The following is a 208,235-nucleotide window of genomic DNA, read 5'->3' as shown; positions in this document are numbered from 1 at the left end:
AGTGACTAAGTAAGCATTTGAATTTATGATATTTTGGTTGATAATATATGTATTAACTGGTTAATACTGTGCAAGTTGAAATTTCAAAACCTATTTTAAACTCACTCTACAAGCACTTAAGTATTTATTTAGTGTTCTAGAATTTCCAAAGTCCCTCTCAATTACCTAACCAAATATTATTAAAAAAGATGATTAAGAAGTGCTTATAGTGGGCTAAAATCACTTCCACCCATCAAAAGTCATATCAAACTCATACAAAAGAAAAAAATCATAGACTAAATAGATAAAATGGTTAATTTACTAAAATTATTACCATTTTGAGTAGTAGATAAAGACACTTGTTTGAATAAGGCTAGAAAGAATGCCCGCCAAGTTCAGATAAGGAAATGCTTCCCCCAACCATTAAAGGAAAGGCTCGACGAAGGGAGGGGAAGGAAAACGCTTTCGGAGATCGAGATTGGATTTCTTTTTCATCAAAAACGAAGAAGGCCGAGGATGGCCTACGGTGCGTGTTGTATTATTTTAGAAAATTATTAACATTGAATTCCTCTTAATATATCAAAGTTTTGTTTTAAATGCCCATATCGACATAAATATTGGTGTTAATGAATATTTTTAGAAAATTTAAAAAAATAAGAAATTCGTAATAAATATTTAAATTAACAAATAACTCTGTCACATTCTCCATATATAAAAAACTGAACATAAAAAAGATCTAGTATTTTATATATATAACATGAGTTTAATTCAACAGTAATTGACATAACCGAGTTTGAATTTTTATTATAAAGAAAAAAAAACCTAGTATTTTGATATGTAATCTTGGCCTATATCATGTGTTTTGGTTTCTCATATGGAAAGAGGCGCCATCGGATTCGGCTCCACTCGCCGAAAATAGCGGTTTCGTCTCGCACATCACAATATTTTTTTATTCCTAATATCATACGATATTGTACATAAAAATTCTGCTAGAAATTAAAAAATTTTGAACCCGTTTCTGTACGTGTCGATCGATTTCTGGGTCCAAAATCTCACTTTCCATTTATGATTTTCAATGTTCATTTGGTTTCTTCCCCAATCACTGTGAGCCCACCAACCCCACCCATCCGAATTCCACTTTAATTCTCTCTCTCTTTCGATAGCGATGCGAATTTGAGTTTCCCATCTCTTTCAAATGCGATTCCTCCTCTTCCCTCCCTTTCCGTCTGTTCATCGTTTTGAGATCGCTGTCTCTTCGATCCTTTGCCGGAGATTGAAACCCATTTTTTCTCGAGGTTTTTCCGATTGAGTCACGCTGTTTGTTATTTTGGGGACGTCGGCAAAATTCTCCTCTCTGATCATAACGATTTAACATTACGATTCTTCCATCGTTTCTTCAACTTGGGTTTCCTTCGAATGCCTGAACTGTGGCAGATTTTTGCACAGTTCGTTCACCAGTGATCAATCCAAGAAACTGGGTGTTGGGCGGTGATTTTGTGGGTATTTAACTCGTGCCCTCTGTGTTTGTTGTGCAGTTGAGTAGGAATTGAGAGGATCAAAACTGGGAAAACTGAAAAAATCTGTGCTTGTTTTCTTTATTTTGGAGCCTCAGCAGCAATGGCTCGGAATAGGGTAGAGAAGGAGGAAGGAGAGAAGCACCTTGGTTTGCTGAAACTGATGCAGACTCTGTCGTTTTTGGTTGTTTTTGTGGCTGGGGTTGTCATTGGATTAGCAACAACTTCCCACATTAGCAGATACTTCACCTCACAGTCTGAGCTCTACTCTCTTATCAATCATTTTTCGGTTCCCAACAGTCTGGCGGAGGAAAATTGCTCTGGTTCAGACATGTGCGAGAAAAGGGATTGTTCAAGCTTCCAAACGTTCATCCATCCAGAAAATCTGACTCATGCCATGTCTGACGATGAGCTCTTCTGGAGAGCTTCAATGGAGTCAAAGAGAGAGAATTATTATCCCTTCAAACGGGTGCCAAAAGTGGCCTTCATGTTCTTGACCAGAGGCCCACTGCCCCTGCTGCCATTATGGGAGAGGTTTTTTGCTGGCCATGGGAAGCTGTTTTCTATTTATGTTCATGCCCTTCCAGGTTATGAGCTGAATGTGTCCAGCAGCTCTGTTTTCTACAGACGGCAAATCCCCAGCCAGGTATTCCTTTTTATTTTCTCAATCTGTTGTTTACTATTTTGATACTATGGCATTCCATTTTGTTGCTGCCATGTGATAGTATAATTAATGTCTGAAAAGTATGCCGTAACAATAGACAACTGATTAGATACCTCATTCTGAAATTATAGCAAACACCAATGCATGTTCATGAGTTTGAATCATGGTTTCTGAATCTTACTGAGTTTTACAACATTAAACCTTGCAGGGTAAAATGATTTATCCTAACCCTGATATGGAAAAGGTTGCATATGCATGAATAAACTTGAGATTGAAGGATTTTGATGCTAGCATGTATAAAAATAAAATGAGATGATTTTTTTTGTCTGCTTTGTCAAACTACTGTAGACTCTGGAAGAAAACCCTTCTGAACAATTGTTGAGGTAAAATCTGCAGTTTGTACCATGCTTTTACAGAAGTAGGAAATTTCCATCCTAGATTTACTAGTTGAGTAACTTAAATGGAGCAACTAGGCAATGATGGTATGGTAAATAAAAGACATCTAAATAAGTACCTTAAGTTGTTTCACTACCTCATCTCTGCGATGCCTTTGTGTAAAATGTAAATCCTGTTCATTTACTTTAGATGATAAATTGGAAGTAAACACTGGATACTAATTAATAGAATGACTTTGATCATACCGAATACGAACCTGTGAAATATGTATGTCCTCTTGCATCTGTTGGAAGCCATACGTGCAAAAGCATTGAAGCTTTTAAAATAATGGCTCGAGAATCATATGTTTAGAACACTGGTTCTTTGAAGCTGTTGAAATTTGAACTGTGAGTGATTACACTGGATATTGCCTTTCTACCACGTCAGTTGTCAAGTAGTAATCATACTTGTAAGAGTCTTCTGAATTTTATTTGGAATCTGCTTTTCTTACGGTGGCTTTGATTACTTAACTGTATTTTACCAATCTAGAATCATAAATTCAGAATTGCTTCCAAATTCTCTAAGCAATGAGCATCATCATTCATCCGTTTGTTTGCATTATCCCCATCAAATGGCTTGTTTTCTTTAAAGAACAATGTCCTTCCATTTTTTGCAGCATGTTTCTTGGGGCACGGTATCGCTTGCTGATGCTGAGAGGCGCCTTCTAGCAAATGCTCTGCTCGACTTTTCAAATGAGCGTTTTGTTTTGCTTTCCGAGAGCTGTATCCCAGTGTACAACTTTCAAACAGTCTACAAGTATCTAATAAATTCTGCCCACAGTTTTGTAGAATCATATGATGAACCCACCCGATACGGGCGCGGTCGCTATAGTCGCAAAATGCTTCCAGATATTAAGCTCCAGCATTGGCGAAAAGGGTCCCAGTGGTTTGAAATCAGCCGTGCTCTGGCTGTTTATATTGTTGCAGACACCAAATACTACACTCTGTTTAAGAAGTTCTGTAAGCCTGCTTGCTACCCAGATGAGCATTATATCCCTACTTACTTGAACATGTTTCACGGTTCTCTTAATTCAAATCGAACGGTGACCTGGGTCGATTGGTCGCTGGGAGGCCCGCATCCTGCAATGTATGGACCAGCTAACATCACTGAAAGTTTTTTACAGTCTATAAGAAAGAATGGGACACAGTGCCTATACAATTCAGAATTGACTTCAGTTTGTTACCTCTTTGCTCGGAAGTTTTCTCCATCTGCCCTGGGGCCCTTACTTAACCTGACCTCATCAGTATTGAAAATTTGAACATTCTAGTTAAAAGTAGACACATCTATTTTTCTTCTTTATTTCCTTTATTTATTTTTTTTTGGGAGGGGGATGGATTAACCAAGTTCCTAGGCTTTGGTTGGCACATTTTGTTCTAGTTGCCCAACTACATTGGTGGAAGAATGATTCAGTTTTGGTTCAATTGTATAGAATTTTGTTGAGAGATTTGAGTTCCTTGAGAGGAACGTTTGCAGCAACTGAATCCTTCGAAGAAGGAAAGAATCTAGTGTAGTAATATTATTTTATTTGTTGCCCCATTTGCTCCATTTGAATTCTTCATTCTCTTGTTTGAGATTTGCATTTACAAGGAATTACGGGGTGTTCGGGAGTGATTTTGGCCAAAATCATTTGTCACTCGCTAAAATCAGTTCCAATTTATAGTTGTAATGTTTGACAATGATATTCAAACAGTTATAGAAAATGACAAAAATAATTTTGGCATCGCTCCCAAACATGTCTTTAGTCATGGGGCTTGATTCAATGATACTCCAATGGAGGATTTAATATCTAATCTGTTTTATTCCTTATGTGAAAATAGTACTATTTTCCATGATTACATGTTGAAGTTTAAACAAGGTTCTCTTTCTTTTCAATAAAAAGCATAGAAACTGGCATGGATGTACGTCTGATTCTCTCCTAAAATAATGTGTATTGTCCACGAGTGTGAAAATCACATAAGCATGAAGAAGAATGACAAATTTGTTGATACAATTTGAAGCAGAAATAAATGGTACAGAATGTGTTCTTAGATTCTCCCATATTGTACCTACAGCATGTAGATATTATGCCCTGCATTCAGATCATACTCCATTTTTACATATTTATAATGACATTTCAAGTTCTGGTGAACCAAAATATTATTAATAAATTTGTGACTTTAAATAGTGTAACACCTTGACATATCAGGTAAATACATAATATCTAATAAGACAGACAACATGGACATAACCAAATCCTTGTACTAACAGGAAAGCTTGAATGAAAGACATGAGATGAACTGCCACAAGGAACAAGTAGCACAGAGAGGTGGTATGTAACTGATCTCGTATTGCCTGTCGATCCGAAGTCAAAATTTGACAATAGCATCCTCCAATAACTTATGCATCTAAGAATCAAGCTACCCCCTGCCGTGCCATTTGCGGGGGTTGTGATGGTGACTGATGCTGTTCTTCCATTGGGGGTGGATGTGAATATGGCTGCTGTGGTCTTGTCATTGTTCCTGATTGAAAATAATTAGGACCTGTAATTTGATGTGATGAAGGAGCATAATTTCCTCCCACCTGAGGGTTTATGGGAGGTCGCCAATGTGGTTCTGCCATCTGAGGGGTCCCGTGAGGTGGCTGACGAGGCGGTCCCATTTGAGGTGGCACCTGTGATTGGGGAATTCTTGGGGGTCTGGAGGGCGGGCGATAAGGAGCATGTCCCCATCTATTCATGTTTAGCAGTCTTTCGATCTCTTCACTCAGACCAGCCTTTACAAATACCTCTTTAACAAATTCCTGAAGTGTGGGAGTGAGCCCAATACCATACCTCATTATCTGGTCAAGCAACTCTCGGCTCGCGTCCAGTGCACCTTCATTACATAGCCCTCTAATCACTACATCATAGCACGTGGGATCTGGTTTAGGATCCCTCTCTCCCATTTTTGTTAAAATCTGAGCACAGTCAACTGCCTTGCCGTTCTTGATTAGTTCACCAAATACCCTGTTTCCGAAACTAGCAACAACTCTCAAACCAACCTCAACCATTCTGTTAAAAACTCTCAATACATCATCAATCTGTTCAACCTTTAAATAAGCATCAATCAATGTCCTATGAGTTGTGACATCTGGGGACAAAGACTTTGAGCAAAGTTCAGCAAAGTAAGTCTCTGCATCTGCCATCATTCCCTTCTCACAAAACCTTGCAATGATATTATTATACCCTGCAACATCCATAGCAAAAGGCCTTGACTTTGGCTGAGTTCCCACCTTCCGGAAAGTCTCTATTGCCTCTGAGAACTTGCCAAGATTAAAGCACTCATTGACCATTATGTTAAACGTATCTGAATTAACTGCTTGGAAGTTCGGAGGAGTGTGGTTATCCAACATCTGATCAAACAAGGTCCAAGCCTCCGTTTTCTTCCCATGCTTAAGCAAAACTTCCAACAGCACATTGCAAGTTGCTGGAATCATCTTGAATTGCCTATCAAGCAATGACTTGTACGATTCCATGGCCTCCTTCTCTTGCCCCCTATTAAAAAACCAGTCCATGAACGTCGCATTCACAACTCCGTCATACACCAAACACCTCTCCTTCAACTCATCAAACAATTCATTCGCCTTCTCTAAATTCTCCAAATTTAGAAACCCGGCAATCAAATTATTATAAACCAATGAATCAGCCCCATGCCCTTTATTCAACATTTCCCGCAGAAGATCCACAGCCTCCCCAATCCTCCCAGAATCAATCAATCCCTTGGTTAAATGCCGATATGTCACCGCAGAAGGACTAAACGGAGCATTAGCTATAATATGACGATAAATCTCAAGACCCACATCAACACGACCCTCATCGCAATGAGCATTAATCAAATTATTATACGACACAACATTGGGAACTATATTTGACTGGTTAAAGAAGAACTGAAACAGTGCAATCGCATCGCTATACCTCTTGGCCCGATACATAGCAGCAATAATGGCATTACAAGTGAAAACCGTCGGCCGCGTGTTCGAGAATACAGAGTGGCGAGCGACCGCAGAAGCTGCATCAAGATCACCGGCACGAATCAGGGATTGAACACGATTGTGAAGGTTAAGACGAGGCCCCACAAGAGAGGATGTCGAGTCAGGAAGACGAGGAGCATTGGGATCACGCTGTTGGGGCGGGTAGTTGTCGCGGCGAAGAGCATGGAGAGGGGGTTCAATACGAAGACGGCGCTTTCTACGGCGCCTTTCAGCAGCAGCTTCTTCGGCAGATGAAAATGCAAACGAGCGGGCAGGGAGGAGCGAGATAGGAGCAGCAGTTTGAGAGGACGGTGGAATCGGGGCCTGCAGATGGTGGTTCAGGGGACCGATGGTCAGAGCTCGGGAATGCGACGGAGAGGCTGAAGAGCGGCGGAGAGAGCGGAGGAGGAGGCGGCAAAATGACATATTTCTACGGCGGAGAGAAACCGGAAGCCGTCGGAACAGCGATGGCGAAAGATGAAGAAAGAGAACTGTTAAACCCTAGGAGAGAGAGAATTAGGGGTTCTGGAAATATGTTAAGGACATTTATATATATACGTCTTTTAGGATTTTTTAAAATAAATATTACCATTTTTTCAACATATTTTTTTCCAAACTATTTCTTAGATGTTGTAGTTTTTAAAAACTATTTTTCAAAATATTGTTCCCAACCATGAAATTATTTATGGAAGATATGAGACGATTTTAAAACTAACATTCAAAGAAAATAATTCTTTTTTTTTAATCTTCGTATTTATATAATCTAAGAGAGACATCAAAAATCAATTAATTATTTAGTTTTTATCTTCATATTATGTATTTATATTGTCAATGAAAGATCGGGAAAAAAAGTTACAGAAGTGTCATGACTCAAATATCCGAAAAATTTATACAATCACCCTACCAAACAAACTATCCAAAATAGAATTGTAGGAACTATGAGTAACCATTTTTTGTCTATTTTTTCTAATTATATTTTCAATACAATATTATACTTAGTACATTTATTGAAATGAAATATAACCATAATTTTGTACCCAAAATTTTTTCATCCGTATAAAATTTATATTAAAATTTTGTAAATATAATTAAAATGATATTTTTTTTAAAGTATATACAAATCAAAATAAGTGGTTTTTAAAAGTATAAAAATTAAAATAAATCAAAATTAAAAGTAAATGGTAAAGAAAAAACAATTTGAAAGACAAAACGAAAATAAAGAGACTGAAATAAAATTTTATTATTATTATTACTTTTAATTTTTGGTTGGAAGAAAAATGTATAACTTATTTAGTAAAATATTTATTAATTAATTAAAATAATTTATGCAAATGAATATAGTCCAATAATTATCACATATTTTTAAGGTTCGAATTCTACTCCTGATGTTATACTAAAAAAATAATTAAATAATTTATATTTTAAAGTAATCTTTTAAGAAAATTTCGTTTACGTTTTTATCTATGTATATATAGAACAGATATTTTTGAAACTGGAAGCCTAAGCTTACAGCGAAAATCATATCAAACAAGAAGCTTTTCAGGTTCGATTTCTTGATTTGTATCTCTCTAATTTCTTTATCAAATTAATTCATATACCATATTTTATAGCTACTCGAGTGAAGAATCGCACTGATTCTTCGAATTTGGATACGAAAACCTAAATTCCAATTGAAATAGTACTACCGCCAACGGTTCTGCTATGTCGATTGTTTGAATCGAAATTTTAGATCCGTATCCATTTTCTTATCTCTGACACGAAATCGATGGAATGATCGTGTGGTTTCTGAAGATGATTTTGCTTTTTTTATGAAACTGTTATTGTTGCAGGTCGCTAGGGCTTTTAGAAGTGAATATGCATCCTCCTCTAACTTTGCATAAGCACCCGATGTGTGCCGAAGTGAGTTCTAAACTATCTCTTCTTAATATATGTATATATTGAATTCCTCCCGATGGTTCACTTCACCTTCATTTCGCTTTTGAATTCGTGCCCGTTTCTCATTCTCATTTCTAAATTTTATTAAGAAACTTAAGCATTTTGCAAAGAAACATTTCTTTGTTTATCATTTTTTGGAAACATTCTCAAAATTATATAGAAAATTTGGAAACCAAAACAAGTTTCTTGTTTCCAATTTCAATTCCAATTTGTTACCTACATATTATTTGATCTTTCATGTATTCATGGGTGTTAGGCTATATAACTCTATTTTTCTCTTGCTATCTTGTAAGAAAGAAAGAAAAAGAAAAATAGAAACAGACGAACAGTGTTTTTGGCCAGTTCTCTCTTAGTTTTTAATTCAACTCATCTCTATTCAATCAAGGGTAGAATCATTGACAACCTAATTCTGCTTTGTACTGATGAAAATCAAATGATGACTCTAAAGCTATAATTTGTTGAGTCATGTTCTCTATAGTTGTGCATTGTGGTATGAACTAGAATTCATCTTCTAAATAGAAAGAGAGAAGCAAATCGTTTTTCTTTTTAAATCTAGGGAGGAGAATCTTCTTGTAGTTTACTAATAAATTCGACACTTGTCTATGTGTGTAAGCCCAAAATTCTCTGCTATGATGTGGTTTTGTTAACTTTGATATTTGGAAACCAGTTTTTTAAAACCATTTTTGTCCTTGCGTTTCTCTGTTCTCATTCGTACAGATTATCGAGCAGTTTCAGAAGTGTCATGTAGACCATCCTGTTGCAAAATTCTTTGGTGAATGCACAGATCTGAAAATAAAGCTTGATCGGTGTTTCAGGCAGGAAGTGAGTTTTGTGCTTCCACATTCTAGTTTTCCTTGGTTTCTTTTGAACTTGACCTGCCCCTTTTTCATCTCAAATGGGATTTTTTCTTTTTCTTTTTTTTTTTATCCACAGAAAGCCCTGAAGCGAAAGGCAAACTTTGAGCAGAGCAAGAAAATGAAGGAAAGACTACAAGCTTTAAGAAAGGAAAACTCTTTATGAAGTAGCTAGGAGATGGCTTTCATGAAGAATTTTTCAAGAGAAAACCCATTAACTAATCAGACAACCGAGATCGGGAAGACATGGCGATAAAGAAATTTGTAGCCAGTTTCAATGGTTGGAGACTTAGAATGACTCCAGAGAGCGGAAGAGGAAGAAACTATAGGACGAACACCAAATTTGTAGATTGTGAAGATTACTGCATTTTGGGTTGGGAAGTTCTAGATATTCTTTGTATGCTTGAAAATTGGCCATGATCATTGTTTAGTTGAAAATTGTCTGATTTATTGTTACAATCATGACGAGGACTCTTATACTCTTTCTCAAGAACCTTCTGAAAATAAAATGTATTCGGATGAGATATTGGAGTGTGTTATTTGAGAATAAAATGTGTTATTTGAGAATAAAATGTTCGAGCTTGGTTTTGCATCAAATGATACTGTGGATTATGGTGTGATATAAGGTAGCTAAATTCATTAAAATAATAAGTAATTTAACTAATACCTTTTGTAATACGTGCATCTTTCAATATTTTTTAGAGGTTTATGTTCCTTACCGTGCATCTTTCAATATACTCGTCATCTTCTTAATGACGATCTGCCTTAGGTTTCATCCTGAACTTTTATTTGCCTCGTGCTCGTTAGAGATTGTGGGTGAGTAAAAGATTCCAAAAATTCGATCCGACCGACCAAAATCGACTGAACTGACATAGGTCGATCGATTTGCTAAATAGGTCCGAATCAACTTGTTGTCCATTGACTTAGTCGAATATGTTACTTAATAGATGACATCATTAAATGCACTGCAGTGACACCATGTATTTTATTCACTCACTTCTCAACTTCCTGCGTAGTTTTCGTCTCTTTTCTTTTCCATCTCACTTTCTTTCTTTTCTTCTTTTTGTGAAAATCAATTTGGAAAGATGAAGAGATGTAGAAGTTAGAACTTGAAACCATGGCGGTTGGTGCTTCTCTCCCTTTCTTTCTCTTTCCCTCTCTCTTCTTTCCTTCTCTAGTTTTCTTCTCCCCTTTTTTCCTCTTTTTGGTCAAGGTTGCCTTCCTCTTTGCCCCCCACCTCTGTTATTCATTCTGTTTCACATTTTTCTTCACATTTTTCTTCTTCTCCCACTTCTTCATCTCTAAACCGACCAAAACCGACCGATCGACTGCAGGTATAATTGATCGATCGGAGTTGTAGGGTCTTCAAACACCAATGAGCTCCGACCAATGAAAACCAACTTGTCGGTGGTCTTGGTGGTCGGCATCAGTTGGAGCTTGCCAACCAACCGATGAACACCCCTAGTCCTCGTCCTCTTTTGAAGAGGCGTAGCCGTCTCTTCACTCACCTTCAACCAGAATTGAAGTTGGAGGTTTAAATGATTACCATCCATATTTATTGTAGTACAAAAAGTTCAAATGTTTGGTTAAACTAAAAAGAAGAAAAATTTGTATTAAATTGACTAGCACTTCACACATTTTCATCTCCTCACATTCAACATGGCTGAAAGTCTGGTTCCACCTAGGCTTTGGTACACAGACCGATTTTCTCATTCTCATTTGTTTCTTATCTAAAAAGACCTTCCATGGAAAGCACTAGACAGTAACTGTTTCTGCACTCAGTCTACCATATACAAAATTTAACTGTACAGTAGTTTTGCATCATACCGGCATTTAGTTGATACAAAAATATATTAACAGCCTAAAGTCTATTCAGGAAAAAGCAACCGGATGGCGTCGCTTAAAAGGATAGCCTCTGCTGAGCTCTGACCACTCTTCCAAACTTTACATTTCAACTCGAATGCACTGCTGTCCCTCCATTGCTTCAGTAACGACAACGGCAACGGTCCCCTCGTCTCACCTTGAGGACTTGCACAATACCACATGGGGCAATTTGGATTCTCTGAGTTCTGCTTTTTATCTTCAACCCTCAAATGCCCGTCGTCGTCACTCAGCTCAATCAACTGAACTTCAGAAGGGCCTTCGCTTTTTAACTTCGATTCTTGAATGACAGTCGCCTCGTCTTGCTTACTTGTGCAGGAAACCAACGTTTCGGAACATGGATGCTCCTTTGGCAGAATGGATTGATGCTGCTCTTGATGGGTTTGAGATTTTGCAGCTGATATACAAGATTTTTTAGCAAAATCTTTACAAGTGGGCACATCAAAGTGTTGCTGCTTCTCTGAGATAGTTGGGACACCAACCTGACATTCTTCTACCTCAACAGCTGAGGATCAAGTCAGAATATAAAACAAACATACTTTCTTAAATTAACCACTTCAAAACAGTTGAGCTAAAATTTTGATGCTTGATGCTAATTAGAACCTTTCTGATAAATATGCATTTGAAGTCAAAGGGAGGCTATTCTGGCTCTCGAACAAGCATACAATATCAATGTAAATCTCTCTGAAGAAATTTTATGTATATGTGACTCAACAATGTTGGAACATGATCCAAGGGAAACAGTTCAGTTGCATTTGAGGCCTGCCTTCTGTAATTCATTGACCATCCTCTATGATGGTCTCGAGATGGGTATTTTGGAGACTCTTGATTATGATTATTATTATTTTTATCATATATGAATTTCACAAATGAAAATAATGAATTAAAAGTATTTCTAGATTCACTGAAGCTCTTGAACTGAACTAATTGTTGAACATTAAAGACTATTAAATTAAAAATTATATAAATAGCATTCAACGATTTGAAGTTAATTTTTTGACTTTTAACATGAAAATAGTTGCACCACTTTCAGCTAGTTTGAGATGAAATGGTTGCTAACTGCTACCAGAAGAATACTCAAAGCACTCTGATGTAACTATTGACAGGACATCCCTTTGAATTCGGAGTCTTGATCACAACTTCTTGGTTCTATGGCTTGAGAGGAATTAACTGGGGCTCTGAATACCAAGTGTAAAGTGTACTCCCTCTAAATTATTTGAAGCTTTAGATGGAGCTGATTGTCTAAGGGTTAAGCAATTACTCTCATTTCTATAATGCCAATCCATCTGAGAACTTATTTATGATCTCTTTTGGCTTTGTGGTGGGGAAAAATAACTAATCTTCCAATTTTTATACTTTCTGACAGTCTCAAGGACAAATTCTTATTCACTGAACTCAAATAGTAGAAGAGAAAATATGAGAGCCCTCTTTCACTACTTGATGTGAGGTTTTCTTATCGTCTCCCCGAGAAACTTACGAACTCCGCTATCTTGCCTTTACTTTATTCCTCTGCCCCAAAAAACTTACTTCCCTTTCGCATGCTTCTCCCTCGCCTAAGCAGAATCTTCAACAATACCAAAAACTGCCCATAATAGCCAAGTCCCCCTAATGTTCCCTTTACATCATCCACACTCTTACACGAATAAGTTATATATAATTGCGGTTTATGTTTATCAATACTCTGCGCCAAATATCCACCTAGTCTGAAAGGGGAGATGAGAAATTTGAGTAGGAATGTTGCTAGGTTCTTTAAAATCCATGCCCCCAAATAGATACCTCAAGATCGTTTTTCTTAAAGAGGCTGATTCATGCACCAACAATGCATCTTGGTTCTGTGTCCATTCCCATTGTAGGTATTAAAGAGGTCGATGAAGGTAGGGGTTAAAGCTTTGCAGGTCTGTCCCCTCTGACCTGGGCAACTTTGAAACGCGGACAACTGATGGATCTTAGAAGAGGCGGAAGTTTCAATTTATAACCAGCTGGCCCTACCTTTGTATCAATTTCAAAGGGCGCCCATAATAGCATGGGCGAACTTATTGACTCTTTTAGTTATCGGTTGGTGCCGGTATGCTTGTAATTTGAGATATACCCACTGTCCTACCCAAAAGAAATATATTAGCCTTAGGCACCAGTTAGCTGCCTCACTCTATTCATCAGTTTAGGAGCATAGGTTGTACTTCCCTTAAGGTAAGTTCCATGAAGCTGAAGGGTTTAGCCTAGAAAAAGCTAACAAAAGAGTTGGCCCCTAGAGGAGAAAATACTCCTTGGCAACCCATGGGGTTGGGCCGCCTCTTTAAAGAATACCATCTACCATGGTCGTAATTGAGTGGTTATATCTCTTGTATATGTTATTAGATAGGTACGATATTTTCACTTTCCTTCTGTATCTAGGATATCTCAGTACTTTAGGTAGAACATAAAAGTATTTTCCATCAGATTATTAAATTGAATGAGAATTTTTCCCTGTCCGTCAAATCAGAATCAACTAAATTCTTTGGCAAACTAAAACCACCAGCAGCTGCACCCTTAAACAGAAACCCAACCAACACTAAGACCCAGCTGCTGCAGATTCAGGAAACAACCCGGGACTCAAGCCTGATCAACACTAAAAGAAAGCCCCAATAGCTCCTTATGTTCTACCAGTCAGTTTAAGGAGGTAAGTGAAAGAGAAAACTGAAAAATATGTCTCAAAAATCAGTCACCTATCAAGATAACTTAGCCTCCAAATTACAACCCACATGTTCAAAGGATTGAACTACCTCTAAAGGAAACAATAAATGAAGATGTTCACTATGAGAAGGGGGATGTATGGCTATCTTAACGGTACGACCTACACAGGCAGCACTAAGAAGTAAGGATAGAAAAGACACATACAACTTGGAAGGTAGAAAACAAGCTACGGCCTGGCTCATAACTTCAATGGATCATGATATCGGACAAACTAAATTTAACGGATCAATGGCTCTTAAATTCAATGTAGCAACTAGGATAGAAGAGACATCCAAAAGTGAGTACTTTTTCAAAGGTAAAAGAGAACATCTGAACATCAATTATTAAAACAATTATAAGCAAAGAGCAAGTTCCAAAAAAAATCAAGTAATTAAGACAAAGGCCACTAACCTCTGACATCTTTTCTGTCATCTCTTGTATCAACCACGGCCTTGTGCTGTAAACCCCATATGGGCAGTTGTCCTTCATGCTTATGACTTACTTGTTCATCCCTCTCTAATAAATCATCAAAGGTAGAAAACAAGCTACGGCCTGGCTCATAAATTAAATGGATCATGATACGGGACAAACTAAATTTAATGGATCAATGGCTCTTAAATTCAATGTCGCAACTAGTATAGAAGAGACATCCAAAAGTGAGTACTTTTTCAAAGGTAAAAGAGAACATCTGAACATGAATTATTCAAATAATTATAAGCCAAGAGCAAGATCCAAAAAAAAAAAAAATCAAGTAATTAAGACAAAGGCCAGTAACCTGTGACATCTTTTCCGTCGTCTCTTGTATCAACCAGGGCCTTGTGCTGTAAACCCCATATGGGCGGTTGTGCTTCATGCTTATGACTTACTTGTTCATCCCTCTCTAATAAATCATCAAATGTGGGTTCAGGAATATCTGCTATCACTTTTGGAAGTTCATTTATCAACCGTGCTTGTTCTGATGACTTTTGAAGTAGAAGTCTTTTTTCCATGTACTCAAACAGTGTACATACAAAGCAAAGGTTAAGGCCACTTATTTTTATCTTTCTCAGGTTTAAGGACAAAATGCCGGCTAGGTCAGATCCACATGAAATTACCCAACAGCATGTGGACCCAAATCGAAAAAGAAGTAGATGGTTAGGCAAAACTATGTCTGATCCTTTTCATTTTACAGTTATATCTTATTAATGTTATTGTTATCATTTTAACTAAGACATACAACTTTATAGTCAAGAGAATATACATAAGAATGATTTAAACCGTAGAAGTTGAGGTAACTCAACAGACAGGGATATTATTACTATCTGATATCCTAGGTGATTCCAACTCATGGATATGCAATGTTAGATATTTCCTTGTAATGTCTAGAGTTTGTAACGATTATCCTCTCATCCTAATTGTATGCCATCTTTCTTTCTTTTCTCCTTCTGTTTCTTTTCTCTTAAAGTGTTTATATATTAATGACGATTATGTATACGATGAGTGCTCCAGTAGATCCAAAGAGAAAAGGATAAACTTAAGCATTATGATTGTTATCCTTATTGTATAGTAGGACCACAATAATTGAAATGGCAACAATTAGAAAGTTATCAACTTAGAGTTTTATACTTCTTCTAAAATAAATCATTGTCTTAATTTTAGCCACTCAAAAATGACAGGTGTCAAATAAAGTGAATCCAGAAAGGATATTCTCTTCTCTTTCCCTTCTCATTTGCATGATCAATACACGTTTGCAATCTGGTCAGCTCTCTTGTAATCCACTGACAGTGACAAATATAAACCAGTTGAATGTATTTAGAGATGAAATCAATTATTTACTTTAAATCATATTTCAGATTACCCTACATGTTTTGTAATATCCTCATGCAGACTTTTTGCCTTCTCGTAAAGCTCCGCCTGAGAAAAATAAATTATAGTTAAAGCTACAAGTAAAATATGTGAATTTGAATAATGCCTCTGAATTTAGCAAGAAAAAGAAAAGTCTTAAAAAAGATGTAGGTTTAGACAGTACAGAATAATAAATTATGAGATAGTGTGAAATTAAGAGAGACATGTAGATTTAAGTACAGCACCACTGCACGACTATTTACAGGCTTTGATCATTATACCGTTGTAATTCTCAACATTGTAAAAGGCCAAACAAATAAAATTAGCTAAAACTAAGCCCCGGAGGTTTTCTACATTAGTTTGTTGCATAAATTTACAGAAACTTGTTGTACAGTAAAAAATGCATTTAACACACATGAGGTAACAGACAAGATGCCAGAATGGAGAGGGTGCAAGAACTTCTCAAGTTCATCTCATTGTTGAACTTGCAAAATAAACCACCATAAACTTTCTTGAAATGTAATCATGTTTGGTAGATAGACATTTAAAACATGGAAATTAGAAAGATAATGTGAAGATTTTGGAGAGGTAATAAAGGATATGCCAAATTTCATGCTAGCTTAGCTTCAATAGTTATTGAGCACAAATTTACTGTTATAAGAGACTGTAAGACAAAAGCTTTATAGGTTTTAGAATTCACATGTCACAAAATTTTTTAATCCAGAGAATTAATTGCAGAGGTTCTCAGAATACAGGTTGTTTGGATTTTTTTTTTAAAACAAGAAATTTGTTTAAAAGGTGCAAATGAAGATTATTTGACATACAGATGGATATCCATGTCGATAATTACTAAGAGAATGCGGTAGCGTATATCTGAAGAAAAAATTTAGACAGAATACGACATTGTGACAAATGAAGATTATTTTTAATTTTGGTCTTTGCTCATTCATAAAACTCGTTTCTCACTATAGGCCACCAGGCAAGAAGTACCTTCACAGAGCTATTACTAGTCCATGAAAAAAAGACTTGTTCAAACGAGAATATACTTTCTCATGAACAGAAAACCACTGCAAAAGCTTTTCAGTTGAGTAATTCTCTACCAGTTCATGCATGCTTCAAAACCTTTACAGCCTTACCACAGTGGGCTTCTTGAGCAGGCCATTTCTCACTCTCTGGAGCAGATCCTTGCATTCTTCCTGCAATACCAGACACGGGGTCAACATTTCCCAACATTATCTTTATTTCGATATGAGTAGGGTGGATCACTTAGAAAACCTCTAGTAGAGGCTTCTTCTACGATCAGAATGTAAAAAAGGAGGAAGTTTCTCCCTGCAGAGAAAATCCTTCCATTTCAACTTCAGTATAACTGTTTGATTCCATGATGTCACCCAATTCAACAGATCACAAATTTACCTAGGCATGGTGAGTAGCAGTCTGTAAATGGTTTTAGATTCTGATTTATTGATTTGTAACAACAAAGAAGTGGTAACAATTTTTGGTCAGCTTTGGCACAATTTAGAGAAAACTTGTCATATCGTCACAAGAAAGTTCAGAGCGAACACTATGGATTTGTTAAAACTAGGAAAAGGTCTTTCCCTATTTATCTGGGGATCATAAATCAAGATCTTCAATTACGAAATGAAACTCTAATTCAAGAGCTCCCTGTCCCAAAACACGATATTAGACACATTGGTAAAATTTCAAATTTCAAAGGTCACTACAAAAAGTTTATAGCTAAAAATTATCTATAAATAAAGCATAGTGGGAGCTGAAAATTTCCCTTAACGATAGGATCCGAATTTTCTAACAGACTATGCAAATTAAACAAACATGTCTATGCTACCTCACAGAAGTCATCATCTGATAAATTGTTGATTGGTATATAGTCTAGCCTATTGGTAACTTGCAGGAGAATTTTCTGTTTCTCAGTGTTGCTTGAATATGTCTTTATGCCTGTGATGTGCAGAAAAAGAATTAGAGCAAAGTACAGTAATTTTTAAATCACCAGCAACACTTCAATATGAAACTACCAAAGATCAATCAGTTTCAGCGACAGAAATGTATGGCAGAACACACTTCCAAAGGTGGCTGAGGTGCACGAAAATGATTTTGAAAAGACCAGGTTATTCTCACCAAAAGTAAAGAATGATTATTTTTCCAGTAGGGAAAATAAAAGAAGAATACTAATGAAGATTCATTGCACTATGGACTGGACATTCATCTTGAAATGCTTCACTTATTACCTTCAAACTGAAAAAATAAATAAATATTTGATGCCACAACTTAATTTATCAAATTTTGTTCAGATGCCACAACTTAATTTATCAAATTTTGTTCACCTGGTGTAATGATCAACTGTGAAAATTCAATCATATGTTCCATGATGAGCCAACTTTAGTATGCAAGAGCTAGACAACAAGAACAATAACTAATGCATGAAAGGACAATCTATTCTATTATTTAACCGAATTCATTTGGCCATATAAGAAATTAGATTTTAAAAAAATTATTTAAAAAATAAACTAAGTACTGATATTTCCAACTGATGGCTGCTCTTTTGTTTATATCCATTTACTTTACCTATCTTTCCATCATTTCTCCCTCAATATCACTCTCTCCTACACTTTTCCCTCCACCTCTCTTCCCATCAGATTCTCCCTTCATCGGTCTCACTGTATGTCTCTCCATCTAACTCACTTTATGTCCCTCTCAAGCTTAAGTCTAACTAACCAATCTATAATCCATTTGCATGGCCATTCGAGTTGCATGTGAGTTGTGAGCAAAAGCTCAAGGGTAAGCAAACAATAAGTCAAGGGAGTGTTCAATGGTTCATGCATGTGGTTAGTTAGGCAAATGTTCACGATGCCTGCATGCAAGATCAACGGGCTCAATTTTAAAGAGAACAAACATTGCCTTTTAAGTCTGACAGATCTGAAGGAATCTTGAAAAGAGGGTCAAGGCAAGAGAAGCCTTTCAACTAACCATGGTTGAGATTGGAATCATGGAGCCACACGCTCCAAGATAGTGGGATTACAACACATGGTGCCTGAGCTCATTGCTCATGATTTTTTTTAAACAGGGGATCTAGGTCAAAGGATGTCTATCTCTTTAAAAATTCTCTTAAATAAAATCTTCACTTGTTTAAGTTTTCTGTATTTCATTCAACATAATACTATATCTTTCATATATTAAAATTTTGTTATTTTTATGCTGTGTGTCTCACTCACTAAATTATGCAAAGACTCATGTGCGTGCTGCACTTCAGAAAATGCAGATGAAAATACCTTTCACATAGAGGTGAATTGGACAAAACTACTAGGGTCCGACCTAGTAGAATATGAGAAAGCAAATAACCCGTTAGCTTTGTAATTTTTATATGAACAAATAACCCGTTAGCTTTGTACATTAGAAAATGAGAAAGCACCATGAAGAAAGGCAGCATCATAGAAGAAGATTTTTTTCCTGCGGATAAATTGGACAAAAATATTTAAATGCTTCAAATATTAAGCTTACATATGTTATAAAATTCAACCACTAATCTAAGCAATAGAGATAGTTAATTACCTGTAACTTGCAGTAACTGGTAAGAATTTTTCTGTGAATAGTCATTGGGATCGGATTTAGCTCTTATAAAACTTCCCATCATTTTTCCTTCAAAACATTCGTGGTTTTCAAGAAGTCTCTCTACCAGACTTTTTTTCAGGTATACCAGCTTGACATTTTCAGCAATAATAGCAGCGGAACAATTATGTGACACATGTGAAGGTTCCTGTTCAGCTGGTTTTCTATCTAAGACCAACTTCCTCGGCCTTTTACAAGCCATTGAAGAAGTATCATCCTTCTCTTCTATACTACTTGTGCTCTCATCATCTGATGGTTGCTCCATGTTTTCAGCAAAATGAGCAGTTAGTTGATTGTACACGCTAATCATATTAATTGCTTTCCTCCCAAAAACAGCACGTAGCTTAGCATCGCAAACAATTTTCTTCTTTTTCTGAGGATGGAAAAGCTTGTTTTCTTTGCAATAAGCTATAATTATAGAAGTCACGTCATCCTGCGATAACTTTTGGCTTGTATCTTTGCCAATTTTTGAGAGAAAGTCTATAATTGGTTTTGACCCCCATCCAATGAACTCTTTGTTACTTGACTTCATTTTTTTCATTGTGCCTAGCTTCTCCTTGCTTCTTTTTCCTTTTCTTACTAGCTTGTGCCCTTCTTCTGTATCCACCTGCTCTTCATAATCTGATGATATTTCATATTCATCAGTGTCTTCTTCTGATTCCTCAATTTCGTTTGAATTGAAGTCAGATCTACTTCCCGTCATCAATAAGTTACTTGCAGTACGGACATCTTTTGCTGTCAAACCCTCTTTTACCTTCATCAGTTCCCAATATTCCTTGAATAGGAATTCATAAGTTTCACTATCATTAAAGTCAATCTTTGTCTGCAAATTATAAAGCATAGAAGGCATAAGAAAATCAGAAGGAAGTAGAAATCACCACTGCACCCAGTTTACAGAAAATTTTGCTTCAAAAAAGAGAAAAAAAAGGTTTACGGAAATTTTAATTATTTGTTCATATTCTAATACTCGATCACACTTGTGGACTTGAAAATTTGCACAAAACTCAACGTCAATATTAAATGGAGAAGAAATGACATTACAGGGATCTTGTTTCCCTAAACCCAAAAATTTAAGTTGATGGGTTACATTAAATTTAATTATGATTTTTTTTTTTAATATCCGTCTATCGGACCAGCTTACGCGCACCTCAACTATTCATGTGCCAACCGCCTGACCCTACTACATTTGGTTGACAAGGAAACTCATAGGATATTAAATCCTAGGTAGGTGGCCACCATGGTTTGAAACGACTCCCTCTAAGTCTTTACTATTTACATTGGCCTTCATTGACCACTTGAGTCATCCCATGATGGTTATTAAATTTGTTTATTTATTCATATTCTAATAGGAAATAATAATATTTGATTGACCAAACGAGATTTATAACAGCCTTGCATGTCCAAGACAGTCATTAGGGACAAAAAAGAAAAAGAAAAATAAATTTGGAAATATAACACGAATATAAGGTTTGTTTGGAGACCACTCAGCTGTGATGCAATTTTAGGTAAAAGGGAAGATGAACAACATTAATCTCTCTCTCCTTTTTGGTTTGTGGAGTTTTACGTCAAAAGTCAAAACCTTATGAGGAAGATGGGCTGGGTATTGGAAAGGGTGTAAAAATATTACCCTCCTACCTCAATGGTTATGGTGGTTTTCAACTAAACCTCAGGCCTTGTGGCATCAAGAATTTGAAAGTATGGAATTCACCTTTTCGAGAAAAGGTGGAAGTTGAAGATCCCTCATTTCGAGAAAAATACCATACATCTTAGATGAATCAAATATTTTGACTATGTGAGAACATCCACATATAAGCAAAAGCCTAATAATATTTGAAAGAAGTAATCGCTTGAGGAAGTCCATGGCATAAGAATCAACAAATGAGGGAAGAGATAACGTAAAACCCAAAGGTACCAAAAATGTGTTCATTTAATGAGGAAATAAAGAGAACTTCAGAAAATTGAGTACCTTGTTAATCATAATTTTTCTTCCATCTCTCACCCTCACTACCAATAGAAAAAGAAACTTCATTTAAGACAATTATAATTTTGAAGCACATAATGCACAACCCATTTCATTTCTTGGGTTGAAAAGATTGCCTGAAGTGAGAAGTCATTTCAAGATTTTTTTTTTCCATTACAAAAAAACTAATATAAAGAATCAATCATAAAAAAGTGATAATTCCTCTTTAAAAGACAATAAAAAAATTACAAAAAGTTTGACCTTTTGGGATGCATGGAAGCAGAAGTATTAGCAAAGTCTAAAGAGGTGTTTACATTTTTTTACCAGAACCTAGGAGGGGAAATCTATGACAAAGATCATTCTGATCTTCAGATTGATCTTCAAGATTACACTTCTTCCCTACTAACCAGATAACCCAATAAAGAGCTGAATTCACATATATCCAAAAATGATTTTAAGAATTATTTTATTGGTTGAATTTTTTTATAAATTGTCTTGAAATAAGTTTTTCATGCCAGATTGGTTAGATTATATGGCTAAACCATACATATTATTACTGATATGGTTCTTAAAGAATTATTCAAAATACTTTCTTCCATTCTGTTGCTCGTTAGTCGAAATAAATGAAGAGAACAGAAGGATAAAACCAAAATGGAGAGAGAGGTTTGTTCTGGATATTGGGGTGTGCAAAGGAGTAGTGCTAAGCAATCATAAAGAGGATAAGTGAGCATACCCCGTCGGAGTCAACATCTTCACCATTTTCTATAAGTAATGCAAGCTTCAAACAGTGACTGCAGAATCCTCTATACCCTCTAACATGCACAAACTCGCTGATAGAAATGCAGCGTCCACATACAGCTTTAGGGCAGCAAACACAACGAAACTTTGAGGTTTTAGGGCAGTGTTGGCATAAATGCCATTCTGATACATAATTTACATCATTATTTGAGAAACCGAAAAATATATAAATGGCACAAGCAGACAAAAAGACTACCAGATATTTAGCAAAAAAAGCAACAGACTAAGCTTACACTTCCCAGTTAGTTCTGGAAACTGATCTTACTGAGGCCTCCATGTGCATGTATGTAGAAGACATGGGAGAGGCACATAACAGGCAAGGCAGCAAGCAGGTTTAATACGTGGAAATAACACATAATTGTTAATCAATCTTTTCCTTAATAAGAAAGACCGCATGGTACAAGACTCGGAGAGATACTCAGCAGATATAACTATATAACTTGTGTGTCACTTGCATCAACATGTTAAAGAAATATTAATCTCATAACTTTGAAGTAGTCAATGACAGATCTCTTAATAAACATGTCCAGGAGTCACATTATACCATGCTCATTCAGTAGTTACCCTAGAAGTCACGAACTTCAAATGGGGCGGGATTGAAACTCGAAAGATAATATTGGATTCATAAACTTTTTATTCCCGTGTGTTGTCCAAAGATATAACTTGTATTAAGAAGAATCATCAAGAGTAAGCAACTAGCAACTGTTTAATTCAAGGGGAGAAATAAAACAGACTAAAATTCACACACGGCACGTAGATCACTCTTAAAATCATAATCGTTCTGCATCTTACCACAGATCCAACGATCTTCAGACTCCACAAAAGATTCCTCCTTTCCAACACAATCAGCGTGATACGCTTTAAGGCAATCTCTGAAATAATTATATACGCAATCAAATAATCACAGCCTATTTTGATAATACAGAATGAAAATGTATGATCGTTGAGATATTCATCGGCACAAAAAGGAATATATAAGAGAGTCCAAAATCCAGATAATTTTTTTAACCAAAAAAGAAAAACATCTACACCATCGCATCTTCACACAATCTAGCCAATGAGTGGAATGATCTTACATTAATTTTAGCTTTTAACAACAGTGTCCCAAAACACCACATCTACAGCACATGCACACGAAAAAAGTCCGATCAGCATGCTAATAAAAACATGTTTACGCGTCCATACATCTTCTTCACTCATGAATATTCATAAACCGACACAATGTGTGTTTTATTATTATTATTATTATTATTATTATTATTATTATTTTCTTTTTTGAGAGAGAGAGGAGATTTTTCCTTGAAACAAGGAAAATCACCGGACACAATGGGGATTGAGATGATCAAACCTCTACCGCATTCTAAATAAATAGCCCAACTAATCATATACTAGAGGCATCCCTGTGTGTACTTTCCCAAAATAATTTCTAGGAGAAGTTTCGGCTGAAAATTACAATGTGAGAAAAAAAGTGACTATTGGTGATCCAAGGGAAAAAAATATTAAACAACTAAGTAACCAATTTTTAACTGGATCGTGCGAGGAAAACGGAGAAAAAGAACAAACAAACAGAGCAACGGATTTTTTGTTCATTTCAATTTCCCACTTCAACTTTTCGCTACTCGCCCAATTTTCCATGCATGAACTTTTCTCTCTAAACATCAACATTTGTTATGCTCTCCCTTCCATGATCACTCTCTCTTGAGAAAAAAATTCTTGCATTAATAGAAGAAGGAATTGCCATTTTCAATTGTAATGGAACTCACCTGAAGTCGCAGAACCTGATCTGTCCTCCATCTTTGCAATGGAAGCAAAAATCCTCTCCGATTTCTTCTTTGGTTTTGCATTTCTTTTTCCCCATTTGCGCAGATTGGAGCTTGAATTCACTGAACTGTTCACATTGACGACTGAGGACCAGGAAGCTCCCTTTTAAGAAATGCTGATTATGCTAAAGCAATTTTGTAGAGTAATGATTAAAGCCTGAAAATATCACTTTTTTTGAGCGGACATATAGTTTTATATTGCTTAAATATGTAACTTTTTTTTAGATTAAAATAGTATTTTTGTCCTCGACTTTTAAAAGTTTGATTTTAGGTCGGGGTGAAAAAAAAATTACAAATAAATAAATAATGATATTAAAGAAGAAGTTTCTCCTTTTTAACTTTAGGAGTTGAGTTGAACCTGTAATTTAAAATAAAAATTGTTTTGTTTATTTTCATTTTATTTTTATAATAATTACAACACGATACTACCAATAGATTTCTTGAAAGGTAGTCGTAGCTTTATGCGAAAAGATTTTCGTATTAAATTTTACAAACGGGTCAACATAGTAGTCTTTTAAAAATACCAATATCAAAATCAACATTTTGAAAACAACTCGAATAAACCAAGGTTAAAAGTAGATTGACTAAAATAAACTAACTATACCAAAGCTAAAAAGTATAAAAATCAAAACAGTATTTTAACATTTTTTTTAGCACCAGTGTTTCTCAATTTTAGTTTTAAGTTCAATTATCATTAACATTTTATACATTTTATATTTATTATATTTAAGTTCCTACACTTTTAAATATAGTAAAGTAGTCTCTCGCTACACTTTTGCATAATAAAGTTTCTACACTCTGATGTTTCATTTTGGTCCTTGATAAGTGAATAAAACTTAAACATTAGGAGTGGTTCAAACACGTATTCATGTAAGACATCTATTGATTAAAATACGTTTCTATCATTTGTTTCTATTGAGTAATTTATTAAAAAATATTTGTACCACATGTGGTAGAATTTTTACCACATGACATGATCAGATTGTTTAAAGCAAAACAAGGATGGTTACAACTTACAACAACAAAAACAAAAAAGTTATTTGTTTTTATGTACTATGAGGTGGAGATCAAATTCACAACCTCTTTATTTGAGATATATGTCAATTACCGAACTATGCTCGCTTTGGCAAATAAAATTAAAAGTTAAATAAAATTAAAGTTGAAATACCAGACTAAACATTTTGAAAGTTGATACCAAAATCCAACCATCTAAAAATGTTAACCTGAGATTTAAATTTAAAATAATATATTTTAAAATATCTGATCACATTTTATATTTAAAAAGTAAAATATTACGTTTTTCAAATGTATAAGTAAGATGTCTCGACTATATTATTTTCATAAATTAAATATGTGTTACAATAAATGTAATATTATGTTTCTATTTTGCTATTTTTGTATTTCTAGTATAAAATGTGTTCTTTATGAAAAGAAGCCAACTTTGTGATAAATTTTGTCAAAAAGAGAAAAGAAGCTAACTTCTTTAAAACAAATATTTCAGTCTTTTGATAGGTTTATTTCAGTTTTTTTTTTAATAAATTTATGTCAGTTCTTCTATTTTTGCATAATAAAATAATTATTGAGTATCCTTCCCTTTTCTTTTGAAAAAATCCGTCTTAATTTAGAAAGACGACAAATCAAGTAAAATGAAACTAAGATTCTACCAAAACAATTAAATAAAATATAACAAATATGGAAAAAAAAATAGTAATTTATAAGTTTATAATAAATCATTATCTAAATTATCTAACAATTATTATATTTACAGTCAATAACTTAGTCAGTCATAAATCAACAATCATCAAATTTATAATTATTAATAAAATCTTTTGAAAATTGTGTAAAATATTTACGATTCTTTTAAACGTACATGTTTCAAGTAATTTATTAAAATACATATTTACAAACAATGTTAGCAAATGTTACTAGGAATTTGTGATTCTAGAGATAAATTGTGTAAAATCTGGAGGGAATTTTTTTTTTAAAAAATAATATATACAAAAAAACAATGGGAAAATGGTTTGAAAAGAAAGAAAAGTTATAGATCCCCACAATAGCGAATTCATCATATCTAAATAAAATAGAATCATAGAAAGAAAAACAAAACAAGCCAAAAATTAAAAATCCTTATTGAAGAAGCTAAACCCTTTCGTTTCCTTTTTACAATCAGTTTTTGTTCTTCATTGCAAAATTGACAAATACTCAGTTTCTCATCACAATCTTTCAACCACCACCACCACCGTCACCACCTCCACTGCCATGGCCGCAGCCATAAGACGGTTTCTCAAGCATGGCGCATGGGCCAACCGAGAAGTGGAGGGGACCCCGGCGGGGAAGCCTCTCGGCTGGGAGAGAAGAGGCTGAGTTCCACAAAAGTAGCAGTCCCCATTCCAGCTGAAGCTGCATCCTTTTCAAATGTTCTAAAAGAAATCGACCCCCGCTTGGTGGAGGCATCGGAGTTTCTGGCCGGGCTCATGTGGGAGGAGGTATCACCAAAACGGGGCTGGTTAGCAATGAGAGAGATAGTGTCATTGTGATCATCGATAGACCTTCGCCTTGACTCCAAATCCTGTAAATTGCCCAAAGCCAAAGAATCCGCAACCGGGAGGTAGACAAGCATGCATATACACAGTCCAGCACAACATAAAAGTACAAGAAAAGCTGAGAAAGTGAGAGCTTCAAATAAAAACTGCTCTGGTTTCCGCGAAACAGAAAAACCGAGTAATATAACCCGTATCGGGAGGAATCCTGAAACCGAGAATATCAATGTGTATACTCTCCTCTGCAAGTTCTTGTTGATGACCAGTTTCAAAATCTGCCTCCCAAGCCAAAATAAGTAGATGGTTAGGATGGTGGCAAAAAAGCCGAGGAGGATAGTACTCAGTAAAGGGTAAGTACAGAGAGCGATGTCCCGAACACCTTTCGAACTAGATACAGTTACAATGGTGGCTGCACTAGTAAAATATTTTGGCAGTTTATGAGCGTATCTGCTATCGTCGTTTAGTCGGGGTCCAATAAGTATAACAACAATCTGAAGAACAAACACTGGGAAGCAGTAGAGAAAAATATACCCTGCAGTTTTCCTGTTCCATTTGCGGCTGAGAATTCCGGACTCCATCTTTTGAAGGGGACCTCGAAGCAGAAACAAAAGTGTGAGGAATAGGCAAGGTTCTGCAAACCCGAGGTTCGAAACAATGTAACATTTGCAGACAGTTTCCTGCCATTTCAAGTCATGCAACAATCCCCCTTCTAGTCTCAAGAAACTTAGACGACTAATTTCACCAACACCCCACCAGATCAAAAACAAAATGAACGTAATTCGAATTATCCAAGGACCACTGAAGTAGCTGAGTTGAATGCAACCTTCACTATGAATACGAGACCGGAAGTAGCACGAGTAAATGATGCACAGTAAACCAAGAAGAATCAATAGGGCCACTAAACAGATCGTCACCACACCGAATGCATCGGCAGCAAATCTCGTCAGGGGCATTACTCGATGCACAGATTCCAAGCATACTCTCTGCCAGCATGGATACTAAGGACCTCTTATCGTTTATTAGCTTCCTTCCCACTTCTAATGAGAACAAAAGCAAAGCAACCCAGGATGGAAGATTTTCATAGAGTTCAAATTAACCACAAATTTCTGTAGGAGATGATAGTGGAACAATATTTGAAGCAGCAGTGATGAAGAACAATGCCCATGTTCACAACCAACCTTTGTATTCAAGCTCTAAGCATAACAGTCCATCTCGATCATCAGCACCAAAGTGGGATAAAATAAGAACAGAGAAGAAACTGCATATGGAGTTTGAATCAGGACAATGAAGAACAAATGGATTTTAATTTCAAAAAAAAGCAAGCAGAGATCACCAAGGAGAAGGTACACGTGATTTCCATATAGGTAATAGGCCTAAAGAGAAACTACAGCCTCAAGCTGCTTTAAACACTCCCCAAAAAACACTCTCAACTTTAAGTATACATGAGAAGGAGAAATAGATGGTGCAGGAAAAACTTGAAGCAATTGAGGAATTAACCTTATTACTCAATAAAAAATGTATACGCTAAAAGGAAAGGATGGAAAATATTGAGTACACAGAATAAATGGGAAGCAGAGGCAAGGCAAATAAATAATGATAAAATGTAATTAAACGAATTCCTATAGGATTTAACCAAACTTAGTATGCATCACAGTACAAAGTTTATCTTGAGATCAAGAGGGGGAAAAGGCATTGCCAACTTCCCAGGTAAACAAACATCCAGTACAAATGATAAAGAAACTAACAGATTTAGATAGGAACAAACCAGCTTTCAAACCCAAATGCGTTCAGTTTTCTAATAGGAGAAGACTCCTTAAATAAAAAACCATTACAGTCATAACACATAAAAACAACTTCCCGACCGATGTCAAGTCAGAAATTGGGATCCAGAATCTTGTAAAAATCTCACCTTGTTCGATGTTAAAACTTACGTACAAATATATCTGAGTCAAACGTTCTCTTAAGATTTATAGTTCCCAACTGTGTTACTCATAAAATAGTAATTGTATATAACCCTCGGAAGATTTACAAACTACTATGTAAATTTTGTCAAACTAATGTGGACATCCAGCAATAACTTACAAGAGTTAGATACAGTTTCATGTTCGAATTATTTTTACAGAAATGAATTTATATTAGTTTGAAAAATCCTATAAAAAATAAAGGAAAGTTACAATTACATGTTTAAACCAAACTAAATAATTGCAACTTATGAAAACTCAGAAATGAATTTTCATCATATGCAAAACACCCTTCATATAATAACCGGCATTGCTGGTCATAGTAGTATTTCGACAACACCTCGTGGTTCGAGATTCAAAATTAGATACAAAAGCAGGGTTTTACAAAACATTGAAAACCAAATCATGCCGAAAACGAAATGTAAAGGAAACATTAAAAAAAAATTAAAAATAATAAAAAAATTAAAACTTCACGTATGCAAGCCTAATTTGATAAACCCTTCCTCCTACAGATTGCCCACAATAAAAAATGCAGTCATTAAAAATTCTTCGCCAACAAGAAACTTCCAACAAATGCACAAATAACACGAACTGATACAACACGAACTGAAATAACGAATAAACACATTTTTCAAGGGGAAAAAATCAAATCATAACCATGATAAACCTTGCATGCTAGAAACGAAGTCAAAGGGAGAAAAAAATCAAAAGAACAAGAGCAATTACCACAAGAACAATACAAACAAAAGCACCAAAACAAAATGGCGCAAAACAAACCCCATGTCCAGTGATTGAGAAGGCGAAGATGCAAACCAAATCAAACGAAAAGTAGATCAATCAGAAGCTTACAGAGCGGAAAATCTTGATCTAGCATTCACGAATGGAGGTATCCAAGAATCACAGAAGAAACCAGAGAACCCTAATCCGCAGAGGGGAAAGAGAAGACGAAGGCTAGAGAGAGAAAGAGAGAGGGAGGAGAGAGGAGAGAGAGATAGAGAGAGAGAGAGGAGCGGGACAGAGAGAACGTAGTTAGGGGAATAGGTGAGTGGGACTTTGTTGGTGACAGGCTGTCTCCAGCTGCGCGTCTGAGCCTCCAGCTTAGGGTGAGAAGTTTGGTTCGTTGTTCTCGAGCCTACGTGGACGCTGTCGTGGCGGCGTTTGCGGCGACCCCTTCTTTGGGGGTTGTTTGGCTAATTGTGTATCGTATCCTGTGCTCCGGTTTAGAATAATGCTATCCGGGATTCGAAATAACCTTTCTTTGGTTCCTTCCTTGTACGTTAGATTCCAAATATGCCAACGGGGATTTCTTTCGGACTCCTAAATTTACTCGTATTGTTTATGCTGTAATCCCTAACCTTTTAAATTTTTTTATTAAAAAATTTTCAATTAATTCCTTCTCGAATATGTTAAAATTTGTCAATTGAAAATTGAGGTGTTGTTAAATTATTGTTTTCAGAATAGAAAGTTGACATGTCATTAAATTATTATTTTTTAAATATATTAAAATTTTGTGGACAAGTTGTGTCTTCTTCTAAGTAAGATTTGGAGTATTTGTTGGAAATTTATATACAATATTAAATATATTATAACTCATCAAATTAAATTTTTAAGTCGATGAATTTACTTGTACATAATAAGAAATATCATAGTCAACTTAAGCATAGATTAACTAGTTAAGGTATTTATTTTCCATCCAGAAATGGTGAGTTTGAATCTTCTTTCCAACATATTGTATTAAAAAAAAAGGCAATATTGTATTTGAATCTCAATTAACCTATAATTACTTATTTGGAAAAATCTGTTTGGATCGATAGATCTACTTTCAAGTTATAATATTTGAATTTCTAATACTGAATAATATGTTAATTTTCAAGTGTGGCATAAAACTGATAGTGGAAAACAAATATAAAATGACAAATTAATACCAAACTTGAAACTTTACGATAAAATTACCAAAAATAGAATGGTTGTATTGTTTTTTCTCGAACAAGTATGAATAATGTTCACATATTTAATTTTTATGAGTTGGAACAAACCGTATGAATGTTTTACAATCCAATTTTGAAATAAGCCGGTTCTTTTCGGGTTGACTTGACGACATTTTCATTACATTTCAAAACAACCAATTATATATATATATATATATATATATATATATATATATATATTACTAATGAGAACATATTATTAATAATAACTCATTTAAAAAGGGTAAAATTATTATTTATTAATTTATATATTTTGTGAACTTTTATTATTATTCTGATTTTTTCAAAATATTTCTATTCACATTTTCATAAAATCGAGACATCAAACTATGTATTTAATCAATAATGATATTTAAAATATTAGTCTATATAATTGTATAATGTAGGTGATAAGATTTATATTTTAGTATTTGTTAGGATCGTTTTAAGTATAATAATTTTTAAAATTATTTACGAAATGTGTTTTTAACCTCATTGATAAATTTCAAAATTCAAATTTGGTACTATTTTGATTTATGTATTTTTAAAAGATAATGATTTTGATCATTGAGAACATAAATCCTTTAATGCATATTCACCGTCTCAATAAATTTATTGAATGTATTTTTGTGTTTAAATTATGACCAGAATAACAAGATAAAAGATAGGTTAAAACACTATTTTGGTACGTGCTTTCAATTTTAGCTCATTTTGATTCCTTTAATTTTTACGTTAGTCAATTGTCAAAATATCAATTTGGTCCTTTTACTTTTACAAATCAATGACATTTTTTTATCCTTGTTTGCAAAAATTTAACACGGTTTATATACACAATGTTATCATTTAGTATAAAGTTAAGGCTACATCTAAAGAAATATGTGCACTATAACATCATGTTGAAATTGTGGTTAAAAAAATAATAATAATCAAAACCACAACTTTTTTAAAGTATTGGGTAAAAGCAAAAGTTTCGAAAGTACAATTGCATAGAAAAAATTTAAAAAATACAAGAACTTATATTTTAAAAATACAAGACCATGGTGAAGAAAAAATGCATAATACCAAGATGATTTTAATCTAAACAAATAAAACGAAGGGACATAATGACTGTAGGTCTCCTAAAAAACGACGTGTGTAAAAATAGACATGAAGACAAATTTTAAAAGAAATAAATAATTAAATAATTTGATAAAAAAATATTACTATGATTTTTGAGAGAAACTGAGAGTATCAACTCGGACGTTGAAGTGGAACTGTGTTGTTCCACCAAATGTATCTTTTGCATTTCAAAGTTACTTGGACTCAAATTAATAAAGTTGGAAAAGTGTATTGATCAAAATACTGTACAAATTGATATTTTATTTAAGCTTATTTCAAGAATTTCTGAAAATAGTGCGGTAGAGATTAAGAGAGGTGAAAGGTCAAGTTGGGTAAAAATTAAAAAGAAAAAAGAAACCAATCTCCCTATTCAAATAGCACAAATAAAGAGTAGTTTGCACATTATCTTTGGATATAGCTTCAAAATTTGAGTCATTAAGATGTTTAAGAAAGTTCAAAACGATGTTAAAACTCTTTAACTTGCAAGTATCTTGTCATAATCAAATAGTGTTTATTGATATGTTAGGTATAATACTATTTAATAATTTCATATTCTTCATATTCTTCCACGTATATTAAGTTCATGGTGATCTTGCCAAAACCAACATAGCTAAATGGTAATTGACATATATCTCCAATCAAAACTTCATAGTGACCTTAAACACTTTATTTAAAATATAAAAGTAAATTTTTAAAAGTTTACCATTTTTTTTTTCTTGAAATAACAAGTTAGGATGAAATGGATAAATAGCATAAACATTAAAGACTAAATTATATATATTTTACATTTTTCTAAAATATTTTCATCAGTCTTTTCTTGAGGTAGGAATCTCAATCACCAACGGGAACAAATTTGTTTAAAAAAACAATCCCATGATATATGCATAGCTGCCTAAGTTTCCATGCATGATTTTGCACATAAAAGAGTGAGCATTTGCAAATAATTAAGTCAATGAACCTTTTACTTGTGGTTTTCTAGCCTTTATACTTCACAAACTTGTTGTAGTAAACTTGTAAGGTAGTTTTTGTATAATATATATCGTACTCTCGTGTAAAATAGATTAATGAACTTTTAATTATTTGTTTAATATATTACTGTGGTTAAATCTATCAATTTAATATTCATGTAACACGTTAACTATATTATTTAAGAAATACACAATGAGTTTGTTTATAGTGAAATTTGATTGTTGGAAGAACCAGCTGAATTTGTTTCATTAAGTGCAGAGAAAACATAGTGAAAGAAAAATCTATGACGTTCAAATCAGTATACTCTACGATATGATCTTAGATAGAGCAACCAAATTCACGTATACATACTTATGGAGTCTGTCTTTGTATTTATAGACGTTGATAGGTAGGTCCCACTCATCAGGACTGCAAGATTTCTGACACGAGACATGCAATAATGAATGAACAGTCGAGGGCAGTTTCATTGTACACCTCGACTCGAGTTTTACCGAGACCAGAGTGTGATTGAAGTTCTTTGGTATGATTCATCGACTATGTTGCATGAAGTGTTATTCCAATAACCTCTCTACTTTGTTAACACTTGTTTTATGTGTGTCCAAAATTTCAATGGCATAAGTGTTAAGGACACAATAAGTTAACACATTAGATTTTAGAAATAGAAAAAGAGGAGAGAGAAAGTGAAAGAAAACAAACTTTAATTGATAATTAAAAAAAAAAAAATCCTTCAAACGGGGCTCTTACTTCACTTCCACTTTCCCCCCACTTTACGACCGACCGAAGACGCCGAGAGAAATCTCCTGAGACCGATTTTTCCAATCCGATTCAACACACCGTAGAATCATGAGCAACGAATAGTATGTCATACTTCAATTCAGTTCTTCATTTTTCGCTTTAAATCGAACTCTTCATTTATCTTATCTGTTGTTTATTTTTTTTTTCTCCTTCTGCAGTGATTATTTGTTCAAGCTTTTGTTAATCGGCGACTCGTCGGTGGGAAAATCGTGTCTGCTTCTCAGATTTGCAGTGAGTCGATTGTTGGCCTTTTGATATCTGACGTTTCTTCTTTAATTTCATCTGTTTATGTGTCAGACTGTGGAAATGAGTGACGATTTAGGGCTTTATGTCGTGTTTTTTTTCCTCTTCTGTCTTTATGAGTACGGCAAAAGGTTAATTGCTTTGTTTTTGTTTTCCCTGATTTTTCAGGATGATTCTTATGTGGATAGCTATATAAGTACAATTGGAGTTGATTTCGTAAGTCTTGAAACCGTTTCCGTTTAATTGATTATATATGGAGCTTTTATGAGCCATTGCTTGTGAATTTTGCTTCTTTACGACTAATCTTCTGTAATTTTCAGAAAATCAGAACTGTGGAACTGGATGGAAAGACCATTAAGCTCCAGATTGTGAGTAGGCTTGAATAGTTTCTTATTTGATAATTTTCCTTTCTTATTCGTAGATTGTGTTTTTCTTTGCTGTGTAATTAAACGTGCAGCGATAGCTTCGTTAGAGGAAGCTGCTTTTCTGTCCTGGTTTCAGATACTTTCTAAAATATTGCTTTGCATCTATTCAGTTCAGTTGTATGTTCCATATTTATTTAGGAAAAAAGAGCATACAGAAAACTTCTCAGTTGCATGTTTAATGTGATCCGATTGCTATTACTTTATTGTGCTCGGACTAAAATTAAGGCCATATTGGATTAGAAAAGCTATCGAATGGTATTGATATCCCTTGAATTTTCTTTTTCAATTTCTCTAGGTTTTAATATGATAATATGAAATTCAAATTTCAAAGTAGCATATTTAAGTTTCAGACACCATCAATCGTGTAGGTAAGTAGGCTGTTAAATCACATGCTTTGACTGAAATAGGTTGTGATGTTGCTACTTTATTAGTTTCTATCTTAATTCATACATTTGTGCCAGATTCCGTCTTCTATGCAAGTCTACCTGACAGAAAAGTGGTGTAATTATTAACAGATGAACAGGAAACAGTGGATAATGTTGCGATGCAAATTGTTAGAGACATGATAGTGAACATGCACTCTCACTTACCATTATTGTTGACTGGCCAATCCACTTTTTTCTGCCTTACTTTTTTTACAAAAGCTGAATTCTTAATCATTTCAAGGACCGAACGAAAGCCAATTGGATATACAGAAGACTTGACTGGTTCTATTGTTTTATTCATTTAGTGGGATACTGCTGGTCAGGAAAGATTCAGGACTATAACAAGCAGCTATTACAGAGGTGCACATGGAATAATTGTAAGAATCTTGCCTACTGAATTCAGGGACCAAAAGATTTGTATGGAATTTTTACAAGATCTCTCTCTCACTTGTTCTCAGTCTGTAATTTTCTAATTTTTGATTGGAAGATTCTGTTCAAAATTTCAAATGTCATGTTGTCATTAGCCTTATTAGCCCTTAAGCCAATATCTAAGAAAAGTTGGGAGGATGCGTTCTGATCTCTTCTTAATGTAGCTTGCCTAGAAAGCAAACTCGCGATTGTATTGTTTGTTTTTGTCAGGTTTATTATTTGAAATTTTTATTAAAGAAATGTCTCATCATTACAATTTTTTTTTTAATTGCGACAGATTGTTTATGATGTCACTGAGATGGAGAGCTTTAACAATGTCAAGCAATGGCTGAACGAGATTGATAGATATGCTAATGACAGCGTATGCAAGCTTTTAGTAGGGAATAAGTGTGATTTAGTTGAGAACAAGGTTGTTGACACACAGACAGCAAAGGTATTGTTTTTATTTTAGCTGTGTTGTAGTTTTTAATCTTTAACTCTTTTTCTTTCTTTTTTCCTTTGAGATTTCAACTGAGAGTTGCTTCCACTTTTTGGTTATCAGTACGAGCAGTCTGACAATATGTCTGTGTTTTCATACCACAATTGATTTTTCCCTGTATTACAACTCACAAGTGATACATATCATCCATATGATTAGTCATGGACATGAATTTAAAAGGACTTCAAAATTCAGTTAAGTCTTTTCAGCCATATTTGATTGCATGATCCCTTTGATTATGATGATTTTTAAAATGAATGTATTATGTGACTACTCCGTCTAGTATCATTAGTTTTAGGTCCTTGCCACTATCTCTCTCATGCATTTGCAGAAACATAAGCATGATATGCAATCCCCCCCTTCTCCACCTCCTTGCTTCTCCTTGGCCTTCCCCTAATAATATAAAGAAGATAAGCCAACATAATACTTGATAAAATTTGTCGTAATTTCCTCTTGTGGATGGACTTTTAGGCACTTGCAGATGAGCTTGGAATCCCTTTTCTAGAGACCAGTGCGAAAGACTCGATCAACGTGGAGCAAGCTTTCTTAACTATGGCTGCTGAAATAAAGAAAAAGTAAAGACCATTCTACCTGTTACTTCTCGTATTATAATATTGGGGCATGGTGTATTCTGCTCGGGTATCTGGCTTTAGCTCCTTCGACATCATTGAAAAATTCAATATGATAGTTGATTCAAATTCAAAGTGCTGTCTGGATTAAAGTGGACTTTTTCATTAGCATAATGTTGAATTTCTCTCTTCTTATGTTTAATTTCTGACGTTTCAAAATCTATATAGAATGGGGAGCCAGCCAAGTTCCACCAAGTCGTCAGGGACCGTGCAAATGAAGGGGCAGCCAATTGAGCAAAAGAGCAGCTGTTGCAGTTGAGCACTTCCTCACGGCTAAATTATGTGATGGTAAAATCTGTAAGTTCACGGGCTCTTAAAGTAGATGAAATTGTCTTTTAATTTCTGTTGGCTCATGGATCTCTCTGTAACTGTTCATTATTCTCTGTTTGAATCTTGATGTGTATAAATGCTATGTGACAGTCAACTTTGGATATTATCTCTCTTTCTCTCTTCTAATTATATTTATTTACCAAGTTGGGAGTGAAGAATCAGTGCAGTTTGGAGGGGAAAAGTCATTCATGTTTGGGCAAAGGCTAGATATTCACTGAGAATGGTTGTTTTAACTGTTGAAGCTTGAAAACTGTCACATGTTAGTTCTGTGATGTTTGAGCCTCATCACTATTGGTCGGTTTAGCACGTCTCTACTTAGGGCTCAGATGATGGTTGTCTCAACTTGAACTATGGGGTACGACTATTGTCTTATCACATGTGACTCGAGTTCGAACTTATCTTACCCTCATGTTTAACTATAGACCCTTGACCCTCATGTTTAACTATAGACCCTTGATTACAATGGGATTGATTCACCAACTAAACACTTAAAAACTTATAAATGGAATTCTTTATGGCCATTTTGGATACAGGCTCCTTAATCCTCACACGATTACAAAAATTCTAATGTTTTATTTCCTCGTCTATCAAATTGACAATGAAATTTTACCCTTATGTTAAAGCGTGGTAAGTTAATATATGTTGGGAATGCCATCGAGTCATTGAAGTTTCATATTGACTAAGGAAGAGGAAGATCATGGATATATAAGTAAGGGACAATCTCTATTAATTAGGTCTTTGGGTGATAGCAAAAGCTAAATCATGAGTACTTGTGTCTAAAGTAGACAATTTGAGAGATCTCGTTGAAGCTTGGTGGTCTCTAACAATGTATGTCGATATTAGAGTAGAAAATCATGTTTTTTTTTCAACTCACATTATATGACTTCTATCCCAACTAGTGTAGATAGTAATCTTTCAAGTTTCGGGTTTGGTAATTTGAAGTCTAGTTATGTTATATTGGTCCATAATCTTTACCTCGACTATCTAAAGGAGATATGGAACATTTTTATTTAAAAAAAGCATAATTGGTAATTACAAAATACTTTTTTAGTTAATTTAATTACTATTTTACAAAAATAATAATATGATATGTTCTCCTACTCAACAAATTAATTATTGTATATAAGTGTATATAATAGTTAGAGAAAGGATTACAAATTTATTAATGTTGTCTTAATAATTCATTAACATCTAAGAGCTATTATGCTTATTTTCTTGGAGAAAGTATGTTACATAAATTTAAAAATGCAATTAATAGAATCTTAATGTTATTTTAATAATTCCTTGACATTTAAGGTCTGTTATGGTTATTTTCTTATATTTCGTAAATTAAAAATGCAATTAATAGAATGCTTTTGCTGTACGTAAGTGATATTTTACTTTTCTTTTTTTTCACATTCAATAGAATGCTTTTGAAATTATTTAAAATTAAATGTGACTTTAAATCTTCTTCTTTCAAGATCTCATGAATTTTTAGATTCTAAACATCTAAACCAAATGCCACCCAAGATATCATGAATTTTTGGGTGGCATTTTTTTTTTGAATTTTTTATTCATAAAGTATGATCATTTTATTTTCAATATTCAAAGATTTTCAAATCTTACCAATCAAAACCATATAATATCTTTTTTACAGTATTTAACATATGTGATCTAAAATAATTTCTTATAATAAACCTAAAAAAGGTAAAAATGTTTTACAATCTTTAAATTTTATTTGGAATTTACAAATATATATTAAATAAGTAAATAAATAAGGATCATTATGAAAAGAATTTAAAATATATACAGGTGAATAAATAATTTGATGCTAACACTAGTAAAGCTCAAACATTCAACAAAATTTTAATCTAATTCATATGTTTTTTTTGTTTGTCAAGTTCAAAAATTAGAGGGTTTAATTGAATTATCTGCCTTATTGGCTTCATAATGATAACCTAAATTATCAAAGGCTAATACCTATATATTAAAGATAACAAAAAAGAATATTTATATATTTATTTTATTTCATCCAAAATGTTATTTTATTTTTATTTTCACAACCTGGCCTGGTCAGTATCTAGCATATTTTTCTCTACAATTAGTAAAATTATTTATTTGATTTGAAAATATGTTTTTGAATTGCTATGATACAAAAAGGTGTATAGAAATTCATCACTACAATTTTAATGATTATTTACAAGTCTGTTATTTTGTGTTCAAATTTTGGTTTCTAAAGTTTATCATTATTTATCATTTGGTATTTAAAATTTTATTTTAAGTATTCGAGTTTTAATAAGTTACAGATTTTCTTTTAGTATTCTCATCCAATTATTTACAAGTCTGTTATTATGTTTTCATATATTAATACTATCACGTTATGAAATATTAGAACTATATATCATATAATTTTCAAGTTACACTTTAAACCATTAATAATTAGACTTGCCAACTAGAGCATAACTCAGGCCGGTTAAAACAATGTATCCAGAGTTGAGAGTTCGAATCTCCATCCTTATATGTTGTACTAAAAAGTAATAATAAATAAATAATTGGACTTGAAACTTATGAACATAAGAGATTAATATTGAACTCCTAAAATTGTAAGAAAATATTGAAAACATTATAAAATATTTAGACTTAAACTAATATATATTTTGTTTAAGAATATGTTAAAAATATATATTTCTGATAGGAGCGATATGCATGCATTAAAGGAGTACAAATAAAATATTGTATACTCATAGAGGGTAAATATAAAACATTCTATAACTTTAAAACATTATTAAAGAATAATATTAAATTTTCATTAATATATCAATATTTTCAATATAGAAGTTTCACCTCAGCATTACTACGAATTTATTGATTTTTAGATCTAAATTTTAGATATATTATCGTCAAAATTTTAAACTCTTGTTTTTGTTTGTTTGTTTTTTTAATACAGTTTATAATTAATATATGGCAATTTTATAAAAAAATTTGTTGGGTTAATAATTTCGGGCATGGAGCCCAAACGAATATGCGACCCGACCCAGAAGCATCTTATAGCGCTTACAAAACCCTAGTTTCCTCACTCAATATAGTCTCTCATTGTACGCCCTTCTCTCAGGCATCCCTCCTGCTCTCGGAAGAACGCTCGCCCTCACAGGTCTCTCTCTCCCATCTTCATCTCCTAATTCTGTACTGAATCATGTTTGTTTCAGCTTCAGCGCTGAATCTGTTCAATATGAAGTTGAATTGTTTATGTACTTCTTTCAGTAACTGACTGTTTGTTTGCTATTTGGTCAGATCTGTTTTTAGAGCGAAAACGTTTTTTCCGCGAAGCGATGGCTCTGGTGAGTGTTTATCATCACTTCTATTGGCTGTTTGTTGTATTTTCGTGCTGTGTTTTTGACGTTTTTCTTGCTGCGAAATTGTTCGGCAATGGCAGGATTTTGCCATCTGATGTTTCCGGATCTGCTTTGAACTGCTATTTTTCGACGTTTTGCCGTTTTGTTCGATGGGTTTTAGGGAAATAAAAGAAGTCATTATTTTGATCTTTGAGGCGAAGGATTTCAATTTTAGTTTTATTTTAAGTGTGTTTTGAACTTTGTATCTTTCTTTGGAGTATGATTTTCTGAAATCTATGTCTGTTAAAAGTTGTTTTTCTTTGATATTCTGTTTACTTTTGAAATTTAAAAGCGTTTTGCGTTGACTTACGTTGCAAAAATAGTTGCTTTATTTTTATTTTTGATGATTATTTATTGCACATTTTGCGTTGAATTTCAGCCTTTCTTGTTCTTGGGTTTCTACCGATTGAGAGTTTTAAAACCATACGAGAGTTAGTTATTAATCCTAATTTCAGGCTTCTTGCACGCCAAGAACACTTTTTTTTTATGATTGCAATTGGATTTGGATGGCCAGTTTTTCTCTTTTACCTCTGAATTTTCTAGTCCTCTGTCAAAAGGATACTGTAATTGTTGCAACTTCCTTTGCATATAGAATTTATTTTTAAAAGGTTGAATCCACGTTATGTTATTTTTTTTTTAATTTCAGAGTAGCTTTGATAGGTTCTCAATATATGTTTGTTGATTTTTGCAGGTCTTGCATTCTTGGAAGTCAAACAAAAATGCTTTCAAAGCTCAAATTGCTGGAGAATACAATGGTGTTAAAGTTGACATTGTCCCAGATTTTACAATGGGCGTAAGCAATAAGACACCTGAATTTCTCAAAATGAATCCGATTGGGAAGGTAAACAAATATCCCCTGGATGCCCTGGACATCTTTTTGTCTTAAGAGATGGTACAATTATTTGTACTATAGTTCATTTGTGGGTAAATATTCTAAAAATTAGTTAACTTAACATTTTTTAGGTTCCTGTGCTGGAAACACCTGATGGTGCTGTCTTTGAAAGCAATGCTATTGCTCGCTATGGTAATTGCATCTTTTCTATGGGAGAGACTTTATATCTGGGCAGATGAGTTAAATGGAAATCTCTCTTTTTCTTTTATTTTATACTCATTTTCTTCTGTTATTATTACAGTTGCTCGCTTGAAGGACAGTGGCTTATTTGGCTCTTCCTCGATCGATTATGTAAGATCCTCCATTGTTTTTATTGGTCTTGATTATTCAATTTCCCTCTTCTATTATTATTATTATTATTATTATTACTGTTTTTGAGTTCTCCCGCTTGTATTATTATGAAGGTGTTTGCTATAATTATCAAACCTTTTCATTGTTTCAGGGACACGTTGAACAATGGATCGATTTCTCCTCATTGGAAATTGATACTTATATTTTGACTATACTCAGGCCTAGATTTGGATATGGTGTTTACGATGCTGCTGTAAGTTGGATTTCACTTTTATTTCTACTTTCAGTCGGTTTTATTTACCAATTTGTTCAATTATCTGTAAAGGCATCTGTTGATTCCAATCGAGAAATGTTTAAGGTGTCAATTTTATTCTCTTGGATTTGTGGGTTTCCAATTTCACTATTCTAACCCGTGTAATTTTTTATTATTTCATGGATGACTGAAAATTTTCAACATCTCTGGTTGATTTCTCTGGCATATGACTTATGCTATATTTTATTTTCCTCTTGAAGGCAGAGGAAGCTGCCAATACTGCTCTAAAGCGAGCTTTGGCTGCTTTGAACACTCACCTTGCTTCAAACACATACCTCGTTGGACATTCTGTGACACTGGCTGATATCATCATGACATGCAATCTGTACTTCGGATTCACTTATTGGTTTACTAAAAGCTTTTCTTCCGAGTTCCCTCATGTAGAGAGGTACTTCTGGACATTGGTAAATCAACCAAATTTCAAAAAGATAATGGGTGAGGTGAAGCAAGCAGATGCTGTTCTACCGTTGAAAAAACCCGAAGAGGCTGCTGCAGATGCCAAGCCAAAGGCTAAGGATGAGCCCAAGAAACAAGAAGAGAAGCCCAAGGCCGCAGCTGCTGAGGAAGAGGAGGCACCAAAACCCAAGGCCAAAAATCCTCTTGACCTGCTTCCTCCCAGTAAGATGATTTTGGACGAGTGGAAACGTCTCTACTCGAACACAAAAACTAACTTCCGCGAGGTTGCAATCAAAGGTATGATTGAACTGAATAAGTTGAAGGAAAGGTAGCCTGTTTTCCCTTGAAGAATTGTATGATTGAAACTGTCTACTTTATCTTACGTGATGCAGGATTCTGGGACATGTATGACCCTGAAGGCTACTCCCTTTGGTTCTGTGACTACAAGTACAACGACGAGAATACTGTTTCATTTGTGACATTGAACAAAGTCAGCGGATTTCTCCAGAGGATGGATCTTGCTCGCAAGTATGCATTCGGAAAGATGCTCGTGATCGGATCAGAGGCACCCTTTAAGGTTAAGGGGCTATGGCTTTTCCGCGGACAGGAAATCCCGAAATTTGTGATGGACGAGTGCTACGACATGGAACTGTACGAGTGGAAGAAGGTCGATATCTCTGATGAAGCCCAGAAGGAGAGGGTAAACCAAATGATTGAAGACCAGGAGCCATTCGAGGGAGAAGCTCTTTTGGATGCCAAATGCTTCAAGTAAGAAGTAGAGGAACAGCCAAAAGGACTGACTTTGGGAGGAAGGTTTCTGTGAACTTTTTGGGTCGATTTTGTTTTAATGTTGTCTTTTGAAGTAGATTTTGTCCTTTTTTATTTATTTGAGGCAAACTGAACCCACCCCTTTTTTATTTAAAATTTCTAGCCATTTGGCTTTATCGAGTGCTGTTATGATTTATAGTACTTTCTTGTTCCCCATTTGATTTTTTTTGAGTATGATTAACTTTTCTAGAAATGATGTTTTGCTCAAATTATAGCAAGAGGTATACATCCTTGTCTGTTTCAAGGAAAATTTCTTGAATGCCCAAAATATGGCATTATCATAAATTTCGGATTTGCCTATGTGGTACAGAACAAGCATGGTATTAATAGAGGTTGGGTCGGTCACTTAGACAGAGAGTATGAAGTTATTTGTTAGATAGTCTTCATTTTAGATTTTGAGTTCCAGGACCTGTGTTCGGTAACATTTCTGTTTTTGTTTCTCATTTCTAATCTTTTAAGAAATTTAAGCATTTTGTAATTAATTATATTTTATATTTTTTTTAGGAATATTCTCAAAATTGTATTATAGAAATGGTGGAAATGACCGGAATAAGTTTCTTATTTCTTATTTTTATTTTCAATTTGTTTCAAAACAAAATAAAAAGATGATTTTAACGGAGCCCTTATTTTCTTAAATGAGTTGTTATCAGTTTAGTGTTTATGGGTTCTTTTTGCTGTTTTTCTGTTTTGGTATATTGTCCTTTTTGTTCCACATTTGCAAATAAAAGATATAAATTTTATACCTTAAATTTGAAAACGTGTTTAGGAAGTTTTCTTTTAGGGTTTTAAGGTTTAGGAAGTTTTCTTTCAGGGTTTTAAGGTTTAGAATTTAGTGTAAAAGTGAAGAGATGATTGAAAGTGTAGGCATCGGTGGGAAAATTTTTAATACCGCGGGTGTCACACTCCGTTCCGTAATTTTCCTGGTATCGGGTCCGCAAAAATTTGTATAGAAATTTAATCTTGCCTTCTCAAATTTTTTATTAAATAATTAATTTTAATTAACGAGAATTAAAATAAATTTGGGAATGGACACTAACACATCACATCCAATCCAATATACCAAAAGAAAAAAAGGATTTTATTTTAATTTATTTTGTAAAAAAAAATTGAAGAATTTAAACCATTTAAATTTAAATTTTATTGTTTAATTATCGAAATTTCCATTAATTAATATCTTGAAAAAACAAAAGTTTTTATGCTATTGAAAATATCTCTTAATATCAATTAAGTTTATAAAATATATTGTAAAATTGGGTAGAAGGATAATCATGCATTTTGAATCTTGATTCTTGAGGCAACTTCCAAAGGGGCAGCGTTAGCGTGGTTTTGCAACTTTCAGCTTTCCCTTCAACTTCCATTTCTCTGCAACGAGCAAACGAGCGAGCGAGAGAAGAATTTTGTTGCAGCAGAGCTTGCGGGAGACACACAAAGAGATGAGCGGAATTTCGAGATGCAGATCGTCTGATTTGGTTGCGTTTTCGGCTTCGATTTCCCTACTTTTCGTCTCCGGTACCTCCTTCAGATCTCTCTTTCTTATCTTTTCCTTTATACCGGATACATCATTTCTGTTTTCTTTTTTTGACTTTCAATTTCTCTCTCGACGTCTGTTATGTTAGTTGCTAATTTGAGTTTCTGTGATTCCTTTTATTGATTTGATGTAATTTCTCGGTTTCTTGGCTTTGCTGATTCTGTGACTAAAATCAGTTGAGGTAAATCGAATGAGACGGATGCAATTAACTTTGAAAGCTTTGCTGATGAAATCCGTGTTGAGATCTTGTTTTTGTTAGCGTTTGAAGGACGGCCTTCTTTCTTGTATTGTAACTTTTGGAATCTTTGTTTCTTTATGTTTTCTCACTTCAAATAATAGTTTCAGAACTTCATCATCTGTTTGAATAAAGTTGGATGCGCTATTACTATTTCAATGGATCTTCTATTAGTTAATCTCAATTTCGTAATGTGTAAGCGAACCAAGCAGATGCACGAAATAGCAGTTCTACTTAATCTGGATTCAAAAATAAAAAAATTGGTTTTTAGTATCATAAATATTTCCATGTCGACAAAATTTCTTATTTTTTTTGGAAGTTTATAGAGTTATGTAAACGTGTAGGAAAAAGTAGCCATAAAGTTTGTTTATTTAGTTGTTATGCACTGTTTTGGTAATTGAAAATGAAGATGAAGAGTTTCCATTCACCTCCGGCTTGGATGTTGTTTATTTCCTTTGAACCTGTATGCGTTGTTTATAAATTATTTCATTTATTCTCATTTGTTATGTTATTTATTTACATGTGAAGGTTCTAAGTCACATGACTACTTTTATTTTGTGCATCTTCCATGATCGTTTATCTTGAAATGAATTTTGCTGTTGAATGATAAATGTCCAGCCATCAATTAGTACATATTGAGTCATTAATACTTACTTCTGCAGCAATCTCTTAACACTTCTTTTGGTTGGCTACTACAGCCCTTTCTGATGACTCCAGTACCAAAGATAGTAATGACTCTGGGAATCATCCATCCTCCCACAGCAACACTGGCTCGATGGTTGCCATCATACTCCTTGGGCTTTTGGTAGTTTTGTTATTATCAATTTTCCTTTTCAAATTATGGCAAAAGAAGAGAAGAGAGGAGCAGTATGCCCGACTTCTGAAATTGTTTGAAGAAGATGATGAGCTCGAGGTTGAACTTGGTCTTCGGGATTGAAGAATATCTGAAATTCTAGTTCAATGAAGTTGGGTATGTCTTTGATCTCATCGTTCTTTTATTTCTCACCTGATATAGCTCACTCCATATTTGATATACGAGTGGTATTATGATGTCTATTACATGATATGGTTTCCCATGATGAACACGGTATGACATAACATACCTAATGCCATATGTATATTTCTTTCCATGTCTGCATGACCAGTGCGTTCATTTTTCCTCTCTAATTTATCTCATTCATTATTTTTTCCTTTGTTTGTCATTAAGTCTTCGTTTTCCCTGGGAGTAACAAATAAAATTATGTTAAAAACCACAAGTAGTTTTCTTCGGATAATTAAATGAGATATCAATATATTGCCTTTATATGTACTGCTGGTGTTTCATATGAAAAAAATGCTGGTATGTTTCGTGCCGAGAGGGCTTCATACTTGTATACGTAGTGCTTATATGTGTGCATTTATAGAAGAGATTCCTCTGTTTTTCATCTCCATTTCCTGATCTTGGAACATTTTACATCCTAAAAAGCTAAAAGCTTTCTAGATATTTACCAACTCCAGCTTTTCCTTTTTCTCATCATCTCCCATTTTCTTCTTTTCCAAACTTTCTCTTGCAAGCTTGATTCCATCATCTTGACTTGAAGTCTTGAACTTACAACTTTCAATTGAATACTCTTGTATTGGAAGTGGAAAATCCTAACATGGTATTTTTAGAAGTAAAGAGCTCCCTTAGATCCTAAGCATAAGGTACTCGGTGAGGTGTACTGAGTAAGACAAGACATTATATCTCTATAAACTTTCAAGTAATATTCATTAGAAAATAACTATTTTGACTGTATGGATGCTTTTCTATGTAGGAGATATTTCATTAATAGGAAAAGTACATAGATTGAGAGATAAGGCGTCAAGTTAAGCACTGCCAAAAGCATTACAAAAAGTTCTACCAAAAGGTGTTAATAAAAAGGGCTCAAAAGGAAATGAGAGAAAATCATAGTGGTCATTAGCCTAGGATTTAAAAATCCTTGATCATTTCTCTGGCAACTAAATGCATCAAAGTCATGTGGTTGTTTTGTGAGATGAGTTGAGATGTGCACAAGCTAATCAAGATACTCATGAATGTAAAAAATTACAAAGTAACTCAGAGAACTTGACAAGGAGCTGTTAAATTTTTTATGATCTCCCGCATTGTCTTCTCCAACTTTTAAAGTATTAGAAAAGATCACGTGATAGCCCTCCATCCATACTTTCCCACAAAAGTTTGGCATGTCATTTGAAGGGATGTCCAGAAGAGCTGTTCCATGCCAACAGTTTGTAGCATAGCGTATGGGTAGGAATCAAATAGGTTGCTAATAGATGTTAAACAGTTTCTAGTAAGTTTCAACTTACTGCAACCTCCACCAAGCATTAACAGGCATCGAGTTAGCACTAGCAACCTGTTACAACCTAGGGAAACTATAGGTGCTACAAAATTGACAAAAGGATAAAACAGAAAAAGAAAAGTAAATGATGGATAATAGATATATGCATATATATCGACAAAATAAAAATAATGAAGGTAAAGAAAAGGCCCAAAGAAGGGTGTTTATATGCAAGCCATGAAGAGAGTAGGCCACAGGGTGTCAAAATTCTTCAAGCAAAAATTGCTGAAATCCCCAAGGCACATCGAGGCGTGTATGCATTCGAGTTTGAGGTAAACTTGAGTGTGCTAGCTAGATATTTTCCCAGGCATAGGTGCAGGTGACATGTATATAGAAGACGATATTGCGACAACGACAAAAGCTGGTCTAGTTATATACTTTTTCAATGACTTCATGATTTGATGCTCTGGCTGCCATTTTGCTTTATAGACTTCTTTAAGCTTTTAGACCTGATTTATTAGCTTCATATCTCAATATGATGAGTTTTTTTTTAGGTTGTTTTGCATCTATATTCAGTAGTAGTGAGCTGTCTTTTTTACTTTTTTGCTTCCCTTGTAAGTTAGGGGACAGTATGTATTTTATGAGAAATGGAACTTTTCATTAAGAAAAATGACAAAATAACTGAATAAACACGGGCATAAAAAAAACAGCCCCAACTTGTCTTCCTTTTGTTTGTTTTTCTGTCCAAAGTTGTATGTTATCATCAAAGACTTACTGTTATCTTATAATTGACCATATTCCTTGATCTGAAGTTTCTCATATGACCCAATATTCTGCTGACTTCTTACACAGGCTTAGAAACCATTATGTTGGAATTATTGCATCTCAAATGTCTAAAGATGGTGAGGTGATGATAGTTTGCTGTAAGGTTAGAATATTTTTCTTGATTTTTTTTGTTAAAAAAGAAAAATCTTGGGGCAGCCATAACCTTGTAACTCCTCCCATATTATAAAGAATCATTTTATCTGATGGAGGTAAAATACCATTTTGTAAGAAGCGCTTGAAGGATATGAATGAGTTCAGGTTTGTATAATTCATGTCAATTGTCATATAACAAGTTTGTTGATGAAGGGTTTTGATTAAGGCTTCAAATATTGTTCTTTTCTGTAAAGATGTATCAAATTAGTATGTGGTGGTTTCAATTTTTTTTTTTTTTTTAAATTGTTAGCCGGAAATGTCGATGTTGATGAATACTTTTAGAAACATTCTTAAAGAAGTATTTAAAGTAAACCAGCGTTTAACGCTTTTTAATTAAGTGAAAAATTGTTATTGTTAATATTTGTGTTTACCTCAAGATAATATTTAAAATCTCTCAAATTTATCAACATTACTATCATTAGTCCATTTCACTCGCGATATCAAGCATAAAACATATTACGATAACTACAATTATATATTGGCATGCATTTTGAGCCAATAAATCAAAGATACAAATTAACTTTGTTAATTAGATCCACTTATTTTTTAAAATTTTTAATATATCTCTTTTTATAATCACATTGTAAACTTTAAGATTATTAACACTATGGTGTACATATTATAAAAGTGAATAATTGAATAAAATAAAGTAAAACGATGTAAAAAAAAAATTCAAAATGAGTATGTTGCATTTCTCAATAGTTGGTTGCTTCTAAAAAATAGTATTCGTACATAGCTACTCACTTTCTTTTGCTATCTGTCGTATCTAGAAAGTAAACCACATCACATATAATCAACAAGGTCAATATCAAAACCTACATAGAATCATTTAGAACTGTAATTGATTTAAAATTTAAAGACTAAAAGTTTAGGGACTAAATTTATAATTTAACCTAAATCAAATAACTACTTTAGGGAAAAAAAATGAAATAATGTTCAAATGGGGAGGGCTCTCCCCTCCTTCCCATATTAAGGAAATAAGTCGTCAGTCAAACAGCATAGGCCATCAGATTTATGAGAGCAAAATCAGCAAAACTCTTGGCCAATTGAGCATGATGGTGAAGAAGACAGCAAAAGCTCTCGGAATTAACTTTGCCGTTCGATGATGGAGAAAACAGCTTCCATGGATCGAACAGAGTGTCGGTGAAGCTCGTCATCCAGAAGTTGCTCCCCTACCTTCCCGTCTTGGCCCGTTTGAGCCCCGTGCTGTTAAACGGGGACATGCTCGGGCTCATACTCGGACTTTCCTCCCTTAGGGTGCCATTTAGTAATGCCAGTTCTCTAAGTTGTTGCTTCTTGTATTGATCTAGCAATTCATCCTGAAATAACAGAAACTTCAGAATACTTCATAGAAAGGAATGACATGAGGGGTTTTTTTTGTTCATACCACAGGCTTCAAAAGGCTTTCTAAAACTGCCACTGCATTATCCAAGCGTGAGTTTATTGTATCCTCGGGGAATTCTGCCTCAACCAACAGATGCAATGGCTCATTAAGATGCTCATATCCAGGCTTGTCCTTTAGTTTCTCTTCCTAAAGCACAACATTCAGATCCATTGTAAGTATTATTAAAAATTATTAAAAGGTGCACTTTTGATCCATGAAATTTGAGATTGACATCTATTTGATCCCTAAAGATCTGAAAGTAACACATGGGACTAAAGTTTGAAAAATGATTTTAAATGGTTCTTGAGCTCATTCGACCATTAGTTTGACTAATAGAAAGATGACGACGTGGCATCGCTAATATAGAAAATTATATTAATTTTGATGCGTTGGCACTGTTTTCTTTTTTCTCCCTCCTTTCCTTCATCTCCTCCAGCCCCCAACCATTTAGAACAACTTTTCAAACTTAAGAATGTAAAGTGTTACTTTTGGAATTTTACGGACCAAATAGATACCAACCTCAAATTTCAAAAACCAAAAGTATATTGTACTCTATATATTTTTACCAGAGAAACCTTCCAATCTTGGTTATCAAAAGAGTGGTGTAATCTCACGCTGGAGATTAATGAGCTAAGCTGAGCTAGAAATTTTTTACCAAAGAGGGGCAAAAGCTTTTTATATATAATCTTTCAAATTCTAAAACTTGGAGACAAATGAGGGAGAAAACTTTAAATTATTAACTTTTTTTTTTTTAATCTAAGACAAACCGATAGGGGCAGCCTTCTTTCTTCAATCCACCCCTACTAGAGACCACACAAGAACTATCTATAGTCTCTTTTTTTCCGTGAAAAGATTATTTATTTATTTATTAGTGGAGGTGAGAATTCAAATATCGAAGATATATACCTTAACCAGTTGAGCTATGCTCAAGTTAGCGATTATCTGATTTCCTTCCCACCGAAAAAGCCACAAAAAAGGTATAGAAATATTTACCCCATTTGTTGCAGAGAATTAAATTTAAAAACATCACAAAATATAGAAACAATTAGAGGGAGTGAAAATCTGGAAATCTATAATTGAGCGATTATTTCAAAGATAACATGGGTTCCTCATTTCCAATGAGAGGGAATGAAAACATCACGAAAAACGAGAAACGAGAACATACCAAACGGGCCCTAACAAGTTAAAAGAAGTATTAGTCAAAAGGATTCTCACGGTGTTCCTCGAAAATCTAGAAATCTATAAATTGAGTGATTATTTCAAAGTTGGGAGAACACGTCAGAAAAAGGGAGAATAAAAATTGTATAGCATAAGTTAGTAAAGATCGATCAGAAAACCATGAAAATCTAGAAATCTATAAATTGAGTGATTATTTCAAAGTTGGGAGAACACGTCAGAAAAAGGGAGAATAAAAATTGTATAGCATAAGTTAGTAAAGATCGATCAGAAAACCATGAATGAAGTCTAACCGATGCAATTAGTAAGATTTTAGCCACACAAAGGAAAAATTTTACAGTACCTCTAAAGCATCTTTGATAGAGCCCTTGCCTCTTATGTACACCCTACACTCTGTCAAGGCTTCAACTCTTTTCAAGGAGTTTCCACGTGGTCCCAGAAGTCGTCCAACAAAATTATACTGCCGTGATTTGAGCAAGAAACTACTAACATCAGAGAGGCAGAAGGTCAGTACCATCACTACCTAACATAAAAATATTTTAACTTACATTCGGATATTTGTCAACAGGTACATCAAGTCTAACGACTCGCTTCACTATTGGCGTAGTAGGAATTCCTTGCACCCTCGGCCAACCCATTGAATGAGCTTGAAGGGGAGCCATCCCATGGACGTGTCCACTTCCCTGCAGTAAAAAAATCACATTACTAAACCACATAAGTCAAAAATATGAAAGGCCTACTTTTTATATTTTGAGAATGCTCAAGTTAAAACCGAGAGACCCATGGAGTGCCAGCTGGTAAGAGCAAGGGATGTTTGGAGATACCCTGCAAAGTTCTGGATTCAAGCCCCCAAAGTACAAATTTAATAACCTAAAACCGTTGAGTCTTGGAGGTGGCCATTATCAGTTTGCATTGTATTCTATCATTCATCTTAATTTTTTATTTTTTATTTTTCCCTATCATTCATCTTAATGAAAGCCTGGTTTTCCATTTTCACAATAAAAATACTTATATATAGAAAGTAATGATGAAAGAGAAAGCCTTCATACTGAGAAACTACCCAAACTAAGAAAGAAAAATATAGATCGAGGACACTTGATATAGTCAATGCAAAGGCAAAAATTTAAACCCATTATTATCCATTATCGCATAATTTTCCAGCCTAGTAGGATATTAATATATTTACCTCCATTTGCATTGGAGGCCATCCTTCCAAGTCCATTGGTCTTCCATTCGATAGCTGGCCTAGTGATCGGTAAGGACTCCCATGCTCAAATCTCTCATGATCCACAGAAGTTTGATTAAGGCCTGATAGCCGTCTGATTTCTGCAATGAGATGAAATAAATAAAGGGATGCTCATGCAACTGACTAAGAAAATACTCTGTTTAAGACGAGAACTCTGGAGATGAATGGCTTGTTATTCATGAAAATTACGAGTCATTGCGAACTTCCGTCAAAATCTCAGAAAACTATCACCACATGACTATTCATGTGGAGCAGAGAAAAATAATCCAAAAAATTATAAGAACATGTCTCAGATTCATGTCATCGTCAAGTTAATGTCATTTTTTGATGGGGTAGGACAGTAGGAAAAATTGTTCTTGACCTTGTCTAATTAATATGAGTTGACAAAGTGCTGAATAGGACAGTAGGATACATCTTTTTGCCTCTGTCCATATGGAGAGAATGACACTCTTGGACATAACTGGCTTAGCCTAAACTTAGTTTGACCTCGACCCAGGTCAGAACTTGGTCATATTGGCACTGGCAAGCAAGGGGGACTCTTAACTGTATGTAATAGGAAAAATATAGCAAGATAGGTATAATCTCATGTATTTCAAGATGACATGGGTTCCTCATTTCCAAACAACCACAAAATTCCATCTCCCTCAACCAGCCCACCTAAACTAACAACTGATGGTCCCCAACACGAACCCACACCTCTTAAATTACCAATAGCAATTGCTATACTACACCTTGCTACAAGTCCTATCATACTTCCAAAAAATCACACCTTGTCCTCAAGGTGTGGATCAAAGAATGGTTCTTGACTGAAGCTTTCTCCTTCCCAATCCCTGAAACTAAATGCCACTACAAACGGAAGGGTTGCAAATAGTTTCTCCCCAAGAAATCCTAAACTTGCATTGCCTTTTGTTAATCCACCCCTTGACACTTTCTTTTGCACAGCTCAAATTTACAATCTTCTTGCACCTTCATTTCCACCAAACCTTCGTTACTCTCTGTTGCCACCTGACCTACTTCGTTAATCCCAGTGATTCTTGTCATATAACTCATGTGACTGTCCATTCTTGAGTAGCAAATCCATTTCTTCATTGAAGCGCATCAAATATTCCCACCCCTCCAGATTGCTCGTTAGTGGTTTTCTTCCCCTACAGCAAATGGCCATATCTCCTTCAATGTTTATTCTACCATATTGAGCACGATTTACACTTCACCATTATTGAGCTAGCAACTTCTAGAGTCAATGAATTCTCATCACCTACTTCTTTCAGTTTCAACGCGTTAAATTTTCCTCTCCAGCAAATCCACTTGTGCTTCAAGCTTTTCGTTCATACAACAAATTAACACCAGGGTTGATGCTTCGATACAACTTCATAGCAACCAATTGTTAGTAGCATATAATAGAAAAATATAGCAAGTCAGCTACAATTCCAAGTACTTTTTTAAAGTTGCATGCTTATTAAAATCACGAGAACATAAGGAAACTCGTATGCTTAGTTGTAATTACATTTGTTCAAGTGATTACAAGAACGGTGTCAACCTATAATACATTTGAAAGGATGAAATATCCCAACAATAGTTCCAGAAGGAAATTATAATTCCACTACTGCCAGCATAAGAAATAATAACAATTAAACCCACCCTGATTCAGAAGTCTGCTACAATGAGGTAAAACTTGGACGAAGGGACCCAACTTTTGTCTCTCCGATAGCAATTCAGTTAGATACCTGCCATTATCACACAACACAAATCACAGTCACATGTAACCCCTCGTGTCCAAAAGGTACAAAACAACATGCCACAACGAGAATTATAAAACACCGCAAGAAATTAAAAAGTTGAAGAAAAAATCATGTTATGTACGATCAATCAAACAAGGAACCCAAATTAAAAAAAAAAAAGGAAAACAAGCAAATAATCATCCAGAATTGAGAAGATGGGCAAAGAAAGAATACCTCTCCCGATCTGAGGAGGGAATTGAAGGGGTCCTGTGAGGAGATGCGTGGGCCGAAGGGGGAGGGTAATGGAAGTAACTCCCAGGTGGGGTTCTCTCCCCCATCACGCACAAACTAGAGAAACAGGCGCAGAAACAAGTGGAATTGTGAAGGCCCAGAAGAAGAGTGAGATACATTTCGAACAGAAACAGAGATTAGAGGGGGCATGAACATAACATACCTGTTCAGAAAGAGCGAGGAAGACGATGAATCGGGGGTGTAATGGCGTCGGTGAATCGGAAAATGAAAGCCCTACAGGCAGAAGAGGGGAAGAGAAGATCGATGCGTGCTTCTTCACTGTAATCTTCTTCTTCTTCTTCTTCTTCTTCTTCTTCTTGTTTGTCGCAATGGAATCAGTGAGTGGCAATGGCAAATTGGCAATGTGGGATGCGCCTTTTTCTACCCAAACTTAAAACCTTGCCCTTTCTCTCTCTCTTGATTTTCTCTCACTAGAAATGTATTCGTGATTTTACTGTTTTGCCCCTTGCCTCACGTGGGAGTGGAGCCTGCTCTCTGACCAATCTGACTCTTGGCTTTTATTCATGGTCTAAATATTTTTTGGGAAAAAATTTTAGTGGCACAGTATTCTATTTGTTCACCCTATAATTTTATATTTATAAATAATTTTTAATATTGATAGATCTTGTATAATTTTTACTATGATGCTAGCATATCATTAATCGATGATTTTATTAAATTATACAAATAAATTTGTATTAAAAAGTTTCAATTGTAATAAAATTTTATAAATTTGGATCAAAATTAAAATAAAAAGTATAAAGACTAAAATGAACAAATATTAAAAATATAAGAAACGAAATGAAGATTAAAATAAACTAAACATGAGCTTAGCTCGTAATTCATACCTATTTGTGAAATGTCCGTCTTGTTCGTTTTGGTCCATATACTTTTAAAATGTTCATAATCCTTGAACTTTTAACTTTTGCTTATTTAAGTCCCTATACTTTTAAAAAGTGACTATTTAAGCATGTATTTCGATCAAAATTTTAGACGAAACTCCACTTATTATTAAATTTTCTTGAAATGTAACCATAAGTTTGTATTAAAACATTTCCATTGAATATAAAATTTGTGTTAGACTTTGGTAAATAGGAATCAAAATGGTCAAATTTTAAAAGAAGTCAAAAGTACAAAATGGACATTTTGAGAGTAATTTAAACCTAAATATTTACCCTAAGGGACATTCATATATTTAATTCCCACCATCTACAAATTCCAGACAGAAACCCTAAAATGAACCGCTCATATTACCGTCTGACAAGAGATTTCTAGGATCCCCTGGCCATGGCAGGCTGCATATAATGAGGGGAAAATAATAATAATAAATCTAAGTAGAATATAAATTATATGTAAATTATACATCATCATAATCCAATCAAGCAAACAAATAATAGAATAGAGTTGGTAACCAGACAGAAATGAACATGCAGAAGACAAAGGACAAAAGAGAGAGAGAGAGGGAGAGTTACAAAAATTGTTGAAATATTTGATGAAGTTAAGAAGAGGAGCAGCAAGATTTCTTTGTATTGGCCTCAGATTCCCCAACCACAATGGTTTTTCCTTCTTTAATGCTGCTAGCAGCAGCTGGCTCATTCGAATTGAGGGACTTCTTACTGATTATCCTATATATCTCTGAGAGAATAGTTTGGAAAGCCTTCTCCACGTTTGTTGCTTCAAGAGCAGAAGTTTCAAGGAAAGATAGCCCTTCTTTCTCGGCGTAGCTCTGAGCATCCTCTGTCGCAACCGCTCGGAGGTGTTTCAGATCGGTCTTGTTTCCGATTAACATGATGACTATGTTGGAATCTGCATGGTCCCTAAGTTCCTTCAACCAACGGCTTACATTGTCGAAAGTCATTGCTTTCGTCGTGTCGTAAACTAGAAGAGCTCCAAGGGCGCCCCTGTAGTAAGCACTGGTGATTGCTCTGTATCGCTCTTGACCAGCCGTGTCCCATATCTGTGCTTTCACGGTTCTTCCCTCGACCTATTAAACATGCAGCATTTCTCTTCTTCATAACTTTGATAATAAAAGAACAATAAATAAATGAGATCGCTTCATCAATGAACCAAAAAACACACCTACAGGCTAAAAGGGCACAGACAAATGATCAAAAGCTATTCTGTTTGGATAATCCAAAACGCCTTTTTGATTTTATAAAGCAAAGACAAACTTCATATGCAAGCATCGGAGAATAAATTGGAAACTATGCGTCTATGCCTGTAATTTTAGCCTGAGAGGGCCAATGAAAGGATATCACCATTTCACAAGACTGGTGGCCAACAACGGATATTACAAAATTTTCCCTCATTCTGCAGGGATCCAAATTATTGCAACATTTAAGTTCATCAAAGGGGCCACTAAAATCACATAGCTGTATCAATATGACAAAGAAATAGGATGATCCAAGAAGTTCCAAAATCTATGAGCATAACGTCTATATGTATAGAACTGGATACTAAATAACATTCTCCAACTACCAACCATATCCAAGAAACTAAGATTTAAATGACCACATATTGACGGTGTAAATCAAGGGATGCCGCAAGATCCGTATACGCTGCTTGATTGTTTAAATACTTGTGAAATTCTGGTCTTCTTTAGGATTGATCTCGAATGGTTTGAAACTGTCAAATACGCGCAATCAAAGTAGAAGGAATGGAGGAGAGGCGGGAGATGTTATCAAGATTTGAATAAAAACCAAGATACTAATCGAATTTGCAGAAAATAGCTCATTAATTCAGATTTGGATTTATAAAGAATGGCATTAAAGTTCTGTGGACTAAAATCATTGGCATGAACAGCCAATTATGATCTAGATCATATCTGCGTTGCAAGTTGGGACGAAATATCTTACCCATACCCAGATCATAATTTGATTCATTTCCATTAAAAGTTAAACCTAATTAAAATTTAAAGGCATTTTCCATAATTCGACGAATAACTTCCCGCATTCCTCTAAATCAAAATGTGAACAACCAGAACAACCAATTGAGAACACAGATCCGTATGAGAAGATTCAGAAACTCAACTCAGACAAAACCGCCTTCGTAAAACGAAAAGAAATCAGATCATTTCATCAAATGAGAAACAAACAAATGCATCCAAGAAAATTGAAGTTCCAAAATCAATCCAAATGCAGATTTACTCATAGATCGAGAATGCAGAACATACAAACATACAACGCAAACGAATGTACGCAGATATAGATGCAGAATGAGGGAGAAAAAAAGAGAGAGAGAGACCTGAAGAGTACGAGTGGCGAATTCGACGCCAATGGTGGACTTGGACTCCAAACAAAACTCATTCCGAGTGAATCGGGAAAGCAAGTTGGATTTCCCAACGCCGGAATCGCCGATTAACACAACTTTGAAGAGGTAATCGTAGTCGTCGTCGGGTCTCCGGGCCATTTCTCGCCGGCGCTCTCTCTCTCTCTCTCTCTCTCTATCCTCTGCTTCTAAAGATTTTGCTTTCCCAAAATCTGGAAAGCAAAATTTGAAGCAGTTCTTCCCACGAATCGTCTGCTCCGCTTTGAAAATGTACACGAATTGGATTCTACCGACTTCAAATGATGGGGTTGGCAGAAAATTTCTATGCCCAAACTACCCTCCTAGGGATGGGCATTTTCGACCACGAACTTAACATAATTTTGTGGTTAGGGTATTTTTGGTCTGATTTACTCCGTATTTGAGATGTAATATTCTTAATATATATGGGATAAACTTAGATAGATAATGAAGAAGCCAATAACACAAGGTTTTCAGACAAAATTGAGACCTCGTTCATGTTCTACTAGTACATCAACTATATATTAGAAATACCAAAACGAGTATAATTCAACAATAATTGATATATATCCTCCAAAGTCGCGTGTTTGATCTCCACTCCGATATGTTGTACTTGAGAAAAATTAAGTAATGTTCGGTAATAAAAAAGCTTATACGTTTTTAGCAAGAGTTTATAAACATGTTCCACAAATAGTTTCATTTTTGTCTTTTCCCTCCTTTTAATGGATTTGTTTCATAAGTTTTTTTTTTTTTTTTAACGGAATTGGTCTCATAAGTATGAGAGAAGTTAAGCATTTTGGAAATCTTTGAAACTTAAATGGAATATTTGTGAAATTAAAGAAAAAAGAATAATGTGTTTATCCAAAATCAACGTATAGTATGAAATATATTTTTATAAATTTAAGTTCATATTAATCCATAATAATCAAATTCATGTTTATAATACAGGCTCAACTTTGAAACGATTACGTAGATCTAATTTATGTGTCAAAATACTTGTAAAAAAAAATATGTTTTACTATGAAGAAATAAGGTTCTTATTGGCCAATAATTCATCTTTTTTCTTAAAATGGGAGGTTTAAATACTCACTTTTATTTACTAAAAATACAAAGTTCCTTTATGTCAAAAAAAAAAAATTATTATTTGATTGTTGGATAGTTTCCTACCTAAAAAAACGCCATTGTTTTCTTTTGGGTAATTTTCTTCCTCATCCAAATTCGTATAGAGTATAAATATCTAATATTGTTTATATGCTAAGGTAAGAGAATCAACCAAATCTTGTAAGAAAAATCTTTTAAATACAATAAATATAGAATGAAAATTCAACCGCTAACCTACTAGAAATGAGCAAAATATTTTAAACGTTAAATTATAGCTATGTTTGTTGCCAGTTTTGCAAGAATGTTATATCAAATATTTACTTTAGAAAACTTAGAATAATTACTAGAATTGTTTGTAGAATGTTATAATTAATTTTCCCAATAATTAAGTTATATTAAATTTATATACAATAGGACAATTAAAACCAAATTGGTGGAAAGTGCAATGACACCATATACCAACCAAGGAGAAATTTCCACTAAAGGACAAAAAACCTACAACCATTTGATGGGCTATGATAAGCATTAGGTAAATTTCAATTATAAATTATAAATTTTGAGTGGATATAATGCAAAGTATGGGGAAGGTGAGACTTTACAAAGTCCAACTTTAACATTTCTTTTAAGTTTGATAATATGAATTATGCTTGGATTTATAAATTCGATTCATAAACTTTCGTGTCAATTTAATTCATATACTTTAAAAAATTCTACTAAATATCTCATTTTTTAAGATTTTGTTTATTTAATCTCTATACATTAAAAATATTTCAACGAACTTTCAGTTTTAAGACCAAACTCATGATTTAATCTAGCTTGATTTTTTTCTGGAATGAAAATTGAATTTTCGACCTCAATTCATTAAGTGGGGTTGGAATTTGTCAAATTGTTTTAAATTTAGAAGCTTAAAAGAGAATAAATTTATCATTTTAATATTTTTTAAAATATATTTTCCCAAAACAACGGTTAACGGCAAGCCACGCAAAACCCCAATAGTATGAATGTTTCACTTGAATTTTCAACCAACCCTTCAATAAGGCGATTTTCCTCTTCACAAATCACAAATATCTCTAATCCTCACCTCTTCGTTTTCAACCCAGATTTCTGATTCAATCGAATCCACAGCAAGCTCGGCCACTCCATGGCAATGGACATTTGCCCCAATGTGCTCGGAGTTTCTCGGCTTCTATCCCCTCCTGCTTTTAGAGTTTCAGCTGAGAGACGACCCATTTTGGCACGAAGCTCCAGCAGTACTCAACAGCCCACTTCCATCGGCTCAATCTCTCTCGAGAAGAACAATGGCTTCCCAGGTTCGTTCCTCGCTCTCTTTCTCCCTGTATTGGCGTTTTTCTTCGATTAATGGTTTCTCAGTAATGAACTTCCGAGTGGTTTCTTGCCTTAAACAGTGTGAAAATAGTGTTGGGCATTGCTCAAAATGCCTGAGTTTTTGTTTAATTTCAGTATGGGACTCCATGACCTAACTAACTTTGAAATACAGCAAAGATTTTAAATTAGTAATACCACACATGAGTGAAAGTAAGGTTTACGATATTAAATTTTAAAAACAGAAAACAAAAAATAAAATGGTTAAATTGTTTCCGCTGACAGACTTGAATATAGGACTTCTGAAGGTATCCCCAAACATCCCCAAGTCATTACCACCCTGCAGAATAAACTTTGATAAATAGTTTTTTGACCAAGTTTTGTGCATCTCGACTAATTTCACGAGACAACTGTCTGACTTTACAACATTTAGTTGTTAGAGGATTTTAATATCTTAAATAGTTGGCTTGGCTACCATGTGGTTGGACCCCGTCTTTACTTTTCTCACTATGCCAATTAACTATTAGGCCAACCACTGTGGTTAATAGTTATTGTTTTGATTCACTCATTTGTGGGTTAACTTGCAGGGAAGGCAGAGGCTGATGTTGTAGTAATTGGGAGTGGTATTGGGGGGCTTTGTTGTGCAGGGCTGTTGGCTAGATATGGAGAAGATGTTCTTGTGTTGGAAAGTCACGATTTGCCTGGAGGTGCTGCTCACTCTTTTGAGAATAAGGGCTATAAATTCGACTCTGGTCCATCTCTGTTTTCGGGTTTTCAATCGCGAGGTCTTCAAGCAAATCCACTTGCCCAAGTAAGATCCCAGACGGTAGATTATGCCTTCTGTCAATAATGAATAAACATCTAGAATCTCTCATATTGTTTTTTTTTTTCTTTTTTTAATTTTATTTTTATAAGAAACTGAGCTTTTATTGAGAGAAATGAAAAAAATATACTCTATCAACCTCTATTATTCAGAAGGCTTCAAAGATAACTATAAGAAGTTTCAACACCTAATGAGATGTGAGAAAATGTTTAAGTTGAATTACAAGTCAGGTTACAGTAACTTCTTATTTGTAATATTGGGGATGCCTAATCAAAATGCCATCTAATGTGCAATGTTTTTCAGGTTTTAGATGCACTTGGCGAATCGCTTCCTTGTGTCAATTATGATTCGTGGATGGTCTACATACCTGAAGGGGAATTTTTATCACGCATTGGCCCCACAGAGTTTTTCAAGGTGGATATCAGACATTGAGTTGGTAACCCATTTTACTTCTATTCCACTTGCATAGTTTTGATAGGGAAAACTTCTTTTTTCAGGCACGTATAAAAATGTGTATTCACAACAACAATAAGCACCCAAATCAACTACATCTATAAGATTATGATTTCTAAATTGAAAAGAGTAGGGAGTTAATCAATGTTTTTCTGTCGCCTTCAGGATCTTGAGAAGTACGCAAGTCCAAATGCTGTTCAAGAATGGCAGAAACTACTAGTAAGTAGTAATGGAGTTGTCTATTTATCTATTCCTTTTCAGAAATTTTTCATTTTGGGCAAGATATCATTTATCTTTCATGTGTGTAAATATATAATTTATTCAAAATGAAGTTGCTTCACAGGAAACCATACTTCCATTGTCAGCTGTAGCCATGGCTCTACCGCCTCTATCGATTCGAGGTGATTGGGGTGTACTTTCAACAGCTGCAGCAAGATATGCTCCTTCTCTCTTGAAATCCTTCATTCAGATGGGACCTCAGGGTATTATTGGTTCAACCAAGCTTCTCAGACCATTCTCAGAAATCATCGACTCGTTGGAACTTAGTGACCCTTTCATTCGAAATTGGTTGGATCTATTGGCTTTCTTACTTGCAGGAGTCAAAACAAATGGCATATTATCAGCAGAGATGGTAAATATAAATGAAGCTTTAGAATAGAATAACTAATATCTGAGACTTGTCAGTTTTTGTTACTGCATCTGGTATTAGATATGCATGTTTTTACACAGAACTGTAGGTAAAAAGTTTCTTTAGTTATCTTTCTCTATCTAAAACAATGTTCCTAATCAAAATTTTAGAAGATTTCAAAGTGTTGATAGTAAAATTATCAGTTGATAACCATTGTTGCCTTTCCTATTTCCATTCTTCCCAGTCTGTTGGAGAATCTTGGTACCATTTTTATTCCCATTTTTCCTAGATCTGTTATCATAAGTCATAATGTTTCGACTTCTTCAAACCCTCGTGTTTTAGCGATACGGAGGATAACATATGCATCTGTTTCTCTTCTACATTTCAGATTTATATGTTTGCAGAATGGTATAAGCCAGGCTCCTCTCTTGAGTATCCTCTTCATGGAAGTGGGGCAGTTGTTAATGCCCTTGTTCAAGGCCTGCAAAAATTTGGCGGGCGCATATCTCTCGGAAGTCATGTTCAGAACATTATAGTGGAGAATGATCGGGCTGTTGGGGTGAAACTAAAGAGCGGTCAAGTAAATTTTATACAAATTGATCAGAGTCGATGTTAAGAAACATTAATAGTATCCACTTCATATGTCATCTTTTGATCTCATGATTGAGCTTGTTGCAGTTTGTACGTGCAAAGAAGGCTGTAGTGAGCAATGCATCAATGTGGGACACATTGGCCTTATTACCTGAAGGTGCTGTTCCTAAATCGTATCGGGATAGCGTAAATACGATGCCGCAATGTGAATCATTTATGCATCTTCACTTAGGCTTTGATGCAGAGGTGCGTGATGTTAGTAAGACACTTCAATTTCCATTCTTTTCGAGATCAAACATAATCGTTCTATTAGGAGAGGATAGTACTTAAACAGTTCACGTCTGCCATATTTTCCATGTTCTAATCGACACTGATAGTTAGCATGGCTTAAAAAGCAAGGTCAAGCATTGATTTAAAAAGCGCATTTAGGAGAGTGTATCTGTTTAATAACTCAGGTGTTAGGAGCTTCACTTGACCCACCTCTACCACTCCAAGAGCGAGTTGCAAGAAACATCGAAGATTTTAAGCATTAAGTTTTCGACCTTGGAGCTTGGATTGAGGACCTATTCTTTGACCTTTTCATTTAAGCTTCAGGAGATGATAGAATCCAAATAGCTGAAATAGATTGAAAGGTAAAAAGATAAAAGGGCTACAATTATCTCCAAGTAATTCGAGGTACTTGGACTCTCCCCTCTTAAGATCACTCAAGCCTAGACCATACTAACAATTGCCTTCCTTCATCCTTTCACCCTCACTCTATTTATGACTAACATATTCCTTAGCTAATTACCAATATACCCTTACTATCTCATTGATATCCCTAGTTACCCTAATGACATTCCTGTCAGAAGACTATTGCACTCTAGTGTTCCTCACTCTCTGGAAAGCATTGAGTTCTAGATTTATGAACTTTCGTTCATATCCTTTTTAGGGCATTCGTGAAGACCTGGGAATTCATCATATAGTTGTAAACGATTGGGATAGAGGAGTCGATGCCGATCAAAACGTGGTTCTGATATCAGTACCAAGTGTTCTTAGTCCAGATCTAGCACCTCCCGGAAAACATGTATTACATGCATACACACCAGGAACTGAACCATATGCTCTTTGGGAAGGACTTGACCGCAGGAGCTCTGAATACAAAAACCTCAAGGCTCAAAGATCTGAGGTAAGTTATAATCTTAAAGAACAAGTGTGTGAATCTTTTTATTGTTGCAAGCTCTGCCATGCCAGTAATATGACTAAACATTTGAGGAAGCTATGACTTTTTCTTACTTTTATTAACTTCCATGCTTATTTCATTTTAGTCCCTAAACTTTTAAAAAATATATTCTAGTCCTTAACTTAGCATATGCTACTTTTGTTCTACACATATATGAACAAATATTTGAAACCGTATGTAGTAAGTTAGATGTTAAGTTTTCAAATGGAGTTTGGCATTATTAAAAGATCAATGTAGTTTGCCAACATGAACTTTGAGGATGAAAACATAATATTTGAGAGTTGAGTGAACCACAATGAAATAAGTACAAGAGTTCAAGGGTGACACTAGAATTCAAATCTAATCTTCTGAACCTTTTTTTTTTTTTTTGTGAAAAAGGTGATGTGGAGGGCAGTTGAGAGAGCCCTTGGAGAAGGTTTCAAGAGAGAAAAATGTGAAGTGAAGTTAGTGGGGAGTCCATTGACTCATCAGAGGTTTCTAAGGAGGAACAGAGGGACATATGGGCCAGCAATTGAAGCTGGAAAAGCCTCTTTTCCTGGGCATTCAACTCCCATCCCTCAGCTCTATTGCTGTGGAGATTCTACATTCCCAGGCATTGGAGTCCCAGCAGTTGCTGCCAGTGGTGCCATTGTTGCTAATTCTTTGGTCTCTACTTCCCAGCACTCTCAGCTTCTTGATGCTATTGGAATTTGATTGCATTTTCATGTTTTCATTTTGGGATCTTCTTCATTCTCTCTACTAGGCATGCTATCTTTTGTAAATTTGTATTATAATATAGACAGACTATGTAATATAATCCTCAATATTCGGGTCTTTTTCAGAAGCCTGCGCTTTCTTTGTTGAAGTAAGTACAAATGGTCCAGCTCAAAATTTCTTAAAAAGAAAGAAAAAAAAATCGTCTACGATTCCTTTGAAAGTTTTGACTCTGTCCCTTGTGCATTTGAATGGATTTTTCTCATTCAAAGATATTTTCTAACATTTAGTGATAGAAGGAATATTCAGATCGAAAAAAATAACTAATATATAAAAGATGAAGCTTAAACTTTTAAAAGATTAAAGATGCAATTGAGAAAGATTAGGAGCTAAATTATATAACCATCTTGCCTCTAGAAACTCGAGCGGAAACGCGAGAGGAAAGGAACATTCTCTAAACCTGTACAAGAAATTGATGCATTGATCTTCTATAGACTAAACATTCAGATCTGATTTAAGCTACAAAAAATGGGCAAAATGGTTGTAGCCTTCAAGATTCAATCTAATTTTCAACTTGGATGGCCTTAAAGCTAACTTACATCTTTGAAAAGTAATAATCTGATGCTATGCAATCTTTCGAATCCTTAATTGTATCAACATTCTGTATAATCTCAGCAGTTGGGCATAACAAGATTATGCACATGGAAACTTTCATTTACAAGTATTAAACTAAAAATATCACAAGCCGCACATGAAATTTAAACCTATACACATCTATACAAGTATTTCCTTCATAGGGAAATTTAGTTCACAACCAAAGCAAGACAATGAATAAAAGAATATGATTATCAAGCATAATATAGCACAAACAAAAGAGGGCTATACTCACCATCTTTTCTTTCCAATTATCTACAGACTAACCAACCGTATTTGTTTCGTTACTCCCAGACCGTCTTTCTCGAGCTCCATTGATTACTCTCTGTTCTATCGATCCTACCACAACCATTCACTGCAAACTCATCAGAGTATCCATATTTGTTCCAGACTCCAATTCCTCTCTGCTGTCTACCAGATGAATGGTGGCTAACATTAGGACCCATTGGACTCCTTCCAACGTCAACTCTACCCATAGGTGGCGATGGCGAAAGGGTCATCGGAACTCTTTCGGGGGCATTACTTCTGTTAAAGTCTGGTGGAAGTCTTTGAGACTGGTAGCCATTGTGATGCTGCTGCATCTGGTTTTGTTGATAGTGGTAATGACGCTGCTGAATGTGATGTTTGCTACCGGGAAAGACGGTGGCGGGAGGTTGGACGTTGTTGATGCTGCAAAGGCTAGGAGAGCTATGGACCTTATGCATAGGAGGGAGGCTAGGTTTGATGCTATTCCAAGAGAATGTTTCTTGAGCCATTGATTCAGCAGTATGACCATCTGGAGAAGATGATTTTGGGGATGAGCAGGCAGAGGAAATGCTGAATGTAGGGCGGTTACTGTTAGCACGGGTAGGGGAGAGTCTTGAGCTGGCGGTGGAGCTGGAGCGTACGATGCCATTAATTGCTTCGAGATAACGTTGCTCAATCGCTTGAGGCTCTGTTGAGAATGGTTGCGTCTCAACAACAATGGGGTTTGAAGGAAATAAGAAACACCGAAGTTTAGGCGTTCCTTCGCTTTCGAGACGATCATATTCATCAAGCATATGCTTTAAATCCTCATCAGACCTCACAGACACCAAAACATCAAGGTCCTCAGGAACCAACTGATACTTTAGAACCATGTCTCCATCAAATAGAGCAGTCAGTTTCTTCAATAGATCTGTTGAAGTCAAAATGATGCGAAAGAAGATTAAAACAAATTTTAAATTCACAAAACTCTATTCTAGTGTTGAATATGATGTTGGTCTGGTTCGAAGCAAGAATGAGTAGAATAGAGAAGACTCAAAACTACATGTTTTGAAATGTTTGCTAATATTCATTTCCATCGAAGGAATAAGAAAATTTTTATTCACTGAACTTCCTAGGGAGATTCGTAACCTAAATCTGACCAATATCACACATCAAGACAATGCGTTTCCAGAACTTGTTGACGATGCTTTCTCAGGGAATAACTTCGCAGATGAACAAAACGATAAATTATATCAAGTGATCTGAACCTTGTACAGAAACCACTTCAAATCATCCAGAAAAAACAAAACCATACAAACTCTGCTTGATCAAAAGCAATCCAACTGGATTTTCCCGATGACCACACAACCGTCATCAGATTATAAACTCTCCACGAAAATTTAAGAATCACAGTCTCAATAATAAGGGCGGGAAAAGCGAAGGACATAAACCTGAAAATTTGATATCGCGCGGAATAGCGATGACGCGAGTCTCGCCGCCGACATACTTGAGGTGGCCATCGGTGGGCCTAGGGAGGATCTTGCCGCCATAACTGCAAAGAAACTTGAGCCTGTTTCTAGGCGACAATGTCGACGTCTCATCTCCTCCATTGCCGCTGCCTTCGCACGCCATAATTCGTCTCGGCCTCAACCAAGTCGCTCGAATGAGTCCCCGCAAAATCAACCAACAACAATGGGCGGTTGCTTGAATCTGAAGGAATCTGTGAGTGAAATCACAGAAGTATTACGGAAGTCAAATGGAAAATTCGAAGACGGAATCGATTGATTGTTCACGAACTCCGCCAAAATGGAAAAATGGAGGAGGAGAAGAAGAAGCGAGAAAATGGAGAATTTTGAGGAAACAAACTCAATCCAAAAATGGATAAATGATAATCAAAATTCAACTGAAAATGTCAAAAAAAACTAAAGAGATTGAATTTTGAAAGCTCTCTCTCTAATTCTTCTTCTTCTATTTATTTTGTTATTGAGAATTTTGTTTCTTTTCATGTCCACCGATCATTTATAAACACCCCTCCCTCTCCCTCCCAGTGAAATTACGAATTTAGCCTCAATGAAATTTTATCCGTTTATTATTTAAAAAAATAATTATCCATTTATTTGTTTAGATAAATGATAGTTTTTTTAGAGCTTAAACTAAATTGTTCTTTTTTTAGTTAAAACAAAGCCGCGGTAATTCAAATCTATGACTTAACTAGTTGGTACTAAAAAAAGGCTTGACTAGTTGAGTTACAGTAGATCGTAGTTGGACAAATGGTAGAATATATACTAAATATGTAATTCAGTTGCAATGGATTATGCCATTTTTTATTTTGTTTTAAATATTTTAAATGCTTTAATTTAATTATTTATGTGTTGATTTTTCCATCGTGTTTTTGTTGTAAGAAATTGTTCAAATTCACTTACCAAACTATTGGAGGGTAAATTATAGTCTACCACGTGGACCAATGAGAATGGACAATCATATCCTGTAGGTTCATATCTACAGCTTGCTTACTAATAATCGAACTACATAGTTTGGCCTATGACATATTGTCTACTTTTATGAAGCACATCAATCTATACAGCTCAGGTAGCCCCGTAATGCTTCTCTAAGCATGAAGATCGAGCTATATATAAGACGAAATCATTTAAAATCATGTAATAATATCTATAACGGCTATAATAGAAGGGTCTCTTCTTCGACTCCTCTAAATACATACTAACTAGCTCCCATACATAGGTATGTGTTCTATTTGGAACTGATTTGTTTAGCTCGAACTTTAGACTAACTTGAGCGTCTAAGTAGAGGTCTTCTTGCATAGCTCACCTGTATAGCTCGATCAGAAGAAGTTCAGTGCAAATCTCTTGGCTCATTTAGAATCCAACATTAACACAAACAACGATGCTAGAAGTAACAAAAAAAATTACTACAATGATGTTTTTTTTTTACAATACTATTATGATGTTAAGAATTGCGGCAGTACAAACAATATAACATATATCAATTCGTGTTTTTTGCGTTTGTAGTTAATCAATATAACTAGGTTAATTTTTTTTTTGTTCAACAATACGTAGGAGTAAATATTTGAACTTTCAATATTTTGGTCGATGATATAATTAAGTTAATTAGTGATTATTATCGATGCTTGTCAGTAATATCTAGGTGAATTACTATAACTATAATCCACTAATATATAATAATTGTCCCAAAAAATAATTTCAAGGGTGGTAGTTGTCAAACTTTAGGGTGAATGCATTAAAATATGTTGTGAATTAAAAGGAATACTATATTTGCAAAATTTATTTCTAATTGCATTTAGAAAAATTACATATTTGCAAATATTTGATAAATTTGAAAGATGATTTTACAAAATAAAAACGATTCAATCAATTTGTCACACGTACAATCTTCTCTAAGTTTTTTATTTTATTTTATATTTTATATTTTATTTTTGAATAGATCTTCTCTAAGTTGATAATGATGAACCCAAAAAGCAATAGACCTTGAGCTGACCTTATTAGTTTCTATAAAAAAAATTAATATTATATCTTTGCATGATTGTTCATGCCCTATATCCATTAAACATATGAAAATGATAGATAATTTTACACCAATATATTAATTTTTTTAGATTTCAAAAAAGAAGAAAAGGTTGGGTTGAAAGAACAAAAGGCTCCTAAGCAGCTTGCTCCCTAATTACACACCGATCTTAACATGCCTATTGAGGAGGAGAAAATGATATATATGTTCCTTTCAAAGCGAGCGTAGTTCGACGGTAATTGGAATATATCTCCAATTAAGAAGCTGTGAGTTCCATCCCCCACCGCTACGTACTATCCCACGTACTATATTAAAAAAAAAAGGTAGATAGGTTCCTTTCAAATATATTTTTTTCGTCGTTGTTAAACATTTTAATAAAGTTTTAATTTGAGAAGAGCCTAGTTGGTATGAAATAATGTGTGTTAAAGAAATTTGGATTAATGTTTGTGAGTTTATGATTTTAAAATGTAACAAAAAAATAATGGCCGCAACCTAATGTTAAAATAAGAAAAATATTTAGTTGTTTGGTGAAGATCATCTTATACTTACTATTATTAAATGTTTGACAATTAAGAGAGAAAAATATAAAAATAGATATGTTTTTAAAATAATGATTTGTCATTTTTTCTACGGGTGAGGACGGATAAATATCTGAATATTTTCAATGAAAATTGAGAAAAGTTAGATCAACTTTTAACTGAGTTCTACAATCAATTCCAAAATAAATTTTTAAGAATTACATTTTTTAGTTTTGAAAATTCAAAAAAAAAAAATTTCCATTGAGTATAACATTCAAAAGCATGTTTTTAAAAAAAGTAAATAACAAAACATTAAAACATATACATGAAAATCGTGTCCATAAACTTAATTTTCAATAAAAAATAAAAAAATAAAATGATTGTCAAACCAACTATTACTTAAAAAAAAGGGACTAAATATGAGCGTTTTTTATAATTGGGCTAGATTATTATTATTTTTTTTATATTGGTTATTCTAATCATGTTAAAGAGAGAGTTTTTATTTTTTTATTTTTTATGGTAAGAATTATTATATAGTTCACTACAATTTTTTTAATTAAAATTTGAGACCATGAATTATAACCAGGACTTTAAAGTTCAATATTTAATCTAATAAAATTAAAATGAGATAAAAGTAATTGTTGGGAGTAAAAAGAAGTCGGATTTCTCTCACGAACAATCTTAAATATCGATCAGTTAGTAGAAAGGAGCAATCTCACAAGAGGATAAGTCGTAGAAACGATAAATTTATCAATCAAGCACGTCGTGAGACTGCCGTTATAATTATTGTTTTCTTACTTCAATATTCGAGGGCGAGTGTAGAAACTCAATCGTGATGATTCAATAAAAATGTCTTCCTAGATCTAGCTCATCTCTTACCTATCAACATTAAAATTCGAAAACTATTTATTCTTTCAGACTCTAAAAATGATAAAATATATAAAAAAAATATTTTCAAGCATTTCTCTTTTTATTTTATTATAAAGATTATGAAAAATTCTTCCTCCTTGACAGTAATAAGGATCAATCTTATTTCTATCGCGATTAAATATTTGACAAAATAGCTAAGATTTGAGGATGATCGTAACCTCACCAAAGTATTTCCGTTTTCGAGAGAGAGAGATGAATGTGAAAAAGTGATGACAGACGTTGGCAGACTGATCCAACTACGATTTCACTCTGCAAATCAACAGAAAAAAATTCAGAAGAAAGAAGACATCTAATGGAACTTCGATCCTCAAATTCAAACTGATATTGCTTCGCCATTACTCTCAAATCTCCATTAACCACAGCCACAATCAAACACACATTCTCATTCCTCAGCGCAGAACATTGAGAAGAAAATTTTCAAAAAAAGAAACCAGAAGACAAAGAAGAAGAAGAAGAAGAAGAAGAAGAAGGAGAGAGAGAGAGAGAGTTCTTCGTCTGCGACAAAAAGAGCAAAATATACTTTACCGATTTGTTCAAAAATGCTCATCGAAGCTACAGTCCAAACAGCCGCTTACAGGCTCTAACGATCTTCCCCGCCGCGTTCTTCTTCTTCCTCCTCACAGATCCTGCCGATTTTCGACTTTCTTTGGAATCTCCCGCTCCAATTTCCTCATCGTCAATCGGCGATGCAAGCGTCGCGAACTGATCGTGAATCCTACAGTACCGCTCCGCCACAGACGAAGATCTCCGCATCGACAGAGCTCTCTTCACCGCCGAATGGAGTCCGGATGCGGAAGAAGAAACAGAGCTGTTCCGACTCAGCGCGGCGACGGCGACGCCTCCGCCGCCGCCGTATTCGTCTTCCTCCTCCTCCGGCAAGCAGCTCTGCGCCCGCGCCCGATTGGCTCTGTTCTGATCGGATTCGTGAGCGAGGGAGTTCGGATTGGGGACGGCGGCGGTGAATTTGAGGGAGTGAGGGAGCGATGCGAGATCGGAATAATCTATGGATCTGGACTTGAATTTGCAGGCGGCTTTGATTTTGGAGTAGCCATCGGCCATTTTTTTCGTTTGTTTTTTGAAATTCCCTCTCTCTTGGTTTGGGGATTGGCGGAAAATGGTGAGAAATGGTTGGAAATTTAAGAAGAAAAATCAAAGGACGCGACAAAAAATCAGAGAGATTAAAATGGCGCCTGTAAATTTTTCTTTCAAATTTCCTCTGAAAATGGCAGGGATTGAAGCTTGAATCTAGCTACCATACATTTTGGAGAAGATAATGGAAATTAAATCATTATCACATTACCAATAAATAATATCAACTCAATAATTGAAAAACCTTTGCAAAATACTAATAATAATAATAAATATTAATTAAAAATGTTGTTTAAATATGTTTTACCTCTCATTTGGTGTCAGTTTTGGTCGTCGATTTACTCGAGCTAACCTACTTGTTATTGTAATTTGTGGTGTAATATTGTAAAATATATATATGAATACAAATTATCTGACAAAGGTAACTATTTTTGTTTTCATTTCATATCATAAATTTAATATATATTTGAAAAAATATACAAATTTTCATTTTTTCAAATAAAATATAAGTGTTTTTTAGTACAACAATTTAGGAATATAATAATCGAACCTCTAAGCTATGCTAATATTGGCAAATAAAATATAAGTGTTGTTTTTTTGGCAAATAAAATATAAGTGTTGTTTTTTTAAGTGTATTTTACGTCACATTTGAAATTGATTTAGATTAAGTTTTTCTTTAAAAAAAAAAAACTTCAAATTTTATGCTATATTTGAAAATGCATATTTATTTCCTTTTATTTTTTTAACAGGTATGAAATTTACCCTTTGAAGGTATAATTTCTTTTTGTTTTTTTTTCTAAGATAATTACACTTTTTTGCCATATGAAATTAAAGTTCCGTTTTATAATTATTTCATTTTAGAAAAGTACGAGCTTATTTTAGTTGTATACACAATTTCAAATATTTTTCTGGAATTGGTTAAATAAGACGTTATTTTCTCATTACTTAGTAAAATGATTAAAAATATGATCGGCAACTGAAGTCGAGCATACATACTAGGATCTTCCAGAAATTTGATCCTAATTGCCATTGATTTGATGGTGTTGAATTAATTAATTTATTTGTTTTCAAAAAGTTTTAGGAGATGAAATAGTCTATGGCATGTGGGTTGTTGAATTGAAATGGACATTTGGAATACAATAATTTTGAAAAACTAGGATGAAAAGTTGACAGTATTGGAAAAGGTTGGTTTTTTCTTTTTCTTTTCCTTTTTTTTTGAGAAAAGTTTGTTGGGTGGTTTTGGACCATAAAAATTAATGAGTGAATTTTGGAAATTTCTTTTTATTTTATTTCATTTGATGTGATATGAGTATTAATTGTGAAGGAGGGATTGTGGTGTTGATGATTGAGATTAGCTTGAAAGTCAACTTGTTAGATTAATACTTTCACTTCATAATGATTTTATTCTTTAGTTTTTTTTTTTAATTTATTGAAATTATAGTCCATTTTTAAAAATTCACGAGTAATTTGGAGAAAACTTATTTTTGTTTTTTTAATTTAAGTTAATATTTAAAAAATGGCCTTTCTGAAAATATAAAATTTCTTTCTTAGAGTGGTTGATATAGATGACTGAAAGTCTACTATTGACGTCAATTAAGAAACTTCCACAATTATATCATCGTGTAATGTGGTAGATAAATGCTTAAGAAATTAGTGTGTAATGTAAGTGTCATATATTGTCTTACTTAAGCAAGAAGATGATATACTAAGTACTAACCCAATCAATCGGGTGGAAAACCTTAAGGACATGAATGACTAATTTAACACAAGTCAAGAATTTTCTTAATCATTCAAAAGAGTGTGCAAAATAACGGTTGTGCTCAAGATTTGGTTGAGTTGAGGTAATGTGAGTTTGCAACATAATGTCAACGAAAACACGTAGACGACATTCAATCCAGAAGACCCAATGGAACTATAATGAATATACTAGTGAAACTTGAATGGCTCGGTGGACTAGGCAATGTGTTTTCATGGTTATCACACATGATAATCATGTGTTCGAACTAGGCATAGATCAAATGGATGAGAATCTCCGAAAGATTTCATTATTCAAAGTTTGCTCACATAGTTCTGACATCTCCTGTCGAGCACTATAGGTTAGAAAGACTAGGAAGGTAGTGTACAATCTAACTTTTAATTTGACGAATTGGAATTTGTTTGTATCAAGAAAATATAAGTGCTAGGAAAACGTAACTATGTGAAGGAGAATATAAAATGAAACTTATCTCTAAATATGAAAGGAATCACAAAAAACTTTCAAACTTTGGCATGATGGTCAAACAACTCTTTTTAATATGAAATTTTGGTTCTATTGGATGAATGTGTGGTTCCAAATGGATCAAAATGGGCTATGTGAAAGACATGTGACTTTAGCATGTGTTTTCCAATTTCTTGGCTCCTAATATTGTGCCAAGCTTTGTGCTCCAAAATTTGCCCATGTATATAATATTCTTCTCTATGTTTGCATTATTGCATAAAATAAACCCATAAAACATGAGAGAGAGATCATGTGATTCTTTTTTAAAAAGAAGAATATGGTTGAATGTAATTAAAAACAAGTTGAAGCAAATTATTTTTAAAATAATAAAAATAAAATAGTGTATCATTTGACCATTCCACATGGTTTGTTAATTAGGGTCACAAAATTCTGATACGGTGAACTGTAAGCTAATGTGATGGATGAATTTTCGTGAATTATCGTGAACTAATATTTAGTTTTAGTGATCCATTCAAGCAAAACTTAATGGATAAAAAACCTATTATTACTATCTCAAAGATCGATAGTCAGTTGTTAAACTAAAAAAATATTTTAGTGACATGAGATCTAGTGATAGATAGAGTACTAATTAGATTGAAAGTTAAAAAAAAAAAACAACTTTAGTGCAACAACATGCGTTCATAAAAAAATAAAAGGGTGAAATTTTTTAAATAATATGATCCAACTTAACACAAAATATGTGCCAACATGAGTTAAGTAGTTAAGGCACCTCAAGGTCGAGGATTAATCATCCGTACTCATATTTGTTGGAAAAAAAAACACAATATATATATATATATATATATATATATATATAAAGAAATAACAAATAATATATTTATTAGTATTTTTTTTTTTTTAACAAACACAAAACTTAATCATAGGATTGAAAATTGCTATTCCAAAAGGGCAAAAACGGGTCAATTGACGTTTATATATTTATTATTGTTATTATTAAAATTGTTGATTTTTCTACTCAGAGAGATTCCGGCCGGGAATAATAATTATTGAAAAACGTAAATACTAATTCAATATTTTTTTTTCCTTTTTTTGCGAGGACAAAGAGACAACGTAATTAAAAAAAAGTTTGAAACTTTATACGATAAAAATTCATACTTAATTTGTCAAATTGTTGAATATACAGTAATTGTCATATATTTTCAATCAAGATATCGTGAAAAATTTTTTTTTTTTCTAAACAAAAATTTTCCACAGTATATACATAATGAAATTCTATAAAAGTTAAAATAATGATAAATAATAATCAAAAGGATGTTTTCCTTTACCAAGTGGGGTATTTTAAAAAGATAATTACAAATATAAATGTTCTTAAAATTATATGATTATAACCACCACTAATTTATTGGTCTTTAACCAGTTCACTTATTGACCTTTTATTATTATTTTTTAATCACTGTTTTTATGATATTTTACGTAACAACAGTGGTTTTTTTCCACACACACATATATATATATATATATTTATTTAGTACAGCAAATAAAGAATAAATATGGTAGGAAAAATCGAACTTATAATCTCTAAGTTAGAGAGATGTGTCAATCACCGCTGAGTTAGTTCATGTTGGTGGGTATAATAAATATAAATTCATATGAAATAAATTAATTTATATTTCTTGCCAACTTCAAAACATGTGATTGATTTTGGATGATCAAATCTAATTAAGATTATTTTCAAAGAAAGTTGAAAAAAAAGGACAATAAAGTTAAATTAATTAAGCAAAAGTAACATTTTGCCCTTGAAATTTGTATAAATTTTAAAAGTTCTCTCTTTATGTTTTGATTTATAAATTATTTTTAATATTTCACTTTTCAATCAAGTCTCTACTCAATTATGCTATTGAAATCGAATAATGAGACAGCGTCGGTGACATTAAAAATTGTCATGAAATCATAACCATCGTTCTCTATCTCTTAGAGTAATAGAGTAGTGCAAGTGCGAGTGACTGAAGTAAGGATCGATTTAGTTTTTATGTGAATTCGAGTATAACTTATATAGTAGATAAGATCTCTATTATTATCCTCATTATTATTTTTAGTTTATTATCCATGTCTTTTTCTGTGCCGTGTTTTTACTACATCTATTTTTATTTACATATTTTAAGCTTCTAGACCAAAAAAAAAGTTCTATTATCTCTATATTCGACCGTACATTCAAATAAAGATTCCTAATATTGCCTAGTGAGCCCTATTGGAAATTAAGTCAATGGTAGAATTTGGTTGTACCTAAAAAATAGACGATTTCTTTTCTAGTCTATGGTTATTTAGAAGAAATTTATTTTCCCAATTAAATAATTTCAAGGATAGGGATAAAAAATACATTTTTCAACCAACATTTTAAAGTTCATATTATAAGAAATTTTACAAATTTCTCTAACAAAAAAAGTTGAGAGATTTAAGGATAACTCCTGATGTTTAACAAATTAACCGTATAATTGACCAAAAAAAAAAATCCATCCATCTTCATTGGAGTATTATTATTTGCAATTTGTCTTAAACTATTTTTTTTTTTTAAATTCATCAAATTGGAAAGTGGCACATGGAAAGGTAAAAGCACCATCCTTTTTAGAGGTCGATTAAAATGATCTTCAAATAATTTGATTTTTAAAGTAAAATGACATATTCACCCCTATATTTATAGGGTCGAAATCATTATCATGTATATAGATACGAGACGGTAATAATATCGTGTATCAAATCAATTATTCAAGGCGCCATTAATTATTGTTATTTGTATGATACTTAAGACACATCTACTTCTTCTGAGAAGTCTTAAATTCTTCGATACAATATTTTTTTTTTTAATTTCACACCTATTTCATGAAAAAGGTAACTCATCAATCAATCTTGATCATCTTACATTAAAAATGGTCCGTTTCGTAACAATATTTTATCTCAATCAGATTTCAATCCATCTAGACTATTTTGACCAGCTTTACAGTAACTTAGCATTGATGCATCACCCTATAAATAAAAGAGTTGGATTTATCTCATTACTAAGCACGCTCAAATTCTATATATCAAAAGAAAGAAAATGTGACAGATATAAGTAAATAGTTAAAATACTTATAACTCTCTCGTAATTTAAAAGAAGTGTCAAATATATCCTTAAATTTTTAATATTGTGTTTATATTATTAAGAGATCTGCAGTTGTATAGTTAAATATATTTCAGTTATAAATATATTTAACCGAACAAGAATAAATCTCTTAAAATATATATTAGGTCTCTAAATTTTAAAAATACCTAAAATATTCTTAAACTATCAATTATGCATTTAATAGCTTATTAAAGTTTAAAAATGTCTCATTAATTTACTAAAAAAGAAAGTGTCTCATTAATCAGAGATTGATTAGAAATTTAAAATCGATATACCCATTCGATAAAAAAATAATAATTCAAGTATTTATTACGTACATTGAAAATTTAGATACTGTATATATTTGTTTTCATCGTGGATGAATTTTTCCTCCATGTACATCACGGTCACAGGCAGTGAAGTTAGCATTACCCAATTTGAAAAAACTGGAAGTTTGACGTTTACATGATTCTGTCTCACGTGTCAATGAAATCACTTTGGTCAAACCCTCCAAAGAAGAATTATTTTTATTTTTATTTTTACTTTTTCCATTCTTTTTTTCGTCTGACAGAACACCATATTTGATATTTCTTCGTTTCTAGGGCTCGCACTTTACTCCTCTTTTCTTCTCGATCTCTCCCTCTCAATTTGGGCTTTCGTCTCTCTAAACTCGCTCTGGAATTTCAGTCTTCAATTCGAGGTTCGTCAATGTAAGCATTGGGATACTGGCTGTTGGTTTTTTCGGAGTTTTCTGTTTGACCAGCTTGGTTTGTACTGCATTTCTGCTTAATTAGAATCTGGTCTCGACCTTACTGTTGTGTTTTCTTTTATTTTCTCGGGAATTTGAGCTCTTGTTGGCCCATTTTTTGGGATCAGACTTTGTTACTCTATGCTGAAGTGTGTTGACGATGTTGACTGAAATTTAATTGCTACCCCGCTGGAGTTTTGGATTCGGTAATGATGGGTTGAGTTGCATGAATTGTATTTGGGTCAATGTTTTCTGCTGGGATTTGACTTGGGATTCGATTTAGTGAAGTGTTTATAGAGATTTGGATCTAGCTTATTCGTTTGAGCTTGATATGTTCTCCGCCCCGTATGTAAGACGTACGAATTGTAGTTAATTTCAGCTTGGTATTTATTGTGTTTGTATTTGATGCTACAGTGTAGTGTTTATCTGGTCGAGGTGAAGACTGAAGAGTGATGTGCTTGAGTTATGGCGCTTAATTTTCCTGCTTCTAAGGCGGCCGAGATAGCCATTGCGTCTATTGGTCGTGGATACGACATAACGGCAGATCTAAGACTCAAGTACTGTAAATGGGATTTGCATAGGTCTCGGTTGATAGAAATTGATGAAGATGTGGGCCATGAGATTGTTCTTCCGGGTGGGATTTCAATCCCAAATGTGCCCAAATCAATCAAGTGTGACAAGGGGGAGCGGACAAGGTTCAGGTCTGATGTTCTCTCTTTCCAGCAGGTATTGCTCTTTATTTTGAGGCTAGAAGATTTGTTTTGTGTAAAAGCATATGCTCAGATTTAACTACAGTAATAAAGTTTATAAGGACAATAAGAATCTTCATGTGCGATGATTAGAGGGTACGGGAACGTGTACATGCATGCTTATTATTTGGGATTAAAGGAAATCTAGAAACTAAATAACCTTAAATTCTTCTTTAGTCTTTACCCTGAAACTCTTGAGGCCTGGAAAAGAAACGAAATGCTTAAATTATTCTCTATCTGAAAATTCAAGTTTGAGGTAATTCCGGATAGAGTATTGAAGAGACTCTAAACTGAGTTAGTCCCCGAATATTTATTGAATTCTTTGTTGTACTACTTCCAGGTTTTGAACCCATAATATGGGAATATAAAACGTGATATTTCATTACCATTTTACTTGTGCATGTTCTTGGAGCAATTCATCAACAAACCATGTATTCAAGAAACTAATTTTCTAAGTTTCCTTATTGCTGCTTGATATTTCTTTATGATCCCATCTTTCAATGTTAAATTGTTATCAAATATGGTTGCAATTCTGCTTCACCATACTTCTATATGCTTTTGTGTTTTCCCAATGTCTGCTAATCATCTAGCATAAAATGCAGATGTCAGAGCAGTTCAATCAGGAGATGACTTTGACTGGCAAAATTCCTTCAGGTCACTTCAACACCATGTTCGAGTTTTCAGGATGTTGGCAGAAAGATGCATCGAATACTAAGAATCTAGCCTTCGATGGGGTCTTCATTACACTGTACACAGTTGCTTTGGAAAAATCACAGATGGTACTCTGCGATCTTGTGAGGAAAGCTGTGCCATCATCTTGGGACCCTGCTGCACTAGCAAGGTATATTTTCTTTTACAAGATATGGAACCAGTTATTTTTCTATAAGAAGCTTTGTGTTATATTCATTTTAGTCTAGGAAGCATGGACAATCCATTTTAGGCCGAGTGTCTATGTTGGACACGCCAGTTTACATGTCTTAATTATTTATTTATTTTATATTTTGGACATCTCTAGACACGCATGGGACATGCCTGTCCCAGTCCTAAAAACTAAACAGAATTCCCATAATTAAAAGCGCATAACTTAAAAAAAGAAAAGAAAAAAGAAGAAATGCTAAAAAATAAAACAGAAGTCAGAAGTCCTAGCCTCCCACGAATCCCACAAAAAAGAGAAGCACGAGAAACCCTTCACCACCATCGCTACCACCGTCAACCTTTGCTGCTGCTGTCACTGCCGCCACCACCGCCACCACTGCGAAACCATCTAAACCAATTCAAGACGAAAAATAATGTGTCTCCGACGTGTCCGTGTAGACATTTGCGTATCGCTATGTTCGTGTCTGTGTCTATGTCCGTGCTTATTAGATTTTAGTTCGTGCTTTTGTACTTTGTTAATCTCTTGAGCAATCGATATGATAATCTCTCGTAAAAATGATAGTCAACTTGAATAATTGATTTGAGAGGAACAAGATGGTTTTTAGAGTAAAATACTTTGATGTCTTTCTAACATGCTTTGATGTCTTTCTTTGGACGTGTTCTAAAAAGATAAAGAATCATGATAATTAATTTTGTATGTCTGCTTTATGTAGTAAAATAATTGGGAGTTTTTGCATTTTGCATTCTCTTCTCTTCCCTTAGTAGTTAAGGTTTAGCGCTGGCCTGCTAAGAAGTCTCAGATCCTCCTACGACAGTTTCTAACCATTGTCAATGAGAAGCCAATTTTTACAAAGGTTTCTTAATATTTAGCTTCTTTTTAGGCCTCATTAGTCGTGAATGATTATTTGCTCATATATTTGCCATCATAAATGTTAGGATCAACTTTGGCTAGACACATTGATGCAAAAATATATATTAAATTTTATTTTTCATCTTTATTGAGATCCGGAAGCGAAATTAATCCCTACTTGATTGTCTTAGGTTTATCGAAACCTTTGGCACCCACATTATTGTTGGCTTAAAGATGGGTGGAAAGGATGTAATATATATGAAGCAGCAGCATTCGTCTACTCTTCAACCTTCTGAAGTGCAGAAGAGATTGAAGGAAATGGCAGATAAAAGGTTTTCAGAGACTATTGGACCTTATGGAATGGACTCTGAACGGATTTACAACAATGACAGGGTTTCTGGAATTTGTCCATGTTCTTGATGTTTGAGCATAATTTATGTCTCGATCATACTAGAGTTCATCTTTCATATTTTATAGTAAATCAATTTTCTTTCCAGGATATTGCAACCATTTTCAAGAGAAGAGGTGGAATTGAAAGTATCAACCTCCCTCATCATGAGTGGTTGCAGACAGTTCAGTTGGGGCCAGACGTGATCTCAATGTCCTTTATCCCAATTACTTCTTTGTTGAATGGAGTTCCAGGAAGTGGATTCTTGAGCCATGCAATAAATCTTTATTTGCGATGTGAGTAAAACTGCATCTGCTCGCAAATTCCAAATTGATGGTACTGGCTTATCAACGTGCTGTTTTATGGTGAAAAACCAAGCCTTTATTAAGACAAATTCAAAAATACAAATGGACACTAAAAAGGAAAAAGAAGAAAGAAAAATCTACTATAGAAGGAGCCTGTACAAAGAAATTATAAAAAAAGACTCCTATGGTTAAGAATTATAGACAACAACGGATAATTAACTAGGCTCCAAAGTGAGGCATCAAACCTAAGCCATAAACCATCTCTCTTTTTGTTGAGGCCTGAGGGGAGACTAATTCAAGTTTATAGTTGATGTCTATATGAATAGTATAATTATTTATTTATTTATTTTGATTAAGCTAGCTTCTTGGGTTGATATTATAAAGGAAACCTTCTTGGGCCATGGATTGAAAGGAAGCTAAGAAAATATTCAATAAGAAATCTTTAACCCTGGAAGGGGTTTTTGACCTCACTAAATACCATGGTTCTTTTTGGAATTTACCCTTCAGATTCCTTTGTAATTTGCTCAAATTTGTGATCTTTTTTGAACTCTCATTGGGAGTTTAGCTTTTGGTGATACCTTTCTACTACATCAATGAGAAGTCACCCTTGTTTCAAAACAGTGTCTGTATTTCTTTAAGAAAAGAGAAGTGTTAGATTGGATAACGATAACCTATAATGCACCTTTGACAAGAATAAATTGTGGTTGTTTTGGATGTCCTTGATCACTGCATGACGTGCATTTCCATACTGGTGCTAACAGATGTGGGTCCGAAGACGTCGAGATTCTATTGCATTTTAATGCATCTTTTTCATCATTGCAGACAAACCCCCAATTGAAGAGCTTCATCAATTTCTGGAGTTTCAGCTCCCAAGGCAATGGGCGCCGATATTCAGTGAGCTTCCACTTGGTCCGCAGCGGAAACATCAAAACTTGGCATCTCTTCAGTTTAGCCTTATGGGATCAAAGCTTTATGTGAATACCACTCCAGTATGGTTTCTTTTCTCAATGTTTTTGATTTCTGCCAATTGCATTAAATTAAGAATAATCCTCGTGCATACACACACACACACACACACACACACACACACACACACACACACACACACACACACACACACACACACACATATATATTTTTTCCTGATTCACAACTTTGGAGAATTTGAGCTTGAAATATTCTAATGGTTAATCCCAAGGGGTGGACATGATGTTATGGGCGTCGCAAAATCAGCTTAATAGTTGGTAGGTTCAAAAACTTTCAGATCAAACATCTTTTATATATACGTTCCATGAGTTATTGGTAATTCTAGATTGTTGCCCTAGGAGATACGAACCCAACCCAGAGAGAGTAAAAGCAGAAATATGAGGATACATTTGGAAATAGAAAACATGAAATCCAATTCTAGGAACTACTCTTGCGTGCAATAAGTTTTGGCTATGCATAGATTTTTTCTAGCTCTAGAAAAAGAAAATTGAAAGACCTTTGATTTACTCGTGTCTTTCATCGCAGGTTGATGTAGGTAGGAGGCCAGTTACAGGTCTCCGGCTTTATTTGGAAGGTAAAAGAAGCAACTGTTTATCCATCCACTTGCAGCACCTTTCCTCTTTACCCAAAATTTTTCAACTTACGGAGGATCCAAATGGCAACTTCCATCCGGAGTCATATGATCGCAGATATCTCGAAAAAGTTCAGTCCAAGTACTTCTCTCACGTGTGCACTGCTCCTGTCGAGGCCGACGAGGATCTCTCAATAGTAACTGGCGCACAGTTACAGGTTGTAAATCATGGGATGAGAAACATTCTTTTTCTCCGACTCCGCTTCTCTTCGGTTTTGGGAGCTACGGTTGTAAAGCAAGCAGAGTGGGAAGGTTCTCCTGGACTGGCAGCCAAATCTGGACTCATATCAACACTAATCAGTCATCATTTCTCAACAGTTCAGAAACCACCTCCAAAACCAGCTGATGTGAATATAAACTCTGCTATATATCCTGGGGGTCCACCAGTGCCTGTACAGGCTCCCAAGCTCCTGAAATTTGTAGATACCACTGAAATGAAGAGAGGACCCCAAGAAACTCCTGGGTATTGGGTTGTCTCTGGGGCAAGACTCATGGTGGAGAAGGGCAGGATCTCCCTCCGGGTTAAGTTTTCTTTATTAACCATAATATTACCCGACGAAGAAGAAATCAATGACAATTAGATCGTTTTGTTCGGTTGTTCAATGCCAAATATGAATGGAAGTTTGCATAGTAATGGAGGTGGATTATAGACTCCCAAGAATAACAGGAAGCAGCACGTTTAAGACCAAGCATAAGTGGAGTGAGAGGTCTCGATCGCTGCGAAAAAGAGGACTGGGAAGGTTAGTGTTAGATCCCTCTTAGGACAATCCAACTTCAGCAAAAGAAATGAAAGGAACTTGAGGGGTGAAGCAATGTGGAAAGACAATGTTGGATGACTCTACTGTGAATTCAGTAACAATTCAAAAGAGTCGTCATCTGTGATTTACTTTTTCGTGTATGTAATACGAATTCACTGCATCAAAGGTTTTAGAGCCTTTGTCCCCATATTGTACATAACATTTTCAGGTCTTCTGTGGATAAGTAGAGATTTCAAATGTTTTTCTTATGTCTGTAACCATTTATGAGAGCTTTTATATAGACATTTTCCTTTTTATTTGCTGAATTTTTAAGCACTTCCTCACTGTAATAAAAACTTTTGAGCCTCTTGAGGAAGGTCATGATATTACATTTAGGATCCACGTTGTAGAGATATTTTGAGAAAGGGTATCATAATTTCCCAGAATTGCCTTTTCTTCCTCTTGAAAAGCTAAATTTAAATCATAAGAAAATTGAGTGCATATAATATAAAATATAAGTTACAATTTTATTTTCATCTACACACTTTTAGTTCAAGAATGTTATTTTAGTTCTAGAACCCTTTAAAAAAAATTAAAAAAAAAGTTGAGCTAAGATTGAACTATCGATGATTTTTAAGGGGATAATAAATGTCTTATTTTCTGATTTATGTTTATAAGTAACATTTACGATATAAAAAAATTAAACATTTAGATTGAAATATACTTTTTATATAAACCAGACAAGAAAAAAGGTAAATAAAACAGGTATAAAAGTGAAATGATATCTACTTATTCATTTTTTTTTTCATTACTTGTAATATAACTTCTTTGACAATCAATTTACAGATCAGAAACTGATGAAACATATCAGCATTTGTGAAAATTTCCCTGTGGGTGAAGAATCACAAGTATTATTATTCTGAGAAGAAGCAAAGCTGAGAGGATTCCTAAAATGCTGCAGCTGCTTTAATGGAGGCAATATCATATTGTTTTTTAAGGACCTGAAAAATTATGGTCATGAGAAGGCCAATAGATCCCCTCTCTTTGGCATGGCACTGGCAGAGGAGCTGGCTGGGCAATGAAAGTGGGGATGTGCTGACCTGGCATCAACACTGAGAAATCAGATGCATATGATCTTGACACCTGGCACCAAACAAAAAGACACACTTAATAAACAAAAACATATGATTTCCAAGGTGGAATTCAGTGACTCGACCTTGAAAGAAAAGCATGTATTGTGTAATGATTGGTGCAGGCTAGTGTTGATGTTGTGTGTCTTGCCACTGTTGTGATCAAAGATAATGTTGTTGAAGAAGACAAGAGAAAATAGTTCTTTTTTCCTTTTTCTTTTCTTAATTTTCTTTGAATCCACTCGAATGTTGAACTGTAGAGATGAAACTAGTTAGGAGACTATGGTTGTTTAGATATTGGTAGTTTCGTCGTGAGATAAGTTTATGAAGCCACATGTGACACTCGTCTCTCAAAAGACGAGTTCAATTAACCTAGGGTGAGAAACGAGTGCCACCTCATTTCCACATCAGAAAAATTATCTTCTTTTCCCCATAAGTTTGCAAAGTCCTAATATTAAAAAAAGTATTGAATTTGAGGCCATGGGTAAAATTATTTGGTGGTTACCGACCTAGAATATTAAATATCCTATGAGTTTCTCGACTCTAATTTAATCCAGTTACATATAAACTGGACAACCATGTTTGTTCACAAAGAAAATTTATTTTAGAGCTCCTTATTAAGAGATTTGGGACCAGGAAGAACATATGAAGAGTTAAGTAGTTTAAAGCATCCTAAACTGAAACACTTATTTTAAGGGAAGGGGAAGTTCTGCAAAGTTGTAATGATATTAAACAAAGGGGGATGACAATCTAAGAAACTAACCACTTGGGGTCGAAACGTACCATATTCGGACAAGCGAATTTTTCGGCCGGACCCGAGCCAGCAGAGTTGTTGGTGACTTCATCAGAGGAGGAGGAGAGAGGAGAAGTTGGTCTGAACAGATGCTCAAAGATGGCCATGATAAGGAACATTGATATCAAGATTGCAGTGGCAACAAAGCCAAAGGAAATGGCATTCATGGAGGATCCAAAGTTCTTCCAAGGAGCTTCCTGACCAAAGTCTGTTTGAGCTGATGGGCTCTGGTCTGGAGTTGTGTAAATGTTCCATGACTTTGATCTTTCACTCCCAATCTCACTCATACCTCTTCTGATAACTTGGTGGTGCTGCTGCTTAATTTCTTCTTCAACTGATGAAAATGGCTTCTACATAAGAATGTATTTGCTGCTGATTTCTAGCCCTGCAAAAGAAACTGGTTTTCTCAGCATTTCTTATTTGAATCCAATCTCCAGAGGCAGAGCCACAAATTTGGTTAAAAAGGGGGCAAGATAGAAAAAAGAAACATTAAAATTTGAACTTCCATGAAAATTTAGCCCCTCCAACCCCACCACAAACACACAATATGGGGTTATTTGTCTTACCTTTCAGACCTTTCAGCTAAAGAAATGCAGGAAAAGGAACTTCCAATGTTTTTCTTTTTTGTTTTTCCTATTTGTTCATGGTTCAATGACAGCTAAGATATCAACCCCGCCCCGGGGAGGGGAGTGTTAGAACCAGAATGAGAAGAAGAGAATAGTAAACAGCAAGGCAAGCACTTACAGAAGCCAAGGGAAGAGGAAGAAGGTATCCAAGATTCTCTGTGATGGCAGTTAGTTATTCGGATGACGCGATATTGAAAATGATGCAAAACCATCTGCTATAAAACTAATCAGTTTCTCAAGAGTTTCTAAGTTTTGATTTAGGCTTTGAAGGGTAGTTTGCATCCAATACTCCCAATTCCATAGCTACCCTGTCATGAAAAAACAAGACATCTATTTTTGCTCCAAGCATTATTTAATAGAGAAAGCAACCAACCCAAGTTGCACTTTTCCACTATAGAAAAAGTATATAAAATAAAATGGGAAAAGGGTTAATGATAATTTGATTGCTACAGCTTTTTCCATTTAATTGTGATTCCTAGCTTAGTGAAAACTATACTTTGTCTGAAGCAACAAACTTAAAGAAAGCAAAAGAATGGCCCTCCCTGTCTGGGGAGCAAAAATGAGAATGGCTTATTGGTCATTTCAGAAAGTTCCCATCGATTAAAAGAACCATATTTCATTAAGATGAAAAGTTTTTAATCTAACCCGGTCACCATGAATGAGGTAATTAAAGGATTTTGGAAAGTTGGAGGTTTTACAGCATGCTTATTCAGATCATCACCTAAATTTCCAAGATAACATTTGAATCAAATAATTGTATGCACTAAAACCAGACCCATAACCATTATTTTCCACCTCAATAATGATTGTTCATCTATATTTACTGACATAAACTATGTGCTTTCATATAATTAATCATTCTACCATAACGGTTTTACGAAAAACACGTCATTATTGATTAAATGCTTATCATGAAAACGGGAGCCATACTAAATAATTTCTCTAGAGAAATTGTTGGAAAGGGCCACTAGATGTGTTTGTTTTTAGATATCATCTAACTGTCCTAAAATGACAGCCACATTGAATAGTTTCTCGAGTTTTTTAATATCCTTTTAGCCCAAGAATTATTTTTGAATCATGAATGCATTAACCCAGTTCATATTCAATATGACCCTTTCAGATGTCATCATAGGGAGGGAACCAATATCTCGCACAATCTCATACAAAAACACAACCAAGAAAGCTGATGAAAGGAAAAAAGAATACAAAAAGCAGTTATGATATTGATATTAATTCAAGCAAAACAAAAGCTTGCCCAAAGTGAAGGCATGTCTTGTTTGTGTAGCCATTTTCTATCCAAAAAACAAAAGGAAAGGATAGCAAATTATTCCTCTGGAGAAAGAATCTAAAAATAAAACGACATAATAAAGAGAAGCAGAAGAGAATAATGTTTTGTTCACCTTACAGCTATGCTGTACCAAGCACATCCATATGATTCAAGAGAAGAAAGAAAATGGGTTGGTGGCAAAAAAGAGCAAAGGTAGGAAAGAATGTGATGTAGACCACAATTATTCCTCATATATCTCTCCTCTTCAAATAACCTGTAGAGAGGAACCCATAACTTTTGTCAGAAACACTAAAGCCATTTGCTGTACCGCCTGCAAGTGTAATGTGTGGTTAAAGTTATTAAACCATGCTTTCAGTTCCTTTTTCTTCTTATAAGCGGGGTAAGTGGGCTCTAGTCATATTATGTTCATGGTCTACCTTCTACTAGTTTCGGAGAGGCTCTGCGCTTTGCCTACCTGAAATCAGCTTCGGTGACAACAAATATTTAAGATTATTAAGGCCCTTGGTTTTCTGTTTTTAAAAAATAAGCTTGTTAACACTATTTTCACTCCTATATTTCTTTGTTTTGCCAAGCCGAAGGTTGAAAACTAAAGAAAAAAAGTAGTTTTCAAAAACTTATTTTTATTTTTGGAATTTGAGAATGTAAATGTGTTTTTAAGAAAAGGTAAAAACATACTAAAAAAAACTGTGAACAAACAAGTATAACTTTCAAAAACAGAAAACTAAAAACGAAATGATTATCAGACGAGATCTAAGTTTTGAAAACTTAGGGACTTGGATCCAAGACGCTGGGGTATCTTCAAACATCTCAACCATGGCAAACATCTCGAGCATTTACCGGAGACCATCATGCATTAGGGTTATTACCATTTTCCTCTTTCTTTTTTCTTCTACATGATTTTTAGGTTCATTTTTTTTATACAGATATTGTGATATTTAATTCATTACATCCCACCTGATATGAAGGAATCAGAACTATTAAGCAAAGACTTCTCTCCTTACTAGAGAAATCAAAGTGTTGTTGAAAAGAAAACTGCAATAATTACAACACATATGTGGCTCTTCTGCCTAAAATGCATTGATTGAGGATCTTTTTGTCAACAGAACAATCACCATGTCTGATGATGACATTGAAAGCCTATAAACTTTAGGACCACCTAGTAAATTTCAAAAAACAACCTCAGTTTCAGCAAAATGACCCCAATGTTAAAGAATTATCTGTCTGTTTCAATGAGGCTCATACACATAAAGTGCCTTAACCATGCCACAAAAGTCACACAAATAGAACAAAATATGCCCAAATTTTGAAAATCTTTGTAGCTATCTCCCACTCTTCAACCGCTAAAACAAACAAACGAAATGAAAACCAAAATCCCATTTTCATGTGCAGACAAATGGATCATCATAACAAGATTTGATGAAGTTTGAGAATGTGGTTCATCAATTTCTCTCACAAAACAGACAACCCATTTCATTTCATGCAAAAGGGCAGCAGAAAAAGAAAAAAAAAAAAAAAAGAGGGAAAACAAGTTTCCATTTCCATGTAAGACATTTTTTAAAAGCAAAGGGCCCCATGAAAAGAAAGCACACTAAAGAAGAGGTTGAAAATAGATTGAAGCATAAATCTTCCTCTCCATTTCTCTCTTTTCTTTCCTATCCAAGTCCCCACCCTCACGCATCCTTTTACTTTACCAACAATCAAGCAAAAGAAATTCCTCGATGTTTGAAATCAAACAAAAGAAAAATTTGTAATAAACAAAAAGAAAAAAACAACTACTGCGTGGCAAAAAGTTGAAAGTTACATTAAATAAAATTGGGATTTCTTCACCTCTTCATCACGTTCGTGGCTTCGGTTCTTTTTCCCCCTTCTTTCGCTCTCTCACTGGCGACCCTCCACTTCATATCCATGTGCTTCTCTCTCCTCTCTCTCTCTCTCTCTCACTTCTGTAGTGTGAGAGTGGGAAATGATGGCTATGCCTGAAGAACAGGAAGGTTACATTGGAATTCTGAGTCAAAATGATTCTGGGGTCCCTACTTTTTTCTCTTGTGCTGTGCTATTTTGTTTGAAATAAATGGAAAATAATTAGGGGAAGAAAGGAATGTCTTGTTATGGAGATCAGTTTTTTTCTGTACTTCTGGTGAAGAAAAGGGGGAAAGAAAAAGTAAAAATATTTAGGAATCCAACCACAAAAGAAAAAACAAAAATTCAAGCACAAGCACATTAAAAATTGAAACTTTAAGCATACCCACAAAATGTTAGTTTAGTATCTGTTCTCCAATAGATTCACCTGCGGAGCTGAATGAAATCAAGGTTTTAGGTTTTCAAAATTTTAGGTTTGATTTTGAATTAGAGACGTTAAAATTGATGAATTTGACTATAAATTTAAGTCATCACTTCAATTCTTATAATTTTTGCTTGATTTTAATTTGGTGTTCATGATTATGAAAAGTTCTAAGATTCAAAAAGTTCATACTGTTATCAGACATAAACAAATTTTTTCAAGTAATAAGCTTTCCTCTTAGTTAAAAAAAGAAAATGTTCTTCAGATGTTAGCTCATAGATATCTAATTTGATAAGGTAAAATTTCAATATATTTTCAAATAATAGATTAATTTTTGCTCATCATCAAGGAAAAATCATCTTTTGGGAGCTATTTTATAGATACATCTTGTCAAGAAATGGTTTCTTTAAAATTAATTTATAATTATTTTGGAACCAACCACTTTTAATTTTTATTTTTCAAGACCACTTTATATGTCCAAATCCTCTAAAGATATTAAGAACAAAACTTGATGAGCAAGCTTTCCATAGAGTGGCTTTTTTAGGTTTTGATTGTTTGTTGATTATATATATATTTTTGAAAATGAATTAAAATAATAAATGTTTTTTTAATAATGAAAAATGTTCATTAAATCATAAATGGGTATATACATTCATTTTATTTTAGTTATTGGTATCTTGAAATAATTTGTTAAAAACAATACTTTAGTTCATGATTGAGCCTCCTCCATTGATTGCATACCAATTATAATTAGTTCATTTGCACTCTTTATTGTGTAAATATAATGGTAAATTAAGTATTTATTTATTTATTTTCTTACAAGAATATAATGAAACAGCAAATAATTAATAAGAGTCTGTTTTCTAAGTGAAATCAATGGCATTATGTGTTTGAGGAATAAAAAGGTCATGTGATAAAGTTCAATTCCTCACATGATATTTTCCTTTTTCCCCCTTTTTTTTTTTGATAAATTTACTTTTTAGTTCAAACTTTAAATTCTCTCTATCTCATTTCGGTGTCTTTATACCTTGTTTATGGTTAGTAAAAAAATACTTACATATACACAAGTCGGTAGGAACTTATTGACTTTCTGATGTGTCGTATTTTAATTGACTCAAAAGTTTTAGTGAGATCCACTTGTCTATTAAATACAATAGAAATAGCTTAATAAAAATATGTCACATCAGAAAGTCAGTATAAAAATATTTAGAAAAATATTTACTATGAAAAAGTGATATATATTTTATTAATGAAACGACTTTTTTACGACTTTTTGTTTAATAAGTTGTGAAAGTACAAAATTGTTTCAATTTTAGGCCAAAATTCAATCTAATAGTATTTCATTTACAAGAGTGCTATAAATTTTACTTGAGATGGAATAATGTTTTTCTCTTCTCTATTTTCTATAAGAAGTATTTTTGAAGCATAAAATTTTGTTTAATTATCGATTGTTGTTATAAGTTAAGTATGAGTAGGAACATGGAATTGAGATAGAATGATGAAAAGAAGAAAAAAAAATGTTAAATATACAAATGATTTCTATTCTTTGGGTTGATTCTCAAATTTGGTTCTTAATTCGTTTACAATTTTATCTTTGATATTTAAAATTCTCAATTAAACCATTTTAGAGAAAATTTGTTAAAAAAGTTGATAAATTATTAAATTATTATTTTATTAATATATTTACATGTTGCTCACATGTTACCAAACCCATGAAACATATCAATTCATTAGCAAAATTCGACCCATTAATTAACAAAATTCGTTTTTCTCAAGTGGCATACTTTCATGTCAAAATAGAAATTTTTTTAGACTCGTTGATAAATTTTAATTTATTAAAAGTAAAAATTTTAAAAGATTATAGGCCAATCCAAAAAATTGAGAATTTTAAAAGATTATCGACCAAGAAATACATTTCTGATATATATTTTTTCTAAAAGAAAAAGGAAAATAATAGTCATATATGTGTCTGATAAAGTTGACATTTATTTTTGCAAAGGGACAAAGTTGACATTTGATAACTAGATTATTTTTCCTACTTTTTTATTTTTTGTTTCTTTCATGCATTATTTGACTAAAAATGTTTTCATCATTTTCATTTTATTTCTATCATTTACAAAAGCATAGATGCTTTTTTTTTCCCTCTAACATCTTGCTAAACTCTTCAAAACTAATTGAAGAAGAAAAAAAGTAGAAAAAACAAAGGATTTTTAAGCTGATATAATTGTTTATTTTTGTATGTAATTATCATAAACTAACCATCTCAATGAAGAAACACATAGTAAACTTGTATTTTGTACATTGGTTTCACTCTTTAAAGTTGATAGTGAAGTTCATTTTCTTGCTTTTCATACATTATTTTTTTAAAATTAAAATTTGAGGATTTTGTTTGTCTGAATTTTCGGCCGCTTAAATTTGAAGGTGAATCAATATTTCTATAATGTAACAAAAACATCGACAAAATATAAAAATATCAACAAAGTAAATGTTTATTTTAAGAAATATTCATCGATGTCGGTATTTTATCGATATTTCTATAGACATTTTCAAAAGAGTAAGAAATAGATATTTCCTTTACCATCAACATTTAAAAGGCTGAAAATGCTCTAAGTTTAAAAACATTCATCATTTTTGAAGTATAAAACTGAGTTTTCCCCACAATTTGAGAAAGCAGTGAGAAATAGATAGTTGGGGCTGTGAATTTATTCACGACGACATGAAACTCATACATATTACAATTCTCTAACCAAATGCCAAAATTTTCTACTTACTGCATCATTTCTTCAAAGCAAATTTTTTTTCTAGAGCTCTCCACCCTATATCCTTCCGGTAGAACCCGCCCGACCAACGGATTTCCTCGACTGCTCGGTACGCACTGTCCCGTGCCTCTTCAATGTTTTTGCCCTTTGCAGTAACCCCAAGAACACGTCCGCCAACAGCAATGAAGTTGCCATTGGAGTCGAAGGAAGTGCCAGCATGAAATACCTTAACAGATGGAGCAACAAGCTCTGCTTCGTCAAGGTTTTGAATCACAGTTCCCTTCTCGTACGCCCCGGGATAGCCCTTGCTTGCCATTACAACCACCATTGCAGATCCCGGGGACCAGTCCAGTGAAACCGCGCTTAGCTCTCCTCTACAGGCTGCAAGAAGAACTTTTGCAAGGTCTGATTCCAACCTAACCATCAGCACCTATTTTCCCATCAAGGCAAGAGGTTATTCATCAGAGAAAATGTCAAGAAAAAAGGTTATTCTCTGTCAAGTGATATTACAACAGAGAAGATAACACAGAATTTGATACTTCTCACAAGATATAACAGGCTAAAAAGGAAATGAAAAATGAAAGAATATAGCAATTGCTTAAAAGAAAGCACTGAGCTTTCAGGATGCCTTTTCGTTGTACTGATATCGAGTCTCGACTTCGAGCTATGTTCCATTGTAGTTTTTATATCATCATCTATGCCTTTTTCTTTGTGTATTTTAGAGTTGCTTACAGTCACAAGATAGGTACCTCATCAAATAAAAGCCAGTCTTTTACTTGAGGATGAATGAAATATATAACACCCCAAGGAACGACCTCTCTGGTCCCGAGCTCGAACCATGAGTGCTGGAGATAAATGGAATTCCCCAGCCTCAAAGTTTCCAGGAGCTGGACCGTAAGCAGGCCCTTGAATTCGTGGGGGTGGCTCCCAATTATCTCCCAACCGAACTTTCATCGAGAAAAATGAAAGAATACAAAAGCGTCTAATTTCGAATCGAGAAATAAGTAAGCACAATTTCAAAGGAAATTTCTAAAACTTTATGGACTACCATTAGAAAAGGGTGTCAAACACAAAAATGAAAGGAAACCAAGAAAAGTGGGTCCACGGTTCAAACTTCTTCTAAGACAGTTTATTTTATTTGTACTTCTTCTGACCTTTTACAAGTTAGCCCTTTGTTCAATTTCCCTTAAAAGTATATATTCTATCACATGAAGTGATGAAGTATTTTATTGAAGATGAAAAATAAAAAAAAGTTAAGTCATTTCATATACTCCATAGTGTAAAAAATATCTAACCCGTTCTATGTCCGAATGTATACGCAAGTGAACGCAGTCAAATTGCACACAAATTAGTTTTAGGGTGTGTCAACTAACCTGACACTCGGGATCCCCGAAGCGTACATTGTACTCAATCAACTTCGGCAAGCCAGATTTCTTCTCGATCATAAGACCGGCAAACAAAACCCCGACGAACTTGCAACCTTCTTCTGCCATTCCTTTTACCGTAGGTAGAATTATAGATTCCATAACTATATTTTGAAGTTCCCTTGTCACTATAGGGGCTGGAGAGTAAGCTCCCATACCGCCCGTATTGGGTCCAGTGTCACCGTCCCCTACTCTTTTATGATCCTGGGCAGATTCTAGGGGTATGGCATTCTCTCCATCTACAAGGGCGAAAAAGGATGCTTCTTCCCCTTCCAAGTATTCCTCGACAATGACACGACCACCGGCAGAACCAAAAGCACCCTTCACAAGCATCGCATCAACAGCTTCATAGGCCTCCTCCAATGTCATAGAAACTATAACTCCTTTTCCAGCAGCCAAGCCATCAGCTTTGATGACTATCGGGGCACCTTGTTCTTGAATGTATTGCTTGGCTGCAGAAGGGTCTGTAAATGATTGATACTGTACCAAGTAATCCACGTGACTAAGTATGGTCAGATCTAAACAAAGACATAAGAGAAGAGTACATAAAGAAAAAGTTATTCAATTATCTTATGAATGTTTCTTAAATGCTTTGAACCTTTTACTCTAACTCTTTGTTGCAAGGCTAAGATCAAACGTTACACTAACAAGTTCTCTTTAAGTGCTTATCTTCACCGTGGGCATCAAAGAGTATCTAACTAGCCCCTTAACCAATCTATCTCACGAGATTATGCACGCCCAAACGCGGTCGAAGGAGACACGAAATAGTTTTCGGTTTTAAGCTCACTTAACCAACAATTATGCAGACAAATTTCTGTTGAGTACCAAAAAAATGAATACATTTTTTAACATGACATTGTTGGTGAGCAGTGAGCACTGGTTGCATACTATTGAAACCTCATTTTATACAAAGGCATGATTCGTAAACAAAATACCGAAAAAATGTGCAACATAAACTCGGCTAGGAGTAGGAATTAAGCAGATAAGTTCAACAAGAACAAACCTTTGCAGTGGGGATTCCATATTTATCACACAAACTCTTCATGAAATTTTTGGAGCCTTCCAAAGCAGCAGCCTCAGCTGAGGGTCCAAAAGTAGCAATCCCAGCCTTCACCAAATCATTTGCGAGCCCCGCAACAAGAGGGGCCTCAGGGCCTACAACAACGAGTCCTACATTCCATTTTCGACAGAACGAAATGACAGCGGCACTATCGGAGATGTCGAGCTCCGGAATACAAGTGGCATTGCCCGAGCTCGAAATCCCAGCATTGCCCGGGGCACAAAACACAGCATCACAGGAAGGAGAGCGCTGCAATGCATAGCAAAGAGCGTGTTCTCTCCCCCCTCCACCAATCACCAACACAACAACTCGTTCATCTGCAAGTATAAGTCAACACACAAGAAGTTTCAAACATCAATTTCAATAACAAACCCCAAAAACATCCAAACAAGACCAACTTTATCAAGGACTCAAAATTACCACTAGCTTTCTTAGAAGAATTTGAAGCCTCTGGGCTTACAATAGAGCAGTTGATGACATGGGAGGAGAAACGAGAACGATTTTGGAAGAGCAAATCCTGAGGAGGAAGAGAATTCAAACGGAGGGATCCAACAGAGAAAGAAATTGCAGAGCTACAAACTAGATTGAAGCGGCCATTGGGCATAAACCCATTAAAGAATCGGAGATGATTCTTTATCTGGCTGCCCCTATTGATGCTGCAAAACTTGAGCGACCCTCCACCAAGATTATAGGTAGCGCAAGACATAACTCTCTATAACTTTCTTGTTTCAAAATCGCCCCTGAAAACTGCAGAAACGAAGCAAGAAATTTAGGCGATGGAGATAAAATCGAAAGCTCCCAATCCCTTATTATTGAAAATTTCAATGACCCTTCAGAGAGGCGACACACCAATATGGAAAACGACCGAAGAATTCGAAGGGCGAAACAAACTGACAGAGCCCACAAGATAAGAAAGAGAAATTAATATAAAATATTGAGTAGGTTTCCGGACCGGCTCGGTCGTCAATGGGGAGAAATTCGACAGAATCGATTTATTCCACAATCCAATGGGTCAAGTCCACTGGTTTGGTGCTGCAAGTTTAGAAAAAACTGTGGATTGGGAAGGGAGAGAGCTGTAAAATTTTGGTTTGTTTTCCTGTTCTTACAATCATTGGGAAACCCGAAAGTTGAAACGTAGAAAGAGAGGGAGAAATTGGGTTTTGGAGGAGAAATAAAGAGAACATTAAAAAACTGACCTTTTTCGGGGAGCTACTGAGAAAGCAGCAGCGCAGCGAGAAATGGAGAGTGAAGTGTTGAAGAAGAAGAGGAACGGCGAAGAGAAGACAGTGGGCGGAAGAATCGGGCCAGTGACTGCCAGCCGCCGCTGCAGGTCCAGAAATTCTTCAGAATTCTTACCAAACGTGGGATTTTTCCTCTTAGAAGAGGGATTTTTTTTTTAATATTTAATAATATAGTTTTTTCACTGCATTACATGACGCTGAAGATTCAGACTATTAACCTCATGGTTGATGTTGAATTATACTCAGTTGACGGGGAGAGAAGAGATTTTAATAAGTAATACTTAGTTATAATTTATTTTAAAAAAAATATTGAGATTTCAACTGGCTTGCAAGATCATTCTAAAGTCACCCCATATACTTAAAATAGGTATATGTTTTCTCTCCTACCATTTTTCTTTTAAAGTTAGGTAAATAGACAAAGTTGGCTTTGTAAGAGATGACTTGGTGACGGTAAGAATTTTCAAAACATTGTTTTTTAAATAAGTTTCAAATTAGTATTAATTTTAAAATAGATTTAAAAATTAACATTATTAAAGAAACCCTTCAAGATAGGGAAACATTAACAAAAAGGGTGAAAAAAAAAGTAAACTTTCCATTTTTAATACGAGCTATTATCACCTAAAATGACCCATCCCTTTAAAAACTTAAGCCATTGTCGTTTTAACGGTTCAAATTCTCACTCTTACCATTATAATGTTATTATAATTGTATTTAACAGCAACAATTTTAGAAGTTTAATGATATAATGTCAAATAATAATAATAATAATTATTGCATTAACTTTGTAACTTCAAATAATGGGTCAAATTGAAGTATAATTATATATATTTGAAAGTACTTATAAAAAAAAAGTACTTCTTTATAAGAATTTAGAAGAATGTTTCGTAATAAATCTGAGTTTGGTTCTAGGATTCTAAAAACACAATACAAGTGTTTTCCCACCTAACACTTCATTTTTCAAAAACACTTTTACACGTTACTCCAATTGAGAAATACATCTATGGCAAAAATGATTTTAACTTGGATCTAATTGCTTTTTTTTTTTAATTTGGGAATTAAATGGGACTAAATTTGTGATAAAACCAAATGATCAAATATTAGCTATTCACCATCACCTGATCGTATTTTAAAATTAATAAATGTAAATTTAAATGTAAATAATCTGGCGTTCATCCTCCGCATTTTCTTCCACCAGCAGCCATTGGATGATTTTCTTTGTATAAAAAACAAACAATTCTACAGCTATAATATATATAATTATGAGATAATTGAAAGTAGCAGCAATTGCTTCAACGTCCGAGTGAATTCCAGCAGAAGGCGAAGATTGAAGGCGACTACTAATATAATAATTATGAACTAATTTGGTGCATCGAAGCCCTAATTTATTCCCCTGATTTTGTTTTCAAAATTGCATTGCAGCTTCTGCCCTCACAATAATCCAATTGAGACTCGAAAGAATGAAATTACCTCCAAATCTCTCACAATTTAAGGGTTTCGAGGTGCTGCCGGAGATCCAATGGCGGAATTTGAAATCCGACCGATTTCTGGATTCGTAGTTCCGATCACCTAGAACCTTCAACGATTCAGAACAAAAATGCTTGCCGCTTGGTCGATTTTCCTATCATACGGCTTTCAGATTCTGGTCGTAGTACTCCATTGTCTTTCTCGTCGTTTCGTAGATTTCGAATTCCTATGAAAACCATTCAACAAGAAAGTAAATAACAAAGAAAATGCAAATCGAAGGCTGGACGCTAATCGAATTTTGGCGTTGAATCGCTATTCGCTCCACTTTCTCGGCAACCAAACAGATCTCAGAAAATTGAAGAAAAGGTGGTTTTATAGGCGGAGGTGATGGGATGAAACGACGACGTTCAGAGAAGCCCGGCCCGGCCTGCCAAAGAACTAAAATTTGGGCTTTTTAGCCCATTAGATCACTTGTGTTCTTGCTTTATGTTGGATTAACTTAAAAGCCCATGAAAATTTATTTGGACTCTTTTGAATGTACTTATATATTTTCTAAATATATCCGAATAAAAATCTCTTAACTAAAAAAATAAATAAAAATAAATATCATTTATCGCTAGCTATATTTACGTGGTCTAACAAAGTTATGTTTCTTTTTTTGGTGGCTGTGTTTGATAGCGAGCTGCATGATATAACTTTTTTTTTATAACTTCATTTCAAATTCTTTATTAGTTGAATTTTGAGTATGGTTAGTTGGCTTTCAAGACAACTTTCTAATTTAATTTTACCATGTATTAATTTGAGTTGATATAGAAATTTAGAGTTCAATTTAATGAAATTGAAAAAATTAAAATTAAAATTAGCCACAAAGTATAGGCATAAAATTGACTTTTCCTTTTTTAATACATAAAGAAACCATATATATGATAATTTAAATATAATTAAGTGGATAAGATATTTATTACTTTTCATCTCACCTTCGCATTTATTGAATTAAGAAAAATAATAAAACATATATATGCTTATGCATTTAAAAAAAAAATTCAACCCACCTTCCACACACACGTACAAACGACACGTACACATATATAAATACATGAATTAATTAATTTATCATAAGGTTCCCATACATAATTTTATAAAATTCTAAAATACTTAACAATAATTGGATTTGGCAAGATAAGGACTTCCATTAATATATATTGCATGCAAAATAAAATAATAATAACAATAATTGAAGTGGAAAATAAAAGTTTCTTCTTTTTAACCTCCAATAGATTCAATCCATCATTTTATTTGGATTTTTTTTTATTTATTGAAACTATTTGGATGTTTGTTAGTGTCTCATCAAGTTACAATTAATGTTTGTTATGTTATATGTTAGTTATATTTAGAGCAAAATAAATTATAGAACTATTAGTAAAAAAGAAAAAAAAAAGAAAAAGGCCAATAATAATATATTTTGGACAATTTTCATAAAATACTTTTTAAGTTAATAAAAGAAGGGCCCATTTGTCATTTATTTGAAGATCTCCTTTTATATAATTAAACTCTTTGCAAACAAGTTTTTACTGGAGTTGGTTTGTGCTTTGACATGTTATATATAAATGGTTAATATATACTATTTGAAAATATTACTTTTATGATCGAAACTTTCGCAGCCTCTAAAAATTATTTTACCCGAAAAATTTTAATGGGTGACAATTTACATTGAACATGATTATGATTTTACAAATATGACAAATTTTATTTATTTTTCCATATAAAATCAGACATTTTTATGTAATTCTCTTTTTACTTTTATATATTTATTGTCTATAAATGCCTATGGTGAAAACGTTTATTACTAATAGAGGATAGACATGAAAGCGATAGTTTCATAATCATTTCTTTATTCAACTTAAAAATCTCACTTAATTGAATTTTTTATATTTTTTTCTACTTTAAAGATTAAAGCTCTACGAATATTAGGGATGAATTAGAAATATATATATATATATATATATATGTATATATATATATATACTTCAAAATTACAAGTTTTCTTAAAATCTTTCTTCTATTTCTTTTGATTCGTTATATTTCAGTCAAGAAAAATCTCTTTAATAAATTTATTCATTTATTTTAAATTGTAAAATTAGTCATTTTCATGATATGGAATGGCGAATCACCTTTAGAAGTCTGAACTTTTGAGAAAAATAATTTAGGAATTAATGAAACAAACAAACAATAAACAATTAAAGAATATTTTTCTTCTTTTTCCTTTTTGGATATGAGGGGAAGAATGGGGTTAACTTTATTGAAATGGTTAGAGGGAATTTTATTTTTTAAAATTTGTAGAGAGTGACTTGGAGTTAGTACCCAAAAAAAAAAATAGTGATTTGGAGGGAAACTTAAAAGGTTTAGATAGAAGATATGACAAGACAACACACGAGCAATTTTGTCAAAGAATTTACTAAATACTAGAGTGCTGCTACAGGGAATGCTACCTTGACTCTGCTACTTCTAACGCTCGAACTGTCCGAGCTCCTGCAAGAGGATTAGCTCAAGGAAAAGCACTTGAAGTAACGGATGAGCGCCCTAGCGCATACTACCCACCAAGAATTTGTTAACAAGCTTGAAATTTTGAGATATGATTTCTATTCTGGTCGGGACAATTGTCTTTGTTATGTCATTTTTCTTAGTCAGATCTCATTTGAACGTTTTGGACTCTGATAACATACTAATATTCATGAATTCTATCTTAAAACCAATTGACATGAGTAGTCCATGGCTATTATAAACTTTTGTTAGGTCTTTTTTTTTTTTATTTTCAATGTTCCTTAACAACATTGAAACTCAAACATGATAAAGAAAAACGCTCGTGAAGAAAGTTAGATATTACGATTGTATTTTTTATTTGTTTTTAAAAATCCAAATGACATAGAATATTTGTACAACATAGAATAAGTAATGTATTGAAACAAAAAAAAAACTAATGAGAATCAAGAAAATCCAAGAATGGAGTGATTATGATATGATAGAGAAAGAAAAAGTGAAAAATGTTGTCAAACTCATTTGAATGTGACATGGATTTCCACCATTGTCGGCTCACACATCCCCCTTCCACATGCATATGAGCCTACATATATACATTTTTTTTAAGTCAACTTTCTTTCTTCATTCAACATTAAATTATACAAAATATTCGCAAAAAAAAAAAAATATATATATATATATATATAGAAAATATTCGGCTCCCTTTATATATTGATTTCAATTTTATCCCTTATTTTTTTTTCCAAAGTTTCAAAATTAGTGCTAAGTTAATGGGAGCAAGAAATTTAAGATATGTTGGAAGAATTTGATCTAGCATGATTCAAAATAGAAAAAACGAAATCAGTGAGATTTGTTAGAGGGTGAGAGTAAATAACTCTAGTTTTATACGACTTGGAATGACTCTCTGATCATATTGAAAAATTATGTATAATGACATTCGATCGCGTAAATCTCATTGACAACAACATAAATTTTGTTTTTCAATTGGAACAGTGATTATTGTGGCTGTACCCGTATGCACCCCATCTTTTAATTTATTTCTCTCTTACAAAACTCTTGATTTGCAATTTTCGTTAAAATACTTAAGACTTCAAAGCTCGTCAAAATATTAACTAGTAACCTTCTTTATCGGTCTTAATTCCAATCCTCATCTCAATTTGAATTACATAACTAAGAACAAAAATTATTAGAATTAGAATTTGAAACACGTATTAAAGTTATATTTTATAATATAATTCTTTTTTCATCTTATTTTTTTATTACATTACTTCAAATCCCACCCTACTATTTGAATTGTAATACAAAAAGAATATTAAAGGAAAAAAAAATAAAAACCAGTCACATACAATAAGGGTATTTTTGGGTGTATATTTTTGTATAATTTATACATTTTATTATTATTATTATTATTTTTGTTATGCATATTGGAGAGAGTGTGACTAGTCATAAAAGCATCAAATGGTATATATAAATAGTTGATCAAATTTATAATTAATAATTAGCTTTTTTGACCAAGAAATTTTGATACATAGTACATGATATTTTTTTAATGACATAGCTGAAATTAAGATAGACATGATATTTCTTGACACACACACTCTCTTTCCTTGTCACAAAACCTTGTTTTTTTTAAGGAATAAAATCTTATAATGCTTATCTTATACATATCATGTTTCAATAAATTAATGAATACTATTAAAAGACATGTGCATTTTTTTTAAAGAGGTTTTGAAGATTAATGAATCTATTGACTATTATTTGATACCTTACATTAATCATTATTAGACAATTAACTAAACAATTTAGCTTAGAATTAGTTGTCAAAAATCAATGAAATAGTGAAATAATTTAATCCTCGTTGACTTTTTTCTGTTAGACATTATCGAAGATGGGCTTCTCTCTATTTAAAAATATAGGTCGATATCGTTTTAAGAAGTATAGAATTTCTAAAAACAACAATAAGCAAAAGCAATTACCTCATATCAATAGTAATACTGGTCTCCTGGGGATGATAGAGTGACAAAGACGTTGAGCCTTGTGGTATCACCTACCATTTGTACGAGTCCTGTGTTGCTCAATTGGTTAATGCATCTATCTTCGATTAAAAGATTGTGGGTTCAAATCTTCATCCCACATGTTGTATTGATAAAAATTGTATTTATATCTCTGATGAAACTATTATATTCTATTTATGTAAATCAAATTACAATCGAATCACTTTTGCAATTTATGTTAGATTTAATATTTCTTCAGTTTTATATTTGATTAAGTCAATCAACAGTCCACGGCCAATAGTAAACCATCGATTTACACCCATGAATTTATTCGTAAAATGTTACCTAACAACTCTTTAAGCAAAATTATCTTATGATAAGATAAAAAGAAAGAAAGAATGATAGTCTTAAAAAGTTGATGGGTTGGAATTTGGAACTAATTAAGTGCTTTATAATATGAAACCAAAGGTTTAAAAACCTTCTTGAAAGCAATGAAATGAAAACAAATGAAATGAGGACAAAACTTTTGCAGATTTAAACAACACAAGTCAAGACAAAAACTATGCACATTTGAAAACACTTGTTCAAAGTGCTTTCCCACACCCTTCTTCATTAAATATATAAACTAGGAAATGAATATTTAGTAAGCTTAGAGAGAGAAAGGCAGAGAGAGAAAATTAGGGTTTTGGTGTTTATGTAAGATACGACAAAATTTCTCTTATGATTGTTTCAAAGTTGTCAAAAGGTTAAGATTGCACCATGAAGTGAGATTATGAAGTCTTATCTTGGTCTACGAATGTTTCTTGTTTTCAATCTTTGAGAAACATAAGCATTTGGAAACTAGTTATTACTAACTCTTTTTTTTTATTTAAAAAAACATTTATAAAATTTAGTAGAAATTTGGAAACGAGAAAATCTAGTTTCTTATTTTTTTTTTTCAAAACATAATCAAAAGTATTATTTTATTATTCTTTACCTATAAAATATATTAAAAAAATAAACAAGACGTGAAAGTTTGAATATTTAAGTAAAAAATATACAATTGTCATATATTTTTGTAATTTAAAATTTTAGATAACGATAATAAAAAAGTAACAAAAAAAAAAACATGAAACAACCTATTTCTATTTATCAAAACAAAATGAAATAAAAATATGAACGTCACTAAACAAATAAAACTCTTTGCTTAGGTTTGAATAGGAGATTGTCAAATGGTCCAATGTTATATATTAAATTTTAATAAATTATATTATTAGAAAATTTGGACTACACGTCATAAAGTAGAAGATCTTGTACAAAGATTCTCCTCTTGTTTTTTTATCCAATAGAAACGAGCCGTATCAAAAGTGGTTCGATTACATCAGCAAATAGGGCTAAGATTATATATGTGATATTGCTAAATGCTGAGTTTAATTTTTTTGGTCGAATTTTTTTAATTATTCCACTTTGGTTGCTTTAAAATTTTTATTAGGATGCCTAGCTAATCTATTTCTTATCTTTGTTGTTAAAATATTTATATTGCATTTTAAAAAAAAAGTTACATTATCATTGTATAAAAACTAATTTGTGTATGTTGTGAGGGTCTTTAACCACGTGTAATGGAATTCAATATCAAGATAGTCTACCATTTTTTTTAGAAAGAAAAAAATTACGACTTAAATGAAACCAACGGTTCATTTTGAACTAAGTTTTCCAGTTAAATAGGGGTATTGGGACCCCACTCTTCCATTAAATCCTCTTCGAGCGCCCTCTTTGCTAAACAATGCGCTACAGTGTCTAGGTGAATTTAACCAAGAGCGGGTATTCATACAAAGTACAAAGACCAAAACCGAAGATTGAAAACTTAAAAAACTTTCCCGCTCTCCTTCATTTAATGTTAATTGTTTTTTGTTTTCACTTTTTCCCTCTCTCTTGCTTGCATGTTCTCCCACAAAGAGATGGTAGAGGGTGATGATGATGTTTGTTTCCATGGATGCTATGATATACTTTGCATAAAAACCCTAAAATACACACACAAGAGGGGGTGGGTTTGTTTAGTACATTTTGGTGACTACTTTTCAGCCCCACATTCATGAGTATGCCTTCTCCTCATTTCCCCTTTTGCTTTTGCCTTCAATTTTTTTCTCCTTCTCCTTAATTAATTTGATGCCTCTTTTCTTTAATTTGTTTTGTTTGTATAAAATAACTTTTTTTTATTTTGAGAACGATCTGATATTGTTCGTGTTTGTTATGTTTTGAATTTCGTTTTTCCATTTTTAGTAGATTCGTCTTTGTTCATACTCTAAGTTATCTCAAACTCTTCTGTAAGAGTTTGATAACTCAAAATTTTAGTAGTATTAAAAGTATCTTTTATATGATAATCAACATTCATGACCAAAAACCAAAGAATAATTATCTATTTCGTCGGTGTAGTTAAAACAAGAATGTTTGTAAATTGTCAATAACGCTTTCTTTTCTATGGAATATGATAAAAATTCTATTGAAACTCTTCCGTCCTGGGGATCAACAATAGCTAAACCTTGTGGCCATCACTGTTCAAGCTACGTATGGCTAACACCTTCCTTTACGTCTTTCGTCGTCATAAATTTTTATTTGAGCATCAAAGTGACTTTACCAAACACCACTTTGATGTGTAGTTGAACTTCTCAACCATTCTTTCTATTTAATATATACAATCGAATTGACGGTAAATTTACTTTTATACCTACAAAGTATCCTGAAACTTAAATTTGAAAAAGCAAAGCATTCAAAACCACTTACCAATCCAACCTATAACAAAAATAGTAATTTCACAAACATTTCAAAAAAAGAAAAGTTAGAAACATAACCACACAAAAAACAAGAAACTTAAAAAGAAAATCTATACAACATTACGAACGCTGTTTCCACAAATAAAAGACAGTAACTGATATCAAATACACATGTTCCTCGAGACCTCAAACAAAGAAAGCGAAAACGTTACCAAAAAGAAAGATACCCTTTCACCAAAACTCACATTGTGTAGTCCCAAGGGCATGCATTGGCAATAGGCATTGCCATTACCAAGAAAAGCAAAAGGGGGTGACCACAATTTTTATTTTGGGTGTGTTCATAAATGGTTCTTTAGATCACAGTGAGAGGGACACCCTAGAAAGACAGTGACCCTTCAAAATGAGGCCCACAAATTGCACCTGCATGAGAGATAAAAGGACTTGTCAAAGTCTGTGTAAAAACACACAAGTGGGAAGAAGTGGGGGTTTGGGGTGTGCATCCAAATGCTCCTACTCCCTCCTAACCCTCATACCTAGGGCAATCATCACACTCATTATTGTGTTTCTATCTCTCATCTCTAGTGGACGTGTATACACTAAAATATTCACCCGTCTACGCTACAAGAATTATGATCTTTAACGACGTATAAAAGAACGCCGCTAAACTCTCGTAGGGGTTGCTGCATAGTTTTACGCAACAGCCCTACTATGATATTGGGTTTTTGGTAAGTATCAATATCTATATTCACTTGAAAAAATGTCCCTGAATTGAGACATCAATATCGGTATTAATTTGACATGACGAGAACTACAAAGTGATTAACCATATGAACTAGATAGAAAATGACATTGAGATACTATACTTTGATGCGATATTAAATTCTCGTACTAAATTCAAAAGCTTAAGCTGATAGATTATGATATATTTTAGTATGGTCTAACGTTACTTTTAAAAGTGTTTAGGGAGGGCCAAAAGTGTTTCGCTTAAAAACACTTTTCTCAAAAACACATTCCAAACTCACCCAAAATCTTTTATCTACCTTCTTAACCATTATTTCGAAAATAGCTCTACTTTTTTTAAAATGTGACACAGCTTTATTGATCAATTAAATTTTATAAATCAAGGGGAACACCTCTGCATCAAAAGATTAAAAGAAGGGAAAAGAAAAAAGGGTTCAACAAGGATCCCAAAATATAATTTATAATTGTAAATCATAAAAAAGAGAAAAGAAAAAAGAAACAGCACTGTTTTCTATGAGATGAGCAGTAGATTTTTCTCTGGCTCTTCCTTTTTTAAGAGGAAGATCAAAAGCAGATTGCATCTACTCTGCTTTTACTTTACAGCTCTCCCTTTAAGACTATTCCATCTTCTAATAAAGCCCTTCAAATCCCACATTTTTTTACATGGATAATTGGTCCACCATTGTAGGGCAACTAGGAAGAAGGAATAAAGTAGGAGAAATCATTTGAAATTAGAAATATAAAATAATCATAATAACAATTTACCCTCAATTAAAAAAAAAAGAACATCCCACTGACCTGTTGGCTCCTTCTTCTTCTTCCCCTGCTGCAGGCTGCATCCATTCCATCATTATAAATTGATCACTCAACAAAAATTGTAATGATAAATTAATAATCATCATCTTCTTTCCCATCCACATGTTACCAACTCATTATTATTTCTAAAATTGCCTCTGGTAAATATTGAAAGTGGATAACTTTTATCATATGATCACTAAACACCAAAAAAAAGAAAAGAAAGAAAAATCATCACCATGGTTTTGAATCATCTTCCTTGTGGCATTCTTTTTCTTGGCTTATAAGAATATATTCCTTTTGTGGTCAGAATTTAAAGAGGTATGGGATTAGGGAAGGGAGCATCATTTGGGATAATTGGATTCTCGGGTTAAAAAAGTTTTCATGTTTCTCTCTCTTGCTCTCGAGATTCACCCCTTTCGAAGAGAAAATTATTGGAAGAGACCGACACAATGATGGTTTGTGTTCGATTATGATTATGTCGTCGTCGGGAAGCGAAAAAACTTCATCTGGGAGTGCCATTATGGGTGGGTTTGAACAGAGGCCTACAATGTACATAGAGCAGAGTACAGTCCTGAATTTTCTGGTTAGTTTTCAGGTTGATAGGATGATTTGGAGGAGGAAGAAAAAGAAGAGACAAAACTAAACATATCAGAGCCATGTTTATTGATGGAAAGTGCAAATCCTTCAGCTCATCTCTCTCTCTCTCACTATCATTCAAAGCAATAAAGAGCATCCTTTAATTAAAGCTAAAGGGTATTATTGTCATATGAATAAAGAAAGGAAACAAAGCATCAACTTTGCTTTTAATTTTTTTTTTCTTTTTTTCCTCCACACCCCCAATTTGATCTTTTTATGTTATCCAACGGCCATTTTGTAATTTGCATTTTGGTAGCAACTTGTCTTTCTACAGTACCATCTTCTCGCTTTCCTTTTCTTCAGCCTCTTTATCTCCTAGCTTTGCTAAAAGAAACTTGGCCTAGAGGAATTCAGAAAGCAAAGCCAAAGGAACAATTTTGTAGCAGAAATTCAACCTTGCATCTCTCTTGGAAAAGGAAAGAAAAGCAGATAAAAGAGGAGAAAGAAAAGGAGAGTCTTAGTGTTTTTTTCCTTACTTGTATTTGAAGACTCGTTTTCTGTGAAGATGTTTGATTCCTTAAGCCCAAACACACTTGAAGAAGTTCATCATATTATTCCTCTGCCTTCTTTAGCTCCTCACTTTGCTGAAGAATCCATTATTGCAAAGCTGCTTAAAACCCCTGCTCTTTGCTTCCTGTTCTTCCAAACTCAATTCTCTTGAAACAATTCTGGGAAAACAAACAATGTTGTTTTTCATTGTTTTTACATTCTTCTCTCTTCTGGGTTCCTCTTCTTCCCACAGTTTGGTCAGTGATTTCCATGTTTTGCTTGCTCTCAAACAAGGGTTTGAATTCTCTGACTCTCCTGCACTGAGCACTTGGACTGCCTCGAATTTCAGCTCGGTTTGTTCATGGATTGGAATTCGGTGCTCCGACGAACGAGTTGTTTCGGTTGACTTGACAGATTTGGGCCTTGGTGGCTCTGTTTCGCCTCTGATTTCTAGGCTCGACCAGCTTTCTGAGTTGTCTGTTGCAGGAAACAACTTCACTGGTAGCATTGAGGTTGTGAGTTTGAGTTACCTCCGATTCCTTAATATCTCGAACAACCAGTTCAGCGGGGCGCTGGACTGGAACTTTTCGAGCGTGCCGAATTTGGAAGTGTTAGATGCCTATGACAACAACTTCACTGCTCAGCTTCCCACTGGGGTTTTGGACTTACAGAACCTCAAGTACTTGGACCTTGCAGGTAACTTTTTCTATGGAAAAATCCCAGAAAGCTATGGCAGTTTAGAAGGGTTGGAATATCTCTCTCTTGCAGGGAACGATTTGGATGGTAAAATCCCAGGTGAGTTGGGAAATCTTAGAAATTTGAGAGAACTTTACTTGGGACATTACAATGCATTCGAAGGTGGTCTCCCGGCCGAGCTCGGGAAGTTGGTTAATTTGGTTGTCATGCAGATTTCAGACTGCAGTTTGGATGGTCAAATTCCTCATGAACTGGGGAATTTGAAGGCCTTGAACACTCTATATTTGCATACGAATCTACTCTCGGGTTCGGTCCCAAAGCAGTTAGCCAACTTGACAAACTTGGTCTTTCTCGATCTCTCCAACAATGCGCTCACCGGAGAAATCCCACCCGAGTTCGTTGATCTCAGACAGCTCAAGCTTTTCAACCTCTTCATGAACAAACTGCACGGATCTATTCCAGACTACATAGCAGATTTGCCAAACTTGGAGACCTTGGGGCTGTGGATGAACAACTTCACCGGCACAATCCCGAAGAATCTCGGTCGAAATGGGAGGCTTCAGCTCCTCGATTTGTCGACGAACAAGCTCACGGGTACAATTCCTCAGGATTTGTGCACATCAAATCAGCTGAGAATACTGATTCTGATGAACAACTTCCTGTTTGGGCCAATCCCTGATGGATTGGGTACATGTACAAGTCTTACAAAAGTGAGGCTGGGGCAGAACTATCTTAATGGAAGCATTCCCAATGGCTTCATTTACTTGCCACAGCTAAATCTAGCAGAGTTTCAAGACAATTACCTTTCAGGTACAATTTCAGAGAATTGGGAGAGTTCTTCAAAACCCATCAAATTAGGGCAACTTAATCTATCCAACAATCTTCTCTCTGGTACTCTACCATTTTCACTCTCTAATTTCTCTTCTCTGCAAATTCTCCTCCTCAATGGAAACCAGTTTTCTGGTTCGATCCCCCCCTCCATTGGAGAGCTCAATCAACTTCTGAAGCTTGATCTTAGCAGAAACTCACTTTCAGGCGAAATTCCACCTGAAATTGGGAGTTGTATCCATCTCACTTACCTTGATTTGAGCAAGAACAACCTCTCTGGCCCGATTCCACTTGAAATTTCAAACGCACATATTCTGAATTACCTCAATTTGTCGAGAAATCACCTGAATCAATCCCTACCGAAATCGATAGGGGCCATGAAAAGCCTCACGATTGCAGATTTCTCCTTCAACGACTTCTCCGGTAAGCTGCCGGAATCCGGACAGCTTGCGTTCTTCAACGCTTCGTCCTTCGCCGGAAATCCTCAACTCTGCGGCTCGCTCCTCAACAATCCCTGCAATTTCGCGACAACCGCGACGAAACAAGGCAAAACTCCGGCGTATTTCAAGCTAATCTTCGCCCTCGGCCTGCTGATTTGCTCTCTAGTGTTCGCCATCGCTGCGATCGTCAAAGCGAAATCATTCAAAAGAAACGGATCTGGTTCTTGGAAAATGACCTCATTCCAAAAGCTGGATTTCACCGTCTACGACGTCCTGGAATGCGTGAAAGACGGGAACGTGATCGGAAGAGGCGGCGCCGGCATCGTGTACCACGGAAAAATGCCGAACGGAGTAGAAATCGCGGTGAAGAAACTCCTAGGGTTCGGCCCTAACAGCCACGACCACGGATTCCGAGCCGAAATCCAAACCCTAGGCAACATTCGACACCGAAACATCGTCAGATTACTCGCATTCTGCTCCAACAAGGAGACGAATCTCCTCGTGTACGAATACATGAGGAACGGAAGCTTAGGCGAAGCCCTCCATGGTAAAAAAGCTTCGTTCCTCGGATGGAATTTGAGGTACAAAATCGCCATTGAAGCCGCCAAAGGTCTCTGCTACCTCCACCACGATTGCTCCCCACTAATCGTCCACCGCGACGTGAAATCCAACAACATTCTGTTGAATTCCAACTTCGAAGCTCACGTCGCCGACTTCGGGCTCGCAAAGTTCATGTTTGACGGCGGCGCGTCGGAATGCATGTCGGTGATCGCCGGATCTTACGGCTACATCGCTCCCGGTACGTTTTTTTCTTCTTCTTCTTCTTCCCCTGTTTTTCTTTTCCGTTTCGTAATCTGAAGATTTTTTTTTTCTATTTTTTGAATTTTTTTTCCTGATTGGGCGTTACAGTGTTTGTTAAGTTAGTTAATCTTCTAAAAATTTTTGTGGTGGGCCATGGTAATTGGATGAGTCAATGCCGGCCGTCCGATTGTCACTGCCAAGAAAATCCAAGGGCAGTGATTGACAGTGACCTTGTGAACAAGGTCATGGATGTCAACGGTCAAGATCATATATACAAATAAATAAAACTGAATTAAAGATAATATTTGAAAATTTCATGGCCTTAAAAAAACGTGTTCTTTTGAAATCTTAACTAAATGTTAAAAAAAGATATTTGAAACTTTCAGAAAATGAAGATATTTGAAAACTATTTTTCTTTTTAAATTTGGGCTTGTTTACTAATTTTGTATAATCTTAGCCAAATTAAAAACGTAAAAGATACTTGTATTTTTTAATAATTATTTGGATAAAAATTTCTCAGATTGAAAATTGCAACACTTAAATCAAATAAAAATTTATTGGAAGATAAGTTGCAATACTTAATAAGATGAATTTGTCAAAATTTGAAATCTAATAAGATAAAATTAAAAGTTTAAATATTTATGAAACATTGGAAATGGAAATGAAGAATATAGTCAAAGACAGTTGTCGCTTGAATCCTTGGGGGTTGAGTGGGAGCCATAAAAATTTAAAATAAAAGAAAAAACATAGGATCCGATTTTTATGGGAGTTTGCTAAAGTGACGGGCGGGTGAACTGTGAAAACTTAACGAGAGTAGAATTTTTTAGGAAGACGCACCGTAAAAAAAATAAAAAAGAAATTAAAAAAACTGACTGCGTCTCTGGATTCTGTGCTGAAGAGACAAGTAAGCAGTGAGTGGGGCCCACCTGGGCCATTTATGATCAGAATCTGACGGCTCTGATTGAATCATCAGATTCGTACACCGACATCTGATGGCTAACGTAACAAGCCAACCCCCCTTGACAGTCGTGAAAGCTCTCGCCCACTCTCCACGCCGGCCCCCATACATATATTTATTTATTTATTTTTAAAGAAAGCATTTTATTTAAATTACAAGTTTGATAAAAATATATATATATATAATAATAATTTGAAGATGTATGTCTCTGAATTTTATAAGGTGTTTAAAAGTTCATTAATTTTTTTTAGTACAAAGTTTATTAATTTTTAGTGTTATGTTCTATAGGATTTTTATATTTAGTTGTTTATGACATTTCAATTTCGTGTCTAATATCATAAGCTTTTATTTTTAGGTGTTTAATAGATTTCTAAATTGAATATAAATTTATTGTATATTTTTTTAAGTTCAGGAATTTATTTAACTTAATTTAAAAATCCAAAGATTTAATGGTCTATTAAAAATAAACATACCTTTCAAAGTCACCAAAGGTCAAATAATTTGACCTTAAATTAATGTAAACTTGATATCTTCATTATAATTTATAATTTTTGTCTTCTAAAGAATAACTTTTATGTTCTGAAAAATAGGTCATTCAGATATGTATTAAAAATTATTTAAATGCATTTTTACTGAATTTTTATTTTTTTCTAAAACCAAAAACTATTTTTGCGGGTAGATTCTGTTTTTTTTTTATTTCTTAAATCAAGTTTCTATTTTTCTTGAAACACCATGAAGTTTGGGCCACATTTTGAGGCATTTGAGTCTTCTAATGGGGGCCCAGCTATTTCCCAAGCCTTCATCTAGCCCAATCATGATCCAAATGGAAAAGTCAAAAAGTAATTATATATATAATTATATACTCATTAATAGTTGGTTGACTTTAATAATAATGATTAATATACTTTTTTCCAAAAAAAAAATTGATTAATATACTTTTACTTTATATCATATCCCATTATTTGTATAGCGAATGATTAACCTAGATACCATTAACTATCGATACAGTAATCATTTATTTACATGTGTCCTACCATTTTATTATACTTGTAATTATTTTTTAATTGTTATTTTTGTTACAAGAAGATATTTATATTATTTCTTGCCCTTGTAGAATATGCATACACATTAAGAGTCGACGAGAAAAGCGACGTGTATAGCTTTGGGATTGTGCTACTAGAGCTCTTGACGGGACGTCGTCCAGTCGGAGATTTTGGGGAAGGAGTGGTGGACATAGCGCAATGGTGCAAAAGAGCTATAGCGAACGGCGAGAAAGAAAACGACATAATTTGCATAGTTGACAAAAGAGTGGGGATGATACCAAAAGAAGAAGCAAAGCACTTATTCTTCATAGCAATGTCATGCGTACAAGAGAATAGTGTGGAGAGACCAACGATGAGAGAAGTTGTTCAAATGCTAGCTGAGTTTCCTCACCAATCATCCAACTGTTACCAATCTTCCTCCTCTTCTTCTCCCATTCAAAATATGAAAAAAGGCGAAAAGGAAAAAGAAGACCAGTTGAAGTCGAAACCAGATCTTTTGGTTTAAGAGAAAAGAAAAGTTATGATTTTTTTTCCTTTTTGGGGGGCTTTTAGGGTTTTAATATATAGGTAAAGTTAGGGTTTAGTTCATCTATATGTTCTTTGAAATCTTTAGAATATTGTGTGTTAAATGGGTTGTAATTTTGATATGTAAAGGGTTTTCTCAAGTTGTTAAGTTATTTTGGGTAAGAAAATTAGTTAGTGAAAGGAGGGCAAAATGGGTAGAAAGAAAGTGGGGTTGGGGTGAGATAAATAAACTAATTAAAAGAGTGCACTTCTTTTAAAAGGAATGGGTGGAAAAGCAAATGCAAGCCCTAATGAGGTCTTGCACATTAGCTCTTGACTTTGTATCATATTTTGATCCTAGCATCAATACATGTTACATTATTAAATTTCATCTCTCATGATTAATATTTAATGCAACCAATATTAACATAGCTCAAGAGTTAAAAATATCTAATTCATTTCTTAGCAGCGGGTGTTATCTTGACTTTGAACCTATAAATTCCCTTTTTATCGCACCTTTATCTAAGCTGCCCCATTACAACCATTATCAAAGTTCCTTTGATTTTTACATTCAATTCATGTTTAAGTGGGAAGATTTGATTCATTTGCAAGCCTATGGTAATAACATGCTTTGTTTTGATTTTGGGAGTAGATTTGAGTGAAAGTCTGCGAGGGTGTTAAGCCATTTGCATTTGATTTCAATGAGTTAATGAGATATTTGAGTTTTTAAAAATTATATCCTACCATTGCTTATTCTCTTGATTGTCATTTTGATTCATCTCATAGATGTGTCATTGACTTTACTTGTATTATTAGTTATTGAGAAAGATGAAAAGAGATTAGAAAGGTGATTCAGTATATTGAGTTAAGATATAATTAAGTATTCCATGTTGAAAGAAAAGAGATCTTACAATAGTTTATAATAGACATGAGCTACTCCTCTCATTGTCAATTGGTTTTGAGATGAAACTTCAAAATATTGATATAGGTTAAAATATTATTTTAGTTTCCGTATTTTAATCAATGTATTTTCAAATTCCTGACCTTTAAGAAAGTGATTATATTGGTCTCTTAATTTTATTTTTAATATCTTTTTTAATCATAACTTGAATATGACGCTACACTTAATATATTTATTGAAATGTAACCATGATTTTATTAAAATAATTTGTGTAAAAGTTTTTCACAAAAATAGTAAATTTTTAAAAGTACATGAATGTAACTACAACGATACATTTTAAAAGCACGTGGATTAAAATGAACGAAAATTGAAAGTACATCATCAAAATGAATATTTTAAAAATCAAAATGAACCAAAACTAAAATTACACTAATCGAAATAATATTTTTACTGAATATATATGTGGATTTATTTATTGATCGAGTACATTATGTGTTATCTTTTATATATATATATATATATAGATCATGATCACTTTCTCTTTTTCCCCCTCCTCTCATGATCCTAGGCCATGAATTATATGATGTTACTTTTCTCTCTCTCTCATGATATTATGTCATGAATACATGTTATATCATCATTTCTCTCTAAAATAAAGAAGTCAAAAGAGAGATATGTGTGCATTTTGTAATAATACGCCAACATGAGCATAAACTAATAATTAAGTTATAATTTTTCTTTGGGGAGTTCAATTTTTCATAATACACATATTTGTTGTATTAAAAAACAAGCGGGATGTAAATAATGTATAAGTTTATGATAAATTTTTAGTCAAATATATTTTAGTCTTGATATCTTATTGGATTTGAATTGACATTTGTTACAAAGGAGAGGTACTAGATCTATTATTATACAATAACTAACCACCTTATTAGTATATAAAAATTAACAACCCCATTAAGAAACCCTTTATTTTAAAGTTATTTACTTTATTCATAATTACTACAAGGCCAACAAAAATATAGGGTAGTGGCCAATTTTTATTTTTATTTTTTTTAATAACTCAAAATCGATATCATGCGATTTTGTCAATTGGATCTTTATAACAGAGTATTTCCGAAAAAACCAGGGAGTGAGTATCCCCCATTCGGCAACAAGCCGAGGGTGGTAGCTAGGGTGGGGACCATATTTGGACATCCGTTCTAAAAAATTGCCAATAGTATAACATTTTACATAAATAGCGAAACCAATTTTTAGGAGATTTAAAAAATTTGTGACTTTAACCTTGTCATTCCCTTTCATATTTTTTGTCCCTTCTCGTTTGAAACCAAACACACTTGATTTGAACCAGTTTACCCTTTTCACATTTAAGAGATTTACTTGATTTGATTCTGTATTCCACCAGCTACATATAACTCTCATATTTGAGAGGCGTGTAAATAATATACAAGTATTTACAATAAATAATAAAATGTATTTTAATATTTGATGCAATGACATTTTGTTACCCTAAACCTATTATTATACAATAACTAACCACCTCATTACTATATAAAAATTAACAACCTCACTAAGAATTAGACACCTTTTATTTGGAAGTTCTTTACTTTATTCAATTACTCCAAAGACTACAAGGCCAATAAAATATAATTATTATTTTAAAATTTTAAACATTATTCAAAATTTAAAACTAAAATAAACCTACTAACACGACGAGTATATAATTCAGTAATAAAAATATACATTCCATATACTTTCAAAAAAATCAAAAATAAATTTAAACCAATATATATTTTGTTATTTGTGCGTAAACTCAACAAGCATTATTTTGTTTTTCGTTGGTCGTTAAGTTTTTTATTTGATCATGTTCCTACCTGCGAAAAAATCTATGTTATTTCAATTTTCAATAAACTTCGAAGTTACTAGGATGTATTCAACTCTCTCCATATAGAAATAAACTATATAAAATAGACAAAGGAAAAATTTTAACCCATATTTTGTTCCTTCATACATAAACTCAACATTATTTTATCTTTTATCGGTCATTAATTTTTTTATTTAATGGTATTTCTACGTGAGAGTAAATCTATGTTTCTCTCCACATACAAATAAACATATATGAAATAGATCCAAATGAAACTTAAACCAATATTTTATTCCTCGACAACCAATATTATTTTGTCTTTTATTTGTCATTAATTTTTTTATTTAATCGTGTTTCTACATGAGAGCAAATCTATGTTTCTCACAACATAGAAATAAACATATATGAAATAGACCAAAGCGAAATTTAAACCACTATTTTGTTCCTCGTGCATAAACTCAACCAACCTTATTTTGTCTTTTGTTGGTCATAATTTTTTTTTTGTTTAATCATGTTTCTACCCGAGAGGAAATCTAGATGTTTAAAATTTCAAAATTTTCAACTCTCCCCTCTATATATATATATATATATATATTTATTTATTTATTTATTTTATTGTGATAATGTAGCACCTAACATTTGAAGATGTAAAAGTTCTTGAATTAAAAACCATTAGAGTAAACTCCATGGAAATTTCTTTCAAACACTTGCATCTAAAATTATAAACAAACTAAACAAACTTCATTTCTAATCCAATTTTAACTTCTCCCAAAACTCTTCCATTTATATAATTCAAACCCTTTTGAGAACATAAACCCACCATCATCCCCTTCTCTTCCAAACACAAATCCAAAAACCCATTTCTTTGATTTTCTTTTTTGTTTTAAAAAAAAAAAACTCATTTCTTAAAACCACAAAACTAATTAAATGTCATCCAATCTTCGAGCAAGACCTTCATCCACCGCCGCCGCCGACCCACCACCACCACCTCCTCCGCCGCCGCCGCCAAATGCCGGCCGGAAAATTCTCTCTCAGGCCTTAACCTCCACCGCCTACCTGTCCAACCTCCTCCCCACCGGCACCCTCCTGGCCTTCCAGCTCCTAGTGCCCATCTTCACCCACGGCGGCGCGTGCGACTCTGGCACCGGCGTCACGCGCCCCCTCACCTTCTTCCTCCTCGCCGGGCTCGCCCTCTCATGCTTCCTCGCCTGCTTCACCGACAGCATCACCGTCGCCGGCAAGGTCTACTACGGCGTCGCCACCGCGAAGGGGCTGTGGCTCTTGGACTACCCGGACCCGGACGGCGGAGGGCTGCCTGACCTGAGCAAGAAGAGGCTGAGGATCATCGACGGAGTTCATGCGGCGCTGAGCGTTCTGGTTTTCGGCGTCGTGGCGCTGAGGGACAGGAATGTCGTGAGTTGCCTGTACCCGAATCCGGGGCCGGCGGCGCGTGAGGTTTTGGACATTGTTCCAGTGGCTGTCGGCATGGTCTGTGGGTTCCTGTTTGTGGCTTTTCCGACGAAGAGGCACGGCGTTGGTTTTCCTGTTACGCCGGCGAGTGGATAGACCTGCAGAAACCTCCATTGTTTGACCTTCTTCATCTCTCTCTCTCTTTTTTTTTTTTACATAAATTATCTTTTATAAGGTAATTTTTATCTTCCTTTTTCCATATTTGCTGTGTTTTCGGATAATATTTACGGAAAATAATAATAATAATAATAATAAAACTCTCAATTAAATTACAAATTTAGTCTCTCAATTTTGACTGGCCTAACTACATGTGTCTTGACCTATTGCAGGTTATGTTTAGAAGTAATATATTTTTTTATGAAATGTGTTGAGATATCAATTTTTTTTCATATATCCGTGAGTGTTCGGGTCAGTTTTTGCGCACTGATTTGATGGAACAACCACTTGACCCTACAATATTTGGTGCCGAAAACACATATTAATGACTAATTCTTGAGGTAGGTGGTCATCCCGATTTGAACTCATTCCCTCTTAATTTATATATTTATATTACATTTACCCAACACATCACATCACCTTAACATGATATTAAAGCGAGGTGTTTGTGTTTGAAACTTTGCATTGTTATTTCCTCCCTATTTAAAATAATTTTCACTTTGTTCAACCTTGTTCAATTATCCAAATCCACAAGTGACAGAGAGAGTGTTAAGATATCATAATTTTTCCTACTTAAATATTATTGGTTAAGTATTCATCTTCATACTCAAGCTGACCACTAATAAAAACTCGATAATTATTTAATCATTTTGAGAGATAGAAAAGATATATATCTTATAATTCTCAAAAGAGAACAAAAGGTATAGTTCTACGAAAAAAGGGGAAAAAAGAGAAAAGAAAAAACTCGTAGCTATCTATTAATTCCACTAGTCAAAACTATTGATTTGATCACGGGTACAAATTTAAGATTATAATGGATCATTTAAAAAGTAAAACATAAATCTCAAGACTCTCGACTCTGTATGGATGGCAGATGTTGGAAAAATTAAATTATCCTTCGTCATAAAATTTAAGAACAATCCAAACCAAGGGATCTAAGTATGGAAGAAAATCAAAATCAATGGAGATGTTAGAATTACCCAAAACCATTAGGTAGATTGACCATGAACTATAGTTTAACTCAGACATAATAGGGGCAATTCATATGAAGTAATTATTAAATTAATTCCAACAGTAGAAACTATCAAGCCTTTTTATTTTTGTCTCGATTCCAATGCAGCTTTTCTTACTGTTAACGTCCCCTACTTCTAAATTAAAAGATTTTTTTTTTATAAAGATAACTTGCCTACATCTTTTAAAAAACATACGCTTACTAATAATAATGAAAGAGCTTATTTCTTCGAATATCCTATAAATAAGTTAGAGACATGAATATAGTTTAATAGTTAATGAATATTTACTTCCTACAATATTATAAATTTAAATTACAACCATTATTTATGATATGATAACGGTGGAAAAAGTTAAATGTTAAAATTCAATCAGGGACCTAATTAAAGGTGTGATAGGAAAAATTAAATATATCATATAGATTTATTTTAGTACAACTTTTAATCTTTAAGGTAATTCTCAAATTTATTGTTTATGTATTAGAATTTTCAATTATGTATATATATATATATTTTACAAATCAATTATCTATGTTAAATTTGTTTACCAAATATATCAATAAATCACACTTTTATTAACACTAGTTAGTATCACGTGCATTTGTACGTGGTTATAAACATTTTAATATAATATTTCTAATAATTTAACATATAGAATAAGAACTCAAGAGAACTTTTAAATGTACTAATATTTTGTTTCAAATAAAATATATTTAATATAATATTTCTATCAATTTAACATATAAAATAACAATTCAAGGAGCTTTTAAATGGTACTAATATTTTGTTTCAAATAAAATATATTAATATACAAAACATAAAAGAATGAGTAAATAATTTAAGAAAACACACAAAAAGATTATTGTCATATTCGTTGTCAATTTTTTTTAAAAGAATACAACAATAATCTTTTTGTGTGTTTTCTTAAATTATTTACTCATTTTTTTATCTTTTGTATATTATGTAATAAGGAAGAATGAACCAAAATTAAAGAATTGAAATTTGGGAAAGAAATTGAATACTGTGTACTGCCATGAAATAATTGAAAAAATGTGAGATAAAGAATCACATGGCCAGAAAAATAAAATAAGAACAATAGCAACCAAAAAGTCATATTAAGATAAATAAGAAAACTAATGCTAAAATATAAATCAAACGTGAAAACAACATTAACTAAATATTAAATCAAACTTGAAAACAATATTAACTCAATATTAAAACACGAAGGTATCATAAATATATAACTTAAAAGTAATCCACAAAAAAATTTAAAATAATCTAAAAAAAATAAAAGTTGAAGATAATACGAAGACATAATTTTGTTACGCTACCTCTTAATCGATTAAATATGTTTCTGGATTCTCAAATATTCTTTTGACATGGTTTAGTCTTCATTAATATTTTGAAAATGAGTTTTAGGTCATAGAAGAAGAAAACATAATCTTTCATTTTATAGATTACTTGTTCTGACACCTATACGTGGATAGAAGCATCTGTTCATCAAACGGTTACTTTTCATCGGATTAACTTCTCTCAACACACATTTTCACTCGAACTGTTACAACTCTTTTTGCATTAAACTCCTTGTTTGATCGAATGATCATAATTTTTTTGAATTTGTTATCTCAACAGACACTTTAATTCGAACAGTCGTGTCTCTCGTAGAAATTTGAAGGACAAAATAGATATGTATTTAAAAGTTGTGGGCAAGATGGGGAGGTAAAGATTCTCCTCCATAGTCCCATTTAGATATAGTATAGATATAGATATTTAGACACATAAACATGTCACTCAAATGTTGAAACTCATTTAGTTCATTAGTAGAACTCGACCCCAAATCAATAAAATTTATTTTTTAAAATGACATGTTTACTTATCTAAACATGCAATCAAAACAATAACTTAACGATAGATTAGTTGTTTTAGTTAATAAAGTTGTCGAATCCCCAACCCAATTAAGAATCGAATCAACTTTTATATTATTATTATTTTTCTTTGGACAGAAATCGAATCCACAATTATCAAAAGATATTTTCCATATATTAAAATTAACACGCAGAAAAAACAAAAAAAAAGAGAGAGTATCTGGCTCAGTACGTGGCTCCGTAATTTCCCCTCGCAATCTCAATGTTAGTTTAGCTGTAACACACAGAAACAAGAAGAAAAAAAAAAGCTACAGAAACCAGAGAGAGATTCATATACTTTTTTGATTTGATCCTCGATGTTGATTAACAATCTATAATTTTCTTCACTTTCACAAATCGGTGCCGCAGAAACCTGAACAATGTCTTTGATTTCTCTGCAACTCACCCCCTCCATTTCCCCACCATACCCCCACCGCAATCTCCGCCTTCACAGGCCCCTAAATCTCCGCCTCTCGCCGTCGAAGACCCCCAGATCCGTCGCCGTCCGATCAATTCAAGGAAATGAGGAACACCCATCTCCTCCTCCGTTGCAGAAACCCTCCGGTTTCGACAATTTCCTTTCCACGGCGGCGAGTTTGTACCCTCTCTATGTGACCGGTGGCGGCATTGTTGCTTGCTTGAAACCGTCGAGTTTTTCGTGGTTTGTGCAGGGAGGGCCCGCTTCGTATAGCTTGTCTCTGGGTTTGATTATGTTGGCCATGGGGCTTACTCTGGAGCTCGAGAATTTGTTCAATTTGTTTATGCAGAGGCCCCTTTCAGTGAGCTTTTCTTGAATTCCTCTTGAGTTTTTTCTTGCTACAGACTGTGTTGATTTTTTGGGGGGTTTTCTTGCTGATTTGATGGGTGAAGTTGGGGATTGCTGGTAGTTTTCGTAATGCTTGATGATTATGAGTTTGTTGCTTCGTTTTGATGGTCAGATATTGTTTGGATGTGTTGCCCAGTACACGATTATGCCGGCTGCCGCAGCCCTCATCGGAAAGTTTCTCGGGCTTCCGCCCTCGCTTTCGGTCGGATTGATCTTGCTTGGATGTTGCCCTGGAGGGACTGCCTCCAATGTGGTAATGTCCAGCTCTGTTTCTTATCTGTCCTGTTTTCTCAATGCTGAATCTCATTAGTCTAGTTGCTTGGTTAAATCGTTGTTTGCTAACTTCCTTGAGTGCTTTTAGAAGAAAGAGATTAGTGGGCGAAAATGTATTAATCAGGGAAACTAGTGAGAGAAGGTGTGTAATAAGAGAGTGATTAGTGAGAGTAAATACACGTGTGGAGAGAACTAAGCGAGAGAAAATGTGCTATTAAGAGAACTTGTGTGGAGAAAGGGTGAAAAGGTATGTGTGGAGAGAAGTTAGTGAGAAAAGGTATAGGTAGAGAGGAGTGGGGGTGCAGGCTGAAACCATAAAAACCGACAAAACTAACCGAATCAAGTCAGTTTGAACTATACTTTTTTGGTCGGATTGGTTTTCTAAAGTGTACAACTGAGAATTGTTGGTGGGTTTGGTTTGGATAAGTTTTGTCGGGTTTAGTCGAGTTGGTTTGGTTTGTCAAGTCGGTTCGGCTTTCAAAAAGTGTCTTTTTTCTTTTTGTGCCAAAACTTGACTCGAACCGAATTGAAAGCGTTTACCTTTAAAGAAAGTCGAGGGAGAAAAGTGTGGATCAACCATCAACGGTAAAATGTTAGTAATTGTAAATAACCTATCAATTGCTTTTAAAAATTACTCTTTTTACGAGTGCTTTTGACATTTTTAAAGAGTACTTCTAATCAATCAATAAGGCTTCTAGGAAAAGAAAAAGTTTCACTTTCACTTGTTTGAATGGCACAAGGAATCTTGAGAAGTTGGATCTGAATGATAAACTGCTGTGTTTAAAGACTCATCTCAGCGAAGTATCATGAAAAAGTTTATGAATGCTATCATCGACTGGATTATATTTTTTACTACACATCCTTAATCACAATTAGTTGATTGCTTAAGCTTTCCGTTCACCGTTACTTCAATCCAATAGTATTTCAGGTAACCTTAATTGCTCAAGGCGACGTTCCTTTGTCTATTGTAATGACAGTATGCACAACTCTCGGAGCTGTAATTCTCACTCCCTTCCTGACAAAAACACTAGCAGGAGCCTACGTTCCCATCGATGCTGCAAAGCTCTCTCTCAGTACCCTTCAGGTGAAATTTTGTTCTCATTTGTCGTCGTACTGCTGTGCTTACGCATGACTTTACATTTTGAATCATCATCGTCATCTTCTTTCTTGGCTAGGTGGTGGTAGCTCCTATTCTGTTTGGTTCTTACTTGCAGAAAGTATTTCCTTCGCTAGTGAAATTGGTGATACCATTTGCACCACTTGTTGCTGTATTAACTTCGTCGCTGCTCGCTTGCAGGTTTCGATTTGTTTGTCAATGATCATTGTTTAGCTTTATCATCCAAAACTCGATTAAAAGTCTGTTACTCTTGTCTCGCCCTCCCACACACCTTTTACTGATTCTTTTTGTTGATCAGTGTCTTTTCAGAGAATGTCGTTCGTCTGAAATCGTCAATGGTTAGCGCAACGTTAGCTTCTGATGCATCTCCATGGATTGTTCTAAAAAATATAATATCCGGAGAGTTGGGTGTCGTAATACTTTCGGTGTTTCTATTACACTTTGCTGGTTTCTTTGTCGGGTAAGTTGCATCTCCTCCTCCTTTATCAATAAATATACCGTTGCTCGAATGATAAAGCTTAACGGAAAACTTGACGATACAAGGGTGCGTTTGTTATGCCTCTTAAAATATTAACCAAACTCCACTTTAAAAGGCATGTCAAACACTCACTAACATAAATCACTAGAGATTACTCGAGCGATCAATCAATTCTCATAACCAGAGCTCCAAAACAAACGATACCTTTGCTCCACGAAACCCCATCTTGTTTCTCTAATGCCAATCGTCATTAACTTCTTTTGATTTGCAGCTATATTGCAGCCACCATCGGCGGGTACCGGGAGCGAGAACGGAGAGCTATATCCATCGAGGTACCAGAACCGTCTCGTTCATGTACTGAGTAACGAATCAATATATATTTATGTACGATTAAGAGGGACTGGTTTCGATTCAGGTTGGGATGCAGAATTCATCACTGGGAGTTGTTTTGGCAACCTCACATTTCAGTTCAACAATGGTGGCATTGCCCCCAGCAATGTCAGCTGTGATAATGAACATTATGGGGAGCAGTCTTGGATTTTTTTGGAGACTTATTCAACCTTCTGACAAAGAAGAAACCAGTGCTGCTGCCGCTGCCGCCAAGTGAAAATCTTGTCCTTGATGTATCTATTAGTCTTGTTCCATAAATGAGGAAACTGTATATTAGTTCTTTAAATTCATTGCCAATTTTACTCATTTTTTCTTTTAAACTGTTTTTCAATTAAGTGGAATTGGATAAGTAGAGTGACATGTCTATAAATAATAATGAAATAATATTTTGATTTTTTTTTTACTACTACTATTTTGATTCTTAATTCTGGTACATGTACTCTCAAATCGAATATTCTTATATTTTTGATACATGTACTTTTTGAATTATTTATTTTGATATTTGTACTTTCAAATGGATCATTTTATTTTATTTTATTATTTTATTATATATATATATATATTTTTTCTTTTTGTTTTGTTGAAGAAGGGGCTATTTTAGTCACTATTTAAAACATTTTAACAAAAAAATTTATAAGGAATAAAATCCTTTAATATGGTGTCGGTGTTTAAATTGTGATAAAAAAAGGAAAAAATTTGACTATTTTTAAAAGTAAAGAGACCAAAACGGTATTTAAAGTAAAAGAATTACTATTTTTTAATACAAGATGTAAGATAGGAGATTGAACTCACAACTTTGACGATATATTTCAATTATCGTTGAGTTATCAGAACTCGTCTGGTAACATTTTCGTTTCTTGTTTACAATTTTCTTAAGAAATTTAAACATTTTACCTGCTTCTTATTTCTTATTTTTTTAGATCATTCTCACCGAACAATATTAAAAATAAAGAAACAAAACAGTTACGTTACCATACGGCACTAAATAACTTTAATATTTACTGCTGGGCAAAAAAGATGGTGGTCTGCATTCATCAGAACTCTTGAATTCCCGCCTCCGTTCGGCTTCGATTTACCCTTCCAAATTCGCCATTGAATAGTTTTCTCTTCCTCACACTTGTGAAGGCCAAACACCAGAGCTTCATGGCGCACCGGTAGGCCATCTCTCTCTCTTCGTCTTTGCCGATTCGATTAAGCTTTTGTTTGTTTGTTGCGCTATCACTAGTGATTTCGATCGTATTCTTCGTTGTTTATCTGCCAATTTGATATGTTCTGTGGTTTCTGCTGAGTTTTTAGTAAGAAAATTTAGCCTGCTGCTCAAATTCTTCTATTCTTGCCCATTGAAACGCCCCTTCTCCCTTTCTATTATTTCTTGATCCTTTCAAGATGTTTCCAGTTCCCACGGGTTGATGATTGAAGAGCATTTTCTTTCTATATGAGACTGTTACGAGGTCGTGAAATTGCTGTAACTCGAAGATTCTGCATTTTTTTTTCCTTTGCAGTAGAACCAATTCATTGTCCACCTTCTTCTTCTTCATGAATCTTCGTTGCCTTCGATTATTCGATATTTAGGGGCCCTATTAAGTGTGTCTCGGCTCTTGTCCAATTTAGTTATCCTAGCCCTAATTTTCAGCCATTTCTACACATCCAGAGCTGTCCCCCATTGAAAACAACCATTTATTTTAGTTCTCATTCTCACCAAACAAGATAGGGGCTTAGACGAACAATACAATTTCATTTATGATTCTCCGCAGTACTAGAATCCCTTATCGTTTGAGCCAGACCCGTGGATTTGTTGATGCAAAAGTCAAATGGGTTAGAGATCCGTACCTCGATTTTGCAGTTCAAAGAGAAAAAAACCTCAGACAAGTAATCTCCCTTAAGAATCTAATCGTTTCGAATCCTTCAAAATCTCTTCCACTTTCCTCTGTCTCTTTGTTGAAACAGAACCTCAAAGTTCCCACAACCACTGTCTCTAAATTCTTCCAATTATACCCCTCTGTTTTCACCCAATTCCAGCCTAGTCCTGGCCTCCATCCTCTTGTCAAGCTCACCCCACAAGCTCTAACTCTCCACAAGGAAGAATCGACCATTCATAACTCTCAACCACATAGAGATGATGTCGTGAAGAGGTTAGCGAAACTACTGATGCTCACAGGAGCTGGAAGATTGCCTCTATATGTCATTGAGAGGCTGCAATGGGATCTGGGTCTGCCCTATAAGTTCATTCCAACTCTTCTTGCTGATTATCCTGAATATTTTCAGGTTTGTACTGTGAGAGACTGTTCAACAGGTGAACAAACTCTTGCATTAGAGATTCTTTCTTGGAGGAAAGAGCTTTCAATCTCTGAATTGAAGAGGAGGGAGTGCCCGGATGGCAATGTTTGGAGCAGGAAAGGAAATCACATTGCATTTCCAATGAGTTTGCCACAGGGTTTTGATTTCGAGAAGAAGGTGATGAATTGGGTGGAGGAGTGGCAGCGCCTGCCCTACATTTCGCCCTACGAAAATGCATTCCATCTAGCACCAAATAGCGATCAAGCTGAGAAATGGACAGTGGCAGTTCTTCATGAGCTGCTTTACCTTCTGGTCTCGAAGAAAACCGAAAAAGAGAACATCTTCTGCTTGGGAGAGTATTTGGGGTTCGGTTCTAGGTTCAAGAAGGCCTTAGTTCATCACCCTGGTATCTTTTATGTCTCAAACAAGATTAGAACACAAACTGTGGTTCTTAGGGAAGCTTATAGGAAGGACTTTCTGGTGGAAAAGCACCCTTTGATGGGCATGAGGCATCAGTACATTCACCTAATGAACAAAGTTGTAAGAAGACCTAGACCAGGCATTATATTAGCTTCTTCCAGAGGTAAAAGACAGAATAATCCATATTCCAATAAAGAAGCTCAAGGAAGGATGAAGCAGGACTGAAAGAATCGTCCATGCGAGTGACCGAACTGCAAAATAATGCATGTGATGAATGAACTATACCATAAAAGCCTACGTGAAGTGATATGGTCTGATTGCTATTGAATTTTTTTTTTCTCTTGAAGGTTGTGGTTGCATCCTAAGAGATCATAAGGGAAATTATTTTCTTGCAGAGGCCTAGTTGACATTATGGAGAATGTGAATTCCAGCTACTTAATTACGCAATTGCAGTTGTAGGCATTCTCAAATACCATATAGTTTAAGTTCTAGCTTATTTTCCACATCAGTGAGGAGAATGAATGTGGGAAGCAACGACGAATTAACATGTGCAGAATTTTGGTTAATTATATAAATTAGTAGTCCCTAGTGTTTGGGTTGTTTTTCAATTTCATATATGATGTTTATAACATTTTAATCTGATCTCTTTTATCTCTTATGTGTTTTGTGTTTTCTTTTTCCGATTGAAATTATTTACTCTTACAAAATGTAACAATTTAGCAATAGAATGATGATATGACTGTCAAAATACATTTTATTAACTAAGTTCGCATCAAGAAAACCAAACTTCTTTCCATTTATACGACTTTGACAAATAAGGATATGTTGTTACTAGCAACAAATAGTTAGAAACAACAAAGAAAAACTAGGCCTATATTCATTCTGTCATCCTTTTTGCAAGTGATGATGGTAAGAATTTGACTAATAAAACAAAGATGAAATCGAAATTTTTTAAAAATTAAAGGACAAAATTGATTACAATTATAATATTAATAATGTGCTTTCTTCTCATCTGTCATCCTCCCTCCAAATATTATTTTTTCATGAAAAAAAAGAATGAAATATTACAAAAGAACCCAAAAAAAACCAGTCCATGGGAGCCAAACGAAAATAATAGAATCCAATATAACAAAATCAAACTTAAAGAGTAAGTACAAAAGGCTATGGATATTGAAGTCTAAAGGAAACATAAAACTAAGCAAGAACAAAAACGTCCTCCTAAGATTTCTCAACCCTTCTCAAGATCATCACATCTAGTGAAGTTTTCTTTAAAATACACAACCATATGGTCGTCTCAACAGAAGTTTATAATTCATCATTGGGTAAACTTCCAACATTACAGTTCGGTAAAGTTCCTATTCAGCCAGATCCCACAGGTGACTAAAAAGACACCACAGGTAGAAAGCTACAACAAAAGAGGAAAGAGATTTAAATCAGCAAAAACAGAGGCTAGTTTCTATAGAATTGTTATTATGCAATGAAGAGCTGCTAGTGTAATGCAATCTAAAAGTACATGGTCCACTACCCTGATAATCAAAATTTCCAATGAAATCAGGTAACCCAGCTGAGCTCCGAAACAACACTAGAAAGCCAGGTGAAGAAGAGGCCAGTTCTTGATTGGGAAAGGACCGAGTCATTAACGAGTGCGGCTCATCTTTATCTTTGGCATTGCTTTCTTCATCTGCTTGGCACGGTCTTTTGCCTCCTTCCGTCGAAGAGCCTCAGCACTTAACTTGGCCTCAGCCTCTTCCATCAGTTTCTTCTTCTGTGCCTTCCTCTTCTGCAGGGCTTCTTGCCTGGCATTTTGAAGCTCTCTGTATGCCTCTTGAGCAGCCTTCGACCTGGCAGCTTCGGTTTTTGACCGGGCCTGCATGAGCAACAATTAGAATTTAGAAAAATCGGAACAAAGTTCTTAGGTTGGACTATTGTAAATGAACTTTACCTGAGAACTGAGCTTATAGCGTCCAATGGCATCGATGTAATAGGGTACAAGAGCTACCAGACGAGAAATATCTGCCATGTTATTGGCATCTGGGAGGGCAAACTTGAATAGAAGCATCTTCTTGTGCATGCCCGGAAGCTGATCAGAGAAGTGCATCAAGATGAAATACTTCCCAAATTTCTCAAAAGATTTTTCGCCAAAAACCTGTAGAAATCAACTAAACTTTTAATTTCCACGTTCAGGGAAAAGAAACATACTGAAAGTTTTGGTTATATCTTTCTATCAGAAAATGTTGCCCACCTCAAGATACTTAAAACATTTTCGACGCTTTTCAAAGAATTTTATTATTTATTTCCTGTCCTGATTCCTACCAATAACATGACATAAAGCTGAAATTGTACACCAGAAGCACAAGCACTCTTTATTTGTATTTGCCCTACCTCCAAAACTTTCTTGGTTCGACAAAGAATATGCATCGCTAGGAAAGACCAACGAACAATCAATAAACCCTAAACCCTAAATCCTAGACTTTAAAACGTCTCCAAGATCCCCTAAAGAATATGAAGACAATATTCAATCCCCAACCCAACAAAATCAAGAAAATCCCAAAAGAAACCAAAAAGATGGCAAACATGATCCATGACAAGATACAAGACATTACATATTGTGCAACACCCCATGAACCATTTGCAATCAGGTTTTGGGACGAAGACCTCACCTCACCTAGAAGCCCCCTTTGTTCTAATTCTAATTATTCCAAACTCTTCTATCTTCACACTGGCAGATTTGAGCCTCAATCAGACATCTGCTAGGGCCCTATAGTCTCACTCTATCTCCAACAAACTCGTAACTTTGATGTTCCAGTAGAGAGTCTCAATACCCCACAAATCACTTATTAACTCCTCTTGTTGCTAAAAGCATAAATCAGGGGGAACTGCAACAAAACTGGCTGGCCACAAAAGGCTCCCTCTCTCATGCAAAAAAATATCAAATGAGGCATCCCCAATCGATAAAGGGCACTGCCAAAAAAGTGATATGGTTCTAATCCTCATAAGCACTGCTAGAACTTCTTTGAATAGTGTCAATGGTTTCAACTTTCAAAGCTTCGGAAAAAGGGAGATGCAAACCTCCAAAGATGCCTATAGAATCAAGAGCCCAAACCCAACAATCATTTTCAGCCTAAGAATAAAAATCTAATGAACGTTGAAAGAGCAGAGTGACATAAGTGGTTGTAATAATATCCCTTGATGCAAGCGAACTGATTCATACAACTCAATTCTTCCCATGATCTAACCATAAAATTGATAAACCACATTTCACCACAAGGCAAAGTAAAATAAATAACTGAAGCAAAAAACAGCCAAAATATAAGGAGACCAGCAATACCTGTTAAGTAAAATGTCATTTAACAAGAACAAAACAACACTATGGGAGTCATGTGAAAAAGAGTGACAAAAAGTTACCAACCTGGTCAAGAACGGCCTCTGTGATCAAATCAGCAGCAACTTCCTTCGATTCTGAAATAACACTCAACTCTTCGGGCACCCATTTTCTGCCACTGGGAGGGGTCAAAATCCCAGCAAATCTTTGCAAATCCTTCAAATCCTTTTGCATTCCTTTGGCAGCTTTCTTCCTAGCCACCGCAAAGATAACATGATCCATCGCATCATCGTTCATATAGACCTCGAAGCTAATTTCATCCTTACACGGCACCACCATATTATACAACCTCGAGATCAAATCGTGTCGGCTCTTCAACTCCATTGTTGCCAACAACCCTTGGCAATACCTTCGCCCACTAGCATAGAATTTGAAGACATTCTGTCCCTCTTTCAATAGCAAAGGCGAGTCATCGCCTTCCCCCACACCCAACAGACTAAAGTTCTTCTCGAAAATGGAGTCCTTAGTCGCGAATTTCGCAGCCCACGAGAGCGCGATGTTCTCGTTCTCGCGCTTCCCAGTAAAATAGTTGATCACAAAAATCACCAAGAAAGATCCGCATATGATTTCAATAGTATACGACTTCGGAGCACTCGCAGGAATCGGAATCGGAGAGGTAGGTTTTGGATCAGAGTTGGGATTGGCGGAGGCTGAATCCTCCGCAGATTTGGAGCTCTCTTGCGCCGGTTCTCGTGGCTGTTCAATCGGCAATCCTTCGAATTCGTCCTCGTCCCAGTAATTGAAGGTAGTCGGAGACGGCTTCGGAGAATCGGAGACGGACTGTGGAGATGGAGGATCCGACGGCTCGTCCACCGGATCCTGTGCATCGGAATCGTGATCCTGTGAAGAAATTCCGGCAGGCTGTGGCTCCGACTGTGTAAGAGGAGGGGGACGGAGCGGGAGATGGGTGAGGGGGAGAGAAATTTCGTCATCTTCGAAGTCATCGAGTTCTGGTTCGAATCCTTCGAAGTGGGAATCAGCAACAACATAGGAGTGAGAAAGAGAGGCGAAGAGGAGAGAGAGAAGGAAGAAGGAGATCCAGAGCGAGGTCGGCTTCGCCATGGCTGATTGCTCTCCCCGGCGCCGGAAGGAGTGGGAGAGATAGAGAGAGAGGGAAAAAAAGACGAGTACAAAAGCTCGAAATCTGAACCAGAGATGGTGAAGTGGAGTGGGAAGTCAGCCTCGTCAGTGGGCTGGGCCGACTGGACTTAAAGAAACGGACTCGGCCCATTTAAAATGTGGTTGGGCCGGTTAAATATTAACTTTGGGCTAGATTTAGGCTGACCTTTGTTTTCATTGGACTGGGCCGCTCAACTCAAAGAAACGAGCTCGGCCCAGGCAAAATAGGCTGAACCCGAACAAGTAGATATCCATATTCAATTCAATGTGTGAACAGTTGTAATTATGTAATTAAAAAAAATTATTATTTCGTGCTACAAACAAAAGATGTTTCTTATTCTTGGTAGAAGACGTAAAGAGAAATGCCAAACACTTTCATTTTCTGAATTCCATTTTTTTCTTTTTTTTGAAACAACCTTCCATGCTTTTCAACCACACAAAAGGCCTATCAAAAGAACTTCACGAAATACTAATAAGAACAAAACACAATTAAAACAGACAAACAACGTATATACTCATAAACGAGAGGCAATACAACAACTCATTTATGGAAATAAGTCTCAAACAAACTCTATTAATGTTTGGGAACTAGAACGAACGGTATCACGCTAAGTAATAACATATCTCACTGAAGATATTACAAATAGTATCACATTGCTCTTAAAAAATTTGCTACACACTGACTACGCATCTCCCAGGTGTCTGTAAGAAAAAAAATCATTTCAAATATTAAAGCATATATAAATAATAAAAATAAATGATTACACAATTTTTTAAAGAATAATTAAGGACTCAAATTATAAAGGGAGAAAAAGTACCTGTTTTTAGTTGTTTCCACACCTAAAAAATTTGAAGAATGCATGTCTCCATCTTCTATTGAGTACCAAACTCCCAAATATTCCCCAGAAACCCACAATAAATCCAAACAACATGCTTATCAGAAATTCTCGTCCAAACCATTTCTCTTCATTTTCATTTTCATTTCCATTCCCAATGCTGGGATTTGGAGTGATTTCTGGGAAGCATTTTTCCAGTGGATCTCTACAAAGATGAGAATTGCCTTCATAAGAAGAAGTTGGAAAGGCTTGAAGTTGAGTTCCTGTAGGAATTTTCCCCGAAAGATTATTGTACGACAACTTCAATACTCTCAATCTTGATATTTGAGATAAACTCGATGGAATTGGACCTGACAAATGATTTCTCGACAGATCCAAAGATTCCAATGATTGAAGTTGACCAATTTTGTTGGGAATTTGACCCCTTAGCTCATTTCTGGAGAGATTCAAAGTAATCAAACCAACAAGTTCTGTGATTTCATTGGGAATTTTTCCACTCAAATGATTGCAAGACAAATCAACGCTTCTTTCAAGTTTCATCAACTGTCCTGTGATGAGTCTCTCTTAGCCTTTCCACACCATGAAAAGATCATTCCGATAATAATAAAAATGATAGTGATCATTTTCGTTTGATGTTTGTGCTAAGACATTGAAATTACGGATGCAACTTGGTATGATCCCAGAAACATTATTGGACGAAATGTCCAATACTTGAATATTTGTGAGGTTGCAAAGACTCAAAGGCAAATTCCCACGAAACTTATTCGACTTCAAATTTAGAAAAGTCAAATGTTGTAACTGTGATCCAATCCACGATGGTATTGTTCCAGATAAACTATTATTTCTTGCATCAATCACTTCCAAATTGGTCAAGTTGAACAAATAATGTAACCCTCCTGAGAATTCATTATCTCGTAGAAATAACGAATTCAAACTAAGGAGATTACTCATGGAATGTGGGAGCTCTCCCGAAAAGTAATTACTTGACAAATTTAATACGACTAAACTGAACATCGAATTCCAACAATTTGGGAGTTGTCCTGATAATTTGTTGTTTGAGAGATCAACAATCAATCCAGGAGAGAAGACGGTTTCACATAAGCCATTTAAGTCTGAAAAATCATTACTTGAAAGATCAAGGAATTGTGCTCGAAAAAGAAAGGACGGAATTCGCCCCAGACTTTAAACTGATACCAGATGCTATGTTGAACTCCACAGGCAAATTTGGGATTTCACCCATCATTTTATTCCCACTGAAATCCATGTAATGAAACTTTGTAGACAAATTATTCCAAAACCAATGAGGAATAGTGTCTGAAATCTCAGCATATGAAATGTCAATGGAGGACAAATTTTGAGTTTGAAGCCACTTGGGAAAAAGTGGGCCCAATTTGCAATATCCCACAGAGAGGTAATCCAATTGAAAAGGAGGAACCCAATTAGATTTGAAGCTTAAAATCAAAGAATTATTGAATAGTTCCAAAAATTTCAAATTTGTAAGCTTTGAAAAATGTGCCTCTTTCTCCTTCTAATGAATTTTGGAAAAGATCCAAGTAGTTCAAGTTGGACAATTGTCCCAAAGTTTGAGGGATTTTTCCCCAGTGAATTCAAATGAAGATTTAAGTTCTCCAAGTGAGATAATTGTCCCAAATTTTGGGGAATGTTCCATTCAGCATGTTGTAAGAGAGATCTAATCTTTTCAGAGATGGAAGCGTAGCAAAGTTGGGCAAGACTCCCAAGAAATTGTTTGATGCAAGGTCTAGATATTGTAACGAGTTAAGTACACGACGTGGAAAAGCTCTAAGAAAATCAGATAGCAACCCTCCTATGTTATTGCTAGATAAGTGTAATGAATTTAAACTACGAAGATTTTCTAAAGACTTGAGAGAACTAAAATTAACTTCAGTGGATGTAAGATCGAGAAATACAAGACAAGTCATATTTTCAAAATCATCGAAGTTCAGACCTTTCAGTTTGTTGAATGCAAGATTCAAGTGGACAAGACTAGTAAAGTTAATCAACCATGAGTTATAAATCGAAGAATTGAGTTGATCGTTGGAAGAAAGGTCCAACTCAACTAGAAATCTAGAGAAATTGGTGTATGAAAAATGAGATAGGCCAATAGGTTGTGAAAGGTTACACTGGCTTAAGGACAACCTTTGCAAAAGGGGGAGCTTGTTAATGGCGGTTGCCCAATCATTAGCCAGATGAAAATCAACCGAACTCAAGTCGAGATGTTCTAGAGAAGAAAGACTCGTGAGCCATCTAAAATTGTCATTTAACCAACCATTTGATCCAAGATCAAGAACAGACAATTTTGAAAGGTTCCCAAGATGGGGAGGAATGACACTCGCAAACTGATTATGGGACAGGTTGAGATAATTCAAATTGACAAGAGAACCAATATCCTCAAGAAGAAATTGATCGAAAGAATTATGACTAAGATCTAAGTATTTGAGGTGTGACAATTGAGTTATAGAAGAATCAACCTCACCCATCAAAAACTTATCATCTGAGCCACGAAGATCAATCCCAATGACATGATAATCTCCAGTTTTGTTGCTGCATCGAACACCTCTCCAACTGCAGCAATCATTATTGAGCCAAGAAGAGAGTACATCATGTTCGTCCACGAGGCGTTGCTTGAAGGATAAGAGCGCTTGTCTTTCACTCTCGACACACTTGATATTCTTTGGAACAGATATATTGAGTCCCAAGGCAAGATCTGTGGGTAGTGAAAGAAAAAAGAAGAGAGCGATGGAAGCAAAGGGCCAAATTAGAGTGATGGACATCATTTTGTGGCTGATGTTTGATGACTTGGTAAATTATGTTCCCAAACTCATCAATTTATAATAGAATTAAAACTTTCCCAAACTTTAATTAAAATGTGACATATGACTTATATATTATGACACTTTTACATTTGAAATTTATTTTTCAAATTAATAATCATAATTTCGTGTATAATAAGATGTTTCCTCTAGTATTGTTCAATTTGTCTTTTCAATTTTGTGCCCAAGTTAGTGGCAAAGAAAATAAAATTCTAATTCATTATTATTATTCATTCTTCATTTTCCGAAAAAAATGAATTATAATTACTTTCTAGATCATTTTTAAATTTGAAATAATTGGTTGAAACTTATTCGATTAGAAAAAAAAGAAATAGATAACTTCTAACCTTATTAATATGGTATAAAATATCCAAACTAATCATATTTACGTGCATATTTCAATTTTTAGTTTTTTTTTAATTAATCTAACTAAGGATTAACCCTCCAAATATATATTTCTTTTTTTTTTGTTTAACAATTTATTTGTTTTATTATAACCAACTTCTTGATTCTTTTTTAATGGGATTTATTATTCTATGAATTGTAGACATAATAACTAGGCAAAGGTCAAAGTCATTTAAGTATTAAAATATATATATATATATATATATATATATATATTTTTCATTGCAAAAAGAAAAAATTTGAAAGATTTTACTAATTGTGATTATTATTCGTTCTAAGTGGAGACCATCTAATGAGTCAAGGTCAAAGAAAACCTTATTTTAGATGTCACCATATCTAAATTAACTAAAGTTGGGTCACAAAATTTGTCATAAAAATTCATTTTTCAAATCTTTTTATACTAAAAATATTATATTGTTCTCTGTGATCTAACGAAAACTTTTAACTTTAATAAAAATAACTATATAAAGATAAATTTTCACTATAGATCTAAAATAAATTTGTATCTTGCATAATTTTATGACTGAATACAAAAATCACAAAAAAAAAAAAAAAATTAGAAAAGTCTCGTCATATGGTTGGATTATTCTTTCTTTAATAATGGGCCCGAGAGGAAGAGGAAGATATTATTAAATTTATGACAAATTGCACAAACCATCCCTAAAGTATGATGGTTGTTACAATCACACCTTCAAACTTTGAATGGTAAATTAAACCCTCAAACTTTCATAGGGTTAAAAAATTACGCCCCTCAACTTTCAATTTAAAAAATTTACCCAAAAAAAAAAAAAAAACACTTCATTTGTTTTCACTCTCCCCTCTTGCTGGTTCCTCTTCACCATCACCGGCAAATATTGAGGCCAAGAGAGATGGGTATTTTGTGTTCTGCGAGGAGGAAATGGATTCAGTCTGAAATCTGGAGCATAATTATTCCAATATTGAACGTATTTACCGTAATTTTTTTACTTGAGAATGAAATCGAACTGAGTATGAAATTAGGAGTATAAAACCATCATAATCGAAGCTTCAAAGCAAAATCCATTATAGAAAACTTCAAAATAAAACGAACCAACCACTAGCAGAAGAGGCGAGAAGGAATTCAGAAATTTTGTCTTCTAAGTAATTTGTACATGGAAATCAAAATCCAGAAATTATTTGCGTTAAATGGGGGGATGAGTCGCATATTATTCTTCTAGTTTCGTGAAGTTCAGTGAGTGCACGAGGAAAAGCCCGTCTTCTCCCATCCTCTCTTCGAATGCCAAAATCTGTACCGCATAGTTATTCTCTAGATTTCGATTACCCATCTCTCTTGGCCTCAATACTTACGGGTGATTGTGACGATGAAGAGAAACCAGCAAATTTTCTCGAGAGGGAGGGAGAACAAGGAGAAGAGAAAAGGTAGGAAGAGAGAGAGGAGAGTAAAAATAATTTTAACTTTTTTTTTTTTTTATTTTAAAAGTTTAGTTTTTTGAATTCGAAATTTTAGGGTGCAATTTGTTACTCTACAAAAGTTTTGAGGGAGTAATTTTTAAAATTAAAGTTTGAGGGTGCAATTTTTTACTTGTAAAAGTTGAAGGATTTAATTTTTACAATTAAAAGTTTGGGGTGTAATTGTAACAATTATCTTACTTTAGGGATGATTTATACAATTTATCCTTAAATTTATAAGTTTACGCAAAAACCAGCATATAGCTCCCAGTAATTAATATATATATATATATATATATTTATTTATTTTTTTGAAGAAACAATAATAAATATTTGGAAGAATGAAAAGTATTATAACATGGATATACAAATGTAATTATTACAAGTCTTTCAATTATATCAAGGGGAGACCTAAGGTCAAAGTCTATTTTAGGTGTCACCATCTAAATTAATTCAAGTCATTGGTTACAAAAACGGTCATAAGAATTCATTTTATGAACCTTTTTATACTCACAAATATCATTTTTGGTTACTTTTCTGAATTTGTTTTATTTAATGTTCATATGAATTCTTTTGTTATGGTCTTTAAAATTTTAATTAATTTGGCTAAGAGGGTATTTTTTTAATTTAACCCAGGATTAGAAAAACTTTAATTTTATAGTAGAAATGTTTTGGCCCTGTATGTACAAGCTTAATAATTTAAATTAATTATTTTGACATTCTTCTCTCTCTTTTTGCCCCAATTTATCCCTAGATTCTTCTTCTTTTTTGGGCTTTGTGGATGAGCCATTTTCGTTTTGCAAACAACAAATTAGAAAGAATTTCAATTTACAAAATAATGAGATCGACTCGAACTTGGATCTTTGGTATCAAAGTGTATATTTGTATTACTTGGTAAAGAAAGTACGAACTTAATGTTAGACATAATTTATTCGAGTGCAGCCCCATATTTTTAATTAGTTGGATAATTAATTTTGGACTAATAAAAATGTGAAGCTCATAACAGGTAAGTTAAATTAAATATCAGCTCCCTAGTTCCTAAAACTATTTATTGATAATTTTTTGTAGAAATATCCTTTTTAGTGGGAAAGTAAAAAATTGAAAAGGCAATCAATTAATAATTCGGTCTAAGAGGGAAAAATAACCCAAATTTGATAGCGACTTTGCTATGTATATGTTCCATGTTGGGTTTCTCATATTAATGAATGAAAACTTTAGGTCATAGCGAGCTAAGGATATGAAACTTACGATAGAGGTTAACCCTCTTTGTTAGATTTTAAAATAATTCATTATTTTTTAGAATAGAAAATAACATACATATAATTAGCATAGGTAGGTATGTAAATATATCTCACGTTAAAAAGATCATAAGAGACTTAATAAAAGTTTATAACAGAACTAAATACTCTTCGTACCGACAATTGATTTTGAGATGTAACCGATGAATATTAATAAAGTAATTTGGAAAAACAAAACAACCTTCGAATGATACATAGGGGTTGCTTTGAAACTGGTGAGACTTTTCATTTCTTTTGTGACAAATTTTAAATATATTACAAAGAAATATGGATTGATATGAGATCAAGAGGCAAATAAAACAAATAGACCTACCAAAAAGATATCGAAGAACATTAAAAATAAGAAATAAGGACTCAAATTATAAATGGAGAAAAAGTACCTGTTTTTAGTTGGTTTCCACACCTAACAAATTTGAAGTATGCATGTCTCCATCTTCTATTGAGTACAAAACTCCCAAATATTCCCCAAAAACCCACAATAAATCTAAACGCCATGCTGATCAGAAATTCTCGTCCAAATAATTTGTCTTCATCTTCATTTTCATTCTCAACATGAACATTGTTTATGTTTGGCTCTTGGCTGATTTCTTCGAAGCATTTTTTCAGTGGATCTCCGCAAAGATAAGGGTTGCCTTCATAAGAAGGAGTTGAGAAACCTTGAAGCTGAGTCCCCGTAGGAATTTTTCCTGAAAGGTTATTGTATGACAAATCCAATACTCCCAACCTTGATACTTGAGATAAACTAGATGGAATTGGACCAAACAAATGATTTCTTGATACATCCAAGGAATCCAATGATTGAAGCTGGCCAATTTTGTCGGGAATTTGACCTGTTAATTCATTCCTCGAGAGATTCAAATTAATCAAACCAACAAGCTCTGTGATTTCATTAGGAATTTTCCCACTCAAATGATTGCAAGATAAATCGATGCTCCTTTCAAGTTTCATTGTTTCTTTTGTAATGAGTCTCTCTTCACCTTTCCACATCATGACAAGATCATTCCGATGATAATAAAAATTGTCATAGTCATTTTTGTATGATGTTTGTGCCAAGAAATTGAAATTAAGGATGCAAGTTGGTATGCTCCCTGAAACATTATTGGATGAAATATCCAATACTTTAATTTGTTCGAGGTTGCAGAGACCTCCTAAGTTTCCGTGGAAGTGATTCGACTTCAAATTTAGAAAAGTCAAATTTGGTAACTTCGATCCAATCCACGATGGTATTGTTCCAGATAAATTATTATTCATTGCATCAACGACTTCCAAATTTGTCAAGTTGAACAAAAAAGGTAACCCTCCCGAGAACTTATTGTTGCGTAAAACTAAGGATATCATGTCAATAAGATTACCGATGGAGTGTGGAATGTGTCCAGAAAAATAATTGTTAGACAAATTTAATATGCCTAAATTGAGCATGGAATCCCAACAATCAGGGAGTTGTCCTGATAATTGGTTGTCAGAGAGATCCAATGTCCATAAAGGAGAGTCGATGATTTCACATCAGCCACTTAAGTCTGAGAGATCATTAATTGAAAGATGGAGGAATTCTGCTTGAAAAAGAAAGGCAGGAATTCGCCCCACGAATTTGTTCGACCCTGAATAGATAAGAGGTGCACTTTTGAACTTGAGTGACAAATTTGGAATTTCACCCATCATTTTATTCCCATAAAGATTCAGAACATCCAATTCCGGAGACAAGTTATTCCAAAACCAATGAGGAATGATGTCTGAAATTCCAGCAAATGAAATATCAATCTTAGAGAAATTTTGGGTTCGAAGCCACCTCGGAAAAAGTGGGCCCAACTTGCAGTGTCCCAAACAGATTGAATACAATTGAAAAGAAGGAACCCAATCCGTCTTGAAGTTTAAATTCAAAGGATTATTAGATAGATACAATCCTTTTAAATTTGTAAGCTTTGAAAAATGAGCTTCTGAAACTTCACCCTCCAATGAATTAGAACCAAGATGTAAGAACTCCAAGTTTGATAATTTTCCCAAATTTTGGGGAATTGGGGAATTGTTCCATTCAACATGTTGTGAGATAGTACTAAATGTTTCAAAGATGGAAGCATGGTAAAATTTGGCAAGAATCCACAAAATTGGTTACGTCCAAGGCTTAAATACTGTAACGAGTTAAGTACACGAGGGTGGAGGGCTTTTAGAAAATCAAATAGCAATCCTCCTATACTATTGCCATATAAGTATAATGAATTTAAATTACGAAGACGCTCAAAGGATTTGAGAGAATCAAAATTAACTTTAGTGAAACTAAGATCGAGACATAAGAAAAGTCATATTTCCAAAATCATCAAAGTTCAAACCTCCTAGATTGTTGTATGCAAGATTCAAATGGGCAATATTAGTAAAGTTGGTCAACCACGAGTGATAAATCGAAGAATTCAGATCATAATTGGACGAAAGGTCCAACTCAACTAGAAATCTAGAGAAATTGGTGTATTAATAAGATGGCAAAACCGGTGGTGAAAGGTTACAACGACTTAGTGACACACTTTGTAAAAGAGGAAGTTTGTTAATGACACCTACCCAGTCATTGGCACCACTAAAGTCTCCTCCACTCAAGTCAAGATGTTATAGAGAAGAAAGACCGGAGAGCCATCTAAGGTTACCAACATTTAACCAATTTTTTGATCCAAGATCGAGAACAGACAATTTTGAAAGGTTCCCAAGTTGGGGAGGAATAATGACACTTACAAACTGACGATTATAGGATAGGTTGAGATAATTCAAATTGACAAGAGAACCAATATCTTCAAAGAGAATCCGATCGAATTTATTATAACTAAGATCTAAGTATTTGAGGTTTGACAATTGAGTCAAGGAAGAACAACCAACCTTATCCTTCAAATACTTATCATCCGAGCCACGAAGATCAATCCCAATGACATGATGACCTTCAGTTTCGTTGCTGCATCGAACAGCACTCCAATTGCAGCAATCATTATTGAGCCAAGAAGAGAGTATACCATATTCATCCATGAGGCGTTGCTTGAAGGATAAGAGCACTTGTCTTTCACTCTCGACACACGTGATATTCTCTCCCACAGATGGGCTGAATCGTCCAAGGCCAACATTTATAAGATATCTCCTTCAGTACTTTTCATTTAGGCTTTTCAATTTTGAATTTTGAGTAGGTGTTAGGGGCCAAGGAAAATAAATCTATATATGTCATCATTATCACTATTTTGTAATTGAATATAAAATTTACCAAAAAATTAAATAAAAGTCTGGTCACATGATTTCCTTCTTTCTTACCTGTGCTGCCCTATTTGAAAACTATTGATGATGACGTGTTAAATTTCTAATTTTCTTCTTACATATATTTGTATGCATTGTTGAATTATTGTGCCTTAAATTCTACGGATTAGGTGTGTTTCAAAGAATTAATTTGCAATCCAGTGAGATAAAAGGTCAAAGTCTTCCTCCAAATTTTACTTCAACAACTTTAATACAACAACACGTGGGAGTGCGAATTCACACGCATGGTCTTTTAGTTTGACAAACACGTGGGAGTGCGAATTCACACCTATGGTCTTTTAGTTTGACCAACACGTGGGAGTGCGAATTCACACCCATGACCTTGTTGTTTGACAAACACGTTAGTTTGACAAACACGTGGGAGTGCGAATTCACACCATGATCTTTTAGTTTGACATACATATCTTTATTAGTTTGACTCAATTTGATATAATTAGTTGAAACTTATTTCATCTTTTTTTTTATTAGAAATAGATATCTTCCAATCCAGTTATTATGATATAAAATACACAAATTAATAATGTTTATGTGGATAGTTGAATTTTTAGTTTTTTATCTAAATAATGATCCATTTGTAAAATAATATTGAGAATATATAGAGAGAAGTTTGTTATAAAACAAATAAATTGCTAATAAACTTTTTTTTCTTTTACAACATATGGGAGTGAGGATTCGAACTTACGAACTGTTAGTCGAGAATAAGTGATTTAACAAATTGAGCTAAACTCTTTACGTTACAAGGTAGTAGTATCAATAATAATAAACTCTTTAATGAAAATATCTAATGAAAATTTTTAACTTAAAAAATAAAAATAAAGTTACTCTATAAATCTAAAATAGATTTATAAATTTTTGTCTTGCTTAATTTTATGACTAAATACAAAAATAACAAAATAAAACACTATCACCACACGGTTTGATTTCTTTATTTCTTTAACATTGGGCGAAGATAGTATTAAATGTTTGCATGAATTTTATGTTTGAATTAATTTAATAATTAATTCATACGTGGATGACAAATTAAAGAAGAATATATTTGGACTATTTAATGGGCAAATAAGTGATCTTGATTATGGGCCCATGACTAGTGGTGTGGCAAACCAGCCCATTAATCTTAGGGGATTATGGAAACCCTAGGATTAACCTATATGGTATGTTTCTTGAGCCTCATGTTCCCTACCAAACAGAGAGTATTGCTCATATTTGGTCTGGGTTGCATAGTTGAGTAAGACCACAAACCACACCTTCTTGCAGATCATGATCAATCTATCATCTCTTTATAGCTTAGATCTTTGGTCTTGATTGTTCTGTAATTTTATGGCTTTTATTTTAGAATAATCATGATTTAGGATTTGTTTACATTTTCCAACAAGTAGTATCAGAGCTTGTTTTGCATGGATGATTACTGGATCTTGGTGAGTTACTTAGCATGTTATTTATGTTGCAATCATTTGGATTGATAAGATGTTGAACAATTTTGCATGACTTAGAATCTTTAATTGTTTAAAATTGTTCAAATCTCTGTACATGAATGATTTGATAAATTTAATATGTATTTAATTTTCAAATACATGAATATATGAATCGTAACGTTCCAATTAAAAAAAATAGCTAAAGGCATTGTGTCATGAGAAGGTTGCGACACTCCACCACTTGCACGTATGGTTCTAGGGCTAATTCCTAGCACCAATTTTATTTAAGTTTGATCATAAGTCAAACAAAATCTTAAAGGAAAAATGAATGTCATAAAGATTTTGTTGAAACAACAAACAACGAAGATATTTTACATTTTGTTATATTGCTTTTAAAAACAATGTTAACAAATATAGGGCTTATCTTGTTGTTATGGTTTCAATCCTGAACTTTCATTTAAATTGAGAGAAAGTTTTATATTTTTACTTTAACCCTTTATTATTTTATTTTATTTTTTAAATCAAAAGATCCATATTTCATCACTTCAAGAAATGTATATTTTTAATCCGTTTTGAAGGATTTTATTTTTCAAATCCGATTATTTAGGCTCCGTTTGATAACTATTTGTTTTTTGTTTTTATTTTTGGTTTTTAGTTTTTAAAAAACATGGTTGTTTGACCACTAATTCAATAATTATTTGGAAGAAGGAGAAGTAACCTAAACATGCATATGTATATGTGCAAAACTTTTAGTTGTAATTATTAATTACAACTATTATATATATATCGACTGGATGCATGTTATGGGGACTATTTTAGTTCAATAATTGTTTGAGATTTCAACTTCAGACCTTTTTATTCAACATATAAATCTTTAATCAGATAAGCGGTGTTTGAGTTGTTATAACCTCACAAATATTGCTTTCCATCCTTTTTGTGAATTTATTTTATTTCATGTTCATATTATTTCAATTTGGTATGGTATTTGAAATATTAATTAATTAGGCTAAAGATGATATTTTTTTTCTTTTTCTTTTTCTTTTAGGTTTTACAAGCTGATTGCCCACCAGAGGAATTCGACATTTTATTGGATATGAGGTGGTGATGTAAATTTTCATTCAAATAGAAAATAATTTAATTTCCTTTTCATGTACTGATTTATTTATTTCCACATCTTTTATCATAAATAATATAAGACATAGGTATTAATTGTTGATGCAGGAATTTGGTCATAGTCTTCGATATTGATAGCTCCAAACCAACACCGACATACAAGAAAAAATTGTGAACGAGTGTCGTTCTAAGCCCAACACACTTTGGTCATGTTAACTAGCTAGGCCTTTACCAATGAAATATTTTGGGAGTTCTTAATTTTAGACAAATAATTATATATTATTAATCTGTTTCTTGTTCAAAAAAATTTATATATTATAAATCTTGTATTTCAGTAGTGTGGGTTCACTTAATTTCATTCATACATGTCACCATCTTATCTGAATTTTGGGATTGAATATATTAAAATCATCAAAAACAAAATTTAAAAAAAAAATTAAAACACTTGGCCTCATTTGATAATCATTTCGTTTTTTTATTTTTGGTTTTTGGTTTATTGTTTTTCAAAAACATGGTAGTTTGATAACCAATTCAATTTTGTGTTTTTTGTTTTTCAAAAACCATTTTAAAATTCTATGTAAATTTCAAAAACAAAAAAAAAAAAGTAGTTTTCAAAAACATGTTTTTGTTTTTCAAAATCTGGTTTCTTCTTCTAATACTCAACTTTTTTTTTCTCATATTTATCTCTAAAAAATTTATTTTCACTCAAATTTTTTATTTCTAAATTTCGATCTCTAAAATTTTCATATTTTGAATATTTATTGTTATTTATTTTTATATTTTCTATCTCTAAGTTTGTTTTCACTATAATTTTTCTCTTTCATATAATTTCTTTTTTTTGTTTAACATATCTTTTCATCTCGACTTTATTTTTTCTCCAAAATTTTTCTCTTTTTGTTTTAACTTTTCTTTCACTATTTTTTTCTAAATATTTTTATTTATCTCTCTAAAATTTATCTTCCAAAAGTTTATTTACAGCTCTATTTTCTTCGAATAAACTAGAGTACATATAGAATACACCGGTGCTAAAACCTTTTCTCAAGATATCTTCCAAACTGTTGGGGTCGACAAAAATTTCCACAGGGTCGGGTCCAAAAAATAGAAAATGCATGTCCCGACCCCGTCCTTAATTCCATTTTTAAATAATTAATATATATTTATTACACATTTTTTATATTTAAATTCTAAATATAATTAAAAAAAATTATAAAACCGATAATTTTTCTCGAGAACATCTCTCGGACCCAAGAACGAGGTGGAGATGGAGACTAAAAATTTTCATGAGCCCGAAAATGGGAGAGAGCAACCTCGCACCCACATCATCTCTACTCTACATAAAATTCTCTCTCTCATGTATTTTCAATTTTCTAACATTTTAAAAACAAAAAACTAATTACCAAACGTGTTTTGGTTTTCTGTTTGTTAAGAACAAAAAATGGTTATCAAACGTTTTTGTTTTTTAAAAACAGAAAACCAAAAACCAAAATCTAAAAACAACCAAAACCAAAAACCAAAAACTAAAATGCTTATCAAACCGACGCTTAGCTATATATATATATAAAATTAAAATGGGAAAAGAGAATATGACTGAATTTTTTTTATAATTGAAGGGCCAAATATATTAAATCGTCCCCGTTCATGAACTAAAATATGTAATTCAAAAAAAATTACAATTTCATGCTACAAACAAAAGATGTTTCTTATTCTTAGAAGACGTAAAGAGAAATGCCAAACACTTTCATTTTCTGAATTCCATTTTTTCCTTTTTTTGAAACAACCTTCCATGCTTTTTAATGGTTAAGACATTGTAACCAAACAAAAGGCCTATCAAAAAAACTTCAGGAAATACTAATAAGAACAAAACACAATTAAAACAGACAAACAACATATATACTCATAAACGAGAGGCAATACAACAACTCATTTATGGAAATAAGTCTCAAACAAACTCTATTAATGTTTGGGAACTAGAACGAACGGTATCACGCTAAGTAATAACATATCTCACTGAAGATATTACAAATAGTATCACGTTGCTCTTAAAAAATTTGCTACACTCTGACTACGCATCTCCTAGGTGCCTGTAAAAAAAAATTCATTTCAAATATTAAGCATATATAAATAATAAAAATAAATGATTACACAATTTTTTAAAGAATAATTAAGGACTCAAATTATAAAGGCAGAAAAAGTACCTGTTTTTAGTTGTTTTCACACCTAAAAAATTTGAAGAATGCATGTCTCCATCTTCTATTGAGTACCAAACTCCCAAATATTCCCCAAAAACCCACAATAAATCCAAACGCCATGCTGATCAGAAATTCTCGTCCAAATAATTTGTCTTCATCTTCATTTTCATTCTCAACATGAACATTGTTTATGTTTGGCTCTTGGTTGATGTCTTCCGAGCATTTTTTAAGTGGATCCCCGCAAAGATAAGGATTGCCTTCGTAAGAAGAAGTTGAGAAACCTTGAAGTTGAGTCCCCATAGGAATTTTTCCTGAAAGGTTATTGTATGACAAGTCCAATACTCCCAACCTAAATACTTGAGATAAATGGGATGGAATTGGACCAGACAAATGATTTCTCGACAGATCCAAAGATTCCAATGATTGAAGTCGACCAATTTTATCTGGAATTTGACCTGTTAATTCATTCCTCGAGAGATTCAAAATAATCAATTCAACAAGCTGGGTGATTTCATAAGGAATTTTCCCACTCAAATGATTGCAAGATAAGTCAATGCTCCTTACAAGATCCATTACTTGTCCTGTGATATGTCTCTCTCCACCTTTCCACACCATGAAAATATCAGTCTCATAATTAGGATGACCAGAGAACAATGTTTGTGTTAGGGCATTGAAATTACGAATGCAAGTTGGTATGCTGCCCGAAACATTATTGGATGAAATATCCAATATTTGAATATATTTGAGGTTGCAGAGACCTCTTCCTAAGTTTCCATGAAAATGATTTGACTTCAAATTCAGAATAGTCAAATATGGTATCTTCGACCCAATCCACGATGGTATTGTTCCAGATAAATTATTATTCATTGCATCAATGACTCCCAAATATGTCAAGTTGAACAAAAAAGGTAACCCTCCTGAGAATTGATTGTTGCGTAAAACTAAGGATTCCATGTGAATAAGATTACCGATCGAATGTGGAACGTCCCCAAAAAAATAATTGTTAGACAAATTTAATATTTTTAAATGGAGCATGGAATCCCAACAATCAGGGAGTTGTCCTGATAATTGGTTGTCAGAGAGATCCAATGTCTCCAAGGGAGAGTTGACGATTTCACATAAGCCACTTAAGTCTGAGAAATCATTGCTCGAAAGATGGAGAAATTCTGCTTGAAAAAGAAAGGCAGGAATTCGCCCCACAAATTTGTTCGACTTTAAACTGATAACAGGTGCCATATTGAACTTGAGTGACAAATTTGGAATTTCACCCATCATTTTATTCCCAGAAAGATCCATGCCAGGAGACAGGTTATTCCAAAACCAATGAGGAACGATGTCTGAAATTCCAGCAAATGAAATATCAATCAAAGTGGGAGTTTGAGTTCGAAGCCACTCCGGAAAAAGTGGACCCAAGTTGCATTGTCCCAAAATTATGTAATCCAATTGAAAAGAAGGAACCCAGTCGGTCTTCAAGTTTAAACTCAAAGAATTATTAGATAGATCCAATCTTTTTAAATTTATCAGTTTTGAAAAATGAGCTTCTGAAACTTCACCCTCCAATGAATTAGAATGAAGATCTAAGTACTCCAAGTTTGATAATTGTCCCAAATTTTGGGGAATGGTTCCACTCAATGAATTAGAATGAAGATCTAAGTACTCCAAGTTTGATAATTGTCCTAAATTTTGGGGAATGGTTCCACTCAATGAATTCCAACCAAGATCTAAGTACTTCAAGTTTGATAATTGTCCCAAATTTTGGGGAATGTTTCCACTCAATGAATTAGAATGAAGATCTAAGTACTCCAAGTTTGATAATTGTCCCGAATTTTGGGGAATTGTTCCATTCAACATGTTGTCAGATAGTTCTAAATGTTTCAAAGATGGAAGCATGGTAAAATTTGGCAAGAATCCACAAAATTCGTTAATCCTGAGGCTTAAATACTGTAACGAGTTAAGTACACGAGGGTGAAGGGCTTTTAGAAAATCAGATAGCAATCCTCTTATAATATTTCCCGATAAGTCTAATAAATTTATATTACGAAGACTCTGAAAGGATTTGAGAGAATGGAAATTAACTTGAGTTCCACTAAGATCGAGAGACACAAGAGAAGTCATATTTCCAAAATCATCAAAGCTCAAACCTTCTAGATTGTTGTATGCAAGATTCAAATGGACAATATTAGTAAAGTTGATCAACCACGAGTGATAAATGGAAGAATTCAAATCAAGATTGAGAGAGAGGTCCAACTCAACTAGAAATCTAGAGAAATTGGTGTATGAATGAGATGATAAAATAGGTGGTGGAAGGTTACAATCACTTAATGACAAACTTTGTAAAAGAGGAAGTTGGTTAATGACACCTACCCAGTCATTGGCACCACCAAAGTCTCCCCGACTCAAGTCAAGATGTTGTAGAGAAGAAAGACTTAAGAGCCATCTAAGATTACCACTTGACCAATAATTGTTTCCCAGATCAAGAACCGATAATTTTGAAAGGTTTCCAAGATGGGGAGGAAGGGCAGTTTTAAACCAATTATAGGACAGGTTGAGATAATTCATATTGACAAGAGAACCAATATCTTCAAGGAGAATCCGATCAAACTGATTATAACTAAGATCTAAGTATTTGAGGCGTGACAATTGAGTTAAGGAAGAAGAACCAACCTCACCCTTCAAATACTTGTCATGCGAGCCACGAAGATCAATCCCAATGACATGATGACCTTCAGTTTTGTTGCTACACCGAACAGCACTCCAATTGCAGCAATCATTATTGACCCAAGAAGAGAGTATACCATATTCGTCCGTGAGGCGTTGCTGGAAGGATAAGAGCGCTTGTCTTTCACTCTCGACGCACTTGATATTCTGTCGTAAAGATGGGCTGAATCCAAGGCAAAGACTTATGGGCATAGAAAGCAGAAGGAAGAGATGAATGGAAGCAAAGCACCAAAATAGAGTGATGGAGATCATTGTTGCTGGTGGCTTTGTAAATTATCTTCCCAACTGCATCAATTTATATGACGTTTTGAAATTTTATATTTATTTTTCGAATTAATTATCGGGCTTTAATATACTTTTGAAAACATTTTTTCTCCCCACAAACTTGGTTTTAATTTCACGATAAGATATTCCCTTCAGTATTTTTCAATTAGTCTTTTCAATTTTGTTTGGAAGTTAGGGGCCACTGATTCATTAATGCTTCATTTTGCGGAAAAAAAAGTTATAATTAATTCGTGGATTCCTTTTGAAATTTAAAATAATTGGTTGAAACTTATCTGTTTTTATATCTGAAATAGATATCTTCTAATCTTATTATTATTGTATAAAATTCACAAATTAATGATATTTATGTAGATATTCGAACTTTTGGTTTTTTTTTCTTTTTAATTTAACAAAGGATTAAATTTAAGAAATATATATTGAATACATATAAGTTTGTTTATATATATATATATAAAATTTTGTTATATAAAACAAATAAATTGTTAATAAACTTGTTCTAAAAAAAATTGTTCAATATTTAAATGAAATTAAATTTCCTCATATGTTCCCTTCAGTATTTTTCAATTAGTCTTTCTTCGATTTTATGTTGAATTGCATTATCAAAGAAAATCAATGAAATATAAGTCGATATGTTTAACCCAGAAAATCAATGAAATATAAGTCGATATGTTTAACCCATCAAAACTAAGATTGAAAATACTGCTAAAAAAAAGATTGAAAATTAATTTATTTAAAGATATAGTTATTCAATATTTATCAATATTCTCTATTTCCAGTCCCTCCCATTCTTTTAAATTGGAAATAAATGTTTTGGCTTCCGGAAAAAGTTATCACCACAAAAATTGTATATTTAGCTTTTTTTTTATTTTTATTTTAAGAAATTGATATTTGAAATCCGATCACTTATAAATGTGGTGATATGAATTTAACATTCAAATGGAAAATGATTTAATTTTCCACACATTTTCTTTGAAATATTTTATCATATACAAAGGTATGATTTTGATCCTACAACAAAGCATCTATGAAAATATTTAGGGAAGCTTTTAACTTTTAGAAAAAAAATTATATAAAGATAGATTTACACAATAAATATCGTGTCTCGCTTAATTTTGTAATTGAATATAACAATATCAAAAGATTGAAAACATTAGAAAAGTGATCATATGGTTTTCTTTCATTTCACATGTGTGGTACCCTACTTGAAAACTATTGATTAAGACGTGTTAAATTTCGAATTTTATTCTTACATATATTTGTATGCATTTCAAGTGGTTGCATTATTGTGCTTTAAATTTTACGGAATAGTCATGTGGCAAAGAATTAATTTGCGATCAACCAATGAGATAAAGGTCAAAGTCTTTGCCCAAGTTTTACTTCTACAACTTGTTCGAGAGGTCACCATCATCTTTTTTTAGTACAACGACACTATATAAAGTAAGGCTATATATATATATATATTTCACTTTTTTCTTTAGTACAAATTCCAACTCACAATATATTCAATATAGACATCATCTAGAAAATAGGTTATATATCTGGATATTTATTTTATTTTTGGTCGAAAATAGGTGTCTTAACCAATTAATCCAAATTGTGCTAAAATTATAAAATAAAAAACAAAACTATTTCATCCACATATGTCATCTATCTAGAAAAGTCGTTGATTTCGTTTCAATATATTGTATCCATAATTTCCATAGACATGTGTGTTAAATTTCTAGTTGTAGTTTTATATGTATTTGTATACATCTTGTTTCAACACTTTTTTTTCTGTCAAATCGAGCATAACTTAGCCATAATTGATATATATCTCCAATCGAAATTGTGAGCTCAATCTATATCCCTACCTGTTGTACTAAAAACAAACATTTTTCTATGTAATTAGAAAAATAAACGTAGAACATAAAGGAAAAACAAGAACAATTCCATCTTGAAAAAAAATGAAAAGTTGGATGAAAAATATAATTTCTTTAAAAAAAATGAAAGCATTAATAAATATTTGGAAGAATGATAAGTATTATAGTATTTGCAAGACTCTAATTGTAATTATTATTATTTGTAAAAAAAATGTAAATATTAATCTTTCATTGTATATATCAACCTACTAAGGAGACAAAGTATTTGCGTAAATTTTACTTCTAAATTAGCTCAAGTCGTAGGTCACAACATTGTTGTCATGTCATCAGAATTTATTTTTATTTTATAATCATATTAATTCTAAGTAATTTTCAATTTAATAAAAAATTTGAACAACTTTAATTTTACAGGAGAGATTTTTGTTTGTTTGCTTTTTTTCTTCTTTGAAATTCGGATATTTGACCATTTAGTTGATGATATATGTAATTATGTTTAGTTGGCTTTAACCATAATATTAACATAGAAGTTTAATTATTTAAATCAATTTAATTTTGTTTACTTTTACACTTTTTTTTTTTTACAATTTTCCTAGATTCTTCTTCTTTTTTTATTTTTGTGGATATAACCTTCCTATCCAGAAAGAAAAGATGGAAAACTTGGTATATAATATGATGAGTAACACATGAACCAGAGAAAAAAACTAAGTGTATATATATTTTTTATTTTTTGTTTCTTTGTAAAGAAAGTAATTAATTCAAATTTGAATTTTCTTCAAAAAAAAAAAAAATCAAATTTGAACAAATAGGTCACTTTTTCCTTAGATTCAGATGACTTAGCTTATATTTATAGACATAATTTACTCGTCAGTGCAGCTACATATATATTTTTAATTAGTGGATGACTATGTATTAATAAAAATGTTAATTAATTGATTCTGAATCATAGAAATTAATAACATGTTATAGTTCTTATTATTGTATAGAAAAACAACACAATTTGGTCCATATAAATTTAGCACAGCAGTAATTGATACCTATCTTCGACCAATAGGTCGTGAGTTCGAATCTCTTGTTGTACTAAAAAAAACAACACAATTTGAACGGTAGTGAATCCACTCTTTCGCTTAGGGGCGGTTGTGGGGCAACCTCTGATCTCAAATACAACAAAATTTATGGATTATTCTTATCTCCCTATTTTATTATTGTTTAATTATTTCAAAAATTCTTATTCACTCAATATATTTCCAACACAAACACCATGTGTGTAATTAAATGGAAGCCTTCCCATTTCAATCTTATCCAAAGTATTATGGTCCAAGTTTTTTTTTTTTTTTTTTAAGAAAATGTTATGGTCCAAGTTGATATATAGGTTATAAAATGTTGGTTAAAAAATGCTTTCGTTACCTATACTTTCACTAAAGTAACAATTTAGTCTATGTACTTTCAAATTAATAACAATTTAATTCTTGAACTTTAATAGGTAACAATTTGGTCCTTGTAATTTAAAGTTAGCTACGATTTAGTCCTTATTGTAAACTTTTTTGTTAAGTTTCTTATATATATAAATTGATAAACTAAAGAGAGCCCCAATATTTTTATAAATTAGAAAGATTAAATTGTTATAAGATACAATTTAACACTTAGTTTTAATAAATTTTGTTAAGATAGGAACTAAATTGTTACAAATTTTAAACTACAGGAACTAAATCATTAGAGGTTAAAGTTTAGGGACTAAATTGTTATTTTAATGAAAGTCCAGAGAATAAATCATTTAAAATGTTTTATATGACAGCCAATTTCATTCCAATACTTAGCATCAATTTTGGGTTTGATGGCAGATTGTAGAGCTTTTGAATGGGGAGATGGAATTAATTAGAGTCGTAATCAGGAAAATAGAATTAGGCTAGCGAGCTCGAAATCTAAATGTAGATGGTGGAGTGGGCTGGGCCGACTTGACTTAAAGAAATGCACTCGGCCCATTTAAAATGCAGTTGGGCCAGTTAAATTTTAACTTTGGGCTAGCTTGAAGCCAACCTTTCAACCTCACCTGGTAGAGTGTGACTTAGCGTGAGAGTAGAGATTTGAACTTACAATCTATTGGTCATAATTAAGTTGACATTTGACAAAACGACATAGTTCAGTATAATTGGTATATATCTCAAACCAAGAGATTGTGAGTTCGATCCCCCACCTCACATGTTGTACTCGAAAAAAAAACAACAACAACAACAACAAAAAGATGTCTTTTCTTCTTCAAATTTAATAACGGTAGAAGACATAAAAGAGAAATGCATAAACATTTTCATACGTGCATTCAGATGATTTTTAATGGGTTAAGACATTATGATATTGTGAATTCATTCACTATGAATAACACATATGGTGCGGAGTAAGTCAAGAGCCGACTCCCCAAGACAAACACTCCAAAATTCTTTGTAGAATTGTGTGACATACATCGACCAACTACAACTATTTATAAAAGCAACTCGCTCTTTAATCAATCAGCCAAATCGGACTATGCTTAACCACTATCTTATTCATTCTTCTTATCTCTTTAAGCTTTCTACTCTCTAAAGCATATAATTAAATTCTAACTGACATTGTCAAAATTTGGAAAACGGCACCATATCGATATCTCTTATAACTCCGCAATCTTATTTCTAATATAATTGACAGGTAGATAGAACGATAAGGTCTGTTTCGGATTATTTCCACTAATTACAAATAGATTTATTATACTCTTAACTCTTAAGAGATATTTTTTTTTCAAAGTATACTAACAATTAAAAGATGGATCTTACCGTCTGAGATAAAACACAAACGGAACAAATAGACCTACTAAAAAGTCATCAAGGTACACCAACATAAAAGTCAACAAAATGCAACTAAAGTAGACAAATAGTAAAAGAAAAATCACCTGCCTCGTAAATGAAATACAATACAACAACTAATTAATGGAAATTATAAGTCTCAAGCAAACTCCATCAAAAGCCGAAAACTAGAATAAACATCACTCAAAGTAATAACATGTATCACTCAAAATAATATATACGCTCTTAAAATATTTTGCTACACACTAAAAACTAAAATATTCATCCATTTGGGAGCTCATACTACACATGTCTCCAAGCTACCTATGAAAAGAAAAAAGAAAAAAAAAATCATTTCAAATATTAAGCATATTTAAATAATAAAAAAAATTATTACATATTTTATAAAGAAGAAATTAAATAAGGACGTCAATTATAAAGGGAAAAAAAAGTACCTGTTTTTAGTTGTTTCTGCACCTAAAAAATTTGAAGTATGCATGTCTCCATCTTCTATTAAGTACCAAACTGCCAAATATTCCCCAAAAACCCACAATAAATCCAAACAACATGCTGATCATAAATTCTCGTACAAATAATTTGTCTTCATTTTCATTTTCATTCCCAACATGAACATTGTTGTTGCTGCTTGGATCTTGAGTGATTTCTTTAAAGCATTTTTTCAGTGGATCTCCGCAAAGATAAGGGTTGCCTTCGTAAGAAGAAGTTGAAAAGCCTTGAAGTTGAGTTCCTGTAGGAATTTTTCCCGAAAGATTATTGTACGACAGCTTCAATACTCCCAACCTTGATATTTGAGAAAAACTAGATGGAATTGGACCAGACAAATAATTTCTCGATAGATCCAGGGATTCCAATGATTGAAGTTCACCCATTTTGTCTGGAATTTGACCTGTTAATTCATTCATCGAAAGATTCAAAGTAATCAAACCAACAAGCTTAGTGATTTCATTAGGAATTTTTCCACTCAAATGATTGCAAGATAAATCGATGCTCCTTTCAAATTCCATTACTTGTCCTGTAACGAGTCTCTCTTGACCCTTCCACGTCAGGACATAATCATCCTCTTTATAAGAAGAAAATAGATAGCCACTTCCGTTTGATGTTTGTGTCAAGACATTGAAATTACCAATACAAGTTGGTATGCTCCCAGAAACATTATTGGATGAAATGTCCAATACTTCAATATTCGTGAGGTTGCAAATACCTAAAGGTAAGTTTCCATGGAAGTGATTCGACCTCAAATTCAGCAGAGTCAAATAGGGTAATTGTGATCCAATCCACGATGGTATTGTTCCAGATAAATTATTATTCATTGCATCGACAAATTTCAAAGACGTCAATTTGATCAAAAAACTTAACCCTCCCGAAAACTGGTTGTTACGTATAATTAAGGAACTCAAACTAAAGAGATTACTCCAAGAATAACGTGGAATCTCTCCATAAAAATAATTACTTGACAAATTTAACACGCCTAAATTAAGCATGGAATTCCAACAATTAGGAAGTTGTCCTGACAATTGGTTGTCAGAGAGATCCAAAATCAACAGAGGAGAGTTGACAATTTCACATAAGCAACTTAAGTCTGAAAAATCATTACTTGAAAGAAAGAGGAATTGAGCTCCAAAGAGGAAGGCAGGAATTGACCCAACAAATTTGTTTGAATGTAAACTGATATCAGGTGCTCTTTTGAACTCCAGTGACAAATTCGGAATTTCACCCATCATTTTATTCCCAGCAAGATTCAGAACATTCAATTCTGGAGACAAGTTATTCCAAAACCAACGAGGAATGATGTCTGAAATTTGACCAAATGAAATATCAATTTGGGACAAATTTTGTGTTCGAAGCCACTTGGGAAAAAATGGGCCCAATTTGCAATGTCCCAAATTGATGGAATCCAATTGAAAAGAAGGAACCCAATCACTCTTGAAGTTTAAATGCAAAGAAGTATTAGATAGATCCAATTCTTTTAAATTTGTAAGCTTTGAAAAATGAGTTTCCGAAACTTCACCCTCCAATGGATTAGAACCAAGATCTAAGTACTCCAAGTTTGATAATTGTCCCAAATTTTTGGGGATTGTTCCATTCAACACGTTGTCAGATAGTTCTAAATGTTTCAAAGATGGAAGCATCGTAAAATTTGGCAAGAATCCAAGAAATTTGTTACTCGCAAGGTTTAAATATTGTAATGAGTTAAGTACGCGTGGGTGAAAGGCTTCTAGAAAATCAGATAGCGATCCTCCTATACTATTGTCATATAAGTCTAATGAATTTAAATTAAGAAGACTTTTAAAGGACTTAAGAGAACGGAAATTAACTTTAGTGGAAGCAAGACGAAGAGATACAAGAGAAGTCATATTTCCAAAATCATCAAAGTTCAAACCTTCCAAATTGTTGGCTTCGAGATTCAAATGGACGAGACTGGTAAGGTTGATCAACCATGAGTGATAATTCGAAGAATTGAGATTATAATTGGAAGAGAGGTCCAACTGAAGTAGAAATCTAGAGAAATTGGTGTATGAATAAGATGGTAAAATAGGTGGTGGGAGGTTACAATTACTTAGCGACAAACTTTGTAAAAGAGGAAGCTTGTTAATGATGCCTACCCAGTCATTAGCACCGTGAAAGTCTCCGAAACTCAAATCGAGATGTGTTAAGGACGAAAGACTTGAGAGCCATCTAAGATTACTGTTTAACCAACTATTTGATCTGAGATCAAGAACCGATAATTTTGAAAGGTTCCCAAGATGGAGAGGAAGGGCTGTTGCAAACCAGTTATAGGACAGGTTGAGATAATTCAAATTGATAAGAGAACCAATATCCTTGAGGAGATCAAAACGTTGGAAAATGTTATGACTAAGATCTACGTAGTTGAGGTGTGACAATTGAGTTAAAGAAGAACCAACCTCACCCATCAAAAACTTATCATATGAGCCACGAAGATCAATCCCAATGACATGATAACCTTCAGTTTTGTTGCTGCATCGAACACCTCTCCAATTGCAGCAATCATTATTGACTCGTGTTTCCCAAGAAGAGAGTATATTATATTCGTCCATGAGTCCTTGCTTGAAGGATAAGAGCGCTTGTCTCTCACTCTCGACACACTTGATATTCACTCCCATAGATCGGTTGAATCCGAGGGCAAGATTTATGGGCATAGAAAGGAAAAAGAAGAGATGGATGGAAGCAAAGTAGCAAACTGGAGTGATGAACATCATTGTGGTGTGGCCTATGACTTTGTAAATTATGTTCCCAAATGCATCAATTTATTGTAAATTAAAGGAATTTTTTTTCCTTTCCCGAAAAAGAAACTTGTTTTTACAATAATTTCATAACAAGATATTATCAATTTTGTGTGGACGTTAGGGGCCAAGGAAAATAAAATCTAATTCATTATGACTACTTTCTGGGCTTTTAAATTTTTTTTGAAATAATTGGTTTCTTTTTTTTATGTGGATATTTGAACTTTTAGTTTTTTTTAATCTAACTCAGGATTAATTTCTAAGAGAATATTGAATAAATAAATAAACAAATATATGTAGAAGTTTGTAATAAAACAAATAAACATGTAAATAAGCTTAAAAAAAATCAGACTTTAAAATTATTTATGTTAGATATATATAAAAAAAACAATATTAAAAACAAAAGGTAGTGCAACATTTACCTACTAAAAATAAAAAAATAAAAAGCAAAACTATTTCATCCACATACGTCAGCATTTACAAAAGTAGAGAGAAGTTGTAAAAGAATTGATCTTATAAAAAATCAAAATTATTTCATCCACATATTATATTGGTCTTTTTTAGTACAATAATTAAGATAGTAATTCGAATTCACGATTTTTTTATCATAAATAATTGTCGGATCAGTTGAACTATGTTTAAGTTGGCTATTATTTTGACTATTTAAATCTGAAAATGTTAATAATTTCTCTTAGAGAAACTATTTTTCAGTTTAAGTAATGTTACGAGAACTTTTAATATTTTTAATTTGAAACTAGTGCAAAATTGTAACTACATGCTTAATATAAAACATCTAATTTAATTTTTGAAACAATTTGACAAATTAGCTTACAATAATAAGTATTTAAACACATTTAAATCTCTTCAATTAATTACTTTACAAGGGGTATTCCTCCCTACATACACTAATTCTTTTCCGACTATACTAAAAAAAACTTTTATTTGAATTTCTTGAGATGGGCGTATAAAATTATCATTCAAATAGAAAATAATTTCATTTCCATTTCAAAGGTACATATTTATTTTTTATTTTTTTTAGTACTTCTACATATTTATTATTTTGTCATAAATACTAAAACATTGATACTGATAACGTATATTTAGAAAGTTTTAATTTTTAAAAAAATAATTATTTATTATAAATCTCGCACATATGAATGGTGTGAATTGACTACTTAATTTCATCCATAGATGTCACTATCTTATATGGAGTGGGCGATTGAATATATCAAAATCATCAAAATAGAAAACACAATTAAAACACCTAGAAAAGTTGACGTATAGTTTGCTATTGTGTCCTACTTGAAAACTATAGACACTAGGAAAAAGTATTTATTGCAACATTTTTTTTTTTACAGCGATTTTGAAACTACAGCGAGACTTTATAAAAAGCAACGATTGCTAGCAAAACTTTACAGTTATATTGCTTAATATGTCTCTTAGATTTAGTAGTTCATTTTTCGTATCTCCTATGGTACAGTAAGTTGTTGGTCTAGCTCTATAAAATGTTGACAATTGATAATCACAAATTCATGTCTGTCGAGAGGCTATGATTGACCACCATAGAGATCTTTGAAAATCCATTCGAGTAAAAGTTGAGGGGCAACTAAGCCAATCATCAATAGATTTCATTTCTGTAATGTTGCATTTGGTAGAAGATTGTGGAGGTTAGTCTACTAAATCTCTAATAAGATCATACCACTCTGAAAATTGACACAGAATTCTTTATATATTTTTTAAATTTTCTTTTCTTTTCAATTCTCAGTGTGTATATGTGCTTTTTCCTTACAAATTTGGAGTTGTAGACAGTGGAATTCAGCATTTAACATTAACAAAAACTTGCTCTTCCTTTTATTTCTTCATTATCCTTTATGGCTTAATGTAAAACTAATTTTAACATATAAATAACTATGAAAAAATTTCCTAATTATTCATGTGCTATATGAGATAAAGGCGTTTGCATTAGTTATGGCCTATGGATAGACATCTTTGGATGGTAGTTCAAGCGAGCATAAAAATTTATTTTAGTATCCCAAACTTAGTGTATTTTGTATAATTTTAATATTATATTTTATCTATTAATCGAATCATAGAGCCAACCTGAATTAAAATTAAAATATCTAGGTCAACTTTGGATGAATCACTCTGATGACATGTTCCAAAGTTAAAGATAGCGGGGATAAAGTAGTGTTTTATTTATTTTTTTTTTAGAATATAAGTAGCTCTAACCTCAAGGATAAAAGGAAAATATGTCTTAATTTTAAGACTAATTACCTATGCTAATGTTGTCTACTTTCTAACGTAAAGTTGATCGTGTGAGAATATCTATTTAGATTAATATAATTTTGGCTGAGTTAGAATAAGTTTAGGTCGTTATTCTCATGCTGCTATCTTAACCTATTGATTTGACTAGTAATAATAACATGATTAGATGAAATTTGAAATGGAAGCATAAGTCTAAACCGATACAAGACATTCAAGTTATCTCTCCAATAATTGAAAATTCAATAAGAAAATAAGAAAAGTTTGGACGGGAGAAATATAATTTATCTTCCAACTCTAAATTTGAATTTAAAATATATTAAGTCTAAGACATTACTTTTCTTCTCATGTCACAATTTAAATAATCGTATCTCTCATCATTTTATTCTCGTGCCACTTTTTTATTGATTTCTTAAATATCGTGCCACTTTTCTATTGACTTCTTAAATGTTGTTTATCAAAATCAATCGTATCAACTAATTATCCATAAGAAGAATGAAAATTGAAATAGAAAAACTCCACTACTAAAATACATAAACATAAAATATATCATTAAATTTATCTAAGAAGTGGATTAAATCCTCCAACCCCGCCATCAGAAACTAAGCTATAAGCTAAACAAAACCCAATTCTCTCAAGAATCTCAAATGCGACTCGAGAAATATTTGGATAAAAATATACTTTTTATATCTTACAATTCCAATTTGATTACAAATAAATTCAAAAAAAAAAAAAAAAAAAGATTGCTAGAGGTGGATGACGGTTTGAAGAGGAATTTCAGTGTAATCAATCTCATCCACCGGTTCCATAGCCATCATCCCCAATTTCACCAAACTTCCAGTCGCCAAAATCGCTTTGGGGTTTATATCGTGCATCGATCTCGCGTACAACCTCCGAATCGCAGCAATGGCCGCGTTGAACAACGGCGTCGTTGTTTCGTTCTTCTTGCATTTGCTTATCAAACTCGTCCCCAGAAGGCAGTGCCCTAGCACTCTCAGAACCGGCTGAAGAATCTCCCACGGTAACGGAATTCTCCCCATCTCCTCTCCGTTTCCGTTTGATTCGTCGTTTTTCTCCTCGTTCCTCGATTCGTTGCCTTTGATTTCGTCGGATCTGTTAATTTCCCCGTCTTGCCCTGCCCACATCTCGCAGAATTCGCAGAATTCGATTTTCGAAGATTCTGGAATTTTTTCGATCTTCGTGTAGTACAGTTCGAGTGCGACGCCGACGATTCGTGCTCTTTTTGTGGATCGGACCATGCCGTGAGGCTCCAGCGACGGGGAGATCACGGCCAGATTCAGGGCGGTGGCGTTGTTCTTCATAGTCGATTTCGATTCGTGGTAAATGCTTGGATGCTGTAGATCGGGGATGTTGACGGTCACCGGCTGGCTGGCGCGGCGATTCGTCTCGTGAGCGTAGAGAGCGAGGAGGACTGCTTCGAATCCGGCGAGGGATTTCCGGCGAGAAACGCGGGAGAGGTACACGCCGACGAGGACGGGGACGAAGCGGAGGACGACGAGTTTAAGGTCGACATTGGCGGATTGGAAGGTGTCGTAGAGCCAGCGGCAGAGGTTGTTGTCGCCGGCGCCGGAGGACGGGTGGCGGAGGAGGGAGGAAATTTGGGCGGCGGTTTCGGAGTCATTGAGGAGATCCAGAGCAGGATTGGTAGAAGCGGAGAGAGAAGGAGGGACGTTTGGGATAATGGCGGTGAGTGATTCGATCGCCGATTGAGCGATTGCGTTCGAGGAAACCGATGTAGAAATGTCGAATCGTACCACGGGACCGGAGCCGGCGCTTCTGGCGGTCTTGCTGGTGGTTTTGGCGGTGGTTTCGGTGGCGGTTTCCGCGGTGGCGGTGGGTTCTTCGGCGGCGTTGGTTTCTACGGTGGCGATGGGTTCTTCGGCGGCGGTGGTGGGTTTTTCACGGGCGGGGGAGTCGTTGTCGGAGGAAGAGGAGGACATTGGTGGTGGAATTAGTGGAAATTAGGGCAATTTTTTTTTTCTGGTTAAGAAATTGTTAATTTGAGTTTGATTTTTGGACAATGGAATTGAAAGTGGAAGCTAGAAAATAAAAAACAAAATAAAAATGTGAAGGACGTGTAGAGAGAAAAGAAAGGAGAAGAATTAGGATCAACCTTTAACGTGGAGATCTTCCCCTTCAAACCAGCAACTTTTGAAACTTTCATCCACCAATTAACAATAATCAACTTGCAACCTTGAGTTTTTTTAATGGTAATTAAATCATTGTCCAACATTTTTGGAGTTTAGATTTTATTAGCTAGTGTCCTCGAGTCCATTTTAATCCCAAACGTAAATCCTGCTCACTTTCGTCCGGAGAGATATGAGGTTAAGATTTGAACTCAAGACCCTTTAAAAATGAAATATATACCTTAATTAATTGAATTCTCCTAGGCTGGCCGCATTTTACATTTTAATTATTGATCTTAACATTATATCTATATCTATATACTATGATATTGGATTGATATTTTTCTTTTATATCTTTTCGATTTTTTTATGATATTATGAAAATGTCGATTCATTTTTTATGTTGATGTAGAACTCATAGAACCATATCAATAGAGGATGAAAATTTTAATTCCTTGAAATTTATAATTCATTTGTAATATTTAGCTGCAACTATCTATATTAAGAAAAACTGCTAATATTTAATCAAAATATTTACTATCAAATTGGAAAAAACTTTATTATTAGCCATCTCTTGGCCAACTAAAAATCTAGTGGGATATTATTTTTTCTCGACACAACAAAATACAAATCTCAATCTCAACTGTGACAAAAAATAAATCAAGTGGCAAATACTCAATTTATAGGACAAATTTATTGAATTTTAGATATCAATTTATAGACAAATTTATTGAACTTTAGATATCACTTGCGAAAACTTCAAGATATTCACGAATATAACAAATTATAATCGGCCTTCATTGAAAAGATTATATATATAAATGTGTCATCATAAAAACAATATTCATGTGACATGGAAGTAGAAATTTGTGAAAACAAATTTATGCAAAACAAGAACTATTCAAACCAAGTGTGATGTTTTTGCTTTATTCTTGCAAGTTAGCTTTGAAGTCATTCTCATCCACTTGATATATAATAAGAGCATGTGATTCTTTAAAAATACCATATAAAATAATGTAAGAGAGAGATGTAAATTAAGGAACCAAATTGGAAATGTTCTTTTTCCCAACATTTCATTTTGCTCACAAATTGTCTGACAACTCCAACATAGTTTTGATGCTTTTTGCCTTGAGTTTTTACACTTCTCTCAGCTTGTAAACCATATTCTTTCCCATCTATTCCTTTGGCTGAGGTTCCTCAACCAATTTGGACATATTCCATGTTCCATTATATTAATTATTATTGACAAAATAAATAAACTAAAAAAATAAAACCCTACGTTTATAACAATAAAAAATCAACCCTTAAATGATTATATCATTTCTAAAAATTATTTCTCAAAAAAAAAAAAAAATCCAATTCTAAAGATTTTTAAATGGATATATTAGATGTGTTATATTTTAGCCGTCTTTGAGTTCGAATCTCTACCCCACATATTGTAAAAAAAGAAAATTAAGCCTCATGTTGTAATAAAAGAATAATAATATATATATATATATATATTTGAGATCGAAACTTTTTTTTTTGAACTGTTTTATAAAAAGTTGTGTTTAAAAAAGGAAATTCATACGTTACTCCACACTTATTTTTACTATTCGTGACTCATGAATTGAATAAAAGTTTGAATATTATTTTGGTCTTTGGACTTTGGTTTATTTTGGTCTTTTTACTTTCGAAAGGTTCATTTTTATCCTCGTACTACTTTTAACTTTTGTTCATTTAAGTCTCTATAATTTCAAAACGTCCGTTTTGGTCCTCGTATTTTTAAAAAGTAACCCATTTTGATTCGTATTTGTAAAATTTCAATACAAATTTTATATACAATGAATACTATTTAATACAAATTTATAGCTACATTTCAAGAAATTTAACGAGCGAAAAGTGTCAAGCTAAAATTATGATGGAAAGAAATCAGATAAAAATAAAATTGAATTGGCTAAAATAATCACTTTTTAAAAAGAAGGGAGATATTTTGAAAGTACATACACTAAAATTAAAAAAAAAAATTTGAAAATATACTAATAAAAAAATAGACGTTTTGAAAGTATAAAATCTAACGAAATCGAAATAGGATACTAAAAAGAGTGTTTAAAATAAAAATAAACTATAACTAACCATATCATTTTCTATATTGAAAATAATATAATTTTCTAAGAAAATAGAAGAGAAATAAGATTTTATATTTTGAATGCTATTTCCAAACACAGCACATTTTTGTCTCTCTCACTTAAAATCAAGGATTTGTGATGGTGAATAGATATATTCCTTCATTTTTGCTCTCTCCCCACACACATCAATCATATGCTTAATTCTTTATAAAAAAATAAAAATAAAAATAAAAATAAAAATAAAAAATCATATATGTTTAATTCCCAATCTCTATAATTTTGGAATTTACACACACATATATATATTCCGAATTTGTGCTTTCAAAGTCATCAGATAGAGCTTTAGCCTTAGGTTTTTTCTTTAACATTTAAACAATAGGAATATATTCCTATAGGGTTCGTACATATTCTCCTATTTATTTTAGCTTTAAATATTGTAGCGAGATCTTGGATATTGATATCTATGAAAACATCGAAGTCTAAGTTTTATAGAGATATGAATATCGATTAATATTTCTGAAAAGTTATAGAAACAAAAATTTTGTAACAAATATTTAAATTAACGGAAAATCATTCCACACTTTTTAAATAAGTTAAAACGGATCATATTAACATTATATTCATATTAGTGGGTTTATGCTTATATTTTAATGTTTTATCATTTTTATTTACAATATTATGGAAATATCAATTCACTTCTTATGTTGATGTCGAACTCCTAAACATATAAAAATGTCGACGGAAATTCAATACCTTAGTAGTACTTTAAGCATGTATTATGGATATAGTTTTGTAAAGGTCCTCCTTCTTTCCGAACATTCTATTGTTGTAATTTTGAGATAAGCCTCACCGACATGTTAATATTTTGTTGATGTTTTTAGATATTAAAATATTTAAAGTTGATGAAAAATACTAAACTTTTATTTAAGGCTAAATATATAATTTAGTTTCTAATGTTGGTATCATTCATATATAATGTCTGACGTTCAATACTATGTTTTCTAGTATAAAAGTTGAGTATTGTTATAGTCGGTCACGTTGTCTAACTAGTGATATATAGTGACCAGCACAAGGTTTGAATCCAAAACTTCAGAGCAGGTGACGTCACGCATTATATATAATACATCAAATTAAAGCGTATATCATTTCCAATCCAATTAAATAAAATATATACCGACGGGACATGATCATTTTGCCAATAAATTATAACACATTTGTGATTGCAAAAAGAAAACTTGAATAAAAAGATACTTCATAAAAATTTGAAATGGGAACTTTAAAAAGAAATGAAAATGACTCGGATATTAAGAAACTAAATCATATATTATATTGTAGCCTAATTTCTATAATTTTTTTTATTCTAAAGTGTATCAAGCTTACACAACGAGATTCATTATATAGAATAATGGATCACATAATACTACAATAAGCATGAACATTATCTTCACTAAAGAGATGAACAGTGTTATCACTAACAGTTGAATATAAAGGATCTGGGAAGTATCCACGGACGCTTTCATTAACTCCATGCCTATAATAGTTATACGTCGATGCGAACGTCGACTCGTCGTAGTATTGCGACGCGTACGGGTAGTATTCCCCGTCGTAAGGGAACGGCCATAACTCGGCTTTTCGGCCCGTTCCTCTCACCACCTTCAATACTTTCCTTTCATTTACATAACCAGTTACTGTCACCTTTTGCTTGTCCATGTCTATTTCCAAGCTATCCACCCCTATTTTCAAAAGCTTTAGTTTCGTCGTAAACATATTTAGAGCTAACTATTTCAATGCAAGCAGTTGTACTTACCTTCGATTTTCGAGATTGCTCGACGAATCCGATCTTCGCACCCATTACAATCCATATGCACCAAAAGCTCCACAATCTGCGAAACAAAAGCTCACATGAGCATCCAATGAAAATCGATCATATTAAATATACTATAACTTATCTTCTTAAACTTTTAAATTTAGTGGGCACATAAGTGCGGCTAGTTGCACTTACAGACATGGCATTGGAAGATCGATTTCGGTGAGATCGTCGCCCGAACATGACGGTGGTCGAGACAGTCAAAAAATGGCTGCTTTGGCCGTAGAGCTCGGCTGAACGTAAGGCTTTGAATTTATAGTAAAGGCTGTTGGTTCCCTTTCTTGTTTCTGCATGGAACTTTCTGTGTATTGATTCTTATTATGGGGTTTGGTTTTGTATATTTTTTTTTTCTGTTTTTTTTTTTTTTTGGAAGAAAGGGAATAAAAAAAAGGCCCAAATTGGTTGGCTTTGGTGTCCATTTGAATCAATTCTCCCTCCTTATCCCTAGCTATGATCTAAAGTTTTCATACATTATATTAAAATATGAGAAACCAATATGGGACAGAAAAGATATTTATTCTGATTTTCTTAGACAACATTCAATTTTTTGGTTTATTCTTTTCATCCTAATCAAGGGAAATGAAGCGTGGCCATGAAAGAAAAAGGATGTTTAAATGTTCTTGTAATGTGGGTTTCAAAATGGAAAAAGTTTTTCTTTTCCAGAAAAAATGGTAAATATATATATAATAAACTGTGCCTAAATGCTTGTTAGTACAATAAATATGAGGTGGAAATTGAATGGAAAAAGATATTTGGTATCATTTGAAGTATGTTTGTCTCCTGGGGAGATGGAAACCACTTGAGGCCGAGGTATAACTCTTCCCTTGACTTCTCAAGTTCGAGCCGTGCATTGAAATTCCTAATAAAATAGAGTAACTTCATTAATTATTGATGATTAACTCAAATACTTTTATGCTCGAGTTAATTACTACAAATCTGACTTATATCTCTCAAGGTCAGGAATCATAATTGTATTTCCACGTACGAAAATGATTGTCCTAGAGATTGTGCCTCCCGCAACTCTAGTATGTTAGGCCGTGCAAAAATTAATTAAGCAGTTACAGACGGTTGCGTGAGATACCTAGGCATCAACCTATATCTAAACTATCAATGAATCTTTAAACTATATATGGGTGCACTTTGGTCAAACTCGTTCAAACATTACATATTTCTAAAGTAATTAGGGAAAGATGACATAACATACTATTTCCTCATTGTTATATGTCGTGTTTTACCCTCTAACAAGCTTAGAGAAAAGTTAGGCCACCTAATAGAAAAAAGTCAAATTTTTGCTCAACACTTAAAATTTAAGGGGGATAAATTAGAACCTTGTCTCTCTTCGATGACACAAAGTCATTTTATAAATTTCGACTCAACATATGATATAAATTTACTATCAATTATTTTTAACATTCAATAATAAAATATACTTAAAAAACGTTAAAACTAAAAATTTATTAACATAATAGGGATTGAGTTGAAAAAAAATATACTAAATCATATATTTAGAGAAAAAGGAACTTTTTTTTAAATAATGTTTTTTAAAAAATAAATGACACAAATAATGTAGGTTTGAAAGTATTTTCAATAGTAGAGTAGTGAAATCACAGAAATCGCATCTAATGGCTGCGATTTTAGGCGAAATAGTTGTTTGCAAGTCGAAATCGTAGCCAATGACCGCGATTTTGTGAAAGTCACAGTCATTGGCCGCGACTTCGGTGTAACATGGCTTTAAGGATGCCACGTGTTGGGATGGAAATTGCATGCATTTGCTACGAGTTATATATGGTATATATATTATTTTGTCAATTATTTTAATGGTAAGAATTGTGCAACACTGGTCACAATGATCGTTATTAACCCTCCAAAAATATTCTATTCGTAAAATAAATAAAAAACTACATAAATAAATATATAAATATTTTAAATGAAAATCGAGTTGATTGTACGCGACTTTCCATAAATAAAAGTACAATGTAAGCGATTTCCTTACTGACTCATTCTTTGAGGTCCATCTCATCTATATCGTATTGGCACCTAAATCGCATTCATTGTATGCGATTTTTGACTTTGACTAGTACCTAACCTATTTTTATCAATAGTTTAAATGTATAACTTAATTTTGTAATTTTTTATTTATACTACATTTATTTTATTATTATTTTTAAATATACATTATTTTTTAATTTGTTTTGTAAATTACATCATTCTTAAATTTTCTCCTATTTTCTCCTATTTTCTCCTATTTTCTCCTGGAGAAAATTTATACCATTTTACTAACGTTTTTTTTTCTCCCTCCCCTTGCGATCTTCCTGTCTGCGAGCAATGGCTCCAAGGAAGAAGCAGCAGCAGCCGAAGCAGAAGCATAACAACAGAAAATCCAATCCGAATTCCTCCACCTACGATTCCCGTCCTTCGTCGTCCGGTCCAAAGCTTCATATCTCCGCCGAGAACGAGACTCGTCTCCGTCGTCTCCTACTCAGCTCCGGCCGGTCCACTCCGTCGGCGATTCCAGCAGATGACTCGCTTTCAAAGGTTCAGAAGGTTAAGAAGCTTAAAACCGTTTACGAGAAGCTCTCTTGCGAAGGTTTTACCAACGATCAAATTGAACTCGCGCTCTCTGCTATTGGGGTAACTTCTTCTTCTCTGTATTAATGTACCAATCTACATTTCAGTGTTTCCTCCAGCTCTCTCTCGATATATTTTGCAGTAATTACGATTGGTTTGGTTATTGAGACGGTTGTTCAATCCAGTTACTTTGGTTCTGATAAAATATCACGGGGAAAGAAAATGGAAGAGTGTAGAATTATGGAAGTGTTGATGGATTATTTTTACCCACCGGTTCTTTTATTTAACGAATTGTATAATTCAAGTGAAATGTAGTAACGCGAGACAGTTATTTAGAATCATTATACTTTTCGCTTTGTGTCATAGGCTGCGAGCTGCAGCCTGCAGGAACTGAATGACACTTATTTACTGAGATTCCATAGTGAGGAGATTTAGGAAAAAGAAGAACATAAACATGTATTGCAGAAATGCTAAGGTTACCTCTCACCGGCGTAAAATTGAAAATTACTTTGTATTACAACTTCAAACGAACATGGTCGTATAAATATTAAATCGGAAAATTTACAGTAAAATAAACGGGTAGCTAAACAACTGAAACTCTAGCTTTAATTATGTTCTACATAGAGGAACGACATCACCATTTCTGGCTCCAAGCAACTTTATTTATAAATGGGAAGCCTAGGGTGAACGTCCAAGCCCAAAGCGGCATTCGCTAAGGTCATTCATTTTCTTTCTTTCTTTTCAACATTGGTGCTAACTGCCTATGTTGCCTTTCGGAGAAAGTTACACTCGTTGGTCTTACTTTGAAGGCTTTGTCGTTGGTAGGAAGGAACAATGTTCATGTCTGTCACCCTTTTTTTTTTCTGCTAAGAACTGAGAATTTCATTAGTTTTCTGATCCTTTTCTTTATTTTTAAGACCTACAATTTGCTTTAGTATTGAAAATTAAGTCTAATATCTTCTGGGACTATTCGTTTAACATCTTTACACGCTAATTGAAAAGTTTCTATCTAACACGCTAAAATAAATCCCATGTGCTGACAGTTTTCTGAAGTTGTTTTTGTTTTACAATTCATTTATTTTATTCAAATTTTATTTTACATTTATGGTCTAGCTGTAACTACTTTGACTAGCTAGATATTGATTGTAGCTCTCAGTTCCTGGAAAATTTGTAATTCCTTAATATGATACTTTGACTGTATATATCACTATGACTGTATAGATCACTAGAAGTGGCCCAACTTTTTTCTTTTGAGTAGGATGGTGCTACATTTGAGGCTGCTCTTGATTGGTTATGCTTGAACTTGCCAAGTAGCGAGCTTCCACTGAAATTTTCAAGTGGAACTTCTCTGCATACACATGAAGGTATATTTTATTTTGTTATTATACGGGTTCCATAGAATGGTGGTTGTTTTCATTTTCAAGTTTACTGAATTTCAGTATAATGCAAATGATTTTGGACGTTTTATGCTACTGCTATGTAATTCATTTTCCAGGTGGTTCTATTCGTATTCTACAGACTGCACAAAAAGACTGCCCTTCTGTAGGAGTCCAATCTTCCAAATATAAAGATGGAGGCGAAGATTCTTCTGTTATATTCAATAGGCGTAAGGATGACGATACACTAGATTTTTTCCAATCATCACAAGCTCAATGGATTAAACAGTACGTGGAACAGCAAGAAGAGGTGCAAAAAGAAGTTTGATTAATGCTACACCTATCATTTTCAGCTCAAATTTAATTTTCAAATAATGTAGTTAATAGCCATGAAATATTCCTGATAATTTCTTGTTCACCTTTTTCTCCAGTTCATTTCCTGATTATTTATTGTCGGAAAATTTTTGTGCTTGGAATTAGGAATGTCTCAAGTAGTAAATCTATATCTAGGGTTAGAGAACTTAGAAACCTCTGCTCTTTTGTGAAATAGGACAAGGATGTTTAGTCAATAAGCACAAAAGCTACCTTGGTTTCTTTTTTGGAGATTTTCAGTTGTCTTGTAACATAAGAGGTCCAGGGGATGGAATGAAAAAGGCTTTATATATATGGTGAGAATCCTAGTATAATTATGCAATAAGAGACCAATTGTGAGTTAGATTTATCTTTAATTGAATACTCCAAGACAGTTGTTAAAGCCTTTGTTTGCGGAGGTTTCCCTTTTGAACTCATTAGGGAAGATAGTCATAGCCCAACTTGCCCCTTTTTTGGAACTTCAAGCTCCTTACCGTAGAAAGGTCGACATCTGCAGAGGTTCGTAGAATTTTGCAATGAGGTGCTATTTTAATGAACAAAGTTTTCCACGGTTTGTATTTTTAGGTTTTCAATGGTCTTCAAAACCGAGTTAGAGCAAGGAGAAAACGGGCAGTTGAACATGGGCGCAAAAAATAGCGTCTTCTTGGTGTTTAAATTTTAGGAATTCTTTTTGTAACTACAGTCTTGTGATGCTTATCCATGATTTGATGCTTATCCATGATTGGAAAGCTGCTCTTCAATAGTTTTTGATAGGTGGGGGCTTTCTCATCCCCCAGACTTTAGGCTGTTCTTGGTTCTCTCAATTCACAGTTTCTGTTTCATATAAAAAAAAACATGGGCAAAAAAAATTGACCTCCCTGCTTACATCACTTCTCCCGCCAATATTTTTGGATAGGAAACAAACCTTGGTTGTTTTGTTCATTAGGAATTAATCTTATGGTTCTTTATAGGGTCTTTTTTGGTATACGGTTTGGGTTTGGGTTATGAGTGTTTTTTCTAATCTTTCGCGTCTTTTTTTTTTTTATATCCGTGAGTGTCCGGGCCAGCTTACGCGCACCTCGACTAATCTCACGGGACAACCGCCTGACCCTACAACATCTGGTGCTGGGAAACACACAAGAATTACTAATTCCTAAGGTAGGTAGCCATCATGAGATTTGAACCCATTCCCTCCTAATTACCCTAGCCCCTTTGGTCTAATCTTTAATGTCTTTTGGTTAGGCTTTGAGTTTGGGTCATTTTGTATAAGTTATTTTCTTCTTCTCCTGACCAATTGTAATAAAGAAAAGAGGGAGGCTAACTCCTTAATCTCTCGATTGTGAAGGGCTCTGCAAAATAAAAAATTGAGGGGGGGTGGGGAACCATCCCCAGTTCCGTGAACAAAAATTTGTGGAGATCAAGGAGTTCTTATTTTGGATAGGAAATTTACATGGCCGGTGGATTACGTAGTTGCTCACACTTCCAATGACTTATCCACCCCTTTGACAGATTCACTGGTTCTACATTAACGTTGGCTCTTTCTTGGTTACATGTTCGCCTTTCATTTTATAGTCTTACTAGTCTAAAGTAAAGGTTACTGTGATAGCTTTATTTATAGGATTTATTGTATGAGGTCTCCCTTTTGGAATGTTTCATATCAAAATATTTGTTTCTAAACAAAATTTTCTGGTCAGTTTATGGGTTTGCTTTATTGTCGGTCATCTTTGGTGGCCTTGTTTTGGTCATTTTTATATTAGAAAGGTAGACGGTTTCGACGTACCCAGAGGCCCGAGGCGAATCCTTTTTTTCTCCCAGTACGATAGGATAAAAGTGGTGTCAGGAATAAATTTTGGTTTTTATTGTAATTTTTGAAAAAAAAAAGAAGGAAGAAAGAAAAAAAGGAGAGAGAAAAGAGAAAAGATAGAGAGAAGGGGGAGTATGTCGAAGTATGGATTTCCTTTGGAGTTTCAAGGTGTTGTTTCTTGAGTTGTTTGTTTCTCAGTTCTGTGTTATCGAGGTTTGGATCAAGTTTGTTTGCAGTTCTACACAGTTTGGAAAGCTTTCAAAGAGTTGGGTGAGTCTACAGTTCGTCTACTAGAAAATTCACGGAGAATAGGCAATGGTTTTGAATTTTGAATAAGGCAGTTGAAAATATTCTTTCGATGAGGAAAGAATGGTAGAACTACCTGATGCACTTATCTATTTGGAATAAATTTCATAGAGCTTCTAACGGAATTTTTTAAAATCTTAAGGTCTTTGAGATTTACCGTGTTTGGAATCCGAATTTGCAAGGATTTGCAAATCATAATGATTTTGAAATCATTCCCGTGTTTGTGTTTTTAGGATATTAAATCCTAGGTAGGTGGCCAACATAGTTTGAACCCATTCCCTCTAAGCCCTTTATTATTTACATTGGCCCTTATTGACCACTAGGCCACACCATGATGGTTTTTGTGTTTGGTTTGAAAAAAAAAAAATTCAAAATCTCATTTTGGGTCAAAAAATTTTCTGTTTCAAATAGGTTGAATTTGGCTGGATTTGAAATTAAAACATACCTAATTCCAAATTTACCATTTTTATAGGAAAAAAGTTAGATATTTTATTTTTTAAATTTAAGCATATCACCATTCAACCTACAGCCATATAATCTCAACACACTACAAGAGTATTTCTTTGTGCAAATTGCCATTCAAGCCGACTACAGTTAATCAACCTTATTGTTTTTTATATTTGTTTGTTTTTATCTTTTCTCCCCTTTTAGGAGTTTGTATTTTTTAATTTTATTTTTTTCAATTAAATCAATAAAAAGTCTCATTTCTTGTTCAAAGAAAAAAAATAAAAAACATTGATGTTATTTTTTCATTTTCTATAATCATATTTCTACTTTTTCCAAAAGCACTAAAATGACATTATGAGTTCTGTATTTTTACAGGACGACTATAGAACCTGGGAAGATGAAATGGCTGATGAAGTTTCTTCTAAGGAGGTACTTTCTTACCATGACTATATATATATAATTTTTTTTTTCTCTAAGAAGCAGATTTACTTGAAATATGTAGAGTAAAGAAGCTGATTCTTAGTAGGAAATATTTTATAGAAGGGCATCCTGCCTTACCTTGGGTTTTCTGTTGGGAAAGAGGTATAGGATTTCATTTTGTAAAAGCAATTAACGTAGAAAAGGCCAAAGTATAGCTTTCCAGTTTCCATTGTGCTTCTTTCCATAAACATTTTTCCGAACCTTTGTGAAAGGGATTGATTTAGTCTCTTCTCCAGGATACTTTTCCTCTGGTTGAAATAAAAATTGTTTTGTATACACATAATTTCTTTTTATTCTGGAATTAGGACAATCTATTAAATACTTCTTCTTCTCCTTTGCTTTTACCCTTTTTTTTGTTTGTTAAAAAAGTTACACTCTATTGTTTCATTAATTAAGATAGGCTTCTCAAGCAAGGTCTTATGATGTTATTGCGGGAGAGTATTATGCTGCTCGGTTGGAAGCTGCAAAAGCGAAGGAAGAAGGGGACAAGAAAAGAAAAGAAACCGCTGGCAACATCATTCGCAAGCTTAAGCAGGAGCTGTTAGCTCAAGGTAGTATTTTATTTTCCTCTTGGTTCATATCCATTTTTTCCCATCTTATTGAAAGTTTTGTTACAATAGAAAATAGAAATGTTATATTTATCTGTATGTTTATATCTTTGTCTCGCATTACATCTTTTATTATTCCGCCAATTTTATAAGCAGGATTATCAGATGATATGCTGGCTTCTGAATTCGAATATGGAAGAGCTTTTGATAATGCATCAAAGGATACACATACGACTTCCATGCAGCATGGAATTTTTGGTGTCAATCAATCAGGTGATGTTGAAATTAGTGTGGACTGTCCAGTGCATAGAAATGAATCAACTGTTGATGTAGATGGGAGGGAGGCATCAAGTTCCAAGGAAATATCTGTAAATCTTATGTCTTCACAAGAAAAGAATGACTCGGAAAAGCTAGAAGATGTGGAGATCGGTAACTTTCTTTTTGAAGATGTTGAAACAAATCCACGTGTAGCACAGGAATTACTGAAATTAGAGAAGAAAGAAAAGATGAGAGAACTTTCCAGTGGGAAGAATTTGGAGAAGTTGGATGGCATATGGAAGAAGGTAAATATATATGATGCCTCGAGTCTCATGCTGCCTTTTTGCTTTCTATATCTGAACATAAAGCTTCAATGTGGCTTAGTGTGTAAGGAAAAAAAGTAAAGAATATTTTGGAACTGTGCGATTTCAGCTTTATGGTGGACTGTTTGGTTTGAAACAAACAAGAGAATCTTTGAAGAGAAAAGTGAAGATGTTTGAAGTAGAGTCAATTTATTTATTTTATTTCTCACGATAGCCTAATAGGCTTGGGTATTGTTTGGAGATCTTCTCAATTATTCCTTTAGGGTGTCTCCCTGAATTTGGCAAAGTAACTTGCTCTCTACCATTCTTTTCACTTCAGTACATGTGTGCTTAGTAGGCTTATCTCAAGGAGTTTGGTCACGTTCTACTTCACTGTCCCTCCACTTTGGAAATCTAGGCATCTCTTTTTCAATCCTTCAGTCATTTTTGTGTGTGTGTTTTCATGTGCTAGGAGTGAAATGTTTACAAGAGCATAAGAGGATGATGAGAAACTCTCTTGAAAAGGAGACAGAATATAGTTTTTTTTAATCAAGAAACAACTTTTATTGATGAGTGAAAGTCATAAGTTTAGAGAAACAAAAAGTGAAAGAAAAAGGAAGCCTTTGCTTTAGAAATACAAACTCCTTTCGAGAGTGAAAAAAAAAGGTCTTTCCTTTACAAATAGATAAATATTACAAGAAAGCCCTGAATAAAGGAAGACAAATCTCAGGTGCGAAATAACTATAAACAATGTTTTAAAAAGCGCGCCTGGGCGCACGCCTAGGCGTTAGGCACAATGCCTGCGCCTCGCCTTTTCAAGGCGAGGCGAAATGAAGGAGGCGAGCCTTAAGAGCGCGCCTCCCTTGAAGCCCCCAAAGTGCAAAGCGCTGCACTTCAGGGGCTTCTGTAAAACTATTAAAAAAAACCCTAATGCTTGCGTTTAGGGTTTTTTTTAAATCTCAAAATGGACCCAAAGCCCATAATCTTTTAAATTTCCCGTCTTTTCCTTTATTTTTGGAAAAGATCTCAATCTTTCCATAATCTTTTCAATTTTCTCTCCCTCCATTTACGTGAATCCCTTTAATATTCTGTGATTTCTCTCTCTTCCTTCACATGGAAGGAAATATTTTTTTTATAACAAAACCTCCACACAAAAGCTTTCCATCTCTGTCATTTCTCAACCTCTTCTCTCTCTCTTTTTCTCTTTATAATGTTTGAACTTTGAATATTATTTGGCTTTTATATGTTATATATGTGTGTATATATATTTTTCTTTTTCTCTTTATAATGTTTGAACTTTGAATATTATTTGGCTTTTATATGTTATATATGTGTATATATATATTTTTATTTATCTTTATATATAGTGTGCCTCGCGAAAAAAGGCCCGCGCTTTCTTTTGCGCCTCGAGCTTAAGGTCCAGAGGTCTATTGCGCTTTAGTGCGCCTCGAGCTTTTTAAAATACTGACTATAAAAAAGGGTCTAATTAAACTTTTGGTCCCTAAGATTTTGATTTGGTTTCTATCTAGTCCCTCAAATTTCAAGTAGTACTTTAAGTTCCTAAGGTTTGAAAAATGGTTTTGTATAGTATCCAAGTTAAGTTGACTAATCAACTAATGAAAAAATAATGTGACATTGTTTTATTTATTTTTTATTTTTTATATATATCTATGAGTGTCCGGGCCGCGCACACCCTTTTTGAGTGAGGTGTCAATTTTTATATTAATTATATATATATATATATATATATATATATATATATTTTAACTGAGGTGACATTTTTCTTTTATCCCCCTCCCCATCCACTCTCTCTCTTCCCTTCTCATTCCTCTCCTTTTCTTTTGGTTTTTGTAGTTTGGATTTTTCTTCTATTTGGTACTTGAGGTTTCATTATTTATGTTATTTGATGTTGGTTTTTCATTTTAATAAGTTCATATTTTTATTCTTAAGTTTTTGAAGACTCTAAGTTCTTTATTTTATACTTCTTCAGATTTTGCAATTAGTTTTCTGTAGACTTTTTGTTTCTTATGGTACATACACATGGTCTAAATGAATGTAGGGGGACCCACTAAAGATTCCCAAGGCTGTTCTTCATCAATTATGTCAGAAAGCAGGATGGGATGCACCAAAATTTAATAAAATCCACGGAAAAGAAAACAATTTTTTCTATGCTGTTAATGTGTTGCGTAAAGCAAGTGGGAGAGGTAAAAACAGAAAAGCTGGAGGTCTGATTACACTTCAGCTTCCGGATGAGGACGAAATTTTTGAGTCTGCAGAGGTACTTTCCCATCTCTTTATCAATTTCTACATAACAATGCATTGTTGTGCTTAGCAAAGATGAAAAATGGAATTGGGACTTAAGCCAGTGACTCACCAGTTGTGTTCTTACTTTAGGTAGGAAAAAAGTTTAATTAAAATGAATTATAAAATAAGGAAGGGGAGATGAGACATTCATCCACTTAAAAGACCATAGTAGCGTACAAAGAAGGGGATTCTGCGTTAAATTTGGCAAACCTGCTGGTCTTCCACATCCTCAGAATCTGAATCTAACTATGACATTGTGCTATAATAGTTCTACAAAAGGCACTAGATCCATTTAGTTCAAGAGCTTCATTTCTTTCCCTTAGATTCACATAGATCCTTGTCTTCAGAGGTCAGAAGGAGAATCGTTTTTGGATTGACACATATTGTATGATAGGAGAGGACATCGAGGTTTAAATTCTTCTGATTGGTGACAAATTGTGGGGGCTGGCAAGTTACACTCCTTTATGTGCCTACTTGCTCAATTTAGCATGGAATGTGAACCTGAGAAGCTGGGATATTTTGTAGGTCATCTTTTATAGGACTCCATGTCCTTTTTTTTTTTTTCCAGAAATGATTTATTCTTCATATAATTTCTTTTTACATATCCGAAAATAAAAGATAATATGCATTTGGTATTAACTTAATGGTCCTCAATTTCCAAAGAGTTTCCAAATCACCTTACGCTTCCTTATTTCTCTGTGTTCTATCCTATTGCTGTCTCTTCATTCTCATCTCCTTTGCATCTCGTATTAGTTTGTGACTTTCTAGTATCTGATTACTAGTTCATTTGTAATTTTTTTTATCGCAGGATGCCCAGAACAAGGTGGCAGCTTTTGCTCTTTGTCACTTGTTTCCCGAAATTCCAGTTAATCTTGCACTTATGGAGCCTTATGCCTCTCTTGTAATGCAGTGGAAGGCAGGTAATAGTTTTCACCTTGCGACTAATTAATTGTCTCTGTTTCCATTCCATTCCCCGGTGCACGAGGAAAAAAAAATATTTATAGAATATTAAAGCTTGATATAAGAGAAAGGAAATAAAGATTAATATCACTAGAAAAATATGAGCATTTTATGATGGTATGACTAGTTTTAAATTGTATTGGCAAAGTATATTTTTAAAATTTTAAGGAGAAACAACTTTCATTTAGAGGCCCAATGTAGCCGAGCCAAAAATCAGGACTATAAACCCAATGTATATGACATTCTATACCTATGTTACCTATAGCAGTGTAAGTATATTTGGTTCTACAACCAGTACAAATGATGCCTTATATTCTGATCTAACAAATATTGAAGTTTCATCTAGTATTTCAAATATTTAGCCCTGTATCATAAACATCTATATGATTTGTTAAACTAGAAGTTCAGGACAACAATATATGTATTTGTGTATAAATCCTTTATCACTAGTGCTTTTTAATCTTTGACAGTGATTTTTCTTCTAAAATTAGATGTTTATGATATTAAGCACAAGTATGCTTGCTTAGAATTTGTAACCTTTCAGGGGAATCAACTAGAAAAGTTGACGACAATGAGGAGGATCGAAGGGCTAGTTTTGTTGATTCTTTGCTTGATGCTTCCAGTGTTGGTTCTTCTGCTTCTAAAACTTTTGTTGGGAAGATTGAACAGCCACATATTGAGGATGATAAAAAACCAACTGTTCTTGATCTTGATTCAGATTCATTCAGAAAAAGTAAGTAGTTCAAACACGTAAGAAATAGTACAAGGTTTTCATTTGAAGTTTTCTTTTATGTTTTAGTTATATGAAAAAGAAAAGTTGATGAAGATGTAAAAAAGATGCAATAGTTAGTTGATAAGGTGTCCTCGAAGTTAAAATATTTAAAAATTATAAGAAATAAATTCATATGAAATTCGTACCAGCAAGTATCAGAGATTGAGTTAATCTATAGATGTAAAAACTTCAGGAGAGAGAGTGGGATACAGTGAGCGTGGATTTCATGAAGTTCTGGGCTCAAAGTTTTGGATACAATGATAATTTAGACTCTGAAGTATTCCTTTCTCCTTCCTGAATGGATGGCCAGCAAAGAAAGCATTAAGGAGGACTTTCACATTAGCATGGACGGGGTCTGCCAGCCAAACTGTAAGAGATGAAAACACGCCCCTCTGATTCAGCGTCTTGCATACACATGATACACTACAACAATTTGGAGTATGGCAGTGTTGAGCAATCTTTTTTGCATAATATCTTGTGTGTTGATGGAGGTGTGGCTGAGCTCCCAGCAAAAGAATTTGATTTCTTTGGTATATTTGTCCCTCCAAATCTTGAGGAGCAAACATTGATTTTCAGACTTGCACACCATGCCTTTGATCATAGACTTCACAGAGAAATTGTTTGTTGGATCAGCCAACCTAATCCAATTGTCTTCCTCGGAGGAGAGCTATTTTGAGAGAGTTTGAGAGAGAGCAATCCAGTCACATATTTCTTCTTCCTTGGGAGGCCTTCTAAATTTGTAAACTTGCGACTGAAAGATTAAAAAGGCTTGGGAAAAGGCTGGCAACGGGCGCTTAACAGCCAATTATCAAGCCTAATGGGTGGGTTTGTCTTGGGAAAAGGCTGGCAATGGGTGCTTAACAGCCAATTATCGAGCCTAATGGGTGACCCATACCCAAATGGGGTGGGCACTAATAGCGCCCCAACCAAACCTTCCATTTCCCCACTCTCACTCGTCAAACCATATTCTTAAATGTTGTTGACCCAAATTCGTCCACCTCAATCCCCCCTTTTGACACCATTCTTGGGTAGGGGATACTCCTTTTAAGGTTAGATATCCCAGCATTTTCAGAATTTCTTCTTTTCCATCCATCTCTGTCTTTGAAGCTTGGGCGGTCTTTCTAGTCTCTCTGTTTTTGCAAGCTTTGTGGAAGAAAGTTTTTCAAGCCTCTGCTCATCCATCATTAGATTTTTCAGTTTGCTTTTAGAGCTTGATGAATGTAGTCTTGGTTTTTTGGTTCTATTATCTTGTATTTTCTACATTCTTGTTCCTAGTGGGTTGTTCTAAATCTTTTTTCGCTTCATTTGGGAGCTCGTATCTTTGAACATTTTTCTTCCTTTTCATATCATCAATGAAAAGTTTTTTTCTTTAAGTTTGTTTCTTAAAAGAAAAAAACAAGTTAGGTTTGATAAACATATGTGCTCCTAGTTGGGTGTGAAGTTGGTGAGTTTCCTTCCTCTTATCTCGGTCTTCCTTTAGGTCGTAACACTTATTTCTAGGAGGATACTTGGGTTGGAGATAAACCTTTGTGCATTGTGTTCCCTCGTCTCTACCATCTTTCTAAAAAGAGGCTTCTTTCGGTGGCTGAGATTATGAGTCCCTAGGGGGGCGGTTTCATCCCTTTCTTTGGGGCTTACTCGTTCTTTGATGGATCGGGAAAGTTCAGAGGTTTCCGCATTACTTGGTATGTTGTTTGAGGTGTACTTCTATTCTGGGAGGGAGGATGTGAGGGTGTGGACCCCCAACCCTTCGAAGGGTTTTTCTTGTAGCTTCTATTTCCATATCTTGAACTCCCCGTCTTCTTCTTCCCCTTTTACCCCTTGGTTTACCTATCTTTTGAAGATTAAAATTTCGAAGAAAATCAAGTTCTTTGGGTGGCAAGTCTTACTTGGGAAAGTCAATACCATGGATTGTATCTAGAGGATGTCTTCCTTTTGTTTGGGCCCGCGGTGGTGTGTTCTCTGTATGTGTGCCTCGGAAGACCTCGAGGTTCACGCAGGATTTATGACTTCGTTTCTTTAGGTGTTTTGGGATGATCTGGGTTCGTACAAGGGATTGTAGGGCGATGATTGAGGGGTGCTGTTATACCTACCTTTTCGTGACAGGAGTCGTTTTTTATGGTACGCTTGTTTTCTGGCTACTTTATGGGGTATTTGGTTGGAGAGAAATAATAGACTGTTCAGGGGGGGATGGAGAAATTTGTGGACTATGTGTGAGAACTCATTAGATTTAATACCTTGCTTTGGGCTCGATTTCTAAGGCCTTTTTTAATTATTCGTTGGGCATCATTCTTTTGGATTGAAGCCCTTTTCTCAAGGCTGTCTTTTTGTAGGCCCTTTTTGTTCATCTTGTCTTTTCATTTTTCTCAATGAAAGCGTGGTTTCTTATTAAAAAAAATAAACATATGTGCTCCAGTTCGAAGAGAGTCCTACTACATGTATGTTATTGTATGTTGATTAGTTGATTTGAATATTATCGAGGCTTATTAGTTTTTTGTCCTTTATTTTAATTTTACATTATATTAGTTTAAAGCTCCCATATACGTGTGTATATGTATAATTCTTGTGAATATAATAATGTTAGAGCGTTTTCTCTCAAACCTATGTCACTAATTTTGACTACATATTCATTTTCATGGTTGGAGTAATCTTCAGTGAAGTATGTTTTTGTTTTCTGCTTTGGATTGCAGGATTAAACATTAACACACAGCCTGAGAGTTCTCGTTTGAGACTGGAACATGAGAATAAAATGAAGACTCAAAAGTATCAGGTTTGTGTATTTATTTTATTCTTTTCCTTTTAAATATATTGTTGGCTGTATGTTTCTTGGTTGACTCTTTACATATATGATAAGAAACAAAAAAAAAAAACAGTTTTTAAAAAAGAGAGGCAAGCCCAAAGACACCACACTTCAATTGGTATTAATAACAAAAATAATCATACCTAGAAATAAATTTTGAAATAATGTTCTAAGAAAAGTTACAACCTTATTTAGATTACAATTATCTTCTCAAACCACAACTTTGTTTTGAAAATTCAATTATTCCTTTCCATCAAAGTATTCTTATGGCTCTATTGAGGGCCTCAATCCAATTTGCAAACCTGCCATTATAAATGCCTCCCAATTATAACAAATCATGCTAGGAGAATAATTAGTGAATAAATTAGAAACAGCACACCATTGAGAAGCCTGAACTTGAAGTACCGACTTCTTTTTCCTTCGAACACCCTTTGGTTTCTTTCAAACCGAAGCTCGTATACCAAAGCTTTCACACCATTAACCCAAAGTAGACTGGATTGTGAAGGCAAGCGCAGCCCAAAGAGCAACTGGGGTACATTCTTAGGAACTTGAATCATAAACCCAAGACAAATTGAAGAGTTGCAACAAAGAAACCCAACAGCAAGCAGGATATTGGAAAAGAAAAAACACATGCATCTGTTTTTCACTCTAAGCTTCACAAAAAAAAAAAAACATATAGATGGCAGAAGAGACATATGAGGAAGATTTTTTTGAAGAACTTCCGCTGTCTTTTGTTGAGAAGAATCCATAAAAGAACATTAACCTTCTTTTGACTTCCTGAATTCCAAAGCTTTGCACATTAGTTTTTTGGCAACAAGGAAGAAAAATCATTTGGCTTTCTTAAGGAACTTACCAAAAAGACCCCTGAAGGGTCTAAACTCCACCTTACACCTATACAAATTCATATCTAAACTTCCAAACAGAGAGCAATAATTTACTGTATTTTCTAATTGAAAAAAAATAATAAAAATCTAGAAGTATAAAAGAAGTCATTATCAATATCCATTTTTGCTCATTGATTTTCTCAAATGTTTTCCTCAATGCCTTTTCATATAGGCGATGTTGAAAAATAGAGATGCCCTCCCCATTGCTTCATTAAGAGGTGATATATTGCGTCTGCTGAAGGAGAATAATGTACTTGTTGTTTGCGGGGATACAGGTTCTGGAAAGACAACTCAGGTTCTTATTTATTTTCAAGTGCAATCGATGCAATATTAATTCCTTTTTTGGAAAAAAGAAAAAGAAAAAACAAATGAATAGGTGATTTCACCAATACTTAGTTTCACATTTTTCTTTGAATGTGCTCTACTTGGCTGGTATTGTTTAACTTTTTTTCTTTTTAGGGAAAAATATACTTTTAGTCCCTGAGGTTTAAGGTAGGTGTCTATTTGGTCCCTCAAGTTTTAAAGTAGACATTTTTAGTCCCTGATGTTTGGAATAACTGTTCATTTGGTCCCTCAAGTTTTAAAATGAACACTTTTAGTCCTTTAAATTTGAAAAATAGTCCTAAAAAATATAGTTCTAAATGGTCCTTAAATTACTTTTAGTTGACTAATGTTGTAATGACGTGGCGCTGATTGGACAAAAAATATTAATTTTATAAAAATTATCTTGGACTTTTCTCATTTGTTTTATAAAAATTATCCCCAAATTTTCTCTCTTCCTATCATCCCCTTCTTCAAACTGCTCTCCCTACAAATCAAATCTGTCTTCTTCTTCCTCAATTCTCTCCTCCAATTTACACACCCAATTTTCAATTTCCCCCAAATTCTTTCTGTACTCATGCCTTCTGACGCCAGCGACCATCGCAAGAGCACTCATCTTACCCGCGTTGTGATTCCACTAATACTAAATTTTGTTACTACAATAACTATAATTTCTCTAGACTAGGCACCTCTATAAGTCCTGTAGGCGTCAGTGCTCTCTGGCGACCTTCACCGGTGGTTGGCAGCACTCGATGGTGAGCCTCGCCTTGAGATGAAGGAGAAAGAAGGAAGTGAAAAGGTAGTGATAATTTAAAAAATAAATAAATAAACGAGGGAAGTCAGTCATAATAAAATATATTATTAAATTAATATTTTTTTGTCCAATCAGCGCCACGTCATTTCAACATAAGTCAACTAAAAGTAATATAAGGACCATTTAGAACTATTTTTCAAACTTAAGGGACTAAAAGTGTTCATTCTAAAATTTCAGGGACCAAATGAACATCTATTCCGAACGTCAAGAACTAAAAATGTCTACTTTAGAACTTGAGAGACCAAATAGACACCTATCTTAAACATCAGGGACCAAAAGTGTATTTTTCCCTTCTTTTTAATATTTGTGAGAGTCTGGGCTAGCTTGCACACGCTTTAATTTTTTTTTTTCCTTAATATCAGCTTGGCTGGTATTGTTTATCACATGTGAAATGTTTCTCTTTCTATTCTTCCACTTTTTTGCCTCTTGAAGATTTCTCGAACAATTGTTTTATGTAGGTTCCACAGTTTATACTAGATGACATGATTGAATCGGGACATGGTGGATGGTGCAACATAGTATGCACACAACCAAGAAGAATAGCGGTAGATGCAAATTATTCATTTGGATCTATATGGTTGTGAGATTGAAATTTTGACCTTTATTCCTATTTTCCTGCTAATCATATTGTCCATGGTGATGTATACTGGTTGAAATTTAATATCTGAACTCTAGAAGGATGTAAGATTAATCATAACATATATTGTGTGTGATATTTTCTATCGTTTATAGTATCAGGAGTAATTATTTCCATCTCATATGGAATGATATATATGCCATGCATGACTATATTCTAGTTCAGTTTATTTTCCAAATGACAGGGAGATCATCTACATTTGTAGGAGGATTTTTCTTTATAACATGATACAGACTCTTCAATTGAAGAGTTTTATAGGTTTCTTAGAAGACTCAAATACTTTTTGCTTCTTTTTTTTCTTTCCCTTTTGATTTTATTAAGGATTTTAAATACATTAGTTAACTAGTGAGGGGAAAATGTCAAATTATAGCTGGGTCAAATTTCAGTTTAGCTCTCCTTACTATATGTGATGCACTTATGGTTGGTTTTTCTTCCTCATATTTACTTATAGCCTGTCCTTGCTTGTCAACCATGTTAGGATTTTGATATTGCAAGCATGCTGGGACCATTTTTCTTTTTCCTCCAAGCATGGAAGGGTCTTTTGATTGCTAGTTTTACATTTCTTCGTGGTACTTTGAAAATCTTAACTTTTGTGTCCAACATTATGATGCTAATCTTGTAGGCTATTTCTGTTGCCGAAAGAGTTTCTGATGAACGTAGTGAGCCTTCCCCGGGTACAAATGGCTCTTTGGTTGGTTATCATGTTCGTCTAGACAGTGCAAGGTGTCCATATGCTTTCATAAACTTGTGGATTCTTTAAGTTTACATAATTTCTACTTTATCTAAGCCCTTAATGTGGCTATAGCATTTCATACAATATCGATAATTTCTTTTGCCCTCATTTATAGTTTTCGCCATTGACATTATCTTTTGTTGAAATTAATCAATAGATTTTTTTCTAGAAATAGAAACAAAAGCATACTTTCAAAATAACTGTTCAAGATAAAAATAAAAAAATAATAAAGAAAAACTATTAGAGAAATAGTATTAGTACATGGGGGCCATTTGTAATGAAGGGATGAGAATGGGAATGGGAATAGGCGTGGGGAAGGGTGATATATTTCCTCATGTGGAATAAGATTTAAGTTTGGGTTTGAGAATAAATCATTCTCATGCACCTTTTATACACCTGACCAGGGTGTTCTTTACCCTTTCAAAATGTGTTTTCTCCGTGTCTCCTTTTTTTGGACATATTTATTTTCCTTCCAAAAGTGTGTGGGTTTTGCGCTATTGGGATCCCATATAAAAGTGTAAAAAACGTCCTTATCTGAAAAGGTAGGTGAATCATGTTGGTTTACATGGTTCTTACTTTTCCTTTGTATTACCTCTCCATCTTCTTTATACTCTCAAAATTAGCAAGTTCATATGAATTCCCTGATCTTCAAATCCTAGAACGCTCCTTCAATATGAACCCACCGTAAGGGTGAGTTAGATGTAGGATTGTCTTAGATCAAAGATCAAGAGGCAAGAAAATGAGCTTCTTGATACAAAATTTGCGAACACTCTATAAGAAGGTTGATCAAGCCTACTCGAGTGTTCTAGACATGCAACTCAAATAACATGAAATTGTGAAGTAGTGGAACTCTGGGCTACTAAAAGTGCAAGGCGTAACTTTTCATTAATCATAATTTGTCTACATGAAGGGAAATGGGCTTTATATAGCCTCCAAAAGTATCCTAACCCTAGAAAGAATTTCAAAAGAACTAAAGCTTCTAATAACCAAAGGAACTAGGTGGCCACCAAGTAGGATAATTCAATGTCATGTCACTTTAATATTTTGTTCCTCGATTTTATCTAATTTCCTCACATCAATTAGTGTTTTTTTTTATATTTATTATTATTATCTACTTTTTGTTGTAGGAATGAACATACAAAACTTCTATTTTGTACGACGGGCATCCTTCTGAGACAAATTGTGGTCAGGCTATCTTATTTCTTTATTCACAATGACATACTATTTTTTTTTTTTTAAACAAGAAACAAATTTTCATTGATAAATGAAAGAAGAAAAAGTCTAAGGATACAATCTCCCGAAGGAGAGAGAAAAAGAGAAAAGAAAACAAAATAGAACAGAGGTCCAACTAGGAGCTATATATGAACAATAAAAGCCAATAAGACCAAGCTAACTACTAGCAACACAATCCATCAAGATGCAATGATCTTTAACTTTAAGAATCTTTAGCCTCAGGCTCGCCAGCAACTCCACCGACGTCTTTAACATCTGGAAAAAAGATATTGAGATCTTGAGAGAATTTGCATTAAATTTCAGCTTTTACTCTTTCCCAATCAGCTTGAATCTCCAACACTCTTCTATAGTGCTCTTCTAACATCGACTCCCGTTCTTTGCGAAGCTCGACAAGCTTGGAATCAAGAAAGACTAAGTATGGGTCTAATTTCGAAGGGGAGATGTATTTGAGGGTAGCAACTATGAATGTTTTAGACCACATGGTAAAATTGGGAAACAAATTAAATATTTGTTTTCTTCTACTCAAGCGACAATATCTTTAAATTTCCCATGTTTAATGAAAATATTCAAATAAAAGTAATTAAGACTAAATTTGGTATATTTGAGAGCTTGAGATTGATGAGAGTTGAGATGGATGGGTTGGGAATGAGTGGAGTTGTGGGTGAAAGTAATGTTCCGAACTAACATGTCACCACGAAGTTTAGAAATCTATTTGAAAGTTTGAGAGTGATAAGAGTTCTGATGAAATTCATGACAAGGACCCATTAGACACAATTGAGAATTTAGAAGATCTATTTTAAATCCATGGCAAGTCCACGTCTTCTTCTTCTGCCCCTTTGCAACCAAGTGTTGGGAGAGTTTACTTCTCCTTTTCAACTTATCATGGGTTTTCTCAAGTTCGATAAAAGAAAATGTCATGCAGCTTCTGTTTGGGCCTTTTATTCCTCCAACAGCTCGACTATTATGCGCAAATGCGATTGAAGCTATACTTTCGGAAATTTAGTTGGAAAGAAACCAAAGAATCTTTGAAGACAAGAGAAGGGATTGACTTGAGTGTTTTGAATTAGCTATGTTCAAAGTATCTCGATGGTGTTCGATTTCTCATCTTTTTTTTTTTCATTTTTTTAAGGACTACTCTGTTAGCACTATTTGTTCTTCATAGGAAGCTTTTGTTTTTAGATAGTCTTACTGTTGTTATCTTTTAAGCACTTTTGTAATTTTTCAATAAGCAATGAAAAGTTGGTTTCTTGTTAGAAAGAAAAAAAAAGACTTATTAAAAGTCTTTTAACGTATGAAGCCTTATTAAACACAATCTTGAAAGTTCAAGGACCAAACTTATTATTTAACCGAAAATATAAGATCATTTTTGCTGGTCATTTTGGTTATTAATAAAGATATTTGAGTATCATTGTAATTTGTATAATTATTATCTATTTTTTAAAGTTTTTATGCTACCAAGTATAATTATAATTTTTTGAGTTGCAGGGAGATGAAACTTTGACCGGTATCACTCATATCATCGTTGATGAAGTACATGAGCGATCTCTGCTGGTGAGTTGGTATTGGCTCTAGTCTTGTTTATCTATTGACTTATTTGATTACCAAGACATAATTGATTCAGACCGTAATTTCTTGGTGTTCATGCAGGGATGTTTCTTTTTTTATGGAGTGATATGTTTTTCCTGATGTATATTTTGTTCCATTCATTTATTCTAAGTAGATTTAGAGAGATTTTAAACCTTCACTTAGTGGTGCTTCATCAGTTCTCTTACTCTAACGAAGTCTCGACTTTTCATGATTGCATCATGGCATGAAAGAACCAGCAATTTTCTGAGTGTGATAATGATGAACCTAGCCTACAAGATTATTCAAGAAATTCTTTATTCAATATCAAACAAAATTGGAGATTGATAGATTTTGTAATTTTACATCATCAATAAATTGTTTCTTCCAAAAAAAAAAAAAAAACTAGATTTTGTCAGCTAACCAACAATTGTCTTAACTCATTAACAAAGCTGTAGACTACTCAGCAAAGAACCAATAATAACTAACATTTTTAAAATCAGACTACTCAAATTACTAAAATACAAAGATCCATTTTCACTCAATCAAGTCTTCCCCTTACAAGGTACTTGTCCTTGAGTTCAAGATGCAATCCAGAACCTCTAGCAAAGACCTTGTGTTTTGGGTGAAATTCTGAATTTGGGTGGGTTGTGCTCAAGATGTCAAATTCATGTTTATTCCATGGATTTTTAAGCCTGAGGTTTTTTGGACAAACCCATGAATTCAACAGTGACCTAATATAATGCTCTAAATTCCACCTCCTCACACAACTTTTCTTAGCAGGACTTCATAAACCTACACTTCAAACACAGGTTTCTTAAACTCTGAGTTTCAACAGTACCCCTTATATACTATTCTAAATCCCACTCCCTCACACAATTTTTCTTAGCCTGGACTTCCTAAACCTACACTTGAAACATGGATTTCTTAAACCCATACTTAGTAAACCCTCTTCTTAAACCCCTAGGCTTAACATCCCCAAGCTTAAATATTGAACATGCATCCTAAATGCCCCCTAGGAATTCTGGAAAGAGAGAAACACAAGGATTTTTGAGAAAAGCCTAAGGATCTTATGAAATTAGAGGATTGGTGTCTTATTTTCCCCTGCCTCTTTCTTTATTTGGGTCCTTATACTGAATGAAAGTTCTGTCTCTTGTCTAAAAAGCATGGATTTCTAGTATCGAATCTTGGAAGATAAAACAATAGTTGACATGATACTTCATTTTCTACAGGGTGATTTTCTCTTAGTTGTTTTGAAGAATCTGATTGAGAAACGTTCTACTGACAGTTCATCCCCCCTGAAGGTTATTCTTATGTATGTTTGCACATTTTATATCTAGTCTGCTATTTTTTTTTATAATTATTTCTCTAGTCTGCTAATTAGTTATGGATAGAAAATACAAGTTTGTGATATCTAGAGCTTCAGTATTGCTCTTCAATTTTTAATCCTTTTGATTCTCAGGTCAGCAACAGTTGATTCAAACCTTTTCTCAGGATATTTTGGCAACTGCCCTGTAATCACTGCAGAGGGTCGGATGCATCCCGTGACCACTTACTTTCTTGAAGATATCTATGAAAGTACTGGGTATCACCTTGCTTCAGATTCCGCTTCTGCCATAAGATATGAAATATCAAGCGGCAAAAAGGTATTTAGAAACATGGTTCCTCTACTATTAGGACAGTACCACAGTTTTTTCTTTACAACACTAATTTCTGCAAACCTGGCATCAGGAGTACCTATTGAGTCCTGATGAAATTATTTGTTCTTTTTTTATTTCAAAATATACTTTTGGTCCTAAATATTCCTACATGGAATAATTCCTCCCCAAGTCTACATATCATGGGTGTTTCCTAGGGAAATTTTAATAGATTACTTTATTTTCTAAAATATTTGCATGTATTTTTATAAAATAATTATGATTAAAGTATCTTTCTAAAAAAATAATTGGAAATATACATTTAAAAAAAACTTATTAATTATCAATTCATTTTTTTTACGGAAGTATCAATTCATTTTAACAATGGTAATCAGTATATTTTATTATGTGGTAGACATCTTCCATATTATCTGCTCCAGATTGCTAACTGTTTATATCAAATGATGACCATAAGCACTTCTATCGTATTGTGTCATCAGAGGAATGTACCATCATAGCTCCTCCCACACCTTGACATCAACCGCTTGTTTATTTTAAGGGATGTTAACCTCTTGATTCAAATCAGACTTTTACTACATTATGGCATGTAAAACCCCCGTTACTGATGTAACTACCCATTTGCCTATTGTAAACTATCTTGATTACCATGATTTAAATTTCTAACCCTTGTATCATAAAAATCTTCAGGGTGCTCCAGTCAATGATCGAAGAGGAAAGAAAAACCTTATATTATCTGCATGGGGTGATGATGCTTTACTTTCTGAAGCCTGTACGAATCCCTACTACATTTCAGATTTTTATCAATCATACAGTGAGGAGACACAGAAAAATCTGGTAATTTCCTTTGACATGAAGTATTCATAGCATATTTGTCTCCGGTTCCACTTTTGAATTCAGTGATAAAAGATCCAATTATTTTGTTCTGCAGGAACGATTAAATGAACATGTTATTGATTATGATCTTCTCGAAGATTTAGTGATACATGTGGATAAAACTTTTGATGAGGGAGCCATACTTGTTTTCTTGCCAGTAAGTTATTGTTAACTGTATATTTTATTTTTCACTTAAAGAATTAGTTACCTCACTATTGCGCACTACAGGGAGTGTCAGAAATTCACTTGTTGTATGATAGATTAGCTGCTTCATACCAATTTGGTGGACAAGCTTCTGATTGGATTCTTCCTTTGCATTCATCCATTGCATCTACTGATCAGAAAAAGGTGTTTTTAAGGCCTCCTTATGGCATCCGCAAGGCAAGTTTTGTAACATGCAGGAGCCTACTTCTACATACTTTGTTTTTTTATTTTGTTCAAGACGGTTCATTGCTCTATTTTGTAAGCATCCTATCAAGTGAAGGACCTAAAGTTCACTTGGTCGTGGCCTATGAAATTCTACTGTGACAATGTTGAACAATCAATAATATTCATGATTTTTTGCGACTTAACTGCATTAAACACGGACTACAGATAAAAACATTGTCATTAAATTTACACCTTTCTGCATTGCTATTTGAGAGAGAGAGTTGATGGACTCCCACTAATCATTAAGAGCTGATATCTTCTCTAGAAGTCTAAATGGTTCGATGTGAATGGAAAAACATCCATTCACCAGCTTGATGATACTGACACACTTCCCTCTCCTCACTTCCACTCAAGTCTTATAAGAGGGAAGTGTTTCATTCCTGCTGCTTCGACCATGTCGGTCGAGACCAACCAACTCATGTCAGTTTGATTGGTTTGTCAAAATTTTATATACACCCCTAGTTTTTTGTTTATTTGTATATATACACACTAAAGTCTTATATTATTTTAGACTTCTTGGAAGACTGTCATCATCCTCGAGTAGTATGGCCCTTTTTTTTATATATCCGTGAATGTCCGGTCCAGCTTATGCGCACCTCGAATAATCTCACGGGGCAACCGCCTGACCCTACAACATTTTGTATCGGGAAACAAGTAGGAATTACTAATTCCTAAGGTAGGTGGCCATCATGGGTTTAAACCCATTCCCTCTTAATTAACCCTAGTCCCCTTGGACCAAAGAGTCACCCATGAATCATGATGGTTGTAGTATGACTCTTTTTGCTTGTATCTTTCAACAGGATCTCTGATTTATTAATACAATTTTGTATTTGTTAGGACGACGGGATAAATTTATAAAAAGATCAAGAAAAGTAAGACTACCAATGATAGTCAAGGGAGAATGTTACAACATTAATATGGAATATATTAGAGTGTAACTAGAGTATTAGTAATGGCATAATTGTAATTGCTTGGCGAGTTGGTTGGAGGGCTGGTTATAAACAGAGGGAGTTAGGGAATGTGGAGGATAGAAACACAAAATCCTTTATCCGTGAGCGGCAGCTAGGGAAAACAAACTCCTTTATCTGTGAGCAGCAGCTAGGGTTTCTAGAGATGACTAGGGAATTTTTTTTTTTCCGTCTTTGATACCATCTTAATTTTGAGAGAATAAAAATATTCAGCAATATTCAAATATGTACAACTAGGGCTCCTATATACTTATATAGGAGAAAGACTCTTACAATCTAAGGAAAAAACTAGACAATAAAGACTAAATATTAAGAACTAATATTAACACATAAATACATAATTTTGGAGAATAGTCCAGTTTACGACTTGGAGAGAGATAGTCCAGTATGCGACTTGGAGAGAGATGACCCTCTCAAAATGTTATTGATATTGTAATTTCTCATTTGATATTGCAATATAGTTACATTGATCAACTTAACTAGATTGACAGCCAAATACCCATTGCATGTTGAAACAATGAAAGAGAGAATGCCAAATTTCTTCAAAGATCCGTTGATTTCTTTCAAACCAGATTTCTGATGGAGTAGCTTTAACCAGATTGATTTGAATCAACTTAGCTTTTAGAGGAAGGATAGGACCACATAAAAGCTGAAAAATATTCTTTTGGACATAGTTGTCAAATACCCATTGCATGTTGAAACAATGAAACAGAGAATGCCAGCAAAAATGAGTATAGGGGAAATGATAGAAAATCTGAATTTGATCTTCACTGGCAATACAACACAATGAGCACATCGAAGGAAGCAATGCCATGGAAGGAATATTAGTAATTTAGTAGTAAAATGTCCACAGAAGCTGAATCTATTTGTTCAGTTTTGCTTATTCTTGTACTTTTGAACTTGGTTTGACCCACCTTTTCTTCTGCTCTTTAATGCTTTCATGTATGGTGTTTATGTTGATGATTATGAAATATTTTTGGAATTCAGGTTATAATAGCCACGAACATTGCAGAGACCAGTATAACAATTGATGATGTGGTTTATGTGATAGACTGTGGAAGGCATAAAGAGAACCGTTACAATCCTCAGAAGGTCTATTCTTCCTGTATTACCATAACCATTTTTACAATTGGATGGAGGTCGCATGCCCCCTATAATATATTCATAAATTTTTGCCTGCAGTTGCCATTTTCAGAAATTATGATTTTGTTAATTTGAGAGAGTAAAAAATATACTCCATGATTCAAACGAGTAACTTAGGTCTTCTTATATAGGAGAATGACCTACTACAAACAAGGAAAGTAATAAACACCATAAAGACTGAATATCAACAATAAAGACTAAATATTGACAACTAATATTGACAACTAATATTGACACCTAATATTTACACAAATATTGATAAATCCAACACTCCCCCTCAAGATGGTTTGAAGATGTCATCCATAGCCAGCTTGCTGATTAAATTGTCGAATTGTTTCTTTGGAAGTCCCTTGGTTAAAACATCGGCAATTTGCTCTGTTGTCGAAAGATAAGGGATACATATTGTACCTGCATCAATCTTCTCTTTAATAAAATGTTTGTCCACCTCGATATGTTTGGTTCGGTCATGTAGCACTGGATTATGAGCTATAGATATGGCAGACTTATTGTCACAATAAATTCGTATAGGTGTCGGCTGAGGAATCTTCAATTCTTCAAGTATCCTTTTGATCCCTATACCTTCACAAATTCCATGAGCCAATGCTCTAAACTCTGCTTCAGCACTACTCCTGGCCACTACATTTTGTGTTTTGCTCCTCCATGTAACTAGGTTTCCTCCAACAAAGGAACAGTAACCAGAAGTAGACCTTCTGTCGGTAGTACTTCCAGCCCAATCTGCATCAGTATAAACTTCTACTTGGAAGTGGTTATTCTTTTCGAATAAAATACCTTTTCCAGGAGTTCCCTTCAAATATCTCAAGATTCTATAGACAGCTTCAAAATGAGTTGGTCCAGGTGCATGCATGAATTGACTTACCATACTTACAGCAAATGCAATATCTGGTCGTGTATGTGATAGATAAATTAATCTTCCCACGAGTCTCTGGTATTGCTCTCTATCCTTTAGTTCTTCTGCGTTTGCTGCTTGTAGTTTCAAGTTAGGTTCAATAGGAGTTTCTGCGATCCTGCAACCAAGCAATCCTGTTTCTCCAAGTAAGTCAAGAACATATTTTCTTTGATTAACGAATATACCTTTCTTTGATCTTGCGAATTCCATTCCTAGAAAATATTTTAATGTTCCCAGGTCCTTGATTTGAAACTCACTTGCCAGATTTTTCTTAAGACCAGCTAGTCCTGCTTCATCATCACCAGTGAGAATAATATCATCTACATAGACAATCAGAATTGAGATTTTATTATTCTTAGAGTGTTTATAAAATATAGTATGGTCAGCTTGACTCTGGAGAAATCCATAACTCGATATGACTTTTCCAAATCGTTCGAACCAAGCTCTAGGAGACTGTTTGAGGCCATAGAGAGATTTCTTTAATCTGCAGATTTTATTCCAACCGAGTTCTTTTTCAAAACCTGGTGGCAAATCCATAAAAACTTCTTCCTCAAGGTTGCCATTGAGAAAAGCATTTTTCACATCAAGCTGGTGGAGAGGCCAATTTGAATTAACTGCAAGAGACAAAAGAACTCTAATAGAGTTAATTTTTGCAACAGGAGCAAACGTTTCCTGATAATCTATCCCGTAGGTTTGTGTGAAGCCTTTAGCTACCAATCTAGCCTTGTATCTCTCGATGCTACCATCTGCATTACATTTTACGGTAAACACCCATTTACATCCCACTGGTTTCTTATCCTTTGGCAATTCTACTATCTCCCAAGTACTGTTTTGCTTTAGAGCATTCATCTCCAGCATGACAGCTAGTTTCCAATTTGGATTTTCTAAAGCTTCATGTATATTCCTTGGAACAAACAAATTAGTTATCCTAGATGTGAAGGCCTCATGACTATTTGATAGTTTTTCATATGAAATGTAGTTCGAAATAGGATATTTGGTACAACTTCGAACACCTTTTCTAATGGCTATGGGAACATCAAGGTCAGAGACAACAGGTGAATTATTTTGAAAATTTGAAGAAGAGGGATTACCAGACAATGTTGAAGAGGGAAGATTATCAGACAGTTCAGTTTCATTTCTCGGAGTTTCAGATTGGCTTTGTGAAGGAGTTACTATTTGATCTTGGTTCCTCTGATTGAATTTCCTTCTAGTATAAAACTTTAACTCAGAACTAGGATTCGCAAAATCGTTTTGTAGTATTTCTCCCCCTGATTGGATAGTTTCTATGCTTGGCATCGAAGGACTAGTAAAATCCAAATAGGTAGGACTAGGAAGGGGAACAGAAATATCCCAAAAATTATCTTCCAAATTCATTTTCTCCCCCTGAAGAGAATTTTGGGTAAAATATGGTTGATTTTCTAAGAAAGACACGTCCATACTCACAAAATTTTTTTTTTGTCTGAGGATCAAAACATTTGTAACCTTTTTGACCTGAAGCATAGCCTAAGAAAACACATTTAATAGTGCAAGGGTCAAGTTTCTACCTGAAATGACTAGGTGTGTGAACGTAAGTAGTACACCCAAAAACTTTGAGAGGTAGATCAGAATATATGTGGGATGTTGGAAAAATATTTTTAAATGACTCAATGGGAGTTTTGAAATTTAAAACTTTAGTAGGCATCCTATTTATTAGGTAGGTCGCTGTGAGAATCGCTTCCCCCCATAAATATTTTGGAACATGCATAGAAAACATTATAGCACGTGCTACTTCAAGTAAATGCCTATTTTTTCTTTCAGCAATCCCATTTTGTTGAGGAGTATCTCGAGAAGTAGACTGATGAACCATACCTTTTTCTTTCAAAAAATTTCCCAAAAACTCATTAAAATACTCGGTTCCATTATCAGAATGTAAAGTACAAATTTTTGTTTGAAATTGAGTTTCAATCATCTCATAAAAGTTTTTTAAAATGTCTTTCACCTCAGATTTTTTTGACATTAAATAAACCCAAGACAGGCGAGTATGATCGTCAATGAAAGTAATAAACCATCTTCTTCCACTATGAGTACTGATTTTAGAAGGACCCCAAACATCACTGTGAATTAAGTAAAATGGTTTGAAAGCTTTATAAGGTTTTGGAAAATATGTGGAACGATGATTTTTTGCTAAAAAACAACTTTCACAATTAAAAGATGATCAATCAATTCCCTTAAATAACTTTGGAAACAGATATTTTAAATAGAAAAAACTGGGATGTCCTAGTCTACGATGCCAAAGCATAATTTGTTCCCTAACAGAAAGAGAACTAATACTACTAAGACCCTGAGTTATTTTATTACTAAAGGTACCTTCATCAAAGTAGTAGAGACCATCAATCATCCTACTGCAGCCAATTATCATCTCCGAGTTCTGATCCTGAAAAATACAATGGGATTCAAAGAAAGTAACACGACAGTTAGAATCTTTAGAAAGTTGGTTGACAGATAAAAGATTACATGCTAATTTTGGAACATGAAGGACAGACTGTAACGAAATTGTCTCAGTCAATTTAATGGTTCCTTTGCCTGCAACAGAAGAAAAACTGCCATCTGGAATTCTAACTTTTTCATTGGAATATGAAGGAAGGTATGATTCAAAGAGATTAGAAGAACTTGTCATATGATCAGAAGCTCCAGAATCTATAATCCATGGAGATGAGTTACTACACGAGAAAGCCTTAGAATAAATATCTGTTTCTGTCAAGGATACACATGAGTTATTAGAAGGTAAATTGGAGAATAGCAATTTTAGGATTTGATGAATTTGCTCTATACTTGAGTCACCACGACTATCACCAAACATTTCTCTACCATTGTCAGTTGAGATTTGGACCATTTTAAATAAACAACTTGTCATGAACAACTTTGCCTGAACAAAAACTGACAACAGAATCACACCACCAGATAGTAATTAACCAAATCAAATCAGGCCACAAATTGATATTAGAAAGGAGATAACCATAACCAGGAGAGTCGAACCAAGTCAGAATAAGTTATGGCAGATGAACCAACTCGAGCCAATTTGAACCAAAGCCCTGAACAATGCAATACTTAGAAAATCTCTGACAGACAGGATTGACGGGGATTACAGAGGCGGCGGTGAGATATGCGAGCAGAAGAGGTCGATGTGAGCAGAAGATGGCGACCGACAAGAGTGCTGGCGGATCGAAGACGGCGAGGATGTGCGCCAGGCAGAGATGGGCGATCGCGAATACCAGACGAAGGGACGCGGAGGTCGACTGATGAGGGGTCACGGCGCGGTGGATCTGTGCGGATGACGGAGACCAGCGAACTACAGGTTGCGTCGCGGATGGGAGTAGCGGCGGATCTGTGCGGATGTCACCGGTGCAGATCGACGGTGAGGACGACGGATCGACGGCAACAGTTGCGTTGCCGTGGGGAGTTCGTCGGAGGTAGACTTACCGGAAGGAGGAATGGATGCCGGCTAGGATTTTGATTGACAGCTAGGGTTTTGATTGACAGCTAGGGTTTTGATTGACAGCTAGGGTTTTGATTGACGGCTAGGGTTTTAAAATTAGGGTTTGGTATTTTTGATGATGGCTAGGGTTTTGAGAGTTAGGGTTTACTTCCTAAGCTCTGATACCATGTTAATTTGAGAGAGTAAAAAATATACTCCATGATTCAAACATGTAACTTAGGTCTTCTTATATAGGAGAATGACCTACTACAAACAAGGAAAGTAATAAACACCATAAAGACTGAATATCAACAATAAAGACTAAATATTGACAACTAATATTGACAACTAATATTTACACAAATATTGATAAATCCAACAGATTTCATGATTTTTCATCTTATTGCTATTTATTTATTCACTAATAAGTGAATGACAAGCTAAAGGACAACCTTTGCACAGCATTATTTTTTGCTAATTTTAACCATGGTGCACAATGGAAACTAAGGGAGGAAATTTTGAAGTAGAGTAGAATATTTTGATTTTTAAAAAAAGGTTCATCAAACACTTTGAATACAACTTCTCTTGTTTAAATCATTGAGTTGGTGCCCAATGGCAACAAAGCAAGCCCTTGACAGGCTTGGATTCCAAGAAGGCAACCTACAATGATTACTAAAGAGAAAAATCTGAATCTTTATTAATATTATCTTAATCATATGAGCTTCTTATAATACAATTACAAATGTATGTAATCTAACTACAACTACTTAAGAGCAAATCTAATCTTCAAAGAGGAACATGATAATATTATTAAACCTAGTGGTAAAAAACTATACAGGAGAGATAAAAAGGCATATCTGTACACAATTAGATTAAAAAATTAACTGGTTATGTGGGAGAGGTAGAACTATCAGTTCAAGATGGCATTAAATAATGTCTTTTTCCTATTAAAATATAAAAAAAAATTGAAGCTGCATTTACCATGAAGTTATCTGGCCTTCTTCATATTGTTGGTTTATTATTAGTAATTCTAGTCTTTTGTTGATTATTATCTTTGAATTGATCGTATTAGAAATTATCAAGCATGGTTGAGGATTGGATTTCTCAAGCAAATGCAAGACAGCGGAGAGGAAGAGCTGGACGTGTGAGACCTGGTACTTGCTTTTGTTTATACACACGTCACAGATACGAAAAGCTGATGCGCCCCTTTCAGGTACTTGTCTGTAGCAAAGTTTGCTTTTAAAATTTAGTCATTGCTGTTATGAAACTTATGCTCCTCTGTATGTCTTGTACTTTGACGGGCTCTTTCTTAATGATCTTAGGTCCCTGAGATGCTCCGGATGCCCTTGGTGGAGTTATGTTTACAGATTAAGCTACTTTCTCTGGGTTACATAAGGCCGTTTTTATCGAAGGTGATTATTCCGTACCTCTTACTCCTTCGACGATATTGTCTTTTTTTTCTTTTCCTTTTTTAATATCTGTGTGTCCGGGCCAGCTTACGTGCACCTCGACTATTCACGGGCCAACCGTCTGACCCTACTACATTTGGTTGACAAGGAAACTCGGAGGATATAAAATCCTAGGTTGTAGGATATTGTCTATTTTATAGTGCTCAAATATTTTCTCTTTCAGGCTTTGGAGCCTCCTCGAGAAGAGGCGATGGCATCAGCAATATCATTATTATATGAGGTACAATTATCTTTATGGCCATTAATTATCTCTCCTTGTAATGAACTTTTTTTAGGGTTTTTTTTTCTTTTCTTTTTGGTGCATCTCCTATAGGTTTTGGATTCAAACCAACATTGACAACCGACCTGTCGGTTTTGAAAGTTTCTGCAACATCGACCAACCAACTATACGATCAGTTGGTCGGTTTTAGTTGAAACCAACACGAGATGAAGATGCAAGTGAGACAGAGAGAAAGAACCTTGAGAGATGGAGAGAAAAAGAAAAATAACAACAAAAAAAACTTCTTGAGATTAAAAGAAAGTGAAGCTTCCTTGAACTTCATCTTCTTTTCGGAAAGAACTAATATTGAACAACAAAAATAAAGAAGATGAAGAGACAGAGACAGAGAGATGAAAATGAAGATGAAGAGGAAGAGACGAGGGAAAGAGAGATGAAGAGGAAGAGGAATGGGAGAAAGAACTCTAGGAAGAAAGAAAGGGAAATGGAGACAAAGAGAAAAAGTACAAAAAAAAAAAAGAAGGGAAAAGAAAGGTCACAGAAAATAGAGAGAAGAAATAAAAATTAAAAAAATAATAGTTATACTACCTTGAGAAAACCAGCGTGGCTGTATTCTCGAACTTTGCAAACTGCATTGAGTCTGCTGTATTCTTTTTTTTTTTTAATAATGTACTTAAAGTCAGTCAGTTTGATCGGAAAAAGTTTCCTACCAAAACCGGCCAAACAATTTTCAGTTTTTAATGTTATAAACCGACACCGATCGGACCGTTTATGTCGTATCGGTTTTTAGATTATTTTGCTCACCCCTAATCTCCTATATAACCAAGTGCATATCTTTTTTCTGATGTTTACGTAATTTCTATTGCACGATGTATTCAATTCACATTTCATAATAAGAAGCGGGATTCCAGTTCATTGATGATGAGATGAAATGTACACGAATAGGGAGAGGAACCTCCTGGTCTTGGAGTTACATAAGTATTCTCCAATTGGAAACAATATTGAAAGGGAATAAGTGCAAAAATGTTTGAAATTATTGATGTAAGGGAAACCTTAAAAAAAAACTGTAAATTTTCAAAGTGCATCTACATTCCTTGTGATATTTAAAACAACACTTCTATTTCCTTCTAACCAATATTCTCAAATAATAGCATTGCCTTGAATTAAGCCACAGAATCCAGCCCATATTATGAGCCTAAAATAAACTGCCAAACGCTATGCATGAGAATGATTTTTCTGGGGAATGCCACATCAGAGATATTTGGTGTACCTTTTTTCTGAACTTGTTTTGAATCACTTTGTTCATGCATTACCATGCACAAATATGATTTTCCCCCTTATTGAGCATTACATAATATATATGTGGAGAAGAATGATATCTTGTGCTCCCAATCGTCTAATTTTTAGGTTGGGGCTCTTGAAGGCAATGAAGAATTGACTCCTCTTGGACAACATTTGGCAAAATTACCTGTTGATGTATTGATTGGGAAGGTATGCATTCAATAATTTATCTTGTCCTAGAATATATGAATAATATTGAGAAAAGAAGAAAGAACACTTCTTGGATATTAAATTTACCGTAACTCATCTGCTTAAGCTTTAGGGCTTGGCGAAATTTCCTGTTGATGTATTACTCTATAATGCTTGTATGTATGGTCTTACGTCTGAAGTTATTTTTTCAAAATGTTATCACTTTCTTTGTGTAATATTGATGTTCTACGCTCATGACTCATAATTTTAGGTTCTCTCTTATTTAATAATGGGAATTTAGAGAGAGCCTTGACATCAATGAACTGCTGGAAGTGTATCAGCTGGAATAAGTTTAGGAGGTTGTACATCCAACTTGTACGAAGTAACTTGTAAAAGCACACTGTTAATTTTCCTTCCTGTTTTGTTTTCTCTTTCTCTATTATACCCGTCTCTGTGTATGCTGATGCATGTCCTTGTTGAAGCGTATATCGTTCACAGCATGAAAGTTGGGCTTGGCTCACTGTTATCTATTCTTTATGACTGCAGATGATGCTATATGGTGGAATTTTTGGTTGCCTGTCTTCAATTCTCTCAATTTCAGCATTTCTGAGCTACAAGTCTCCATTTATTTATCCAAAAGATGAGGTCCTATTGTCTATAGTTACTGGATTCCTTAATGTTCTCCTAACTTGTCTGTTCAACTATCAACATTAACAAAAAAAATCCGCTAAATAAATACTAGTGTTTCAATATTTTCCAGAGGCAGAATGTTGAACGAGCTAAATTGGCTCTTTTGTCTGATGAGGTAAATGGTTCGGGTGATTCATGTGGCAATGACAAGCAATCAGACCACCTGATTATGGTGACTGCATACAAAAAATGGGAAAAAATTTTGCATCAGGTTAGTTATCTCGTAGTCTACCTCTTAGTTTGAACTCTCATGCCAACTCTCCTCATTGGACCTCTACTTCATAGTACATTGAGGAAGCTAAAGTTTAGAATAAAAATTCATTTTCTTTTGTGCTTGGTGAGTGGTTGGTGACTCGAATGAGTCAATTACTACAGGAAATTGTTGATAATTCTTTTGTGTTGTTCATTCTGAATGATACAACCCTAATTTATAAGCTAGGGGGTAAATCTTAGCAGGTTTCCAGGCTGTTTCCTAATTTTTGAGGCTATGAGTCAAATACAGATTTCCTGCGGTTCTTGAATTGGTATTTCCACATAGATTGATGTTATCTCATGATATTTTGATTCTTGCAGAAAGGATCCAAGGCTGCTGTGCAGTTCTGCAAATCATACTTCTTAAGCAGTTCGGTGATGTACATGATAAGGTACAATCTCTCACGTATGATATTTGACAATAACTTGAATCAGGTTGGTTGAACTGCAAACGTGCTAATGGTTTTCATCTTCATCTTCATCTTCTAAGGAATTATATAATATGCATCTTATCATTAGAGATTTTCTTTTATGATGGAATATTTGTCGATATTGAGAGGTGTGCATATAGGTTATGTTCAACCTTTATTCAGTTCATCAAGGGTCCGGTGCTTCATTGTCAAACTTCTCCCAAGTGCCTTTCCTTTTCAAGTATTACAATTTTTACTGGTCACGAACAGGAGATAAATAGATGGGAGAAGTTAATAGTTTTGGTTTTATAACAAACTGAATATGATTCAAAGGAAAAATATGCAGACGTTTATGGAGTTACAAAAAGGATCTCCAATTGGTCACAAAGTTCTGAGAGTAATTTCAATTGTATTTAGATCTGAGAGATGTTATCTCATAGCCAGTCGATTTCTACAAAAGCATTGTACTAATCCAAAGCACCTCCTTATGAGAGCTTAAATGCTGCCCATTAGCCTCACCACTTGTCTCCAAAATTGTGGCTCGAGTGCTTTCTTCAAGACTTAAAACGGTCCTTCCATCCACCATCTCGGAACAACAATCAGCTTTTGTGGAAGGACGACAAATCCTTGATGCTTCCCTCATTGCCAATGAAATTGTAGAAGAATGGAAACGGAAGAAACAAAGTGATTATCAAACTTGATATAGAGAAGGCTTTTGACAAAGTGGATTGGGACTTCCTCGACGATATCCTTTGTGCAAAAGGTTTTGGATCTACATGGAGAAAATGGATTAAAGGATGCATATCAAATACCAATTTCTCTATCATCATCAATGAGAGACCAAGAGGTAAAATCCAAGCAACTCGAGGCCTTAGGCAAGGTGACCCTCTCTCACCTTTTCTCTTCATTTTAGTGGTTGATTGTCTTAGTCGCCTCCTCACTCAAGCTGCTGATTCGGGATCAATAAAGGGCTTCTCTTTGGGAACCGAACTTCTTCACATCTACCACCTCCAATTTGCCGATGACACTCTTCTCTTCTCCATTGATGAGGATGAAGCCATCAATAATATTTTTCAGATTATTAAGACCTTCGAGGACGCATCGGGTTTAAACATAAACCTTACCAAATTGGAGATCCTCGGCCTTAATATCGAAGAGGATCGGCTCAATACTATTGCTGCTTCATATGGTTGTAAGGTTGGATCTTGGCCAAACTCATACTTGGGTCTCCCTCTTAATGCATCTCCTAACACCGTTGCTTTTTGGGCCCCTGTTACTGAGAAAATTGAAAGGCGACTACATTTATGGCATCACTCCATCACTAAAGGGGGTCGACACACGCTGATTCAAGCTACTCTTTCTAACCTTCCTACTTACTATCTCTCTCTTTTTGCCATGCCTAACAGGGTTGCTAAAGACATTGAGAAGCTTCACAGAAACTTTCTTTGGAGGGGGGTAATGATTCATCATCGATGCACCTCGTCAAATGGGAGAAAGTCTTGAGTCCTATTGAACAAGGAGGTCTCGGTCTACACTGCTTGAAAGACAAGAATCGTGCTCTCCTTGCTAAATGGATTTGGCGCTTTAGATTCGAAAAACATGCCCTTTGGAGAAGAGTCATTGTGGCAAAATATACAGCTGAAGCTTTCAACACCAAACCTGGATCAAAATCTATTTTTCTGGCCCATGGTCCTTGGAGGAATATCTACAAGCAGAGGTATCTCATTTTTGACAGAATATCCTCCAAGGTGAGAAATGGAGCATCTACTTCTTTCTGGCTTGATCCTTGGCTGTTTGATCCCCCATTGGCCTCAACCTTCCCCCGCCTCTTCTCCCTATCTCTTCGGAAATCAGCTTCTGTCAAAGAAATTTGGAAACCCATCTTCAATTTCTGGGACATAGGCTACAGACGTTTTTTAAAGGAGGAGGAAATTACAGATTGGGCAACTCTATACCATCATTTGGTTTCCACCTCTCTCCATGAAGGTGATGACTCATGGGTTTGGCCATTAGACAGGAATGGATCCTTTTCTATCAAGACTCTTCTCACTGACATGGCTCCAAAGAGATCCCTCTTGCACTCAACTCTTGCCAAAGCCATTTGGCAAGAAAACTACCCCAAAAAAACCAAGTTTTTCATATGGGAGCTCACTCACAGGGGCATCAACACCTCAGATAAGCTACAACGAAAATTACCCTTCATGGTTCTCTCACCACATTGGTGTATTCTATGCAAAAAAGAGGGGGAATCGCCCTCCCACCTTTTTCGCACATGCTCCCTAGCCATGGACTTTTGGAATTTGATTCTCCATGCATTTGACTGGTCTACCGCCCTCCCTTTTGACATACAAGATTTACTGTCTTTAGTTCTTGTGGGTCACCCTTTCAAGAAAGCTAAAGAGATTATGTGGAAGCACTTCATTCGAGCTTTTCTTTGGATTTTTTGAAAGGAACCATCTACTATTCCTGGACAAAAATCTGCCTTTCATCACCCTTTTCGATAACATTACTTTTCATGCTATGTCTTGGTGTAGATCAACACACTATTTTCATTCTTATAGTTTAAGCTCTTTATTATCCAATTGGAGAAGTTTTCTGTAACTCCTTTGGTTTTTGGTGGGATTACCCCTCTCTTTGTAATTTCGTCCATCAATGAAATTGTTTCTTATCAAAAAAGGAAAAGCATGATGAGCAGCTTAATTGCACGGAACCCAGGCCAGATAGGCTTCCAGTGAATATTATAAATTTATAACATGGTAGATGTTTAAATGGAATATACTATTGCATAGCAGATATCATTTAGTACTTCTAAAAATAACATATATTTGCTTGCCAAACCTACTGCATCTCCATTTGAACGAGCAATAATGCACTAATCAGTATTTGGCTATTTGCAGTCAACATCTAGTTGTTTGATAATTTCTCTGTTCAATTTTTTTTTTTCTTTTTTTCTCATGTTTCCACATTATTTTCAGGGACATGAGGGTACAGTTTGGGACATTGTTAGCAGACATTGGGCTTGTTGATCTTCCTAAAAAGTCTAGTGTAAGTTATTTAGGTTACCTCCACAATTGCAGAAGTTTACCAAGAAATTGTGTGCAAGAACCTCTTAAATCAAACAAAACAAAACGTGAGAATGGACTTTCACAAAAACATGATCGTTGTCTCTCAACAAATTATGGAGAACCAGGAATTGGATTCACATAATGCGGGGCAAAATTGTTTCCTTAACCCAAATGTCCTGACTCGGCAATAGTAAACTGGTGAATGCATTGACCCGTACTACCGTGCACATTTCTTCTTTACCTTTCACAGAATATCATTGTGGCTGTTTTTCATTAACTTCTTCCAATTTGTCATGTAAAAATGCAAATTTGACACCAAGCTGATATACATCCAACTTCAATTTGAGCTCCTAAAGCAAGAACAATTCTTATAATCTTAATGAGTGCAATTGGTGTAAAAGTCTCATTAGAGTCTACTTCAAACTGTTGGGGGTAGCCTTTTGGGACCAATCATACTTTGGTTTTGAATGTAGCCATCTTCCTTGTATCAAGTTATGCACGTCCATGTTAAGCCAACTACTTTCCCTGGAGTCAAATCTTGAAGCTTCCATGTTTCTATTTATTCAATAGTAGCAATTCTTTATCCATTGCTTTAATCCATACTTCTTTTAACATCTTCAAAATTCTTATGTTCACAAACAGACAAAGCAATGTCACGTGAAGTACCATATTTGGTGAGGAACATATTTTCCTTTGGATAGCTCATGGTACAAAATTTTTTAGACTCTGTAGTTTGAAGAAAATAACAATTTAAGAGAATGTTTCTTCTATCAAGGGCTGAGCAGAAGCTGAAACAAAAAATGATATGCATGACCTACCAATACAATAATAGAGTTCTGGCACCTTCTGTGCATTCCTCGTCCGGCAAACTCCTTAAAAAAAATCCTCTTATAGAAACCTCTCCGACAATTTACCTGGAAGAGAACTGATGAAATCATCCTGAATCTGGATAGAATGATTCATCTTAAAGCCTAGCATAAGTATCATAGTGCTACAAGGAAATATCTTGACCCCCAGGGATACTTGTTGAATTCAAATAATATTTTACCATTAAATGACCTTTTTTGAACTGATACTATTAAATGAATTTGTCTAACATTTCTGTACTTCTTATTGCCTTAACACTTCAAAGCATTATAATCTTAAAGTTCAGAATAGTTACCCTCTTTTTGATTGCTAAAACACTACTGAGGTTTTTCATTGAACAGAACAGGAAAATGGAGGCTATTACTTATTGCTTCTTTTTTGTTGTGGTTAAATGCTAGAGTGGCATATTGTAAGCTGAAACAGTCATATATTTAATCATCGAGGATGAGTGTCAAAATTTCATACTTCAGCAGTTTCAAGTATTCTCTTCTGAGAATAAAATATTCTTCTTGTCTCAGTTTGATAGAAAAAGGAAGGAGGACCTTGATGGCTGGTTTTCAGATTCATCCCAACCATTCAATGTAAATTCAGATCATCCATCCATTGTAAAGGTAACTATTTTATGTCTTTCTGTTGAGATATCCGTAAATGAATTAAATTTACCCAACCCATCAGCTTAAGCTTTTGGGTTGAGTGGTGGTTTATTCATCCTTAAGATGGTGTCAGAGCGGGAGGTCCTGTGTTCAAATCCCTGCATTGTTGTTTCCTCCCCATTTATATTGATTTTCACTTGTTGGGTCTTGATGTTATTTTCCAAACCCACAAGTGAGGGGGAGTGTTGAGATATCTATAAATGAATTAAATTTATCCAACCCATCAGCTTAAGCTTTTGGGTTGAGTGGTGGTTTATTCATCCTAAGACTTTCGATAGGTTTTCTCTTTTGAAATGATTAAAAATTCCTTCCTTACTGGACTTTAAGGATGGTCATAGTTTATATCTGTACTTCTTGGTAAGCTTTGTATGTTCTGCATAAAAAATATTACTGATTTGTTTACTTTGATCATAGAAAGTATTAAAAGTAGTACAATTTTTTATATGGAATGGTGCCTTTTCTGGAAGTTTACATGCAAAACTTGATCTTGCTTTTTCAACTTTTTAAACTGTGCCCAGTATAAAATCAAATGTCATCTTGATGATCATTAAACAAAGTATTGCTTATGCAAAGGATAGTTTCTTCGCCACCATGTTATACTTAACGTACCTAAGGGTAAAGATACAGAATGGATTTCCCTTTCTGAACCATCTAGTTTTGTGTTAACTTCCTAGAAACTACTGTCCATTGTAATAATGTAGACTTCTTTTTTGTTGATTAATTAACACAGTATGTTTTAAATATATTATGTTCAACCTTGAGAATAAAGAACCTCTATAGATTAAAAAATATAGATAGTCTAAATACTCTTGCAGGCAGTATTATGTGCAGGACTATATCCCAACATAGCTGCTGGCGAAGAAGGAATCACTGAAGCAGCTCTTAGTAGCCTTGGACGATCCTCTGGTTCTGCAACTACAGCTCGTCCAGTCTTGTACGATGGAAGAAGAGAAGTACATATACACCCTTCTTCTGTCAACAGTAACCTAAAAGCATTTCAGTATCCCTTCCTTACGTTCCTTGAAAAGGTTTGTGACCCTTTTTCAATTTATTCCTCCTACAACCCAGTATTAATAATTTTTCTGTTTTCTTATATACAGAGATATAAATATGTATGGAATATAATTCTGTGTACACTATAGTTCAAAAACTTGACAAAGTCTAACATCTCTCTCACAAGCCATGTCCATCTCCGTATCTAACAATCAGAAAACGTGAAGAAGTACCAAAAAAAATCATGAAATACTGGGTTAATTTATTGGAAAATTGTGATTGGCTGGAGGGTTGAGGGGAGGAACCACTGAAAGTGGCATTGTGAGGACGGGAGGGGTGGTTGCATTATGAAAGGAGTATGCAATAATATCAAAGCTTGTTTTCTTAACTATGTTCCATGTTTAGAAATAATTGGTAGGTTAAGTGATAAAATTGTGCACCTTTAAAAGAAACATTGAACATTTCCATGATTAATTGAATAATAGTAATTTCTTCTCTGGCCATGACTGTTACCTGTATAAAAAAATTTGCAGGTAGAAACCAATAAAGTCTTTATCCGAGATGCTACTGTTGTTTCTCCCTACTCCATCTTATTATTTGGTGGGTCCATTAACATTCAGCATCAGGTATCGCTTCCTATTTACCTTTTTCTTTGTTCTTGCAGCAGTTAGATTCATTGTAAACTAATGTAGTGGGGAAAATGCAGAAGTACGTTGTTGACTAAGTTGTACGCAACTTAACCGTGACCTTTTTCTGCTTAGACATAGTAAATTTTACAGCATACTCTATTTGCCAATTTCCGAGTATTTAAGAAAAGATGTTTCCTGGTACTGCCACTGCAATGCCACATATTCCATGATCTCATGACTGAGGAATTGAAAAGACTACTTTTATTGGAACCAGAACTGAAATGGAAATTAACAGAAAATAGTATTATTATAAGAAGTTAATTACAATAATCTCAAGTCCTTCAAGAGGCACGGGCTCTCCCGCAAACTGTTTCCGGAAGGCCACAGTTTGAACCAAAGTTGTCTGATAATGAGCCTTTAAGATTGCTATTGAATGAGTTTAAAAATCTCGTTGGACCGACCGCTGGTTTACCTTTTTCAGTCGATATGTGACATCAAATTGACTTCATATTAGGTTCTACACTCTCCCTAAATTTGCCTCATTATCAGTCAAGTCCTACGGAATGCTCGACTCTTCATGATCAAGTCCAAGAGTTATCAACTTAATGTGACATTCAGTCAAGCGTTTGTCATATGGCTGTCCTAACCCTCATAATCCCAAAAAAGGAAGGGTCTTGTTGCATTTTCACTGATAACATGCAATTATGTCACAGTTATGTATTTATTTCCTGATCCTCCTGCCTAATCATGCAGAACCCAAGTATTTCCAAAACTTATCTCACTAGTGTCTACCATCATAGTAGAATCTGTTTAGGGATGAGGGAGAGATAAGTGTTGAAGAAACCGACATGTGAAGGTTCATCTGAATGATTGGCAATACCTTTTGTTTCCTCTAATGCATAAAATACTTATGCGATTAATAAATTAGGTCCTAAAGATTTCCTTTAATCCTTTGGTTGCGGTTGATTTGATAGCATAGTGTATAGTAGATTTGCAGGTGATTACTTATCTCATTTGTGGCAAGTGTTTGCTTTTTTACGAGATATTAACCTTTAGTATCATCCAAAAATTGTAATACCCCTTGACTCGTGTTCTTCTGGTTTCATACTTTGTTGCATCAGAGTGGCATCGTCATTATAGATGGATGGCTGAAATTGACTGCACCGGCCCAAATTGCTGTACTCTTTAAAGAACTGAGATTGACCCTCCATTCTATTCTGAAGGATCTGATTAGAAGACCAGAGGTACCTTCAATCTTATCTGTGCGCTCTTATCTTCATATGAGTTGATTAAACTTCATGACTCTGGTTCTGCTTCTCAAGTCATACTCGTGTTTTATTCCATATTGAAGCTTTCTGGATTTCTCTTAGTATAACTCATTCAGAAAGCACAATAAAAATTGTCATGCAGAGAAATTTAGTCACTACCACGACCTTACTTGAACAGGTTCTATTCTATAGGTTGTACAATTGTTTCCTTGAGTTCTAAGAAATTTAGTCACTACCTTCACTTTTAAGTTTTAGACCATCTAAGATCTAAATAAAGTAAATTTTACAAACAGCGGTTCTTGTACATAATGGCACAAAATGGAAAGAGACGGTCAAGAAGTAGAAAAATTATTCAATATGATAATGTTTTACTTTGAATGCTACATGTTATATTTTGATTAGTCAATACTGAAGCTCTTAGCAGCCACCTTAGCAATTAACAAGTTTTCTTATTCTGTTTTTTGCTTTCTACATCTACTGCTACATGAAATCTATTTTCTTCTAGTAGAAATATTATCTTTATTTTTCTTTTTCTTTTTTGCCTTTGCAGACTTCTATTATTGTCAATAATGCAGTTCTGAAGTCGATAGTTCGTTTGTTGTTAGAAGAAGACAAACCCCTAACATAGCGTAGCAACATTCAAGTAATTCTACCTATAATAGCTGAATCAAGATGAGTGGTACCATGCTAGTGAAATATAATGGATTGCTTCATAAGGCAGATGAGGAACCAGTTAATTTTATAGGGTTGATCATCACTTCCACTTTCTATATATGAAGTTGTTGATGTTGAAACTAAATTTAGAAGAGGGAATTTTTCTTATCATCAATTATCATGTATTTGTATTATGTATTATTACATGTTTCTATTCATTGGGTTGCCAATGAAATTTTTTTCTATGAGATAATATTAGTTTTTTATCATGTCTGATTCTTTTTAGTACAATTAGTGGCGGGAAACTTCAACCTTCAACTTTTAGCGAGGTAATTCTTTGACCAATTGAACTATCGTGATGTTTGTGATTTTGAAAATGGTAAGATATTACTTGAGTTTTATTCCGGACCTAATAATGTAGATTTCATGAAAGGTTTCGAACCAATTTAAGAACAAAAACTACAAGCCCTAAGACATTGAAAATGAGCACAAGCATAGTTCAAAAAGCTCGCATTGATACCTTTTGAACTAGCAAAATTGCATTTAGTCTTGATGAATATTTAAAGTAAATTCAAATAGGTCATTCAGTCATAAATACTCGACAAGTTGATATAAACATTAGTAAATTAAATCTTTAGCCAAATTAGCTGACTTCTTTTAATTGGTGAAGTATCCCATCATATTTAACATACTAAGACAATTATAGATTTACTCTCTAATATTTATACCTCTTTTTAGTATTCTTGTGATTTTTATTTAAATCTTGAATATACTCTTTATGACATAGTGTAAGCAATAAGTAACACATGGGACCAAAATAAATATGGTCATCCTATTTCTGACCACCTCCATAATAAATTATGTCAAAAGGACATGTTAAGTAATTACAAATTTTAAAATGTTAATTGAAAGTCTTAAATGCAAGATGTACCTATAAAGATGAGCCATTTTACCTAACATTAGGCTTATTAAGGCACAAATTAATTAGCTTTCTCAACACACTAAATTTTCCCAACAATTCTTTATTCAAAAACCTTCCCCTCCTCTCTCTTTGCATGATGAATTTCCAACAAACTCAATAAATATATTTCTTGTTAGACTATTAACAAAAAAAAAGTTAATAATAATAATAAATAAATAAAAGTAAAAATTCTATTTTCGATTAGTAAAGTTTTGTTTTTGCAATCAAGAAAATATAAATGGGTTGGTGATTATTTCTTTTTTTTTAAATACATAAACATTCGGTAACTATTTTTTTTTCTCTAAAATTTTAAATTAAACAAAAAGTAAACTTTTTATTTGTAGATTAATTTTTCAAATTTTTGTGTTATATTTATTTTTTATATTTATCATGCATTTAAGTCTATAACGACAAAACAATGTTTTTATCTACGTCTTGTGAAAAAAATGGAAACGTGAACAAATAGAAAGGAAAAAAAAAAACTTAATTTTGTTGTTTCTAAAATTTTTACACAATTTTAGAAATATTTTTTGAAAATAAGAAATAGGGAATAGAAACATTTACTAAAGTTTGTGTATCTGACAAACTAGAAATTTTTACACAATTTTAGAAATATTATTTCTTTTGTATCGGCACCTCTTCACTATAATATTGCATATACCTTTTAGTTCAATCTCTACTTTCACAATTTAAAAAAATTATCAAGCAAGAGTAAAGACAAAAATATTTTATCTACCAAAACCCAATCAAGAAGAATCAAGTAGCGTAGAAAGGTATTTCCAATTCTATAAATTTTCTAAATTAGAACGATCCATCTCTATTCTTTAATAAGAGTAAGAAAAGGAGTAAGATAG

General features: G+C 34.0%; 28 protein-coding genes, 1 long non-coding RNA gene, 1 other non-coding gene and 2 pseudogenes across 39 annotated transcripts; 13 read left to right on the top strand and 19 right to left on the bottom strand.

Annotated features, from left to right (window-relative positions):
• The first annotated feature begins 842 nt into the window (after positions 1–842).
• On the top strand, positions 843–4,145 carry LOC111008111 (Core-2/I-branching beta-1,6-N-acetylglucosaminyltransferase family protein). Its single transcript, XM_022280697.2, has 2 exons — positions 843–2,139; positions 3,209–4,145. The coding sequence occupies exons 1-2, from the start codon at positions 1,597–1,599 to the stop codon at positions 3,848–3,850; spliced, it is 1,185 nt and encodes a 394-aa protein (XP_022136389.1). The 5' UTR covers positions 843–1,596; the 3' UTR covers positions 3,851–4,145.
• Positions 4,146–4,710: 565 nt separating this feature from the next.
• On the bottom strand, positions 4,711–7,113 carry GRP23 (glutamine-rich protein 23). Its single transcript, XM_022281119.2, has one exon. It carries the CDS (start codon positions 7,003–7,005, stop codon positions 4,984–4,986), a length of 2,022 nt encoding a protein of 673 aa, XP_022136811.1. The 5' UTR covers positions 7,006–7,113; the 3' UTR covers positions 4,711–4,983.
• A 906-nt stretch (positions 7,114–8,019) lies between these two features.
• On the top strand, positions 8,020–9,892 carry LOC111008138 (Cytochrome c oxidase biogenesis protein Cmc1-like protein). Its single transcript, XM_022280737.2, has 4 exons — positions 8,020–8,122; positions 8,409–8,478; positions 9,232–9,336; positions 9,448–9,892. The coding sequence occupies exons 2-4, from the start codon at positions 8,434–8,436 to the stop codon at positions 9,532–9,534; spliced, it is 237 nt and encodes a 78-aa protein (XP_022136429.1). The 5' UTR covers positions 8,020–8,122; positions 8,409–8,433; the 3' UTR covers positions 9,535–9,892.
• A 993-nt stretch (positions 9,893–10,885) lies between these two features.
• LOC111008459 (uncharacterized protein At5g08430) lies at positions 10,886–24,138 on the bottom strand. 5 transcript variants are annotated; one of them, XM_022281184.2, is made up of 11 exons: positions 23,925–24,138; positions 22,954–23,033; positions 22,097–22,284; positions 19,347–20,226; positions 17,626–17,735; positions 16,919–16,978; positions 15,801–15,851; positions 15,645–15,715; positions 14,734–14,960; positions 14,370–14,510; positions 10,886–11,754 (listed from the first exon to the last, which is right to left on the bottom strand). In XM_022281184.2, the coding sequence occupies exons 1-11, from the start codon at positions 24,017–24,019 to the stop codon at positions 11,237–11,239; spliced, it is 2,421 nt and encodes an 806-aa protein (XP_022136876.1). In that variant the 5' UTR covers positions 24,020–24,138; the 3' UTR covers positions 10,886–11,236. The 5 variants fall into 5 exon arrangements, with proteins under 5 accessions (XP_022136876.1, XP_087974672.1, XP_022136877.1 ...); XM_088118546.1 differs by having other exon boundaries at positions 10,886–11,742; XM_022281185.2 differs by having other exon boundaries at positions 22,097–22,221.
• A 1,951-nt stretch (positions 24,139–26,089) lies between these two features.
• LOC111008349 (plasminogen activator inhibitor) lies at positions 26,090–29,505 on the bottom strand. Its single transcript, XM_022281009.2, has 2 exons — positions 29,332–29,505; positions 26,090–27,779 (listed from the first exon to the last, which is right to left on the bottom strand). Exon 2 carries the CDS (start codon positions 27,472–27,474, stop codon positions 26,266–26,268), a length of 1,209 nt encoding a protein of 402 aa, XP_022136701.1. The 5' UTR covers positions 27,475–27,779; positions 29,332–29,505; the 3' UTR covers positions 26,090–26,265.
• A 3,709-nt stretch (positions 29,506–33,214) lies between these two features.
• Positions 33,215–36,376, top strand: ATFP8 (Ras-related small GTP-binding family protein). The gene is made up of 8 exons (XM_022281219.2): positions 33,215–33,373; positions 33,470–33,542; positions 33,723–33,770; positions 33,875–33,922; positions 34,710–34,781; positions 35,111–35,266; positions 35,783–35,886; positions 36,109–36,376. The coding sequence occupies exons 1-8, from the start codon at positions 33,360–33,362 to the stop codon at positions 36,197–36,199; spliced, it is 606 nt and encodes a 201-aa protein (XP_022136911.1). The 5' UTR covers positions 33,215–33,359; the 3' UTR covers positions 36,200–36,376.
• Positions 36,377–39,288: 2,912 nt separating this feature from the next.
• LOC111008338 (elongation factor 1-gamma 3) lies at positions 39,289–42,502 on the top strand. Its single transcript, XM_022280994.2, has 8 exons — positions 39,289–39,400; positions 39,541–39,587; positions 40,333–40,482; positions 40,605–40,665; positions 40,775–40,824; positions 40,976–41,077; positions 41,338–41,830; positions 41,926–42,502. The coding sequence occupies exons 2-8, from the start codon at positions 39,579–39,581 to the stop codon at positions 42,303–42,305; spliced, it is 1,245 nt and encodes a 414-aa protein (XP_022136686.1). The 5' UTR covers positions 39,289–39,400; positions 39,541–39,578; the 3' UTR covers positions 42,306–42,502.
• A 1,113-nt stretch (positions 42,503–43,615) lies between these two features.
• On the top strand, positions 43,616–47,589 carry LOC111008486 (uncharacterized). Its single transcript, XM_088119196.1, has 3 exons — positions 43,616–43,870; positions 44,823–45,094; positions 47,271–47,589. The coding sequence occupies exons 1-2, from the start codon at positions 43,795–43,797 to the stop codon at positions 45,059–45,061; spliced, it is 315 nt and encodes a 104-aa protein (XP_087975322.1). The 5' UTR covers positions 43,616–43,794; the 3' UTR covers positions 45,062–45,094; positions 47,271–47,589.
• Positions 47,590–48,186: 597 nt separating this feature from the next.
• LOC111008264 (RNA-binding KH domain-containing protein) lies at positions 48,187–53,584 on the bottom strand. Its single transcript, XM_022280907.2, has 8 exons — positions 53,375–53,584; positions 53,155–53,268; positions 52,841–52,926; positions 51,143–51,282; positions 50,505–50,639; positions 50,300–50,416; positions 48,784–48,927; positions 48,187–48,715 (listed from the first exon to the last, which is right to left on the bottom strand). Exons 2-8 carry the CDS (start codon positions 53,256–53,258, stop codon positions 48,569–48,571), a joined length of 873 nt encoding a protein of 290 aa, XP_022136599.1. The 5' UTR covers positions 53,259–53,268; positions 53,375–53,584; the 3' UTR covers positions 48,187–48,568.
• A 946-nt stretch (positions 53,585–54,530) lies between these two features.
• On the bottom strand, positions 54,531–56,763 carry RAB11C (RAB GTPase 11C). The gene is made up of 2 exons (XM_022281264.2): positions 56,455–56,763; positions 54,531–55,195 (listed from the first exon to the last, which is right to left on the bottom strand). The coding sequence occupies exons 1-2, from the start codon at positions 56,617–56,619 to the stop codon at positions 54,710–54,712; spliced, it is 651 nt and encodes a 216-aa protein (XP_022136956.1). The 5' UTR covers positions 56,620–56,763; the 3' UTR covers positions 54,531–54,709.
• Positions 56,764–58,591: 1,828 nt separating this feature from the next.
• LOC111008423 (FAD/NAD(P)-binding oxidoreductase family protein) lies at positions 58,592–63,460 on the top strand. Its single transcript, XM_022281127.2, has 9 exons — positions 58,592–58,907; positions 59,508–59,731; positions 60,047–60,157; positions 60,362–60,415; positions 60,540–60,827; positions 61,213–61,404; positions 61,503–61,661; positions 62,347–62,583; positions 63,016–63,460. Exons 1-9 carry the CDS (start codon positions 58,739–58,741, stop codon positions 63,328–63,330), a joined length of 1,749 nt encoding a protein of 582 aa, XP_022136819.1. The 5' UTR covers positions 58,592–58,738; the 3' UTR covers positions 63,331–63,460.
• A 548-nt stretch (positions 63,461–64,008) lies between these two features.
• Positions 64,009–66,194, bottom strand: LOC111008424 (uncharacterized). Its single transcript, XM_022281128.2, has 2 exons — positions 65,661–66,194; positions 64,009–65,140 (listed from the first exon to the last, which is right to left on the bottom strand). The coding sequence occupies exons 1-2, from the start codon at positions 65,839–65,841 to the stop codon at positions 64,269–64,271; spliced, it is 1,053 nt and encodes a 350-aa protein (XP_022136820.2). The 5' UTR covers positions 65,842–66,194; the 3' UTR covers positions 64,009–64,268.
• Positions 66,195–69,207: 3,013 nt separating this feature from the next.
• On the bottom strand, positions 69,208–70,480 carry LOC111008371 (uncharacterized). Its single transcript, XM_022281049.2, has 2 exons — positions 69,723–70,480; positions 69,208–69,446 (listed from the first exon to the last, which is right to left on the bottom strand). Exon 1 carries the CDS (start codon positions 70,254–70,256, stop codon positions 69,750–69,752), a length of 507 nt encoding a protein of 168 aa, XP_022136741.1. The 5' UTR covers positions 70,257–70,480; the 3' UTR covers positions 69,208–69,446; positions 69,723–69,749.
• Positions 70,481–76,180: 5,700 nt separating this feature from the next.
• Positions 76,181–82,228, top strand: LOC111008252 (MAC/Perforin domain-containing protein). The gene is given in 7 exon segments (XM_088118902.1): positions 76,181–76,340; positions 76,803–77,114; positions 77,740–77,978; positions 79,055–79,262; positions 79,265–79,547; positions 80,379–80,545; positions 81,069–82,228. Coding segments are annotated over 6 exon segments (1,845 nt in total). The 5' UTR covers positions 76,181–76,340; positions 76,803–76,853; the 3' UTR covers positions 81,756–82,228.
• A 451-nt stretch (positions 82,229–82,679) lies between these two features.
• LOC111008157 (multidrug resistance protein) lies at positions 82,680–84,745 on the bottom strand. 2 transcript variants are annotated; one of them, XM_022280755.2, is made up of 3 exons: positions 84,579–84,745; positions 83,825–84,219; positions 82,680–83,054 (listed from the first exon to the last, which is right to left on the bottom strand). In XM_022280755.2, the coding sequence occupies exons 2-3, from the start codon at positions 84,119–84,121 to the stop codon at positions 82,905–82,907; spliced, it is 447 nt and encodes a 148-aa protein (XP_022136447.1). In that variant the 5' UTR covers positions 84,122–84,219; positions 84,579–84,745; the 3' UTR covers positions 82,680–82,904. The 2 variants fall into 2 exon arrangements, with proteins under 2 accessions (XP_022136447.1, XP_022136450.1); XM_022280758.2 differs by lacking the exon at positions 84,579–84,745 and adding an exon at positions 84,401–84,556.
• A 161-nt stretch (positions 84,746–84,906) lies between these two features.
• Positions 84,907–90,309, bottom strand: LOC148208417 (uncharacterized; annotated as a pseudogene). The gene is made up of 6 exons (XR_015788299.1): positions 90,289–90,309; positions 87,660–87,801; positions 86,991–87,001; positions 86,861–86,904; positions 85,861–86,001; positions 84,907–85,006 (listed from the first exon to the last, which is right to left on the bottom strand). The product of XR_015788299.1 is annotated as an uncharacterized LOC148208417 (transcript).
• Positions 90,310–90,615: 306 nt separating this feature from the next.
• On the bottom strand, positions 90,616–94,683 carry PUR2 (Glycinamide ribonucleotide (GAR) synthetase). Its single transcript, XM_022280920.2, has 5 exons — positions 94,469–94,683; positions 93,693–94,019; positions 93,216–93,589; positions 92,162–92,692; positions 90,616–91,218 (listed from the first exon to the last, which is right to left on the bottom strand). The coding sequence occupies exons 2-5, from the start codon at positions 93,976–93,978 to the stop codon at positions 90,805–90,807; spliced, it is 1,605 nt and encodes a 534-aa protein (XP_022136612.1). The 5' UTR covers positions 93,979–94,019; positions 94,469–94,683; the 3' UTR covers positions 90,616–90,804.
• Positions 94,684–103,351: 8,668 nt separating this feature from the next.
• On the bottom strand, positions 103,352–106,052 carry LOC111008289 (uncharacterized). Its single transcript, XR_002601093.2, has 3 exons — positions 105,911–106,052; positions 104,799–104,833; positions 103,352–103,679 (listed from the first exon to the last, which is right to left on the bottom strand). It is a non-coding gene; the product is annotated as an uncharacterized LOC111008289 (long non-coding RNA).
• LOC111008288 (uncharacterized) lies at positions 104,855–111,579 on the top strand. Its single transcript, XM_022280936.2, has 2 exons — positions 104,855–108,686; positions 110,761–111,579. The coding sequence occupies exons 1-2, from the start codon at positions 106,118–106,120 to the stop codon at positions 111,192–111,194; spliced, it is 3,003 nt and encodes a 1,000-aa protein (XP_022136628.1). The 5' UTR covers positions 104,855–106,117; the 3' UTR covers positions 111,195–111,579.
• Positions 111,580–114,628: 3,049 nt separating this feature from the next.
• Positions 114,629–115,704, top strand: LOC148208416 (transmembrane protein, putative (DUF679)). The gene has a single exon (XM_088118982.1). It carries the CDS (start codon positions 114,886–114,888, stop codon positions 115,522–115,524), a length of 639 nt encoding a protein of 212 aa, XP_087975108.1. The 5' UTR covers positions 114,629–114,885; the 3' UTR covers positions 115,525–115,704.
• A 2,999-nt stretch (positions 115,705–118,703) lies between these two features.
• On the top strand, positions 118,704–121,985 carry LOC111008522 (putative sodium/metabolite cotransporter BASS1, chloroplastic). 2 transcript variants are annotated; one of them, XM_022281262.2, is made up of 7 exons: positions 118,704–119,277; positions 119,461–119,577; positions 120,526–120,681; positions 120,773–120,894; positions 121,013–121,174; positions 121,464–121,524; positions 121,608–121,985. In XM_022281262.2, exons 1-7 carry the CDS (start codon positions 118,879–118,881, stop codon positions 121,797–121,799), a joined length of 1,209 nt encoding a protein of 402 aa, XP_022136954.1. In that variant the 5' UTR covers positions 118,704–118,878; the 3' UTR covers positions 121,800–121,985. The 2 variants fall into 2 exon arrangements, with proteins under 2 accessions (XP_022136954.1, XP_022136953.1); XM_022281261.1 differs by having other exon boundaries at positions 118,707–119,277; positions 119,437–119,577.
• Positions 121,986–122,564: 579 nt separating this feature from the next.
• LOC111008095 (uncharacterized) lies at positions 122,565–124,937 on the top strand. The gene is made up of 2 exons (XR_015788515.1): positions 122,565–122,736; positions 124,675–124,937. It is a non-coding gene; the product is annotated as an uncharacterized LOC111008095 (transcript).
• LOC148208415 (Ubiquitin carboxyl-terminal hydrolase family protein) lies at positions 122,736–124,937 on the top strand. Its single transcript, XM_088119083.1, has one exon. It carries the CDS (start codon positions 123,323–123,325, stop codon positions 124,502–124,504), a length of 1,182 nt encoding a protein of 393 aa, XP_087975209.1. The 5' UTR covers positions 122,736–123,322; the 3' UTR covers positions 124,505–124,937.
• A 628-nt stretch (positions 124,938–125,565) lies between these two features.
• On the bottom strand, positions 125,566–128,809 carry LOC111008227 (uncharacterized protein At5g49945). Its single transcript, XM_022280861.2, has 3 exons — positions 127,689–128,809; positions 126,222–126,425; positions 125,566–126,146 (listed from the first exon to the last, which is right to left on the bottom strand). The coding sequence occupies exons 1-3, from the start codon at positions 128,721–128,723 to the stop codon at positions 125,916–125,918; spliced, it is 1,470 nt and encodes a 489-aa protein (XP_022136553.1). The 5' UTR covers positions 128,724–128,809; the 3' UTR covers positions 125,566–125,915.
• Positions 128,810–129,139: 330 nt separating this feature from the next.
• LOC111008228 (receptor-like protein EIX2) lies at positions 129,140–131,145 on the bottom strand. The gene is made up of 2 exons (XM_088119085.1): positions 129,599–131,145; positions 129,140–129,482 (listed from the first exon to the last, which is right to left on the bottom strand). The coding sequence occupies exon 1, from the start codon at positions 130,154–130,156 to the stop codon at positions 129,605–129,607; it is 552 nt and encodes a 183-aa protein (XP_087975211.1). The 5' UTR covers positions 130,157–131,145; the 3' UTR covers positions 129,140–129,482; positions 129,599–129,604.
• LOC148208414 (receptor-like protein EIX1) lies at positions 131,096–132,503 on the bottom strand. The gene has a single exon (XM_088119084.1). The coding sequence runs from the start codon at positions 132,409–132,411 to the stop codon at positions 131,236–131,238; it is 1,176 nt and encodes a 391-aa protein (XP_087975210.1). The 5' UTR covers positions 132,412–132,503; the 3' UTR covers positions 131,096–131,235.
• A 989-nt stretch (positions 132,504–133,492) lies between these two features.
• LOC111008229 (receptor-like protein EIX2) lies at positions 133,493–138,578 on the bottom strand (annotated as a pseudogene).
• Positions 138,579–143,250: 4,672 nt separating this feature from the next.
• Positions 143,251–146,580, bottom strand: LOC111008524 (receptor-like protein EIX2). The gene is made up of 2 exons (XM_022281265.2): positions 143,578–146,580; positions 143,251–143,463 (listed from the first exon to the last, which is right to left on the bottom strand). Exon 1 carries the CDS (start codon positions 146,539–146,541, stop codon positions 143,584–143,586), a length of 2,958 nt encoding a protein of 985 aa, XP_022136957.1. The 5' UTR covers positions 146,542–146,580; the 3' UTR covers positions 143,251–143,463; positions 143,578–143,583.
• Positions 146,581–151,335: 4,755 nt separating this feature from the next.
• Positions 151,336–154,515, bottom strand: LOC111008087 (receptor-like protein EIX2). The gene is made up of 2 exons (XM_088119079.1): positions 151,699–154,515; positions 151,336–151,567 (listed from the first exon to the last, which is right to left on the bottom strand). The coding sequence occupies exon 1, from the start codon at positions 154,480–154,482 to the stop codon at positions 151,705–151,707; it is 2,778 nt and encodes a 925-aa protein (XP_087975205.1). The 5' UTR covers positions 154,483–154,515; the 3' UTR covers positions 151,336–151,567; positions 151,699–151,704.
• A 2,821-nt stretch (positions 154,516–157,336) lies between these two features.
• LOC111008088 (hyccin) lies at positions 157,337–158,849 on the bottom strand. Its single transcript, XM_022280665.2, has one exon. It carries the CDS (start codon positions 158,727–158,729, stop codon positions 157,515–157,517), a length of 1,215 nt encoding a protein of 404 aa, XP_022136357.2. The 5' UTR covers positions 158,730–158,849; the 3' UTR covers positions 157,337–157,514.
• Positions 158,850–162,327: 3,478 nt separating this feature from the next.
• LOC111008460 (Heavy metal transport/detoxification superfamily protein) lies at positions 162,328–163,185 on the bottom strand. Its single transcript, XM_022281186.2, has 3 exons — positions 163,026–163,185; positions 162,831–162,906; positions 162,328–162,756 (listed from the first exon to the last, which is right to left on the bottom strand). Exons 1-3 carry the CDS (start codon positions 163,071–163,073, stop codon positions 162,434–162,436), a joined length of 447 nt encoding a protein of 148 aa, XP_022136878.1. The 5' UTR covers positions 163,074–163,185; the 3' UTR covers positions 162,328–162,433.
• Positions 163,186–165,150: 1,965 nt separating this feature from the next.
• LOC111008194 (DExH-box ATP-dependent RNA helicase DExH7, chloroplastic) lies at positions 165,151–206,689 on the top strand. Of its 3 annotated transcripts, XM_022280804.2 has the most exons (34): positions 165,155–165,521; positions 166,717–166,822; positions 166,954–167,144; positions 170,118–170,171; positions 170,623–170,773; positions 170,927–171,333; positions 173,390–173,608; positions 174,443–174,554; positions 175,139–175,327; positions 178,057–178,136; positions 179,223–179,345; positions 180,644–180,730; positions 181,445–181,545; positions 182,683–182,740; positions 184,274–184,339; positions 185,584–185,666; positions 185,814–185,997; positions 186,697–186,843; positions 186,938–187,039; positions 187,111–187,263; positions 189,267–189,371; positions 194,856–194,996; positions 195,106–195,195; positions 195,416–195,472; positions 196,877–196,960; positions 197,486–197,584; positions 197,700–197,840; positions 198,203–198,273; positions 201,267–201,336; positions 202,742–202,834; positions 203,692–203,904; positions 204,403–204,495; positions 205,620–205,742; positions 206,317–206,689. In XM_022280804.2, exons 1-34 carry the CDS (start codon positions 165,216–165,218, stop codon positions 206,392–206,394), a joined length of 4,377 nt encoding a protein of 1,458 aa, XP_022136496.1. In that variant the 5' UTR covers positions 165,155–165,215; the 3' UTR covers positions 206,395–206,689. The 3 variants fall into 3 exon arrangements, with proteins under 3 accessions (XP_022136497.1, XP_022136496.1, XP_087975207.1); XM_088119081.1 differs by lacking the exon at positions 165,155–165,521 and having other exon boundaries at positions 166,977–167,144; XM_022280805.2 differs by lacking the exons at positions 201,267–201,336; positions 204,403–204,495; positions 205,620–205,742; positions 206,317–206,689 and having other exon boundaries at positions 165,151–165,521; positions 203,692–203,830.
• Positions 206,690–208,235: the final 1,546 nt, after the last annotated feature.

Source organism: Momordica charantia (genome assembly GCF_013281855.1).
Source record: "Momordica charantia cultivar OHB3-1 chromosome 10 unlocalized genomic scaffold, Mcharantia_2.0 BLBB01000010.1, whole genome shotgun sequence".
NCBI classification, from domain to species: domain Eukaryota; kingdom Viridiplantae; phylum Streptophyta; class Magnoliopsida; order Cucurbitales; family Cucurbitaceae; genus Momordica; species Momordica charantia.
This window is presented reverse-complemented; position numbering and strand designations above follow the sequence as displayed.

Excerpts from the sequence above, each read along its gene's own strand:
- LOC148208415 (XM_088119083.1), top strand. The coding sequence starts at position 123,323 with ATGATTCTCCGCAGTACTAGAATCCCTTATCGTTTGAGCCAGACCCGT.
- LOC111008371 (XM_022281049.2), bottom strand. The coding sequence starts at position 70,256 with ATGGCCGATGGCTACTCCAAAATCAAAGCCGCCTGCAAATTCAAGTCC.
- LOC111008228 (XM_088119085.1), bottom strand. The coding sequence starts at position 130,156 with ATGAAACTTGAAAGAAGCGTTGATTTGTCTTGCAATCATTTGAGTGGA.
- LOC111008194 (XM_022280804.2), top strand. The coding sequence starts at position 165,216 with ATGGCTCCAAGGAAGAAGCAGCAGCAGCCGAAGCAGAAGCATAACAAC. Across the intron at positions 165,522-166,716 it reads TCGCGCTCTCTGCTATTGGG|GATGGTGCTACATTTGAGGC; the intron begins GTAACTTCTTCT and ends TCTTTTGAGTAG. Across the intron at positions 205,743-206,316 it reads ATCTGATTAGAAGACCAGAG|ACTTCTATTATTGTCAATAA; the intron begins GTACCTTCAATC and ends TTGCCTTTGCAG.
- LOC111008227 (XM_022280861.2), bottom strand. The coding sequence starts at position 128,723 with ATGGCGAAGCCGACCTCGCTCTGGATCTCCTTCTTCCTTCTCTCTCTC. Across the intron at positions 126,426-127,688 it reads CAGAGGCCGTTCTTGACCAG|GTTTTTGGCGAAAAATCTTT; the intron begins GTTGGTAACTTT and ends TGATTTCTACAG. Across the intron at positions 126,147-126,221 it reads GCTATAAGCTCAGTTCTCAG|GCCCGGTCAAAAACCGAAGC; the intron begins GTAAAGTTCATT and ends TTGCTCATGCAG.
- LOC111008264 (XM_022280907.2), bottom strand. The coding sequence starts at position 53,258 with ATGGGGGAGAGAACCCCACCTGGGAGTTACTTCCATTACCCTCCCCCT. Across the intron at positions 50,417-50,504 it reads CTGTTGACAAATATCCGAAT|TATAATTTTGTTGGACGACT; the intron begins GTAAGTTAAAAT and ends AAATCACGGCAG. Across the intron at positions 48,716-48,783 it reads AAAGCCTTTTGAAGCCTGTG|GATGAATTGCTAGATCAATA; the intron begins GTATGAACAAAA and ends CTGTTATTTCAG.
- LOC148208414 (XM_088119084.1), bottom strand. The coding sequence starts at position 132,411 with ATGATGTCCATCACTCTAATTTGGCCCTTTGCTTCCATCGCTCTCTTC.
- LOC111008423 (XM_022281127.2), top strand. The coding sequence starts at position 58,739 with ATGGCAATGGACATTTGCCCCAATGTGCTCGGAGTTTCTCGGCTTCTA. Across the intron at positions 60,158-60,361 it reads GCCCCACAGAGTTTTTCAAG|GATCTTGAGAAGTACGCAAG; the intron begins GTGGATATCAGA and ends TGTCGCCTTCAG. Across the intron at positions 60,828-61,212 it reads GCATATTATCAGCAGAGATG|ATTTATATGTTTGCAGAATG; the intron begins GTAAATATAAAT and ends TCTACATTTCAG.
- LOC111008349 (XM_022281009.2), bottom strand. The coding sequence starts at position 27,474 with ATGCCCCTGACGAGATTTGCTGCCGATGCATTCGGTGTGGTGACGATC.
- LOC148208416 (XM_088118982.1), top strand. The coding sequence starts at position 114,886 with ATGTCATCCAATCTTCGAGCAAGACCTTCATCCACCGCCGCCGCCGAC.
- GRP23 (XM_022281119.2), bottom strand. The coding sequence starts at position 7,005 with ATGTCATTTTGCCGCCTCCTCCTCCGCTCTCTCCGCCGCTCTTCAGCC.
- LOC111008460 (XM_022281186.2), bottom strand. The coding sequence starts at position 163,073 with ATGTTCGGGCGACGATCTCACCGAAATCGATCTTCCAATGCCATGTCT. Across the intron at positions 162,907-163,025 it reads GATCTTCCAATGCCATGTCT|ATTGTGGAGCTTTTGGTGCA; the intron begins GTAAGTGCAACT and ends TTTGTTTCGCAG. Across the intron at positions 162,757-162,830 it reads AGCAATCTCGAAAATCGAAG|GGGTGGATAGCTTGGAAATA; the intron begins GTAAGTACAACT and ends TTTTGAAAATAG.
- LOC111008138 (XM_022280737.2), top strand. The coding sequence starts at position 8,434 with ATGCATCCTCCTCTAACTTTGCATAAGCACCCGATGTGTGCCGAA. Across the intron at positions 8,479-9,231 it reads AGCACCCGATGTGTGCCGAA|ATTATCGAGCAGTTTCAGAA; the intron begins GTGAGTTCTAAA and ends TCATTCGTACAG. Across the intron at positions 9,337-9,447 it reads ATCGGTGTTTCAGGCAGGAA|AAAGCCCTGAAGCGAAAGGC; the intron begins GTGAGTTTTGTG and ends TTTTATCCACAG.
- LOC111008522 (XM_022281261.1), top strand. The coding sequence starts at position 118,879 with ATGTCTTTGATTTCTCTGCAACTCACCCCCTCCATTTCCCCACCATAC. Across the intron at positions 120,895-121,012 it reads TCGTCGCTGCTCGCTTGCAG|TGTCTTTTCAGAGAATGTCG; the intron begins GTTTCGATTTGT and ends TTTGTTGATCAG. Across the intron at positions 121,175-121,463 it reads TTTGCTGGTTTCTTTGTCGG|CTATATTGCAGCCACCATCG; the intron begins GTAAGTTGCATC and ends TTTGATTTGCAG.
- RAB11C (XM_022281264.2), bottom strand. The coding sequence starts at position 56,619 with ATGGCCCGGAGACCCGACGACGACTACGATTACCTCTTCAAAGTTGTG. Across the intron at positions 55,196-56,454 it reads TCGCCACTCGTACTCTTCAG|GTCGAGGGAAGAACCGTGAA; the intron begins GTCTCTCTCTCT and ends CATGTTTAATAG.
- LOC111008157 (XM_022280755.2), bottom strand. The coding sequence starts at position 84,121 with ATGAGTGAGATTGGGAGTGAAAGATCAAAGTCATGGAACATTTACACA. Across the intron at positions 83,055-83,824 it reads AATTCGCTTGTCCGAATATG|GTGTCAAGATCATATGCATC; the intron begins GTACGTTTCGAC and ends GTTTGGTGCCAG.
- LOC111008087 (XM_088119079.1), bottom strand. The coding sequence starts at position 154,482 with ATGATGTTCATCACTCCAGTTTGCTACTTTGCTTCCATCCATCTCTTC.
- LOC111008524 (XM_022281265.2), bottom strand. The coding sequence starts at position 146,541 with ATGATCTCCATCACTCTATTTTGGTGCTTTGCTTCCATTCATCTCTTC.
- LOC111008486 (XM_088119196.1), top strand. The coding sequence starts at position 43,795 with ATGAGCGGAATTTCGAGATGCAGATCGTCTGATTTGGTTGCGTTTTCG. Across the intron at positions 43,871-44,822 it reads TTCCCTACTTTTCGTCTCCG|CCCTTTCTGATGACTCCAGT; the intron begins GTACCTCCTTCA and ends TGGCTACTACAG.
- LOC111008424 (XM_022281128.2), bottom strand. The coding sequence starts at position 65,841 with ATGGCGTGCGAAGGCAGCGGCAATGGAGGAGATGAGACGTCGACATTG. Across the intron at positions 65,141-65,660 it reads GCGCGATATCAAATTTTCAG|ATCTATTGAAGAAACTGACT; the intron begins GTTTATGTCCTT and ends TGACTTCAACAG.
- ATFP8 (XM_022281219.2), top strand. Across the intron at positions 34,782-35,110 it reads GAGGTGCACATGGAATAATT|ATTGTTTATGATGTCACTGA; the intron begins GTAAGAATCTTG and ends TAATTGCGACAG. Across the intron at positions 35,267-35,782 it reads TTGACACACAGACAGCAAAG|GCACTTGCAGATGAGCTTGG; the intron begins GTATTGTTTTTA and ends ATGGACTTTTAG.
- LOC111008088 (XM_022280665.2), bottom strand. The coding sequence starts at position 158,729 with ATGTCCTCCTCTTCCTCCGACAACGACTCCCCCGCCCGTGAAAAACCC.
- PUR2 (XM_022280920.2), bottom strand. The coding sequence starts at position 93,978 with ATGTCTTGCGCTACCTATAATCTTGGTGGAGGGTCGCTCAAGTTTTGC. Across the intron at positions 92,693-93,215 it reads ATGGAATCCCCACTGCAAAG|TATCAATCATTTACAGACCC; the intron begins GTTTGTTCTTGT and ends TACTTGGTACAG. Across the intron at positions 91,219-92,161 it reads TCGGGGATCCCGAGTGTCAG|GTGCTGATGGTTAGGTTGGA; the intron begins GTTAGTTGACAC and ends ATGGGAAAATAG.
- LOC111008288 (XM_022280936.2), top strand. The coding sequence starts at position 106,118 with ATGTTGTTTTTCATTGTTTTTACATTCTTCTCTCTTCTGGGTTCCTCT. Across the intron at positions 108,687-110,760 it reads TTACGGCTACATCGCTCCCG|AATATGCATACACATTAAGA; the intron begins GTACGTTTTTTT and ends TTGCCCTTGTAG.
- LOC111008111 (XM_022280697.2), top strand. The coding sequence starts at position 1,597 with ATGGCTCGGAATAGGGTAGAGAAGGAGGAAGGAGAGAAGCACCTTGGT. Across the intron at positions 2,140-3,208 it reads GACGGCAAATCCCCAGCCAG|CATGTTTCTTGGGGCACGGT; the intron begins GTATTCCTTTTT and ends CATTTTTTGCAG.
- LOC111008459 (XM_022281184.2), bottom strand. The coding sequence starts at position 24,019 with ATGGGGAAAAAGAAATGCAAAACCAAAGAAGAAATCGGAGAGGATTTT. Across the intron at positions 20,227-22,096 it reads AAGATGTTGACTCCGACGGG|ACAAAGATTGACTTTAATGA; the intron begins GTATGCTCACTT and ends TATAATTTGCAG. Across the intron at positions 14,511-14,733 it reads CGACGGAAAAGATGTCACAG|GCCGTAGCTTGTTTTCTACC; the intron begins GTTACTGGCCTT and ends TTTATGAGCCAG.
- LOC111008338 (XM_022280994.2), top strand. Across the intron at positions 40,825-40,975 it reads GCTCTTCCTCGATCGATTAT|GGACACGTTGAACAATGGAT; the intron begins GTAAGATCCTCC and ends TCATTGTTTCAG. Across the intron at positions 41,831-41,925 it reads CCGCGAGGTTGCAATCAAAG|GATTCTGGGACATGTATGAC; the intron begins GTATGATTGAAC and ends TACGTGATGCAG.